At 41.8% G+C, this 288,358-nt stretch overlaps 15 protein-coding genes and 1 pseudogene across 24 annotated transcripts in view; 11 read left to right on the top strand and 5 right to left on the bottom strand.

Annotated features, from left to right (window-relative positions):
• Positions 1-1,302: 1,302 nt before the first annotated feature.
• Positions 1,303-27,088, top strand: LOC308122083 (ephrin type-A receptor 4-like; the record flags this gene model as incomplete). Its single annotated transcript, XM_080483710.1, has 19 exons — positions 1,303-1,462; positions 2,073-2,140; positions 4,814-5,011; positions 5,851-5,961; positions 6,298-6,652; positions 14,570-14,725; positions 15,380-15,907; positions 17,988-18,112; positions 18,269-18,428; positions 18,524-18,635; positions 19,384-19,442; positions 19,647-19,760; positions 19,902-20,087; positions 20,172-20,233; positions 21,210-21,419; positions 22,202-22,378; positions 24,796-24,998; positions 25,096-25,281; positions 26,058-27,088. The coding sequence occupies 19 exons, from the start codon at positions 1,303-1,305 to the stop codon at positions 26,173-26,175; spliced, it is 3,288 nt and encodes a 1,095-aa protein (XP_080339836.1). The 3' UTR covers positions 26,176-27,088.
• Positions 27,089-36,805: 9,717 nt separating this feature from the next.
• LOC308106318 (phosphatidylinositol 4-phosphate 5-kinase type-1 gamma-like) lies at positions 36,806-52,123 on the bottom strand. Of its 2 annotated transcripts, XM_080458003.1 has the most exons (18): positions 51,807-52,123; positions 47,931-47,959; positions 47,652-47,741; positions 47,412-47,542; positions 47,207-47,324; positions 45,480-45,632; positions 44,690-44,989; positions 44,389-44,597; positions 44,225-44,308; positions 43,138-43,186; positions 42,910-42,994; positions 42,653-42,814; positions 40,840-40,996; positions 40,699-40,767; positions 40,056-40,608; positions 39,320-39,394; positions 38,498-38,584; positions 36,806-38,374 (listed from the first exon to the last, which is right to left on the bottom strand). In XM_080458003.1, the coding sequence occupies exons 1-18, from the start codon at positions 51,901-51,903 to the stop codon at positions 38,372-38,374; spliced, it is 2,451 nt and encodes an 816-aa protein (XP_080314129.1). In that variant the 5' UTR covers positions 51,904-52,123; the 3' UTR covers positions 36,806-38,371. The 2 variants fall into 2 exon arrangements, with proteins under 2 accessions (XP_080314129.1, XP_080314130.1); XM_080458004.1 differs by lacking the exon at positions 39,320-39,394.
• A 2,883-nt stretch (positions 52,124-55,006) lies between these two features.
• Positions 55,007-59,194, bottom strand: LOC308108719 (phospholipid hydroperoxide glutathione peroxidase GPX4-like). The gene is made up of 7 exons (XM_080461891.1): positions 59,102-59,194; positions 58,306-58,400; positions 58,076-58,220; positions 57,092-57,243; positions 55,771-55,795; positions 55,627-55,686; positions 55,007-55,499 (listed from the first exon to the last, which is right to left on the bottom strand). Exons 1-7 carry the CDS (start codon positions 59,162-59,164, stop codon positions 55,467-55,469), a joined length of 573 nt encoding a protein of 190 aa, XP_080318017.1. The 5' UTR covers positions 59,165-59,194; the 3' UTR covers positions 55,007-55,466.
• A 27,466-nt stretch (positions 59,195-86,660) lies between these two features.
• LOC308118884 (C2 calcium-dependent domain-containing protein 4C-like) lies at positions 86,661-89,616 on the top strand. The gene is made up of 3 exons (XM_080478559.1): positions 86,661-87,049; positions 87,579-88,341; positions 88,453-89,616. Exons 2-3 carry the CDS (start codon positions 87,610-87,612, stop codon positions 89,002-89,004), a joined length of 1,284 nt encoding a protein of 427 aa, XP_080334685.1. The 5' UTR covers positions 86,661-87,049; positions 87,579-87,609; the 3' UTR covers positions 89,005-89,616.
• A 5,001-nt stretch (positions 89,617-94,617) lies between these two features.
• On the top strand, positions 94,618-98,084 carry fem1a (fem-1 homolog a). Its single transcript, XM_080461879.1, has one exon. The coding sequence runs from the start codon at positions 94,795-94,797 to the stop codon at positions 96,646-96,648; it is 1,854 nt and encodes a 617-aa protein (XP_080318005.1). The 5' UTR covers positions 94,618-94,794; the 3' UTR covers positions 96,649-98,084.
• Positions 98,085-101,681: 3,597 nt separating this feature from the next.
• Positions 101,682-169,470, top strand: LOC308122693 (receptor-type tyrosine-protein phosphatase S-like). Its single transcript, XM_080484695.1, has 34 exons — positions 101,682-102,064; positions 116,428-116,644; positions 120,823-120,968; positions 122,209-122,350; positions 131,211-131,399; positions 138,549-138,659; positions 144,097-144,366; positions 144,981-145,360; positions 146,351-146,552; positions 149,569-149,705; positions 149,951-150,095; positions 152,797-153,114; positions 153,242-153,435; positions 153,584-153,610; positions 153,842-153,959; positions 154,152-154,811; positions 155,569-155,663; positions 156,433-156,686; positions 156,946-157,033; positions 157,320-157,538; positions 158,287-158,444; positions 159,406-159,521; positions 161,247-161,344; positions 161,617-161,740; positions 162,230-162,405; positions 162,567-162,686; positions 163,531-163,685; positions 164,552-164,837; positions 165,687-165,865; positions 166,249-166,375; positions 166,481-166,606; positions 167,575-167,729; positions 167,871-168,006; positions 169,007-169,470. Exons 2-34 carry the CDS (start codon positions 116,497-116,499, stop codon positions 169,073-169,075), a joined length of 5,868 nt encoding a protein of 1,955 aa, XP_080340821.1. The 5' UTR covers positions 101,682-102,064; positions 116,428-116,496; the 3' UTR covers positions 169,076-169,470.
• A 6,331-nt stretch (positions 169,471-175,801) lies between these two features.
• On the top strand, positions 175,802-183,289 carry LOC308115891 (uncharacterized protein). 2 transcript variants are annotated; one of them, XM_080473734.1, is made up of 13 exons: positions 176,008-176,216; positions 176,771-176,917; positions 177,039-177,096; positions 178,332-178,404; positions 178,686-178,789; positions 179,114-179,203; positions 179,805-179,876; positions 179,954-180,010; positions 180,113-180,188; positions 180,341-180,397; positions 180,492-180,594; positions 180,907-181,017; positions 181,890-183,288. In XM_080473734.1, the coding sequence occupies exons 1-13, from the start codon at positions 176,173-176,175 to the stop codon at positions 181,903-181,905; spliced, it is 1,008 nt and encodes a 335-aa protein (XP_080329860.1). In that variant the 5' UTR covers positions 176,008-176,172; the 3' UTR covers positions 181,906-183,288. The 2 variants fall into 2 exon arrangements, with proteins under 2 accessions (XP_080329861.1, XP_080329860.1); XM_080473735.1 differs by lacking the exon at positions 176,771-176,917 and having other exon boundaries at positions 175,802-176,216; positions 181,890-183,289.
• Positions 183,290-187,575: 4,286 nt separating this feature from the next.
• Positions 187,576-193,659, bottom strand: LOC308119690 (alpha/beta hydrolase domain-containing protein 17A-like). 2 transcript variants are annotated; one of them, XM_080479839.1, is made up of 6 exons: positions 193,520-193,659; positions 191,815-191,900; positions 190,808-191,304; positions 190,286-190,480; positions 188,708-188,887; positions 187,576-188,053 (listed from the first exon to the last, which is right to left on the bottom strand). In XM_080479839.1, the coding sequence occupies exons 3-6, from the start codon at positions 191,299-191,301 to the stop codon at positions 187,828-187,830; spliced, it is 1,095 nt and encodes a 364-aa protein (XP_080335965.1). In that variant the 5' UTR covers positions 191,302-191,304; positions 191,815-191,900; positions 193,520-193,659; the 3' UTR covers positions 187,576-187,827. The 2 variants fall into 2 exon arrangements, with proteins under 2 accessions (XP_080335965.1, XP_080335966.1); XM_080479840.1 differs by having other exon boundaries at positions 193,323-193,590.
• On the top strand, positions 193,472-196,685 carry LOC308110567 (N-acetylglucosaminyl-phosphatidylinositol de-N-acetylase-like; annotated as a pseudogene). Its single transcript has 2 exons — positions 193,472-193,566; positions 196,039-196,685. The product of its transcript is annotated as an N-acetylglucosaminyl-phosphatidylinositol de-N-acetylase-like (transcript).
• Positions 196,686-219,569: 22,884 nt separating this feature from the next.
• On the top strand, positions 219,570-231,886 carry LOC308115436 (semaphorin-6B-like; the record flags this gene model as incomplete). The annotated part of the gene is made up of 16 exons (XM_080472939.1): positions 219,570-219,690; positions 220,655-220,766; positions 221,612-221,672; positions 221,780-221,842; positions 223,056-223,154; positions 223,243-223,333; positions 223,583-223,702; positions 224,295-224,383; positions 224,484-224,701; positions 224,787-224,918; positions 225,208-225,357; positions 225,464-225,640; positions 226,666-226,806; positions 227,562-227,639; positions 229,402-229,463; positions 230,901-231,886. 16 exons carry the CDS (start codon positions 219,570-219,572, stop codon positions 231,884-231,886), a joined length of 2,700 nt encoding a protein of 899 aa, XP_080329065.1.
• Positions 231,887-235,838: 3,952 nt separating this feature from the next.
• On the bottom strand, positions 235,839-237,000 carry LOC308119831 (G-protein coupled receptor 35-like). The gene has a single exon (XM_080480067.1). The coding sequence runs from the start codon at positions 236,990-236,992 to the stop codon at positions 236,150-236,152; it is 843 nt and encodes a 280-aa protein (XP_080336193.1). The 5' UTR covers positions 236,993-237,000; the 3' UTR covers positions 235,839-236,149.
• A 4,192-nt stretch (positions 237,001-241,192) lies between these two features.
• On the bottom strand, positions 241,193-243,380 carry LOC308119819 (G-protein coupled receptor 35-like). Of its 2 annotated transcripts, none has more exons than XM_080480047.1 (2): positions 243,191-243,380; positions 241,193-242,503 (listed from the first exon to the last, which is right to left on the bottom strand). In XM_080480047.1, exons 1-2 carry the CDS (start codon positions 243,284-243,286, stop codon positions 241,640-241,642), a joined length of 960 nt encoding a protein of 319 aa, XP_080336173.1. In that variant the 5' UTR covers positions 243,287-243,380; the 3' UTR covers positions 241,193-241,639. The 2 variants fall into 2 exon arrangements, with proteins under 2 accessions (XP_080336173.1, XP_080336172.1); XM_080480046.1 differs by lacking the exon at positions 243,191-243,380 and adding an exon at positions 242,729-243,183 and having other exon boundaries at positions 241,383-242,503.
• Positions 243,381-251,065: 7,685 nt separating this feature from the next.
• On the top strand, positions 251,066-266,621 carry LOC308121603 (nuclear receptor ROR-beta-like). Of its 3 annotated transcripts, none has more exons than XM_080482920.1 (11): positions 251,066-251,854; positions 258,221-258,306; positions 258,416-258,557; positions 258,976-259,500; positions 260,855-260,976; positions 261,524-261,656; positions 262,260-262,367; positions 263,105-263,215; positions 263,810-263,922; positions 264,009-264,196; positions 265,249-266,621. In XM_080482920.1, exons 1-10 carry the CDS (start codon positions 251,848-251,850, stop codon positions 264,168-264,170), a joined length of 1,509 nt encoding a protein of 502 aa, XP_080339046.1. In that variant the 5' UTR covers positions 251,066-251,847; the 3' UTR covers positions 264,171-264,196; positions 265,249-266,621. The 3 variants fall into 3 exon arrangements, with proteins under 3 accessions (XP_080339046.1, XP_080339044.1, XP_080339045.1); XM_080482919.1 differs by having other exon boundaries at positions 251,374-251,854; positions 264,009-264,208; XM_080482918.1 differs by lacking the exon at positions 265,249-266,621 and having other exon boundaries at positions 264,009-264,815.
• Positions 266,622-267,685: 1,064 nt separating this feature from the next.
• Positions 267,686-278,106, top strand: LOC308121556 (endophilin-A2-like). Of its 2 annotated transcripts, XM_080482837.1 has the most exons (9): positions 267,686-267,875; positions 270,972-271,040; positions 271,177-271,393; positions 271,486-271,619; positions 272,582-272,740; positions 273,794-273,897; positions 274,240-274,370; positions 274,493-274,549; positions 275,551-278,096. In XM_080482837.1, exons 1-9 carry the CDS (start codon positions 267,831-267,833, stop codon positions 275,736-275,738), a joined length of 1,104 nt encoding a protein of 367 aa, XP_080338963.1. In that variant the 5' UTR covers positions 267,686-267,830; the 3' UTR covers positions 275,739-278,096. The 2 variants fall into 2 exon arrangements, with proteins under 2 accessions (XP_080338963.1, XP_080338964.1); XM_080482838.1 differs by lacking the exon at positions 274,493-274,549 and having other exon boundaries at positions 275,551-278,106.
• Positions 278,107-278,198: 92 nt separating this feature from the next.
• Positions 278,199-283,330, top strand: stap2a (signal transducing adaptor family member 2a). The gene is made up of 11 exons (XM_080482860.1): positions 278,199-278,534; positions 279,361-279,432; positions 279,530-279,649; positions 279,735-279,791; positions 279,887-280,038; positions 280,122-280,253; positions 280,357-280,426; positions 281,070-281,172; positions 281,273-281,368; positions 281,731-281,859; positions 281,942-283,330. The coding sequence occupies exons 1-11, from the start codon at positions 278,427-278,429 to the stop codon at positions 281,995-281,997; spliced, it is 1,095 nt and encodes a 364-aa protein (XP_080338986.1). The 5' UTR covers positions 278,199-278,426; the 3' UTR covers positions 281,998-283,330.
• A 3,362-nt stretch (positions 283,331-286,692) lies between these two features.
• The window catches only part of sema4e (semaphorin 4e), an 8,027-nt gene continuing 6,361 nt past the window's right edge, over positions 286,693-288,358 (top strand). For both annotated transcript variants that reach the window (XM_080482744.1, XM_080482743.1), the window contains exon 1: positions 286,693-286,942. The gene's annotated coding sequence lies outside the window, so the exon portion shown is untranslated. The remainder of the gene's footprint in view (positions 286,943-288,358) is intronic.

Here is a 288,358-nt window from a genome sequence, read left to right as displayed (position 1 = left end):
ATGGAGACTCACACAAACAAATATTTGCAAATGCAGTCGTACTCTCACTTGCTCATGCACTCACGTGTACAGTCTGTTAGACAAAACCCTCCTCAAGACCAGAGCCAAAACTTTGGACTCTTGTTGATGGCTTTCAACTGAGATTTGCTGACTTAGCTTTTTCTTTTTTACTTTAGTTGCAAAACATAGATAGAAGAAAGTGGAACACGATTCTGTCTCCCCTTGTTGCTTCCAAAGTAAACAGTGGATAGAACAGAAAGCACAGTCGATCGTGAACGTTACAAGTGTTTACTTCTTCACGCTGTGCTTCCATCCTGACTAATTGTTCACCAGAGTCTTTGAGGCATGGGGAGTGTAGGAGGATGGGTCATGAACCTGCTCTTTGTGATCTCCACTCTACTTCTACATAGAACCACAGTCCTGCGCTTTTCTGTTTGTCGCTGTATTTTTTTTTAATCTATGATGTCCATATCATATTTGAAGATATCACTGACTGTAGTTGGCAGATGGTGGGAAAGTGATTGAAGCTTCATGTCCTCCTGCTTTGAGCTCTAAAATTACCAGCAGCCTACTATTAACTCGTCCTGGTCATTCATTTGATTCCTCCTCCTGCAGCCATGAATGATCAACAGGTGGCGCTGTAGTCACACTCTTCAATGTTTCCCCTGCCCAGGACAAAGAGCCTCCAGCAATCCAGTTCAAAACAGTTCATCCCCCTGAGAAGAAATGGAGACACATTCATGTTTTGATATGCATGTGACAGGTTGTGTGATTAAAATAAAAAGGCGTGATGTCATTACGGGTATGACCTCGTGCCTGATGCCGTCCTTTGCATGATCACTACTAAATACCACTTGTGACGTGCAACAGCTTGTGCATCTATTTACTGTAACCTGTGTTACATTCCTATGATAATTGGGTTGAAAGGTCCCAGCTCACGCGATGCGGACGATTTATCTCTTTGGTGAAATCAAATTTAAACTTAGAAAATGTCTTATTATATTAATATAAATTCCATTCCATCTAGACGTCCATGAACAGAAGTGTGTATTGGTCATCGTGTTTAATCACCAGAAACAGAAACTGTTCCCTGCGTTCATGTTTCCAGTTGGACTTATTAATAATACATGTGTAAGATTGCATTGATGATACAGGCCTCAGCACAGTATGTCATCTGGCACATGTCTTTTGAGTTACCACTGAGGGAAGCAAATCCGAGTGGAAGAGACCGCCCCAGTATCCGCCGCTGTATCCAACTCGCTTTCACACTTGGGTTCATTCACACACACTTTTCCCACCGGGATGGAGCCGCTCGAGCCAGTGCGCAGAGCCAGCGGGGAGCGCACACGCATCCACACGGCACACATGGCTGCGAATCTGTGGCGAACATTTTCAACGTCCGTCTGGATAATAGCGACGCTGGTTTCAAGCTCGAGGACGAGGATTTATCCGCCGAATGAAGGTAAGTGAGGGAAGAACAGTCGGTCGGTGTGAGAGACTCTCTCTGTTTCCTGTGCGCCGAGAGAAGCGCAGCGCGCGGCGAGCGCATCCCGGGTCAGAAACTGCAGCGGGGATCTGTGTGATCCCAAACCGATACAAAGTTGGACTTTGAGAACATTTCATAGGTGCTGATATTTAGCCAGGTTAACGGCAGTTTGGACCTCGATTAGTTTAGGTGCATGATTTTTTCACTTTCGTGTTAATTGGATGCAGTCAAAAGACGCTGTCGTGTAAATTATCAAACACATGGGTTATTATTAAGAAAGACTTAAATCCCCAAATGGTTCTTCCACACATGTTTATCTTAGAAGAATTTAGTTGTATAACAATAACCAAAAATATTAAAATGTTTTTAAAATTAGAATTAATATAGACTTGGTTTAATTAAATGAAACAGTCACAGATGTCCTGCTTCTTTCACATTTGTCCTGAGCTTTGTGGTCTCTTTTCGAGTTGTGGTCATTCCTTAGGATACTGTCTTCAAAATACATTTCCACTGCAGAAAGACTATGAAGTACTGCAGCCTGCTTGCCATTAAACAACTTGCATTTTGTGTATATGTGCATCTTTAGTGACCCTGCTGGATACCAGGACAGTGCCAGGAGAGCTGAAATGGGCAGCCAGTCCTTCTGAGGGAGGGGTGAGTGGGAACTGCCCTTTATTTTCTTATTTCACAGATACACTGTTTACAACCTGTTCTCTGATTGGAAAACACAGTCACTCTCTCTCACACACAGTCTTGTACACACTCGAGTTGGGAACTGTAAATAATCAGCCCACAGATTTTGAAATGTGCTGTTGTTCACCAAGCCTAAGTGCTAATATGAGATTGCTGGCGTTGCATTTGGCACAAGTAAAAACATAAACCAGCTTGGTGGTGGGTGTCATTTTGTTGGGATTTTTACTACCAGGCAGTTGCCAGAATAAAGCCTGGCAATATCTGATATCTGTTTTATATTTTATCCTCTCCGCGTTTTGTACTTTTTGTAGTTGGTACATTGTGATCTGCCATTTCTCTCTCTTTCTCTCTCTGCTCTCTCCCTCTCTCTGTTTTTATTTTCTTAGTTCAACGTCTCTCTCACTCCTTTGTTTTTTTAAGAGTTATTGGTGAACTTGACTCTTATTTCTGAAGTCACCATTCTCTCATTCGCTCACATGCTGCTTGATTGACAGGGTCCTGGTCTGCACGCACTGGGCTTTTGATTACAGCCCCCCCCCCGCCTTCCACATCTTTTAGTCACACACACACACACACACACACACACACACACACGCACACGCACACGCACACGCACACGCACACGCACACGCACGCACGCACGCACGCACGCACGCACACACACACACACACTCACACAACTCCATCCTTGCTTGGCTGGGGCAGGCGCAAAGCTTTCTTTTTCCCCTGACAGCTGTGATTTCTGTCTGCTGACAAAAACTCCAAAGGAGAGAAGACAAGGAGGCATCATACCCCTTGTCAGCTTTTATACAGCTGTCTTCCTCAATACAGGCTTACCCCACAAAGACAATAAAACAACACACAAATACTGACAGTGCCCAAAGACGTGGGCATGTGCACATGCCTTTGCTCATGCATGCACACTCTTGCACATACTGTACACAAAGGAGTGCACAAAGAAATGCACAGTTACACCAAACACAACACCAATGCAGGGTTTTTGAAGCCAAAGGCTGTGTTGATTTTTCAGAATAATTAAACTCTGCAACATGACAAGTATTGTCAAGACAGATAAATTGCTTCAGAACCTCCACATAATTGTTTAAAAACTTGAAATTTGACTTGAAAGTTGCATATTTGAAAACAAAACCAAGTAAGAATTAAGTGAAATGTTCACTGTGCTGTAGTTTTTTTTTTTGTTTTTGTTTTTTGTTTTTTTACAGATCTAGCAAGATATGCATCAGTCTTAATTTATCAATTAATCATTGGTAACCCCATATTGAACAATGAAATTGACTCTGATGACTTATCGATTGGGCTCCGGTCTGACACAAACACTCTCTCTCTCTCTCTCTCTCTCTCTCTCTCTCTCTCTCTCTCTCTCTCTCTCTCTCTCTCTCTCTCTCTCTCTCTCTCTCTCTCTCTCTCTCTCTCTCTCTCTGTGTCTCTCTGTCTCTCTCTCTTTCTTTCTCTCTCTCACACACACACACACACACACACACACACACACACACACACACACACACACACACACACACACACACACTCACAAAAACTCACACATACACACAGCCTCTGCCACGAAACACACTGTCATTCTCTGACTCTCCCACTCTTTTTTTCTCTCTTTGGACACGGTGCATTTAGTGTGTATACAGCTCTCGCTATGAGGGACAGGGCAGATTATTATTCAGTGGCAATAAAAAGCCAATTTGGAGTTGGGAGGCTCGGCGGTCATTTGAAGGGTCACAGTACAAGGCAAATAATCGGCTCTATTGAGATGGATGGTGCAGTGAAGGTTGAGCCTGCTTCACTTGTATTGAAATGTGCCAGGAAAAACCTTGGATTCGCAACAAATCTAAACCACTGTCCACTGCAGAATATTGATGCAACCCCGCGTGTTAGCCTGCGAGGCTTCAAACGGCAGCGCTGCATTAGAGGATGCACACCAGCATCTGAAATGTATCTGAGTTTATTTTTATAGATATATCAGTACAAAAAGTTTCTCAAGTGGATTGAAAAAGTTTCCCACTGTATAACAGGGTATATACATCCCATTAGTCACCACTACTGAGTTCATATTCATGTCAGCACGCTGTCAGACACTTTAACATTGCTGTCATCACAGTGGTCGTTCCAACACTTTCATTTTTCTCCAATCTCTATAATTACCTGCAGCTGCCAGCAGGAACTGTTTTGAAAACCTTCCTTTGTTTGTGGGTTTGGGTGCTTGTGAGAAATGTATCTACATTTCAATTGGAACTTGAGTGTCAGCACCCAATCAAACACAAGACGGGACAAATTGCTGCTTGGTAACTGGTGACTCTTCATTTTTAGATGCCTGTGTTTTAATAAGGAAGCATTTCCAAAACCTGCTCTCAGCCGCTCAGCCAAAAAGCGGCTCAATCTTTTTTTTTTTTGCACTAAATTCTCTGCCAGTGAAGTTTGGAGTTTAGTTCTGTGTTGTGGGTTTGCACTGCACTCAGATCAGTGACAAGCAGGAAATTGAGTTAAGTATTAATGGAGCACATTATCAAGCAGTAGCTGCTTAGTATACATATGGTGTTCTTCAACATGCGTGAGTGTGGTGTTGTGATAACTGGAGCAATAATATAAATGTTTGTCTGTTTGAAGTGGGAGGAGGTGAGCATAATGGATGAGAAGAACATCCCCATCAGAACATACCAGGTGTGCAACGTCCTAGAGCCCAGTCAAAACAACTGGCTGAGGACGGACTGGATCCCTCGGTCTGGTGCTCAGCGGGTCTACGTCGAGGTCAAGTTCACCCTCAGAGATTGTAACAGCTTGCCGGGCGTCACTGGAACCTGCAAGGTACAATAAAACATCGACCACTTATTGAAATACGTAGAGATTGAAACTTGAAACCATGGGGTTTTATTGAAGGATCCTATAAGGCTGGTTTCGCTTTTTTTTTTTGTTGTTGTTGAGATTTTAGTCAGTCTTGATATCCGTCCGTCCAACTTGACAGTCCATGTTAATCTTGATGGTCACCATCATATGCCTTTTATATCTCGCATAATTGGATAAACTGTGTAAAACCAAACAGAATCAAACCTATATCATGATGTCGAGTCTCACAGAATTTCTGCAAATGTTTCTAAAATCATCATGCTATTTGTTTTTTGTTTTGTTTTTGCCAAAACGTAGGATACCTACTATAACATACTTGACACAACTTGAAGACTGACAAACACTGTTTTGCTGTAGTTCTATCAATCACGGGAAGTGTTTTTTAAGTCTCATGGAAGCACCTCCTGTCTCAGTGATGAGCACGATTCTTTCATCATAATTCTGTGGTTTTCATTATTGTGGGATTAGAAGAAGCAGAGAGAAATTCAAATCTTCCCAAATATAGTCAATCACTTAAAGACATAAGTTGGTTGGAGTAAGTTTTCTCAAAACTCGTCACTACAAATACTTAAAATTGAGGTTGTATTTCATTGATCCATTAATTGCTATGCTAATTAGTAAATGGACTGTGCTTTTAATGGGGATTTATTGTATATAACAGCAACTGGTCATTCAAGCGCAGCATCCACTTTGACTCATTATCACAATAAGAGAAATAAATGAGTACTGATGATGAAAAATAGATGCATCAGTCTTTCCTTCTTTTTTTCTTTTTTTTAGCATTGCCTTTTGTCTTGCAGGAGACATTCAATCTGTACTACCATGAGTCCAATGAAGACAGAGAGAGCTACATCAAAGAGAGCAGCTTCATTAAGGTGGACACTGTGGCAGCAGATGAGAGCTTCACCCAGGTAACACTGAACAACCCAGACAGACTTTGAGTTCTTTATCCTCCCTCGTCCGCTTACTTTAATTTGCTCTTATCTGGAAATAAAATCCCTGGCACTTAGCTGTAGTTTTCCTAATTTGTTTTACAAGCACTTTTATCTTGAGTGTCAGATTTGCAGTCACAGAAATGCCTGTTGCTTAGTTGTTACTTTAATTAATCTGAGCACTGTAATGCATTTTACCTTTTAAAGCAATAAAAGTCCCTCGGAATGACGGCCAAATGGTGAAACTGAGGTGAACCAGTGAAGAGTTCACGTAGCGTACTCCTAATTTCATAAGTGTATCTTCTTCCCGTTCAGGTGGATGTTGGCGATCGCATCATGAAATTGAACACTGAGGTGCGCGACGTCAAGGTCACAACCCGTAAGGGCTTCTACCTGGCCTTTCAGGACGTCGGTGCCTGCATCGCTCTGGTTTCTGTCAGAGTTTTCTATAAAACCTGTCCACTCACCATCCGTAACCTGGCAACGTTTCCCGACACCGTCACCGGAGCCGACACGTCTTCCCTGGTGGAGGTCAGAGGGTCGTGTGTCAACCAATCAGAAGAGAGAGAGGAACCTAAAATGTACTGTGGCGCGGATGGAGAGTGGTTGGTTCCCATTGGCGGATGTTTCTGCAACCCAGGATATGAAGAAAAGGGCAGCACATGTAAATGTAAGTGATCCTCACAGCAACAGAGTGACTTTACCATAATTTGTCTGTTTTCGTGGAAGTCTGACTCATTGAGTCTCTACTCCTGATATACGCTTCCCTTGAGTCACCGCTTCGGACTCCCATGTCTCAACAAAAACAATCATTAGAGCTCAACAAGGTGCTCACTAATGATGAAAAAAAAATGGGATTTGGTTAGCGTAGTAATTACTACATGCTTGACTGCTCTGAGGGCTGCACCACTTGCTTTAAAAGGCATTTGTTTGGAAAGTCTGGGCCAAAGGGACAGTCAAGATTGCTACCTGTTAATCAACAATAATGATAAAGTTCAACATTTTTGTGGCTTTTGTTAAAAGTGACACCACTTTCAGTCATTTAAATTTGCTCTAAAATGAGGAAAAAGGGAGCCCACTATAATGACTGCCAGTAAGTAACAAAATCCACGTACCAGCTCACAATTAAGACATTACATTATGTTGCTTGGCAACTTCACGGTGATGATCAGACTTATGGTCACACTCCAAGATGGTACTCTATACACTCAAAAATCACTCATTACATAATCTCTACTTCAAAACGCCAAAAATCAGTAAGCTTTAAATATAGAGCTTCTTATTGTTGAGTGACAAACTACTTCTTTTCAGTTTGCTTACTTAAGCTTAGGAGCTACTCTTGTTAATATCCCACTCAGACCCACACAGTTTCACGGGTTAAACCAGTTGCGGATATCTTTTTGTATGGATCGAGCTGCATTAGTCACACATCCACCCCTCCCGTTTAATGTGGGGGTTGAAGGCAGTTTTGTCTTTTTTTGCGTGCGAGAAACAAAGTCTGTAAAGTCTTAATAGAAGCTCGCAGGTCTCGATGTGAGAGGTGCACTGACATAATCACAGCCATCTGGACGAGAATGTCGTGCTTTCACTTTTGGTTTGAACTTTACAGCAGCAAATTTGCAAGCTGTTCGCACCTTTCTCAAACATGCATGTGGCATGGATGACGTGTAATGTTTGGAAGTGACTGTTGTGATAGTGGGGAGTAGGAATCTGAGTGTTTGTGTGTGGCATGAGAGCAGCGTGACTCGGGGGACAACGGACTTGGTGGAGACACTTTTACAATGTGCCCCCCTCTCCCTCCAGTCGCACGAGCAACAGACATACAACATGTTCGCTCAGGAATACACACACATACACAGATGGACAGAGACCAATTGAGAGACAGGGAAGAACAACTCGCTGATCTGCTCCCTCCCTCCGTTTTATTTATGAAGCCTATCCTAGCAGACTAATTGTATAACAAACAGACCCATAATTCAAAGAGAAGAGAGGAGACTCTGAGAAGGGGGAAAGACAGAGAGGCGTGCACAAAGAGAGGGATGCAGTTGGTGCCAGTTGGTGATAAAAAGAGAGAGAGAAAAAAAACCTTGACTCTTCTTTTCCTCTTTGTGATCGGAAGAACGGTAGCCAAAAATCTTCGATGTGACAAATGCTCGCTAAAACCTTTACCCTGTTTGCCCCATTTGTTCCCACTGAAAAGAGGAGGAGGTTTGTGGGGTGGTCCCTGAAGCCTGAAAGATGTTCCTCCTCAACAAGATTTAGGAGAGACCCTTGACTGTTGAACCTCCAGCAGATGTGAAGTGCCATCTATCTATCGGCCTCCTCTCGTCTCCATCTCGCCGCTCTCACTGCATGTCAGGTTGTTGGCTGGGCCCAGCTGCTTCTGTGGGAATCCATCAAAGTCTGGATGAATACCCAGCTCTGCTCAGGAAAAACTCTGACCCTGCAGTAATAGACAGACACCTAAACATTTCAGATCTTGCGGAGAGAACGGGCGGGCGGAGTAGAACGGAGAGAAAAGAAGTCAAGTTTGAAGGCGATTTGGATGATCTGTCTCTCTTCGCGTCAGAGAGGTCAAAAGGTTTCCCATCCTTCTACACTTACGTGCCATCCCTCAGTCAGCAGATTCAAACAAAGGCAAACTAAGCACGGACAGATAACGTTCACATTGCTGCCTGTCTTCAATCGGAGCAATGAATACTGAGGAAAAATTACTGATGCATTTAAAGAGTAGTTTGGGAAAATATACTATTTCAAATACAAAATGCGAGATAAAAATTCAAAAAGTCAATACATTATGTGTTTACCTTCATGAATTTAGCTATTTAAGATAGAATAGAATAGAATAGAATAGAATAGAATAGAATAGAATAGAATAGCAATAAGTTATTGATCCTGGGGGGATTCTCAACAACATTGCTCTACATAGAGTAGTAATAATTGATGGTTAATAGAATAAAATATTAATACATTTTTGAAAAAGTATCAGCATTTGCTTGTTAGAGCTTGACAGTACATAAATAAACACAGAGATGGGTTTGTCTGTAAAAAGACTATTGACATGGTTGTGGGGATGTGTTTTAGTTGAACTCACCATAAATATTAGCTTCAAATACAAAGAAATATAGCGAAAGACTCAAAAATCATTAAATGTTTTAGGTTATCAGCTCAGACTCTTGATATGTCCATAGTCTTATTATGTGCTGGTGTGGAAATATATCAATGTACTGTCGCTCTTCTGTTCAGGCATATTGTTTATCAAAATTATATAATTTGGAGAAATACTTAAAAGCACATATATTGTTTTAGTCTCTCCAGAAATTCCAATTAAACTGAATTAAAAGAAGACTGGGCTTAGTTAAAGTGGTGAAATGTGAAAAGTTCATTTTCACTGTTGACACCGAGTAATGAGGAAGGAGAGGATGAGATGAGGAGCTCTGGGAAGGAAGAAGGGATTAGATGTTGAATGGGGTGAAAAGGGGGATTGAAAGAAGGCCACTGACAGCAGAAGGCATCAATGCAATGCGGCCCCTCCCCCGCTGGGGGTTCGTCATTGGGTGCAAAGGGGACGAGTAGAGAAACACAAGAGAGAGGGAACTCCCCCTCGTTTCTAAACCCCTGGTTAAGACTGAGGTCAGAACTGAGCCCGATGAAGACGTCAAAACGGCTGACTGACAGCTCCACACTCACACACACACATTGAGAGAGTTTAAGCTGCGGAGTGCAGGGTCATGACCGAGGTAGATGAAGACGTCAAAAGTTTGACAGCTGCAATTCGTCTGGGAGCATCGGAAACGAGGGAGGAGAGACAAGAGGCGAGGGGAGAAGGAACAACAGAGAGAATTTGAAATGTAGGGCTGGGGAGGCAGAACGAAAGTGGGAGCCTTCTGCTTTCGGTTTCACTGTCTCCGCACTGGCCTGTTTTTTTTTCCATCATCTGATTCTCTTGAATTTCTCTCACTGCCTGGGAGGGTTGGAATGTTTTCTGTGCACCAGTGTGTTTGCATTTGTGTGTTTCTGTGTTCCTTCCGTCCAGAGCGATTTCATGGTTGTGCCTCTCTCCAATGCACCTGCAGTGTCTCGTCAACCGCGGAAAGCATTAGGACAGAGAGAGGGAGGAAGAAGCAAACGGCAGAGGCAAAGGCAGCCACTCTGAAAGAGGGATGACAGAAAGGAAGGGTGAACAGATGATAGAAGGAGTGCGTAATCGCTGTCCTCAGTCTCTCTAATCATTGATTCTCATTTCTGGACTCGGAACACGTTGGACTGCTGATTTACAGAGCCTGGCTATGTGTGTGCGTGTGCGTGAAGGAGTGCATGTGTGTGTACTGTATCTCTGATTTTCTGCTTAACAAAGTCCTCCCTCCAATACACTCACAGTTTGGAGTACTGCCCAGGAATGCCTAGAGAAGAGTGTGATGGGGCAAAATGAGAAGGAGGGGGGTGTGTGTGTGTATGTGTATATGTATGTGCATGTGGGAGTGCACGTGTGTGCGTGTGCGTGTGTGTGTGTGTGTGTGTGTGTGTGTGTGTGTGTGTGTGTGTGTGTGTGTGTGTGTGTGTGTGTGTGTGTGTGTGTGTGTGTGTGTGTGTGTGTGTGCACATATGGCAGGTGACAAAGCAGGCAAAGACGAGGGAATGACATAAGTGATTGTGCGAAGTGAGGCAAACTCAGGTGGAGGGGAAATGGTTTGCGTTCCACTATCACAATCAAAGCATGTGTGTGTGTGTCTGTGTGTGTGCTATTGTCTCCCTCTCCCAGGTTGTTCCTAATGTAGAGGAGGCTTGCCAGCTCCATCAGGCTGTCTATAGCTCTCTGGCATGGAAACAAGCCCCACTCTCACTCTCTCTGTCTTGCTCTCATTATCCTTTCTTTCTCTTCTCCACTCTACTCCCTGATCCACAGTCAGGGCTGGGGAGGGGGTGGGGGGGCGGTGGGGTTCTGCGGCTGGAGGCAGGGGGGTGATGTGTGTCTGATAGGGACGAGTGTGTGGTGGAGTATTGTTGTAGAGCCCCATTCACATGCTAATGTTCACGGTGTTGGCTCTGGGCAGGCACACACACACACACACACACACACACACACACACACACACACACACACACACACACACACACACACACACACACACACACACACACACACACACACACACACACACACACACACACACACACACACACACACACACACACATTTCACTTGAAACCACCAGTTTTTGTGAATATTTAAATTTAGACTAACTTAAAGCTGTGGTTTCCACTGAGTACATTCTTAAGGTTTTAAATGCAAACCAACTCTAAGATGCAAGTGCGTCAGTAAAAAAGCTGATACATTTGGCAGTGACGTACGCAGGAATGTCGGGGTGATTTTTGGGACGGGCACTTTTTTTTAATGAAGACATACAGTAGAAACATGAAAAGATTGCATCTTATCCGCAGTGTTTGTGCGTGCTTTAATTAAAGAGGGCATGACCTCAGTGATTAATTGTGTCCCTCCCTCTACTGTGACAGTCTATCAATCTGTCAATCCATCCCTCCTTCCATCCATCACCTCGACAGGTGTCAGACTGAAACGGTCGGGGGTACTTCCTCCTTTCCAACCCCTCTGCTGGGAAGGAACAAGGGGCCGATGACAGATAACATGGGGTCAAGGAGAAGACACACACGAACGCAGCCTTACACATGCATGCGTACAGTGTGCCGACGAAGCTCTTAGCTGGATTTGTGATGAGCCCCATTTGCATTTTAGGTAGCACAAGAATGCATATGCAAATGCAGACAATGCTGATAGTAATCAAAGGGCACCTTCCTCTCCTGTCTACCCCTCCTCCTCCTCCTCCTCTTCACTGTCTTTTTCTCTTCACCTCTTTATCTCTTGCTCCTTGTCTTGTTTTTTCCCTATTTTCTCTTCCACTCAGCCCTCTCCTTCATTTACACTCTGTCACTTTCTCTAATTCGTCTCAAGCAGCCAAACAGCTGATTACACTGTAATTATTGTCCTGTCTGACAGGGAGAATATAAATGCGCCCTCCGACATATATTCAAGTTCTCATCTTATCTTATCCGTGCGCACTCGAACGCGTCTACGTGTCACCATACGGCGGTTTGCTGGCCGAGCTCAAGCTCCGGTGCGGCCCTCAGTAACGTCGGGTTAATGTCAGGTTAATGACACCCTCATGAGCTCTTATTCCAGGTCACCAGCGCTCGCCGCCCCCTCTCTCGGAAAGCAGCGCGAAAGAAGACACAAAAGGCTTTGGAGAAAATAGAGACATGAGAGGGCGCTAAAGGAAGTTTATGGTTTTCTTTCTCTGGGTCCTTCTTTCAGTCCTCTGTGCAGGGGACAGGGATAGAGGACTGCTGCGTGAAGCAGACAAAAGCAGTGTGGTGCCCCTGGCAGAGTCGTCTTGAGGCCTGCAATCAACTTTTAAGTCCTCAGCAGGTCAAATTCTTTGCTCTGTCTCTCACAGTTTGATTCGCCGTCTCTCCCGCTAATGGCTTACTTTCCTACATTAATGATTTAAGACAAAGGAATGTATAGAAAAAGCAGCCAGAGAACAACATATACGATATTGTGTCTTACATTTAATTACATAAACCGACACAACATGATGAGTCAGTCTCTTGATTAAAGCCTCTGTCTTACCAGCTGGAAATGTGTTTGTGAATTTACAGGTTTCAGTTGGCCAGTTTTCTGCTGTTTGTGTGCGGTCTCTTTTAAATTGGTCTCGACGCAGAGCAGAAAACGATACCAGCCAACTTCAAAGCTTTCTCATGGCTTGACACTTGGAGAGCAGAGAGATATATGGAGATACGGCGAGAGTGAGCGAGCTATCAGAGACACAAAGACCGATAAGTGGAGGTCGAGGAGGAAGTGCAGAGAGAGCGAATGAGGGAGATTGTGAAATGTGAAAGGGAGGGCAAATGAGTGTGTGAAAGAGCAAATCTGTGGAGGCTCACACAGATGGGCCAGGATAGTTGGTCTGAGTAGATTACAGAGGAGACTTCCTCCCTCTCATTTACTGATGAGCGTGTCATAAAGCATACTGACACACTTGAACACCGACACACACACACACAAACACACACACACACAGGCATCATCCCCACATTCCTCTCCTCTCCCACTGGGATGTCTCCATCTCCCTTGGAAATGTGAAAAGGTTGGGAATAAGGAGAGAACTGGGAATGATGGTGGGATTGAGGAAGGAGAATGAATAGGGTATGATGATGAAAAAGAAGGTGGCGTAGAACTGATTGCGTTAGAAACAAATGAAGGATTTCCTTCAGAAAGTAAAGAGAGAAAAAATTGCTCTAACCAGTCTTGCGTTGCCATCTCCTTTGCTTCACCAGTGGATGTCAAGCAGTATAATTATGTACTCATTTATTGCATTGTTGCTCTGTCAATGCATGAACTCCTTGATATACTGAGAGAAGATTTCTCTCTCGCCCTCTCTCTTTCTCGGTTTCTTCTCTTTCATATATTTAAATGTCAATTATATTTGTGTGGGCTGCCTGCACTGTAGAGTTTTGATGTATTCAGCTCTAGTGTTTCTGGTTTCTCTGTGTGAGTGGGAGCTGATCTGTAAATGTTCTTTTAGGTGTTTCTTTCTTGGCTCATCAAAATTAAAGAGAAAAGAAGTCAAATGTGCCCCTCCTTCACACACTGTACCTCTTTATCTCTTTATCTCTCTCTCTCTCTCTCTTTTTTTTTCTTTACAGTATTATTGTAAAGAGAAAAACATACGTTATGCTAATTAACATGTTTTCTCTCTCCAAGCAGTCAATATAAGATAAATAAAAAAAGCCTGCATCAAGGGTCAAGGCACTGCTGACCTCACGTCAATGCTGGCTGCGCGGCCTTCGGCATGCAGCAGAGTAAACCTTAATTGGTATAAGCTCATTAATCATGAATGCAATTTCAAAGATGCCTTGCAGTGTGTTTCTGCTGTGTTGCGTGCATTGTTGGAACCTAGTAAATGTGCTGAATGTCTTTCCGAAAGTGGATTTTTTTAAAATGTGGAAAACACACAAACGGAATCAGTCTGAATCATGTCACGCGTTTGATTATGTACATTAGATGTGCTGGTGTGAATACCAAACTAACTGAGTTTACTATGACTAAGAAAGCCATAGAATATTTGTATTTTATGGTTTTCTAATGATGAAATGATAAATTATACAAATTGTTGCAGAGGCAGTTTTTTTTATAGGGACAAGCACAAGTAATGGACGGAATGCCAGTTAAACTCTGCTGAGTAGTAACTCTGATGCTCACACTCTCCATCGTACAGCCAACCTCACTGAAATACTAGAAGTGTGTCTTTCTACCCTTTGGTAGAAGGATATTTGAAGGCCTAAATACACAATTTCTCACATACCACTTTTGAGCTTTTTGCAAACAATTTACCCTGAATAATATTTTCAAAATAAACTAAAAAGTCTTGCCCTTTTTACAAATTCCAGAGATCAATTTCAACTATTTAGTTATATATTCTGTAAATGCTTTAAACATGTAAACAAGAGAGAAAAAAAATTATTTTAGCGCTGTCTTTTAGTCTGACTTTGTTAACTCATTTCTCGACAGCCTGTTCTGCTGGTTTCTACAAGGCCAAGTCTTCAGACCCGGGATGTTCCAAATGTCCTCCACACAGCCACTCACTCAGAGATGGAGCAACTGTCTGTGACTGCCACTCTGGATACTTTCGTTCAGATGCTGACCCCCCTTCCATGGCTTGCACCCGTAAGAACACACGCTCAAGCACAAATATTTGCAGCATAATACAGAGGTAGAAAACTCAAAATATGTGTATGCAATGAAAAAAAAACATTTGCCATTGTTTCCCAGACTATCTTTACCAAACAGAGGGCAGCACAAATGTGTGTGAATGCCACCCCTGTTTCAGGATCCCATTACTTATGAGTAAGCCACCATCTACATCCTGTCTGGGAGCGATAACTAAAGACATTGGAGAGTGAATAAATGTCCTCCTTTTTCTCTCTCCCTTGCACTCTTTGTCTCTCTCACTAAGTCTGTGAGTAGGACCTGTGTGACAGACTTAGAGAACTTGGTTTGTGTGTCTTAAACTTAATTATGCCTATATGCGGCACATGGTTTCTTCGGCTTGGAAAAAATGAAAACACACAGAGGCGCACACATGCACGCACATACACACACACACTCTGAGGCACACAAAAAAAAATAAAAAATGCCACAGACGAAAACATCTAACCCATCAAACATGTCTCAGAACTGAGTGATTTTTAGTCTAATGCCAGATGTCTACATTTTAGACCGCGCCAAGCGCTCCCCACATTCCCCATATTCTTCCACTTTGCTCATGTACAGCATATGGCTGGTTTTATTCATTTTCCAGCTTTTTCCTCGTTTCTTCAGAGCCACCGTCGGCCCCGCAGCAGCTCATCTCAGTGGTGAATGAGACCTCGGTGGTCTTGGAGTGGACCCCCCCTCGCCGACTGGGTGGAAGAAGTGACACCAGCTACAGTCTGGAGTGTCTCATCTGTCAAACCAGCGGCTACAGTCAAACTGCTGGCAGAGCTCTCCCCAGGAATCGCAGTCTCTCCCTGCCTGAGGCTCAGCGAAGCGGCCTGGGGATGCAGTCAGACCAGGGGATTGTGGGACCTGAAGACCAGCTCGGCCGAGGCGTCTACCAGAGCAGGCCTGGCGATTACCCCCGGCTTGGCTCGGGCTCCTCTTCCACCTCTCAGCTGTGCCTGCCCTGCGGCTCGGACGTGCTCTTCTCTCCCAGCCAGACGGGCCTGAAGACCACCAAGGTGGTAGTGAGTGAGCTCCGAGCCCACACACACTACACCTTCATTGTCCATGCACGCAATGGGGTTTCCCTGGCCAGTGGCGCAGGGGCAACGCAGAGCGTGTCCGTCAGCGTCACCACCAACCAAGCCGGTGAGAAAGAGGAGTGGATGGAGGTGATGAATGTGTTTGTCAGATGGTTGACTGGAGGAGTAACACAAAATCTGCTTATAGGTGTTGTCAGTAAGTGGGTCAGCACAATTACAAACTGCTGCTCGCTGCATGAGGCCCCACAGGGAAGCAAGGCCCCATGGGTAATGTTCAAAACTGAGGAGCTATGAAATCAGCCAGCTTTGTATGTTGATACAGATGGACAGTATTATAAAACACTCAGATATTATAAAACCCCTCCGTGCAATTCTTAGGTGAGATAAAAGTATTACGTGGTTTATATATATATATATAGGTACGTATATTACAGTCCTTTCCAAACGACAATTTTGTGAAAACAGCTACTAAAACAAATTCTTCAAAACTCTAATATTTGTTAGGACTAACAATTTGTTTTAGGTTCCCACAGTTAGTTTGTATTGTGAAGCATGAGCGCATGTGTGTGTGTGAGTGTGCATGCATGTGTGAGTGAGTGACAAAAAACAAAAGAAATAGGGGAAAAAAATCAAATAACTTCAAACACAATTGTGTGATGTTTATCATTCAATATTTAGTATGAGATCGGCTGCATTATTATTGAGAAGCATCTATATTCTATCCAACATTATCCTGTTTAGGCTTGCTGGAACTAATCCCAAATAACTGTGGACAAAGGTAGGGTACATCAGGGAGTTGTTGAAAAAACATCACATGAAAATCCTTTCTTGTGAAAAATAGCTACAAGATCACCTCATTTATTGCGCCATTCAAAAATATTCAAACAATGCATGTTGCTTCAGTTATTTGTGTATGTTCTCTAAAAGTAATCTTGCTTTTGTGGATTCCAAGCGGTTTTGAATATATGGGGTAAACGAAAAAGAGCAGAATTTGACTTTACTTGCACATTCCCTTTAAGACAAAACGCAGCAAAGAAAACATGCATTTCATTGGTCACGGGTTTTAAAAACTCGGTCTTCGTCTAAAACTCTCTGAAGTTGCATCCAGGAAGACAAGACTTAAGCAGAGGTCATTCCAGGGTTTAATGACAAAATGCTTTGTTTATATGATGCTATGATGGGTTGTAATCAAAGAAAATCAGTGTTAACAATCATGTGTCCATCATCTAATCAAAGGTACCCGCTTACTGTAACTTTTTAATGCTGAAACACAGCTCCAGCTTCATATCTTCCCTTCCCTGCAGACTCTTGTACTATCACTGTCATAGTTGCCATAGTTATTATTCTGTCCTCCTACACCTAACAACAGCTGAATTAATTAGAGGGCTGTTAGCAAAAGGATGTCAGAAAGCTTTCTGGAAAATGTAAATCGCTGACTTAAATACAACTAGACAAAGCTGATTGAGGGGAAAGTAGATAAAAAAACCTAAAACATAACATTTGTTTGCAAAGTAACTGCCCAGCATATTGTTTAACAACGGCTGAACTTTTCCTCCTCAGTGCTTAACCGCGGAAGTATTAAAAAAGAAAATCAGTTGCTTTTTATGAAGTGTTTCATTTTGCTCGTGAAGGTGTCAGCTGGTGTGTGGCGTTCCTCACACATGCTCTCCATTAGTTTCCAGTGTATGCTTCTTCTTTTTGTTTCGCACGCTGTTACATCTGAACTGTCATTGCTTTAATGCTTAATGGTGGCATTTAGAAACCGGCACACCTGCTTAGTTCCAGGTGCCCGGGGGAAATAACTTAGCTGTGTGCGCACATCATGAGAGTATGCCTGGGATGTGTCAAGTCCAACCTGCACTACCATATGGCCCGATATCATATGAACAGCCTCAAAGGAGGACGAACACAGATAAAAGGAGGGGAAATGGAAGGATGTAAGCAGAGAGAGTGCAGAGAATGAGAATGTCTCTGTGGAATGGGAAGGAATGAGATGTAGGTCAGTTCTCAGGTGCACTGGGTCAATGGGATTTACAATAAACAAGCACTATACACACACAAAGGCCTGTGTTCCGAGCTGTCATAGATCCCATTGGCATCATCTGAGGATATGAAGTATGTCACTCTCCATAAAAGTTAGGCTATTGTCACTGTGTTATCTCTAATTGTCTGCCTCTCCATCTCAGCTCCCTCTCCGGTGTCGTTCATGCAAGCCACCGATGTCACCAGGCACAGTTTGTCGTTGTCGTGGCAACGGCCCGATCGACCCAACGGGGTCATCCTGGAGTACGAGGTCAAGTTCTATGAAAAGGTGAGTCGCTCGCAGGTTAATGCAGCTCAGTCAGGAATGTCAATATGCCGACACGCTGTTTGTTTTTCACTGATAGCGGCGATAGATCTGCAGTCACGCTTTGAAAAGAGACCCCTCGGTTTTTTTTTTGTTTTTTTTGTTGTCTTGTCTAATCAGGATCAGAAAGAGAGGTCCTACCGTATAATGAGGACCTTCTCTCAGAGTGTGGATGTCACGGGTCTCAGCCCGCTCACCGTGTACGTGTTTCATGTGCGTGCTCGCACGGCTGCTGGATACGGAGAGTTCAGCGCTCCGTTCGAATTCTCCACCAATTCAGGTATTGAAACGATGACATTTAGGACTTTTAGCGAATGCACTGATGGCAATGCGAAGAAGTTTGTGGTTTGTGACTCCTGTTTCCCTTCCTGCTAGATCCCTTCCCTCTGATTGGAGAGGGAGTTAACTCTGCCTTCCTGCTGCTGTCTGTCAGCGGGGTTGGAATTTTACTGCTGATATCTGCAGCTGTGTTCATCATTAGCCGCAGGTATACACACACACACACACACACACACGCACACACACACACACGCACACTTACACGCACACAGCAACGAGCCTACACAGGCAGGTCTACAGACCTATGGATTGGATTGAGGTCGTCAATCTGTGCATCCACTGATATCTGTGTGCGTGCACAAACAGCGCTCACGCTCCCCCTGCTATTGTGTTGCTTAAAAATGTGTCTGTGTTACCTGGAGCTTTTAAAGGGGATTAGAGTGGAGACAGTGATAATCCTTTTGTCCCTGACTTGTCATTACTGTCTCTTCAGCCGCGCGGCTTGTGTGTCAGCTTCCGCTGGCGTGCACGCTCACAAGCACGCACAGGTGTCCACAAACAAACACACATGCATGCCCAGCCACAAAGGTGGTTTTGACAGTTTCTTTGTTTAATGGAAAACACCTTTTATCTTGTGCAACCTGAGGCATCACCCCCCCCCCCCCCCCCCCCCCCCCCCAAATGCTTTCATCTGGTGCTTTCCTGCAGCCCGTCCCTCTCTGTTCTCTTTGTCATTGCTTTCTATTGCAGCGGATCCTTAAAAACCCTATGAAGGCGTTGCCCAACCAATAAAATAAACCACACACACAAAGTTAATGTGACACATGCTCTTTTGTTTCCGTCGCCTCACCTAACTGTAGAAATGAAAACAAAAACACGAGGAGTTAAAGTAAAAACCGGCCCCCATTTGTTTGTTACGCTTTTGTGTGAAGTGTCAATCATTTGTGTCTCGTCAGGAGGAGCAAGTACAGTAAAACAAAGCAGGACTCAGAGGAGGAGAAGCATCTCAACCCAGGTACTGTACACAGAAAGAGACAGACGGATGCTCTCTTTTCCTCTCTTTTCTCAGATCCACCTGCACATATTTGCTCACCATACTGCCAAAGAGATTTACATAACATATGCAGTTATACAACGCATATCTCTCACCCTCCTCTGCATTCCCCCTCCTCCTCTTCCTTCCGCGTTTCCCTCCCGTCTCACGCCTCCTTCATGGTAGGAGTTAAAATCTACGTTGACCCGTTCACCTATGAAGACCCGGACCAGGCCATCCACGACTTTGCCAAAGAGATCGATGTCAGCAGTATTCATATCGAGAAAGTTATTGGCATGGGTAAGCCTGGCATTGATGCTCACTAACACACACACACACACACACACACACACACACACACACACACACACACACACACACACACACACACACACACACACACACACACTTGGTGCTGACACTGCTCTTTGCTGTGTGCAGGAGAGTTTGGGGAGGTGTGCAGTGGGAGGCTGCGTGTGCAGGGGAAGAGAGAGATCTACGTGGCCATCAAGAGTCTGAAGGTGGGATACTCTGACAAACAGAGACGAGACTTTTTGTCTGAGGCCTCCATCATGGGACAGTTTGACCACCCGAACATCATCCGGCTGGAAGGCGTCGTCACAAGATGTGAGTACTGCCGGCGCCAGTTTCATACACATTGTTTTGATTCTACCTGCTCCTTTAGCTCAATCTTAAACTCTACTTATTTAGGTAAGCCATTGATGATCATCACAGAATACATGGAAAATGGATCCTTGGATGCATTTCTTCGGGTATGTGCACAATATTTTGTCATTTCCTCTTGATTTACAATGCAGTTTGTTTTATTTCTTGTTTTCAGAATAGAAAACACAAGGTAAATAATCAGCCCAGCAGCAGAGCTCATTTAAAAAAGAGCTAATGCACATTATGCCATTAGAACAACATACAAGGATGGAGGAGATAATAACAACAGTCCTCTAGATTAGGGGTCTGCAACCATTATGACCAAAACAGCCGTTTTCACGATTTTCCACCAAATAAAATCTGTCTAGAGCCATATTGGTAATTGGGAAGAAAAAAAACTTGAAAAATAAAAGCTGTAAATATAAAAAGAATTTGCATTCATGCAAACTCAGTTTTTGTGTCACATGTACAATTTAGATATACTTTATTATATATATTTTTTTAATATATAATAGAATATATATATTGTACCTCCAAAAATAGCTACACTAGCAAATTTCTGTCATTTTAGTTTGACTGATTTTTCCATGTTTTTTTGTTGTTGTTGTTTTGTGTAATTAAAAAAAATAAAAAATTTGCCATTTTTCTGCACATTTTTGAAAATTAGTGTGGAAAGCAAATCAAATAAAAAAATTAAGCAAACTGTTTATTTACATTACTACACTCTATATTCTAAAAGCTACAGAGGAGCTGAAGAGCCACATGTGGCTCCAGATCTGCAAGTTGCAGATCCCTGCTCTAGATAATACCTGAAGGAACGAGGTTTTTATATAATGTGTGTGTACTGGAAAAATACCCCAGTCGACACAAACATTACAGGCAAAATAAATATATTTCCCTTAAATTATTCATTTATATTCTATTTCCTCTGTCTAGTGATTTACAAGTGAATTATTCTTTAGCTTTTGGCAGTATTTTCTTAGATATGCTTACTTTACACCAAATCAGGTCTGAAATACAGACGCTCATGGCAGTGCTGCACCACGCGGGTCTCCACGTTAACCTGCCTATCTGGCCTTTCAGAAACACGACGGCCAGTTTACGGTGATCCAGCTGGTGGGGATGCTGCGTGGCATCGCCTCCGGCATGAAGTACCTGTCAGACATGAACTACGTTCACAGAGACCTGGCAGCTCGAAACATCCTGGTCAACAGCAACCTGGTGTGCAAGGTGTCCGACTTCGGCCTGAGCCGAGTTCTGGAGGACGACCCCGAGGCCGCCTACACCACCAGGGTGAGACATCAAAGTACTCAATTGAGTTTATAGATGAAATCTTTTGTTTGAAAGATAAACCTGGGTGCAGAATCGTCATTCTTTATCAGCTGATTTACACAGTTAGAGGCTGATTATGTGCGATCCCATCTTCAGTTCACATGCTTGTTGTTAAATGCAGCCAAAGATTTGTGACTCATGGAAATCACACTCATCATAGAATTTGTCAATTGCGAAGACATCAGTATAAGAATCTTAGAGCAGATGTTTCCAGAAGGGCCGTTTATTTTTTTTTCCTCAACAAATGAATTACCATCGTGGTCTGAATATAACATTGGATTTCTTTTCTTCTGAAAAAAGCTCTGAAAAAATTTGGTTTTCTTATATTTGGAGTGTAATATTCGCCTCCTAGTGTTATGATGAATTCTGCATAGCAACAGTGTGGGAAGAACATGTTAGATGTAACCTGCAGGCACCTGAGTGAGCCAGCCAAACAATTGGTGGAAGCAGTGAATAATGACTTGATGGTCAAACATCAGCTGCAGGTGCTGGACATTGTTGTTTAAAAGACATTCAAAAGCTGCGAATTGCATCGAGGCCAGCCCACTGTGGGAAGAGCAGGACAGAACCAGAGTGTCAATGTAATGATACCAGGAGAGAAACCACCAAGAATAGGACACTGGATGTCTATAAGTCTGTATGTAACCTGGAAACCTCTGTGAAGTCACGCTGTTAAACATGTGTGTGCCGAAGTCTGCGTCCTGTTACTCAGTAAAACACTGTGATGTCTACCTGTGAATTAGGAGGCCACTGGATCTTATCTCTCTCCCGGAGGGAAGATTCCCATCAGATGGACGGCTCCAGAAGCCATAACCTACAGAAAATTCACCACGTCCAGTGACGTGTGGAGCTACGGCATCGTCATGTGGGAGGTGGTTTCTTATGGAGAGAGACCCTACTGGGACATGAACAACCAGGATGTAAGCCACTGCTTCTTTTAATCTGATGCACGAGAGGCTTTGTATTATGTTTTTGAAATGTGGAATTATATTTGCAGTGTTAAGTTAATATCTAACAATTAGGATTTTTCTTTTTTGTGTTGTTTTGTTTTGTAGTAGTTTACATAATAAAGCCAATGTAGTGATTTCCATAAAAGCTATCTGTGAGGGTGTATGTGCTGGTCGACCGCAGGCTATTAATCTCAAAGTTAAATGAACTGAAAGACAAATGATTAAACACAAGCTTAAAAGCACTTCAATAACTCACTGGTACATAATACTTTGAGACAACTATTTATTCAAATTCCTCATAAATGTTTATTCACATGCAGTGACTTTCCCTCCAATACAAATCCAAGACACTTTCACTTCACTGTTTGGACATAAATTAATACATAGAGGAGTAAATTCTCTATGTACCTCTTGTTTAGCATATTTTAAGAGAATACTAAGAGGAGGAAAATAAATTGTCTCCTGCATAATGCCATCTGAGCCAAAGTTTTTGACCTCCGTGCTTTTTGAAAATGTGCAAATCTGGCTTTGAAATCCTTTAGAGAAAGGGCAGCAAGCCGAGGTTCAGTTCACCAATCACAGCACATTTTATTGTGGATAAATAGTGTGACCTGAGAGTAAATCTGCTGCTTAGCGTCGTTCCATCGCCACATACTGACACACGCACGCACACACAGTATACATTTGTGGCAAATTTATTTTTTTTTTTCTGAAGTTCTGACAGAAAAATCATGCTTCAGAGCAAATTTGCAATACCAGCAAGAACTTTGCTTTCAAAGCTTGTTCAGCTCTAGCGGGTCAGAGAGGTTGTCTGGAATATGGAAATATTTGAACATGATTGATTTCGTCTGCCGCAGATCATTTTCCTAGTGAGCATCATCATTGTGGGGATTTTCATCCATCTTAATATATTCCTTTTGACGAGGAATTAGTACAGATCTGTTTCAGAAAAATCACGAGTATATTTACAAGGACACGAGGTCTACTTAAACGATTGTCTTTGACCTGGTATTGGTGCATTGGTTTGTAATCTGAGATCTCCTTAAAAGATATACGGATTCTTTTAGCTGGTCTGCACTGGACCATTTGTGGTTGACCTACAACATCACAAAAGATGAAGTGTGTCAAACTCCACCAGTTTGCTCCATGTTTATGGTTGATAGTTTCTTCTGTCTGAGCCCTTGTTTACCTTTTTACATGCTGTTGCTGGGTCAGGGTTTAATGTGGTGCTCTTAAGCTCATGTGCACCAGATTTTGAAATGGAATACTGTTGAAAATGGCCAAATCTGGCAGATTTGAGAGCATTCTGCGTGCTTACTTTGAAAGTCAACAAGACACACTGAGCACAGTGGAGCTGCCCACATCTGCAAACGATTGAAATGATTTGCAGTTGGTGGTCAGACACTACAGGGGAAATCTCAGAAAACCATAAAAAAAAAGAATTAATAAATTTCCGCTTTCCTTCTTTGTGAACTTTAATTGACAGTTGCTGTGTGACTGATGTCTTTTAGTGGTTGGTTTTTATCATCCTGCAAAGAAATTACAGTGCATTACAATACTAAGTGAAAAACAATTCCCTTTGACAATCTCGTGGTACAGTATGTGCCACAGCATGCATTCTATTTTATTTTTTTAAATTTCATTCCCCAGAATAGAAAATCAAAGAGTGTTTTTGTGGCATTTTGCTGCTGGTGGTCTGTTATCATCAAAAACTAAAATAACATATGTCATACTTAATCATAATTATACATTTAATTTGTAATGCACTTTACATAAAAAAAAAAAATCTCAAAGTGCTATTTAATAAACATCAGTATGTTGACCTTGTCATGTCAGCGTCTAATCTGAAGCTTAACCACGTCAATTTGTATCTTTACTGAGCTGCTTTCATGGCTTTAGTCTTGTCTCTGCCTGTGTTCGACCCAAGCTGCTTTTAGGCCTCGATGATCAGAATTTCTGTCTTAGAAAGGTGTCACAGTCAAAAACTGTGTTGTCAGATCTATAAGTCACAAACGTCCCCGTCAGACAAGCCTATAAAGGGGTTGGGGGAAGTTGCTCCAGTGCGCTCTTTCTGAGCATTAATAAAAGCACAAAACTACATTTCGCTAGCAGAAGAAGCTTAATGTCACATGAAACGTTCGAAAAACTTGCGTGCTGTGAAAGCAGCGTGAGAGCGATTTATATGTTAACATGTCACAATACGCAGCATTCTTGAAAACAAAGTTGATGTTCAACCTCAGGATGGAAACCCAAAGAGTTATTTTTGTCTCTTTCACCGAAAACAGCTTGTGGTTAAACAGCAATAGAAACATTTGCCGCTTTCTCTTGAGGCTTTGGGAAGCTGCTGCGGTAAAAGTGTCAATTCTCCCCGTGTGTCCGTCTCTCAGGTGATGAAGGCGGTGGAGGAGGGCTACCGTCTCCCTGCTCCCATGGACTGCCCCGTGGTGCTGCACCAGCTCATGTTGGATTGTTGGGAGAGGGAGCGAGCAGAGCGACCCACCTTCAGCCAGATACTCAACATGCTGGACAAACTCATTCGTAATCCCGGGACGCTGCGCCGAACGGGAGGGGACAGATACATCATGGACATGTGAGCATCGGCAAACACTTCTCAACACGTCACATGTCACACTCGCACTGCTTCGCACGGCCACGTCGTCGCTAACGGCGTTTGTCTGCGTTTACAGACCCACAAGCTCGATGCTGGAGTCGGGGTTGGGTCCGGAGATGTGTGTGTCGGTGGTACCGGAGGTGTGTGTGCCAGAGTGGTCGACGTGCGAGTGGCTGCAGACCATCGGGTTGGAGAGGTATAGAGACACGCTGGCGGCAGCAGGCTACACCAGCCTGGACAGCCTCCTCGGCCTCACACACCAGTAAGTCTAACTTTGTGTCAAAAATTAATTCAAGTCAGACCGCCTGTGCATTTAATTTCAATTTATTCTGCTACTATCGCTTAAAGATCCTGCTTCTGTCCAAACTTTTTGCCGAAGTCTACTCACATATCGGGATCAACATTTTAAAGTCCGGATGTCCAGTGCAAACCTTTAATTTTAGTCTTTCAACTTGGAGTTGCATTTTTTGCTGATTAAATAAACATCAAATGTTCATCGGCCTCATAAGTTCTGTTTTTTCTTATACTGATACTGAAGCAGCATCAGTCTGTCAGCGTTATGAAGTGTTTTAAAACGGTACTGTCAGCTGAAGCTTGACTTCAAATTAATAGTAATAGTGTTGCACTTTCATTTGTTTAAAATACTGCCCGTAATGCTTTGTAGATGAGCATTGTCCAAGTGTATAATATCAAAGCATAAGTCATTTAATTAGTGAGTTATTTAAAAAAAAAGAAAGATTTTTCAATCAAAGATCACAGCTGCATTATGAGGCGAGGGGATGCACTAATTTTTTAGCTTTACTTCTATTACTCAGTGGGGTTCGATGGTGAAAAGATATTATGTTAAACAAGCGTGTCTGCAGTTTTTTGTGAACACTGTTAGCCCATGACCATTAAATGGTCCCGATGTGGACTCATCCTGAGCGTCAAAAACCTTCTCATGCATGAATGAAAGTGTATAATTGAATGTAATAACACAGGCGCCCATCCTGGTGCCCTCGTCTGCCTGAACATCTGTCTTTGTGTGTGCACCCACAGGGAAATGGACAGACTCGGAATAATCACACTGTCACATCAGGACATGCTCCTTGCAAGTGTGCAACAAGAAATGTTGTCACAAATGCAACACATGCAGCACTCTATGGTTCCTGTCTGACCTGGCGAACGGATACGAATGTGTTTTTTTTTGTTTTTTGTTTTTTTCTTGCGAAGAATTTCATTTACCTCATCTGTGCACTTTAGAGGGACTCTTTACCTGTGGAAATACAAGGAGTGGAGTAAAAATACAATGTGAAAAGATGGAGAAGAGAGAAAAAGCAGCACTTTTGTGAACTTCCATCCCGTGGAGTTTTTCTATAAACCGTGATCTGGACGCGGCTGCAGATAGCGTCGAGCTACTTGGAGCTCAGAGTGATGCCCCATCCTCTTATATCCAGTTTCTTTTTTTCTTTTTTTTTTCTTGTTGTCTTATCTGTTTTTTTGAAGACTGACATGTGCAAAAGCAGAATGGCTTCCAAGTTAGTTTTTTTTTTATTCTTTTGCTGCTTTCTGCTCGACTTGAATAACGTGTGTTTTTGTGTTTGCTTGTATGTGTGGCAGTGTGTGTGTGCGGGAGTGTGTGTGTGTGTGTGTGTGTGTGTAGCGCGAAACATGGGACTCCCCCCCCATCCCCCCCCATTGAGATGTCAAATATCCTTGAACAAGTCTTAATATGCAAAGTGAGAGTGGGAGGAGCCGGACTGAATGTATCATTACAAGCTCCTGCCAGCCACAGTCTGGAGGATTACGCTAACAAACTGTATGATTTTCATGTCTTTGATTTAATTTCCTTGTTTATTTTGAATTGTAAAACTTACTGTTACTTAGACATTTAGATTAGAATGTCGTCCATCGGTGTCCGTGTATGTTTCTCCTGTTTGATGCTAAGAATGAGCTACATGAAGCGTTTTGTTTATTTATGGTCCCCTCTCTTTATTTGAACTAGTTTGTACATTGTAAAATAGAAACACTGAGGAGATATTGTAATGAGTGCCATATTGCATTGCAATAAATGCCAAACTCATCCATGTATATGTTTTAATGTTGTTTAAGCAGAAGTTTCACACTGCAATGCCTTTAATGTGCATTATGTATGATAATTAGAGTATCAAGTGAGGCTTCCAGCGCTTTATGTTTGTCGTTTCGGAGTTTGGCAGGAGAAAGTGTCCTCTGTGAAAGTTGAGACTTAGTCAGAGGGTGCCTTTAACAAGGAAAACAACTCCAGAAGAACACCCAGCTGAAATGCTGCTGGTGTAATCACACACAGTTTGAGTGTGTGTGAAGGAGAGAACAGACACAAAGAGCGAAAAGAAGAAGAAGGAAAAATAAAGAGCTGAGGGGAACACCAGTGAGAGGAGAAAGAGAGCCTGAGTAAAATGGAGAGAGAATTAAGAGTGGGCTGTCAACGTGAGCGTCTGTGTGGCATCGTGTGTTTTTGTCGGCCAAATTGGGCTGAGTTTGCAGCGCAAACTTGTCGATTCAGCAAACATCTGTCTCCCGCTACTCTACCACACACACTCATAAAATATATAAAAATATAACACTCACACACACGCACACAGAATCACCAGGGAGTAGATTGGAGGAAGTCTTTGATATATAAAGGAAGAGAAGATATGATCTGTTTCCTGGCAAAGATGTCAATGTTTTTCCAGCCTAATGAGAGTTGCCTGCACATACACAACAAATGAACACACAGACACACATGCGACCCCCTGCCTCCTTCTCAATGCATCCAAATCACACACAGCAAACAAAATGCTGATGGTGGTTAATGAGGCAGATGCTTCTGAGTAAGAGGAAGAAAGACAGAGGGGCCGAGTCGACCGAGCTCCAGGCAATATAACAGGCAGCCTGTGCCAAATAATGAGGTATCGACACCACATTTAGCAGGTAGCCTTTTTGTGATGAGGCGTCAACACCTGACTTTAGAAAAGACAGAAGTGTAGTCATTCTGCTGGAAAAGTAGCTGCGCGTGAAATGCAGATAAACTCGTTATTTACCAGACTGACATGCGTAATTATGCGGTTTTTGGTGCAGTGCGAGCCAAAACCTTGTGGATGAAAGTGTTGTTGTTTGATTGTCACTGACTGTGTGCTGCAGATGTTCTGCTCGGGTTGAATAGGATGAGGGTCATCTTAAAAATCCCCAAGGTTAGTCGGTGGATTTCAAATTGTCCTTGGGAATTATGCAGAACTCCCAAGTTGTTCCCGGCGGCGTGTGATCACCTACAGTCATTGAGTGTCTCGTCGCTGGTGTGTGAGATGCTCATGAATACCAGTGTGTAAGTGGCACTGATCATGTAAATTGATGTTTAGACTGGTGAAGCAATTAAAATATAAAATATATGTCCAAGAAGCTGAATCCAGCAAACTTGAATAGTGAAACTGTTCATCTAATGAAGCCACAGTACAAACATGTCTGTAATTTTATGAATTTATTTTGGATATCTTCAACATCCTCCTTATAAATTAATCCATTCATCCATCTTCTTAAATTGAACATGCGCTGTAAGGAAGGGATGGGCATCTTTGGTCATGATGAAAGAAAAAAAGTTTCAGCTTCACTACAGTATCTCTAAATTGTATCAGACTATTGGAAAGTGTGTGAGAATCAGAGCCACTAATTTAAAATAACGTTCTCACTGAATGCCTGTAAACGAACCCCGCTGAGTCAACACGCATGCTTTTGATAATCTCCACCTTGAAATGGCTTTAGTTTTACAACAACTAATTAAGAATTATAATTAAAATTAGTTTCAATGTTTCTGTTTGATCTTCCTCCATGCATCACCATTCAGAGAAATCATCGCAGTTTGGTTTTACAAAGCTGTCAAATATATACTCATGGTGCACCTTTGGCTGTTTTCCAAAGTCATTATGCATGCGCTCAGAACAGATCTTCCAGTTATCAAGTCTTAACATGACTGCATCACATAAAATATTTTTTTTCCCGGAGGTTAGTAAACATTTTTCAGCAGTGTGCAGATTGATGGCTGGCTGAGATGTGTGCCAATGCAGGTTGTTGTAAAAGAAGTAAACTATTCACAATGTCAGAATCTGTAATCTGTGCACTAAAACTGCTTTTCAGGTACAAATTTAGTAGGATGAGTTCGCAAGCAGTATCGGAAGTAAGCAACTGCATTTTACAGTAGAAATTGTGAGCACATAGTGCTGCTCTGTCTCTCTGGTTGCCACTTTGAATCAACTTATGACAATAACTGTGCCGGAGCCTGATGACAGCTGACCCAAATTTCTCTGAAGGAAAATTTGTTTGGTTGTCGTGACACTTTTTGATAGCTGGTTGGAAGATGTTGATTGCCCCTCGTTCTCCTTGGTTCACTGAACTTTGAGCAGCGTTCGAGGGAGCAGTGAAATGACAAAAGAAGCCCTGACGGGCTTCTTCCCTGCAACTTCTTCAAACTCAGAGATCCTGAGATGGTTCGGGTGACCTTAGGGTCTTGTCTCATTTGATTGTGCCTGTTGGATCTCTAATATAAAGCAAAGAGCATCGTATTGGTCCTCTATATGGAGGCGTATCAACTCCCAGAAGGCCAAACAATCATGAAGACCTGCAAACTCCTCATCCTGCGATTCCCAAAATCATTGTTAAATCTGAGCATTTTCTTGCAGATCAACCAGTAAAGAGCTGCTTTACAGCTTAGTACCTCTTCAAGGCTATGAGCAGCATTAACTGTTGCTGTTTGTCCTCACATGCTCTTGTGATCACTCACCTTGCTCAAATATCCAATAGATGCCAACATGTCAGTAGCCCAATGAAAAGAAGGACCCAAAGTAAACAGACAGATCCTAATGCATGCACTAAGATGAGTGCTTACCGAAGATCTCCCATGCACTGTTTAAATTTGAACTAAGTCTGCCAAATAGAAAAACCATTTGCATTTATTGCCACAAAGCCTGTAGGTGTTCCAAATGGTGATAAAAATGGATCAATTGCAGGGATACAAAGGACACAGTTTATGGGTGAATCCACATGGACTGATGGTAGAGTGAGCAGTAGTAATTTTAACCCTAAAAGACACTCTTGTTATATCAAGGAGGGCAGATCAAATTGAATCTCTCTGTCTTCATGTCTCAGCGGGAGACGATTGTGGGTTTTTGTCCACAGATTAGGGCGGGCATAGAGCTGGCTAATCCTGCCCGCTCTTCCATGTGGGAGTGGCAGTGGGGTGTCTTTGCTGTGCAACCAGCCGTGATCTAATGGGTGCGAGATTGGGCTTTGCACACAGGCACGCTCACTCGCACACAGCCAGAGACGCACAGCACAAAGTCTAGATTTGTTTCAGGATTAAAAGCATCACCTCAATAACTGACATAATGCCACAGGCGTTCCCACGGTAAGCCTGATGAGGTTCCCTGTACGTGTGTGTGTGTGTGTGTGTGTGGGGGGGGGGGGGGGGGGGGGGGGGGGTGCCAGGTTCTGTGTGAGTACCGCAGCATGTATGTGTGTGTGTGTGTGTGTGTGTGTGTGTGTGTGTGTGTGTGTGTGTGTGTGTGTGTGTGTGTGTGTGTAGCTGTATTTTTAGATGCTGCTGATGAGAAATAGATTGTGAGAAAAAAAAAAAAGCAGGAATAAGCACAGAAACATAAGAAGGGTCAAAATATGCACACACAACCACTTGCCTGTATACACACACACACACACACACACACACACACACACACACACACACACACACACACACACACACACACACACACACACACACACACACACACACACACACACACACACACACACACTTCCCAGTCCCACCAGAGAAGCAGCTGCCTAAGTTGGCAGGCCATGTCCCTCTCATTATGCTGGCCAGTCACTCGTGTCCTGGCTCTCTCTCCCCTGCTGGTGCTGCTGGACAGGTAGCATCTGACTCACATTAGCCTGCTATTAATGACTTCTGTTGCAGCCATTATAACACACTTAGGGAGAAATATCCCCAGGGTGCTGTTTTTTGCAGTGACATGCATTATATATCCCAAAGCATCCAATTTCTTCAAGTTCTGCAAGCACAGCAATGTTTTTTGTGAGAGGAGAGGAGTTTTTTGTGAAAGCTTTTGTCATGTGATTCAACATTTTATTATTATTTTTTGACTCTGTATGCCTTTTGTCTAATGTTTGTGAACTGCTCTGAGAAGTGATGCCTCAGGAATGTGGGTGGGGTGGTCCACAGACCTCCCCCTACACAAAGGGAATACCACTGTGATTAAAATTAATCCTACAAGTCTGTGAGCAAACAACATAAATACCCTCTCAGGATCTCAAACATCAACAGCAGGTGTTCTACACCAGTTCTCTCATCCTTACAACGCAGTGTTTTGCATTATGCCAGTGCAGACTGAGGCTCCAGTAGGTTCACAATAGTTCTTAAGGCAGGGATCACGGTTATTGGACATTTTCTATCAAAACATACTGTGATCACAGGACGACATGAGTGACAGAAATTCTATACAGCACAAATCATAGCTCAAATTGACTTTAACAGGAATATAATCATGATATTACTATTATCTTGCCCAAACTAGTAAAAATGTTTTCAGTACATCCACATTTACACACATACTAACACTATAGATAGGAGTGAGTCTTGTTATTCATTTTCATCATTTTTAAAAGATCAATTAGTCATAAAAAAGAACGTGATGATTCAAAAGAGATATTGGATTCACTGGAGACTCGTGGGTACGTAGAATTATGTATTTTATAGCAGCTTTAAGCAGAAGTTTGAGTTGTCAAAGTGTCATTGCATTGCAACCTGCAAAGTTATTGCAAGAAAATTAGGCTTTAAGTGAATACCACGGTGGAACCACAGTTCGATGACAAATCCAAGAACTGCAATACCGAGGCACAACAAAGGCTATTTCACTGAACTGATCCATCCATCCATCCATCCATCCATCCATCCATCCATCCATCCATCCATCCATCCATCCATCCATCCATCCATCCATCCATTCATCCATCCATCCATCCATGCATCCATCCATGATGTGAAGAGATGGTATGTTCCATCCGTACATTTGTAGGTTTTTCTCCTGATAGCTTGTCTTTCTCCCACAATCCAAAGACACGCGTGTTCGTAGAATTTGTGCCTCTAAATGGCACCACAGTTAGTTGTGATAGGCTCCACCTGACCCCAGCCTGGTTAAAGTGGATATTGAAGCTGAATGGAAGAATGGAGCTGCTGAATGGCACAAATCTTCTGTGCGAGGTGAAGACATGGGCGTGGAGATCTAACAGAACTGTGTAAACAGTATTTACACCACAGCTTCAGTAGTATTTGCTTTGAGATCAGGTGAATGATTGTTTACCTCTGTCAGAACAGGGCAGAGGAGGAATTCAGGGTTTGTTTGTTTTTTTGTTTTTTATCAGACTTGAGCGACACGGTACTACACAGGCAGAAATATAATTAGCTGTGTTTGGACTGAAAGTCAATCCCCCCTCACTGTGTATGCATGTATGTGCCTCTGTGTGTTTTGTGCATTCATCCATGTCATCCAATTCCAATATATACACAAGCGTTGACAGTTCTCCAAGCCTCAAGGTTTGATAAACCACTACAAAAGCACCAGGCCACGTTTGTTTTGTCGTCCACCGTGTAGAATGTCGACCCACTGAAAGCCCTACGAGCTGAAGAGACAGACTGAAAAGGGTTGGGAAGAGGTGAACCACAGCTCTGTCAGGGAAAGTTTTTGCCCTTCATCAGTCCTCCATCCCTCTATCCCTCCATCTCATTAAGGATGGATAGATGATCAATAGGAGAGAAGCAGTAGAAGGGGATTAAGATTAGAAATCAATGGCTTTGTTTTCTTCAGCCTGCCAAAGATAAACACTGCCTTAAGACACTGACAACGCAACCGAGAGACTTTCACGGCTTTTCATCTCTGTGTGAGAGGGCACGACATTCCCTGTGTGTGGACAGACAGACATCTGTTTGCAGCTTCTCACGCTGCGTTAAAAAGAGACGCTTCGATCCCTCAGCGAGACTCAGGACAAGGGGGGATGGGAACACAGATCCAGATGAGAAGAAATCCACAACGAGACTCAACTAAACTTACTCGGCACACTGCACAAGAGCATCGTCTTAGCTGTTGAACCTCACATGGCCAGTCGGTGTGTGGGAGATACATGTTATGTGTCACAGATCAGAGACCTGACACTCTGAGAATAGTCAGAGGTGACCGGTGATGAAGAGCGAGCACCGTACTATTGCTGGCTGCAGAGGAAAGTGATGCTCCTACAAACCTGAGTGGGCTGCAAGGAGTGAGGCAAGGCATTCTGGGTAGGTGAGGCTTCACCTCCCACACAGGGATTCAAAAACATACCCCCTGCTTTGATCTGTCTCCGCATTCTCTCGTGCGCTCCTCTTCTTTCTCCTCTCTCCACGTGCACACACTCGCACTCACACGCACGGGCTGCAGCCTGTTTGTTGTGGCTTTCGGCCCTCTCTCCTGTGAAAGAACAAAGGCATTTGTGGATGTTTTGTGCAGATGAAAGCTCAGCTTTTTGATGTCCCGTTCGCCTAAGGTAGAGATGCTGCAGCCTCACAATTTAGCTTTAAATTCATCAGAATTAATTTAAATGTGACCTTTATTGCCCTATATTTGTAGCCTATTGTATTACTTACTTCATGTTTGAGGGATTTTGAGGGTCTTTTATAATAATCTGGTGGTATTATTCCATTTCAAAGTCACAGGTGGCTCATGTCTATCCCAGACTGAAAACAGACAGAAAAAAAGGAGGTGGGGCACAAGTAGATGGACAAAGACAGATATTCATACACTTTCCAATCCATCTGACGTGCATGCAATTGGGTTTTAGAAGAAAAGCAGAGCTATTACGTGAAAAGAGAACATATACTTCTGGTTTATAAGAGCCTAAACACCATCCAAAAACATCTGGGCTCTGTAGATTTTAGTGTCACTCAAAGATGGAACGAATGGCACATTTCTTTAGGACTATTTTCAGCTGAGGAATAATAAACAGTAAGTGTTCAGGTGAGTAAGTGACGTATAGCGACGGGACACTAATGTGGATTCTAAGTGCCAAATGACTGTTGTTCGCAGTCATCATAATAAAGTAAGATAATAAACAGTTCAACTGTGCAGCTCATCAACTTTTTTTGTTATGTGAATATGCTGTTTAATAACTCACGCAGTTATTCAGGAAAAAGGACAAATTTTCACTCTGTATTTCTGTGATTCTCTTTGCTGGGAATCAGGAAGCAGGGATTGAACAGGAAAGGAGCAGACGGATTAAGTGTGCTTTGCTGGTGTGCGTGCGTGCGTGCGTGCCTGCGTGCCTGCGTGCCTGCGTGCCTGCGTGCCTGCGTGCCTGCGTGCGTGCGCATACACAAGCATGTGCATTTAGAGTTGTTGTAGAGGCCATTGTCTGCTCATACAATGATATTAGGAAGATTTACAATTCTTCGGGGTAGATGCAGGGTTTTTTCTGCACCATTGGGGATTGTAGACCTTACACTGCACACTGCTTTAGAACCTATATCATCCTGGTGAGGACAAACATTTCCCCATTATGGAAATCCATACATTTCAAGGTGAATACATTAATTATGTGCCGACTATGATGAGGCATGGGTTAAGGTTAGGGCTGAGTTAAGAGTCACTGACATAAGTGATCATTTATTTATTTTTTACTGTACATGACAGCTGCTACAAGAGGGAAAACCAGTGTGTGTGCGTGTGTGTGTGCGTGTGTGCATGTCTGTGTGTGTGTCCGCGCACTGTTAGATGGAGAAGGACAAAAAAGAAAGAGAAAAGGCGATGAGGGAACGTTCCTTCAGAGGACGAATGAGCTGCTGATCCTTGTCCATCACACATCCCATCATGGCTCGACATGGTTGACTTGTCACCCTGAGTGACATTCCCAGCTCCGGATCACACATGAAGTGGGCGACTCACATTCAAACAGCAGTGCATGTGAACCACAATCAGTGCAGTGAAGATGTTCTTTTTTCATTGTTTTTTTTTTTTTTATCACAAATGTACTAATTCAAATACTTATTCTTCAAGTGAGGGTACCTACACAGGATATTTCCCAAAGGCCATCAATGGACATTCTCCTTTTCGCTTCAGAACTGCCTGGTAATGGTGAAGACTCACCATCATTGCTCAGATTTTGCTCCATATTAACATGGTTATACAAACCAGTTGATTTTGTTTTGGATCTGCATCAATAATGTGGATATCTTGTCTGGCCACTTCCCAAAGTTGCTTGATGTGATTGAGGTGTCAAAGCTGTAGCGAACATTTGAGCACAGTGAAGTCGCTTTCATGCCTCAGAAACATTATTCAAGAGAGGTGACGCAAAACATTATACATTAGCAATCAGAGGTTCGGCAACAACAGAGTAATTGATACTGAAAAGGCTTAATTGGGTCCATGGGAATTATTTCCACACGCCAGCAGCCCTGAACTGCTCTTACCGTAGAAGGTTTGCCTTCATGTTTACATTCATTTGAAATAAGGTTAGAGCTAAATTTGAGACTCATGTCTTGTTTGTTGGGTGACTTTTGAGCATATGTGAATTCAGTTTGTTGTTCATATGGCTGGTTCCATGTGCCTTAAGTGTTTTCTGAACTGTTTACTTCCATTAATGAGTTTCTGTTGCCTTTCTGTCATCTCAAACAAGTCCTGTTCATTCTTCTTAGTTTATAGCTTCTTTTTTCAAAAGTTTTCTCCATAAACCCAAGAGATAGTTGTGTGAAAATCCCAGAGGATCATCAGTCTCTTAAAGCACTCGGACCAGTCCATCTGGCACCAAAAACCCATTTCAGATTTAAAGTCACTTAGATAATCTCTTTTCTTCTTCTCACTTGAAACTTCAGCAGCTCATTTTGTCCTCGTGCCAAAACTCTCCACATGGTGGTCCACATTAGGTGATTCATTTTATAAATCAACAAGCATTTAAAGCGTTATTATACATCAATTCATCCCTTTTATCCCATTTGGAGAAGCAGGGGACTGGAGCTGAAGCTGAAGGCAGATTGTAAATCCATCACAGTGCAAACAGAGTGACAGACAAACTCACATTTAAAATCCCCAATTAACCCCAAATGCATGTTTTTGGAGTGTGTTAGGAAACAGGAGGACCCGGAGAAAACCCACTCATGCGTAGAGAGAACATGTAAACTCTGTACAGAAACTGCCTGCAAGAATCGAACATGGGATTTCTCGCTGTGAGCTTCCTGTCCACTTCACCCACTGTGTGGCCTGCATGTAGCACCGACGGGACAAGACAGGCCCAAATAAGAGACGGATCAATAATGACAACAACACTACTCTTTGTGTGTGACTACATGCACAGTAAACGATGGTAAATAAGCTTTTTTGAACTCTCGTGTAAAGCTCCCCAGTAAATCAATCAGGAATTCAGATCAATATGTATTTGTGCATTAAAATGTCAGCGTGAGGTGAACAGGGGACACGAGGCTTTAAAATATGAGCCTTTCTTTTATGGGACATCAGAAGTACAATACGTGATTCATGGCATTTAGACAACTGATATTCTGGCATATATCTTTGTGCAATTTAATTTCACAATGCAATTAACAGGAGTGAATTTCCAGGTAAATCAAAGTACTGTATTGATTTCAATCAATAACAACAGAAATTCGAGCGGTCTGAGACATTGTGCTGCCACCTAGTGGGGATCATAAAGCCACTTGAACCTGTTAAAAAAGACAAAAATGAATCATCAGTTTGTTTGTTTTTATACACAATATATCTTTATTATTTTTGCACAGTGATCAGCTACAAACACTGTTGCCTACAAACAGGCAGGTTTCTCTCAGTAGACCCAAATGACACAGTATTGTGGTACACTGGTGATAGTCAGGAAGTCTAGTCTTGTTTCAACAAGTATTGAAAACAAGTATTCTTTTTTTAAATAAACTGTACAGGAAGCTGATAATACTATTTGTTTATTTTGATAAATAATGTTTCTTCCAGTAGTATTAAAACTAGGGTATCTTTATTTCTTTTTTCTCATTCAGCCAACATGCTTATAGCTGGTTCCACCTTTCATGGCCGGTAACAACACCTTTTTAGACATATTGACAAATAGTCAGGACATAGAAATATTAGACTTGGAGGTTTCCCAATCACACATTATAGGCATGCAAACACATGCACATACAGAAACATAAGGGCACGCACACATCACATGCATGTGCTTAAGCACATACATTTTAATCAACAGTTTACAAAAGATATCCACTTTTTTCTTTAATGTTTTATATTTTATCATCTCTTTGCGCTAAACCCTGAAATGGTGTATCTGCATGATTGGTCATCTGCTTTAAACTCCCAACATTTTGTATTTACTCACAATAAAATATCTTGTTTTGCTTCTTTTTTTTCCTTCTTCTTCTTGGTGATTACATGGAACCAATATCAAAATATGACTACAATAACGAGTTAGTAAGGCAATTTGAACACAGCCAGTCACCGTCAGATCACATCAACTTTTGTTAAGTGGACCACTGCGCACCACAGAGAGAAACAGTGTGTATACACAGCAAACAAAACACTCACTGTGTTTGAGTGTTTTCACCCGACAACAAATGAAAACAAAACGAGGCATAAACAATGACAAAGAAAAACCCCTCTGCCACCTGTATGTTCATAAAGTGCTAAAAAAAAAAAGTTATATTACACACACCTCCGACATACCCCGAGCTGAAGAAAAAGAAAAATGTTGTGTTTGTGTAACAGCTTTAGTCAAATAGAGAAATTAATAACACACATGTCCATATTGCATAGCCAGGATATCCTGCTGCCACTGCAACCCCGGATCTGCCATCGGTGGCATGAAATGAATCAATACGATCAATGTTTGGCATTTCTGGAAACTTTGGGATCAACATTCGAATTTAGAGCATGATTCCCTTTGATTTGCATTGTGTGGACTTCGTTCTGATTTTGGACAGTTTGTTTTGCTGGTCCCTCAAATAAGAACAACATAAACACCATCACATTATTGACAATTCAACTCAGCTGATTGAAACGTGTCACTTTAGTTTCTGTGCATGATGAGAATCAGATTGTTCATGATTGAAACGTTAGTAATTGTCCTGTATAGGATTTCTGATAATGTGTTTGTATGGAGGTGCATTCCTTCAGTTATTTTGCAGTTGGCAAAGCTCACTTCCACATGCAGCATGAGGAAACCAGCATTAAAACTTCATAGTGTCCTGGTCTTGGTGGTTTTATTTTTTTTAAAACCTCACAGCTTTTGCCCATGGAGACAGCCTCTGGTTCCCCTCGTCACTCCTGGAGTTACTGACAAAACAGAGCAGGGAAGAAACGGCGGGTTCATATCAGGGACACCAAGAGGAAAATAAGCAAACACATGCAGCTCTCTCTGCAAACTCACTTTAAATCACAAGCAAACTGTGTACTTACTGTCTCACTCTCCCCATCGGAGCCCCTTCTTGAGTCTGAGCTGCAGTGTAGAGGGGAGTACACCCAGCCCCGGTCCTCCTGAGTCTGCTGTTATCAGATCCAGCCAACAGAGGGCAGCACAAAAAAGAGAGACGGAGGAGAAAGATGTAAGATAAATTGGGGAGATATGTTTCTAAGACATTCCCATATATAAACACTGCACTGTTTAATTATGCATGTTTTTTTGTTGTTTTTTTTTTACTAGAGAAGTTGATGTCTTATTTAAAAAGATATCTAAGTACAAGTTATTTCTCATAATGAGGCGTATGCAAAGATTTCCTTAGTGATGTGGCCGTGTTATTAAATGTAAAGAGAAATATTAATCTATTGAGGATTTCAGAACACATTTACAGAAGCTTAGGATTGCAGATTCATCAAAAAACAAGAAGAAGAAGAAGAAGAAGAAGCAAGATTATATGAATGAGATCACCATCTACTCAGTATGCACTACAGGGCAAATACTTGTGGGGTCACACTACGGTTACCTTTCTGCAGGGCCAGGATGCTCAAACAATCTTTTAATTGGTCAAATGTAACATCAGAATTCATGCTGTGTAAAGATGCAGCACATGGAATTTCAGAAGCAGGTTTTTTTGTTGTTGTTTTTTTAAGCATCTTAACAGACTTAAGTGCAGAATAAATGATGTAAAATGTGCTGTAGCTTTATCTCTAAGAACTTCTGAAGATCCATGAAAAGCTCTGCCTGGGATATCCCCAATGGAGTGCATGTAGGAACATCTCCTCGTGTGACCGATGACTACGACTACCTCGATGGTGACTTACATTGTAACTTGAGCTAGAGTTTAGCTTACGGCGGCCAAGAACTGGAGAGTACACCCAATATCTGCCATCTGCATACTGATGTATGGACACACACACAAACACACACACAGATGAACACAGACGTGTATATATACTGTATATAAGGGTCACACATGAAAATGAAAAGATCTGATTAACCTACACAATATACAGAGATGATGTGAAAGAAGCAGTTCAGATGAAGAAGCAAAAACCAAAATGTGGTAAATGTTGAACGAACGCAATCCTGTTACGAAACACATCTCCCACACTCAGCAGATACAAAGCGATGAATGACACTCACAAGGACGCATGAACGCACAAACATACACCATGCTGTGCTGGAGAAACCTGTGCTTAGCTGAAGCATTCAAAAAGCACGAACTATGACTGTTGGCAAAGTTACGCTGCAGAAGAAAAGCTTTTTGGGCGGCAAGTGCAATTTCCATAGTACGTGCACACTGCAACACACACAGGCCCCCTCACCATCATAATTCTACCACGCTGTCTTGACTGGGCCACTGTGAAAAACCCAGCAGGTCAAAGAAAAACAGAAAATCATCTTCACTGCTTGGAAACTGATTCATGAATTAAATAATTGTCCCGATTGTTGTTTAGCTCATTTCAGTTTGCTTTACTTCTTCATTCGATATCGATCTTTAAACACCATCAAAAAACTATGCGCAACACATTTCAAAGCATGAGAAGGCACACTTACAAAGTAAATGTCAGAAACCTGGACTTCCCCGTCCAGGGAGTTATGGCTGCTGGATACAGACAGCTGATTGCGGGACGTATCTGCAGCCTGCTGAGTCACCTGTGGGCTCGGAGGGACGGAGGAAGGAGGCGTTGAAGGAAGATGGTGAGTGGAGCTCTGGGTGGAGGAGAGAGGAGATGCTGGGCAGATAGGCGTGAATGCTGAGGCGGCGGGGAGAGCGGAGGTGTTGGGAGCTGAGTTGGGGTGTACCAGCAGGGCCGCTGAATGAGCGCCGGGAGAGGAGAGCGTTTGAGCCGCCGTGGGAGAGGTGAGCGGCTTGGTGGAGGGACGGATGGAGGAAGAGAGTGTGGCCGATGACTGGCCGGCAGACTGAGCTGTGGAGGAGGCGGATGAGAAGGAGGGAGGAAGCGTGGAGGAGGAATGTGCAGTGGATGGACTCATGGAGGGAGGAGAGGATGACGGAAGAGCACGAGGTGGATGATGATCGGGTGAGAGGTGGCTTGGAGAGAGCTTTTCTGTCCTCTGCGTGAGCTCCGTGCTCTTTGGGATTTTACTGCATGAAGCAAAAACCACAGACACCGTTAAAATACAAAGCCCAATACTCTCTAAACACGCTGTCCTCTCTGCGCATTTGTGTGTGTACCTGAGCTCCACCTCCACTGTTATGGTGTCTTGTCTTTCACCGTGAACCTCAACCACTTCTTTTTGTGATCTGAAAGTACAAAATAACAACAGTTGAGTTAAAGCCATCAACAATGCAGAATATTTGTGCCATGAAACTCACCTGGCCATGTTCGGTGAGTGCGTTTGTCTCCTGTAGCGTGGGTGCTCTGGTGTGTCGAACGGGGTGGTGGGTAAGGAGTTGTTAGATGAGAGGGTGGTTGCAATAGAAGCCGTGGTTGCATCTTCGAAGGATGGAGGGGTGCAGGGTGGCTCTTTGCCTAAATGGCAAAATTGGGAAAGAGACAATAAGCCAGCAAGAAACAATCCATGGCGGTCTCCACTGTAATCCAGAGATTGACAAACGCAGCGCTTGGTTCGTTTTTAATAGGCCTGAAACAACTTATAGGAATTTAATATGATTGACATATTAGACTTGTACTTGACTGTATTTAACTTGTGGATTGTAACAGAAAGCAAACTTTAAACGTGTTTGTAGTACTGCCACTAGTTTTCTGTAGTGGAAAGGTTTTAGGCATCTTATATAGGTGGTAAAATCACTTGACTATAGCACCATCTAGTGGTGGATGCCATATGTGCAGAGAGCAAAGAAAGTTAATACTTTTTAAAATATTTCCATCATCCATCTCCAACAATGTTTTAAAATTAATAAATGAAAGGTAATAACAATAACTATAACCCCCTTGAGCTGTTTGAACAGCAAAATAAATCTATAGAAGAAGCAGGTGGTTGAACTGTGAAAATGAAAAAAATGAATATCATATTTTGTATTAACTCTTAAATATTAGAACACTAATTATTAAGTTATCCATTTTTCTTGCGCGTGTCTGTAAACTCAACGGTAAACTTTTGCATTCAGTTATTTTACATCTATAAATTCCAGCCAAGTTTATAATGGTGTCTGACGCTGTTTTGTTTCATTTTTATTTACCGTAGCACTATGATTAACAGCATCGCTGTACACCTCACATAAAACCTTTTTAGAGTATTTATGTATATCAAGTCTGGATTTGTTGTTTTTAATGGGTTCTGGCTGGTATACTGCTGCGTCATTTCTATTTTCCCCACCAGGGTCAATAGAAGAAAAACCAACAGCAGAAAACTTCAGAGACATACAGTATGATGCAGTGGCCACTTGAACATTTTTATTCCACCACTGTAATAAGGAAGCTGCTGCACAGACCTGGAGGAAGTGAGTCTTGATAAAAAAAACAAAAAAACAGCAGAGACCACATAGGTCAATCTGGTACACTTGCACCTTTATGTATTCCTCTACTTTTATTTATTATTTTTTTTTTTTATACATTTGTTTTTTCCATTTGTTTTTTTTCACCAAATCACTCTCTGCTAAACCAATAAGCTAAAAATAATTAAAAGTTCTCCCCCTAATGAACTTGAGTGCGGTTTTGAATTGAGACAAACCAGAATCACAATAGAGGTTTCTGCCATTGTTTAGGAAACAAAGATTAACTTCCCTTAATCACACAGCAGAATTAATGAAAAGTAGTTAAGGACTAAAATATTCAAGGACGAAATAAATAACAGCGACACAAGGGAGTTTTTGTCATTATATATTCTGCAAAACATACTTAGTTTATCTTTATTCTGCTGTACATTTATAGATCAATCTCAATGCTTCTGCTCAATACTCACTCAGGACTTCTGATATGTACAGTATGTCAATATTCTATGACAATGAGTCATTTCTTTTTGTCTTCTTTTTTAATACACTTCTATCTATTTTGTCTATCTTGTGCATATGGTGGAATTGATAATAAAGTTGATTGGAATTGAATGGAAAATTGCAATTCTGAACTTTTGGATTGCAGTCGGCTTGGTGTAGAAGGAGCTGCTGTCTTATTTTATATCACGACATTGTGTCTTTGTGGGCTGATAGAGTTCACAGGAAATCCTACCGTTGTCCTCCAGCATGGGGAAGTTGCGAGCACCTCTGAGGTTCTCCAAGTTGTCCAAGTTTTCCTGCCTATCGTCAGTCAGCGACGGACGCTGACTGGCTCCGGCGCTGGACTTGGACATGAGAACTCCTCGTCCTCTCTTAGACGGGGATGATCGCAGGGCTGTACAGACAGGATATTGTTTAGTTGTACTCATTTCCCGAAAGAGGAATTTCTCATTTCTCTGCTTGAGGTTCGGGGTACATGTGTAGACTCACAGCTGCTCTTCTTGAAAACAACTGTGGTGGAGAATTTGAAAAATCTCTCTGCATAGAAACCAGGTCTGTGGACTGACACTGTGTCCTAAGAAGAAACAAAGACAGCAATTCAAGCAGGAGGCAGAGGCACTTCTTCCAAACAAAACAATGACTTTGCGTAACTGATGACAAAAGAACAAATATAGTGATGGCGTAATATCATATACCAGTTGTTTGAAAGCTACTCACCCCATCATGGATAAGAGACTTCCAGGAGTGCTCCACTTTCTTAATCAGCCTGTAAGACAAGACAGTTAAATTATTCATTAATTCACAGACTTGAAGTGGTTACCTGGAAACTCGGTGTGGAATCAATCTTCAGTGTTTGCGTGCATTTAAAGGCCTGTTTTCTTCTTTGGTCCCTTACATTTCCATGAGTCATTAGTCTGGGATCGAATTGAGGACAAATGTCCCGTGTGGTTTTACATTGTCTCAGTGATGGTGAGCTTCAGCCAATGACGCCATGAAGAAGTTTGGCTTTTTGTCTGGTGTCAAGGGAAAGAAGCGTGACATTTACAGTTCTAAGTTTTAAGAAATTTCAGTGTTTCAAAAATCATGACGTCGGAATATTTTTTCTCTTGTGATCACGAGCAAATAGGACAAAAGTTAACCATTTCAATCCTAAAACTCCCCAATGCCTAGCCTGGGGTTGTGTACCTTCTGTTCTCACTTCTGAATTTTTTTATTATTTTTACGTACCAAGTGAGATGCTGTTTAAAGGTACAATATGTGATATACTAATTTATTCTTTAATGTGACATCAAATTCTAGGGTGGCCATGTTGTGATTTCCAAACAGAAGATACTTGTCCCAGCTTCATGAGACTTGAACTGATTCAGTGTACTGTAGTATTCTGTGCAAAGCTCCAGTCCATTTAAACACATGCCTAATTGTCACTTGGAAATTATACAGTTAAACCAGGCAAAGAAGATGTTTGGTCACTCCAGTCTAACTCTCAAAGTCAGCACTTTTTCCAACTTTCCCTGAGCTGTTCAGTCTTGGTTCAAGTTTGCGCCACAAATTGGTGTTTTTTGAGTCTCTTAACGAAGAAGTTGGAGGAATAGGGCTTCACAACAATGGTCGAAGCTCTTCACAGTAGTATCGTTTCACATGATCTACCAACTGGATCCAAACTGAGCTATGATCACTACAATAAAAGAAGAGCAAAAAAGCTTGACATCGAATACCAGGCAAAGGCTCCACAATGCCACGCTTCGTACAACTTAAAGGTTTCACAGTGTCTGTTTAAGATACAACCCGGAGCCTGGCTGCCTACCTGTAGGACTGCAAAATGTCAATGATTCCTATAAACAGCAGGAGGCGCTCTCCTTTTCCACTCCTGGCTGGAATGCCGCCCATACTAGATAGAGAATAGAAAATCAGCATCATTCTTGTATTTGAAACAAAGGTGATAATCGACATTATTAAGTGGTGAATTACGTGTCGTCGTGGTCCAGCGTGTCCCTGCACGTGGAGCTTCCCTGGATCGACTCCATGGCGGTGGAATACAAGGCTCTCTGACCTGCAGGCTTCTTCTCATCCCCACCGGCTGCAGGGGAGCCCTGAGACTGCTGCTCTCTGTCTGCTTGGGTCTTATTGTGGACACCGAGCAGCAAACTGTAGTCCATGATCTTAAAACTCTCCAAGACCTAAAGTGAAAGATGGAACATTTCCAAATTACACTAACATTTTCATAGAAAAACGTGTAAGATGGTAATCGCCTTCATATTGTCTGTCTCACCAGACAATCTCTCTGCAGGGTTTTGACCAGAGCATTGTATGTGTCCTGATCCAGAATGAGGCCCTCAGGAACGTCACTTAGAAAATCCAGGTCTTTAAAAGTGGGTTTGGTCTTCTCTCTTTCTTTTTTGGACGCTCGCCTCTTGTATGTGGAGCCCTTCAAATCAAACTTAAGGTGCATGCGTACCGAGCGCGGTAGAATATTGTTCATCACAATAATTCTGATGTTCTTGCCCCCACACTGGATGCAATAAAGCCCAAAAAACTTTGGCAGCAAAGTCCTGGGGTTCTGGTTCAGGTTCTGCAGAAGGGTAGGACACAGCGGACAAAGAGAAAGAAGGTGGGGGGGGGGGGGGGGGGGGGGGGATAATGGAGGAGGACATTAGTGGTTAATGCGACATGTTGTCTGAGCGTTTTAGCCAGAGAAGCATGCACCTGCCAGACAGCGTGACCAATCCACGGGCGTCGGCCCATACCTGTGTGTTGTCACTGTGTGCATGCTTAACGCGCTAAGGTGTACTTAGCATGGGTCTCTGCTCTTACCGATCACAAAGCCACCTGACGTCACCGCTGACTGGGGGCCAGGGGCTTGGATAAAGAGGATAAGGATGACTAGAAGTTTCAGGCGCTGCACTGCTCTTAAGCAGGTGATCATGTACACAAACACCACACAAGCAAATACACACTGTCACAAATCCTATGGCAGACTATAATTCCCCATGCTGGACTGCAATAGCCTCTGTGTTTAAAATAAAGGTCATAATCAAAGAAAGGATCTTGGTTGGTCTTACCATGTAGTATCCAGGGAGAAGTTTCTGGAGAAACTCAGCCTCCTTGTGTTGGACTGTTTTGATGATGAATTCATCATCACGGGTTACGTAGAAAATGGAGCCACTTGCACCGGGATTGGTCAACTCAATCAGTTGGTCATTGCACAGAGAGTACTGGAGGGAGACACAGAGAGCAAACTAATCAGCATGTGACTCAGTGTATCTGTGTTTAGTCCCAGAGAGCAGACATTAAATCGATGAAGTCTGTAAAAATACAGCAGCCATGAAAGCAGGGTGATTTCTATTTAGGCTTGAGTTACATTGTTTGTATGTATTATCCGCACCTTGATATTATGTGTTTTAAGTTGCTTTCAGCTGAGGTTGTACTTTGTAAATGTACCACTGCTCGTGACTCATCTGATAAGAGTTACGCTGTCGCCAACCAAAATACTAATACATCCACCCACTCACATTGCTCAGCAGGAGAAAACAGATTCTCTGTTTTAGAAGTGCAAATGTGTATAAAACTGTGACAAAGAGCATAGTATTAGTCACTCTAATGAAGTTATTACCTAAATTATGTCAATGTTGTATTCACATAGTGCTGGATAATGTTTGATAGCGTGCAAAAAAACCAGGAATTATGTTTACTTAAATTACATTGTACAAGACCTTAAGTATAATTTAGTGATGTTGCTGTGAGGGAACTGAGAAGGGAAACTAACAAAGTAGTTTTCACTTGCTCACTTGACAAATTGCATTCATACTGCAACTCCAGCCCTCCATCAATGATTCAACCTCACGCAGACACAATCACACACTACTCTGACTACCTGCTTTGTCTATCTCAATTTTAAAGAGGCAATCGTTGGTCTGCTAATCTGCCTCTGGCACCCGTAGAACACCAGATTAAATGTGCAACTGAGTGCACGACATGTACGGCACAGAATAGAAATGTGTGTGCAACGGCGTGCCTTCCCGTGTTTACACGTCAGGGCAGTTCTTAACGAATGTTTAATGTTCATTCACAGAGCAGTCGACATCTGAACCGGTTCTATTTGATGACTTCATTGACCATCAATCGAATGCTTGCTGAAGAGAATGTCACACAAATCCATATTTAATTAAACTTGGATTTTTCCAAGCAGCATAATCAATTGTAGCATCATCAAACTAAATGAAATAAAGTTAAATACTTATCTGGTGGTGTGAAAGACAACTCCTGTTTGGATCAATGATACTTCTTTTTTTTTTCTTTCCGCACTAAATATGTTCTTGATGTTATCTGGCCTTTTCTCTTTTTCTTTTTTAAATGTAATACGCATCCAACGCATAACATTCTTACATATTACACACTGATTCTAATACCACTAGATTTACAAGTCTGAGATATTTTATTATGTCATTAGTTATTTAATACTTGACTTATACTGTTCATCTGTCCTATTTTACATTAAATATGTATCTCTAAGCATGTGCATGCATGTGTATGTGTATGTGTGTGTGTGTGTTTCATTTAAAGATAACATAGTTATAATAAGGAAGGAATAAAAGCATAAAAACACTTGTCTTTTGAAGTCCCAGTGCCTAATAAGCTTTTTAATTTAATTTAATAACAGATCTTGACTGCAGATCTCATCATAATCCAATGAGATGCAAAATAAGTGGCAGACAGTTGACCATAATGATTTCAGTTGCCCAGTGGTTCAGGAAGCACTTTGACAGACTGAATTTGTGGTGTGTCTCACCAGGTAGTCATCGGGTCGGATCCCAAACAGCTCTCTGAAGTAGCGGAAGGCCACAGGGGCGTAGGTTTTAAACCTGAAGTCTGGGAAGTGGTGGGCGGGCGTGAGGTTGCTGCCTTCACTACATAAAGCAAAAAAAAAAGCACCAGCCCAATTAACAAGATCAGAGGCAACGTTAAATACTTCACACACTTGTAAGCAAATGCACCTTGGAAAGAAGATGCTTTCAACCACGTAGAAATCCTGCATGAGCACATCTCTCTCGGGCTTGGAACTGAGGTTGCCAACAGTATAACCAATTCCCAACTGGATGGCCCCTTTCAAGGCAGACGAGGTGGTCTGAAGGCGGAGAACAAAGAAATGAGCAACGGCGTTCGGTGTGGGTGGAAAGTAGGTGATGGAATCGTGATGCTAAGCAAACGGAGAGAGACAAGTATGAAACACCTACTTTCTTGTAGGTTGTCTCTCCAGAGGCATCTACTCTCCTGTGGCCAATCTTCTTCTCGTGAGCTTGGCTCGCTCCAAATGGGGATGGCATCTGTCACAGGGAGAAGAAACAGACAAGACAACGTATATGTGAGAGAGGTACTTCATCATTTATACTGGAGTAACAGAGGTTATGCTGAACTCCACAAAACAGCAAACTAATACGGACGAAAGAAGGAAATACGAGGACAGTCAAAGACAGGCGAGACAAAGAGGGGTATAGTGTGGAGTGGCCTCTCACCTCGGTTATTTGAGCCTTCCTGGATGGATCTGTGGATAAACACAGGAGGAAAAGAGGCAAGAAAGACGGGTCGAGTTAATGAAGGTCATGCATTGGTGAATCATTTAGCATAAATTACTGACTTAGCATGGAATGCTGGCTATTGAGGAGTGTTACCAAATCAATTCAGGTCGTCCAAAGTAGAGAGTAAACATGCCGACACAGACAAAGACAGTAGAGGACAAACATTTTTAGAAATATTCCAAAATGTGGCTGGTGCCACTGATAAGTTCATGTAATATTTGCAATTGTTGAAATCTTTTTATTCGTGCCCTGTCTTGTTCTTCAGAACAATAGTTGTAGGTGTAAACATTAAACATGAGATTTTAAGACACAATGAACTTTAATTCAAGCATATGTTGTTTAAGTAGAGAAATCTTGCTGCAAAACTGCAAAAATCGATCTTGCGAGAACCAAACTCCATATTCCTCACCTGATATTTTTACAGTTTCATCAAAGACATGTGTGATGCATCTGTTGCATAGCACCTAAAAATAAATGCAACTTTTATCAAATCTGTCCCAAATATATTGGTGGTTAACTCACCAGCAGACGACTTCACTGCCTACTAGTTACAAATTATTTGATAATCCAGAATGACAGACAAAAGCTGCAGGAGAACTGGCAAAAACAAACTCTGCCACTCAGTAGTAAAATACTGCAGAGGGCAGACACTATTTTCTATTCCTGGATCAGTCAGATTGGAAGGTAAAAACTCTATTGGATTGACTTCCTCCCTAATCTGCGGGCTGTGATAGGCTGCAGTCTCCAGATCACATCGCCAACCAATCGCAGGCTGGGATTAAGAGCAATCTTTCCGACTGCTGTGAGGGACACAAACACACCACTTCTGTGTGTGTGTGTGTGTGTGTGTGTGTGTGTGTGTGTGTGTGTGTGTGTGTGTGTGTGTGTGTGTGTGTGTGTGTGTGTGTGTGGGTGTGTGTGTGGGTGTGTGTGTAAGAGGATGAGGGAGCAGGGAGGAAGTGAATGAGAAAAGAGACCCTTCACAGCACTTTCTGCTTGGTTTCCATCATCATGTTAACTTTTCTAGATTAGAAGAGTGCTGCCGACAGAGCTCCGATAATGAATCCTTAAGCCATGCTAAAGTATACGGCACACACTGTAGCAGATGTTGCTGTCATTAAGCCACAGTACAATTTATATGCGGCACGACAATGTACAACAATATACTGTATCCGATGGAGCAGTAGATGTAAGCGACGCTCGAGTATTAATTATTTTAATGGCAAGAATTTAAAGCATTGCTTTCAAACACACTGTTTGGAGTAAAACTGTTTACTTTGTTCACCAGTGCAATGTGCTTGTTCAATACAGTTGTAAAATGCCCACCTGAGGCTGATAAAAATATCAGTATTCTATATTATGTTTGGCCACGAGACTAAATATTGCACACTAGTCCTGTTGGTTTCAAAAAGTTAAGTTCAGCTCAATGCGAAAGCTGCATGAAAATATTGAGAGAATTTCACTCCAGTCCAGACCCAGTGGTGTAGCTCTGACCTCACAGTGAGAATATCCCTGGTTTTAGGGCCTTTCTGTGTAGTTTGCACTTTCTTCTTTGTGTTTTTTCTCTCGGTAATCTGAATTCTGTCAAACAATTTCAACATAATGCTGCAAGGTTAATTGATGACTCTGTTACACGTATATATGTGAATGTTGGCTGAATTGTGTTCATTTTGTCATTCTAAAAATGGATATTACAGATATACATAGATATACGTATGATAGGGATGTACATTCATAGATATAATATATGTGAATGTATATATTATACATACACATATACTGTATAATATATATGTGAATGTTTGTGTTTGTCTATGTTCTTCCTGTCCATGGGGTATCATGCCTCTGACTCAGGATCGGCCCCACAAGCTCTAAGTTGGAGAAGATGGATGAATACTCCAAACGTTCAGATATTTCACTCACAAATTTGAACCTCTTGGTGCCAACAAAACATCACTGCTGTCATTCTCAGCTCTGGCACTGAGCCAAGAAACTCTGGGTTCAACGGATTGATGCGGTTCCCTTGCAAATTATGAAATTAGACAACAGAGAAAAACAGAGCTTTACAACAGCCATCCCCCCGTTTTCGATATCACCTTAGGTGCACCCTAGACATATCACCAGTCCATCAGAGTCCACAGACACACTCGCATACACACCTAAACGCAATTACGAGCCACCAAATTGTGTTTTTGGACCGAGAAAAATCCACACAGAAATCCCCCCAAACCCAATGGACTTCAACCACACAAACATAAAACTGTGAATCCTTTCATTTTAAGCCCTTATTAGCAGTGACAGGACAAAAAGAAAAGGCCCGTCTTTTGTCAGGCTGCCAACACCTGTAACCTGCAGATTAGTAGTGCAACAAAGCCTGCCAGGCCGAACAATAAGAAGGAGTATCCTGGTGCAGGCGTGCACACAAAGAGTCTCTGAGGGATTAGGGTCAGGGCCGAATAATGTGTCACTGAGCTGCCAGCAACAGACAGGACAAACGCTCTTAACATTTGTGAATCCCGGATAACAGGCTACCTGGGACATGATGTGTTTCTTCAGTGCCATTAGTTGAATCTCCACATGAACTCACTTTCTGTGCACTCACTGTGATATTCCTGTAATGAAGCATTTTGTGTCAGTGTTTATGACAAGTAAGCCTTAAGGCCTGTGTGTGTGTGTGTGTGTGTGTGTGTGTGTGTGTGTGTGTGTGTGTGTGTGTGTGTGTGTGTGTGTGTGTGTGTGTGTGTCATAGCAAAGAGGATTAGATCTTTCCCTTATCAGCTGAGAAAATGGCGGCTTGTAACTGTGACATTAATGTGACACTAAACACAGGGGCAGATTTTGAAGCTCTCGGGGCTTCTGTATACAAGTATAATCTGATGTTCTTAATAATAATAATAATCACTCTACAAATATCTGACAACACTGTGCATGCATGAGTGTGCCCATGTGAAAACAACTTGCTGGAGCTGCCGAGCTGAAATAGATCTCATGTATATCTTTGCTGTGTTTTCACCAAAATGTGAACATGTCCCGCCTGCCCCATTGCATTTACACAAATGACATCCACAGTTATACATAGAATGTATATGTACATTGGATTAGAGCAAGATTTATGTTATAATTCCACGGCAGATTACATAAAGCACTCTTCAGATTTTTCTTGGAAGACGACAAGATCGACAGTAAGAACAGCAAAGACAGTTGAGCTGGTGAGAAAAACTAAAAGACACCCAAGAGTGTAGTGTGATTGTCCATTATGGGACTTATGCTGCAGCATTCACATATGAAAGCCACAGTACGTTTCCACCCTACCCCATGGGTCCTTAAGAAAGGCAGAAGGAGTTACTGTGTACATGTGATACATAAGGGAATGATTTCTCTTCTAATGGAAGAGGTGGAGCTTTGACTTGGACATGTGTCCAGTTGGTCTGCCATAAACAGATCCACACTCATTCAAGGAAAATAACCCTCATCCAAGCTCGTCTGTTCTGGTGGGACCTTGTGTACACATACTTAATGTGCTCTCTGTATCTGTGCCAATGAGCCACTTAACATTTACAACTGAGCAGCACCAGCGTCCATCTATATAACAAGGCAATAAATGCAACGATGGATGCATTATATCGCGTTTTTAAGGGAAATGTTCAGTGTTGTTAAAACATATAATGTTTCTGAAAGACATGATGACAATGTCCTCGTGCGCTTGTTCTCACTGGCGATAGACGCACAGAATAAATAAAGAATCGGCCTGTTTGGCAGGTTCGTCCTTCTGCACTCAAAATAAAATAAATTAAAACAAAAAATCTTACGAACCGGTGTCCTCGAAGTCAAGCTGCAGGCAGAGGCCGGCGGCGCCTGCTGCCTGGCTTGTGCTCCCTCCATCCCCGGTTTCTGCAGCGGCCCCGTCCATCTCCTCTCAGCCGCCGCCGCCGCCGCGTCGCACCTCAGCGAGAAGAAGAAGCTCCGGCGCGCGCCTCGAAACGACCCGCAAATCCCGTCATCCCACCTCTATGGCGCTGCGATCGCAGGGCACATCGCCGCACGGATGTTTATTCGTGGCCGTGTGGATGCAGCGACGTGGGCATGCTCAGAGAGCCAGCGGCGCCACCGATCATCTCCGCCGCTGCCGTGCGTCATCATCCGCGCGCAGACGTCGCTGCGCGTGTCAACGCAGCAGCAGCAGCAGCAGCAACAACAACAGCAGCAGCAGCAGCAGCAGCAGCCGACTGCGCAAACAACAGAAACCGAACACCGTCGAAAACATGCGATAGCCGTCTGTGGGACAAGCCCAGATATCGTTGACAATCGTGCAGTAATACATGTAACGCGACGCATCCTTATGGGTAAATAACTCTCCACATGAAAAACCACTACTGCTATTTCTAATTTATTATGTTAATTCATTTTAGATAATCCTCCACCAGAGCTGAACACATGCACAAACACTGGACTTTCATCATCAGAATTGTTATATACGGTGTGACCATTTCTTACTTAAATGATCTTTAATAAGATGAACGATCAAAACAACAGCGTTTGGCACAGTTTGTCCGAAAAGCTTTTCTCAATTTACCGTCGTAATAAAGTGAATTTAACGACCAACTAACATGTTTTTGTTTTATAAAAACTAAGTTAACGGAACAAATATTTCGCACCAGCTCTGATGGTCATCACAATCACTCTTTGCTTTATCTTCTTATTCAAGTTAAATATATATTGACTAAGGCAGGGTACACAAGCATTAACTGGAAAAATAAAGCTGCATTTATTTATCTTTTAAAGCAAAACAGTTCTATTGTTTGTTTTAATAATTTCTCTTTGCAACCCAAGCGTCAACCCTCATGTGCCTGGTGGCAGTATATCTGCTCCAGTTATAGCCTTATCTTAAATATAGTTCAAAGTCTATCCGTCAATTTTTTGGTTTCAAGTTTACTTTCGCTGTTTAATTGCTTTTACCAGAATACAAAGACCCCAAAGCATGAAGACTGAGTGACTGAGGAAACCAACAAAATGCTGCTGTCAACTACTTACTGTTTGCTCTTTCTTTCTCCCCTTCTTTTCCTTCTCCACGTAAACTGTTATCGTTCACATGTAAAATACTTGTTCTCAAGCTAAACTGTTCTGTTACACTGTTCTAGGTGGTATTTTAAATCAGCGTCTGAGGTTATGTTCCGAGTTCAGTAAAGCCTGTCACTGATGATTGTATTGAAGATAGTTTCATCCAAATGTGGTAATGCAATACTTTGTAAGATTGGTAACACAGAGAACATTTGTAGTACAAAAATGACAAAGTCTGCTGTACAAATGAGCCCTTTGTAATAAACTACAGCGATGTGTATATTCGCTTGTGTTCCATACCAGGGCTCTCAAACGTATTACAGGTCTACATCTGAGTTTAATTCAAGGTCAGAGGTTAGAAAAGATTGGCTTTAACCAAACAAATTGTAATGAATATGTCTTTTCATTGAGCCGGCATGCATACAAACCCAAGTTGATGATAGAAACTGAGGCAAACACAGCTGAGACAGTTTGTTATTAAGTGAAATTAGTTATCAATTGAATAGGTTTAAAGTGAGAGCCCTGTACTGTTGGTTCTGGGAAACGGTGTTGGAGTGAGTGCTCGTTGTACTGTCCACTCTATAATCTCCTCCTCCGAGTCCTCCACTAACTTTTCCTGCTACTTTTCGTCAGGTGAGCTCAGACACATGAACAGTGATTAGGTCTGGGTATTCAATAAGCCCTGCATACTTTGTTTTTAAATTTTTGAGGATTTATAGGAAGGCAAATATAGCAGAACCCGCAGTTCTCCTATTGTCACGTACTGGAATCCAAATACGGTAATGTTCTGTCAAATTAATTTACAGTGGATACGCTGTAAAATTACAATAACCCAGTTATCCTACCGTCATGCACTGTAATCCAAAAAACGGTATTATACTGCTAAATAAATTACAGTTGATGCTCTGTAAAATAACGACAACCCTGTTATGCTACCGTCAGGTACTGTCATTCAAAAAATAGTATTATACTGTTAAATAAGTTCCAGTAGATGCGCTGTAAAATAACCACAACTGCCACCGTTATTTTACGGTCATATACCGTAATTCAAAATACGGTTATATACTGTTAAAATAAATAACAGGAGTTGTATCATAAAATAACAGTAAAACAGTGGTGTAATTTGCATATGACAAATTAATCTTTTCCAAACATGAAACTTGAATTATAATTTTTCCCTTAAAAAAAGAACAGTCAAATGTGTATTTGCCTTCATTGGATGCCCCCTGGAATTTACACTTTTTCAAATTATGTGCTGTTGACAAGTTAACCCTCTCTGGGAGGTCGGAGACTGAAGAGGAATGTGGAAGTGACGTACGATGAGGAACGCGTTCTCTCTGTCTGCAGGGAATGCTGAGTTTTCACATTGTGTTGGTGCTTTTTTTGAGGGGATATTCAACAACACAGAATGATCTAATACATGGACATACTGTAGTTGTCCTCTAGATTGTGTACGCCTACACAGTAGACATACTCTAGTAGATCATTTTTTACTGTATGGTGTGGAAACTAGAGGCTCCCACGTGCAGAAAGTTCTACTAGCATATGTCTACGCTGTCGGCTCGTTGGCGCAGACATTCACTACACGGGACAGATTGACGGAGTCAATTTATTAAAAGTCCCTCATTAGTCCTCAGACAGGACATTTCTTCACCAAATGGACCGTCTTCAGCAGCCACACAGCGCAAACCCTAACGTTAACCCACAATTTCTGTAGTTTACTGTCCATCCAATTGCTATAAAAATGTTTTGCTTGAATTAATAAAATAGTTATTAAAAATATCCCTGGTTTAAAGGCCTTCCTGATTGATGATTGAGTGTTCCCCCTGGGTTTTGTCCAGTTTGCTCCCACCATTCAATGCAAGTTGGGTGAGAATGTATGTAGGTTGGAATACACATTAAAAAATATGCAGCCAGCGAGAGTTACTACAATTATTAAGACGCATTCCAAGATCGGTGTATGAAAAGAAACTTCTTGATGTTCAAGACCACATTTATTTTCCAATTGCATCACAAGTCATTAGTTCAAGTACAATAAATGGCCTGTTGACAAGTGCAAATAAATTACTCGCTTTCCAGCAATCTGAGAGATGGGTGGACGAGGTACCCGGAAAAAAAAACATGGATACATAAAGATGAAGTCATTCAACATTATGATGACTTAGAAACAGGAATGGCCGACTTCAGTGTGTAGCACGGGAGTAGGAGCGTTGTTACGTTGTGTAAGTCCCGACTGTGCTCTCACATGGTCGTACAAAGATTTGAGGTGGGCTCTGGAGGTAAGTTGCACGCTGAGAATCATCAGGCCATGCCCTTCCCAAACCTGGGTTTACAGACAGGCCGTCACTGGTCCAGACACACACGCAAATACCCTGAAGTCCATGAGAGAGGTCAGGAGTCACACGTAGAGGATGGTTACAGGTACTTTGGCAGGTCCTTTTCCACCACCTGTACAGAGAAACAACCAGAAACTTTAATACGACAGCTGAATACCCCTTCATTTATTTCTTCCAATAAACGCAAACGTGTCGAGCTTCACAAAGTACTGTTACATTAAAAACAAGGTTTTGCTTACAACAGGATCATCCGTTGGAGCGTATCTCTTCACCACTTGACCATTTTTATCTATGAGAAACTAAAGAAATAAGACAAAGTAATATTATGGGACTATTGAAGATGGATCTAAAAAAAATTGTTACCATCAATGAGAGCTGATTACCTTTGTGAAGTTCCATTTGATGTTACTGTGGAAAGAAAAAAAAAATCCTTATAACACGTAACGCAAGAACCACCACCAGGAACATCGGTATTTCTCAGTCAGTTTAGCCAACTTGAATAAACATGGATTAACACAAAGCACTTTTTTATGTCCATATGTGACACATACATGAGTGTTTCAGTCTGAAAAGCACAAAACTGTGTTTCTCTCAGATGAGATCCAGACTACTTTCATTTTTTGGCTTTAAACAGGACACAGGTCTGATGTCTTTACAAAAAACCTCAGGCTGAACACTCATGTCACATTTCATCAGAGGCCAAAGTCACACGATCACATCTAGCGATGGATCAATCTCTGCATCAGTATGTAGGAAAGGACACAACCACTGCACACTCCACCAAAAAAAAAAAATCCAATGTTAAAAGCTTTTATTTTCCCCGAATCATCTTCTACCCGACTGCACAACTCTAAAATGGATATACGCTGATGTGAGTAGTATTTATATTGACTTCTGCAAACATCGCGTCATCTCCAGAGCTGGAAACCTTTCACACTGAAGTTTGAGGGCGGTTGCTTTGACATTATGCAAGCCAGCAAAATTCTCCGAAGTATACCTTCCTGACAGCACATCCACACGCAGATGATGTGATCATAACCTTTAAATACCGAAAGTATGCCAAGGCCATTTAAAGGTCTGAAACGTTTGACATTTGTCACACTGTGCACAAAGCAGAAGAGGAGGAAAGAGGAAGAAAATGGTGGAATGAAGCAACATTCAACAGGATTGCAAGTTTCTATTCCAGGGTAAAAAAAAACCAAAGCTGCCTACTGGTCGGTGACGTTCAAGTAAGGCGCATTTAATGGAGTTCTTGTTTTCAAAAGAGAATGTGCAGGAATTGAGAAAAAAAAATATTTTTTAACTTTAAAACACAGAGTGACGTACAGTCTCTCTTACTTAGTTACTTTTACAGAAAACCCACAAGTACAAATAACAAAGCAATGCACCTCTTCATGTGTCTCTGCAGTTTTCAATGTCTCCTTGGCAAAATGACACCTGACTGTGGTAAGTGGCTTATTGCCAAGTTTGAGTAGTTTAAAGACATGCGATGCATTCAGGACAGTGACGCTTTAAGACCAGTGACAGCCAACAGTGGTGTCGACCCAACATGCCATTAATAATCATCTTACAGTGCCTAACCTAATCAATGCTATGTAGATCTCCAGAGTTAAATTGGATCCTGCTAAAGGCTATTTACTTTATGCACCATGCCGCTCACTAAAACGTGACTTAAACAAACAGGAATGTAGGAGCATCACTCACTTTGTCAGGAATCCTTTGCCTTGAGGCTGTGCCTTCATCCACTTCCACAGAGGATGAGCGTTATCTCCATTAACGTCAATCTTACTGAAGAGATCAAATTCAACACCGTAAGCTTTGGCAAACTCCTTGATCTCTGCATCAGTACCTGGCTCCTGTGACAAGAAAGAAAATATTATCTCAGGATGGATATTGATCATATGAATCAGTGTAACCATCTGTACAGAAGAGCATTTACAAGTGATAATGCTCTCTAACAGTTTTAAAATAAAAAAAACCAATTGAAATAGCTGGCTCCGTATGGGACAAAAAAAAAAGCCTATAATTCAGTCTTACTGTGTGGCGCTTGCTTGTTCTGCTTTTAATTGGTGACTATTGGTGAATGTTTGCCTTTTGAAAGATTGGCGAGCTCTCCTGGGCGTACCCTGTCCTCATCTCCAGCCAGTTGGGGTCGGCTGCTGCGCCCCACAACCAGAAACGGATCGAATGACAGATGGCACACTATATTGCCTGAACAGTGTGTTAGATTTTACACGTGCACACAAATTTAATGTTGCTGTTGCACAGAGCGTAAGCAGAAATGGTAATCCAGAACAGGGCGCAACACACTATGAAGTACAATCCTCTTATGACACACTGGGTCAAAGAAAGAGTCAAAATAAGAGCAGATATGCAACTAAGAAAGACAAAATGTGACCAGAAGTGAATAGAGTGACAAAGGTGTGTCAGTTCACGTACAAACGGTCATCAACCCGAGGACATTCATGAGTAATGACTAAAACATTTTCTCACAGCTACGCCTATCTGCTTGATGGTCATCTTATGAAAATCTTGAAGGGTTCATAATAAGAAGTTTGCATGCCAAATCTCTCCAGTGTGCGACAGAGTAAGACGGAACCGTTGTGCTGTAATTATGGAAGCAATACCTGTACTGTTTTGACAGCAAATATTACAATAACTAACACAGGTCATGTCCAAACACATTACCTGTCCTCCAAACTGGTTGCATGGGAATGCCAGGATGCGTAAACCTCTCTCAGCGTAGTCGGCGTGCATTTTGACAAGCTGAGTGTAGTTTACTTTGGTTTTACCTCATTTAGAGGCCACATTTACAATGACACATACAAATCCTCTGAAAGAAAAAAAAAAGGAAAACTATTATGTTGAAGGATCAGTATTGCAGACATTCATGCTGGAATAAAATAAATCCATTTTACTTGTATTTGTCCAGAGACACTTCATTTCCATCGATGTCCTTGGCGGAGAACTCATAGATGGAGTTGGCGGCCGTCCAATCTCCCACCGCTGCACACTACATGCAAAGAGGCACACAAGTTACATGTAGGCGAGAGTGTGTGTGTGTGAGATTGAGAAACAACTGAAGACACAAGTTTAAAGTCCAGGGAAGTGGACCAAAGGGCAATCTGAGAGTAGGATGATTCACATCTCTGTAATCTTCCATGTCTCCACAATCTCACTCAAGACGTTGCGAAAACAGAGAGATTAACGACTGATGACACCTGTTTATGCTGAATCTGCATACCTTGCATTAAAAGAATAAAATAAAACTGTGCTGGCGATGTTCTGAAAAACTTGCATCACACAGTTGAAAGCGGATTATTAGCTGATTTAATCCTTATTGTTAATGCTCAGCCAAATAGCGAGACACACACACAAAAAAACAACAATTCGGTAACGAACAAAGCGACAAGTCAGAGATTCAATTGCAGCAACTGAAAGTGTTTTCTTGGCTGCTGCATTCATTTTGCTTTGGGATCTTTTACGTCCTAAAAGTCATATAAACGTGAATCTTTAGCACGAAGCTAGCTCCAGTAGCCACGTTCCCCGTCGGACCCATTTTCCTGTGGAACCGTAAACAAAAACAGTCCTTCTAAATCTGACCTTCTCGTCGTTCATTGTCAAAACAGCAGAGAAGAAAATAGACGTTCACACCATCGGACATATACACCAGGAGACACGCATGGACACGATATGTGAGGGTTTTCCACTCACCATGGTTCGCTGTACTCCTCTACTACCGATCAGACCCAACAACACTGCGGATCTCAACCACATGTCTGCAACAGTCGTCACATGACCAACAGGTCACGCCCCGTTTAAACCGTCCCACGTCAACATGGGGGCGTGGCCTGCCTGCAGCGAAACATCGTATCATATCATATCATATCATATACAATGCAATTCGGATTAAATATAGCCACTTTTTGGGAGTATTCTTTTTTTTTGTTGTAAATATATTGTGACAACTTTCAAAATCATGTTCTTCTTTTGTTGTTGCTGCTGTGTTAGTTTATGTTCCTGTTTGAAAATCACGTTACTGTCTCGATAGAGCTGCTCTGGTTGGTTTGATCTAATAACAGTTGGAAAGTATTTGGATCAGTGTGATAACTGTAAGTAATATATGTAGCACTAGCAAGGGTGTTGTATGTTGTCCCCCACCCAGGAGACGCCAAGTCTCTCCCTGTTGCAAGAAGAAAAACTGTTGCGACACCGGAAGGCTCTCAATCACATCATATTGTTTGCCCAAGCTGCCGAACAGGACAAGGGGGGGGGGGGGGGGGGGGGGGATAGAAAAGAAGAAAGAAAAAGAAAGAAAAAAAAAAGATGTTGTTATGGTCACATCATCTGCTTGTTGATGTGCTGTCAGGAAAGGACCTTCAGTGAATTTCTTGTGATCTTAAACAAACAGTACTTGTGATGTTAAATTGTTATCTTGATGTTTTTGTTTAGGATCAAACCTTCTTCTTTAAAGGGCATAAAACTGCTTGAGTTTTCAGGTCAAAGCTGAATTTGATCCTGATGGCGGTTGGTCTTGAACTTGAGTGTCAGGGCATCTGGGTTTGATTCCTGGTTTCGACAGGATAAGCATTTGAAGTAAATACGAATGAAGTCAACAGTAGTTGTAATGAGAAGCTAAATGGAAAATTCCTTTTCAGGAATTACAGTAAAAGAAGGCATTTCCTATTTAGGACTAAAAAGTGAAAGTGGTCTGGATTCTAACGGGAAAAAAATGTTTTTTTTGCTTTTCAGACTCAAAAAACATCATGTGATTCCTGTAGGAACACCAGTGGATAGAAGTGAGGCTGCATTTGAAGCTTGGGTGGGTTGAGAAATAACTAATAGGCCTAATTTTACCGAAGCTCCACTGGAAGATTTTATTGGAAATTAAACCGTAAAAATGGCCAAGAAATAAATGAAGAGCTATTCAGCTAGCCAACCCTTTAAATTCAAGTTTTCAGCTGTTTCAATCTCCCAACGTATCTGTGACTGTCCTCTTTGTGTTAGTGTGACTCTGGATGAAAACGGAACATCATATACAACAAACCTGATGATGATGGTCCAGGGTTTGTATGCATTTTAGTGTTTCAGCTCTGCTGGAGGATATATCTGAGTTACAGACAAATATATTAAGAAATTAGAATTTGTGAGGAAACCATGATTGCACTTTTCATACAGTAGTAGTGTTGCATGTTTGCCCCCTTGGAAAGGTTGTTTGTCCCCATGTGCACTGAATGTTTTATTGTGAGATTGTCAACAATAGCTGGAGATGTCGCACAGGTATCACATGTTTGCGATTGTGTTCGTTTCCTGTTGTCTGAGCAGTCAGCTGCTGCTGCGTGGAGACGCGATTATGATCAGCATCTTTGGCTCTGAGCATGCCACAGACCATAAATAGCAGTAGTCAAATTAACTGTGTGGCTGGTGTCAAATTACAAGCATCTGATGTTGCATGTCTGCCAACTAAGGAGGCTTAAAACTGCCCGCAGCTCAGCTCCATCCATACTGATTATACTGGCTGTTTCCAATAAATCACAATCATTCTATTTTTAGCTGCTGTTCAACCTGCAAACATAGTATTATGTGGTGTCCACAAAGGTGTCAGTTGGGAAAGTCCAATCAAAGTATGTGCAGACACAGAAAACAATTATTAGAATTAATAGAAAAGAACCTTCCATTCCCTCATTTTCATGAGACACTTTTTCCTATAGGGGTGAATATGCATATGTGATCTGGACTACAGGATGTTCAGTAAAATGTTCGACACAGACTCTTTTCTATATTGCCTGTCCACCAGGAGATGTCACTTTTCCCCCTGTTTTGTTGTTGTTATTGTTGTTGTTGTTTTAAAGTTCACCAGCCCATTTACCAGCTTCACCACAGGATCATGTAATTCTACATTTACAATGTCATCAACTTTTTTTTTCACCTGGATAATGTGTCGGTTTGCATCATCCAGACTAGGTTCTACAGCATAAGCATTATCAATAAGGACTTACCCCACGTTGATAAAACAATAGAAACCATGGATCTAATAAGGACTAAAACTTCATTGTTATATTGTAGTTTTAGCTTTTTTCCAACAGAGGGCACTGTAACGCCGTAAGAAGGACGAGTGTTTCGATGTCCATGAAAGTAAAATGAAACATAACTTCAGACAGAAACAAACAAGATAGACCCATGAATGCCATATAACTGTAAAATATATTTTTCAATACAGTTTTATGGATGCAGTGCCACAAACATTTCCTCTCTATGCTCCTCACAATTGTCAGGTTTCGTGATCCCACAATTTGGGCCAGCTATTCCATTTTACACTAGTTTATTTGAAATGACCATGAATTAATCCTGCACCTTTCTTTATTTTTCTTCCATCTTTGCTTCATTGTATGTGAAATGAGGCCAGCAGCGACTGGTGCCTCAATTAAAGTCCCTCTGAAACAGCATTTTGCCTCTTTAATTGGATGCTGTCCCTGCTGAAATTGGAAGATGAAGTGGGACACAGCACACAGGGGGATCGCTCCAGAGTATAACTCATGAGGTTATCGTTTCTGAGGGGAAAAAAAGTAAATTAATTAATTGGTTTTGCTCCTCTTTCTTGAAATGCTAGTGCTTCCTTTATTAAATCAATTTGTTTGTGTCACGATGGGCTGAAGAAGTATACTTCCACAATGATTTCCAGACAATAACAGAGTTTTCTTGAGTGAATTTCTTTAGACATAGCACGTCAGAGCTTGTTGTGGGTAAAAAAAAGCCCTGGAATTGTTTTCTATCTCTTGTATATCTGCAGTTCAGTGTGTCACGATAGAAGCGCAAAAGGAGTATGTCATATATCAGCGACGGTGTTTTTATGACAGCTTTTATCATATGTAGTGGTTGACTTTTATGACAAAAAAACACTTTTATGAATGCAATATCTCTCCATTTCACTAAAAGAGAAAACTGGATACGGTTATGCAACATTCTAAACCTTTTATTATTTGTATTTACTCAAAGTGGAGTGGCCAGATAAAACTATATTTTCACCACCTTGTCGATGTCAAAGCACGTAAGGAGGCCATTCTTGCTTCCATTCAGAGCTGCCATGCAAGATGTTCGAGTGCTTTACTCAAGCATCCTTTGACAAACAGGCGAAGACACGGATCAATCTATCCAACTTGTTTATCTCAGCTTTCTATCTGAGCCACAACTCGTTTTATGAGCGATCTGATGGTAGTAAGCACTTGTAATACAGTTTTTACATGACACAAGGGGTTCTTTGTGTGGCGTTCTCGTCATTCCTGTGTATATAATCTTTAGAAACTGCTCCCATAACCTCCCAAAGACATGCAAGGAAGATTACATTGCGATCCAGAACCAGGTCACTGGGGGGAAAATGTTTGTTAATGTGTCTTGGCCTGTTCAAGTGTTTCTCTTGCCTTTGACCTCATGTCATCTTATATGCACCATTGCACCTTCAGTGTGCCGATGCAGTTATGAATCATACTTTGGGGGCGGGGGGAGGGGGGGGGGGGGGGTAGAGAGAGATGATAAAAGTGGGCACGAGAGGCACAAGGTTCCCAGGTGTATCTGACAAATCCAAAAGGAAAATGACTAAAGAAGTATGAGCTAAGCAGAAATCTTTCTTCGATCCATCCTCTTTGGGCCGTGTGAGCCTACCACAGCAGACACTGTAACACAACAATGTGAACAATGTGGGAAGTATGTCAAACAAGCATACAAATATATGGGGGGGAGGATCTGAAAATTTAAATGAGATATCTCTAAAGTTACAATGGAAGAAATTCCAAAAGAACAAAGAAAAAAACTATTTTGAACCAGCAAAAAGAATTCTAACATATTTCACGTATGTTGATCTAAAAAGTAAAACAAGATAGAAAAACATGAAAAAAAACAAAAACAATTGAATCTCTGAAAAGTGGAACAAAAACAGGTTTAGATGCATGGTATCATATCCACAGAGTGAAAACAGTCTAACATTAATAAAGTAGAATTAAATAGAACTTGATGCAATGACAATATTTGAAAAGCTCAAGTTTTGCCAATTAAACTTTAAATGAGTGTGGAGAGAGAGAGAGAGAGAGAGAGAGAGAGAGAGAGAGAGAGAGATGCAGGGGGTAGGCTCTTTAATTAGTGTCTGCACTGCCTGGGTTGTCAAAGTGAATATGTATGGAATAATGCAGCGAGTTTCCACCATGCAGGTGGTTTTTACACTAAGCTGTAGTGGAATAAATTAGAGTTCATGAACTGCCTGGTGCTTTTAAGTGAAATTATGACATTTTGAGCAAAATGCACGGGAATGCTAAATTTGGAAATACTGGCAAAATGTCTGCATCCACGCATGCACACCCAGTGGTTCAATTAAAGTGCTGAGGCTAATAAGGTCACGAGATGACATTTTAAACTGCAGGATGACACTCAGATGTCAACCTAATAATGGCACACCAGACTTGATGCCAGTTAAAAGGCAGATAAAGAAAAGGTTTGTTTGCTTCCTGCGCAGTTCAAGCTGTAACCTAACGAGCTGCTCTCGTGTGAAGCAAAGCTGCAGAGCCGTTCAACATCTGTTATAGGTCAAATATTCACACAGCGGCTTGTGCACACTGCAGGCTTTTGCACACAAAAAAACAGGCTTTGAGTGTACAAGACAATGTGGAAGGCTAATGATAGTCACACAGCCGCCATAGTTAAACACACGAATGAGATAAAACTGAGTTCTGAGTTGTCCCGTGTCAATCAGAAATGTAAACAAACCACCATGTGTGAATTTAATGCACGTTCATATGAAGCATCATAATCAATAGGTGAGACTTTTTTCCCCCCTCTTCTACAGTGTCTTTGTCATTTTTCAAATAACAAAAGGGAAAAACAGCCAAATTTGCTCACATGATGGGAAATCACAATTGTGGAATAACTGAGAGCTAATAGATAGGAAAAGACAGAAAACAGAAAAACAAACAAAGTTTCCTATTAAAAGAAAAAGAAATCTGTTGCCTAGAAACAACTGCTGCTAAACCTGACTCCCCCCCCCAACACACACACACACGCACGCACGCACGCACGCACGCACATACACACACACACACACACACACACACACACACACACACACACACACACACACACACACACACACACACACACACACACACACACACACACACGGCTATGAGCACCATGGGAGATAAGATCAGATGCTTAGGGTTATTTCTCACTGTTCCTAAGCAACAAGTCTGAAGTTTTCTTGCCTTCACTGTATCTTCGCAGCTCCACTGGAGATTCATAGTCAGAGAGAAAAAGTAAATGGACCACCAAACTTAAGCAGTTTCCCAGAAGTTTTGAAATTACATTCAATTTTGAAACAGACCTTCATGTTCGAAATGTCCGCCTCCTCACCTATTTGAAATCAAACTGTAAGTTGTTAAATGGGGAAAGTAAACCTCATGTTGCTTTACTTTTGATTGTCTCTTTTAATCTTATTAATGTGCATGCTCACCAGCTCACCAGTTCACTCGAACGTTACCAGGTACATTTCAGCTCCAGACAGAGTCCTTTTTTTTCTTCTGAATTCTACTCAATACAGACAGTGAATCCAGATTTTGGGATGTGTGGAGAATTCTTTTAAAAAAAAAAATCTCTCGGAGGCTTGGTAGAAGCTTTTGGTAATAAAACCTGGACATGGCTTTAAATATCCCTGCAATGTTACAACTGTTACACTTATGGTTTTGTAATTCTTTCAAAATGTGTTTTGATAAAATAGATATTGGTCTTTAACTCTACTATTTAACCATGATGTCTTCCTAATATATATATATATATATATATATATATATATATATATAAGACCTGCTTAGATTGCAAAGTTGTGCGATAACAGGAGCCCACGTGCGTTCACTATCACATCCCACTGCCATAAAAGTATATAAGGGATTCTTAATTACTACCCAGAACTCGCTGTGTTCATCAGAATTGGATGACGCTGAAAGGGACCACTGATACAAACACCCACACGACACCTCGCCACATTCTTGCATGTTTAAGAATACTTAACAAAAGGAGTGTAATGAAAACAGATGGCAACCTATATTTGCCTTGGCAGAGAATGTTTTACATTTAACCCTCACACTCGGAGGGGTTCGGTTGGCAAGGCAACAGATTCTGATTCAACAGTCTGTTTTCCATGACAGCATCTCAATAGTCCAGATCAGCATCCTTTTCCTTCCGTCTTCCCTGAAAGAGCACAAAAGTAGGAGCAGGCTGACGTGTTGCGTGTTGAAGTTGACTGTACGGTCTCATTTACACTTTACAGTTCTGGCTGCCTTGGCTTCACCTGCATGCGCCCGCAAAGAAGGAACTCATCAAAGTAGCGATCGATCAGAAACCCCAAATTGCTCTGTATACTTTATGATCTTCCAACCAAAAAGCATGCTCTTCAGATGACCGACCGGTGACTCTAAATTGGTCATGAGTGTGAATATGAGTGTGTGGTCGATCGAGCCAATGTGTGTCCTACTTTCACCCATGCTGGGATTTTTATCCTCGAATCTTAAGATTGTTTTCATAAATATTTACTTGAAACAATTAGTGTGGTGTTGAGGCTGCAATTTTTCCTGTTAGGGATGGAATGTGTTGAATATCGCAGTGAAAAAATCTTTGGAAATTAAAACTAAAAGGATGGGGTTATACTTTATGCTTTAGTCTCCAATAATTTTCTTTTTTCAATGTGAGAAATGCCTGTTCCCCTAAAACAGAAAGTAATGACAACATCACAAACTACTTTGTAAGAAAAAAAATAAAACACCACAAAAAACTCTTAAAACTGGCAGATTGTGCTTGTTAGAATGACAGATTTTTATTTGAGAACAAAATCAGTGCAGAGCTTAATACATCTGCGCAATGTGGCAAAACGGCAATTAAAAGAAAGCAACAGCATGCCGCCGGAAATCTGATTTTGTAGCCTAACGAAACAAGGACCGAACTTTCCATCTCTTCTGAAAAGTGTTTGAAGAAAGACAGTCCAGCTCATTAACCATTGAACACGACCCCCGCTGTGAGGCAATGAAGTGGCAGCAGTGTGCTGGGAAGGCGCCGGTGCTGAGTGGCAGGGACTGGGACACTTCACTACGACCGACGATATAAATGGCAATCTGAGAATCACACTTGGCTTCGATGCCATTTTATTGTCCGTCGGGACTTGATCCAGAGCATTGTGATTGCTGCAAAGAAACGGATTCACCCGTCCTTGGCGTTCCCTTTTTTATAGCGCCATTATAATGATAAGTCATCAGTCTCAGCTTTTAGTACAATTATAGTCATTTCATTATTCCCTATACGATAATAACAACATTCAGCTCTCCACTCCAGAGCTTCAAAAGTTCAATAAAGAGCAAAATCATGACTTTGACAAAAGTGCAGTGTCTTCTGTCACACATGTACCCCACCGTATTCAAGAGATAATATTTTGAACATTTATTGACTTTCAACAATTCAAAGTCAAATGGGGGGAAAAGGGGAATGCCAATGGACTTCACTCATGTTGTGTGTTTTTTACCAGCGTCAGCAGTCTTTCAGTGAATAACACAGTTAGTCACATTTATCTATCTGAATACACCTCCACACACGACAGCAGACAGCTGCCATGCAAGCTACTCACCCTCCCCTCGGAGCAATGGGAGGTTCACCGTCTTTCACAAGGACACTTAGACACATTGACAGCCATTCAATCGGTTCACATGACGCATCGATATTGATCTTAAAGTGTTAACGACTTTGCAGTGATAGATAATAATCCCTTTTGATCATCTTATGGACAGTGAGTTGATCAGTAAGCCGAATGCCCACCTGGCAGAGCTGTACAAGTCACAACAATTAAGGACTTGATTGCAATTACTAGTTGCTTCTTTAAGTAGTGAAATTACTTGACATTTCTGTTCTTTAACCGCCTCCTAATGAGGAAACATTTGCTGAGTCTGACTTATTGGTTTCAATTCAAACTGGATCTGTTATTCAAGAGGAAGAAGCTCTATGTTTTGGATGCCGTCGGTTCTTGATGATAAACTACAGACGAGCATCAGTAAAAAGAGGAGGACAGAGTCCAGGGTCAATCAGGTGGTCTTCATACAAGAAACAGGACTTTCATATTAAAAGACTGCAGCATTGGCTAACACTATATAGTAGAGTAGTAGCCAGTTAGGGCCATTACTGAGAGCACTTCCTAAGGTATGATTCAGAGCACAAATATCTCAGCGTGTTAATAAAATGGAAAAAAATGATTTGTGACTATATTAAGAGTTTATGTTCCTCTTTATTATAAAGGTGTTGGATGAATATATGTATTTGTTCTATGGTGAAACCTAAGTGTTCAACATCTTTTTAAGATTTTACCTTGGTTTTGAACATTAATTGACTTTCACTTTTTCAAGCAGGTTTCTGAACAATACAGATCAACTCGGCGAGAGTTCACTCTCTTAGTTTTGGTGGAGGTGAGGGCAGCAATGACACTAATTTTAGATCTCACCTCATCAGCAGATCAGTCGACAGGCACCACTTCGCAGAAAGACACCGGACATCTGAAACAAGCCGCAGCACAATAGAAGCTCTTCCGCTGCTTGTTATAGAAAATCAAGTTCCAACTAACAGGGGCTGCATGTGTCTCCTAAAAGTCAAGGGCCGGATGAATATGACCACTCAACAAAGGTTTCGACGTGGGAAAACATGAAGTATGACAGTCTGACAAAGAGTAAGAGGCTGTGGGTCATGTGAACAATACAGAAAGCCTTTCAGTTGCTTGTTAAGATTCACGTCATTATTTGGATTATTAAGGCCCCATGATATGTTGTTGGCGATCGCAGCAGCACACCTCTGCTCTGGGCGCACTTTCAAAAAGGGGACGAGTGTATCAGCAGTATCACAGAGGAGAAATATCTAAACGTTTGATCACCTGCTGCCTCGCAGGGAGACAGACCTCTGCTGAAGTCTCTAAAAGCTCCTTCCTGTTACCTTAATATCGTGGGTTTGCTAACTAACTCTTGTCTTGTTGTGTTTTTTCTGGGGTTTTTTTGTGTTTCTGTTCGTTTTTTTCTTGTGTCATCCTCTCCTGCCCTGCTGCGTTTTCTGTCTCTCCATCAGCAAATTAGTGTATTTTCACTGTAATGGTTCATCCTGACCTGCAGAGGCACAGAGAGTGGCTCAATTAGAACTGCTGCCATATTCCTCATGTATGTTTTCAGCATAAAATGTGATCCAAAAAAATCTACACCCTGGTGAACGAAAGGACCCACATCTGATACCTGATGTGTTTATTTAAATTCAAGCCTGCAGATAATTGAAGGGCATTGATGTGAACTTGTGAGCTTTTCAATTAAAATCAGGAATTCATTTTGTCCCTTTAGTTTTTATATGATCAAGCTTTAGAATGAAGTAACCTTAGCAAATTCCACTTTAACTTAAATCATTGTGGCCTTTTCGGCACGAGTTCAATCACTTTGTGATTTAGCGGTCTTTGGACACTTTGTAATGTAATAGATTTAAAAAAGAAAATGTTACATGATGGGAACAAATACAAGAAAACAGCAACTCAGAAACCTGATAGAAACACATCAAGTCATAATACTTAAAACGACATGTGACAACATTCCTGTACTTCCACCTTTTTCAGTGTAATAAAGCCCATAACGTAGTGTAATAAGATATTTGATCCATCATCGTAATAACATTTCGCTAATTATATAATAAGTTACCACGTGATTAAAGTAGCATTAAAATGTATTTCAAAATGATCGAACTTCAGCAAATTATATATTAACACACATATACTGTGGTTTTTGCAGGGTTGGTTACGTGGATATAATATAGTGGAATGGCATACTTATCACAGCACTCTCCTGCAATTATGGTAAAAGAATTCACTATTCTACTACATTATCAGCAAGTAATTACGAAATTGGCTTTATTGCATTCAAACTTGCCAAAATGATTCCATTAATGGCCAATATTACATGATCAGTTGTTATGAGGCATATACTGTATGTGCGAAAAGCTGAGAAAGCTTCCATTAAAACAGACCTTTAGATGTAAAGCCGGACTTAGAAATGCTGAAATCAAACGTGCTGATGAAAGAAAATTCTTCTTTCTGTAATTTCCCACAATCTGACCGAAGAGCAGACAAGTGGAAGTGGAGGTGATAACAGGTAAAGATGTCTGGTGGATATGAACAGACGTGGTGGTGACAAAGGAAGGAAATATTCTCTTTGCATCTCATTTTTCTTTTCTGTTTCACTCCAGTGGGCTGCATGGACTTGGCGTCTCCTTGTTGCTTTAGCAACGTTCTGTTTTACTTGTAAAAAGGTACATGCTCATGGTAAGTATAACGTGTCCATACAGTATATATATATAAATAGGTCCTGCTTTTATAAGCTCGTACCTCCGGTTTCATGCACCACAACAAGGGTAACAATAACACATCTGATCAGCTACACGTTTTAAAACTTCTTTCATAATTTTTAAGATCTAATCTGATCTATGACAACAATAAACTGTAGAAGCGGCACAATGTGTAGGTAAAAATTCTGGTTGCGACCCATTCAAACCACACGACTAACAGCAAAACGATTCAAGTTTGCTGGCGTCTGCATCGAGATAGTTGGAGTCTCCAACTGTAGTTTGTGGGAGTGTTAACCGTATAAATAAACACACGCCCTTGTGCTGCTATGTGTGGCCTCTTGTTGTTTCATCACTTTAGGTCCCTCTCTCCGTTTGAATCGCCGTGCTGCAGGTGAGGACACTTTTCACTGGGAAACACGGCTCCAAGTACAGCCAACCTTTTCCACGGGAGATCGTTAGCAGCACGGCAGACACCGTGTTGGTCACATTTACCAAGTGTGTAGGTTGTTCTGAAGACACAATCGAATTTGACATGAATGAGTCAGTGAATATAACAAGCCACCGGGCCAGAAATGCTGTCTAACGAAGACAGACAGATGGTTAAGCTTTATTCTGGAGAGTGGATTTACTTTTTACCCTTCTTCTTCTTGTTCTGCTTCTTCTTCTTCTTCTTCAGGTGTTATTGTCCTTAAATTTCTTTCACCTCTTTGGACTCTACCAGCATATCTTTTAATATGACAGGTGTCACATTTCTCACGGTTACATCACACCACTGTAACAAGCTGACTACTGTGTGTTATGACAAGGCCTGTCAAGTGAGGGTGTACAGGCTTTTCAACATCAGCCCAAACTGGAACATTCATGTACAACTCCAGTGGTGAGACGATGACACGATGCCTGGATTTTTACTTTACTGATTCTGAAGCCATTCCAATTATTGGTGATGGATTACTCCCTTAAAATCGGTACTTATCTTTGGAATATTGATTGTAATTACAAGCACATAAAACATAATTTGCCTCGTTTGATATGAGATGAGGCAAATTATGTTTTATGTGCTTGTAATTACAATCAATATTCCAAAGATAAGTACCGATTTTAAGGGAGTAATCCATCACCAATAATTGGAATGGCTTCAGAATCAGTAAAGTAAAAATTTTGATATGAGATGAGGCAAATTATGTTTTATGTGCTTGTAATTACAATCAATATTCCAAAGATAAGTACCGATTTTAAGGGAGTAATCCATCACCAATAATTGGAATGGCTTCAGAATCAGTAAAGTAAAAATTTTCTTTTTTTTTTTTAGCTAATTACCTTACTCTCCTGTTTTTCTTTTAGGTTTCTTTAGGTGAATATCCACAGTAAAAGTTGCTATGTATGCACATTCTGAGGCTACTTTTAGTTACACATATGCAAATAGGTCAGTTAAAAGATCACGAGAGTCTGCCTGAGCACCATTTAAGCATTCATTTGTTGTGGTATCTCGCAACAAGATATAATGTGAATGTGATTGTGAAAGTCTTCATTGTTGTCATTGTAACAGGTACAACGAAATTTTAAGGTGCAGTCCTCCTTAAATGCCGTTAACACACAAGAATGAAGTATAAAAGAATGCACTCAATAGAAAACAAAGTGCACAATATGAATAGTAAATAAATAAAAGTAAATAAATAAGTAAAACATGAACCAGTGTAAAAAAACAGTCTCATAAAAAGGGAAAGACAATGCCAGTCAAACATCAGTCAAACATTGTTAAGTGCAATAATGGCCTAAGCCCTGTAAATTTAAAGGTGGAGGCTCCATGGATCAGATTTGTCTGTTCAACACATCCCACAGATACTCCATTAGATTAAGATGTGGGACATTCAGAGACCAAATCAACACATCAGATCAAGACATTAGACTTACAAATCTTTTTTTTTTTTTCCGCAACCATTTTTGATTTGTGGAAACATCTTGCTGAACAAGGTCACTGCCACAAGGGAATATAATTTCCAGAGACATTTTCACTTAGTCTACAACAATGGTAAAGTAAGTTATGCATGTCAAAGTACTAGTCACATGATCAGCAGGACCCAAGTCGTTCCAACAGGACATAGCACATAATATCACAGTGCCTGCACCGGCTCGCCGTCTTCCCATAATACTTCCTGGTTCAATGTGTCACACGCAACAAAACCATCCACGTGATTAAAACAAAAAAAAATGACAAGTTACTCTTCTATTGCTCTGTGTTCAAATTCTGATGATCATGTTTCCATTGTTGGTACTTTTGTTGATGGACAACTATGTTACATATTGTGAAATGATTGCAAATGATTACAGATGTGACATAATTTAAAAGGGAATCAAACCACAGGTTTAATCATTATTGTCCATTAAAATGAACAATTTATCATCACGTTCGTTGGGGCTATTAATTTCTTGTGTTTGTTGTGTGAGTTACAATCGACAGGGAAGATGACTCACTGGTCTTAACTGTGGAAAAATATTTGGACCACGTGCCTTCAATAAATAAAGTGCCAAGTTCATAGAGAGATGAGGGTTGCCACCTTCAGTAGTGATCGTTTATTGTGTTAGTGTTTATTTTACCTCGATGTTTTGATACTGCTACAACTTTGGTCAGATCCAACTGGCAAATGAAAGACATTTTTTGATGAACTGCCTTGTACATTAATAAGTAGATTTTTTTTTTTCCAATTTGGATTGGTTTACCATTTCATTAAATGGAATGTTGACATTCCTGATGATACACTTTTGTGTTCTTCTAGGGGAGAGGTCACCAATGTCACAGGGTGAAAAGTGCTGCTCCATTATTTTGAGATCTATTTTTCCAACACTCAATTATCTTCCTCATTGACAGACACACTGGTTTGTTTGGTGTTTTGTTTTTTTTGCTACCTGGTACCTGATGTCCCTCTCCATCATACAGAATTTAAACTGAACTGAAAGAGCTCCGCAGTACAAATGAACACTACCCTGTAATTTGACCAGTTCTTAAGTTATTGTTCCGTACGCCAAAAGTGAATTCACTGTGTCGTGTTCGGGTGATTACAGAATGCACACTGGACAAAAGGAAAACTGAAAACACAACACTGCCATGACTTTTTAACGTGATCAACAGTTACAGGTTGTGAAGTGATGTAGAGAGCAGACGTGTACCGAAGCCCCATTGTTACCATTCTCCCGCCATTATTACAATGAATACCAGCAATTGTTTACTTGGTGAGGCAGGGCACTGAGTCATCCAAATGCTGCCCCTATAAAATGATGGCAATGTATTGTTCCATATGTACTAGTCGATGTTCGCTGCACAGTATAAACCAGCCTGAACTGTTTTATGATTCAACATGACTCATTTAATTCTTCCTATTAGCAGAGAACTTCATAACAGCCATTTTCCTCCATCTCCCCCTGGGCTTGGAGTTCGTACTGAGTAACCAATTCAAAGACAGCGGGATGTTTTCTCCTGCTGCAGAGAGTGTATTAAAATAACCTGTACAAATGGGGGAAGAAAGCATTTATTCATGGAAAAACTGCATGAATGCAGCACATGGCACAGAGGACATCTGACCAGCCCTTCCTCATTGAAACTAAAACCTTAAAAGGCTGTCTTGATTTTTCACTTGGTCAGTTTTCGTTTTCTTTTTTCTTTTTTTGTCTAAAATTCTGACTTCAGCGGCATTGAAATTCTTTTTACAACACTCAAGTGACGCTATCATATGCAATGTGAAGAATTTAATAAGAACTCAGCCACTTTCTTTATGCTCTCTTTGGTTAAAAGGTATAATGTCATCGTCACCCTGCGTAAAGCTCAAGTTCACATGGAGGGTCTAATGAGCATGTTCTTACAAATAAGGCAACCTTTCATTTCATATTTGATATTTCATCTACTCTTTTCGTCCAGATGATTTTGTTATACACATTTAAAAATACATGTATTTTTGGAGTTCAGAAATGGGACGCACATACAGTATGTATGGATGAATAAGTTTATGGGTGGAATGGTTTGTGTATAATAAATTAAATATGAGCTGTAACAGATGGGGGCCTTTTTGTGTTGAGTATTAATGTTCTTACTGTGTATATGGATTCCAAACTCAGTACAAAAACACATTTTTGAGTGTAACTGGTGTCTGAATTGATCATAAATGCGATATGTGTGTGTAGACTGACGAGGTATCGAGACTTTTTTTTCAGATTGTCAGTCCCTTAGAGGATGACTGTATATAAAATAAATATGAATTGAATAGTTCTGAGCCAGAAAGCATCAATGCAATTCATCACAAAAAGCAAAAAAATTAAAAAAAAAACATTTTTTTGCAAGAAAGTACAGATATGGCCACATGGTTTGAAAAAGGAGGACATGCTCCCTCCCTTCAATCGCTTCCTCCTTTTTCAGTCAGCTGAGCTTTTCACACCTTCCTGCTCTCAGATTTTCCTTTAGGCTCTGATTACTTAACCACGGGCCTTTATTAATGTGATTATGTTGTATCCATGGCCCTGGGAAGTGGGGTAGTTTCCACTTGACATGAAAACATATCAATAACAACACAAGCAGCATGTCTGACTCCAGCAGTGCAGTTTTATTGCAGCTGGAAGCGGATGAAGCAATGACGATGTTGAGCTAAAACAAAGCCTCACATTACATTTATGCACATTTGTTGCTCAGCTGTTCTTTGTAGTTTGTCCCTATGAGTATGAGCAAAGATTAGACGACAATAACTATTTGCCCAAAGCAAGAACATTTTTTTAAAATTCTCATCTCAAATTGTTTCCATGTTGAATAATGAGAGACCTTTCTGGGAGCACTCCAAAACTTTCCATTTCCAGGAGCGACCCTCCTTGGTTCAGATAGAAATTAAACTTTTTAAAAAGACCAGTAAAGTCTTTTACTGTTGTCGACTATTCATCATAAAGAATAAAATGCCTAACCCACACAGAGAGTGGTGGCCAACCTGTATTTACTATCTTTATGTTAACTTCACTAACATGGTAACTAGAAGCAGACTGGACACTGTTTTACATTCGGCAAAAGCATTGAAATCTTGTTGGTTGCGGAGCTAATCAAGCTTCTCTTGTTCCTGAGCCAGTCGACGTCTGTAACTATTCATTCACCCATTAATTTGCACGGCTGATGAATCAAAGCAGCCGTGTTTATCTTCTTGTCAAAAATATACCAAATATGCCATTCGGTCGTTCCTTCTTTTCTCCCTGTCTGTTTGAGAGACACTGTTCGTCGCCAACATATTGTGTAAGGATTCATCACGCTGCCCTTGTCAACAGATTTCACTGTCACACACTTGTCAAAACGCCAGGCAGTCACAAGGGAAGTAGAAAACTCACCCACAAACACGCGAGCATGCGAACACAAGGACAAGCGCAGGGAGAGATCGAGCTTGAGGGATTTCAACTGTGTTTTTTAACACAACCAAAGCCCTTCTTGGGTTGCTCAGGAGTGACTCGTGTGAAAACATTACAATGGACTTACGTTGCGTTTGCAAAATGATGCCACATTTAAAACGACATGAGATTACACTTGTTGATTTGACTCTGAAGTTATGAACTGCTTTTCAGTCAACGCCTCCATCTTTTTATATTTCATAAGCTGTTGATGTGCAACAGAGGGGGGTAAATGAACACGGGACATGAACTTCTTCCTTCTGGGTAACAACTCAATATCCTAACCCATCCGCCTCGAGCTTGATTATATGTCTATTTTTACAAATGCCTCAAAGGAAATTGACATTTAGAGGATGCACTGAAGAATGAGGAGTAAACATTTACTATTAAAGAGGCGCTGGATACATGTTTCAATGTTTACAATTTATATTAAACACTTTTTACATTATTGAATCTTAGAAAATGGAAATGTTAAATAATGAATGTTATGTTCTGTTACACCTGCTTTAGAACAGACGTCATTCAGATGAAGTTTGAAGTCTTTTCAATATGACATCTTGATTTTTCTGTGTTAGGTCAAGAGCAGACATGTTCTTTTGGCATGGATATAATTGGAATGTGTTTTATTTTAAACCTTTTCATTGATGTATTACTTTAGTGAATGTGAATCTGTTGCATGTGAGCTGTGTATACTTCGTGGTCACTATGACCCAGTTCATTGGACAGGAGAGAGAGTCATTGATATTCACCTCTGAAAGACAGAGACTATGAAAATGGGAGTTTATGAGATTGTTTGATATGTTTAAAGTTTAATCAAACTTCTCATGCCAATCAATGTAAACATGCTGAAACTTTTTTTGTGCAAAGACTTACAAAACCTTGATCAGTTTGGATTTGGACTTGGAGCAGGTTTTATCCATTTCTTTCTGTATAATCAATTTGCAATTTAATTACAAATAGAATTTGTGTTAACTGGCTGTCCATTGGACTTTGATGATTTTAAATCTTTTATTTATGTTTGTCTTTATTATTGTGCCAAGACCTGAGAACTTTATTTCTGCCCTGTCCTTATGTGCCTGTTTGATACATCAGATCACTAATTATGTTCTCTGTTGCTCTTCCTCCTGTAAACTCTTTCTCCCAACTGTTTTACAGATGGTTTAGGTCCACTCTTCACTTTGTGCATGCTTCATCTTGCACTGTCTTCACCCCCTCTCCATCTGTCTCCTCTATTTATTCCCCCCCCCCCCCCCCCCCCAGTATGTCCTGTTTATTTCTTCTATGTACACTCATGGCTCCCAGTCTGTTGGTCTGTATAAGTCAGAATCTTGATACAAATGTAACAGAACTATGAAGACCAATGCTGAGCAACACAGAATCCACTATTTTCTTTTTTTTTTTTATCTCATGTTTGTGTGCCATTTGTTTACCATGGTGCTTGGCAGCTCAGAACCAGATGGGTTTGGTTGTCTCTGAGCCACGAAGCGGCAGCAGCAGCTAAATGAGCCGTCTGCCAATGAAAACACTGCTATCTACCAGTGAGTCTTCACTGCTCACAAACAGAGCAGCAGTAGCACCCAAAGGATAGCTTTGTAATTGTTCGGGGACTTTTATGCGTTTTGCGGTCTTGATGTTCTCCTCGGGTTTTTCTTTTTTTCATTTCACTGTTTTACCTTTGTAACCGCAGTTGTGAAGAGTACCACACCAATATACTGTTTTTGAAACTGCACACCTTAAGGTTTTGGGGATCTGGTTGAATTTAAGACTGCACAAATAATGTACAAAGCAATAAATAAACTGCTCCCTGTAAACGCACACAAACTGTTCAAAGACAGAGTGGGGGGGTTATAACTGTTCTGGGGGGTTATAACTTTAGAGGGAAACTAAACTTGAAACAGAATTATGCTCGGACCAATCAAAAAAGTACGTGTGTTTCCATTTGTGGGCTGGTTTTGTGGAATGGTCTTGACGACAAGATTAAACAAAGTATGAATATAACACAATTTAAAAATCTTTGAAAAATACAGAACTGAAAAAGGAGAATGAAAATCTCCCAGATGTTAATGGCACTTGTTCATTTGTTCTTTTTTGTGGGTTTTTTATATTATGTTTTTATAAATAGCTCGATTGGAGTAGTTTTTTGTTTTTTGTTTTATTTTGTGTTGCCTGTTTAGTTATTTTTCTTGGATTTTGCAATTGTCAGTGGGTGAAGAATGGGGGTAGGACTTGATAAGCCGAGACTTCTTCGTATCCCCTTTCAAACGAGTCAAAGTGTATTATATCGAAATGGGCTTTTTTTTTGTTTGTTTGTTTTGTTCTTGAATTATTTTTTTTCCTTTCCTTTTCTTTTCCATTTGTTTCATCTAATTTTAAATTGTTCATTCGTTCGAAATAAATAAATAAATCAAATCAAATCAAGCCATACCCACTGCAGATATGGATCAAGAAGACCATCACTGACTTCTTAAGCAGTTTTCACAGTAACACGGTAACCCACTAATTATAACCACTCTTGGTGCTTGCATTTAGTGTGAACATGTTTATTGAGGAGAGGAGTCAGCTAATCCATCTGTTGTCCAGGGTTTTTATCAGATCATACAGTGGCCCTGGTAAATGATGATCTGGCTCAATGACGTTGTCATTCAATTCAATCCAATTCCATTTTATTTATATCGAGGGCAAGTGGAACAGAGAAAAGTCCAACAATTTGACATGAACAAGCATAAGTGATGATGGAAAGGAAAAACTAACTTGAACAGAGAGAGAAAGCACAGACTGCAGGGGACAGACAAATGTTGGTTGTATATAATAGTGAAACATGGAAAGTGAGAGAGTCAGCTTCCATAACTGAAACTCGGAGCTTGTTCTACATGACAGGAGCCTGATAGCTGAAACTCTCCGCCTCCAATTCTACTGTTAGAAAACCTCCAGTAGGTCAGCATTCTGAGAACCAAGTGTTCTGCTGGAGTCATATGACTAACAGCTCTTTAAGATATGATGGAGTCTCGTTGTTAAGAGCTTTTTTTTAAAATTCTATTCTAGATTGAACAGGAAGTCAATGAAGAGAAGTGATCTGATCTCTCCTGCTGGTTCCTGTCAGGATTCTCGCTGCAGTATGTTGATTCAATTGAAGACTTTTTAAGCAGTTATTCTTTCACCCTGATTATGGGGGAATTGCAATAGTCTACTCTGGAAGTAACAAATGTAATCATAACATCAATTTAATGGGCATGTGACCATTGTTAATAGAAACAAATGAATATATAGTAGGTGCCTTCCAGTTGAAGTGGGTCAAAGGCAACAACTTCACTGCGTATATTTTTAATTTGTACATCTCAGACGAAATTAAAAAAAATAAATCTTGAAAATAAAATTTGTTGCCATATGAAAACATCATGTGGAATTATTGAAATATGTGACTCTTTTGCTTTTGTCAAACAAGGAGCAAAGTAATGTAGACGCTTTAAACCCAGTGACATTTCATTTGACATTTACTTTGAGTGTCCAGCACTGTTTCTCAAAGAAGATTTCAACGTCCAACTTTAACTATGCACAAAAATCAATAGGTCTTTTTGCTCAGTAATTCTGGCACACGGTGTACAAAAAATGAGCTGAAAGGAATTGATGGAGTTGCTATTTTCTCTGTGATGTGGGACCAATTTCTGCCTATCAGGCCAATAACAATGACAGCCAAATAACACCCAGCGGTGAATACACCCCAATGAAGGCGATGCTGGCTACTTTTACATTTCACCTTGTGATCTGTGCGCCCTGTAGTTAGACTTCATTTGCTCTCTGATAACCAAGAAGAACAACTGTAGAGTTTCCTTTTTTCCATTTAGTTTCCTTATCAGTCTGTAATGTCAGAGGATGACAGGTGCAGAAGTCATTCAAAGTGAGCACATTGACATTTCAACATCAAATGAAACTTGACTGTGACTCATTTAAAGATACAATGCAGCCCCAGTGCTGTCCCTGTAGGCAATAAATAGACTATTTTTAAAAAGGTGGAATAGATCAGCTATCATAGTAACAGCGTTCAGCCGCCCACAGGGGGTCTGTAAATAAGATGAAATATTGCAGAAATCAAGAAAGCAATTTTTTTTTCCTCCCAGTAAATTAACCCAGCAGTAGTTGTTGGCATGCAAACAAGCTGATATTCAGTATGCACAAGATTTTCAGCAGGGCTGTTATTATTAGCACCAGCATTGTAAGTTAAAAGAGATGAGAACATTATTGTGTTCTCATCTGTTTCGTAGCGTATGGTTTTGTTTATCCATGCTGATCATGAAATTTAGATAAAAATACAGGACTAAGCAGATTTTATTTTATCATCCAGAGGGATACATGAATATCTCCATCTGTGTAATAGCAAATAAACCCAATGTAAGCATGAAGTGCATCGCTCTATAGTTTGAACCAGAGGTGGGACCAAGTCTTTGTTTTGAATGATAATTGAATATCTACTCTGAGATCACAGTTGATTTCACTGAAATCCCTGATGTCAATTCCCCGGGTGGTCAGACAGGCGCTCTCTGTGCTTCCTGTGGACATGGACACATGGCCCGGCACATAATAACAGCTTGTATCTGTACAGAGCTTTGAACTCACTGCTGGTGTCAAACATCCCACATGATATTCAAATCCAGAAATCCTCTTAGTGGAGGTTGGTTTTTTGTTTTGTTTTGTTTTTTGCTTCATAGACGATCTCCTTGAGGCTTCAAACGCTGCATTATTTCAAGCTGAGTGAGACTTAGTTGATTCAAATGGAAAATGCCATAACTGAAGATGTAGCAGCTGTTTGTGATTTTCTTTCTGGTACATTTCACCTTTTCTTCTAAAAATGTGATGAGTTTGTGAACTCACATGATTCATTTCAACACTGTAGCTCTATAGACCTAAATTCAACTGATTGCTTCAATCGACTTCAATTACTAAGGCATGTAAAGTGTGAAATAGAGTTGTGAAAGGGCTGAGACACTGGACTAAATCAGAGTTCCATCCCGATGATGAACTTATGAAACTTGGATCATGATCCCTTCAAGATAAAATCAAAAACTGCAGGAGCAAAATAATTCTCAGGACTCATCACTTCCAGCTCCTTCAAGCCTGGGTTTTGATTTAAGGCTATTAATCATGCGGCCACCTTGGGTTCTCATTGGTGTCCTTTTTGCTTTGATGTGTATTTTCTTATATGACATATGGATTACATGTAACATCATTATGTCTTTCTCCTATGTGATCATATAATATGCAGTGTTTCAAAATCAGACCAAGGGTTGAAGTTCCACCTCATTATGATGGGGGGCTTCTGAGCAAAGATCAATGTTTTGTGCTGATTCTAACGTTTTGACTATTATCTTATCTGCTATTATGCACTAAATATGTAACTCACATGTTTGCCATTTCTTAAACGGTATATAAAGCCAGCCTGAACTTTGATGCAAGAGAGAAAGCATATTCGAAGCCAGCTTCTCCCCCAGACCTATTCCACCGGTCTGTGGTTTTCCTGATGCTGTTCAACATTAAACATCTTTAATTCAAACAAAGAAGCATCGTCGAAGCGGTTCTTTTTCAAGCCTTACATCTCAGCTGATTTCCCACAGCTTCTAATACAGACTCTAAAAGGATTTTTTTTGGTTATATATATTTTTAGTAGACAAGATTAGAAACTTGCCCCCCCTTACTTCCATGTCTGGTTCAGCTTGTTCTCAACTGGGCACTTCTCTAATCTGAATGAACATTGCTAATGAATTCCAATAAATGACAAACAAAGGCAACAATTTCACATATGATACCATTATTGTTATTACCACTCAGGATATTGTGGCACTCTCTCTCACTCTTTAGCTTCTGAGTGTGTGAGGCCACTTGAGTAGGGATGCTTTCTTCTGGTTCCTCTTGTACTGATCAGGTATGTGTTTGAATGTATGATATGAGGTATGATTAGGTTTGCATAAGCAAACAGTCATATCCTGATGCAGTTGAAACGTGTGACCGATACTTTTGATCTTACTATTCTTTTTTTATCGTATTATATACTTCCAATGCTGTCCGGTGGTTTTCACCATATTTGAAATAAGAAAAACAAATGACATCTACTGACGACTGAATTTGCTTTTAAGCTCCTTATGCCATGAGGCACAAAAACAGGATCGTTTTGTTTATTTTTCTTTATCTTTCGAGACCCTGCACGCTTTGACATTGAGCTGCCAAATCATTACTCACCAGCTTGTAGCTTAAGATCTTCGGATAAGGCAATGGCAGCTGATGCCTGATTGAATTTATAGACCAAGGCTTACAGGACTTGAGTTTGGTCTCCATTCCTTCTGATAATTTTACTTCAAGAAAAATGTCTTAGTCGTTGTGTCTATTACTTATTTGAGATGTGAAACAGCCAAACAGAAGAGACCTTTCTTATTCATCTGTGCTTTAGTGAGATATAAGTCAATGCACTTCTACTCAGTTCTTATCTTCTTCGCTGTTATTTGACTGTATTGAATGATCTTCTTCCGCCTCACTCCATCTCCTGCAATTTCTACTTTTACACTGATCATCTTCCCACATGGCCCCTTTATTACATCCATGACTTTTCTTTGAGTTCTTCTTCTGAGATTAATGGATGCAGTAAAGGAGGATGTGAATGAATCTTCTCTGAGGTCTTCCTCTTCTCCTGGTACCTAGCAGCTCCATCACCAACATCTTTAGTTGAATATACTCACTATCTCTCCTCAGTACATGTCCAAACCATCTCAGCCTTCTTAAGTTTTATGTCCAAGCTGCTCACTTTGTCCGTCTGATCTGGTCATTTTTAATCCTCCCCATCTGTGTCACTGAAATAAAAATTTCAGCATCTTCAGGCCTGCCACTTTGTTTAATAGTTTAATATTCTTGGTTAAATGAGTTTTGTAATGTGCAGTCTCAAAAGATCTTTAGAAGACGTTGGCATTCAATTTATTATCTAGTTTGCATTTAGCGATTTACTTTGAGCTATATTATTTTACAGTTCTTGACCAAGCCTTGCTTAAATAACGAATCTTAGATCTTCACACTTCTTAAACAATTAAGGATTAATACTTTTTTTTTCAAAAGTACAAGTTGAAGACCGCCCAGTTGTAAAGTGGCAAAATGTTTACCTTCTTGCTGTGAGGCAATAGTGCCTCACAGCAAGAAGGTAAACATGTTGCAGTTTCAGATCACCCAAAAGTGTGAGTCTGAATGACTATGTTTTTGATCTGTAAGGGATCCATTCCAATGCCTTTAAGTTGAATAGAGTGGCATAGAATATATGGGGGGGGGGGGGGGGGGGGGGGTTAAAAAAACAACAAATCAAAACAGAAACAACATGAAACAAACAAAACCAAACAACCAGTGGAGCTCTGAAGCAAAACCAACAACAACAAAAACCTGTGTGTAATAGAAGCTCCTAAGAAGAATGATCAATTTACTGCAATGAATTATTTTTTTTTTTTATCACCATCAAATGGGATTGGTGATTATTTAGATCAGTTGACGGTCAGCTGAAGTGATACGCGGAGCTTCGTGTGTGGAGTAACTGCTCCTGAAGATCGCATGCAGCAGAGACCTAATTGGAGCGAGAAATGATGTCTTCGATCCTGTAGGTTGGGTTGGAGAGGCTGAGAAGAATCAGATAAAGTGTGGAAGGCCTCATTATAACCATAAGCACACCAACACTGGTCCAATTAAAATGGACAAAAGTCATACCACCCGGAAAGCCTGTATGTGTGTCTGCATGCCGTCACGTTCAGTACGGTAAGTTGAATATTTACATGGGAGATTTTTTTCCAGATACTATAATTGCACAATACACTAGTAAAATCGATGAAATGGTAGAATTTTACACTTTTAGACAAATATAAAATGAGTTGTGATTTCTATCTGACATGTGGGTAGGCAACCGTCAGCACAATTGAACGACGACACTCCAACAACCACTGCACAGGAAACTTCAGAAGATTGAGTGACTGACAGAAATGCTCTTACACAAAAAATACATCTAAATCACAGTCTCGTGATAAAACATAGCCATGTGTAGTGAATACATGGTAGACAGGTTGAGTATGTTTGATAATATAAGAATTTTAGGGGGGGGGGCAAAATGTAAATGTACACATAAACTTTTTGAATGCTCAACTTAGATTGAGATTTTTCATATAGGAGCTGCATATAAATCTCTACATGGACAGCTGTTCACTGAATGAATCGTACCCTTGATGTACAACTTAATGGTTCTTCACTAATCTATAATTGGCTACAATCTACTCTGAGACAAAACAGCTTGAATGAACCACATCTTGGTAATTATCTAGAGCTGCACTTAGGTCTATGCAGACCTAAGTGGCTGCAGCACCTGACGTCTGAGTATTTGTCACACACCTGTCAGCTGATCTGATTGTTGTCGTTCTGAATGAAAGGCGTAGTCTTATTCCGGTCATCGATCCACCGTGCAAACAAGGGTTAAAAGACCTTAACTGCATCCACTGAAGACTGAAACTACAAACAATGCCAACTAGCAGTTGTAGTGTTAGAAGCCATCTAAGGAGGCAAGAGAGATCAACTATACTGGGCAACACGTGGAGCCTCATCATCGCCTCCGCAGGCAGCCGACACCACTGTTTCCATTTTCACATGTGCATTAGTGTACCTGTGTCTTTCTGCAAATGACGCTGTGAAACAGTCATTATGTTGGAATGCCACACTCTGTGTGTAGATACTAATAACAAGCTACTAAAGCCTGGTCTCTCCCACAACTCTGAGGGAATCATACATGCCTTTTATCATATCTGGGCTAAAACTACTGCATCTCCCTGTACCTGCATATCCGTCTTGATCAGGTGTCTCTTTGTCGGCTCCAGCTGGTGGAAAATACCGATTTCATTGCTTGTTTTTAAGGTGTTGAATGGGTTGGCATCTTCTTATTTATCTGAGCTCTTCCATGTTCAGGCTAAAGTTTTATCACCGAGGTCGCCTAATCAGATGGTCCTTAAAGTTGCCAGATCCAGACTAATAAATAGAGGCGACTGTGCCTTTTCTGTGGCTTCACCCAGACTGTGGAACCGCTTACCTGTTCAAGTTAGAACCACTCGGTCTCTTGATACCTTCAAGTGCTCTATACATTTCCTCATAGGTTTTGTCTTGTTTGTCATTTAAGCTGTTCAGCACTTGGTTGTTTTTAAATGTGGTATGTAAATAAAGTTGACTTGACTTGACTGAAGAACTAGTGACCAACTGACTAAGAGAAAATGCTCTAATGGAGCTTGTAGACCAACGTATTAGACTGTGACGCAGGTTGTACATATGTATCACTGACAGATCAACAAATCGCAAGTTAATGAAAACATAAGTCACTTTTCTAGGCTATGTTCGGCATTAAATCTCTGCTAAGTATGTTGTTTTAGGCAGGATTATTCTGATTGGGTCAAAGCAGAACATACAGTAACTGCAAAAAGTGTGAAGCATGCAAACATTAGAATATTAAAAGGCCAGCTAAAAGGTGACACATTTCAATGAGATATGTAGGCTCATTTAGCATTGTGTGCGTGTGAGTGTGCGTGTGCGTGTGCGTGTGCGTGTGCGCGTGCATGTGCACCTGTGTGAAAGAACTGAATTTATACTGTAAGATGGCCTCATGTTTGTTGGCCACTTTCAAAACCAGGAGAACATGGACTGGTCCAAATGACTCCTACGAGATGCCTGCTCATACCATGACAGCTCCACCTCCATGTTTAACACCTGGCAAAAGACACTGTGAGTTGAATACATTTCAATTGGCTTTCTACAACCACAAATTCATCCAAATAGAGACCAAAGACAATCCATCCCCTATTATTAGGTTTATTTTGGGTACATCTTCAATGCCCATACGTTAACTTATGCATCTGTTTGTGCAGGGCTTTCATGTAAGTCGTGGAAAGCATATGAAAGTGTTCCAGGTGTTATCATGATTGCTTAGTGGCACCCCATTCTGCATGACATGATTTGGCAGTTTTATGATCAGATCTGGCGCCCGCGCATGGCGTATTTGCAGTGCCATATGTTGTTTTGAAAACTTGAACAGAGACTAGTTTGGACTGAAGATGCACGTCTTAACATCTTAAAATCTCTAGTATTCAAAAATAGTGGTATATGTTACTATCAGCTCTACAGTTACGTGTCAAATGTTTGAATCCTATAACTTGCACTTATAGGACAGCAGCAGGGTGTAGAGTGTTTTTCCCTATAACATTAGGGCCTCATCTAATACAGAATAAAAGTATGTTTTGAGTCTTTGACGTATTCTTCAGTATTAGGAAGTTTACAAAAGTCAGGTAAATCTTTGAAAGTTGTGTAACAAAACAGTCAAAAAATAAAACTTGTTTTTGTGTCCTTAATAATGTCTCTACTAACTAATGAACCAACTATAACTAAAGCAAAACAAAACAAATATCCACTCACATTTAATAGGCTGTCAATGGTCAAGCAGGTTTAGAAAGACTTATGCAACATCTTTTCTTTAGTCAGCACACTGTTTCAACAACACCTCCAAAGATCATGTTATAGTTTAAACATGTGGAGGTTTAAACACCTCATTTTATGTGTCGTCTTCTGATCAGCAGGGGAGACTTTTAGAGTTTGTATCCAAACTACAGGAGGCAGCTTTGCCACAGGTCTTTGTCTGATCCACGGGCTCTACAGGACACACTTTGGCACTATATCAAAGTCAACAGCATGAGCATGGGGAGCATTATGAACAGGCAGTGAGCTTGTGAGAAAAAAGCCACAGACAAACGACCAAAAATCAAAATCTTTAAATAAAGTGAAGCACTTCTGTATTCTAACAAGCTGGTTGGTTGGTTGGTTGGTTGATAGATAGATAGATAGATAGATAGATAGATAGATAGATAGATAGATAGATAGATAGATAGATAGATAGATAGATAGATAGATAGATAGATAGATAGATAGATAGATAGATAGATAGATAGATAGATAGATAGATAGATAGATAGACAGTTAGACAGATAGAGAGAGAGAGAGAGAGAGAGAGAGAGAGAGAGAGAGAGAGAGAGAGAGCGATAGATAGATAGATAGATAGATAGATAGATAGATAGATAGATAGATAGATAGATAGATAGATAGATAGATAGATAGATAGATAGATAGATAGATAGATAGACAGATTAAAACACTTACTTTTGCACTTCATTTACCATTGGTTATCATGTAACTGAAATCAAAGTAATTCCACATTATGCATCCTCTTTGGAATATTGTGATCAGTTGGCGTTCAGATGTTAATAGCACAGCATATTGCCACTACGTTCTATCATCATTTTGTCACCAGAAGTCCAATTAAGGCGCATGTCTGTGAGTAGACCCTGTAAAACACTGTGCTTGGAGAATTACTCTCACGTGAATGTCACATGCGATCTCTCTCTCTCTCTCTCTCTCTCGCTCTCTCTCTCTCTCTCTCTCTCTCTCGCTATTTATCTATCTCTGTAAAAATCAATGAGGCAGTGAGATATGAAACTCTGTTAATTTGCAACACTTTGTGGATGAGAAAATTGTGGATTTTTTTTTTCTTTCTCTCCTGTAGCGCGCCTCCCTCGCGGGCCTGCGCGGAAAATAGTTTTATGGTAAACAAACATGATGGGAAGGTTTCAGGACCCTCTCATTGGCTCAGAAGTCAGAGACCCCGTCGTATAAAGCCAGAGTGGCTGATCCCGCAGCCCTTACCCGTTGGCGAACCGTGTGGACCACTCTTCTACTATCGGGAAAATACCTTTTACGCACAGACGAGGCTTGAAGAGCGTTCAGACGAGCGCACAGCGGATATCAATTGTTTTAAAGGGAAATAAGTTATTCAACCAACAGGTGGGTATATGCGATAGCAGGTATGAAGACTTAAGACACTAAATGTGGCTTGCTTGAAAGAAAAAAAAAGTTATTTAAAGCCCGTCTTTGTTCAGTTTAATAGTGTATTGCGTAATTAAAATTCCGACGGGTTAAAAGCGTGTTAATACGCACAACAAAACAAACGCATTGCTGTTCGAGACACCTGTTTGTAACAGCTCCAGTGCTTTGTTTTGTGAATAAAAATCGTATTTATATAAATTGACTGAATCATGTTTGACTGAATCATTTTTATTAGATTTATTATTGGATTTATGACAAGCGTTTACTGTTTAATTTTACATCAGTTGAGATCAGGGTTGTAAATTATATTTATCATTTGTATTTAGTTCTTTTGTCTTGATTTTTCCCTTTTCAAAATTGTGAAATGTAAGGTTCAAGTTGATGTGATCTAAGACTGACATTTTATGTGAACTTGTTCTGTCTATTTAGCATTTTTGTTGTCTTTGTTGTTGTACATTTTGTCTGTACCTCTCTCTTTTGTTAATAGAAAAACTGTGAGCAGAGGCGTCTGAGTGGGCATGTGGTTACTGGAGAAGCTCCGCAGCTCTGTGGAGGGCAGTGGGACAAAATCGCAGCCCCCACAGACAGCAGAGGCCATTCCTGTCTCTGTTTATGCCAATGTCCTCACTCCAGAGAAGATCCCTGACTTCTTCATCCCACCTAAACTGATCTGCTGCCCACCAGAGGAGTCTCTCACCCCAGAACCTCTCCATTGCTCCACCCTGAGACCCTCCGCCTCTGACCATGCAATCTGCAGCCAGAGCCCCAGAGCTCGAAGCAGCAAGAACCCCTGCAGCCCCCGCCTCTTTGCCCGCAACCTCCAGAAGTCAGCCAACCGCCACATCATCCAGATCGAGAGCGCGGATGAGCCATGTGCCGGATCAGGAGACAAGGGCAACACTGACGTGAACACCAACGCTGACCCCCAGTCACAGACTGCAATGTCTCTACCATATGTCCCCAAGGCTCAGACTTCTTATGGCTTCTCCACCCTGGTGGAGTCTCCTCACACCCGACGCAAAGAAAGCCTTTTCCACAGCGACCCCAACAGCCCCCTCACCTCCCCGAACTCACAGAGGCGCTCCCAAGGGGGGACCCTACTGGCTCCAGCCGACCCCAACCCTTATCGCTATTTCAGCGGAGGTGAGAGTGACACCTGCTCCTCGGCAGAGTCATCCCCCTTTAACTCCCCTCTCTTGTCCAGATCTGCTTCTCTCCTGCGCTCTATTACCCAGGAGACACAAGCCAAGGTGAGGATTTCTCTTACATACTTCTGCTCTAATAGAAAGTTGCTTCTCTTTATTTGTCTTGGCATCAGGTTTCATTCTGTTTGTTTACCGGTTGCTTTCCTCTCCCTCAAGGTGTCTCGTGCCAAACGCTCGCTGGCACGCCACAGCTCGCTCTCCACAGATGAATGCAGCTCAGCAGACAACAGCCCCAACATGCAGCGCCGCCGCACGCGCTTCCCGCCCTCTCCCGCCTTCCGTGGATGTAAAAGCAGTGGCCCGAGGGTCGCGGCGTCAGACCACCTGCAGCGCGAACACACTGTCAACCTCCACAAGGGGGGCACACTGCGGCTGAGCACGCACTACGATCCGGAGGCGGCCCGGCTAAGGGTGCGTGTGCTCACTGCCGAGGCCCTTTACGACAGGCAGACGGACCTTAAAAGCATCAACTGCTGTGTGGCGCTCTACCTGAACCCCGGCAAGCAGCAGAAACAGAGGAGCACCATCATCAAGAACAGCAGGAATCCGGTGTTCAACGAAGACTTTTTTTTCGACGCGCTGCCCCAGGCACAAGTAAAGAGTCTGGCCATGAAGATAAAGGTGGTGAACAAAGGCACCAGTTTGAAGAGAGACGTGCTGCTCGGAGAACGAGAGGTGCTGCTCAGCGAGCTGCTCGCCGGCCTTTAGGGAGCTCTTGTGAGGACTTTGGAGATATGCATGCAGTTCCACATCTCTCACCACTTTTTTAAGCCAAATCGCTTAAAAAAAAAAAAAGCTTTCAGGAGAAAGCACATCTATTATAAGGAAGTTGTATCTTTCACACTGTGTTATATACGTCAGCAGACTGGAAATTCAAGGCCTCTGAGGAATCCCCACTTACGTACAGTATTATCACTAGTAATCGAGCCCAGCGTTAACAATGGCAACCCACAATAACCAACAACATGACCATGAAATGTCAACTGTGGAGCTGTGGTCCTTCTTTGTGTGTTTCTCTATTCTGAGTATTGAGCTACAAAAAGTGTGACTTTCTCTGATGAAGCATTGTGATGTGCTTCAGTATGATATCACTGTTCTGAAATAAAGATTTAGTTCAAGGTGAAAAGCTGTATTTTTGTAGCACTGCCGTAAAAATACATTGTGAGATTTTGCACGTCACTGTGGAAATAAATACTACCTTTGTGTACATGACAGAAGTTATATTTGGGAATTAGGTTTTGATTGCTTGGAGTCTATGTATTGTTAATGATGGCTGTTATGTGATATTCTTTTCACCCAATAAATTAAAACACCAACCACATGTTAATTCGTCTTTTTTCAACCCTGCACCTCTGTCTTTCAATAATTCACCAGGATATAGAAAAAGCTCTCGATATTTAAACCCTGTGTCGCTCCCCAAAGTTTTCCATTTTTGCAAACAACGCTAAGGTTGCGTTCTTCAAGACAGCCACAAGCCGGGTGTCAGTTATGAGGCTTTTAATCCTGGGTCTGTGCACACAATATCCTCTCATGTGTGTTCTCAGACTCCCTGTTTAATTTCAAAAGCACAGTTTTATCTTTTTTAATTGAGGCCATCCTCTCGTGGGTTCAAAACTGTTATTAGGATTGTAGGTGGTAGAATCTTTGCTCATTTAAAACAAATGGTGGTGCAAGCTGTCATGGTGTAGAAATAATTTATCTGTATAATGAAATTACATCTTGATTTATGTGTTGAATTGTGTGCAGTACTTGCTCAGAGTGATACATTAGAACGTATCTGTGCTTACAGGGGTAGGTCTGAAGAAATATAATAAACATCCCATTAGCACACAAAACATTCATCATACTGAGAGGTATGTCCTATTATAACGTTTTAATAGGACATGATCCAAATGGTCAAATGTGGATTTGATGCCTCCTCTACTGGTGAGAGGGCAGAATGACATACTCGTGAGCACTAAAGTAAAATATCACCAGGACATTAAAGCTTTTTTAGTAGTCTCGTAAATTAATAGCTGACATGCCCTGGGTTTTTCCTGCCCTCTGACCATCCAAGACTGCTGTGTCCTTCAGAAGGAAAGAAAAATAGATTTCATTAAAGAAATGTAAACACTCTTGAGAGCACTCCCAGCCTTGTGACCGAGCGTGAGCTGCAGTCAACACCTTTCACATAGAAAGTACTGAAATAAGTCTCAACGAGCACCCGTGTGGGGCACATTTATGTGTGAGTATAAAGGAGATGAATCTCCTCTAGCCTTGAGAGCAGAGAGATTAAACTGGGAAGAAAAATTAAGCAATTTAATTCAGCTTCTGGGGAAACTTAGTCTGGCAAGCTACTAAAAACTTGAGCAAAATGTGAGTACACTGTAAAATTAAAACGTTACCAGTCAGTAGTATAATGGACACAATCGATAACGTTTTTATCTTTACTAAAGTTTGTGAAAACACGGTTGGGAGGGATTTATGATCTCACAAAAGGTTTTGTGCTGGCTCACCGCACTCTTATAGATTTTAAGCCCGTCTCTTGAAAAAATTCATTACTTTTCATAAACCAATCAAGATCAGGGTAAAGTCTGACTTATGGTAACTGATTAATCCGATGGTGGGTGGATTACTTGTATTTACTTAACAACCCAATGCGGTGAAGCCAATCAGTTTAGCTTGTATTTTAGGGTGTTATACTTAAATGGAATGGCAGATATGGCTAATGTGAATCTCGGGGCTTTACATCCCTTTGTTCAATACCATATTTGAAGCTGAAGACAAACAAAAAGAAAATCTGTTCAAGGGCTTTTATATTCCCCACCATGTTTCACGTTGAGGACTGAAAATGACTGCATTTCTGATCTTTATTATTTATTCTATCACAAATTTCTTATTACAGCAGTATTCAAATCCCCAGGAGTTAAGATATGCTTACAATATGATAATCCCTCAAAGCTCAAATCTCATCACTACCAATACTACATTGCCATTCTGAATTTATGCATATGGAGCGTTTCATTTTCATACGGTGGGAGAGGGAACAGGCTTGTTTAGCTTTATGCATGTCTGTATTCAAGTCAGTACTCTGGCTACTTGTTTTGTGTAGGAGGGTAGATGGTTGCATTTGCCCTTAGGCTGTTCAAATCAGTGACCGTCCATCATAATATAATACAACTCTGTGTTGTAGTATTTTTTAAGTGGCTCAATGCAACTGTTGTATTGTCTCATTTGAAGAAAAAACAACAAATTCCATGGCGAGACAAGACCAGGCGGACACTCTTTCGATTGGGGACTCCATCGCCTGACAAGTCAGAACAGGAAGAGCTGAAAACGTAACTGTGATCGACACACCAGTGCAGGAGCTGACAGCGATGTTTACTACACATATCCCAGCAGCGTGACGATTGTCTTCATTCTGGCATTTTCAACATACTGAATGATGAAGACTGTTTGGTCCTGAAAAAGGACTTTTTTTCAGGACCCATTCCAACCCTGGGGAAAAAAGGAATTGAATCTTTAACTTGTCCTTTATCCCTGAAAATGTGGCTTCCTTCAGCATGCTTCTCCAGTGGGATGAAGTTTATTGACAACATTAACATCTTCTGGAAATGTAAGGACCGCTTTCATAGGGTTCATCCAAGTGTTACTATGTGGTGCCAACCTTTGTCATGCACTTGGGATAACTCACTCCAACAGGAACATGATGATAGGCACCAAGGGCAATTTTGAAAACAGCGAGAGAGTCTATTTCTCTGCCTTGTGTGATCTTTTCTCTCCACTTCACACAGAGAATACAAACAAAGTCTCTTTCTCAGTGGAGGACCCAGATCATGTCTGTGTTTCATTTAAAGTCTCCATCTCAAGTGATGCGGCAGAGATAAAGCAGAGTTTATCAGAAAATGTCACATTGATGAAAATTCAAATACACTGTTTATCTGCCACATTGGTTAAAGCTTGAAAAATAGAGTGTCGACTGGTAGAAAGCAGGTGGTGAAAAACTAAACTACAATTTCATTAAGGCAAGTATAAATAGAAAATGTGCATCTAGAACTTAGAGCTTATCAACAAACACAGCAACAACGCATGCAACTGTTTACTTTTCCACATCGGTCCCTCCTGAACTGTCATCTAACATGAAACACATGAAATGATTTTGTATTCTGTTCTAATACTTCAAGAATTATGACTGTAACACCTGTACTTCCTCTCCCAAATATTTTGGTTAATCTGGTACATTTTCACCTTCTAAATGGTGCAGTTTTATTAGATGTTATTTGTTAAATCTTTACCCTCAACATTTAAAAAAAATAATAATAATGTTTTAACTGTACAACACCAGGTGTATCAAATACAGTTGGTCAACGGCTATATTCAGATTTTTCTACATTTTCAAAAGGCCCCAAGAGGCATATAAAACTTTTTTAATTAATTAAATCACTTTAAAAAAAAAAAAAGTAATCTGGATGCATCGGTCATTAACAAGTACATGCCCATTCAAACCTGCACTTTTTTGTTTTTCGCTAAGATTGTTGAAAAGGCAGTTTTTATAAAACTTAATGCTGTTATAGCACAAAAGAATTACTTTAAAGGTTGTTTTTTTTCAGTCCACTCATCAAAGAGCTGAATAACATTAATGTGAGCAGTCCAGAGTATTGGTGGATCTTAATGCTGCATTATATGCAGTAACTATAACATACTGTTTGACAGACATGAAAAATGATTGGGACTTTCTGGCACTGCGACCAATTGGTTTAAATATTACTTGAAAGAACAGGACTTTTCTGTGTCAATAGGTAATTATGAATCTGTGCGTATGAACATCACTAATGGAGTTCCATTCCGTCCTTAAGGCTCTTGTTTAACATACTTGCTCCCTCTGGCTCAGATCATGGAGCATCACAATGTATCTTATTATCATTATAAATATGACATATAACTTTATATTTCAGTGTCAGCAGATGACCACGACCCTTTACACTTGCTGAGTGCATAAATTGCATAAATGAAAATAAGTGGATGTGTCAGAACTTTTTTAGACACAGCCCAGGAAAGACAGAGGTCTTTGTCCTCAAAGAAGAAAGGTTAACAGACAGTGCCTATCTTCACTCCATGTACCTTAAAACCATGAATCAATCCGGTAACCTGTGTATTTATGGACACAGACCTGAAATCGAACAACCTCCATTTGAACCATCTCCGAAAAACATTGTCAAAATTAAATGAATTTTGTCTTAACAAGATTCAGAGAAATGTCAGAGAAAGTGTTCCCAGAGTTAGAAGAAACAAGGCGAAGCAGCTTTTGGCTCCTCGCCTGTGGAACAAACTACTGAAAACCTGAGGACTGCAGACAGTCAATTCAATTAAATCAAGCCTTAAAACAGTGGTATTTGCTCAGGCCTTCCAATGAAAAACTAGTTATTTTAATCCATTTATTTCTATATAACTTATTTCATTCTGCTTGCTATGCACTTTTTTTTGGTATCTCATTTGTTTCATTCTATTCCTCTTCTTTATATTCTCATTGTGCTATTTCATGATTTGTAAAGCACAGTGAACTGCATTGTCTCTGAAAAGTGCCTTTTGATTTGTCATTTTATTGATTTATATTTAACTAAAATATTACATACTGTAACTTTTGACGTTGAACAATGTATTATTCTAAAACATCTTCACAGTAGTGAAGCTGCCAGATAAAATCCTCATATCTTTAACAAAACAACGATAATTGCTAAACTTTATTAGTGATAAAACTTATAAAGCCAATACAGTAAAATTTCAAAACATAAACAACATTTAAAACGTATTTTTGTGTTGAACTCTTTTCTGGCATCATTATTGCTCATGATTTTAACATTTTATATCTATAATCATTATGTACAATACAATATAATTAACTAACTAACCGACTACTTCGGAAACAGAGTCTTTTTTTTCTATAATAATAAATTAAGCCTTTTGAAATCAAAATAAATAATATCATTTTATTTATGACATTTTGTCAAGGATTTTTAACATAGAAAGATTATATTTCGGGTGGTAACAAGGATGCAATCTGAGGCTATATGCAAATATTTTAAAAAGTTGTAATTCTACTTATCGTCCTGCATCTTTTACTAAAGATATTATACCTTTAATCCTCTTTTTTTGAGGGGGGAATTTGGTTCGCGAACCTGTCATCAGCTGGCTGAATCGAACAGCTGGGAGGCCCTTTAACCCACATGCATTATGGGACTTATAGTTTGCTCTGAATGAAACTGCCTCCCTTTCCCGGAACTGAAATGCTATTGAAAACTACACTACCCATAATGCCTCACCGATAGCGTATACATAGGCCTGTCAAACAACACAAACGCCATCTTGACAGCACCCGCAAAATGGCAGAAAGATGTGAAGCTGAAACCGAGTTCAAACTCAGATTCCCGTACTCGGCTTTCTGAGACCAACCTGTCCAGTTTCTACCTAAGCGAGAGGTTATGGGGTTGTTGCCTGGCACCGCAGCACAGAGCCGGTAAAATGGATATAACGACGGCGGTTTTCAACGCGGCTCGAGATGGTAAGCTGAAACTTATCCAGAAGTTGCTGAGCAACAAAACTCCTGAGGAGCTGGAGGCGTTAGCCGAGGAGAAGATCCAGGGAGGGACCCCGCTGCTGATCGCCTCTCGGTACGGCCACCTGGAGGTTGTAGATTACCTTCTCGAACACTGTAAGGCCAATGTTGAACTCGGGGGCTCGGTTAACTTTGACGGCGAGACCATCGAGGGCGCCCCGCCGCTGTGGGCGGCTTCAGCCGCCGGTCACCTCCCGGTGGTGAAGACGCTGCTCAAGCACGGTGCCTCGGTCAACAACGCTACGTTAACCAACTCTACGCCGCTCCGGGCCGCTTGCTTCGACGGTCACCTGGAGATCGTCCGCTACCTGGTGGAGCACAGAGCCGACATGGAGGTCGCCAACCGCCACGGCCACACCTGCCTCATGATCTCCTGCTACAAGGGCCACAAGGAGATCGCCAAGTTCCTCCTGGACCGCGGGGCTGACGTCAACCGCAAGAGTGTGAAGGGAAACACGGCGCTTCATGACTGCGCCGAGTCCGGCAGTCTGGACATCATGAAGATGCTGCTCAAGTGCAATGCGCGCATGGAGAGGGACGGATACGGGATGACCCCGCTCCTGGCTGCCAGTGTCACGGGACACACCAACATTGTAGAGTATCTCGCTCACCAGCCGCGAACCTCCAGAGAGGAGCGCGTTGATGCACTTGAACTCCTCGGGGCAACTTTTGTGGACAAAAAACGTGATCTACTAGGGGCAATGAGGTACTGGAGAAGAGCCATGGAGCTGAGGCAACCAGGGGACAAAGCTGGACCTCTGGCCAAGCCTCCGCCTGGCCCCCCTATTCCCGCCTATGGCTGTGCACAAGAGGTCAACACTGCAGAGGAGCTTGAGGCTTTGATCACAGACCCTGATGAAATGAGGATGCAAGCCTTGTTGGTGCGTGAGCGCATCCTGGGGCCATCCCACCCAGACACTTCATATTACATCCGCTACAGGGGAGCTGTGTACGCTGACTCTGGCAACTTTGAGCGCTGCATCAGTCTATGGAAATATGCTTTAGACATGCAGCAAAGCAACCTTGACCCTCTCAGCCCCATGACAGCTTCTAGTTTTCTCTCCTTTGCAGAGCTCTTCTCTTTTGTTCTCCAAGACCGGGCGAAGGGCACGCTGTCGACGCGCCTCACCTTCCACGATCTGATGACCGTGCTGGGAAAGAGCGTCAGAGAGGTGGAGCGAGCCGTCGCACAGAGGGACAACCCTCCCGAAGCTCCTCAGTTCACGAAGGCCCTCTCCATCATTCTGCACCTCATCTTCCTGCTGGAGAAGCTGGAGTGCAGCCCAGAGCAGGAGCATCAGAAGAAGCACACAGTCTATCGCCTGCTGAAGCTGAACCCGAGAGGTCGGAGTGGCTTCACACCTCTCCACATGGCTGTAGACAAGGAAACTACATCTGTCGGCCGGTACCCCGTCGGCCGCTTCCCCTCGCAGGCGGTGGCAGCGCTGCTCCTGGAGTGTGGAGCGGACGTCGACTCGCGCGACTGCGAGAACAACACACCACTACACATCGCTGCTAACAATGGTTGTCCAGAAATCATGGGCCTGCTCATGAAGGCTGGGGCTCACTTTGACGCAACAAATGCACAGAGGAAGACAGCCTATGAGCTGTTAGACGAGCACGGCAGTGGGCATCCGGCCCTGTACCCGCTGAACTACATCACCCTTCAGTGCCTGGCAGCACGTGCAATAGAAAAGCACAGACTGCCCTACAGAGGACTTATCTCTGAGGAGATGGAGACTTTCATTGAGCTGCACTGACTTCCACTTTTGAAGAGGCGCCCCTGCACTGTTCTACCTGTTCTCCCCCAATAATTTCTATTACCTGCCTCAAACTTTCTCCACAACGCTCGTCTGACGCCCCCACCCCCCTGGCTTTACCAACTTTTTGTCAGACCAAATCATAGCAATAAACCTAAACTCCGGGGTTAAAGCTCCTGTTGAGATTGGGTCAATTTTAACTTTACTCTAATGTAAAGCCACATGGACTTTAAAGGGGGTTGTTAATTTCTACTGTTATTTAATTCTGTTTAAACATTTTCATAAAGTTCTTATAGGCTGTCACGTCAACTGTGTGCAAAGTGGGTTTCAGTATTGTTGATCAAAGTAGCCAGATAACATGGAAGCTCACCTGAGTTTTTTGCAGCTTCATCCAGGGAGGAAGTCTTTGAGCAAACTCAACCAGTCGGGTTTTAATGGTTCAAAGATATCCTCTGTTATGTTCTGCTGTTAAGGGTGACGTATGAAAAGCACTGTGCCAAATGTTCTGTTACAAACTGCTGACAAAAAGAAAAACCTCTTAACTCGTGCTCCTAATTTTAAGCAGAATTAAGATTATGGATACATACGAGTCCAACTCCTGATGATCAGCAATGTTACTTAATATTTCAGACTGTGACCGTACTTGTCGGCATTAAGAGCCGTTACCTAACCGAATGAGCCTGACAGTGTGTGGTTTCACTTTGACCAAGTAAAATAAAATGGAAAGGACTAATTGTTTGGCTAACAATACCGAGCCTCCACACACATTTATAGCCTATACAGTTGCTAATATTCCAATAGAAGGAAAGTTTTCCAAGAAAAAAATACACTGCAAAATTCGATTTCACACTTGCTTCTCTAAACTTGATAAAGACTCAAAGAACTGGAGCGCTTTTGTTGACAATAAAGAACTACCAGTGGAATTTCTGAACTAAGAATGTTTTCTTAAATCGCTGCCTTTGTCTGTGAATGAGCATTTTTTAAACTGGAGCCTAAAGTGTGCCTATGTCGCTCTTCCCGGATCAATGGCATCTGCAGTTTATTGTCAAATAAAGCAGCTTCAGAGAGTCGGTGAGGACGGCGGCACAGCTTTGGCCCTGTTGACACAGACACAACTGTTCATGTGTCGGTTGTGTAATAGGGTGGATTCTCCTTTTAATATCGGATGCAGCTCCAGGCTCTCCGGTCATCTCTGCGTCTTAGTCTTATATTTATTAGTCCCTCTTTTTTGTTTGTCTTGCATTATCACAAATGTTTTGTCTGTCCGTGCAAAGCACCACCAAGTCCAATGCACACCGAGAAGCTCTGAGGGAATTCAAAACACCTCACATTGTGACTCTGGACTGTCGCTGCCTTTCTTTTTCTCAGCCGATTAACCGATGAGGACTTGAGAACAAAAGTGTGTTGAAGGTACCTGAATAAAATTCAGTATCACAACAGTATTTTATGTGTGGATGATCTCGGCTTTTGTGTGCCTCTCCTGCATGCGTGAAATCCTACATTGCAATTTTTAAATCACTTGTTCCGTGCTCTGATTTACCACTAGTTCTTCAGTCTGAGTGCAGCTGCTTACAGGGACTTCTCTCGGTTTGTAGGAATCATTTCATTGAGGATTGAAAATGTTCCAATATAAAGAAACAACCAGGTTCAAAGTTAGGCGGCGGAGCACACACACGCACAATACTGTGGGATGTACATCATTAAAAAGGGCACCAGCGCGCACACATTTCAGATATTTATACCAAAGACGGGCTTTGCGCGACTCACATGAACTTGAGCACGCTGAAATAAACCATAACAGAAACTTGATCTTTGTGAGTGCTGCACTCTTCAAGTATAAATAGCGTGCAATTAACGTCACTGCTGCGGGGCAGAGGTAGAGACGGAGCACTTACCCGGCTAATTTTAGGGGTCTTTCTCCCTAGCTTCGGTTCTGAAAATGGGAATAGTGTAATATTATACAGTCAGGCAGTTCACGGGGTGACAGGCGGAGACAGCACACGGACAACAGACGCTGCTTTATTCTGACAGGAAGCAGATGCAATATTAGCCGTATGATGCTTGAGGCTCAGCCTAAATGTTTATGATCTGACAAATCTGCCATTGTTGCCGTGAAGGCAGCAGGTGGTAAAGTTAGCTGAGGAACTCCAGTCAGCACCAAGTCTGGCTCCTGTTCACGTGACAACGTGCATGTGATCCGTGTCGAACAAGAAGCTGTAGAGGGGATTGATCCTGCAGCTTTCCCCTTGAGCTGCTTGGAATTATAGAAACTGTTTAGAGAAAGGAAAAATATATATGTGTATGTTTAATTTATGGGATTTAGATTCATAATCATCACAAGGGAGTCGAATTATCTAAAGAGATAAAAAGATCTGTTATAAATTAAGGAACCGGCTCCCAGTCCAGTAAGGAAGGATGATGCAGTCTTTACTTTGCTTGGCAGTAGCACGAGATCAAATGATTATAAACAAAGGATGATGGGCAGACACACGTATAGAAGAAATCACAAGTTACATATTCCGGCGAGGAATGTGGGAGTATATGGGGACGGAGGAAATGGGGGATCCTGAAGAAAGAAAGAAAAACCACTAAAACAAACATGATGGTGGTGCTATACAATAAATCATCTACACTTTCAATAAAAAATCTAACATGATTTTTAACACTTTTCTTTTTAGACCTATTTGTCCATATATAAGATATTGGGTATATTTTAAGAAGTGTTTTTCTTCTTCTTCTTCTTTCCCCATTATAAGTTGTTTGCAATCAAAGGAAGAGTCAGGATCCTCCGGTGTTCACGTGTTTGACTGCAAGTTAACGCATCGTCACATCACAATTCCCCTCCACTAGATGTCAGTGGCAACAAAGAAAATCCCACTGCGATCGTCTTTATGTCTTTCAGGACCATGTGAAATGCTAAAAATTTAACAGCTCAAGTATGAGATGTTTTTTTTTCGTTTTGTTTTTTTGTCCTTGCCTCTGTCACATTCTCAAGAGGCTTTTGTGAAAATAGAATAAGGGAAAAAAGAGAGCCTGTATTATTAAACAGTTCAAGGTTAAATATGTATTTTTTATGTGTTTGGATGAAAAGGATTCTGCTGATGCTCAGTCCATTTGCAGTGTCGCGACAGGGTCAGCGAAGAGGCTGGAAAAACTGCCTCCTTCATGGAGACGTGAGGTGTAATGCCAGCCACACACATCACACTCCCAACGCCTCACGATTCACCCTCATGGTGGCTGCTTGTTCTCATGCTGTGTGACCTAAATGACACCAAATCTTCAGAACAAGCCCACATGGTTTATTTCTGATTGCTTCCGGTTTTCTTCTATTTTTGTCATATTTTGGGTCATTTACTGTGTTGGGAGAGTTGCACTGCCACTGACTTTCTGTCAACTAAAGTAGACCTCAGCACATGTTTGATTACAACACCTCGACTTTTTTTAATCATCTTGTCTAATAACGTGAATGTCATATTTATTTGATCAGAAATTGCAACCCATCTCTTCATAGTTGAGGAAACTGAATGCAGACCTAGACGATGACAGCATGAATTTTATACGTTGAATACGTACCATAAAAACATACTATTTATTGATTTGGGCTACACAAAACGTCCCATGTTACAATCCTGAAAAAATAGAAATAGATTTGATTCTTAGGAAACGCAACATGATCTGTTCAGTTAAGTATGTGGAAGGAAAAATAATCTCATTGATAAAAAAATTATGTAGGTCAGTGTTTTGGGAAAGTACTAGTAATAATAATAATATTAATAATACATAATAAAAAATAATAGAAATAATTAATAGTAATAATTAATAATAATAGTAAAAGTAATGATAATAAACCAAAATTAATAATGCATTTAATTTGTAAAGCACTGTCTATTAAAAAATTTCTACGTGCTACATGTGAAGATTGGAAAATAAAAGCATAAAGTAATTTTAAAAAAGATCAAATCAGATAAAAGCAGGCATCAACAAGGTTGGTTAAAAGCAAAACAAAACAAAAAAAACATTAAAAGAAACCATTAAAAGGTCACAGGCTCCTGCCATTATAAAGGTTTTTAAGTCCTTTCTTGAAGCTGGGCAGGGTTTGGGGAGCTGTTCATACTGATCATCCCAGTACTACGGCATCAAAGGATAAACCTGAGAAATATATGGTTACAATTATTTGAGGAGGAAAAAAAAACTTGCTAGATTTAACAGACTCAAGTTGCATCCAAATATTACAAATGATTGTTTTGTGCTCAGTGTGATCTCTCAGCAGGTTGCAGGTTCAATCCCACATCATGAGAAAGTCATGGAACCATGCCAATGGATGGACTAAGCCTGTGCACGTGTGAATGGATGATTGTGACCAACAATGTAAAGAGCCCTGTGGGCTGCTGTATCTATGAAATCCATATAATTGAAATCCATTCACCACAATTAGACACGGTAGCCTTCACAAAAGAAGCTTTTCCAGAGTTGATGTAACTATTAATTTGGCCATTTAGCCTAACTCCTGTCATAAAATAGAATAGGTTACCCCAATATGCTCATATTATTCTCATACTTTAGCATTGTTTAGCTTTTGCGGTATTAATTTATTCCTATATTGTCTTACCTTGTGTTGTATTTTCATACAGTATTCTAAAGTGGCCGGCCAGTGTAGGATTTCTACTCTGTACGATCTGATATGGGTCTCTGGCTCTGTGTTCCTGCCAGCAGCTATAATTAGACCCTATATTAAAGGAATCTGTGGGGTTTCAAGGTGCTTATCTTCATTTTTTGTCCCTGGGGACGCACAGTGGAAAAATCGCTCTCCAGTGTAAACAGGACCAACCTGCCTCAGCAGCAGCAGCAGCTCTTTTGCACCAGTCAGCGATCCAGCAATGGCTGGGGGTGGGTGGGGTGTGTGTTGGGGGGGTGGGGGTGTAATGGGGGTAATAGGGGTGATGGGGGATACGGTTGCTATTGGAGATCTTGCCTGCATCACGTCATGTGTTTCGGGGGGGAGGGGAGGGGGGAGGGCTCCGGTGTGCGCTCCAGAGAGAGAGCGAGAGAGAGAGTTGGGGGGAGGAGGAGAGGAGAGGGAGGGAAGGAAGGAGGAGGGCATTGAGGAAGAAGGCTGCGAGTATCAATGACATCAACCAGCAGTATCTGAGCTGAGGCCGCCCCGACCAGCTATGCTCTCCCGACAGCAGGGCTGAGGAGCAGCCGCCACCCGGTCCACTCCACCGCGCGGACGGAGCGGAGACGCGCCGGCGATGCGCGCACGCATCTCCCGCACAAAGGCTGACGATTCTCGAGCGGAGCTCCGCATGCCCCCTGGATTACATCCATCCTCGCTGTTTCGAAGGGAGCTTCCAGCTGCAAATCCACCCACATGAATCTCCCAGACAGTGAAGAAGACGGAGCACTTCTCACCAAGGTAATGAGCACCCCGCATTATTATTATTATTATAATTATATTTATATTTACAGTGAATGTTTGCAGCCGCGCACCGCACCCAGCCCGCCGCTTATTCTCACTTGTCGAATGGAAACTAACAAGGTGAGAGTGGATCCCGGCCGTGTTAGTGTCGGACAGGAGTCCCTCTCTTTGTGCGATTTTTTTCACGTCAATACAGGACCACTTTGTGTTTGGTTAAAACGCAGAGTGTGGAGACAGGTTGGTGCGAGCAGAGCGCGCCCCCCCTCACCCCCTCCTTATTGTTGGCTGGGCAGCGTGAGGGGACCAGGGCAGACTGGCAAAGCCTTTGTTCCTCATCCATTTCATTTAAAGTGGCTTTTTTCTTTTCTTTTCTTTTTTTGATGGCCCTTTTAAGTGCTCTCTGGATACAAAGGCTGGTGCAGAGTTGACATTTTTAAGGAAATATTGTAACATTATTGGACAAAATGCCAGCGTTTACATAAAATAATTTAATATCGCACATGCATACTACAGATTTCTCAAGGATATCTTCGAAAAAGAATCAAGGAAACTCTTAAGTCATGTTTCAGTGATTGCACTGCAAAGCCTATTATGGTAATGTCATCCTCAATACTTTTTAGGAGCCTATCACAGACATGTTATGAATTCATAGGGTCCATTACCCCAATATCAAAATAATTTCTCATATGTGAGGCACCAGGTGGTAACATGGATGGACTTATTTAGCAGGACTGTTTTCGAGACAATGGAGTGTTTGCTGCATCTGCTACTCTGAAGCATTACCTAAAACAAGCCCATCTGCACATATAGACAGTGATTTTAGCCCCGAGACCACTCATATGTCTATAATTATACGCAGAAGGATTTGCCTTTAACAGAGCCACTCATGCATGCGGGCAGAGTGTAATTTAATGATACATCGATTCATCCTGACACATTTTCCGAGGGCTACTGCTTGTTTGGGGTTTAATCATGTAAACTCTGAATGCCTGTTTAGGTTTTCTCCATTTCTGCTGTGTGGCCTCTGTGTACTGGAAAATTGCACTGTCGTGGAGAATCCGAGGGAGGTCTTCCTCCTCACACACAGATGGGAAATTTTCCCTCGGGCATTGTGCGTTTGCTGGTTATTGTTCCACACCATTTCCACATCCCTAATTATTTTAATCAGTCATTTTTACGCTTGGATTCCTCTCTTTAGCAGATCCCTTGATTTTCTTTTTTTTCTTCTTTTTTAAGTTTTACTCCCCAACAGGAAAACACACAAGATACTCCACCTTAATGAGAAAGCTCGGGATGTAGATATTTGCATTAGTTTGACAGAGGACAAGACGTTAAGAGAAAGCAGAATGATTGAACTGGCAAATTTCCTCGGTGTGTCAGTTGGAAGCAGATCACATATTCTTTTGCAGGAGTCAAAAGCTGCCCGGCCTCACAGGTATTCTTCCAGACACAGCGAGGAGCGCCTGCTTATGAAATCAGTGATGGCATGTACTCCTTAAATAGCAATTCGTGAGGTTCAACTCTCGGCCTCAATGGTTTTCTGCTCCTTCCAAGCAGATACCCCTGTAAGATCCATCCAGACTTGAATATGCCAGATGACGTATGCTCCCAGCAGAGCAGCTTTGGTTTCACGTCAAAGGCCTCATTGAAGTCTTATTCCCAGATTCTCGCAGCAGCAGTACCCTAACTGCTCCGCTCTCCACTCGCTTCCCTTGTGTTAAATGTTAAGCCCACTCCCAGGTTTTGTCAGAATCTCTGTGCACATTTGCTTTGCTTTGCTTTGTACCAGCCGGCTGCAAGGAAAGGAGAACATCACGACACGCAACTTTGATGCTCCGAGCACAGCCACCTGTATTACAAGCAGACAGAAACTTTGTTGTTGTCTCGGCATTGATATTAATTGACCTTTCCGAAGCCTTCCAAACAGTGAGCTTTTGTCTGCTCTTCTTCTCCACTTGTTTATTCAGGGGTTGCTGAAAACAATGCATATACTGAATGCAGAATGAGGTCTGAGGGGCTGGGCGCCTTGGATGAAAAGACAAACATCAGAAATTAAAGTAGAATTTTTAATCATAAAAATAATTATTCCTTGATATGAAAACTCCATAAAGTCTCAGTTTAATTTCAATTTTAAAAGCCAATTTCACCCCCCACCCCCCTTTGTAACCTTTGTAAAAAAAAAGGCCTTGAAATGGTTTTTGCATGATAGTTTTCACTTGAAACTTTCACTTGTGTGTGTGTGTGTGTGTGTGTGTGTGTGTACGTTTCACTTCCATTTTTGAGCAAATTGTGGTAGTTAGCTTGTTGTTTGACATTTAAAAGCCTTATCCAATGTGAAATGTCGCCCATTTCATTGCACTTGAGATACATTTGTTTTTGTTTTGTGAGATTATAGATATATTAGCTACCTAACCAGTGATATTGGGAAAAAAATGCTTTTACCGTTGATTTGAACCATGGCTGCCCGGCATTTGATTATTGATATTCTACACAAACAGCAAGCATTTAGTAGTCACATGGGAACACACACAGTCAGTTAACAGTAATTGCATCCTGTATGACAAAGTGCTGCACTGTATGAAATTTATCACGGCATATAATGATCAAAAAATCAAAACGGTCACTGCAAATGATGTATGAGAGCATTAAAAGACATCCATTGTGTTATACCAAAGATTTGCACATGGCTTGCAAGTAGATTTTTTTCAAATTGGCCATGCACACAAGTGACTTGCAGTCAAGAGTTTCTTTCTTTTCTTTTTTTTTCTTGTAGAATGCATTTCTTGTACTTTTTGTATTTTATATTAAAGGACATTTATTTCAATTAGGTATGTTTGAAACTACAAGTGACCAAGAAGTGACAATACTCACAAAAATGTGCTTTACATAACTGTGCAAGTTATGTTATAAATTCCAAAGTCAATACTTGTTAACTCTGATTAGTAGGGTCCTCTTGAACTAAACTAAAGCTATATCGATTACATAGATACTTGTGTGTGTGTGTGTGTGTGTGTGTGTGTGTGTGTGTGTGTGTGTGTGTGTGTGTGTGTGTGTGTGTGTGTGTGTGTGTGTGTGTGTGTGTGTGTGTGTGTGTGTGTGTGTGTGTGTGTGTGTTCATCATACATCTCTATTGTTGTGTGTGTGCATATGAGTGAAGGCTAAGAGATGCGTTGTGACTTGACTGATGCCCTTCCACAGATGAATCAGAGATTCTGATGTGTCAGCAGGGATGAATAATGCACACACACAGCTCCTCTACCTCTCTCCTCTTCCTCTCTTCTCCACCTCTTGTCTTCAGTCGTTCGCCTCTCTTTTCATCACAACTGCCACATCTGAAGACATCCTCACCTTGCCTCCCGCCCCTCGCTCTCGCGCTCCCCTGCCTTATGCAAAAGAGGGCCGCTGTTGCTGCTGTCTGGCTGTCCTTTGGTCAACCCTTCCCTCTGCCTCAACAGCGAGCTCACTCTTCTCTTCCCCCTCGTTGGCATTTCTGCACAATACACGATGAGCGCACGTCGTCTGAGCTTTTCCCTCGGCTGGCATTTGCACTGAAAATGGCTAAATGTGTTGATGCACACAGCCCATTATCCAATCACGGGAGGAGGAAGTGCAGCCATTGACGCGGCGTGACAGTTACATCCCTGAGTGACAGGAGTCATTAGGAGGGTAGGGCTGACTGACAAGATGGCTGATAAAGCGGAAGACAAACTGACTAAACAGACCGCTCTGAATGAGCTGGCATGATTCCCTTTGAATTGGATGTTTCGCTTTCAATAAATTCCTAAAGCAGAATAGTCCATGCATCTTACTTTAAGCCCTTGATGGGTGTTCAGGTGTATTTTCATCAAATTTATCACTGTTTCTGCACTTTAAAGGCTTGGATGCATTAATGTGAGATAGAATGATGCCAAAACATGATTGAGATCTTTCATATTTGATAATGAGTTTGCTTGTTTTCGGAATAATTTACTAAAATTAGACCATATGTGACAGGCTGCATGCCACCAAATGTATAACAATCGAGGTCATTTCATTTCTACAACATCATAAGGGTATGAAGAAATAATATTTCACTTTTAATCAAAATCTATAATATTAGGTTACTTTCTAGAACTATTTTCAGCTGAATGTACATATTTATTTCCATTTGATTTTCAGAAAGCTCAAGTTTTCCATGTAGTGTAATTTCATTATTATCAATGCTCCCACTGACACATGCAAACATAAACTGCATCGCTTTTATTTTGAAGATATGCATATACACATGTCACACATATTTAACGTGTTCAATTTAGTAAAGCATCCAATATTGAGATGAGTTAATTTTTTTTTTCAGCATGCCACAATGTTGGAACGGTTATTTCAGCCTCACCCAATATTTAATGTCAAGACAATTTTCAACAATTAAAAGATTAAATGAAACAAACTTTTATTTGATGATGAAAAATTAAACTAATGATAAAAACTAAAAAACAGGATTTTGTATCTGTACGTTTTCCTTTAATCATATGCACCCCTGCTTTTCAGTATGACTGTCAGGATTAGAGGGGAACAAATATTTATGGCATAATATGGAATAATACCTAATGACTTGAGTGACCTTTCGATTTGGAAAAAAATAGAAAATAAAAAATTGAAACCACATTTGTGGCTTCAGGGACATTTTTAAAGACATTTTTCGATTGTCAGTAATTTACTTTATGTCACCCAGGATCCTTTTTATTTGATCAGTATACCAACATTGCTTTATGACTCATTTTGGGGACAAAACTCTGCTAAGCTCTATTTGGCCATACTTTGTTTAACATCTGCAGCATCAGGTTAATGATGTCATTGGGAAGCTGTTGGCCTGCTGAAGTCACCTCAGAGCAGTCATTTTAGGTACAACCACAGAGGAAAGCATCACGGCTCTAAACTACAAATTCGACATTCAGTCAGAGTTAATGTTTTTTTTTTTTAAATGCAATTTAAATGTTTTCCTAAAATAATTGGACCTGATTCCTTTGCAGCCTTTTAAAATCAACTATGCTCCGCTGCAGTTAGGTAGGGATATTTACAGATTTCACAAAGGAAAAGGTTTTGGCATATATTCCTTGTGAAAGAACATCTTTATTGGATCAGTGAAACAGCTTGGCTTATTTAAAGACCTTCACTTTTGCAGGATGGGAAAGGAACCATGTCCAGGAAACTTATGGCTTCATTCCATCATCACAACTCAGTGACAGAAAAGTTAAAAGCTTGAAGATCAGTCTCACTTCGGGGTCAGCGTGCAGGCACTTCCTGCAGTCTGCGAAATGTTTGTGTGTGTTTATATGGGTGTGTGCGTGTGCATAGATGCAGGTGTCGGGACTGTTTGACACGGCTGTTGAATGCAGGCCCACATTTGTTTGTGGCATTTCGTGATTACTCTGTCTCCACAGCGCTGAGGAATGCCAGTTTGGATGAAGTATTTGCTTGACGGAGGTGAGAGTAATGGCTAGTCATCGGTGGGAAGCATCCGTGCGCAAGTCTGCTACCCTTGACAAGCATTTCATCTGTTCACTTACCAAGACACACTCGCCATCTGATTTCAGCGTTGAGACAGAGGACAAATGCAGTTTTTCTACCCCATTACTCTGGTTTTCAATTCTATTCACAACTTTATCGTCCCTCAAGGAGAAATTCATTTGGCGTCACAAATCTCATCTCCATCAGGAAGCCATGCACTGGCTGGTTAGTGACACAACTGCTAAGGCTGGCCGCCTGTGTAGGACGCAAATAGGATTTGTTCACCAGCATATACCTTCGAAATCACCCTTCTTATTGAATGTTGATTTCTTTTCTTATCAGTAGGCCCGTAAATTGTCAGTAATCCTTTTTTTTTTTTTTTTTTGCAATATTTGAATGCCGTTCACTGTCCGAAATAAAAAAAACAAACTGCACTGAGTATAAAATGTATGTTAATGTTCTATAGATGATCTCAAGTGTTGTTGTGGAGCTCTGCTGCCGTTGTGTGAGTTAATGAGCTCTCAGAGGACGAGGTATCATGTGACCACACGAGACAGGTGATACTATGGTAGCGGAAATACACAAGAGAATGGGATCCTAGGCAAACACAACAGTGTGTCTCCAGGAAAATTATTAAAGATCTCCCAAAGGGAGCTAAGATCTTTTACATAAGCAAAGAATGAATCAAGGGTTGCTCCGAGATTGCAGCACACAAGGTAAAGATGAATGGGGAACACAGACCCGCACTTGTAAAGCCGTGCAGTGTTGTGCCAGGTGCACAACTTCAGCACAATTTCAATCGTGTGTGTCGTCGTAGCTTCTAGGAATAAATAGGAGAATGAATAGAATGAAAAAGAGGTCTAAGAGGTCTACATTAGCGGTATCCCAACTGGGCAATTGTGTTTGTATAATCAGTGTTTAACAAGGCCGCTGTTATCGGGACAAGCCTAACAACGCATCCTAAAACCTGCGTCAGACAGCCCAAATGTGTCTCGTAACAGATGTGTGGGTTTTACTAAACAGCTGAAACAGGGAGGCAAAAATAATGGCTGGCATTTCTCATTAAAGGAGCACATTTGAAATATGATGATGGCCGGGATAATGACAATGACGTCCAGGCAGATGAAGGTGTTCTCTGTTGTCAGGGAGCTTTAGCCCTGCTCCGCAAGAAGCTCACTAATTGGCTGCAGTGTGTGTTGAATGGCAGTGTGTCGCTTGACGGACTTGATCATTTAGTCACAATACATTTATGAGCCGTGTTTTGGATTTTATGTGAAGAAGCGTTTGTGTTTGGATTGGGAGTTGTCCCTGTCATCGAACAATTTAGACAAGGCTTCCTCTCTCATACGTCAGAGCTGTTTAACAATTAGGAAGGTACATGCAAGTGCATAACTATGCGGACATCAGTATGTATATACAGTTCTCTCTCCCGCTAGGATAAGAGTCTGCCAGCCTTGGATATGCTAATTGGACAGTGAGTTGACAAGGACTCAACCATCAGCCTGCGTAATGAGACGCTACACACAAGATCGGCTGCCTCTGAAGAAGAGGCAACAGAGAGAGTAAGGTCGCGGGGAGAAATTACGAAATACGTTTGGATGTTTGCAAGCTCCGTGTTGTCGTTTCGCTCGCGTGAACGTGGCGCAGGTGTCTGTATATGGACATGCACCTATACTGTTGTCACATGAAAAACCCTTTACCTGTCAGGTGAAGTAGCATTTGCAAAATACCAGGTTTTTTTTCCCCCCATTCTTTTTAGGAAGAGAAGCAGCCATGTTTTAGCTGGATGACAATGCATTTTTGGCATTACCCTGAGGGATTTGAAAGAGCTTGATGAGCCTCAGGGTTTGAAGAAATGCCTGAGCTCATTCAGGAGAATTTAATCCTCTAACTTATTTGAAAGGTATGAAAATTGTCAAATCAAGCAGCAAGGTTTTCCACCCGCTGTATGGTGCTGGATCAGATTTTTAACCAAATCTGAGACAGGTAAAGGCCTAAGTCGTTGGCACAAAACACTGAATGCTAAATATTTTTACTTCTCTTCCTTTGTTAAGAAATACAAAAAATATACTGTCAGCTGTCAGATCCTCTGTGTTTTGTTTTTTTGAGGGAAGCTACATAATGGTTCTTCATTCTGTTAGAATTACTATTAGAAAATTTGTCTTATTGTTACATGTGAGATTTTTTACATCAGCCTGTCTCCGGACAACAGATGGAAATTAGCCTAGGGCTATAATCTGACATATTTACATTTGTTATATGTTCATTAATATGTGCTGTCCCTATTTAAATAAATAAATAAAATAAATAAATGTACTCAAGACAACAAGTCGCATCATATTGGAGCTTTAAAAAGGTTTATTTTTATAATTGAAAATAAAAGATATGTGAATGATGGCTAATCAAATGTCTTTTCAGAAAGTCTCACTCTTCAAATATCTTTGAGTTTGGCTGCTGCACATTTATTTTGGAGTCTGGGTTGCAATTTCAGAGATTTCTGTGTGGATTTTGCATGCAATAAAATAGAACGTTTCTTATAAACATGCTTGTGGGGCTAATTGGTGACTCTAAACTTGATATTGCTTCGAATGTGAGTGTTTTCTGATGCTGTGTTGTTGTTACGTTTGGCTCAGGAGAGGTGGACTCAAGATGCCAGACAGTATTTTCGAAAACCAAGGAGTTCGTTTTAATATAAAAAAGGTGAAACGGAAAATCTAAAAGTTCACAAGTTCAAGCGAGAAAGGCAGTGTGATCCAAAGGGACACCGTGACACAGAGACAGGAACTCTGAAGCACTGACGTAAAGGAGAGCAGCCACGCAGAGGCACGGAAACACATTTTTTAAAAAGAAAAAGAAAAAAGAAGTATACTTATTTTCACAGCAAGTGATTCAATTCATTTATGTGAGGTCGATTTAAAATTTGTCAATTTTCTTCAATAAAATCAGAAAAACCTGAATTCTGTGAAGCTGGCAGAGCGGTATTCTGACTTTAATATTCACAAAAAATGAGCCTGAAGGGACTGGCAATCGAATATTATCATTAATTTATCCATGTAGTTTCTTCATATATCTTTTGATCTAAAGAACATATGTGACTCTTTATTCCAACTGCTCTAACTCAAACTTTATATGACCAGCTTTACTTCGCCAATAAATGCTTTTCACTGCGGTGACATCCTGTATTAATCTGTCATTTATCTACATTTAAACCATTCGATAACACATTTCCTGCTTCGCGCCTTCCAGTCCATCTGGTGCCGGGTTCATCCGAGGCGCTTCCATCCATTACGTGATTTCCTCATTCTGGTGTGACCTTGAAGCCCCTTTAAGATGTGTGGGCGTACATTCGCCACACCATTGTCGAGCTACAGCAAGCTTTGCTCTGTCCTAGACATGCAGAGATTGAGGTCAGAGGGAAAGTTAGTTCAGTTAGTCACACTTCTCTCGCCACCCCTTTCCTTTCTTCATGAATCTGTGTGCCGTCTGTGTGCGGTCTGTGCTCTGAAGTGTAGTAGACGTTTTCCTTTTCCTGTTCTTTTTTTAATTAGATGTGTAATTTTAACAGCTATATTGTTCTGGATAATGTCCTGCTGGTATGTAATTGTATTGATGTGATGCGCAGTGAGAAAAGCTCTGTTAGCATCTTCACACCCCGCTGGGATTAGTGGATTAGGAGATTAGGGGGTCTCACACTGTGGAAGGGGTTAAATTCAATGAAAGTGCAGAAAAGACACCCGTGTAGCTGCAGGTGATTTGTTAACTAAATTATGACCTTCAGGCGAGCATGTTGACTATCAGACGAAAGCCACACAAAATAATCTGAGGTGGTTTCTAAATCCTGTTCTCTCACCACCCCCAGAAAGTTTGGTTTTCTTTTATATAGGTGTCACTATTTCATGATAATTAGAGCAATGTGCTGCTTCCTTTTGCAAGATGGCATGATATTCAGAAATAAAAGCAGACGTTCAGTCAGTCTACAATCCTCAAATGACTACACGCTCGTGCTTTCATCGCAATGGGAGACAGAAAATCTGCAAATATATATTTAGACTATGTAAACTACAAACCTGGGACTGCAGACAGCTGTCACGACTACTGCAAAATTAATGTTGGCACTCACCTGTCACACAATTGCAATCAATAAAAACTCAAATAAATGCATGTGTATACATAAATGCTGTCAGCTAATACAAACATGTAAACTGAAAGCACATCTTTTTAACACAGATACAAAAAATATTGAAGAAAACATCCAACCCAGTGCGTCATTTCTTTAGACATCTTTGATATTAATTAAATTTTAAGTCCCAGTGGGGTTGAAAACCTCTGTTGTGAGGCGGAGCTGCAGCTGAGACAGCCGTGTAAAGTGCAGCAGTGAAAACAAGGCAAATTCAAAAACAAATCAGATCAGCATGAGTGAGGCCAAGAGTCGGCGAAACACAGGCACATTTCAGACTGAGGTAATTTCTGAATTTACCAGAAAATGCCCCTGTGCTGGTCCTTCAATTATTCTGCTGTTATTTTGGGTCAATTAATGATTAATGGTGCAATTAGTAATCTCATTTAGAATTTACTTCACTAATTAATGACTGAGCCACTGAAAAATGCAAATTACAATTTATTAGAGAATGAGCTCTTTAAAATTTCTTTGTTCCTGACCCACAATTAAACCTCAAAATCATTCTCTTTAATGTGACACGAGAGTGACAAGAAAGTCAAATCCACCAGTGATCAGAAAAACACTTGATAGTCGGTCTTTTTCTTTCTAATTGACTATTGATTCCTCTCCTCCTGGAAAAAAAAAAAAAAAAAGGATAATTACATATATGGGCTTTCCTTCCATGCCTGCAGGTTTGCTCGGCTGTATCCATGAGTCATATTTACTCTCAGAAGTGTGATATGAAACTCCAGCAGAAGCCTTGTTTATAGCTTTGCAGTTTCCAGCGATAAAAATAGGAACTCCTCATTGGAAATTTTATTGCTATTTGTCAATTTCTCCCTTGATTATGCTGTTTGGATGCATGTCGTTGGCGGCGTCTCCAGCCCTAATTTCAGTATTCTGCAGCATTAAACAAGACTGATAAGAGATTTAGCTGAGGTAACCAGGTCTCCAGATTCATTTGAATTCAGGGCAAAGAATCGCAGCATTTGAGTGACAGGTGTGTTTTCTTGTTCGAGAGAAAACCTCAGATATTTTATTTCCACTGCTAAAAATGTAACCAGGGCGGTGTAGCTCATGCCTGCAGTAAGCCGTGCTTCATCCTGCGTCTCTGATCCTCAACGTGTGTGTGTGTGTGTGTGTGTGTGTGTGTGTGTGTGTGTGTGTGTGTGTGTGTGTGTGTGTGTGTGTGTGTGTGTGTGTGTGTGTGTGTGTGTGTGTGTGTGTGTGTGTGTGTGTGTGTGTGTGTGTGTGTGTGTGTGTGTGTGTGTGTGTGTGTGTGTGTGTGTGTGTGTGTGTGTGTGTGTGTGTGTGTTTAAGAGAGAGGGAAAGGAAGTGTGAGAGAGTGAGTGCAAATCTCCCCCATGATGCTTTGCCATCTGCCATGTTTATATGCGTGTGTGTGTGTGCGTATGGCCCCGTGTGTGTGTGCGCATGAGTTTGTGAGTGCCTACAGGGTCCGGGGTCATAGAGACGTGAAGTCATATCAGTCCCAGTCCCTCCTAATACATTGGTCCCACGCCACATGTCTCCTCTTTAAGCTGGCACACAAAGCTGGGGAAAGATATTTTTGAGCTAGAAAAATGTAAATGTGCAAAATATCTTTAATATTGTCTTGCAATGCCGATTCCAAGACTTCCTGCCTCTTGCCTCAATGTACCCCACATTTGCACATTGCGAGCTGGGATCGGCCACAGCGTCCCAAACTGGATAAAGAAGATGGATTCAACTTTTGAGTGTTTTGGGATGAAAAAAGGCAAATGAGAAATTATTAAAGTGGATAAATGAGGAATACTGCCCTGAAAAGTTTAGAGTTTAGTTTGCTTGTCCTGTCCTTTGTGAATACAAGTAATAAAATAAATTAAAAAAACCAGGACAAAAATAAAAATGTAGCAGCAGGGTAATTTATGCTCCCAGCATTGGATCTAGACTAAAGCTGAAAGAAATTAAAGAACACAAGGTTCCTATCAGGTGTACTATCTCACAGCCTAGCACGGCGCTGCAGGAAACAGATCTGGTCTTTCTATGAACGCTCGTGGCTTGTTGTCATGGTGACAGGCCTTGTGAGACCATCTCAACCCACTTGTGGCGAAAGGCATCCTGGGTAAGGTGCAGGGGTGGGTGGGGATGAGGTGAGAAAAACAAAACATGTCATCTTCCGAGGGGGCCCCAGTGGAGCAGGGGCAGGTTGGATGCCACCTAAACAATGTTATTTCATCAGCTTGATGGAGCACAATAACCGGTGTACATTTCACCACCTGAGCTATGGTGTCATTATCTGCCTCTCCGCAATAAATAGCACATGTATCCCCATCAATCTATCTGTCTGGCTGACCATCTGTGTTGTCAGGCTGGGGGAGAAAAAAAAAAAGGTAATAAGACCAACCCCTGCTGTCCTCTGTCTCTGGATGCTGAGCCAGATGATCAGGGAGAGCAGGTTGTGATATCTCTGAGGGGGCTGTACACACTGGAGGTTGGGCCTGAGTCATGAGCATTTTCACTCTCACACCTAATAATTATGCTTCTACCACAAGTAAAGTGAATGCTTGTGCTCTGTCTGCATAAACAGAGATGAAGAAGCATGTTGGATACCATCAACATTAAACGCCCCACAAGTGCCCGGTCTGGCCGGGTCTACCGCTGCCTCTCTCTGAATCTGTTTTGGCGTCTTCCCTCGACATTCACAGCTGTGGGATGCTCTAAGCTCTTTTGTTTGAATTGTGTCAATGGACCAAAAACAGCTGGAGCAGCCGGCGCAGGGCAGCTGGGAAGAGGAAGAGGATTTGTATACAAGCAGGGGTTAGAGAGCGTGTAAAAAGAGAGGGAGATGAATGACGGGGTGTCGCGGAGGAAGCGGCATCAAGAGAGGAGAGGTTAACAAGGAGGACGAGGAGGAAAGTAAAGGGTGGAAGAGAGGAACGGGATAAAAGGAGAAGGGAGGAGAGGAGCTTTAAAGTATATAAAGACTAATGCAGGAGTGAGACGAGGGTAAGATTGGGGATTACTTAGAGGGTGTGCAGCTATAGTGGAGGTAGAGCAGAGAGGCTTTTGTCAGCAGGTGAAAGACAACAGGGAGGGGAGGATAAACAGAAATGATGGAAAGGGTTAGCCTGAGGTGGCGGCGAGACATTAAGGCTCGGGTGCACTCAGGACACAAGACACAGGGAACAGACAGTTCAACCTATGATGTTTCAGTGGCCATGTGGTTCCATGCAGAACGGTAGCCCCGGTTAGATTAATGCAGCCAAATTGAGTTTGGGTAACAGGAGAATTTTCTTAACATGCTGCCAATGGTGCTTGAATGAGCTGTGATCTGATTTTTCTTATCACATTGTTCAATTGAAAAAAGGGACGCTGAAAGCTTTTCTATTCAACGGCTATTACGCAGTGTTAGATAAGACGAGGGCATAGCGGCGAGAAAAAGAGCCCGGATCAGATAGATGGCCATGTTTTCAGATGAGCTATTTTTAGTGTAGGAACTGGCAGACAGTAATGTGTTTGAGCAGGTCATTAGCTCAATAAGTGGTTGGAGGAGTCTTTGAATATGTAACTCACCAGAAATGCCTCTTTCATTTAGTAAAGGCGAGTAAGGGTCGGCCTAATCTCTTGACTACTCCATTTCTGCCAGCGTCCCGGCGACGTCGGGGTGAAAGTGCGCTTATGGCTGTTTGCACATATTTATGTGCCAATCAGATGGTGGCCTGTCACCTGTGAATGCATATTATATCTCCCCAAGAGAATATATGTCATCCAGGGCTCACACTGGAAGGCAGACATGTACGTGTGTGATATATGACAGGTTAACAAAGGCTCCTTTCTCATTTGGTCCCCCCACCTGCGTTCTGACACATCGGGCCGTGCGGTGGGGGTCGGAAGAGCTCAATAGGACTGAGGAGTTATTGACTCCCAGACGGGGAGCTTCTGCACGGCTTGTCTAAATCTCTGTGAGCAGACAGAGCTGAATTATGTTCAAGCTTCCAGATGTGTGTGACTCTGCATGCACGTGTTTACGTGAGCAAAGAGAGCAAAACACTGATGGAGATCCCCCCCCAAGGCAAAGGATTAGCAAGAAGGGGGGACATCTATTAAAGCAGCAGTTTTCTGATACATTTGCTGTTATTGAATTTTGCCGCATTTCTGCTGACCCCTCAATCCTCTTTGTTTAAGTGTTTTCCATTACTGTGGCACACTCTGAATGTATTATTGCATTAACACTTTTATGTGCCACCAGAACACTAAAATACCGAACGCTAAGAAGGAATTAGGCCGGAGCTAAAATGAAATTACGAGGACGTCTGAGGAAAAAAAGAACCCTTAAAAATGTATCATTGCTGCTCATTTCACGGCTCACTAAAAAGGGGACTTATTTAAACAGAAGCGGCACGTCGAAAAGTATTTTGGGCTGTTTCTTGTCATAGTTATTGAGCAGTGGCTCTATTGTTCTGGTATTAGTTCAGTCAGAGCTGCCCTGCTTGAGCTGTTAATCCCAAGTCAGAAGTGCTCTGGCTAAATCAAAAGACCTAATCCTGCATTAGCATGGATTTTTCTTTAATTTTCTTCATGAGAATCAACATAAAATATTGTATATCTTCCATCCTGCCTCATGGTGCACAGATGTTTTTCAAATGCTACCGCTGAGCATAATGATGAATCAGATGTGGGAAAAAATATGCCTGACCTTTGTTTTTTTTTTATTATTATTTTTTCTCTGCAGAGTGCCTACCCCTTTTGAGTGAAGCCCCTCCTATATCTCAGCCATCTGCGACCAGCCCACATCGGTGCCATGTCACTGCCGGCAACAGGTCAAGTTGTGGCCCCGTCCAGGAGGCCGATTCTGGGGCTCTGCCTTCGCCAATGTCCCCTTTGTCTGCTGCTGCCTTTGATTATCCTGCTAACAAGTCCTTTCAGCAGTGTGTGTGGTGGCGCACCAGGTATGTATCACTCTGTGTGTGTGTGTGTGTGTGTGTGTGTGTGTGTGTGTGTGTGTGTGTGTGTGTGTGTGTGTGTGTGTGTGTGTGTGTGTGTGTGTGTGTGTGTGTGTGTGTGTGTGTGTGTGTGTGTGTGTGTGTGTGTGTGTGTGTGTGTGTTTGAGAGGTGACTCCAGGCCTGCCACTACATCATCTGTGGACTGTTTCATGGTTAATGTGTTTTGATAAGCCGAGAGGTCTCATCGGCATGTTCCTCATCAATTTCTTGATTATAACATTTCCGCAGATTTCCTGCCTTAGTGACACACACACACACACACACACACACACACACACACACACACACACACACACTGCTGTCTCCGCTCAGAAAAACCAACTTGATTTTTCAAAAGGAGATGAGATAAGCTTAAGATGGAGATAGTGGATGAATTGTCTGATTTGTATATCATTTTACATTTGCGGAACCAGTTTGATTTACTTAGAGACTGACGTCACCGTGGAAATATTATCATATTCAATGTGAGTGGTAGAATTACACAACAGCCAACTTTAGGTTGTTGAATAGAAGATTTAGACCACCTACGGTGTCTCTTGGCAGAACAGATAGTGTTACAAATAAAGCTCTCTCCACGTCTCGATCACTTCCTCGACAAAGAAAAAGACAAAATCTTAAATTCTAACTTCTTTGTTGCAACATTGTCTTTTGTTTGGATTTGAAACAAAGTGAAAAACGCCATTATTATTTCAAGTAGGGCTGGAAATTAACAAAATGATTGTAGATTTTTAGGTATTTATACTTTACTATTTATTTATCTCTTTTATCTCATGATTTATTACTTTTACTCATTACACTTGAAAGCAAATACTTTTTTTTTTACTCTTTTCTTTCATAAAATGAGCTTTTTACTGTTTTCAAAGATTAGCATAGTACCGATGTGGCTGATAGTAACAGTTATCACTACTGAAGGGGCACAGGTTGACAAATTGAATCAAGTTCCATCAACAGTGCAAATAATTAAGCTGTTGTACATTAACCTCACTCACAATCATAGTCAAATTTGATAATATCTATGTGTTGCCATGTGCATACATACCCTAGAATTCTTTGTTTCAATGTTTTACAATTATTGGATGGCAGATTTTGTGATGTTTCTGGATAGAAATAAAGTTGAGTTTAAAGTCACACACATTGGTCACATAATTTTGTATTACTTGAATATATTGTTTGCCCACAATTGCGCCTTAAAAGAAAAAAGCTCACCAGATGTCGACTCCCGCCCTGACATCCCATCAACAGAAATTTAAATTGTCATCCTTTTATCAATTCCTCATGAGTGATATGTTGGAGTAGATTGTTTTAAAACCTTTTAGTGCGAAAAAAAAAAATCAATAGGTACCTTTTACAAAAGTCATGAACTTCACTTACTGGAAAATGAATGAAATATTATCGCACACACTGCCGCTTTATCGCTATTTAGAGTTTTATGCAAATGTGTGAAATTTCACTCACAATCGTGATCAATGCTCATCTTTTTAAAACAATTTCAAAAGCATCCGCAGGAAGTCAGTGATTCATATTCATTTTGTTTCCTACGTGTCCTGATATTAATTGTTTTGGTTTTTTTTAGAGGAACTAAAAAATGAACTGAACTAATGCATTTGCCTTCCTCTTGCTTGAGACCATTTGTCCTAATTTCAGAGATTTTAATTCCTCTTCTTTTTTCTTTTTTTTTGCACACATTTGGCCGTGAGAAGCAAACAGATTTGACAGCTTAGACACACAAACAGGAAGAAATGCATTATTAAAAGTGACTTAAAGGCTTGTCAGACCACAGTCGGTTGCACTTAATACCTTTGCCATAAGTAATGCCTTTTATGGCTGTTTATAATGTAACATTTCACCAGAAGTTACATTAATATGCCTAAAAGAGTTTTTCTAAAGCCAGGCTTGCATTTCTTTAACTCATACCCTGATTATAGCCTGACCTCAAGCAAAGTCACTGACTTCCCAAAGCTTTTCTGCCACGTGGGTCATCATCACACACTGTACCTGCTGGTGCCTCTTATACATTAGCATACATGCATTCAGTTATTCACTTGAGTGCAGGCCACAAAGCTGCTCCTTAAAAAACTCTATATTAATAGGTCAGTTTTAGACGTGACTGGTCCCTGATAATGGTGTGAAACCCGCTATTAAAGAGACAGTTCTCTTCATTAGTTCTTTATTTTCTCGGGCGCTTTCTAGAAGCTTTCTATTATAACAACTTTATGTTCGGGGCAAATCCATCCGGAGCCAGTGACTTGCAGGGCTTTTCTCTGCCTTTCAGAAGAGGCTTAAGTGGTAACATTGCCAGTGGGGTCGGTTTTGCACGAGGATTGGTGTTGAAGTGCATTTAAAGAGAACATAGGAAACACTTTGGACTCAACATAAAGCCACCTAAAACCACGCCGAAGCCCGAAGAAGAACATGAAATTCATTCATAATCCGATAGCCAGGAGAAAGCGGCTTCAACCATGACATTCTATTGGGGGGGGGCCCTCGATACTTCATTTCCTCATATTGTTGGCAGGGAAAAGGGGCAATTTGCTCAATACTTTGTGTGTATTTCTGAGAGTCTTAACAGGCAGGGAAAATATCCTGCTCTTGAGTTCTAAAATGGTGGGCATAAATTTGTTCTGATTGAAAGTACTGTACTAGTTTCTCCCTTCTTCCTGTAGAGGATTATGGCGCGCATAAAATGAAACCACTTTATTCCAGAAATTTTTCAGAGTGGGCCTTTTAGAGACAACATAGTGCGGCAGGCAGGGGAGCAGCCATCTGATACAATATTATTCTGGTTGTTGTCAAGCATTGTAGTGAAGGTGGAACGTGGTCCGTGTCCTTTTTAACTGGTGAAGTGAGCAGGAATAGAAAGACATGCATCAGACTTTAGCAGCATCTTGCGACTGGTTGGGAGGGAGCTGTCTTTCCCCTGCGTCGTCTTCAGAGCAGAAGTGAATCAACACTGCAGGAAGACCTCACCCACCCAGACCTAGGGGAGGAGGGATCCAGGTTGCTATGGTAAGGGTCATCCTGACTTCACCCTGATGGATAGCAGCGATTCTGTAGCTGAGGAGGAGTTAAGCTGGGCACCATGGCAACAGGCCACAGACAGATAGCGACGGGTGGATGCAGGAGGCTGGTTGACTGATCTGACTCAGTCACTGTGAAAAGTGTAGGTTCAGTACTGTTGTGGGCTCAATATCACACTTGGATATTGCTATTTTCTCGCACAGGGAAGCTGCAGTGTTTCAACGTCCCACTTCAGAAGCATTGTAGCCAATGACATTATTCCACAAAGCAAGAGATGGACACAAATCTGTCAATTGTATCAGTTTAGATGAAGGTTAGTACACTTTTAAGTCAACACAGATGACTGACGGAGTGATAATAGGACATAAATAGTAAGCAATAAAAGAGAAAGAAACCCATTGAAGTGTATGCAAAGACTGATTTTAAAACTGTGGATGAAAAATACCTTCAAGTATACAATGATGATATGTCAAGCATGAAAACAGCAAGGTAAACCTGAAGTTAAAAAACACATAATACAGAATTTATAATACTTAAAATAAAATACATTTTGAAGGATTGAATAATAAATCTGGAGATAAAATCTAAATTTACAGCTCCTATTCGGATTATTAGAATATGCATTTGCGAATCCCTTATAGGTGTTATTCGTCGTGTAAAGACGCGGGATGACACTTCTGATATTTATACATTTAAGCCAATTAAATGCTGTGAATTTGTAGCCAACACTTCTCCTACCTGTGAAACACTCATGTGTCATGACAGCTTATGCTGCGTGCACTACAATGGCAGCTTGCCCCGGAGGAAGGAGAGGGAGCGACTGAGGAAGGGAGAGACAGAAGGATGTTCCTCTGAAGCACAACCCTATACTTTATTTATGACCCACAGGAAGTCCTTCAGCTTGTCCTCTAGGTGATACCCAGGAAGTAAGCACAACACACAGCCATCGGGACACAAGTCAGCCTGACCAGTCTCTGACAGTGGAATGGGGTGTGGTCAGCAGGGGGGGGGGTCGTTCCTGCTTGAGAGAGCTTGTTCGATGTTCAGGTGTCTTATTTTGACATGTTCAGTGTTTATTTTCTCCTCTCCTTTTATTTTCTCGAAGCCTCTCCAAAGTTTACCAAGATTCCCACGGACCAGATCGGAGTGTCAGGGGGGGTGGCGTCATTCGTGTGCCAGGCCAACGGCAATCCCAAGCCCGCTGTCTACTGGAACAAGAAGGGCAAGAAGGTCAACTCCCAGCGTATCGAGGTGGTTGTCACAGTTCACAACTGAACTGCTACTCCTTTAAATGCATGACAAATACAAATGTCAGTTGACAAAGATGTCTGATGATGTGAATGCACGCTGTCGAAAAGATGGATAAAATGCTGCGTTGATCTGCATTTTAGATTTTCTCACCGCATTTCTTTTCTACCTAAAAAGCTCAAATTTGATCAAGTACAGCGATCAAGCGCATTCTTATGCCTGTTTCTTAAACATGAGGCTTCATTGATGATTTGATTTCAGCGAAGGAATGAAACTAGAGAGAACGGCTATCCTGATTCTGTGAAGCTTATCCAGATTTTAATTCACAACCTTTTTGTACTGTCTGCATATAAACTACACAACAGAAGGCCTGTCTTTGCTTGGCATTATGTGGTGTATGTTTTCTCTTTGCCGGGCTGCAGTGTGTCTTTATTACTGAGAGGCTGCCTGCATGAAATCATTAAAATCACATGCTAATTAATGAACTTTTTGGTTAGTCATTGATAGATTTGCTATATGGTGCGCATAGACTGAAACATACTGTGCCCTCCAGCTGCTGGTCTTCATGCCAAGATGAGCTCATTTACTCCCTGGCTTCAAAATCACTGTTAAATAAAATAAAAGAGAGCTATTAGCATGATATCAATCTTCCCACCTCAAGCTCAGCAAGACGGCAATAAGTCCCAAATTTCATTTTTTGGAAGACATTACTTGATAACAGTATTATTCTGATACACATTCCTTGCATTGGTCACAGTGAATGATAGAAATATGAACGACTTGATATATTATGATAAATGGTCTTGGGCAATATAATGCTGTTGAAAATTCCAATCCTGCAGTACAGGATAGTCCAGAGAATTGTTATTTCCAGTAGCTACATTGAGGCGTGATTCCATGTTAATGCAGTAATGTGACCTAATATTAGAATCACTGAATTTCAAGCAGGGGGCCCAGATCCAACTCTCCTCGTCGGTAAGTAAGTAAGTAAGTAAGACACAAACTCTCGCCAGGAAGGTGTCATGTCTGTGTTTCTGTTTTAAAGTTTACATTTCTAAAATTAAACCATTTAAACAGAAATGAAGCTTGATAAACGAGTATGCTTTCTTTATTGTTATATTAATGCAGTCATTGCAAGCTATTCAGAAGTGTTGACATGCTACACAGTGCTTTACTGCTCTAGTAATAGGATTTGCCTGTTTACTCTGCTGTGACTAATATGTCTTGTTCTGTGGCTGTCCAGACTATAGAGTTTGATGAGGGTGCAGGTGCCGTGCTGAGGATCCAACCGCTCCGAGCACCCCGAGACGAGAACGTCTACGAGTGCGTGGCACGCAACAGCGAAGGCCAGGTGTCTGTCACTGCAAAGCTCTCAATTATCAGAGGTAATTCATAGAAAGACACACACACACACACACACACACACACACACACACACACACACACACACACACACACACACACACACACACACACACACACACACACACACACACACACACACACACACACACACAGACTCCTGGACTTTCAAAGTGTTTTCTTTATACTTTTGCACACCTGGCTTTAACTGTCATCCTCACTTCACTGAGCCGTCACTTGTAGATGTGACAATGAAGCCATGCCACACCCCGACGGCACAGCAGTCTGCAGAGAGCTGTTCTTTTTATAGGCCTTCTGAGTGCGACTGAGCGTGATCTGGCCACAGAGAGGGCCAGCTAACGTGCTTGCTAAGGGGTATTTCAGCTTCCCAGCTTCCTGTAATAACTACGCTTCCTGGCCCGAGTCAGGGTGTTAATCTAATGTACACTGTCTCCTTGGAGGGAAACTTATCTAATGTGGCGCTCCAACATGTTATGAACGAAAGTTGCAGCATGTGGCTGCTAGCTTGGGATCTGAGCATTGGCCAACTGCCCGGTACTGCAGGAATGGACGAAGAAATAGAGGGATGGCTGCTCAGGCTGTTACTACATGAAGAAAAACCAAGGGATTAGGCCTTGGTTTGGCAGACTACGCTTTATATTTTTTCATTTTTTGCCACGAGTAATCGAAGTGTAGAGGGGAAGAGGGAGGAAGAGGTCGAGGAGGTGTGGGGAAGTATGACTGAGGGTGAGGAGGTGGGAATAAGTTGAGTAACACAACAGGATGGTGTGAAACAGTAGAGATGAAATGGGAAGTCGAAGGAATTGAGGTTGGGGGAGGGGGGGGGGGGGGTGATGAGAGGGTGTAGACTGTAGGAGATGGATGGGGATTGTAGACTTGGCAGGGCTATGTGGTAAGCAGAAGGCTGGTAGCCTAGGGAATAGACTCCTGTCCATCTGTTACCCGGCCCATCATCTCTGCACACACAGCCCCAATCTAAAGCACATTACCACATAAACTGCTCCTTGAGGGCGAGCCTCCCTATGTGTGTTCCTGGCTGTGTATACGCTCCGCTTGCTGAGATCTGTGTAGCGTGATGTCCCCATCCCCTCTGTGACAATGCAGTCATCAGTCTTTGACAACAGAATACAGGAGAGCGGCGAGTGAAGCAATATTTAACCTGAAGCACCAATGGGATTCGAAGCTATTAGTGGCCATAATAGTTAAAATTTTTCCTGAATCATAAGCCACAGACGTGTCGCATACAGACAGAAACAGAGTCAATTATTCTACAAGTGTTTTTCCCCATGTTTCAGAGCGAGCAATAAAATCCATGCTGGCTGGATAATATAATTTTGTCTGCTGTCTGATCTGGCCAAATTCTGTTAGCTGTTCTTTTAATTTATCTGGATGTGGGATAATATTATGGAAAATGGGCAAATCTGTTTTTATCGCAAACGGATTTTTTTTTGCCAATCATTTTGTTGTTGTTTTTTCAACCAACTCCATGACTACTTTGATCAGAAAATAAACATACGTTGCAATCTGGTTGTTGCAGTATCTATAAAAACGGATCTAAATGAAATTTAGGCCTTGAAAAAAGGTTGAGAATTTATATATACCATGGGAAGAAGTGTATTTAATAGATCTCAGATAGTCCTAGAGGTTCCTCTAAAAGATTTCTAAGCCATTTAAATTCTGATAGCAGCAGGAGCAAGAGGGAAAAGGGAAGGTTTATAAGGCAGCAGTAAGACCCACTGTGATGTATTGCGGCAGTTGTATTGTTTAAAGGAGGCTGAGCTGGAAGAGCTGGAGGTAGCAGAGATGGAAATATTGAGACTTTCTTAGGGGATAACCGGGATGGACAGGATTAAAAACAAACAGCAGTTTAGAGACAATACTGGAGATGGTTTGCTCTATGAAGAGGCAGAAGATATATTGCCGGGGATAGAGCTGCCAGGTAGGAGAAGAGAAACACCTCAGACAGAAATTGTGAAGGAGGAAATGGAGATGAGGGAGCAGGTAATAAGATGAAGGCAGATGGTTCATTGTGGCAATCCCTGGAGGGGCGCGATTGAAAGACCAAGAAGAAGGAAATTATCTAACGCCATTTTGATTCTTTATTAACATGTGCTCACATTTCTGTCAGCTTTGTGTGACATAATAGCCCTAAATGCTGTATTTCATTACTTAAAATCCTGAGCAGCAGCAGTGCTATGAACAAGGCATTCAGATTATCAAATCCGAGCTCTAAGACATGCAAAACACTTCATCATTGTATTAACAACAATTTAAAGTGCTGTTTTTACAAAATATCTCTGATCCCAAATTGACCCAGAATCTCAAAGTGAGCTGATTCAAATAACTGCATGCTTCATTGCCCTCCTCCAAAGTGTAAACTTCAGCTCTCGCTTGCTTTTAATCTTTTGTTACTGACTCAAGCATCTGAAGTTGGAAGTCATAGTTGAGTTGTCTTCATTTTATGTAAGAAGACACGCTTCCTTGGCTTTTTTCATCAGGGGACAAGATGTTTTCCAACACAGCTGCTCATGTTTTCTGGTCTCAATTTCATCCCATCCGAGCTTTACAAGTGCTCCAGAAGCATACATGAAGAGAATTAAATGGACCTTAAGGTACCTACTCATACCGCACAAGTGGCTACCTGAAAGATATTTGACAGTATGCTGCCAGTTTCCTTTGCAATCTGCTGGATTCAGAGGGATATAACAGAATAGATGAAGTCATCCAAGAACACCGTTAAGTGCTCAGAACCCTGAAGAAACTGTGCTGGGGTCATTCTTTCAACAACTGCCTCATTGGGAAAAAAAGGTCCACCACTGAAGTACAATGGAAGCTTTCCATTACTGGTCAAAACCCTTCTCCCTCTCGACTGAAAAGTCTTTTCATCCCTTGATGTTTCGTCTCATCAGTCTATATAATGGTTGACTGAGGCTAATAGCAGTGTTATAGAGTGTGAGGGCTTGTGGTTGGCCACAGGATATTTACCGCTGCTCTATAGGCCTCCTAATGGATGAAGATGTGGTAGGTTATGGTTTGGGAGATATTTCTTTTTGTGCCTTCACCATCAGCATCGCACATCACCAATCCCATTACTCTCTCCTCTCCTGCCTTTCTTTTTTCCCCCCACTGAAACTTTCTGTGGGTTTGACTTCAGCAGCCTCTTTTTTAGCCTAAAGCAAAATCCGTTTCTAATTTCTCCTCTTTTGTTTTATTCATTCTTTCATCTTCTTAGCTATCTTTGCTGCCTGACCCTCACAGTCTACCCGGACTCTCTCTTTACTGCACTCATGCTCTGCTGTTCCACTCCGTCCTCTTTATAACCAAACTCTTTTTTTTTTCTCTGGCCACTGCAGTCATGGTGTTCTGCCTTCAGGAGACATGAATATCTGCAGTTCTGCATGTTTGAAAACCTCTGGTGGGCGAGAGATTTTCATCACTGCAGCACAGTATATCTCTGTTTGTGTGTGCACGACCTTCACAACTGTGTATGCGAGCGAATGCATGCACATGGATTTCTTCATTTAAGAATGTGTGCATGTGTGCATATATCTCTGTGTGTGTATGTCTGGCTTGTGCGGCATAATCCTGATTATGCTCACCTCCCAGTGTCCCATTTTAGGAGAAAGGGAGGAAAGGGATGGGGGAGGAAGAGGGTGAGAGAGAGAAAGAGGAGGAGAGATGTTCTGCCACCACGGCAAACACCCTTCATATGAACAACAGAGTCAGATCAGTGATTCCCCCCCAGGCGTCTGCTGCATTGGCAGGCCGGCGGCTCAAGCAGCATTTTGGTCTGGAAACAACTGAGAGTATCAACTCAGCCTGCAAGAGGATTACACTCCTTGAGTTGAGAACAGGCTCTTTCATCACATATACTCCCTCATCTTCACTGTTTTCATTTCCTCCTTCCTATTTCCTTTTCTCATGGAGTCTATTCTTTCTGATAGTTTGCATGTAGTAAATGCACAAGGGTTGCGTATGGGGGTCATTGTTTGTTAGGTGCTTAGTCTCTTCTGAAGTAGGGCTTGGAATGGTGAGGACGGGGATTTTCGGTGTGATTGATCTAAGATGCAAAGTCTGATTCGGCACTGTATTGTCCTCTATTATCATAAAGGTCTATTAGCATTTAAAGTGCTCCCCTTCCGCCCTCCTGCAGTCTATAGGAGTCAAAGCATTACAGCCTCTGAAGACTGCTGAGTGCTGGCAGATTAATCCTGAATCAGGCTCCCTGAGATCGGCTTTTATTCAAGCTTCTTTTATGCACATGGCCATTTCTCCCTGACATGAACTGAGATATGAATAGGCAACCTGTTTCTTAGCCAGGGGAGAGGAGTTTTCTGTTGAGACTGTTTTGTGTGTTAGAGAGAGTGTGCCTCTTTGTCTGGGCGGCTGTGCATGTGTGTGTTTGCGAGAGAGGGAAATACAAAGAGACACAAGGAGAGAGAGAAAACCTGGATTCCTGTTTGTTTGTTTGTGTCATATGCATTATGTGTTTGACTCTTTGGGTGTGTATGTGTGTTACCGCACTACTGCAGTATGTGTGTGTATGCATGCGGAGACACACAAATTGCATATTTGCCCAGATCTGGTTGGCTCCACTGACTGGTTTTGGGCACAAGGCCTGATTGCCCTTCTGCAAACATAACCAGGCCAAAATGTACGCTCCCAACCTCTTGATACACACAAACACACACAAACAAAAAGCTCCGGGGAACAATGCTGCCCGGCCTTTGCCAATGTTCCCCCAAACACTGTTTACACACACTGTGTTTATATACACATGGTGCATTTTTCCATAGGCTGTCTTATCAATTGAACCAGGAGATGAAAAATAAGCGATACTTTTGTGCAGCAGTGTTTGCATTTGATAAATGATTCATTTGGTGAAAAGTGTGATCAAGGCCATGCCCGCAGTATCTATTTCAAGCGGTCGCTGACTCATCCAGGAGTCGGGCTGAATACCTGTAGCTTCCCATTCTGCTCTCCGGTGAACTGTCCTTCAGTGGCCAGTGCAACTATCCGTCTGCTGGCTTATCTGCATCAACGAGACATAGAACAAATCTGCTCTTATGTTGATGGATTGCATTTGTGTCCATTTGCTTGTTGAGACACTATTCTATTCTATTCTATTCTATTCGATTCGTATTCTATAATGCTGAGTAATATGACAAGTACATATTTTGGAGCGTGACAGGATGCTGGAGTTCAAAGAAAAACGTTCTCTCTCTGTGCTGGCAGAGAGAAAACAAACTTCACACTGAATCGAAACTGAGGTATTCTTATGGTGAGGAAACAGAGCAAACCACTTCACCACCGTGGCACTCTTTCTCCACTCATTTAGGTTGAAGTCAGTTGGGACGACGGGGTGGTGCGCATCCATCCATCTTCTCAATAGAGTTATAAACAATAAAGAGTGGTTGGGGTGATGGAGCCGAGCCCACCCCCGACTCCGGGTGAACAAGGCAGGGAGTCCATCACAGAGCAAAAACAGAGAGTCAGACAGTCACACACACTTACATGACTGGTTAGAGTCATTAATTAGCCTCAAATGGTTATTTTAGCCTGTCTGTCTGTCTGTCTGTCTGTCTGTCTCTATCTATCTATCTATCTATCTATCTATCTATCTATCTATCTATCTATCTATCTATCTATCTATCTATCTATCTATCTATCTATCTATCTATCTATCTATCTATCTATCTATCTATCTATCTATCTATCTATCTATCTATCTGATTAATTCAAGGTCTACCCTCACTTTGCAACATTAATAAATACCTGACTGGACTACAGACCGGACCCCCGACAGATACGCACATACACACAGGCACATATGCACATGCCCGGAGCACCGCGCAGTGACGTGCTCTAATTAACAGTCCATGTAGTGGAAGCCAGCGGAGTGATAAAAAGACCATCTGAACCCTCTCAGGAGAGGGGTGGGATCGGAGGAGGGCAGAGGGGAGCAGATGTAGGCCCAGCATATTCCTCGCCTCAGGGGAGCTCACCTCCTGACCTGCCCATCGATCTCGCTCCTCTCCTTCCTTTCTTTGCCTCCGTTTCATCAATGGTCATACCGCCGGTCTCCATTCAGGTGGATCATTAGCATTGATCAGTCAGCTGATGGTTTGGGGGGAGGGGGATGGTACATACAGGGGGGTGCGGGGGGGGTATAAGCATAGTCTTCTCCTTCCACTTTGGTTTCCATTTTCTGACATTGAAATGGTGGCATGAGGCCTGATCACAGCGCCATCGTCATCAGGCTTTCCTCCGAGATTTGACTCCTCTTATGCCTTTTTATAGCATTTCTTGTCTGCGCCGTCTTCCCCTCAGCCACTGCATCAGCAACAGCTTGACATTCCTATCTGATGGGGTCTCTCCTCTGCTGATGACTGTGGAAACAGAGAAAGCGAGCAATAGATCCTATCTCCACTCAGCCCTCTCATCCCCATCGCAGAGTGTGTGGGAACAGATGGTATGTGTCTGTCATGTGGTTAGGTAGCAGGGGGCCCGGAGGAGGCAAGGAGCGGAGGAAAAACACACAGACATTTGACGTGGCCGCAGTCCACGTCTCGGACTGTGTTCAGCTCCAGATTTTTCTGTGATGCTGCAAAGCTTTCAGTCGGTTTTGTTGTGCCTGACAATCAAGAGGTTTGATTTATTATTCAAACAAATTGACATCTTGGTAGCTGCTTCACAGCTCTCGGGAGGTGGAATACGTAATTATACTTCCAGGTATGGAGGAGGTGTTTGTGTGTATGTGTGAGAGAGAGAGAGCGACAGAGAGAGGCAGACTGGTTAAAAGGGTTCAGAGAGAAGGAAGCAGGAGGCCTGATGGATGCTTGCTTACGCGTCTGACCATCTGGACTGTTGTCACCGAGATTCCTAATCCCATTCACCACGGAAAGTGTGCGCAAAAGTGTTTGTGTGTGTCTGCGATGGAAAGCAACTGCTTTTCTGTGCACGCGCCTTCTTTTTCCTGGATATGTGTCGACGTGCTACACAACATTATTCCACACTTCACGCAAATCTGTGAGGATGCTAATTAGAACATAACTATAGAAGCAAATATGTACAAACACAAGAAAGACACACACGCACACACACACACACACACTTATCCACCCCGCCACTCCCACCCCCCCAAACATAATCAGACATATCCAGACGCATGCAGACACATCCCAGATCGGCCTCTCTAATCGTTGGTACATTTTAACAATTACTGCTAACAAGTCCTTATTACCCCCAGTGCCCTGCCCCTCCTCTTGATCTCAGCTTCTAATTGCTGCTGCTGTTTCTGAGCAGCTCTCGGCATAGTTATTAGACAAGTATCATTACAATCACATAGCACAGAGCCACACCTTTGGAAACTCACATATCATAGCCACTGCTGCCAAACACCTGTGTTTCTTGGTGAGAAATATACCGCAACGGTGTGTCTGTGCGCGTGAGTCGGCACTTAAGTAACTCCTGCTGACTGGGCGGTATGTTTATACTCCACTGGAAACGACCTGTCAAGCACACACGAAAACATAGCTGTGCTGGAGCCCGCCCAATATATCACCTAATAACTGACTAGCAGGGGGAATGAGACTTAGATCATGAAAGCAATAGTGGCACCGCTGTCTTTGCACAGTATCGCCACATTCACGGGTTTGCAGATGTTAATGGGGGGAACAGTCGCTCTCACATCGCTGCGTGTGTATGCAAGTCTTCGGTCCCTCCAGAGAAGAAGTAAAGTAGGGATTGAATGAATGGCAGGCCTGACTGTGGCTCTGTGCAGGCAGATAAACCAGCATGTTGTTTTTAGAGCGACTGCAGCGCTACATGTTCATTTATTCATTACTGTTCCCGCCGGATTTGCCCCAAAATAAAATACAGATGTCATTGTCAGTTTACCTGAATAATGTAAATATATAATTTTGTCCTGCAGTTTCTTGGTAGCTTTGTCTCATATTCAAAGTACCATTAATATTAGTTCAGTAATTCATTTCCTTCCAGTAAAATTCTAAACCATTTCTTTGTTGGTAGGATTAAATTACTTTTTTCCTTTTACTTCTCAGATCACACATTTTCGGGGGATATTTAGTAAAACGATAAATGCAGTTTGATACAATGTCATTTGCAAACTAGCACCACTTGCAGGTAATTACCCCGTCATTTTTTAGAAACTTTTTATAGTGTAACCTGAAAGGAATTGTCTGTTTATAGCACACAAAACACATGAATACATTTACGCAAATCTGCACATCTTTTTAATATTCTACGATATTGACTTTTCCAACAGTTTTTTTTTTCAATGGCATTACACTGCTCTGTGCAACACAGTGTAGCATTCATCTCCACAAAAGTGATGGACTTGTATTTTAAGAGGACAACTAAGAGACTGAACTGAATTCATCGTAGAGACACAATAAAGAGTCATTTTATAAAACCATGTCAACATTTTGAATTGCATGGGTAAGACAATTTCCTATTTAAGATGCACTGGCCAAGTCAGATAAACAATAAGTAGGTTCTTAAAACATGAATGGAATGTTTTGGAGGAGTTGCCATTCGCAGACCTGTACTAGAGTTTTGGGAATCCACGAAGCTGTCGTGACAATACAGATTTGCTGATGACCTAAAAATTGGCCACGTCTAATGAGAAAAAAATTGTATTAAAAGAGGAAATTACTTCAATAAAAGCTTTGAAATTAAACTTAACTACTTGTTGTTTGATTGTGAGAACCCCCCCAACACACACACACACACACACACACACACACACAGAAATGCCCCCAAAATCCACCCAAACTTGAGACCTTCTTGCTAATACACCAAAATGTTCTTTCGTTCATTTCACTCTCCCCCATCTTTCAGAGGACCTGCTGCCATTCGGCTTCCCCAGCATCGACATGGGTCCCCAGCTGAAGGTGGTGGAGCGGACGAGGACGGCCACGATGCTGTGCGCTGCCAGCGGCATCCCGGACCCAGAGATCTCCTGGTTCAAAGACTTCCTGCCCGTGGACCCCAGCACCAGCCAGGGTCGCATCAAACAGCTCCGATCAGGTGAGATGGCTGACTTTTATGTCAGGGTTTTTTTTTTTTTTTTTTTCCCCATTTGTCATCAACCAAACAAATAGTGCATCTAAAGCTTAGCATTGCTATCAGGTAAATCCCCGTTGCTCTAAATTTGGTGATTATCATGTTTTAATTATGATTGAGGGATTACATGCTGCTCTCTGAGTTTATCTACATCCTTTGGGGGTGTAAAACCTTTTTAAAGCCAATTTCATTAAAAGGATAATTGTGCCATACATAAGCCAAGAAAAAAAAAAAAAAGGCTGTTCTGTTAGCATTTGGGAGAAAAGATTATGAAAAGATGTCACTTTAAAGAAAAAACTCTCCCGTGAGCGTCAGAAAAACATTGCAGCTTGCAGCTAAAATGAACTTTTGGTGTCGTGTGCACTTTTTAGAAGTAGGTTAAAGAATAAAAAATTAAAAATCATACAATTGGAAAGTAAATCTACTCTGAAATATGTGCCTAATATAATAATCAATCCACCCCAAACAGCAATGATTCTTCTTTTCTGAGTTCCGAAAATCGATAGATGCAGAAATATGTTTCTTCACGCTAGCAATTTAACTGATGTGCCTCTTATCTGGACCCGCCCAGCCTGGAATGAGCTTTGCGTTTTTAAAAAGTGGAGATAGAAAGTCTGAAAGAAAAAAAAAAAGTTGGGGAGGCTTTTCTTATTGTTTGAGAGGAAGAGGGAGAGGCGTGCCGTGCCGTGCCGTGCAGACAGATCGAGGGATGAGTACAGAGGAATCACATCTTGCGCTTAAGACAGTTTGTTCAGCTTTGTTTATGCTCTTCTGTATAGATGATACAGTGTCTCCTGCAGTAGGCAGACACTTTTTTTTTTTTTTTTTACTCAGCCATTCTCTATCAGCCATCCTCACGGGGAATGAAAGTGATGGTGAGGCAAAACCATTTTGTTGTTGTTGTTTCATCCATATTCTCTGCGCTCCTTCGTCCTGCCGGCGCTGATATCTTCCTGCTGTCAGCCAATACCCTTCGCTGATCACTAGTGCCCTCCGTCAACTCTGTCGGGATCTCCGCTCTGCGGAGTTTTGCGAAAACACGTTTGGATGAATGCACGGCGCTCCCAAATTCATCACACAAAATTTACACCCGCAGAGCTTAAAGGAATGGCTATTGTTTGTAATGTGACTTTGACAAGAGACAAACTTCAAACGCTCGTGATAAGTGCGGCTGGTGCATACATACTGTATTTCTGACAGCAAGTGGGGCTGAAATAGCAGGGATGGGAGTTTTTCTGAATGCAGCAAACTGCAGGACAAAGCCATAAACATTTGTCCATCCTCTGATAGCATCCGGGGCCGGTGCCAACGCATTGGGGCAACACCACGCAGTGGCAGCTCTCCTGAAAAATACTACAGCCGTTCTCTAAAGATGACGATCTCTTTAGCCTTGGAAATATGCCGCAATTGAAAGTCATTTTTTTTGTGGTAAACTACCGGCTGCTTTTGAGCTGGTGATGTTTGCAGCTCATTTTCGAGCAGAAAAACACAGTTTAATCAATTCTTTACAGTAAGGCTGTGGTGTTTGTTGTTCTTTTTTCGCTCATTTGTATTCTTCAAACGCATCGTGTTACTCGTACTACAGCCCTGTGCACTCTTCTTCAGCATGGTGAGAATTACAGTATTACAGTGCTTGACAAACCTGCTGTTTGCAGATGCTGTGGCCTTCCTTTAGCTCCTGTACCAGTTCTTAAGTATAACTTTCAGGTACTTGCTGATGTGTACAATTTGATGCTTGCTGCAATAATATAGACTTTAGAATGCCAGTGGGATAATTGCCTCTGTGACAAACAGTCTGCTGAGTGTCTGTGGGCGGAGGAACAGCTTTCCGCCTATTGAATATAATAACAAAACCCCCAAAACAAGTGTTTTAATAAGTGGAATTTTTTTTTTTTTTTAAAGTCCCATGTTTATTAGAAAAATTTATTCCTTAATGTTTTATTTAAATTAATTGTACTGGCATTTTTTTTTTTCTTCAATATGAGAACTGTTGCTACTAAAATGTCTTTAAGCAAGTTGCATCATGTTTTAGACGTGAAGTAATAGACTTGAAAGTGATTTATCGTGCCGACTCTGTTTGGTTCTTTGCGCCGTGTCACACGGACGTGACACTGATTCACCGTTACAGTATGTTAAACCACATATCACATCAATGAAACAGTAGCAAGACAAATGGCTCGGCGCGATCCACCGCAGGCTTTAATGGGATTTAAAATCACCAAAGCCATCACTAACCTGAACAATAAAGCGTGCTGTATAATGAACCGAACACTGGTGAAATGAGTTGGAGGGAATCAATTACACCTGAGCCAGGCACGGAGCCGCACTGAGATGTGTTATGGATGAAACACTCCTTTAAGATCTGTTTCGTGGCGGCGCCTTCCGAGCACTGCCTCCGATTTAGTGGACGGCTGCCAGCTCTCATTGGACCTCGGCCAGGAATCTGTTTTGGACCACAGTTCTTGTTTTCCCTCTGTATCTTCTTCTCCTTCTCAGTTGGATTTAAGAAATACTTCTATACCCCAATTGGGTCGGTATGAAAAATGATATAGACAAAGACTGTGCTGAAATCTCTCAAAAGGAGGACTCTGAGCCGTTTCACAGCCCATAAGCATCCATCATCGGTTGGGGCTTCCCACGGCAGGTAACCGTCCATGGTGTCCGCTGACAGTCGTGAGCGCTGTGTTTACACATGGCAAACCTGCACACACACGCACTCCATCCTTTCCTGGGGACAGAAACATATGGTACAGGATAGAGCTGAACTTTTCCTGACATCTCTATACTTCAACAAGGCATCAATCTATTTTTCCTCCATGCCATCTGGTGCACTAGTTTAAATCTGCGTGAGGAGAACCGCGACGAGCTATCCGTCTATTTCTGACATTTGGGATGGAGATCCGGTGAGTTTACCTAAGCACTTAGCAGCCCTCGGAGGTCCACGGTCTGACAGATGGCATCCAATATGGACCCAGAGGTTGACTGCTGCGTAATGGATGGACCTGCCTTTGCTTAAAACTGTGATCAGATCAAAGGTTATGGTATTTGTCACAGCTTCGCTACACAAACGGGGAATGACTATTTTCTTTCGAAAATTTAAGGCAATATTTCTTAGTACGGGCAGCACCAAAAAATTAGTTATCTTCCGTTGCTAAAGATGGATTTTAGAAGCAGGATTGACCCCAAATGTTAATTATTTATTTATTTGTTTGTTTATTTATGGCGCTGTTAGTTTATCTGGCTTGTAAGCTCCATGTCTCAAAACAGATTTAAAGGGAATTTGGTGAAAAGTTGGGAAGTTGGCCAAGAAGCATTTGTTTAGTTTGTAGTTGATATTTTCACTGAGGGGATATTGAGAAATCTTATTTATAGATCATGTTCTCAGGACGACAGAAAATGTGGATTTAGCCTGTAGCGCAGATAAATCTGCAAAATAAAGTGACGTGCAGGGTGGCAAAGATATTTTTACTGTCACCACATTGCATAACTGTGGATTAATTAAGAAGCACAGGAAGGAAAAAAAAAGACTAGAAACTGGTTGCTTTTATGCACATTTGCTTTAGAGAATCTTTTTGCATTTCATCTAATCTTTACTGATTAATTATTTTTGCCAAATGTGATTGCTTCCGTTCTGTAATTTGTGCTTTGTGGTTTGAATTCCAGCAAAAATTAAAGTGTTTAAGCCATTGAACATGGGTGTGCAGCATCCATGTTCCTTACTCCGTGACAGCTGACTGGTCAGACAGAGAAAGACACAATTCACAGCCATGACGTCATAAATTATCCTCAACCATGTGTTTTTTTTGGACTTTGAGAGGAAACTGGAGGCAGAACGTGCAAATCCTACTCCGAATTGTTCCCAAGTGCAACCAGATCCAAGCGTGTGCAGGCTGTGATCCCAGGAGTTCATTTTACAATGTATTAAGTTAATCTTATGCTTATAAAATCGGAATCAGGAGAGATGGCTGGTATTGTCTAACCTGCAGTGAAATGAATGCCTGGTGGGAGGTTTAGAGTCCAGGTGATCTGTTTGACCTGAATGTTCCTGCAGAGCCCTCGGTCTGCTGGTATCTGTTGTCATCTGATCAGCTGAGCCTCGGCCCGGCAGACATAATACACCAGCCGCGATTTCACAGCATCTCATTTTACTTAAGCCACTTTGCGTTCTGGGTCTGTCAGCAGCTCCCAGACGGACTAACAAACTGCTAACTCCTCTCCTCTCTCCCACTTTTCTTTGGGGTTGTGTTTTTTTTACATACTCGTTACAAAGATTTTTTTGGCTTTTTGCCCCGTGTTTCTAAACCAACTGTCATTTTATTGGTTTTTCCAGTCCTCTGTCTATCCGGTGTGTTTATGCATGTGGTTGCTGACCTTTCTACGTCTATAAAGACTGAACACCTGTCTTTGTCCATGTGTGCGCGAGACATGTTTTGCATAAAAAAAAGATTTCATTTGCCAATTTCAAATTTGTGCTGATGCTCAGCCGTATGAGTTTCATCCAGCTGTCAGATGAGTTCTTGTTTGCAGAGCTCCACCTGTCCAGTCCCACCTCTCCTCCACTCCGTCTTCCCCTCGCTTCTGCTTCTGCTTCTGCCTCTTTCACTTTGTGGTGAAGAGACGCGGCATGCAGAACTAGTTAATTTCTCCCTCTTTATTTCCCAACTCTGTGCTGCACCACGGGGGAAATGAGAGATGGAATATAGAGAGAAGGAGAGGGCTGGAGCTGCTTTCCTTTCATGTAACTGTGGAAGACAGAAGCAAATGGATGACAGCTTCTGCTCGCTGCACCTCGGCTCAGCAAACACACTCTGCTTTAAACCTCTAAAGACCGTGCTGTTTAAGCTTCTCCATATTCCGATCAGTTGTTTTTGTGTGTGTGAGTGTTATTTTCCAAAATGCGCACGCATTCACAGACCCAAAACCTGTCAGAAATTTCATTTTAGATTAAAACAATGTACACAGCACTATCATCTACTCCACTAATTCTTGACAGATGTATTTACAAGCAAACATAAACCCTCAAAATGTTGGCGAAATGGGATGTTTTCCTTTATGATCTCTGTAAGAGATTCTAAAATCTTATAGCCACATCTCTTTCACGCCTACTGTTCTACACTGTAAAGTATTATTTGTCACAAAGGCTATTAAACGTGCTGATAATGTGTCCATTGTCACTTGAGTTATGAGTAAAAATACGATATTGTCACTTGATTGATTACGAAAGGTTCAACCATTTTTGCTGAATCTAGTAATTAGAGCTCCTGAAAAAAGAAATTTCACATTTTGTCTTGTTATAAAAAGACTTTATGTTTACGGATGTTTTCTCTGGATTGTGTGTCATTTCGCTAAGTTAACCTCAGAAATCTTGGACCAACCGAAATCTAACTCCACACAAGCTAATACCCAGCTGTTGCAAAGTTAAAGGTAAAACTATCAAATCGACTATAAACAGTTTTCAGATATTTTTTTAAATTTAGTTATGTGACTTCAGATGATTTTTGTTTTCTTCACGTGCCTTTTTCCCTCAGAATATATTATCATACCTATGGAGTAACTGTTTGACAAATGTATTATATTTCTATTAAAACAAGCGTTTAGTACAATTACCTGCAAGTTAAAAAGTAATTACATTGATAAATGAACCTGAGCTAGAATTGCACGAAGTGTGATGGTTGCAGACTGAGTAAAAAGATCGTCAATCTTTCCAAGTTAAAGCCTTTAACAACAGACTTCTGCAAATCCTATTTTAATGAGAAAAACTCAAGAACGTTCTAAAATTACTACTTTGCTTAAATGTGTGAATTTTACTTTTAATGTATGAAAGATGGCAGCATCAGTTTACTACAATTTAAAGGTACTTTTACCTTAATGTGTTTTGCCTGGACTGGTGGCGAAGTTCCTTCAATAACAATAATTACTTTGTATTGTCCCATTTGCATGCTGATCATAGTATTCATGAGGTTTTTTTGTTTATTTTTTGTTTACATTTCAAACACAAGTCTTTTATTTGTAATTTTTCATAATTACATGGTAGGAAATAAATCTGGTCGTCTCTCGTTGGCATCTGTATGCATGAAAATACCATGTACGCGCAAATCATACTTCATCCTTAATTTCTCAGCATTTTTCTTAAACAAGGTGTTGTTTATGATCCGCTCAGGTCTGATACAAAAGTTGTACTTTGTATGACACTTATGAGCACCAACATGGAGAGTCTAAGTGTGCAGATATCCCTCCCTCAATATGTGTGTACCGTGTGCCTTAAAAATTTTATCTTTTCCCGTCTTGTGCAATGCAGCAGAGAGTAATGCATGGTTTTGTGCTCCCTCCTCAGGCTCCATGTCAAAGTCAGTTTCAGATGAGATGAATGTGACAGAGCAGACTGAAAGAGCAAAAAAAAAATAAAATAAAAAATGAACATCTCTGCTGGTAATTCAAAAGGCCGTTAGCAGAAAAACAGCAGTAAGAATAGCTCCCTGTAAAATGAAAGAAACAAAGGAACACCCGACGAGTGCCGTGTGTAATTATAGCACGTTTAGGGAGACGCTGTTTATCGTGGTGAGATCACGGATGGGAGGAGAAAGATTGAAGAGGTAAAAGTGGTAAAGAGCGTGATTGTGTTGTTGCCGTGGGGTAAAGCTGTGTAGGTGATGCCAAGATAGAAACAGGCTGCTGCAGACGAGCTATCGCTAGTTGTTGGAGATGCATGCAACATAAAGGCCCTTTAAGTGTCATCGAAGTTCATGAAAAGTCACTTCAGCTTGACTTCTAAACTTTCTGGAAGGAGATTCAGAATTTTGAATGTGGTTTTTATTTCACTTTTCATGAGAAAAAAGGGAAAAATGATATGGGAGAACAAACAATTTTTTGTTAAGAAATACAGCTTCTGTTATATGGGATTTTTGCCCATTCAGACAGTTCCTCTCAAAGGTAACAACTAAGCTGCCTTTATTAGATGTTGAGGCAATAGACAAGGGGATACCCCGGGGTTGAACCATAACAAAAACAGACCAACCGACAGATAAACTGAGGCTGAAAACGAGAGGATGAGGACCACAGCGGCAAACATTTCCTCCAAAAAATCCATTCATCTTTCTCTTTTTATCCTTGCAGGAGCGTTACAGATTGAGAACAGCGAGGAAACCGACCAAGGGAAGTATGAGTGTGTGGCCACCAACTCACAGGGCGTGCGCTACTCCTCTCCCGCAAACCTATACGTTCGAGGTAGGACCTGAACACACAACACGCGTGCAAAAAATGCACACACATGCACAGACAAACACACAGGAATCACTACTGTTAAGGTGCCCTTGGTATTTATTATAAGGCTTTTCCCATTGCTGCGCTCTTAAACAAGTATTACTAACCCATCCATTGTCTATAATATATGTTGAGCCTGTTTTTTTATATTTCTCACTACCACTGTTAACAAGTCTTCCTTAAACCTTGGTGCAAGTTCCTACAGTGGAATCAAAGTGAGAATAATTTGGGGGAGATGCACCTCGGTTTAACTGCATGGAAACATCACTAATCTGTCAACTAAAATGGCTTCTGTACTAGAGGCAGATAGAGAAATAGAATCATTTGATTTGACTGAAGATTTCAGTGAATTGGAAGAAGCAAGTTGTCCTTTCGGCTTTACAGCATTAAATTTAATGGAGACACTATGCACCGACACGATGGCTGTTTAACTCCAGCCTCGGGTGGGTGCTTGTGTATCGCTGGCTTATGGCTGGAAGACCACAACCAATGTTCAGAGTTAAGTTGTAGTTTCTGTGTTACATCGGATATCAGAGCGTATGCAGTTTGTTCGTGTGTGTGTGTGTGTGTGTGTGTGTGTGTGTGTGTGTGTGTGTGTGTGTGTGTGTGTGTGTGTGTGTGTGTGTGTGTGTGTGTGTGTGTGTGTGTGTGTGTGTGTGTGTGTGTGTGTGTGTGTGTGTGTGTGTGTGTGTGTGTGTGTGTGTGTGTGTGTGTGTGTGTGTGTGTGAGAGCATGGGTATGTGTGTGTGTGTGTGTGTGTGAGAGCGTGTGTGTGTGTGTGTGTGTGTGTGTGTGTGTGTGTGTGTGTGTGTGTGTGTGTGTGTGTGAGCATGGGTGTGTGTGTGTGTGTGTATGCACGTGTGCAAGCAAGCGTGTATGTGAGCATGGGTGTGTGCTTGTGTGTGTATGTGTGTGCGTGCGAGGGAGTGTGTGGTGCAGGGGAGTGAGTGGCTTTGCGCTGGCCGTTTTTATTCTCTCTGTGTTTCCCCGTTCTCTCTCTTCCCCCCCCTCACGTCATTGTGTTCTGCATCAACCCCCTTCCATCCCTCAGAGCTTCGAGAAGGTTGGTGCGCTCTTTCTTTTCTTTTGTTACTCCTTTGTTTCAGAAAGGTTCACTTATTGAAACAGAGGGAAACAAAAAAGAAAAAAAAATACTTTCAAAGAACATTGGGTGCAGATTTGTAGTGAAATGATTAAATTCTGTATCCAAAATGAAGAGAGTAAAGCTGCTTCGAAGATGAAGTTGTCTGCCTACGCAGCGGAGTGCAATGACTGCATTGTGAGGCCTTGTGTGCAGAACCCTTGGTATTGCCTTCACTCCCCGATCAATGTTTTCTGCATGGTATGATCTTGTTGTCATGGAGACCCAAGAATTGGAAGATTAAAACGAGGCAATGTTTGCATGGAAGGAGTGAGAGAGAAAGAGAAAGGAGCACCGCTTGCATGTCTGTTGACTGACGGACTGACACAAGAGCATGGCAGTGTGTGTTCACGCCTATTGATATGCTCGGATATTGTGATATTATTGAACTTGCTGTCTCGTCAAGTCTTGCGGCTCTTTCGTTCTTTTTTCTTTTTTTTTTTGCCCCTTTTGTGTATCATCCTGTTTTTCATTGTGTCCCTGCTCCCCTGTCACCACATCTGCTCCCGTTCTGCACTTGTTGCACTGAGTGGAAGTCTTGCACTTGGAGTCATGCTTGTACATGCCCCTCTGCTCTGGAACTGTGTGTCTGGTTCGGTGGGAAACATTGCCGACTGGGCCGATTTCAAGACACATTGTCAAGTTGGCGTCACGCAGCGCTCAAGTCAACCATCGCTTGGTCCACACCACATTTCCCATGGTAGAAGAAAACAACTTGTGCATTTTACTTGGACTTATAAAACATACATGATGCATTGCTATTGATAACACCTCACAGCAAAGTGACACAGGAATAACTTTATTCTGATTTTGAGCCTGCAATAGCACGACTTTATGAAGAGAATACCCATTCTCACTCTGATGTTGATCAATAAATTCTAAAACAGCTGCATAGTCCCTATATTTTTCTAAAATAGTTTTGTACTTTAATCTTTTTTAGTGTCTTTGCAAATAATGTGAATATTTCTTTTCAGATCATTCCACAAATACAACACCACCATTATATTTACAGGCATAATGTGCCCACATTATTGTCCCTTTTTCTTTTTTGTTTTTATCACTTTACTGTTCATTTCTCCACCAAATGCTCCAAAACAAGTCTATTGACTCGCATTTCGAGACGAATCATATCCGAGTTCACTTTCAAATAGCGAGAAGTTGTTAATGAGCGACTCTCATTACGGTGGTTGATAAAGTCAGTGTCCTTGAGACAAGCACGATGGCACTGGGTAAATGTCAGCAGTAGAGCATCGCTGGGATACAGCGGTAATCCTGATGGCTGCACCTAGGTCTCGGCAGCCCGTAGCCTCCAGACTCCCTGCAGAGGACAAGACTAATGATAGCTCTGCTAATAAAGATTGAAGCTCCCGGCTCCTATGAACTGTATAGAAAATGGAGGTGAATCATGCGGCCCGGCTCGATTAACTTTAAGCTTGAGGCTCTGCGAGCCTGTGAAGGATTATCCCTTGTTACGAGCTCACTTCATTGTAAAACACCTGCGTCTCTGCAGAGGACTCTTCAGTCCTTTGTCTCTGTCTCGGAAGATATTTAGAGAGTTGATGTCCATGGTCTCACTTTTCATCTCGAGGCCTCACCTCCATCCTGTTTTTGACCGAGCTACTGGATTTAGCCACATGCTAAAATAAATGTATGCCATCTATTCTATTGCTTTGTTTGCTTTGTCAACAACTGAGTAAATATATACTTTTGTCATGCTGCATTGCACCTTTGTGTGTTTCATGCATGGATCTGTCATGGATGCCGTTGCTTGTTTGTTTGTTTGTTTGTCTGTCTGTCTGTCTCCAGCATGCTCAGATGAGGAGATGCCTGCCTAATCATGTCTGTTTTCTAACAGATCTACCTGTTTTTTGTCTCTTTGTCTCTTTCTTGTCTTCAACTTCTGTATCCAATTCTGGGCGTCTTTTTTTGTTTGTTTGTTTGTTTTTTTTGAGGGGCGGTGGGTGGGGGTTGTTTGTCTCTAAGTGTTCTAAATGCTTTACCCTTTCATCTGTTATTTATTAACTGACTGACATCACAGCAATTACCAATATTTTCAATTTGTTGAAAACTTGCAAAAACGATATTAACTTCTATTCAATTGTTTCTAGATTCTTTGAGTAGGGGCGATGTGACCCATGAAGAATCCAAGTAATTGTGTTACTCAATGAGGAGTGGAGGTTACGTAGCTGATTTACCAGTGTTCTTGTTTAATCTATCCATTTATATTAGAATATATTAGAACTATTATCAAATTCCTCTCGGAACTAAGTCTTTGATTTTGTAATAGGAGAATTTTATAGTGTGTTTGGTTGTTTTTTTTAAGGTTTACTTTTAGGATTTTTATTGTTTCATAAAGTCTTGTTTTTATTGCACAGACAAGCTTTACAGTGTAGAGTTTAGCTGAGTTTTTCGACAATGTTTCTGCTCTTTGTCTGCCTTCCCTTTCATTCTCTCCTTTCATCCAGAGACGTTTGTCCGTTCCTCTCTCTGTCTTTCTCTGTTTCCTGTGTTGTGACCCTCGGGTATCTTTTTCTTCTCTGTTCCTTCAACATCCGATCTCTACTAGTCTTTTTCCTTTTTCTTTGTCTTACTTCTGAAGCAACTTCTTTCTGATTGGGGCTGACTCTGGAATATAGCCGTGTTTTTAAATAGATCCATGTGTTTTCTTCTTCCTCGCTCCTCTTTTCTTCCCCCTTTTTCCCTCCTTCCCCGCAACCCTCTTCTAATCCTCTCTTTATCTCCACTTCCCTGTCTTTTCCCCTCCTTTCCCTTCCCCTTTTTTCTCTTCTTCTGCATTCTGTCTGCACCCTGATGTGTAGGAGCGACAGACACATGTACATAAGTTTATTAACTTATAAACATGCACATACTACCTCACATATCTCTCTTTTTGCTCGCACTCGTTCTTTCCCGTTCTGCCTCTTTCATGCTGTCTTGGTGTTCTTTACTTAATGTGTCCAATGATCACTCTGTAATTGCCACAACACCTTTTTAAGAACCCTTTGATTCACTCCTGTCCACATTTCCAATTCATTTGACAACACACTGTATCAGTTATGAATCCTATGTATTGTACAGTATCTTGTTGTACAATGTGGCTGTCCTTTGCTACATTGCCTTTCATTGTCTTGAAGAGAAGTAGAGCTGCCTCTCTCTATCTCTCTCTCTCTCTGTTTCTCTCTTCCTTTCTGTGTCTGTCCCTCGCTCTGGAACTCTTCGTCTATCCCTCTGGCTGTTTCTCCCACTGTCTCTGCTCTCGTCTCGCTTCTCTCTGTCTCTCTCTCTCTCTCTCTCAGTCTTCAGTTCTTCGTTCTCTTCTTTGTGTTTCTCCACCATTTTATCCCTCTTGAGTCGCCCAGGCATGCAAGTGACCTATGAGTTCAGTCTCTCGATGCATCTCTCCCTAATATGTAGTCAACCGAGCGCCGACAGATGCAGTATTGGATATAACTTGCCACTTTGCTTGTTCTTCTCATGGGGACACAAATAGCAGGCAGGGCCTATTGATCGACCCCCATGATGCATACACTCTCTAAAAAGAGCCCATCCACTGCACAAGAACCTCAAGGCACAGAAATCTCAATGAAGTAAAGTTTCTTTTACAAGTTTCTAGTAAAGTTTAGCATGCTTAGTCATTGCTTTGAAGAAAATGAAATACTGCTTTCATCACGAATCTGAATAGCATTTTTTTTTTTTCTGCGTCAATTGATAAAGAATGGGAGGACTTTGTTTTTCAAACAAAGAGAAACTGACTATAGGTGTCATGTCCTGGTTGAAATGATACTCAAGAGTTTGTCACTATATGATTTTGAGTAGGCAGCTCACTTTGAATGGTTGAGCTCAACACAAGATTTGTGTCTTTCTGTTGGAATCATCAGTGCCATAACGTAATTGGGACTTAACTTGAAATATCCCTTTGTGATTTTCTGTAAAAAAAAAAAAAAACAAACCCTGAAGTTCATTCTCCCCCTTCCTGTTACCTCTCTTCTCTTTCTCTTTTTTCTTCCTTTTTATCTTCCTTGCTCTTTCTCTCTCTCTCTTTCTCTCTCTCTCTCTGTCTCTCTCTCCCTCTCTCAATCTCTAACTTGCTCTCTACCTCGCTTTCTCCTTCATTCACTCCTCCTTACTCCTCCCCCTCCTTCTTTCTCTCCACCTTTCTCCTCCACGCTCCCTTCCCCACTTTTTCTCCTCCCCCTACCTTACCCCTGAACCACCACCCCTTCCCCCTTCCTTTCTACCCTGACTCTCCTCCTTTCCCAGTGCGCCGCGTACCCCCTCGTTTCTCCATCTTCCCCTCCAACCAAGAGATCATGCCCGGAGGAAGCGTCAACATCACCTGTGTGGCCGTGGGTTCACCCATGCCTTACGTCAAGTGGATGCTCGGCAGCGAGGATCTGACCCCTGAGGATGAAATGCCAATTGGACGAAACGTGTTAGAGCTCAATAGTGTCCGGGAGTCTGCAAATTACACCTGTGTGGCCATGAGTAGCCTGGGTGTCATTGAGGCCACGGCTCAGGTCTTAGTCAAGAGTAAGGGCTCCACAATCTTTAAACTCATCTGGTTTTTAACCATTTCAGCTCCTTGGGTCAAACACGTCACCCTCATTATTATACGTTTTGCATGTTGTTGGGTTAGGGTGTAACATGTAAAGTCAGGAGAATCGAAGACAGACTTATTTATTAGCAATGTTTGATTTGAACAGCCCTGTACTTTTCATTTGGTTTTGCATGGATCTTTTTAGCAAGGTTCAGGCAACCCCTCACTATGGGGCTATCTCTGATGCTTGGCAGCAGTGAAAGCCACTTTATATGACTTATTGTACAATGCTGAAGAGCATCTGCCAAATGAATGTGCTGTAATTTGACAGTTTTGCTCCTGTCAGACGATGCCAGCTGTGACTAAAAGGGCATATGTATTTTTAATAAATCAAACTAATTTAGAGAGTAAACAATAATCCATTGAGAGAATGATAGTAGTATTTATCTAACTGTAACATGTCAGGAACAAATATTTGTAGATCCATAAGTACAGGAAAAACAAGTAGTAATTGCAGTAAGCGAAGTATTTATGATATAAATATACAACCATATACTACTTGGACAGTTTTTTTGTTAATTGTATAAATCTGTTTTCTAATTACCAGCTTTGCCAAAGCCTCCAGGCACTCCCATCGTCACAGAAACCACAGCCACCAGTGTGACCATCACCTGGGACTCTGGAAACCCCGACCCGGTCTCCTATTACATCATTCAGTACCGAGCCAAAGGGCCCGATACCAAGTACGAGACAGTGGACAGCATCACCACCACGCGCTACAGCATCGGGGGCCTGTACCCCAACACTGAGTACGAAATCCGAGTTTCAGCCTTCAACAGCATCGGCCAGGGGCCCCCGTCCACCCGTGTGGAGGCCCGTACAGGAGAGCAGGCCCCCGCCAGCCCTCCACGAAATGTCCAGGCTCACATTGTGTCCGAAAACACTGTGATGGTCCGCTGGGAGGAACCGGAGGAACCGAATGGACAGGTGGGATTAAGATACCAACAGTAGCAACTGCAGCAATAAAACTACACATTTTAACTTCATATTTTAGAGTTACAATGTTCTGTAAATGTAAAAATGCCATATGATTATATAACGGTCCAAAAATCTGTACTGACAGCCACATTTACCCCTTAACTGAAAACATAAGGACAGCATTTTAAACCTGCACCGAGATGTTTGGGACAAAATTAAATTTACCAGCAGGAGCTTTATTCAAGCGTGTCAGTTCATGTCCTTTGCAGGGATTGTGTCTTCTGTCCTGTAGCTCCCTCACTGCTTTTCCCTGCTCCCTGAAGAAAGAGAGGGTAATTGGACTGTCCGCTCTCGAGTTGAAAGCACTCCCTCTTGAGGCCTATTTCCTTTTTCAATCCTACCTAACTGTGCAGTAGGTTCATAAAAGTACAGAACTGAACTGACTGTATATGGGGATTATAGCTATGAAAGAGTAATAACAGGAGAGGTGGGAGAGCTGCAGGGCTTGAACAATGGCATGGCAGAGGGATTAAATATACTCCGGAACACCTATAACCAAATTCCATCGGGGGAGTGGGGGCAACCAGTGATTACTTTGCAAATGCTACAATCAAAGGGCATCCCTTGTTTGTATTGGACCCACTTTTGTCAGCTATACAGTGATTTGTGTTTATCAGGGTCAAATGCAGAGCAGCACCTCCAGGAGACTTTAAGTCAACAAATCTACTCGACCATCTGGACTGAAATATAATAATAATTCATAGACGATGACCTTAGTTGTGTTAAAAGATGGTATTGTGGATTACCATGGGTGGAGCACAACGGGATTAGATGGAAGACCTCATAATACAGTCCAGTCCCCACTGACCTCAAAATCCAGACCCAATCCAGGAAAATATTTAACCCTGCCGCCTTTTCTTTTTTTTCTTTTTTTTTTTTTATCAAGTGGTCTTTCTTTCTCTCACGATTTATTTATTTTTTTATTTAAATTTTTTTTAGGTGAAAGGCTATCGTGTTTACTACACCATGGATCCTTCCCGGCCAATGAATGAGTGGCAGATCCATAATGTCCAGGACAGTGTGATCACTACCATTCAGAACCTGGTAACTTCAGAGACCTACACCATCCAGGTCCTCGCCTTCACCTCTGTGGGTGACGGACCCTTCTCGGACCCTGTTCATGTTAAAGTCGTGCGTGGAGGTGAGTGTGTGTATGCATTTCGTGCCCATAACAAGTGGTAGATGTGTGTTCAAGAAAGTAACTTCATCTTGCTAGAGAACAACAAAGTAGTCATTTTCTACATGTGGGTGAGCTGAAATTAGTAATTATCTGTATTCGTACATGTATATAAAGTCCTCAGTACTTTATTCAAGTGGCTTATGTAAAGCATGACTTGCGATCCACTGTGGAAGCTTTGCCTGTCAGAAAATATGGCTTTTTAAGATGAATAAATTCTACCAGCTGGGGCAGAAAGAGATTTACGAAAAGGAAACAGGGATTAATGGCCAAAAATGTCCCTCGTACCTCAGTGTTGATCTTGTCATTGTGACAGCTGCTGTGAAGCTGCTGCCCCCCCCCCCTCCTTTTTTTTTTTTCCTGATGGAAGGTAGAACGAGATGACAACTTAAAATCTGTGATGGTATTACTGTTTTAAATGTCTGTGCTGCCTGAGCTCCTGCTTCTCTATTTATCTGCAAAACATAACCCATTTTTTGGCACTTAAGGGAATGGCAGTGTATTAAAATACAAGTTATTACAAGGGGTTTTGGGATTTATAGGGCATTGTGTATTATAAGCCATAGTTAAAATCACCTAATGTAAAATGTCTATTTTAAACTATTGAAAATGTAGATCCTGTTAACAAAGATTGGGTTGTTTTTTTTTGATAAAGGGTTTCTAACTAATTTTCCTTTTTTTGTTACCATGTAGAATCAGATTTTATCCTTAAAAGGCTGCATGATTACACTAATGCCAAGATAACCTATAAATGTCAACACTAAGGAAAAAGTTTATATTTCTTTCTAAACAAATGCGCAAGCCCAAAGTTGTAGTTTTTCAAGAAAAATGTGTTCAATGTCAGCCTGCCGTTTTTTTTCTAATCAATACATAATTTTGCAAATTCCATTGAAATATCCTGAAATCATGTCACTGCTCTGTCTTGTCTTTAAAAATGTTCTATCCAGAAAATACAACAAATGACTCAACTTAGTGTTTAACTTGGAAACGTTCCTGAAACATATGAATACTTGTCTGCTATTGTTTTTCTTCAGTCTCGTGCTGGCAAAAGCTAATGTTAATATGTTTATTCAAATATGCCCACATTTTATTTAATTTTCTAAATGCCTTTGTGTAAAAGTGAGCTTTGTTTTATGTTCCAAATTCCTGGCTGCAGAAGCCAGATATTCACTGAATAACTAGCATCATTCCAACTTTTGCAGGTATTGAAAGATATTTTTATTGTTTGTGCAAAGCTGGCTGAGAAATCACATTTCCATATCTTTCAGCTGCAAAACAAAAAAAAATACTAAAAGCACAGCAAGAGAGGAGCATATTTACCTGCAGCCTCAACATTCGGTGCACCTCACTAGTAGGGGGTCCGACCACCTATTGACTTCAGAACTGGCGGCCTTGTTTGTGCCATAGATTCAAGGAAATGCTAAGAAAAAAAATATATATATAGATCAATATAAAACTATTTTGTTCATATTGATGTCACAGCATCAATCAGTCTTCTTTTATTCCCGTCTTGTGTGCATAATTTAAGCTCAGTCACATTTTTGTCAAGTTGAAGAAACCCGTTTAGGATGGTTTCTGTTTGGGAACATGTCTTTATTAACACACTGGAGGTAGCTGTCCAGCTAAAACACTTGTTGCCAGACCCCTGGATGTAGACTTGATGAGGCAGGTAAATGAGTTACAGAAGGTTCGTTAACAGAAGCCTCACGCGAGAAGGGGAGTGAACTCTGAAGGCAAGGCTGAGCAGAGTGGCAGGGTAGGTAACCACTGAGCTTCGACAACGGCCTGGCGAGGAGTGGAGGCAGAAGCCTGTTATTCATGCTCCGGGTGACAGAGGATAGACAGCAGGTGGAACTGGGTCAACATAAAAGAGTGACAAAAGATACACAACAAAAACATAAATCCTTACAGTAGCCGTCAAAAGACGGACGCCTTGTGATCATAAAGGGGTTGAACGTGGTCAGCAGCAATAATTATGAAGGCTGTGATGTTTCAACAGTGCTCAGTTGGCACTTAAGGGATCAAATGCGTGCCAAGAAAATATGCCTCACTCCATTACACCAGCAGCAGCTTGAAATGACACAAGGCACGATGAATCCATGCTTTCATGTTGTTTACATCAAATTCTGACCCTGTCGTCCAAATGGTTCAATCGAGAGTGAGACTCATCATCCAAGGCAAGGATTTAAAAAAAAAATAAAAAATATTAATCGTCTGTTGACCAAGATGGTCGAGCCAAAGTTGAATTAAAGCCTCCTGCTCTCGTCTGACAGCCGTGGCATCTGGTGTGGCCGACTGCGTGACCTCCTCTGCATACCTTGGTTGTGATCAGTGTGTGAATCGTGATGAAAGGGAGGATGTCTTCATTTAAAGTGGTTATAAGAGAAGCATAAAAGAACTTTAAATTTGAATTTGAACACATGTATACATATAAACAAGTAATCTAATTGTTGTGATGTAATACAGAAAAAAAGAGACCGTATTGAGTATTTATGCGTCTGCTGGTGAAGTAGCTTCCCTATTTGGTCATTTCTTTTTCTGGACTGAAAAATAATTCAGTCGAAGCAGGGAGGGCGGCTCTCCAAATGCTCTCAGAAAATCACACCCTGGTTAAAAATAACAGCTTTTTTTGAGTCCTTGTTGCCTTTTTCTCCAGTCTGGTGATTCTGGCATCTCCAAAGTGTCTTCACCTCGACAACCACCACTCACTCACTGTTCACTATGTGAATTTACAACGAGAGGGTATTTGAAAATCCCAACAGATTAGCAGTTGGTGAAATATTTAGACCAGCCTGTCTGGCACCATCAAGCATGCTGAATGTCACTTAAATCACATTTCTTTCTGACGGTGTTGACATCCATAAAAGCATTTGGTGATTAGTTATTTGTTTTTATCAGCTATTAAAATTGTGGCCAGTGAGTGCAGATTAAAAAAAATGATAGTCCTGACAATCTGTGTTTTGTCTTTATGCCCCTTTAGTCCCAGGACAACCAGGCAAGTTCAGAGTTGGTAAAGTGACAGACACCAGCATTGAGCTGACCTGGGAATCTGCCTACACCAATGAGAAGATTGTCAACTATGAGCTGCTCTACAAACCTGCCAAGTTTGGTGATTTGGTAAGATCTCATTTTGTAAAGCTGTTTGTAGAGCTGTTTTTTTTCTTTTTCACAGTGAATATACAAGAGGAAGGAAGACTTTTATAGGATTAACCCCAATTTTCAATGTCACTGTGTCTCGTCGTGACAGCCTCAACTCCTTCTCTCTAACTCTTCTTTATTCCGTTTTTTTTTTTTTTTTGTCCAATCCTTCCTCTCATCACTTCACCTCACTGTCCTCCACTCCTCCGTGTCCTCTCTCACAGGAAAAGCTGACCTTTGGGCCGAGGAATTCTTACACAGTGGAGGGTCTGAAAGCGAACACCGAGTACTCCTTCTCCCTGGCTGCCATCTCCAGCAAAGGCATTGGCGCTTTCACCAACGAACTGGTGCAGAGGACGTCACAAGCCAGTACGTCTCAATTCAGCTGGGTTCACGTGCTCTACCCACCCACCCACACACACACACACACACACACACACACACACACACACACACACACACACACACACACACACACACACACTCACACACATATACACACACACGTGCACACTATTGCAAACACAGCCATGCCTCACTTTTTAATTGCATCATTTTTCAGTCTTCCAAATAAAATGTCATGCAAATATTGTGTCCTCTAAACACACACACACACCCGCAGCTCATAGCAGTACATTATCCTCAGCTCCTGAATCTGGTAAAAACCTGGGAACCGTCTCTGCGTTTCTCAAGGTGTCTCGTTTATCAACCCATCTGTCCAACCCCCCTCCCATCCATCCATCTACATTGGACTGTGCCTTTCTTCCTCCACTCAGCCTCTCTCTTTCTTACACAGCCAAAACATCATGACAGATGGAGATGGAGCACCGATTAATGTTTCCCTCTTCCTTTTCTTCACCCTCCTTTCACTTTTTCCACTCTATCAGTGTCTAATGTCTTTGAAAGGGTGAAACTGTCTGCCACTTATTGGCTAGCAGCCAGTGGTGAGAAGCATTAAAGGATGGTGGTTTTCCCGCTATGTTGACAGGTAAGTGCTGTCCGGTCCGTATTTTATCTACGCCAAACTTGGGTTCTCTCCCTTGTCTCCTTTTCTCTTGTTGTTGTTTTTTTTTCTTCTTCTGCACAATCACTGATAGCTGATAAGACTCTAATAAGTCACATTATTTTTGCTCTGGCATATCGAGTCACTTCATATCTGCTGTCAAGAAGAAATAAGAGATAACAAAGAAAATGGTACAAGGGAAGCAATTGATAAAGTAGTAGTGGTCATAAAAAAAGTCCTGCAGTCCGCGGCGCCAGGTTTCATCACTGGTAAGTTTTTATCCAGGGTTTGTAATCAAAGGCGTCTAGTGTAAACCACTGGACCAGTGGTTTACACTCAAGCCTCACAGCAAGGATATCCCTGGTTTGAGCCTTTTTGTGCAGAGTTTGCATTTTCTCCTTGTGCATGCTCAGATTTGACTCCCTCTGGTTTTCTCCTGCAGCCCCAAAACATCTATTTAATGCTGATTGGTGACTCTGGATTGTCTGTGGGTGTGAATGTGAGTATGTGTGGTTGTCTGTCTCTTTGTTTTTGCCCTGTGGTGGCCTGGCAAACTGTCAGGTGTACCCCGTCTTCTCCCGTACTTACATGAGATCAGGTGTAGCACCCCGTGACCTAACATGGACAAGGCAATACAGAATAAGGCTGAATTTGTAATGGTACAGCCGCCTTGAGTTGAAAATGTGCTACATGCTTGTGCCTGGACTTCTTATACTCTTTACCTCCGAAAATACAGTGACTGAGGCGGTATTCCTGAGCATGGGGCAAAACAGGGGGGCTCCCAGGAAAGGGAAGGTGCTAGATAAGCAGACTATTTCATGCCGCAGAATTCATTTCCCAGGGAGGTTATGTGCGCTTTGTTATCGCCAAGCTTTGGTGCACATCTAGATTGTCCCCCGAGGCCAACAGAACAGTGGCTGTACGGCTGAGTGGATAGATACTTGAACCTGTCAGCTATGACTATTACACTCCCACACATAGACACACTTTATACACTCCTGAGCGCAAACACAAGCCCATACACTTTTGCCGTGTGTTTTGTGTGTGTGTGTGTGTGTGTGTGTGTGTGTGTGTGTGTGTGTGTGTGTGTGTGTGTGTGTGTGTGTGTGTGTGTGTGTGTGTGTGTGTGTGTGTGTGTGTGTGTGTGTGTGTGTGTGTGTGTGTGTGTGTGTGTGTGTGTGTGTGTGTGTGTGTGTGTGTGTGTGTGTGTGTGTGTGTGTGTGTGTGTGTGTGTGTGTGTGTGTGTGTGTGTGTGTGTGTGTTACCTAAAGTACAATATATAGCGTGAGTGATATTTGTGGTTTGGCAATCTGTGATGGTGAAGCTGTGTGATGTTGGGTGTGTGCTTATCTGCCCTGCTTATGTTTATTGCAGTAAATATATCCCAGCAAACTTCTGATTCAGTTCTTGTTTACAATTTATCATTCTTGCTTGACTTTCAATATCCGTCTGAGTGCCTTTAGTACCCGAGATCTTTTTGTTTTGTTTTTTGTTTTGTTTTCCCACATCTGCTTTAGTTTGTTTTATCTTCCTGCTGGGAAGCACACTACCTTCCCCTAGTCAGCAGTGAAAAGTTCGGTTCTGGTGCTGTGAAATGTTTATTTTTGTGTTCCTGTGCAATGAGCTGTGCATCCCTGCTTCAAACACAGAAGGAAAATATAACGGTTTTTCATTCATAAATGTGGATCCTTTTAAGCCAGCAGCTATAGCCGGCAAATGAAATATAATCATTGGCTATCTGATACACATTCTCCTTGGGTATAATTAAGTTGTCCACTCAGGGTCGATAGTCCTGTCTCTGGTTTATTTCATTAGGCTCTAAGCCTAACATTATGCTTTTACATTATGTGGTTGCTCCCCTTTATTTTGCCTGTCATATTTGTCCCTGTGTTATCTCTTTCAGTTCATTTTACCGTAGCTTCTGATTGTTTCCTTTTTTTCATCCTTATCTCCTATCCTTTTGTTTGTTTTTTTCCCCCCTCTCTGGCTTTTTCTTTTTCAAACCTTTTCTATTGGGTTTCTCCTAAACTCTTTGCCAATATCCCTCCTTGCCCCTTGTCCAATCAGAGCCCTCGGCTGCACCAGAAGGTGTGTCCTGTGAAAGTGCCAGCTCCACCTCGCTGAGAGTAAGTTGGGAGCCACCTCCAATGGAGGGCCAGAATGGCGAGTTGGCAGGTTTTGAGCTGAGATACCAGAGAGTTTCTGGGGCAGGAGGCGGAGGTCAGGGCCTGGAGATGAAGGGGCTTCCTATCGCAGCCCAGCAGGGGCAAACAGTGGTAGAGGGGCTGGAGAAATGGAGCTGGTACAACATCACCTTGGCTGCCTCTACAGCAGAAGGAACTGGACCCAGCAGCCCTGCTGTGCTCTGCAGAACAGATGAGGATGGTAAGAGTGAGAGCCATCGATCACTCCTAAACTGTATTGATTCTTAAGTTGATTATTTACTGGTGAGACATTTGGTCACTTAATTAATTCGACCCTTGCACATATGTGTCTGTGTCTTTCTCCTCAGTCCCCAGTGCTGCCCCCCGCCAAGTCGACGTCCAGCCGCTCAACTCCTCGGCACTTCGAGTCACGTGGCGTTCAGTGTTGCCACGGTTACGACAAGGTCAGATTCGTGGCTACCAGGTGCATTTTAGCCGTGCAGAAAGCGGTGAATCACGCAACCTCCCCCGGATCAAAGATCTTTTATTGGATGAGTCTCAGGTGATATCATAACAAAATTTTTAAGTGATTAAATGATGTCCATTTATTATACGCTTAAACATCCTCCCTTTCCACTTTGGTGTTTTGACTCACTCTTTCTCTCATCTGTCTGCGCTGCCTGCGGGGTTTGTCTTGTCGGTGGGATAAGATGGAGGAGGATGACTCCACTCAATATGTGAGTGCAGACTGCTGATCTTCCCCTGATTATGAATGAACTCACTAATATCACACGTAGCATATTGCAGCCAATGCATTAAAATCCCTGTTGAGTTTGACCAACATAAATCTGGACAAGTATTTTATATGAGTTTATGATACTTTTTGCTCATGAAAGGCTGTTAGAGTCCAGAATTGAAAAAGGAATGAGTTTGCAGTATTTGATAGCGCCATTGTTTTGTCCCCACAGGAGCTGATTTTAGGGGGTCTGAAAGCAGAGACTTTGTACTCTGTCTCGGTGGCAGCATACACCACCAAAGGCGATGGAGCTCACAGCAAAGCCAAGCTGGTGCAGACCCTGGGGAATGGTAAGCATATGTCAAATATACAGTTCAGTGCACTGGATTTAGTGACATGCTTAAGAATTGATCTTATAGTGAGCTGCTCTAAGAGACGGCCGTAAACAAACACCCAAATCAATTGTCCTACAAGTTTGAAATGATACGTACTTATTTTATAGTTACTTCATATTTATTCTCTTTTGCTACTGTGGTTTGCAGTGCCCGGCCCGCCCTCCATGTGGGTGCGTCCGGGATCGGGTCCATCAGTCATGGTGCGATGGGCTCCTCCACCGGATTGCACTGAGACAGGTTCTGATAGCCGGGGGGCTCCTGTGGAAATCCAAGGCTACCGCCTACAGTTTGGCCTGAAGAATACGTCTATAGACACCACAGTGAATTTCACAAATCGTGAAAAAAACTTCACTGTCAAAAACCTCTCACCGGGCTCCTCATACATCTTTGTCCTGTCTGCAAAGAGTCGAGCAGGCTATGGGGATGCAGTGCAGCAGGAAATAACAGTTCCCTTTTTCCCGCCCATGGGATACCCCAAAATACCCGACTCAGTTAATGTTACCTGCTGCTCCCTGCAGTTGTCCTGGTTGCCCCCTGCACCAGTGGAGTGCAACGGTGTTATCACAGAATACACTATAGCTTACAAAGAAGCTCCAGGCCCAAAACCGTCTAGTGACCCAGGCTCTACTTTACCAGCTCCCCCTGCTCCCCCGTGGCTGATCACACTACCATCGAGTGAGTCCAGCTACATCATCGTGGGCCTCAATCAGAGCACCGCCTACGAGGTGCAGATCAGAGCCCACAACAAGGCAGGGCCAGGGCCCTTCAGCCCACCTCTGTTGTGCCTCACCCTGGCCTTTGAAACAGGTAGGGCAGGCCTCAGGCCATGGGAACATCTTTCAGCTTCTAAGCACTGGTTCAACTTCACATCTCCCCTTACTGTGGAATTCACTCCAAAACACTAAACTAAATGAAGTCTGGGCCAGTTCTTACAGGTCTGCCTTCCACCAATGCACCTCAGAGACAATGAGAACTGCAAAGTCCAGAGGAACACAGCTACTTCCCCAATCTCCTCCACCCACTCACTTATACCTTCATCACCTATCCCTCACCACCAGTGGAAGCAGGCTGAATGTTAATGGATGTTTGCTTCAAGAGCACTGCTTATCACAAACCCTCAGGTAAAAGTCAATACAGAGCTTGGATATACAGTATCTAATAGAGGAGGTAAGTGTTCAGTCTGATTTAAAGTGAAAACTGGCGTCTGGTGCTGTATCTGCTGGTAAGCCTTTTTATCTGATAGACCTTCACTGTCACCTCTTCCAAAGCCTCTGCTGACATGCTGAATTCAGAGTTTAACAAACACAACCTTACACACTGACAGTGTGGCATGTCACATTCCTGCAGCCGATCTGTCTGTTACCTTTACTTATTACTCTTGCCATCCACTCTCCTCATCACCTGCCCATCCTCCTAACCTTCATGTGTTCTTCCCCTCAGTAACCGATCAGACTGTTCTCTGTTTTGACAGGCTTGCATCGGGAAAGCAGAGAATCCGGTGGCTTGAATACAGCACTTCATTGCCAATGATTCTCGTCTCTTTGTGTCTTTGTTTGCTTCCCAGATGTGCCGAGGAATTTTTCTGTCAATCTGGCCACAAAGACTAGTGTCCTTCTCACCTGGGAGTTTCCAGAGACCAGCAAATCCTATCGCTTTACTGTATGTCATCAATTGAAGCATGGGCGCTGACAGATAGCTCATCTGTCGTTCGCTGACATTAATATGACACAACATGTTATGCTGTGAGACGTAGCGGGGTCCTACTGGTGCAAGACATGGCTTCCTGAATAATACACTTTATACCAAGCTGTTTGAATTTCACAAACAGTACCTACATTTTATCCTCATTTATTTATCTATCACAGAAAGAAATCACACGGGGGTTATCGACAACACTGTTTCTTGGCTCGGCCCAGTAACATCTTGGATTTTCCACTGGTTGGTTAGAAACTAGTCCTCGCCAAGAAATTGTTTGGCACATAAACCCTCTCAAATAACATTGATATGTCAGTTGTATATTTACTTTCCTGTGTGTGAATTAAACAAAGAAGCTGTATCTTGTTAATGAGAAGGCTTTAGAAGATGTTTCTTTTAAGTCTAGGACTAAGCCAAATGTTCAGTTTTTATGCTGAACACTAACTCGGGGGTTTTCCACAGGCACCTGGTAGCTTTACAGCATCATTACAACACCTCATAACTATAGTAAACAAATAAATGTAATGATGCAATGCAGTCTAAATAAAATCCTTTCAAGGTGTGCCAGTTACAACAACAAATGTCATTTATTGCCTATGGATCAGCTAATTGCAGCTATATATCTTGTTTTGAAAATTAATGATTTCAATTACAACTTACGTCTTGTTGTGTGACATTATAGTTAATTGTGCATTACATGGTAGTAACATTAATGTCTCTGGACATCTTGAAGGTGGAGTACGACCGTCAAAAGATGGAGTTGAACGCTCGCCAGAGAAAGACTGTCATCCCAAACCTGCAGCCTGACACCAGCTATGATTTTAAAATCACTGCTCCTGAAGGCAACATGGGAGGCCTTCGCCACCGCATTACCGCCAAGACCTCCCCACCAATCACCATCCGCCGCCCTGAGATTGACCACACCCGTGACACTGAAACCACTGTCACCCTTATCTTGCCGTCCCTGGAAAATCGCACTCCTGTCAAGTAAGTTTCAGATGTTGCTATGGCCCCTAAAGTAGTTGTGGCCGTTACACTCTTCTATTTCAATTTATTAACTTCACACACATGCACATGAGATGATTATAATTCAAAACAGTACAGGTATTGATAGTAACTTGTAAAGTTGATGACATCTTTGTGTAACAAGTCATCAGTGAAATGTGACAATAGTTGGGAATGTTTTATTTTTGTTGTTTGATCATAGCTGGTGTGATGTTTTGTTTGTCCTCTTCTGCTCTCACAGGAATGTTTATGTTGTTGTGGTTCCACTGCGGAGAGCCCGCGGCGTCATCAGACACCTTAAGAGCCCAGATGAAATGGACCTAGAGGAGGTGAGAACCACAACAATGACAGCATCCAATGATGTCTGGGCTCGGAAGGGGAAAAATACCTATAAACACAAACACACACACACACACACACACAAACACACACACACACACACACACACACACACACACACACACACACACAATCCAGTCTCTTAAGAACTTCTGACAGTTCCTCGCTGCTTTTAATTCGACACCGTTTAAATATGAGACACAGATATCTAATTGCCTCGCTCTTTTATGTTTAGCCTTTTTTTTCTGCTCTTTTTCTTCTCTCATGGTCTGGTAGCTGTTAAAAGACATCAGTCAAAGACAGAGGGATTCACGACAGCAGAAGCAGGTGGACCTGCGCCAGGCTTACATCACAGCCCGTTTCACACCTGCCACCCTACCGGCCTTCTTCACCCTGGGGGATCAGCTGGACTATGGAGGCTTTGAGAACCGAGCTTTGGAGCCAGGGCAGGAGTACGTCTTCTTCATCTTGGCTGAGCTCAACTCCACAACGGGGGTACGAAATCCTGCCTTGCTTTATGCGTTTTCTCTCTGTTTTTATATCTGCGTTCTCATTTCAAGCTGACTGTGTTCCTCTAATGCTGGCTGTCACTATACATAGCGATCAATGTGGTCGAGCTGCAAAGACAATAAAATTCCCTTCAGTCACAGTGTTGTAAGCAAAAGGCAATAACCTTCACGTACCTCCATCACTGCTGGTAATATAGAATAATATAGAATGAATGCAACCTCTGTGGCAGCAGGAGCAATATTGTCTTGTGCACTGTCGGTATGTATGTGCATTTGAATTGGAATAGTCATACCAGACTAGATTTTATTTTCTTGTCATTATGACTTTGAACATCAGTTCTTTATATGTTCTTGAGTGTTAACACAGATCAAATATAATGTCATGCACATGAAACCTGTCGTGTGGAACCTCTTGTCACAATCACAGACATGTCTGATCTGTCTAATGCAATCTTCTGATCTGTCTAATGCAATCTGGTGCAACAGCTCTGCAATAACATGAGGGGCCACCTTTGTGCTTGGATGTTTACTTATTCAAAAACAAGATACCCACGAGAGAGTGCTGCATTCTGATCTATGCTTATTCGTCCAACTCATACTTTGTAGAATTATTATATCAAACAAGAAATTATATTTATTTTGTCAGCGAAGCATACTAAGGAGCAAACCTCTATCCCTATGCTGTTTCGCCTCTCTGGCTTTTCCTCATTATATTCCTTCATGTATGTTCACAGAGGATGTACGTGGCCAGCCCGTATACAGACCCAGTGATCGCCCCGGATTCAGACCCGCAGCCCTTTGATGCAGGCGATGGTCTGATCTGGGTGGTTGGACCTGTCTTGGCTGTGGTCTTCATTATCTGCATTGTCATCGCCATTCTCCTTTACAAAAAGTGAGTGGGATGAAGTTCATAAACACAAAATGTCACATTGGAAGCAATGACTGACCGTCACACCAGGTAAATGCCAAGGCAACCTTTAGAAAACTACCATTGTTCTTTACTTTCATAGTGTAAACCAATTCAAATTCAATGGAAACTATTTTTAATAGTCGCAAACATGCATCATATATTTTTTTCCCCCCAAAACTTTGAATGTTGTTTTCAGTAAACATTAAAGACTGTTATTGTTTATTGAGATTTTTCAGCAATGGAAAAATTGCTGTTCTTCCGAGTATTTCCAGCAGCAGGACTCAAAATAAACTACACTGCCAGTGTTCATGGTAATTATAGAACATGTCACCCAACAGTGTGGCTCACTGATGTGATGTACACAAAGCAATAACATTTAACTTACGCTGTGTGGTGCTGCGCTTACATTCTGCTTGCAGGTCCTGCTGGTGTTCCTTGTACTACGATTGTTTAATTTCGAGATCCATTCTGCAAACAAAATGCACAGATCCGATTATTTTTTTTGCCATTTGGAAGTTGTTCCGCCCTCAGACAGCCATCAAACACTGGCCTGCTGTATGCCTGTGATATCTGCTGCAAGCCATCAAGCTTTTGAATACCAATGCAAAATATTGATTTTCCTCTCTAACAATCTGTCTGTTCCCTTCCATTTCTCCCCCTAATTATTCCATCCCTTGCTCTTGTTTGACTGGAAGCAGCAAACCTGACAGGTAAGATTAAACCCATGTCAAGCTCCTTGTTCATTTTAACCCGCAGCAATTACATGATACCAAAATGCTGATCCAGGAACTTGTTGAAAATCTTAAAACACTGTCGCCCTGAAATGCACTCGATTTACTCCAATGACGTAGCCCTGCTAAAGATGTGCCACTAGTAAGCTGGCTTCTTGCTCCCTGTTTGTTTACATGTGCTAATTGGCTCTTTTGACTCACTGGTGTATTAGCAGTAAGCGCAAAGACTCTGAGCCTGGAACCAAGAGCCTTTTGAGCAATGCAGAGATGATGGCCCATCACCCAACGGACCCTGTGGAGATGAGACGTATCAACTTCCAGACTCCCGGTACGAAACATGTACCCACACAGGCACCACATGGCACACTTTGTATTTGCATAATGGAGCGAACTTCCGCTGGTTCCCTCATTTGAAAATGAAATATTCATGCAGCTAATTTTATCCTTGGTAAGATTATGCAGACAAGATTGTGAAAGTTCTGCTCCGCATCACAGCCAGCATGTACCTGGCAGCTCCCTGTCGTTTCTGAGATCAAAATGGCCACTGCCCAGGTAGTACAGTCAGTGCTTAGTCACTGCTGAGTCATAACGGTGTGACAAAATCTGATCATCTCCGCTCGCCCACATTCCACATGCCACGCTGCAGATAGAAGCACCAGAACAAACAGAGATGATAGAAATCTGTTTTATCGCTTAGCGGCATATTAGGAGGTGTGTTGTGGGTTAACAGCGATCATTTGTAAAGGATTTTTGTTCTGTTCTCACCAGCACAACCAGCTAAAACCCCACTTTGAAGTAAACTACACCGATTTTTCCGCTTCCCACCCCCTGCTGAGTGAGATCTAACAACACAGCTGCTTTGGTCGCAGCATAAGGCCGGGGATGCTTAGCTTTCACGTCTTTCATTCAGTTAACAACATACAAATACCACGTGACCTGGGAGAATTAAATCACTGTTCTCTTCACGTTTCTGCCGTGTAGGTTGTAGATGTTTTTCAGAGGCTTCGTCTTTAAGGTTGGTCAAATGATCTCTCAGCTTAAAAAAAGGGTTACCTGACAGGGGAGGCAAAGTGAAATGAGACAGATTTTTATTTTATTTTTTTTCACTTAATCAATACATGAAGGTCTGCGTTTTTTGGGTTATTTTTTTTGTTTGTTTTGTTTTCTTGTTGTATTTTACACGTTTCGAGGAAGTGCAGAAAATCCCAGAGAATGAAGCACTTCAGCTCTCGTCTTTTATCATGAGAATTTTTGCTCTCTCGTGGCAGCAACCTTGAAGCTCCCCTCCTCGCCCACTTCTTCTCCCCGGAGATTTGTGCTTTTTAGATGCTCTGCACCAATGAAATTTGTTTCCAACAAAGCCGGCTGATGCCATCCGAGGTCGTTTTGGTCGTGACAGGAGTATTTTGTCGTGGTTACCTGTGGGTGCTGCAGTGCCAGTCTGAAGAAGAAAATAACTGTTGATCATAGTTTGTATTTGATTGCTGCAGCTGCAGAATGGCTCCTCATATTGCATCAATCTGCATTATAATTCAAGAAACATTGAGGATGAATCCTGACTTTGGCACTATAGATTGTGCTTATTGTACGCGTAGCAGTGTTACTTTGATTTATTGTTGCAACAATTTGCCGTTCGAATGGAGAATGGATTCCTGGAGCTGCTTCTCCCGCTCTAGCTGTAAAATAGAAACTACTGTCGGAGGCACAGGTTGCTTCTTTTGTGCGTGTGCATATGTGTATTCAACCCTCCTAATTAGTGTTCTGTCTGTTTGTTTTCTCTGAGTCGCTGCCTCTGTGATCAGAGAGAAAGCAATTTATCAAAGAAAAACAATTTATAAACAACCAAGACTCGCCTCACTTTGTCCTCACACATGGATCAAAATTGATTTTCTGCCTCAGCGTGTTCCGTAATGATATGTGATGCTGTCTTATTGCATAATTGTCTTCACATCTTTGCATAAGAGCGATGTCGACCTTCGGTAATTTAGGTTATTCAGATGAAATCTGCATCATCACTGACCCAGTGCTGCTCTGAACCCCCGTTGTAACGCAGGAATGATGAGCCATCCTCCCATCCCCATCAGTGAGCTGGCTGAGCACATAGAGCTGCTGAAAGCCAACGACAACCTGAGACTCTCTCAGGAGTACGAGGTGAGAAATGCATTATCATTTCATAGAAATAAATAGATAACCTCCTTCTTGTTTAGAGATGTTAAGCCTGTTAAGCTTTCACTTCATAAAGCAAATGTTATTTTACATTTGTTTATCTGTGTGTGGAGTGTATCACCATGATTTATTCAGTAGTGCAATTTATTGCAGTAACTTCTCCACATTACCGAGCACTCTCTTTCCATTATCTTCAAATGCACTACTAAATATGCCACCACACACTATTAATGCGTGTATGTGCTGCTCCTTTCCAGTCAATCGACCCCAGTCAGCAGTTCACCTGGGAACACTCAAACCTGGAGGTTAACAAGCCCAAAAACCGATATGCTAACGTCATCGCGTACGACCATACCAGAGTCATCCTGGCTCCTATAGAAGGTGAGGGTGAGCCAGAAACCAATATCACATTAGGAAAAGAAGATGTCTGTAGTTTTTAATGAGGAAGTTTGAGCATACCTCGGGGGCGGGGGGGGGGGCGGGGGGTGGGGTGGGTGTTGTGGGGTGGGGGGGGGGGGGGTTCTCCATGATGGATCAAATCTGAAATTGCAAACAGTGCTGAAGACCGGCTGTGTGCAGTGGCATGAGACTGACAAACAGCACAAGCGCATTCAAGTGCAACCAGCACTCCTCCAGAACAGGGTGGGGGAGAAAGAATGGATTTGATCTGGAGCTCATGAATTTACTCCGACAGTCGTCTTGTTTGTTTGTTGTCGTCCGCTAGTCATCCAGAGTCAACCAGCAGCCGGTATTTTGAATGCCACAAACAAGCAATTTGTGAGATTGTTTGATGTCGTACATGGAAGTTAATTTATCGTCGTTCATGCAGATTGCAGTTTATCAAGAGCCTAACAAATGTCTCATTTGCAGGCATCCTGGGAAGTGACTACATAAACGCCAACTACATTGATGGCTACAGGAAGCAGAATGCCTACATCGCTACCCAGGGGCCACTGGCGGAGACGTTTGGAGACTTCTGGAGGATGGTGTGGGAGCAGCGAGCCGCCTCTGTGGTCATGATGACTCGTCTGGAGGAAAAATCAAGGGTAGGAAACCAGGCCCTCGCAGACCTGCACACTGTCCTGTTTATCTTTTCTGTCAATCTCAAGTTTAATGGCCTCCGGGTTTTACGAAATTTGATGAAAGCAATAAAAAAAACTCAAGTCCAGTTTCAAAAGTGACAGCAATGCTTTTCCCTGATCCTCAGATAAAGTGTGATCAGTACTGGCCAAGTCGAGGCACAGAGACATATGGGATGATCCAGGTCACGCTGCTGGACACCATGGAGCTGGCCACTTTCTGTGTTCGCACCTTCTCTCTGCATAAGGTAAAATATTACTCACTTCAAGCCTGTGTGTGTGCCCTTGTCTCACCACACCGCTACCGAGTTTACTGTCATACTCACTGAAACAAGCTTTGATCTCCTGGGCTTACAGTCGGGAACCAGGAGCGACTTGAGTAATCGTGAATTTCTCAGCCGTCACCGAGCGAATAGTGCATGTGGACACATGGAGGATAACAGATTAGTCTGGGCTTCGTGGAGTGTTCAAACCAGGCCAGCCTCCCAGTGTCAGGAAGTGAGATTTGATAACTGTTGGAGGCAGAGTACTTTCTTATAGCACGGGGCTAATCTAGGACTGTGAGACTGACTGTCTCCGTGGCCTACTTACAAACACAGAAACTAGGCCAATTGTAGCTTCCAAGTGTAGCAACGCTTCTCAAAATCTTTGGTGATGTGCTGTGAAACATCAAGTTAGGAAACGCGTCATACAGTGGATGGTAATGCACATAAACTACTCAGAGATGCTGCTATTCCTTTCTTTTCTTTTCTTTTTTTGTCTGTGTGTGTGTATTTGCGATGCATCCAGAGCACAGGATATATTGTTGTTCCCATCATCACTTTGCATCAGGCCATTTACCATTTTTCTTAACATGCTTTGGAACACATGGCGGTCTTGACTTGTGTTTCTGATGGAAACCAGAGAAGGAGAATGACTAATGAAGACTCTCAGAGGATCTGCTGTACTGAAGCAAACTGTTTCCTTGTAACTTAATATTGATGAAGTTTACCCCCCCCCCCCCCCTCCCCCCCCCCCCCCCCCCCACTGCATGTGCACTTTTTGTTCCGGTGACAGTAAGGTCAGTTTCTCTTGTCTGTTTTTCCACTTCAGAGCGGAAGCAGCGAACGGAGAGAGGTGCGTCAGTTCCAGTTCACAGCATGGCCTGATCACGGTGTGCCAGAGTATCCCACTCCCTTCCTCAACTTCCTCCGCAGGGTTAAAGCCTGCAACCCTCCCGATGCTGGACCCATCATTGCTCACTGCAGGTATGCATGCACCCATGTTTATATTCAGTGTGGAGAATAAAGAGAAAAGCTTGTGCAGCAGCCGTCGTGACTGTGAAGCTTCTGGAAGAGAATGATTAGCAAATTGATCGAAAACTAAAATCCTGGTGATTCATACCACACCTTTAGAGTTAAATGAAGGTTTAAGTGAAGCACTCCACTTCCCAAAGTCCGCATTGTGTGACATGAGTCCTGATGAACAAAGGACTCCATCATTTCACCATGAAGTGATACAGTCTCCCAAACAGATACCCACAAGGCATGCATTGTGCAGGTAATGTTTGAGCTTTAACAGTTGAATTGACTTTAGAGTAGCTGTTTAACTTTTTGTTGAATTATATTTCAATGCACCAGCCATTCATGCTCTGGTAACCATAGGAAAGAGGTCAGAGACACAAAAAGTAAGGAAGTATTAGCAAAAGCAAGATTGTCAACAAACTCCTCATTATGAGATGGAAAAAAAAAAATGAAAAAAAAAAAAAAACACAAAAAAAGGAAGAAGAAGAAAAAAATCAAAATCTAAAAGCATGAAGACATTACCAACATATCCTTAGATGTGTGAATTCTTTGAAAATTATGTTATTTCAATCCTAATCCTAATCCTAATATCCTATTAATATTAATTCATTCCAGACATGTGAAAGGAAATACACATAAATTCTGATATGATGATATATATGTACAATATATCTCAATCATCACATATAATTTCATTTTACAAATATTCTGCATCTGTAGAAGGGTATTTTGAGTCAACCTTGCATCTAACTTCTATCAAGAAAGCTCAAATGTTTCGGGAGATGTTGAAATCCTCCAATTGAATTAAGATACATCTCTCCCTGTGTTAGTGCCGGTGTTGGGCGCACTGGCTGTTTCATTGTCATCGACGCCATGCTGGAGCGCATTCGACATGAGCGCACTGTGGACATCTATGGGCATGTGACGCTGATGCGCTCTCAGAGGAACTACATGGTGCAAACGGAGGACCAATACAGCTTCATCCACGAGGCCCTGCTGGAGGCGGTGGCCTGCGGCAACACTGAAGTGGCTGCCAGGAGTCTCTACTCCTACATGCAGAAGCTGTCCAAGGTGGAGACTGGAGAGCACGTCATCGGCATGGAGCTGGAGTTCAAGGTAAGGAGGGGAAAGGACAGTGGGAACACTGCTTGGCTGAAAAATACTGTAAATAAACAGATGGTAAGTATAGTAGTATGTAAATTATGTGGTCTAATGTTGTCCAATGACTAGAATGTGACTGAGACATGAGCTTAAAATGAAGAAGAAAAATATCCTTCCTGTAAGTTATAGTAGGCGGCCTGAAGCAACTGGTTATGAGCAGAATCATTAAATTTGCCTCTCAGATTGTTTTTGCATGTATTCCCGGATGATAGAAGAGTTTACACCACCTACAGCTTGATAAGACAAAGGACAAAAGATGAAATAATTAAAGTTCACTTAATGATTGCACCCACACAAAATTAACCAGGACTTGTTCATTTATAGGTTTTGCTTTGCTGACAATAAACTGATAACTTTGGGGATTTGAATCGTGTTGAGTAATCTATTTAGAAATGTCATCATGTCTTCCGGCAAACCATGGAAATAATTTAGTGACTACTTTGAGACATTATAATGCCCTGAGGCAGTATTTGCATTTGTTGCTGTGTGATTGTTTGCAAGGTTGCGCTTTTGTGAGTTCAACCTTTACCAATTGAAATATCTGCAGATCACACTGTCTTACTGTGTTAAACTGTATTTGTATTGGTATTATTATTTCGATTATTATTATTTTAGTCTTAGTAGTAGTCTTTTTCCACTCTGCCTCCGTCTCACCATACAACTGTCAACAGAGGATTGTTGAGTTGACAAATTGCAATAACGATTCAGCGCTGTAGCACCGAAACTCAGTTTTTCTTTGCTCATATTATTTGAAGTACATGAAAGTCCCTCAACTACATGAATAGTTTCCTTCCTTCCTTCCAGCGACTGGCCAACACTAAAGCCCACACGTCCCGGTTCGTCACAGCCAACCTGCCTTGCAACAAATTCAAGAACAGGCTGGTCAACATCATGCCCTATGAAACCACTCGCGTGTGCCTCCAGCCAATCAGAGGCCTGGAAGGCTCAGACTACATCAACGCCAGTTACATAGATGGATACAGGTATGCTTTCCCCACGCGAACACTAACGTGACCTGACCTCCCCCTGTCCTCCTATGATGGCTGTGTGAGTGAGTGGATTGGATAGGTTTTCACCCCAGTGCTCCCACCTGTCACCCCCTGTCACATCTGTCATTACTGCATACATGTTCCCCTTATTTGTCTCACTGCATGTTGCTTGCTTTGGTCCCGGTGAAGAGGACGGACGCCAAAGACTTTCTGATGATTCAGACGTTCATAGTGGTTATACACACATGTTTTGACTGTTCCTCTCCCAGCCTGAAGCCTGACCCTCTTTTCATTCTGATACATGACACATGAAGAAACAGGGAGGGTTCAGAACGGAGGTGGCTTCATAATGTGTGTGTATGTGTGTGTGTGTGTAGGCAGCAGAGAGGCTACATTGCCACCCAGGGTCCACTGGCTGAAACTACGGAGGACTTCTGGAGGATGCTATGGGAACACAACTCCACTATAGTGGTCATGCTGACGAAGCTGAGAGAAATGGGGCGGGTACGGACGGTTTCCATTTCTCACCGTGCTAATAACAATAACTGTTTTTTGTCTTCATTCCAGCCATCTGTTTCATCCCTGTGCGTGTATTTTCTGCCTTTTCAGGAAAAGTGTCATCAGTACTGGCCCGCCGAGCGGTCGGCCAGGTATCAGTACTTTGTGGTGGACCCCATGGCGGAGTACAACATGCCACAGTACATCCTCCGAGAATTCAAAGTTACAGATGCCAGGGTGGGTTCATGTTTAAAGGCTTCTTTTCCTGATGCATCCAAAGAACTGTGTGTCATCGTGCCCTCTTCCACTTGTTAGAAACCAGTGACACAGGGCATGTCTCATCGACCCGGAGTGTGCGTTCTTTTAGTGTGTGGGTTGTATGCACAATGCACAACAGGTCAACACTATTGACAAGATGCTGTCGATTCCTCATTCCGCCATGCCGTCTCCTGATTACCTTGAAAGTGTGCAAGCCTGTGTGTGTGTGTGTGTGTGTGTGTGTGTGTGTGTGTGTGTGTGTGTGTGTGTGTGTGTGTGTGTGTGTGTGTGTGTGTGTGTGTGTGTGTGTGTGTGTGTGTGTGTGTGTGTGTGTGTGTGTGTGTGTGTGTGTGTGTGTGTGTGTGTGTGTGTGTGTGTGTGTGTGTGTGTGTGTGTGTGAGACCGTGCGTGCACATTTTTCGCACATTTACGTGTCAGTCATAGATAACTCCTGTTAAGCCTGTCCTGCACTGACGCCACAGTGACAGATGCTCTATTGATCTCCATTAAAAGGGGAGTCAGAAAGGCTGAGCAACAGAGAAAAGATGTAATTGCCTACTGAGCGACTGACAATAGCAGAAGCACTGACGTTACAGCTTTAAGTTAACCACAGCAAATGATCCAGGGTCAGATAACAGTAATCATTAGAAGGGAAAAAGGATATTGCCTGGCAGAGTTTCTCTCCTCAGTCAATACAGCAGGAAGAAGCTTGGTAAATACTCATTTTGAAATAATCACTTTGTATAAACAGCAACTTGCTGTCTTGTGTGGAAACGGCACCAAAGAGACTTTCTAGTCCACTGAGTCTGGGCTCAGTTGGTCAAGATACTGTAGCTGTCCTCCAGTCATAAGGTTTCTGTCTGTGTTTTATCCCTGTGCGTGTGGTTGATCATCTAATGCATGTTTTGTGCTATTATCAGTGATGTCCCTCTACTCTTTACCTTCAGGATGGCCAGTCACGGACAGTCCGGCAGTTCCAGTTCACTGACTGGCCGGAGCAAGGCGTGCCCAAATCTGGGGAGGGATTCATCGATTTCATTGGCCAAGTGCACAAAACCAAGGAGCAGTTTGGCCAAGATGGACCAATCAGCGTTCACTGCAGGTCAGCAGCTGGTTTCATAATAATGCTTCATGATAAATCGAGTTCATTAACGTGGACAAAGACTGCAGCAGCGTGAATGCAGCACTTTTGTTTCTCGCCGGCTCGAACCTGTGGTGAAATGTTTTTTTGCTCTTGCTGTAGTGCGGGCGTGGGGCGGACAGGTGTCTTCATCACTCTGAGTATTGTACTGGAGAGGATGCGTTACGAAGGGGCGGTGGACATCTTCCAAACTGTCAAAATGCTGCGGACACAGAGGCCAGCCATGGTGCAGACTGAGGTAAACGCAGCAGGGCGGCGACGCACTAAAAGCACCCAGTACAACACTGTATTGGTGCAGCATTGACTTTTTCTTCTTTTTATGCTCTGATACTGTTATCAAAGTTAACAAGAAGCCTGATGGAATCCCGTTCTGGCCATTCGATCAGGAATGGCAAACGTTGATCATATCAGCTTGAATGTGTTTGACTTTAACTCTAAATGCGTTTGTAACACAGTGATTTCAGACTTTTTACAACTGATAACAGGTTTAGTCGTAGCAAAACTGGCCATAGCCCCTCGTCTATAATCATGCTAATAATAATAATTAACTTCTATAATTGTTTCACAGGCCACCAGTTGCCCATGTCTACATTAAATGATTAAGCCTGTATATCAAACGTCATTTGCTTTGGGCTGTTGCGCAAGTACAATTTACTGCCACGGAATATTCACAACAATGTGATTTAACATTCAAACCTTTTGGATTTCTATTAGATAAGTCTGTTCATCTACTAGACTCTGTTATATCTACATGTGTTTTCAAAGTTGATCATTTTTATTGACTTATTCGGAAAATAATGCAATAAATCATCCATTTGTTATACGGCAGCTAAAACCCAAATAGTTTTAATTTTAGTTTTGTAATTTTACTTGTCACAACAGCAATTGTACTGAAAATAATAATAATAATAATAATAATAATAATAATAATAATAATAATTTACAGTAAAAACACACAAACATAAAAAATACTAATAATAATCCATGCATTCTTTTACAACTCGGCATAATGATGAACAGAATTTTTTACTAAATTAATGTGAATGCTTGTGTTAATTCACAATGTAAAAAAAATATTTTAAAAAAAATCATAAATTCTACTCTTTCAGAAAAACAATGATTCTTTAAACTTAAGGCCATTTAACTAAATAAGTTCTTCTCATGATGCATATAACAGGCCAGTGTTTTAGAAAAGTGTGGATTCTAACTGTTTCCTACTTTGTGGTTCTGCTTCTCAGGACGAGTACCAGTTCTGCTACCAGGCTGCTCTGGAGTACCTGGGTAGCTTCGACCACTATGCAACGTAAGAACAGAGACAACCATCCATCCATCTTTCTGCTTCGAGGTCCACAAACAAACCAACAAGTGACACAAGAGAAAGACGGCTTGAAATAACATTGAACCTTATCCGGGAGCAAAATTCAAAGGCGAATTCAACACCAACACCAACACCAACACCAACAAGGACAAAAACAGCAACAAGAAATCTCTGTCTAACAGCACCCACGCTCATCAGGAGCCTCCCTGAGGAGCTGGTGGGTGTGGAGACTATCCATGTGTAATCCATATACTTACCTCAGTGTTCCAGTGTGAAGGACGTATAATACATGTGTGTTGTGGTCAGCTATCTCCAATATGAAACCGTGAATTACAAATGGCTTCTGAACAGGATACTCTATGTGTATAAAGTACAAAAAGATTTAAAAAGAAAAAGAACAAAAAAAAATTGAAAAGACACAATGAGCCTGGATATTTGCTGCACCCTAAATGGGCTTTTTATCCTCAACTTTGTATCTATTAGTTTGGTGTACTAAAAAGGGGTTACAAAGTGCAAAGGTGAACATTTCTATGTGTCTGTGAGTCTATTTCAAAGGTGTCTACCGCTGCCACAGGTAGTTTTATGGCTGTAGTTTCAAGCAAATTGACTAGGTTATGCCTCAGCACAAGCCTACAGTATGGACTCATCACCCTGAGGACTGTTGGAGAAGCATGTGGATGCTCATTTACCCGACGCACAGTGCCAAGAGAAACCATGCAGCGTGAACACGGACAGTGGCCCATGAGGAGAGATGGCTCCCTCTGTCATCCAGCATAAAGTCAGAGTAGAGGCCGCTCCTAAACGATGGCCACGGACCAGTTCACAGCCCTCCCCCCCAGTCGTGTCCTCACAGAGTAACTACTGGCCTCAGAGCAGTGATTAGAGCCCACCGTATCCTTAACTGGGCTGAGATTTGTAGTCCAGTGCATTCCTCAATCAAACAAAGCTTGCTTGCGATTTGCTGTAGTCCTTGTTCATCCTCCGGCTCCGCTCCTCTTGATGTCAGTCCCATTGTGTCAGTTCAGCAGTGACTTATTTAAAGAGATGCTAATGAAAAAACTGAGCTCCGACCAGTTTTTGTTCTCTCTCTCGCTCTCTCTCTCTAAGTTAAAAACAGTTGTCAGCTCATTTCTGTAGATTTTTGTGTGTCTTTACTGTACGTCTTTGCCTTATGCTTACTTTTTTTAACGTGCTGCTTAATGCTCACGCATTATATGCTAAACTTTTATTGTTGTACATTATCTTCACTCGAGAATGAAAGCTGTTTCCCTATCATCTTCCTCCTCTCAAAGTTTCCCTACTTGAATTGCACCAATTTGCAGTTAAATCCCGGTTATATTTTTACTAGTTAAGGCTACTGGCAATAAAACATGATGAGAGAAATCAAGGGAATCCTCAGAGCTAGTGGTAAATTGCTCATTTTCAACAGTCCTCTCCCGCCTTTTCCCGCCTTCATAGAGCCCCAAGGAAATTTTCTCTTCTCCCTAAATCCTGCTGTACAGAACCCCCCCTCCCCCCCACCTATCTCGAGTAAAACTGCACAAGTCCTTGATATCAACATATATCTTTTATTAATTTGAAAAATAATCAGAATTGGTCCCAAGTGGTGGTTCAAGAGCACAGCGAAGTTTACGTTTATCAGACGACTTGGTCAAACTCACCAATTTTGTACATACAGCCTATCATCGGAGTCCTATACAGTACAGTTACATACGTCTGAGCACAGAATATAACGTGGGGTTGGATGTGATGTAGTACTTATTGTCGCAAAAAAGCCTTATTGTTATTGTTCACTTTGTTATATTTATTTCATATGATTTTTAAAAGAAAAAAATATATTTATTATTCTATTTTGTTATTTTTTATGTTTGTTTTTATTTATTTTTGAATTTCTAGCAATCATAACCAATAAGATGTTTACTTGTTTTTTTTGGCGAGCCAATGTTAAAGTATGATATTGTCACTGTTTGTTTGTTTGTTTTTTATTTTCAATGGTCAGTTTTGGTGCTTCTTCTTTTTTTCTTTTTTAATTTGCTTTGTTATTATAAAGTATGCCCTCTGTGTAGGGTGCTATTTGATACTGATTACTGATGTCCGACTTGTTAGCTAGAGATGTACGTTAGAGGCAGAAACTAGTTTAAGTTTACAGTGACGTCCTTATCGATGCCCTCCCCCCCCGACTCAACCAACATAGGCAACAGCAGCGGTGGGACTTTAGCAGAGGAGGCGTGCTCCTCCCCACCCAGACGTACGGGCATCAGAGAAGTAGAGGTATAGAGCAGACTTCTTGGTGGAAACCTCCTGACAAGCTGCTGATGTTTAGTTTGCTTGAAAGCACATGGTAGCAAGTGTATTTTTGACTGAGGATGGGTAAGAATTGCCGAGCTACACACTTTACACGCCCTCAAAAGCTTTTGTTTGAACCTGAAATTTATTCTCTTATGAACTCTATGTGTGGTCCAAAAAGTCTTGACAATGTTTGACATATATCAAATATGTTATACCTTCGATTTCTAATGATTATTGTGTCAAGAGAAATATAAAAGGCACACACAAAACATGATATGAAATGTATTGAGGGTCAGCTCTGATGATGCCATCCCCCTCACTTATGTACCTGGTCTTTCCTTTCAAACCATAGATGTAGATATTGTATCTTGACTTTGTATTAAAAGCAGGATGATTGGATATACAGCACAATGAGCCGCTTGACTCTCCTGGTTTGTTTCTTTTTCTCTTTGTCTGCGTGTTGTTCACTTACGGTCCACTAGATGGGACCAAAGCAAACTGAAAATGAGTCGCGCTGCCACTCACGGGGCACAGCTCCTACTAACGGATCATATCAACAAGAGAAATCCATTGCAAATGTCTCTTTATCGTTTACAGATGAATCACACTCGAATGCTGCACTAATTTATTTTTCGTATGACATCTACAAACTGTAGGGACTGATCAGTCGACTTGTCATCCATTCAATATTGACTCTTCATTTATGTAATGATGATGATGACTGCTTGACTATTGAGATACTGCTCATGTGATCTTTAGAGGAGCGGAGGTAGGCCTCCGTTTCAGGGCGCTGCAGAGCTTTAGGGGGCCACAGCAGCAGGAGTAATTTCGGGGTGAGGGGGAAGCTTTTTACCCAGCATGTTTTCTTTCCATCTATCCAGATTTATCCAACTCAGGACCTTCTGAGGCTGGAGCCAATCTGAATATGGGGGAAAGCAGGTTACACACTGGACTCGCATCTCGGTTCAGTTTAGAATCAGCGATTGGCCTCAAGCGCGTTTTGAACAGTGGTTGGAAGCTGTTTGTCCTAATGTCAAAACATTTCCGTACTCAAACCCCGGACCTTCTCGCTTCTCATCCCCCCCACACACCTTTAATGGTGTGAAACATAAAGTAACATAGAATACTTCAAGCATTTGACAACAATCTCTCCCATTTTAAAGCCACTGAACAGAAAGATAGGGAAAAGCTTTGCTCATAAAAGGTGACAAATCCAGCGACACACTCCCGTCTGTCGCATGTCAAAATTCAGGTTTTATCAAGATTAAACAATTCAGATATCATTTGTTCATGAGGGTTGTTGTAACACAGCAGCTTTCCTGGAACCAGGAACAGGAAGACTGTTTGCATTTACTCAATGAGCGACAGACACATTTTCCAGGTTCTATATCACCACACTCCCTTTGTGTCGGTGACGTGCTTTTGACACAAGGAATGCTGCTTTTCGCATCCATGGTGGTGTTTTCGGCACACCCCGATGCACGAGCAGATGTAATCAGCAGTAATTCAACAGTAATGACAATCATCAGCAGAACTGGACACACATGCAAGACGTAGAAACGGCTGCTGGTGTGAAGAAGGATTAAGTTTCACTGTAGTTTTTTCTTGTACTGCTGAACCATTGAACCTGCTTGACTGTTTAAAAAAAAAAAAATCAACTTCCTGTTAGTTCAACTTAAGGACACAGAGAGAATAAGAACAACCCCTCATTTTTAAATTGATCAAGTAAATGGTGAAGTCTATCTAAATGGGATAACACAAGAGTTAATCTTCCAAATTTAGTTTAATGTGACTTGAATTTAAATATTTTGAATTCATACAAATGTTTTGCTCAGCACACCTCAATTGTATTATCATAGAGCCTCATGTGGGACTAATTCACATGCACAATAATTCTACTTGACTTTATTTGGTTGATTTTACAAGTTATTACATCCTTGCGTTATGCACTAATAAGCCACAGCATTATGACCAGTGTCAGCTGAAATAAACAACAATGACTATGTCTTTATCGTCTGTTGGTGGGTAGCATGTGAATATTTCACCTGAAAAAGTTGATGTTTAACAAGGACCACATTTTGATGGTTAATCGAGCGGGTCAATGATCCGGTAGGATCATATCGATGCCAGATACCACAGGCAAAGGCAATGAGGGCAACATGGTCTTACAGTGGCCAGCTCTAATAATCTGGTTGTCATTCATAAACGAGATCAGAGCTACAATTAGATGGGCAGAGTCCAGATGCTAAAGAGCAAAACCATTAAAATACATAGATTGACTTTGAAAAACTAAGTGTGGACACAATGAGACGTGCACGTGGGCTATCTAATGGATGCAACAGTGCTTTTCATACCAGAGGGAGACATTTTTGCAAACCTGGGACAGGACATGTCGGACAAGAGTCAACTTCAGCTTCGTCTCTGCCTCCTCCTGCTCAGTTTCCTCTGTTTTAATACAACCGTCTCTATCATAGCCATTCTCATTACTTCCTTGTTGACCTTCCCTTTACAGTCTCATGGCTTTATCTCTCTGTCACTCGTCAGCTTTACGATTAAGCTTTCTTTTAAAAAATCCTGATTGGTTTGTGATGTTCTCATTAAGACTACCAAGAAGGCAAATTGCATTTGTTTGTTTATTTGGCGAGTTTCCATCTGCACTCCCAAATAAGTTCATGTGAAGTATGTGTTGACTGTTCTCACAGCTTTAATTACTATACTTCCTGCTGGTGGCATGCCGAAACAAGTCCAGTAACATCACACCTTCAACTGTCACAACTCGCATTCAAGCTCTATACAGAATGAAATCAGACTCACTCACCTTTATAAACAAGCGCTAGCTCATAGAAATGTAGCTCACTTTGACATAGCAACTAATCAAACCAACCATGAGGGACAGGTGAAGACAGTCAGTGTGACACTAAAAAAAGAAAACACTGATAGAACTCGACGGATGGTATTCCTGACGTCACTGTGGACTGGGCTGAAAACAAGCCGATTACCTACGTCTCATTTATCATGTCAGTACGTGTAATAAGTCCTGAGTCATAACATGACATGACATGCTTCTTTTGAACATTTTAACCCCTCTCTCCACAAAATTGTAATGTCCCAGTAAATATTAACTCATCACTTTATTTTTCAAAGTTTGCATGTTCTCCAAAGCGACTGTACATTTAAGGCACGTACAGAAGACAGATGGGAAACTAGTAACATTTACCCCCAAAACGCTTGTTGCTGATTTATCTATTACTACTATTTTCAAAATATTTTTTGGGCTGTGTCATTTGGTGTCTAGCTTTCAGAGATACTAAAAATATGTCACAAAATCTCACACTGTCACATTTAGGAAGTATTGCGCTGAGAGTTAGTACTTCGGGGGCTATACTGAAATAAGCTCCTTCTGTTGCTCCATGCTGACAACCGTAAAGGTAGAAACAGGTCAAAATCATTCTGCTGACGTTTAAAACGAATGTGAGAATTTATTCATGATTCATTTTTTTTCTTACTTGCACACTTGCACATGCAGTGACAGAATTAACTCATTATTGCTGATATTAAACTGGAAACTTATAAAAAAAAAATAGATACGGCCAGGTGTAGCTCTCTTTGACAAAATATGAATTTTAATTTGAAATGAATAATCTCAAGCAATAGTTTGCAAACTTGTCAGCATTTTAGCAATTATATAAAATCTACTTAAGGGAAGTGATATATATGAACTGTAATTCTAACAAAACACAAAGTGGTTTACAAATTCAGGAAAACTTAAACTAAACTAAAACTGCCTATCTCTAATAACAATTTTTAATTTATAAAATATTCCAGGAAATTATCTTTATTTCTGGGAATTATTTAGTCTCTCCTTAGGTTCTCATGTTGTGTATCTGTTGTTCGTCACACTGGTTCTTCAACAAAAGGTCCAAATGGAAACAGAAACCGATATGCAACAGCAGACGTGGCATGTTCAGCCACATTTTTTTATTTTTATTTTTTTGCTTTGTTTTTACAGCTTTATCAGCTGCATTTCAAAGAGGATTTCCGGTGTGTGTGTGTGTGTGTGTGTGTGTGTGTGTGTGTGTGTGTGTGTGTGTGTGTGTGTGTGTGTGTGTGTGTGTGTGTGTGTGTGTGTGTGTGTGTGTGTGGCCTGGCAGCCCCTCCAAAATGTGTCCTGGCTGCTTATAGTCACCTGGGATCAGGTTTTCATAACTGCCCACATGACAGTTAGAGTTTGGCACGATGATGATGCACAATGGAGGATTTCTTATACACAACAATCTATGGTGTGCAGGTCATCGCTCAGCCTTTCTTCCTGATGTGTATCTCATTCTGGCTGAACAGGTTGCAGTGGCACAATATGCAGTGTGACTGTCATCTCTTTGGCGCGTGACCGCTGTCCCTACATACCTGTTTCGCACTGAGAGTGTGTGTGCACGTGTGTGTGTGTGTGCGCGCGCGCCTCTTTTGGATCTTGAAAGGTCAAGGTAAGCCGTGCCGCCCCAGCAACGGTTGTCAACGAGGAGGAGAAGCTGCAGGGAGTGTGGCTCCGCCATCTGCCGTCGTTGATTGGTTGAACGCCATCACCAAGTCCCGCCCCTAGCAGCTGATTGGCTGAGAACACAAAATTTACTTTCCAGTGGAGGCTGTCCTTGGTGTTTGTTTCTTAACCTGCTGCTTGGACTTAAAAAGTTGTTTCCAGGAAAGAAGGCAAAACACACACAACGTGCTTCAATGACTTAGTCCACTTTAACTTAGGAAATCACTATTATAACCTGTCTGGTGAAATATTTTTTTGCCATCATGAACGTGAAACATAGGAGGAAATTGTCATTGGACAGCTCTACGTGAGTATCATTCTTTTTCTGCCCCCTCCTCTGCTTCCTCCTCTCCCTGGGAAATACTTTATTGGAGGACAGGCACAACTATTGGTATTTCAGACTTGCCAAAAATGTAAACGAGTGACAGATGTGTGCACTATAGTTCTTTTTATGTCGCCAGGCTTTTGTGTTGGCTGCCTTACAGGAGTTAAAGCATCCTCCAGAGACCCTGCTGTTGCCCAGAGACTGCAGAGTAACCACACTGTAATAGGCTGAGAGTACAGGTGACATTTGAAGAGGTTTCTCAAGGACGCCCAAGCAAATTTAACTTTAACTTTCTCGGGAAAGAAACAGGCCAAAATCACATGCGTCATCGGCAGTACATTATTTACCCTTTCACCCGTATTTGACCCTGGAAAATAAACCTTTTTGTTAATAGTTCATATCAAATGTGAGAGCAACTCTCTGCGGAACGGCTCCTCTCTCAAAACCTACGCATCTGTTGGTATTTTCCTGGACGGTATTATTCTGTGTTTTTCTCTTTCACTGGTGTGCATTTATCTCCTGGTATCTGGGGATAGGTTGTTGGACGGTGCTGGACTTCTCGGTGGGAAAAAAAGCAGCACCTTGTTTAATGGTAGAAAACCCACAGTGAGCCAGTCTCTAGATGATGCCCACATCGAGATCCAGGAGTTAAAAAGCAGCCTCAACCCTAGCATGCCTCTCAGGTACACTCTGCGTGGCTTTGGGAAAGCTTTATAGTGTGGTTGACAATGTTGAACCCTGTGCAGGGACATCGCTCTGCGTACATGTCGTTTATGTGTGCACTGTGTGTATGAACTGTGACAGAGAGCAGCCCATATCAGAGGGGAATCTGGATCGATCAGACGGGCCAATCCACAATCATGTAAGTCCTAATAACGCAGCTATGGCTGATATTTATTATCAGAACGTTTGAACGATGAATAAAAATGTGTGTGAGCGATAAACCTAAAAGAATAATTAGATTTTGTTGTCGAGGTGTTTTTTGAGGCAAATTTTTATTCATTGGTTTCATTCATTTTGTGCAAAAGGTCTCAAAGCAGGACACAACTGCCTATTCTGTGCAGACAATACAGGACCGTGTTGTGACTAAAACCACAGCTGAAAGCAGAGGATGTTGCTCTTTTTCACATATAAATCCAGAGTCATGGCTCCAACATGAATGAGAATACTCTCTGAAATCTTTGTTTGCTAACAGGCTGATTCACTCTGCTTTGCTTTATTCTACATTCATTATATTTAAAACTTTTTTTTTTTTTTTTTTTTACTTCACTCGATGCAAACAACACAAGCTATTAAAGTCCACGTTCCCATTAGGGAGGAACCTGCTTTATGTTGGCACATTTTTGGAAGTTGTTTGTGACATAAACAGATCTAAAAGTAAAATAATACTGCACTTCCAGAAACAATAGTCCAAAATCAGGTCCTGACAGTTTGACTACAGAACAGGACCTGGACCCATCCACAGTTCTCCTAATAGAGAAGCAGGTATATTTTAGTATTTTTCCGCTATGAGTCAGTAGCAACCAAAGACAGAGCTAAAACGTTAGTAAATATCAGACTTCTGGTATTGATACTGCAACATTCATCATGATAATTTTACTTTATAATATATGATTGTATAACTGTCCATTCGTTTTGTTTTATATCTTAGAAGGCTGTTCAAATTCTACATCACTTGAATGACAGCAAAGGGGATTTAGCCTAATCCATCATTTCTTGCTCTAAATCTCAGTTCATTCATTCATTTTACCATCACAGAGAAACACGATTGTGTCTTGGAACGATTGTATTTTACACATTAAACGTTGGGAGCGACCAAAGACTGGGCTAAAAGCAAAATAAATATTGTATTTGTATTCTATAGACATCCAGAAAGAACGAAAATCTCCAGTGAATCATAGTATTCTTAATTTATGGCTAAATGCTCAATTAACTGTGTCCATACAAGTTCACTCCCTTCAAGAGTGACTACAAGTGTGTTTCTGTTCCAGTTAAATGCATAAGTAATTGCATGTTCAACAAAGGTTTTTTTTCTTTTTAAGAAAAGAAAACTCCATATTTGTTTCGTTACTAACGACTCCCTGATTCTTCATACAGAGTTTCCACAAGCACAATAAAAGCTTCCATAAGTTGTTTCCAGAGATTCCCGAGGACGAGAAGCTGACACACAGTGAGTTCGCCTGAGATCAAGCGTCTGTTACTTATTTGCTGATATTGATTTATTGAAACGGCGTCACATTGTGTTGGATTCTCACTCTGTCCTGAATTCTTTGCTGTCCGATTGAGTCCCCGGGGGACAACTTGTTTGCCGAGTACTCTGTAGTGAATCTGGACTCCAAACCCTTTTGTAAATGATTCTACATCCAGACACCGCAGGTTTATTTTCATCATGCATGGAGAAACGTCTACCCGTTGGTCATCATAACGCCTGCGTGCACGTCTTTGTTGCAGCGTTCACCTGTGCCTTGCAGAAGGAGGTGCTGTATCACGGCAGACTCTTTGTTTCGGAGAAGCACGTGTGTTTCCACTCCACTGTGCTGCTCAAAGACACCAAGGTAACAAAACACACATGGGATTTCCTGATGTCTTTTCGAGATATGCTTTTCGAGCTGAAATGTCACAAACCATAAAGAGCAGTCAACATTACTTCCCCTGGAAATGTACTTTCATCTTCACTACTGGGGCGTTTTATCTCATTATCAGTCACAGAAACGTTATTTCAGGACCTTGTGTTGAAAATTAAAAAAAAAAAAAAAAAAAAAGAGCTGCTGGTTTTCCGTGCTACTGTATAATTCATGACACTTTGAGAAGGCGTAAGAGATCTAACGGCGTGTCCGAGCAACCAGAACATTAAATACATTTCCTTGAACTCGATGCAGGTGGTGATTTCTCACTGCAGTGTGAGGGAGGTGAAGGGACAGAACTCAGCCTTGTCTATGCTGTCCATTCAGACAGCCGACGGAGAGAAGGTGGGAAACTACACACAGTCAAAAATATCCAAATATCGTATGTTGCTTGAGGTTTTTATTTTTATTTATTTTTTGTTTTATGATGTGAAGTCACCATAACTGATGGATTCATGGTTGTCCGTCTGTTGATTTGGAAGCCAATAGAAACGTCTGGATGTGTTATTATTACCGTTCAGCGCAGAAACAATCAAGCTCCCCGGAGGCTCTGTGACACGAAGACATCTCTGAGGGTTTCTTACTCAGCATGCATGCAGCCACGGGGAATTACAGCTGTGAAACCAGAAGGTGTTCTTTTGTGGAGCCGAATTTCAAACCTCCCTCCTCATAAATGTGATGAGCTTGAGCTGCTATTGAAATGGACCCGTTAAGGAAGCCGTGTCAAACACTTTTTTATTGAATAGTATAATGTTCTCAATGTGATTACCTACATGCCTTTTGCTTTGTCTCGTTTTTTTATGGCCTTTTTTCTTTTTTCTGTACTGGCCCCGAAAAGAAGGATGCATTCAGATTCCTTCAGTGAAACAAGAGTTTGAATGAAACGCTGCTCAGGTTCGTTTTTGTTTTTTTTCATATTCAATTACCGTTTGCGTCTCTCTTCTAGTACTCGTTTGTGTCTTTGAGGGGTCGTCGGATGTGTTATAAACTCCTACAGAAAGTCTGTTCACATGCACAGGTACAGCAGCCACTGTCCAACATGTATTTCTGCGTTTCGCTTCTTTCTTTTGACACAAATGTCTGTTTTTCAAACAGGCTTGGTGTGCAAGCAGCAGCCCCCACGTCTCTTCTGCTGAGAATGAGGCTGATCAGGTTGGCTGGTTGAATCTTGTCGTGCTTGGCTGGATATGTGTGCGTATTAATTCATAAGATAATAAAAGTAAAACATTTTCTGCATCCTTATCGTTCACACAGATGTCTAGCTATTCCAGTATAGAGGACGGTCCCGATCCGGACTCAAGCAAAGACTTTGTGCAGATCCCCAGTGAAGGTAATGAAAAAATAAAAAAAACAGCAGCCAAGGGTTTTAAGGGTTTAACCTTTTTCTAATAAAAAATCAAAGCTTTTTTTTTTTTTTTTTTAATTTGAGATACTGAGGATCTTCTTGTTACTGAGCACAGCAATACTTTTGGGCTTTTCCAGGTTCAACGGGACACAATTCCACCGGTCAAATCAGCTTAACAAATGAAGACCACAACGGTGAACGTGCACAAAATACAAGCAAGACAAAGGTGCTCACGGTGAAAAGGTCATTCTTGACTTAACCTGTCGTTGATGTTCTTATCTCTGTCAGGTGTAACATCATGGCTTTGGTGGGTCACTGAGAGACTCAAGTCCTTTATCGTCTTCAGTGAGACTGAACATCTCAGCGTCATCTTTTACATCTTCTTGTTTCTGTGAGTATCATTCTTAAGGGATTTAAGGTGAAATTTTAAGGTGAAACTCATTAAGAATCACTTCATCACCGTGCAGCCCCAAACTTGAAAAGCTTAAGCAACCTTCGCACCCTGTCCCACCCTGTTTGAAAACATGTTACCAGACTTTGTCCTCTGTGGCTTCAAGCAGATATAATTCACTGATAATGTAATGTTAGCACTGTACACCCTGCACCAATCGGAGACTTCCCTCCCTTCGTGAAAGTGAAAGCACCGCCCTCGTGAAAGACTAAAATCTGCGGCATGCATTAAAGTATTGTTTACCGATTGCAGACTGGTGATGCTCCTCCTGGTCTCCAGCTACATCGGCCTGAGGCTCATGACTCTGGAGCAGCAGCTAAACTCTTTGGGGGGTCTGATTGAATTCTCCTCCAACCACAGGCCGTGAGTCGACACACCCCTCCCAGACAGGTTTCCCCTCAGAGCACTGCGCACACGATAGTACTGAGAAAGTATTTAGGAACAAAAAACTATATTTTAACTCTTTAAACATGACTGGAAGTTCAAAGGAAACAAACTGGTCTATACAAGGGCTGACATGTTCAGATAAGTGTTTAAAAAAACACACACACACACACACACACAAAGGGCATGAGCTGTCGAGAATGAAAGGCATGAGGAAATGTTTGGACTTGGAAAAATTCAAACTGGTTGTGTGAACTTTCAAAACGATTACTTGCTGATGAGATTACGCATCAACAAGGTTGTTCTACCAGTTCACAACAAGTATTTTAAAAAGGGAAATAAAAAAAAAAAAAAAGATAAGCCATCTCATTCCTGGACGGTCACAGCGTCTGGGAAGCATCTTTAGACTGTACACGTTCAGCTCATGCTCCGGGGGGAAGATAACACTGAAGGCAATGAGAATGCAAATGACTTAAAGCTGCTTACGTTGTTTTCTTGTCGCTGACAATAGTTTTTAGATGATTGAGGCTTTCCATTCAAAGGAATATATATTTATACTCTAGAAATGTGCTCATGTTTAGTCTTTTTTTTGTCAACTTTCTTAGAAAACACGTGGATAAGATATGAACGGCAGCCCCAATTAATGTGCTTTGATTATGTGATCATCTGTAAATATAATGGTAGTTAATGAGTCCTGATGACACATAATCGTGATCATTTTGCCTTTTGTTTTTCATTAGTCAGCGCAGGACTTTTTTTGCCCGAGTTTTAAGGATGAGATGTTTCTTTTCTGTAATTGGATGATTTGCACTTCACTAAGTAGCTTCCTCTTCCTTCGTTGTGTTTCCCAGATACCAAGAAACATAATCTGAGACGGACAGCAGCGGCAACCGAATACCTCCAGGAGCACATAGCAGCACACTTTTATGTTGCCATCCTTCTCTGCTTTGTTCCTCGTAGACAGACTCCATGATTCAGTGAAACTTTATTTTTTTTTCCTGATGATATTTTCAATTTTGGACATAAACACATTCCCTCACAGACGAAATTTAAGTCTTGTGTCTGTGCGATCGTCTTCGGGGGAATGCTTGTCAGCATGAAGTTGCTATTGGGATGTGTGAAACCAGGCCACACATGGCGAACGACATGGATGGCTTATTGTGCTGCCAGAGAGTCATGGGGACGATTTATTTTTTATTTTTTTTCTGTTTGCAGCACATCGATTCTCTGCTGACAGATCAAAAAAGTGAGGGGAGGCTCTCCTGCACAGGGCCATATGGAGGCAGCCTGCCGGAGCCATGTCTATTTTCTGGCTGCTGAACAGCTGAGCTCAGCGAGCTCAAGTTGTTGGAGTCCTGGCTGGCTTTGTCTTTGATCAACACAATCTGCAAGACAGAAAAATACCCCTCACTCTGTCTGAACATACATTCACCTATCAATGATTAATGATGTTATTGTTTGATTAATTTTATTATCCAAGTTTGAGAGATCATATGTGTCAAGTAACTGCAAGAATATACAGTACCTACCGTATTCTTTAGGGAAAAACATTGGTAATGACAGTAATCAGCCAGCAGATGGCAGCCTATCATATTAAACGCAGCAAACTAAATGCGAGTTGTTTTGTTTTGGGGTTTTTTTTGCATTTAAATGGACCAATAATTCAGGCAGTGGCATCTCCTCAATGCATACATGTTTCACAATGTTTACCACCGAGCTTCCCTCAATAAATAATGATTTGAAGATTTGATAAAGTCATTGGTTTCGTAATTGTTGATCAAATTTCTTGACCAGACATGGGATTTTAAATTGAAAGTAAAGCTGAGCCATAGAAAGGACGTTTCAGATATTTCTTTGCACCAACATATCTGTCTCTTATGAATGTGTAATTTATTGCAGAAACCCTGAAAAGGATTAAAAAAAAATAATTAAAAAAAACACATTACAATCGGGTGTTTAGAAGCAGGATGACGTGTCAAACATGCAAGGAGTGTGAATGAATCAATATAGCACATGCATGGCACCTGTATACAACTAACACCATAATGTGGGGGTAAAGGGGGAGGCCTTTTCCCTGCATGATTTTCTCTGTTTTAAATCTTTGAAAGAGAATGTTTGTATTTAGAAACCAACTATTAAAAAAAAAAGAAAAAGTGGAACTGAAAAATATTTCATTTGGAAAACTGAGTTTACTGTAGGTGTTAAAATGGCAAATTAAAATGGAAAAATAAAGTGCAGTGGTTTAACTATAACCGTTGTTGACTGCATGTATGTCAGCGTATCATATCAGCTGTTCACATTAATGTCTTTATATAATGAGAAACGTGACAGGAAACGTGACATTTAACCAAAAATGAACAGTGAAACAAAGCATGACTTGTATAAGACAGAGGTGTTAAACTCACTTTTTACTTCAGGGGCCACATGCAGTGAAATTTCATCTCCGTAGGCTGGACCATTAATTATTGCAATATAATATAACTACAACTCTAAATCTCTGTCTTTTAGAGCAACAAAGGTTTATATATATATAGAGAGAGAGAGAGAGAGAGAGAGAGAGAGAGAGAGAGAGAGAGAGAGAGAGAGAGAGAGAGATTTAATGAACTATCCTTTTATAACATGGCAAATCTGAAATTTGAATAAAAGAGCAAATTCAATAATATTGTCTCAGTTCACCATTTACTCATGTACATTGCAATTTGCAGATCAGAGTGGATTTTTATTACACTATTCACATCTTCAGAAGGCATGAAACATTTGGCTGGAACTGAAAATTTTAGTAAGCGAGATCAGCTCACGATCAGACTAACCTGTCAAAATATAGAAATAGTCTTTAATGTAGACATTTCTACACTTGTAAGCCTGATCACCCGAGCTGCCTCCACACACAATACTGACTAACGTGCAATACATTGCAGTTGATGTCAGCGTTTCATCTTGTGGGCCCGATTGGCCCGCGGGCCATACGTTTGACACCCCTGGTATAAGAGTTGGCTGTATGCAAACGTGGTTCAAATTATGTGGGACTGGGATCATCCTCTGATCCTATGAAAACACCTCGTCCATTTATGTTCAAGCTGCAGACAACCTTTTTCAGAAACACTGGACAATTTGGAAGTTCCACCACTTGTGGTGTAAGATCTTTGTCCTAAACAATCCCGATAAATATTCAGAATTAATCTAAAATGATTTGTTGCATTGACCGTTACCGTTCTCTGGAATCTCACTATATTCTGAGGAGGAAATGACCCCAGTAAGACTCATTACTGTGCAATAACTGAAATCAATCGTACAAGGTTCACCTTTTTTTTGTACATAAGTGATTTTTATTTTGCTGTCCATAAAAAGGTCAAGATTCAGTCCCATGAATTAATTTCATTACATCATATTTTCAGTTTCAAAAAAAAGCAACATAAAATTACAAATTATAATACAAAGAGTAGAATAGGTAAGTACAGTAACCATATAAACAGTCCATTAATATTGTCTACCACCCCCCCCCCCCCTGCCCTCCCACTTCCCCACTCAAACTCTAGCACAAAACTCAACAATACATCAGTTAGTATCAGCAATAAAAAAAAAATTCAAATAAATGTCCCGTAGTGTTTTTTGTTTTTTTTAAAAAGCGCTTCAATGTTCCAATGCCATGAGTTCAGCTTTACCCTCACATAGACTACACAATAGATAACGTCCCAACCCATCATTTGCTCTGCAAAAACACAATAGACATGCATACAGTTTTCACTGCTCACCCCCCCCCCCCCCCCCCGACTGCCCACCCCGTCATTAAACATTCAAGGCCAGAGGATACAATATACGTCAATCATAGTGGTGCATCAATAAAACGGCGAGTTTCCACTCAGTTCCTTCAGCTCCGTGACTGAAATGTGGATCCAGAGGTTTTCCCTGATAACCCGAACCTGTCCAGGAGAAAACTGAGGACTCAATCCAGAGAGAGCCAGAGACTCTCTCCAATTCTTCTGACGGCTCAGGCCCCTGGCTCAAGAAGGTACAAGATTTCCAATATTCAAATATCTAAGCACAGGAAGAGAACAGAAGCGGTCCTGTTCCAAGGAGGATGACAGGAAGTGAGTGGTGTTCGGTAACCTTTCCGCTGCCGAGACCTACTTGTACTCCCAGAATGGAGTAATCAGACCAGTGCTAGTTCAGTAAATGTTCCCTTTAACAAAACGCCGACTGCCACCGAAGCTGACCGGTCTCCTGTGCATCGGGCGCCCGCTCGTACTTCTCTCAGACCAATTAGTACTCATCCAAACAGGACGCCCGTATCAGTCGACGCTGGCCTGCAGAACGTGGTCAATAATAATGAAGAAGACAGAGACCTTTACATTTTATACCCTTATTACACTTTGGATGCTTTGTACAATAGTGCTGAACTTAAGACCTGCTTTTGTCATGCTTGATCTGATTTATAGAAATGTGTAAACATACTGTCAACTACAGTACATGGTTGTGTACGTGCGTGTAGGTTGTGTTTGTAAATGTGTGTGTGTGTGTGTGTGTGTGTGGTGGAACCTGCACCACACCAACAGCGTGAGGCTCACATATGGCTCGTGTCACACATGACGCGTGCTCGCCACCCATAGTAGAGCTCCTGTACGTGTTTGGGGCCACGGAGGTTTGAAAAGACGGAGCTCGTAGGCATGATCCTGGCACCTGATCTACATCACATTTGTTAGTCATAACACACCGACACGCATTGGTTCGGATCTCCCCCACCCCCCCCACCCCCCGCAACACTACGACAAAAACACAGCTGGATAAATTACACCGAGACGTAAACACTACAGGAAATGTACAGAGGGTGAATACCAACAGGAGGATGAGTAACTGTGGTGATGAGTGCTACTGGAACAAGACAATTGAAACAAACATGTGCTAAAATGTTAATCAGTATAATTCTGATGGTTATTCCGAACAATCCTCATTAGTTTGGTGAACCGAGCAGCTACTTGGTCTGGTTCCCTCGGAGCCTTAAGCTTCACAGGAGTGTGACCACCAGGAGAAGATGATGAGAATTAAAAGAAAATTATTCACAGCGACCGGAACAGCTGCGCTTTCAAACGCAAAATGTTTGGCCTGACAATTTGTGAAATCTGCCGTTTCTGCTTTCCACGCGAGAATGAGATGAGAGCATCGACGCCACTCGCTGAAGACAAGACTGGAAAGGGGTGACAAGGCCTGGTCGAGTCAACCAACCTGCATATTTTCTATGTGACAAGTGGTTTTATTGGGTGCTGGATAATTATTTTGTCCGGGCGCAGCCTCTACCTGGCTGCGTCTGCAAGAGTGACAGAAATCCTCTCATCACATTGTCAGCAGCACAGCAAACCTGCAAACGCGGGTTTGTTTTTTGTTTTTTTTTCCCTTCTTCTATAAACGTCAAACTTTCCCTTAAATCCTGCTTTTAGCACGCGGGTGCACTCTAACCTTTAAAGTCACCCATTAGTCAACTGAAGGCCTTCAAGCTTTCCGTTTAGAGCCAGATAATCCAGAACAGAGACATGAAAATGACGGAGCAGACCTGCACTTCCATCGCAGTTTGATTAAAAGCCCACGAAACGGATATTCTCAGAGCGCTACAGAGAGACCCGGTTCCACTTTAACCAAACCATTCATTGTAAGAGATAAATGATGGGAGACAGAACTACAGGGAAATTACAGCTATTTTCTAGAAAATGTCGCTGTGCGGTGAAAGACGACAGCCAGGAAATGCACTCCAAAAAAAAGAAAAAAAAAAGGTCACTCAATGATCTTCTGACACGCCCAGCAGCCAAACAAGCTATGAGAGTATTCCAGACTAGTCCATGTGTTTCCACCTTAACTGACCCTGAGGGGCAGGAGCCGGACCTCCAAGACCACACCGAGAGGAGCAGCTTAGTGTTAGCTGGACGACAACTTGGGAATTGCCCCGGCAGTCAGATGGACATCCAATAAGCAGGTAAACAAAGAGCAGAGAAGGGGGCACGAGCTTGACCACGTTACGTCCACCGGAGAGAGAGAGAGAACCGGTCAAGCTGTGGAGGTATTCTTCATACACACGCCAAAAAATAAAATAAAATAAAAAAAATTATAATAATAAAAAATACACTAATATTAATAAGTCTCCAGAAGCCTCCTCAGCTTGTAGCTGTCCAAGTCATCGGGATGTCCTTAATTACTGTCGACACACACACACACTCACAAACACACGAATGCGTGTGTGCATTATCTGGGTGTCCATGGAGATATGAATACACACGCAACACTCGCGTCATAACACACACACACACACACACACACACACACACACACACACACACACACACACATTCGTCAAAATGTCACACTTCAAGATTACATCTGTGTGCCTTTTCAGGCAGAGCACGATGTTTTCACTTCTCAGTTCAGCGAGCACTTTTTGAAGTCACACCTGATAACGTTTCCCACACCAGGACTGCGAGTCATCTCACTAATGCTGGGCGTCTAAGAACTAAAAAAAAAAAAAAAAAAAAAAGTATTTTTGTTTGTTTTTTTAAAAAGAAAAGTTCTCCCCTTCAAAAGGGGAAACAGAATATTGTTTTTATAGTTGAACCTGAAAGTGTGCTGCTTCAAAGACACACAGATGTGACAAAACTCACACATGCTTTTTAGGGGTTATTTTCTCAGCCACACTTTTCAACTGAGCCGAGGTCCTCTTTTCACACACATACATGCATGCACACACACATTCACACACACACAAACACACAGTCCCATTTACACACACAGGGAGAGGCTGTTTATTTCTCAGGCGTGCTGTGCAGCCAGGTCCTGGTTGATGAAGCGCCGTAGCCTCTCCAGGTACTGACTGTAAAGCTCAATGTCGTTGTGACCGGCTCCCTCCACCCAGAGAGGCTCCACGGCCTTGGGGCAGCGCTCGAACAGGGCGAGGCCGTGAGAGAAGTCGATCACCTCGTCCTCTGTACCGTGAATGATGAGCACCGGAGACGTGATCTTCGACACCTTCTCGATGCTTGAGGGGAGAAAAACATAGAGACGTGGGATCAGCTATTCCTCATTTAAGCAGGCCACGTAAATGTGATGCAATAGAGGTTCAGGTCTGAGTTTTACACGTTATTATCCAAACTGCATCCACCTTTGCTAAACCGGTTCCACCGATTTCCATTCAAATCCCAATTAGAGGGCGAATCACAGACATTTAGAGACCGGCAGCACAATCATGGGGGAAATGTAACTATCCTCCATAATGAATTTCATACTTTAATAATAACAGACCAAATACAACTTCAAACTGGCAGCAAGTACCGAGATTGGAAATGGACAATTTAAAAAAAAAAAAAAAAAGTCTTGACCTGCTATGACTCACTCCTATTTGCAACTCTATAAAAACTATCTCACAAGACCCATCATGTTGTCTTACTGCCAAACCACATAAGTATAGCAAGCCCTCACAAAAATGTCATTTATGTACTCTGCTTTCATGTTCTATTATAATGTAGAATCAAAATTAAGGGGAAAGCGTTTCCTTTAAACAGGCAGACCGACAACAGAGAAGCTGAGCTGTTCCAATAGACACGGGTGTTTTTCTTGGCCGTAATGTTTATTTCGCTCGGCGACAGAATTAAAGCAGCAGTGGCAGCTTTTAGTCTCTTAGGAGTGAACTTACTTGGGGAAAGCGTCAAAGCAGTATGTTTTCTTTGTGTCGGGAAACGCCACTCTCATGCCAGAAGTGAGAGGAGAGTGGAGGACCACAGCAGCACACTCGAACCGCGATGCCAAGTCCACGGTAGGCACAGTGCCGATGCTCTGTCCGTACAGGATGATATTCTCGGGGCTGATGCCGTACCTGAGGACACAAACACTCAGAGGTCAGCACATCAAGAATGTGATAATGAAAATCACGTGTGAAAAGGCGAGACATTGTGGATCTGCAAGGTTTTCGGACGGCGTGAAAAAGAAGAAATACGTACACACACAGAAGTGACTAATTGAAAAAACAGACAACTTAAAATGCTGTATTTTTCTTAATTTAATTCATCTGGACTGGCGAGCAGATCCTATAATAACCTATAGATAAAGACAACCTTCTCGCTGTGCTGTCAAAAAAGCATATCCTGAAACTGTTCCCATTTAATCCTAATGCTATTTGCCCTCGCTGATGCGTCAGTGATTCGTTCGCTGCGAGTTTCAGTTTCAGTCTTAATGTTGCACGATGACTTCAACTCTTACTGACACAGTTCAACGCCATGTAGACAAATTGTAGATACAGTTACAGCTCATGTCTCCATGCTTACACAGATTATTTACAGTTAAAATGGTTAGTACTGCTGTTTGGAGTTTTTTTTTGTAAATGCTAAATATTACAATTGTTTGAAGGCATGAGCAGAAGAAGATCAAGTTGTAATGACTAGTTGATGTAAAACAGCCAAAAGGATCAATAAAATGGTTTATTACATTACTGACTCCTTATTTTGAGTTTATTTTAAGGGAAAATTTACTTTCACACCCCAAGACATTTTAGGCTCTATTAAAACAATGGAAAATGTGTCTTAATTAGATTTTGAGGATTAACTATAGCTAGATCTAAGAAAATAACCTACGGACCCACCAATAAGAATACCTTAATATATATGGAGGAAGTCATTACATGTTCGTGTTTAAAATACCACAATAAGCTGTAGATGACATATTTTCTATAACCAGGGAGCTTAAACAATTTGGGTCTACATACCACATTTGGAGCACTTTTAATTTTCCCTAAATAGCAAAAATCGAGGTAGTAGAAAAGCAAACTGACGTAATAGTCACTGATGGGAAAGACACCGGGGCTGACAAAAACTGGAATTACGCTTTAATTGTTCAGTGTCCTCTGTGCAGCCACCTGGATACGTTAATTTGCTTCTAAAATTAGGCTCATTAACCGTGCTGGCGGCAAATAAACAAGCAAAGCAGTGAAACAAGTAGAATTTCCGGTGAGAAACAGTTTTTGTGACGGTCAGTCATCGCTGTGGTTGATGCGACGCCACCGTTTCGCTGTGACTGAACTGGCTGATGGTCTGAGAAAGGCTGTGGTCAGCAGGGGAGATGTTCGTATAACACCGAGCCAAGACCAAATGTTAGTTTCACAAAAACTTACTGGACAGAGATCAGACGACATCCCAGCTACTCATCTTTAACCAACTCCCGGCGATAACTGGCTGTTCATTCTAGACTGGATGGAAACGAAGCGTTTCTGTGGGCTTACCGGGAGCGCAGGGCGTGCCAGGCGGCATCAATGTCAGCGTAGAGGTTCTTCTCTGAAGGCTTGCCGGTGCTGACGCCATACCCCGAGTAATCGTAGGAGAAGATGTTGCAGTTGATGCGTGTTCCTAAGCCAATGTAGAAGCTGCTCATCTGGCCCAGGTCTACTGCGTTGCCATGTGAAAACAACACTGTAAACCTGTTTCATGAAGAAGGAAGAGGAGGAGAGAATGGAGAAAAGGTTGAAGCAGCAGGAATGTAGTAAATGAAGTAGAGATGGAATCGATCACAAGAGTCCCAGTTTGGACCAGATCACAGTTTTCAATTAGGGAGACGATCTGACACAGGAACAAGTAAATGTGAACATTTTAAACACAGTAAATGTTGACCCATGTGGGGTAATCATTACGGCAAGGCTAGAGCTATGACATAAGACTGTGAGAACAAATTGTAGATAATGATAAAGCAGGTTGTGACGTGTGTGCTACCGCATGTTTCAGATCTTCAGGGATTGTGCTTCTCTTACCTGGCGTTGGGGGCACAGCGGATGTACATGCATCCAACCCTGTTTCCTCGACTAGACCTGGTCAGGAACACATCCGTCACATCCAACTCTCTCTGCGAATACTGGAACTCTGCTCTCTCCGTGAGGTGCAGCTTCCACCTGCCTTCTCCCGCACTGCCGCTGCCACCACTGCTAGTGCCAGTGCTCCCACCACCGCCGCCCCCTCCTCCTCCTCCTCCTCCCCCACCTCCAGCACCACTGCCACTACCTCCACCTCCTCTGTCAGCACTGCCACCGGCACCTAGCCGGGAACGCAGTCCGGGGGCTCCGAGAGAAGGGAGCGCGACCCCAGGGCCGGACGCGGACGCAGCTCCAGCAGCAGGAACAGCATCTGGGTCAGGGAGAAGAGCGTAGGTGGGCTCTGGAGGGAGGAAAGCCAGTTTGGCTGCAATGCGACTGGGGCACGGGGGGCAGCAAAACAGGCAGCATAGCTCTCGGATGGACAGACCGTTCATCTTCTGGTGAAATAATGAGCAGAATGGGAGACATTTAATGACATGGTTAAGTAAGACAAGTGAGCAACAAGCAAAGCCGTTCCCATCATTATTTCTTCTATATAGCATCATCTTACTTTTACAACTCTAATATTTTCTACTTGTTCCGTATTTTAATATAATGCAGTTTACTCATTAAACTTGTGAAGGAGAAGCAGGAAGACAACATCATACAGAAAAGGGCAAATACTCAATGAGCGCAAAAGTGTGTTTAATTGTTATGGTATGTAGTGACCACACAAATGAAATAGGATTCTACAGTTGATTGAATGGTTAAGTAATAAAAGTTAAAAGATAGAAAAACAAACAAGAATTTAATAATTTCACACTCAAGCTTCACAGCAGCTCCACATTGCACAAACATGTATACAAAAAGTATAATAAAGAATAATGAAAATGAATATTTGAAAAATAAAATTAAAGTGACTTTAAATATGGAAATCCCTGCATGTGTGTGTGTCGTAATAAGCATACCTGGATTCAGAAATCCCAAGAGCTTGAAGTCAACTGGCACACAATGGTGCCAAAGTCCTCTGGTCCAGTCACTTATCCAGCTGGATCTTTATCAGGAAAAAAAATACACAATTAAATAATCCCCTCCCCGAACCAGGGTCTGTATCCCTCCCCCAAATCCATCTATCTATCTGTCTGTTCTATCCTCTCACCCCAACCGGCCAGCAGAAAGCCGCCACCTCGGATTCGGCAAAGGTTTTCTTCTGTTAGAGGGAGTTTTTTTTCTTCCCACAGTCGCTCTGCCTGCTCTTGTGGATTTGATTGTTGGGTTTCTCTATGTTAAAAGCACCTAGAAATGACTGTGTTGTATTTGGTGTTATATAAATAAAGTGGAAATGAATTGAATTAATACAATCTGCTATTTATGACAAAGTGTATTAGGTTTAAAAGATCGAAAACTAGAAAACCTCAAAGGGATATTCTGTGTGCTTGCTCTCTTCATCGACTACTTGTCAAAGACAATTTTTTTATTATTAAAAGGTGATTCATTCCTTATTTGAGGTGCCTCTCCAATCCACTTCGTATGGGGAATTTTTTTGCAGTTTTTTGTCATTTCTTTTCCAGCAACGGTTAGCTGAATTATTAATGAAAGTCATAGCGCACTATTCCCAGATTTTCCACACATTTTGACGCTGAGGAGCGTTGTGTCATCACATTTCTAACATTTCTCTTGAACATTAACACTTAATTACAAAGCTCCATCACATTATACCCAACTCATAGTTCCATATGCTGAATCAACACTTTATCTTCAGAGAGGGGCTGGCTTTGGTTTACAAAACACAGATTTAGAGACATTAGTGTTCTCTTCAATGGAAACAGCTTCCAGTTTATGTTCTGGAGCAGAACTTATACAGGAGCTGGCAAAAGTAATCTCAAACCATCCTCCCTTCTTTTAGTCTCAATAAATTTATGAGTCACTATCACATACAGTTAACTTTATACTTTATGCTATTATTGCTCAGCAACCCCTCTTCCAGGAGCCACTAGTTCATAACATCTGGCCACTGACCACATCAGCCTGCAATACGTTGACAATTCCTTCTACTTCATGTTGTTAGGGAAAGCAGTGTTAAAAATGGTTGGGGTTTTTTTTCCTTCAGATTCCTTCCTGTCTACTACAGCCATTGTGAATAAAGCTAAACTGTTATTGACCGTTTTGTAGTAAAATCTCAACATTTGCTAGGTTACAAGCCTTGACAGTTGACTGTGTTGTAATTACCATTGTTTAGAAAATAATAACCAAACACTTGGGAGTCATTTAAACATAAATACACGCTAACTACAGTTGGAATATAGTGAAAATAGAGGCAGGAGGAAAAGACATCGCCAATGCAAAGTGATGAGACAGCGCGGACTCAACACAGACGTTAGTTGTTTTTATCGTCGTTAAACAAATAAAAGGTGTTAAGTCGCCAATATCATTCGCCTTTGTCGTTGTTAAGAAGACGATGTCAGTGCGTACTTACAGTAACTCGGATGCACTGGACGATGGTGTTTGATTACATCCCATCAATAGACACAGAGCGGCTGATATGCTAATGGTGGCTAGATGGTTAAAACGATATTAACCTCGAGCGTTAGCCAGTGATGCTGAACGTCTAAATGAGACAGCAATATGGCAGAGCACGCCCACACTAAGAAAGCCAAACGGACGGCCTCTCACCGCTGTCACTGCACTCCAGCAGTTGTCCGGGTTAACGTCAGCCACCGGTCAGTATATCATCACTTATCGTGAGCAAGTCAGGCGGCTAGCAGCGGCAGCTAGCAGCGGCGGCTAGCTTTAAGCTGGCTACTTAGCGATTCACAGCCGGAAGTGACGCAAGCACGTCGTTCTTGATCCAAAACTTTATTGACAAAAAATGGTCAATTTGAATTCTCAACGTTTTCAAATCAAATGGCTTATATATGGTTTTAAATATGAATCAAGTCTATAGTTGTTTTTCTCTTTATATCCATGCTCTAAAATTACCCAATATTGTTCATTGCAATGTAGCCCTCCTTACTCAAATCACAATGAAATCCCAATATAACCACACCTCCAGTAGATCTTTCCTCTTTAGTATTGAGATTGATTTGACTAGGAAGCTACACTTTTATGCAATTAAATCAAATGCATGAAATGACCAATTATACTCTGCCTAAGACGCAGGAGAGGTTTTCCAAATCCATCATCCAGTGTCAGTGACTTCCTAAGCTGCATTGTCATTGTCAGTGGTAACGGCTTCATCAACGGTCTAACCCAGAGTTCTTTCAAGACTCATTTCTGAATCTGTTGGATGTACTGCAGGTACATTTGATGCTGTTCAATGTGCATCATTACACGAATGTACAGTGTACATTCTTGTGATACATTCTCCTTCCATGTCTGAGTTTATTTTACAATCGCAGCCCAGATATCCAACTGACCAACAGGTTCAGTGGATTTCCGGTTTTGAGATGGTTTAGAATTGTCATATCATACTCCAAATTCTGAGTCAGACAGTCAGCCTGTCAATCAGGTTAGTAATCAGCTTGTTTCGATCTCAGTTGTTAGCTGGCCATCCTTTTTGGGGTTTGGCATTTCTCTGTCCCTTTGCTGCAATTGCACCTCCTATCCAATGGGCAGAATGTTGGTAAGGAAAAGTTATGGCAGGGCTATAGTACTCAAGTTCGGGTCCAACTATGTTCTTTTTTCCCCCGGATATCAAAGTTGAGCAATACGAAAGACGGACTGAAGAGACCAAGCTTGTCTTTCCAACTGTGAGCATTTACCTTTAATTTAATGCTTAATCCAACAGGCCCACCATGGCAGCACAACACTACACACAAAACGTTCTGCACCGCTGGTTGCCCACTTACAACTAATAAACTAAACTAAACTAGATGAACTCCAACCTGCATGAACTAAGCAACAAAAACACAACACAACTATTATCAACACTACAAACCTAATATATCCCCCAATAATCACATCTAAAACATGACGAAAAGAAACCCCCATAATGCACTGCTGTGATCAGCTTTGTGATGCTACAATATTATCAAAATAGACAAAGCATTGACATCAGCCACACAGTAACCATGCCTACTGGGCAGCCAGTCACCTGATTGGTTAATCATCCATATTTGCATGCTCTTGTGCTGAAAGTGTTTACTGTCCCTGCATCTTCAGCACCAGTTGAACACGTGTTCAGTGCTGGAGGATTAATATTGAGGCCACGTTGAGTAAGCCCAGGATCCAGAATGCTCTCCTCTCTCATATTTCTGAAGTGCAGCCATGGAAAAGGACACTGCTGTGCATGTAAAGTATAACGTTTAGAGAACTATTTGAGACCAGTTTTGCATTTCAAAATTGTTAATGTTATTTCATTTTGAGGCATTGTCTGATTGCTGTCTAGTGTAAAAGTTGAGTGTTCAAGACAGACACTTTTGTTCAGTTTACTTTGTTAAAATACATTTTTGCAGAACAATGTATTTATATTGGAGAAATATAAGGCGATTGCCTCGTCAAGAAGTTTTTGTTTTCACCTGGGTCTTTTTTGTTGGTTTGTTTAACATGATTACACACATTTCTGAACCGAATTTCACTAAAGTTTGTTGAGGGCTGGGGAAGACTTTATTTTCACTTTCTTGCAAACATTGCAAGAGTTTTGTTTTCAACATCAAGTTATCAGTAAGCACTGCTTGGATCTTGAAAACTAAGTCCTTACATAGCAGATATGCCTTTTGTTTAAAAAGAAATGTCCAGGTGAATAGCTTAATAAAGCAACATTGTTTTTGAAAATGTTTTTGTTGTTTATCTGCACACACAAGGTTGTTACATTTTCAACACTCTATTCACAGTGAGGATGGCGTGCCATCTAAGAAGAATTGAGTATAATGAAATTTCTCTAATTTTGTGGTTGTGAAAAAAAAAAAATTCTGACCTAAGGTTTACTCATGATTTCATCTGGACTTGGACTTGGGACTCGGACCTTGTGAACTCGGACTAGACTTAAACTCGACAAGCACCGACTTGGACTTGTCTTGGACTCGATAAAGGTGGACTTGACTACAGCTCTGGTTACTAGTTACTGTACTGGGACTGTTTACGGAGATGGTGGTTGTCTTGATAATTTTCTCCAATTTAGCATGTTTAAAATGTATTTACCGTCGACACCAGGGGAGTTTGTTGAAATCTCTGCAGCATGACGATGATATCAGAGCCGTGATTGTAACTGCTCATCCGGACGATGAGTGTATGTTGTACACTGATGGAATTAAAGGCCAGCGTGCATGTGCTGTGTCTGTCTGAAGGAAACAACTACGACCAAAGAACTATGCGTTAACAAGAAATTGTCAAGAGTTGTGCTGTGTTGGGGATACCAGCCTCCAGAATCACTACAATAGATCATGGAAAACTTCCGAATAACCCAAAAGCAGAATGGAGCATCGACTTGGTTTTCTCTGCTATTGTGAAGCACATCAGTGCTCACTCCTTCAACATGGTGCTGACCTTTGATGGAGGAGGAGTGAGCGGCCACACCAATCACACAGCCATCCATAAAGCTGTCAGTCATCCTGCATCCACTGGACAAGAATCCGAGGACTGCTGTACACTGTCCATGGTGACCATTGGCCTCCTCAGGAAGTAAATCTTCTTCCTGGAGCTTCCCCTCAGCTGGCGGCTGTCTTCAAGCCTGAGCTTCATTACAGGCTCACGGGGGTCCAAGCAAGCCAAAGCTGCCATGCTGTGTCAGCGCACTCGGCTCCTGTGGTTCCATTACCTCTGTATCACTTTCTTACGGTACATGTAGGTAAACACATTCCAAGTGATCCCGCAGGGTCCAAAGAGCCTGAAGATCTATTGAAAGCCTAACATGTTCTCGTGTACTGATGGTTGCATTCAAAGAACGTCCCGTGCTCATGTGATGAAGTGGAGTGGTGAGAGTGAACTTTGCAGCTGTTTACAGCTTTGATTCCTCTTTGATTGTAGAAGACAGAATGTTTCAAGATGCAGAGAGGCCCAGTGAGCAGATTATTTCCTGAACTGTTTATCTGAGCAAAATAAACTCAAACACACTTTAACCCCTCATTCAAATCCAATACGGAAGTACATATATAATCACACAGTAACTCATTTATTGCATGAAGTGCGAAACCAAAATGTCTGAAATCTGAACAGTTTCAACTGAAAATACCTAATTTAGATACCTGGAATTTTATAGGTTAGTTTGTTGGTACCAGACAAAGGCACGCTTGTTGGAACTAAAAAGAAATAAAAGAGAGAAGAGTTGTACGTCCTTGGCGTTGAAACAGTAGGATAGAACAACATCAAATAAATTACTCCAAAAATGCAAAACTCTTTTATGCAATAAAGGAAATGTACAAACCTATATACACAGTACCAGGTGTAATCAGGGTACTACATCAAGGCAGGGTAAATTTATTCATATAGCACTATTCAGATACATGGCAATACAAAAGAATTACTGGAGCGACCGCAGTGGACTGAGGAAACGGTGCAGGGGATTGTGGGAAATGCTTCCTAGGACTTTGTTTGGCCGTTGCCACTGTGTTCCTGTTATGGTGTTGCTGGTTGTTGTCGTTGCTTTATCACTCTATTTCTTTGCTGGGTTATTTTTAATGGATTTATGCTGCGTCGTGGGTTAGCGGGTTGATGCAGGTGAGCACTCACCTCTGTGCTGATTGTATGTGTGTTGTTGAAAATGAATCAATGCAATAGATTCCATCTTATCAACCCTGTGTGTGCACTGCCACCGCTACGATATATATTAATACAAGACATTCAAGATTCTTAATGTTAAGCGATTAAGATAGCAATATAGATTAAAACAAAGGGATTCAAAAGGAAATACCAATAAGCGAAATATTTATTATGAGAAATCTAATTTAAAAAAAAGTAAATTCTACTTTTAATGGAAGGCCTGGGCAAATGATATTGTCTTAAGACCTGATTTAAAAGAGGCGTGTCAGCAGTTATCAGCTGTTAAGAAGTTTGTTCCACTTGTGAGGAGTGTAGGAATAAAAACTGCTTCACCTTGTTTACTTCTGATTCCGAGACACTGAAAGACCTCAGGGGTTTGCATGTTCCATATTCTACGTTTAAATCTCAGATGTATTCAGGCCCGAGACCATTCAAATCTTTATAGACAAGAAGTACGATTTTGGAGTGGATCCTTTGACACACAGCCAGCCAGTGCAGGGATTTAAGCACAGGTGCAATGTGCTCCACCCTCTTTGTGTTGCTGAGGACTCTGGATGAGCTGCAGCTGTCTAACAGATTTTCTACTGAGACCTGTAAACACACTTTTACAGTAATCCAGCCTACTGATGTCAAACAGATTACAGAGAAAGTTAAGCAACAAACAAAACAACTACTAAAAAACAATCTGCTGAAGTTCTTGTGTTGATAGAGGAGAGTCTTTAAACACGAGGGATGAAGTGATGACAAACGTGGTGTGTTCCCCTTAGATTCCTCTTATTTTCCACACCTAATCTTTCCACAGGACTAACAGAGACAGAGACATCCACACATGTTAACAACAAACATCAGGCATCTGGACAGATGCTGAGATTACTGTGTGTTTATACCAGCATCAAAAGATTAATGTGTGTATAAAGTTATCTGCATGCTTGTATGGAGATAAATGCTTTATGGTTTTGAAATTTAACTTGATGTTTAGTGGGAAATGGATTGGATTAAACTCCTTTCTTGTCATTTTGCCATATGTAGTTTTAAATGTGCATTCCAACTTATTAATTTCTATAATTTTGGGGTGTTTTGTCTCTCATATATCATATAAATTAAGCTGAATTTGTTGATACTTCACCCACAAAAGATTGTACCAACATTGAACTTGTACCAACTTTGATTTGTGATGGATTTATGAAAGTCTTTGCTTTGATTTGATTTTACTTTCAACGTAGCGTTTGCTGATATTTGATGTCACTATCTATTTAATGCACTATGACACTGTTGTATCTATCACAGTTGAAATAAAATAAAAAAGAATAAGGATATTAAATGAAATGGGCTTGTCACATTACATACCTTTTAGAGCCCACAGAAATAAACTTATAAGCAGCTATGCATGGTAAGCAAAACAGTAACTCTGTAATAAAAAAAAATGCCTCAATAAAAAGCAACACCATGTTACCCGCTACAGTGAGGAGATCTCTATATTTACTGATGGTGACATATCTGTCACATAATGACAGAGCCAAAGCCAACATCTGGGTTACCCCAGGCACAAAATGTATTAATCTGTCATAGCCTTACACTTAATACTGAGCTGTATTACATGAGCGTTGTGTCCAAACTGTTGGCCCATTAAAAGAAAAGGCGCTGAGCAGAATTTGAAAATCAGAATCAGGTCATGGTGTCACTCAAACGTGATCCATTATGAACAAAGACTCTTGCAGGGTTTGTCAACCTGGTGTGCAGAAAGCCTTTGGGCTGTATTTTCCATCAACGTGAGCATGAAGATTTCACATAGGTTTGAACAAATCGAAAGATTGTCAATAATAAATAGCTTTGTAAGATAAGCAGTATAAGCCCTATGTGATGGCTTTTCCTGAGTTATTGACGTCTCTCTGGAGCTTTGCACCATTTCTTTACAAGAAAAACTTCAAAAAAAAAAAAAAAGACAGATTAAGTTTTATATAAAAAATAATATTAGTACGGGCTACATCCATGAAAAACCTACCACATCTGCTCTCTTCATGCCCAACATTTAATTCTGCTGTTGCTGTTGAATCTTGTATTTCGCTTCTGGTACCCCAATGCGCCTGGTTGGCCCCTCTCAATGGAGAGGCTTCAGAGGGACATTCTGTAATCAATAGCAATCCCATACCTCAACACTCTATCCTCCGAGATGCTTGCCCACAGGGTTTATCAGAGCCTGCCTCCAGAATTCTGGAGTGGGGAGGACTGAGAAGACTGAGCTCAGCCCCTTTGACTTGTGATGAATGTTTTTTGCAGATTATGACGCCATCACAGCAGCGTGTAAGCAGGCTGGTGACCATCATGAGGAGAAGGTTTCTTTGGCTGTGTTTGGTTCTTCAACATGCTGCTGAGGCTCCTCTTTCTTCAATGTATGAATTGTTAAATTCACAGCAGCCATGTCTTGTTTCTTCAGAATGTTATAATCTACCACTAACATCAAATAAGATTCAATAGCACAGTAATTTGTTTGGAAAGAGTACAAAATATTTGGGAAATTTTTCATAGATGTAATTTACTTACAGTACTCTGCTCTGCTGCTCATCCATAGAGATATCGAACCTAAGAAATTTAATACGAGCTTCAAAGTTATGAACAGTGTGTCAATGTGTTAAATGTTTTAAAACTCACATCTTGAGTTAGGATAACTGCTATATTGAATGTTTCCCTTAATACATAAATAAATAAATAAATATTTAAGGACTATATCTATGAGGATCAGTGTTCAGCAGTGAGAAAGTGTGAATGTGAATTCTGCAGTGTATATATATATATTTATAAATCTGTATAGACTTTACAACGAAAGTATTTATTAATAACAAATAAAGATTAATTTTAAGACACAATGTGTTTGCCACCCATACATTGATGAATAAAGGACAGAAAGAAAAATGGCAAAACATGCACATTAAGCCTACTCTCAGACATCCATCCATCATCATCCAACTTTATCTAATTTATGTCTGTGGGATGCTGGAGCAGATCCTAGCTGATGGGTGAAGGCGGGTGTACAAGTCTCGAGTAGCTGATAGAACCTACACAGAGACAGATAGTTACACACACACTCACTTTCATGCAGCTTAGTGTCACCATTTAGCCTCAAAGGCATGTTTTTGGAGTGTGGAAGGAAACTGCAGTACACAAATAAAATGTCCACCCACTTGTCATGGTACTTTCATTTGTGATGCTGGGCCTAAAAATGCATTAAAACCTGTGATTGTTTTTTTTATCCCTGATGATTGGAATTTGGATAACACAAATACACAAATGAATATCAAAAACACTGAGTGATAAATCACAGTGAATTATGATTTTGTCAAAACATACAATAGAAACTGCAAAGAGGAAAAATAAATTAAGGTATAAACGATATATCACCATGGTGAAATATGATTTACTGCATATGTATAAAGTGGTGCAAAAATACAATAAGCACTATAGTACATGAATTGTCATTAGTCATGGAAACATAACTTTCACGACGATAGCCTTTTAAAAACAAAATGCACTGGTGGTCTCACAGTTATCTTTCCTTAAATAAGAATGACTGGGTTGTTTTTTTTTTTTTAAACTCATCTTTACATTTTTTTTATTTAATGATTAAATGATTTGGTCAGAAAGCCCATTTTATGTTGGTGATAAAACCTGATTAATTAATGGATTTGACACAATGCTGCCAACAGAGGCGATGTGTTATTTCCCTCTGCTGCTTCATATTTGGGCCATTTAAGTCACTATTTTCCTTATTATCATGAAACATGAAGGTATATTTCAATAATGACTTGACACTCATTGTGTGTGCGTGTGTGTGTGTGTGTGTGTGTGAGTGAGACAGAGAGAGAGAGAGAGAGAGAGAGAGAGAGAGAGAGAGAGAGAGAGAGAGAGAGAGAGAGAGAGAGAGAGAGAGGTCTTCCATTCATCATTGATCCACTGCAGGACTGTGTTTCAGCGGGTGTGAATTATGGGCCCCTGTTGTCACCGTGCCTGCTCTGCGTTGGACATTTCACCTCGCCACTGTAAATTCAAAAAGGGGATTACGTTTTGCTGACTCCTGATTTTAAAGCTTGATCAAGTGCATGCAACCACCCGGTGCCCCTGACAGAGGAAGACTTAATACCGCCTGCAATTGCAACTGCAGGGTATGGGGTGTGTTTTTATTGTTTTTAATTCTCTTTCATTCTCGCAGCGGTAATAAGGCCACTGGGAGAGAGAGAGATAGCGTTTTCTGGATAATAGACAACCTCGTGCACGTTGTTGATTTCTGACTTGTGAAAAGAAAAAAGAAAAAGAGAGAGGGAGAGAGGTATTCGGTAGTTAACTGGGCGTTTTGGACGCGCTCAGAGAAACACGGTGATGCTCCGGCGACGCGCAGGATCCGTAGAGGGGAGAGACAGGTGAGGTGCGGCTGAGGAGCGTCGTTTCAGCAGGGCTTTGGATACCGACGAGCCGAGGGGGGGATCCGTCATCACCCCCTTCCTCCACAGCGCAGAGGAAACGCCACCGGACGGGACGAGTTGCTCGGCGATTGGCACCTGCCTCCATCCTCCCATATACCTGGCCCATCTGCTGCGGTAAGTGAGCCAAACGCTGGGCTGGAGAGACGGATGGATGGATGGATACATGAGTGTGTTTTGGAAGAACAGATTCATATGTGCGCATTTCTTTTTTCTTTTTTTTTTTTTTTTTTTCATTATTAGTGCCGCCACACGCAATGCTGCATTACTAGCCAATGGATGTGCGTTTATTGGCACCGTCTGGACCTTTGTGGGCTCGAGCGGGTCTTTGTGTCTGCTGCAAGTTTGATGTTTTATTTGCATATGTGCGTATCTTTGTGACATTATCGTTGTTCAATCACGTGTTGCATAGGGTCTAAGATCGAGGCTTGTTCTTGTACGTTAGATGATGTCTCAGCAGAAAAAAGCAAAAAAAAAAAAAAAAAAAAAAAAAAGAATTGCTCGCAATAGACACTGAAACACTGCATTGCCAGGGCGAGTACAAAGCTTGATTAAATTTCTAATTTCCTGATCTAAACGTGACAAATTAGCTTCTAAATAATATACTGGAGAATAAATAATTCTTCAGTAAGCTTGAATTTGTTTTAAGATAGTAAAGGTCAGATGTGATGATTAAGAGGCCATAAAGTGAATTGATTATGTCATCACTAGCTCACAGTAGAGGGACAGGACGTGCAGAGTAATGCTCTCTGAAAAGTTAAAGCAAAATAGGTAGCTCCTGATTATTTAGAATTAGTCTCATTCTCATGAATTTACATAACGCTAATACGGAAACTTAGCACAGATACAGAAACCCTGTATTAATAGTGTAAACAGTCTCCTTATTGGGAGAATTACTTTGCGCATTTACCACAAATGGTTTCTAAATAGCCGCCATAAACACATTGCACTTTCACTGCCTCTGTGGCCTTAGTAGGGTGCCCACGCTCTAGACTCCCAGCTCTTAGCCGAAGTGATTTAGTAGAAGTATGTAATTTATTGTTTACAACTTTGTCCTTCATACTAAAAGCTATCAAGTTCCACAGGAGGACTGTAACAGCAACCAGCCGCTGTTGTGGGTGTTTGTGTTTCTGTATCAGTTGAATAGCCAGGAATAAATGGCCAGAGACTAAATAGATAAATAAATAAAATAAAGGAGCCAGGAAGAGGGGGAGATGGAGAGACAGAAACACAGACACAGTGGGAATACAAAGAATAAAGTGTGGTAGATTCCATTGTGGGATATTTGGATTCAGGGGGACTGGCAGAAAGTTGAAATAGAAATGATGGAGCAGTAAGCACTGAGTGAAGAAGTGATGAGGGAAGAGGGGCTGCAGACAGCAGTCTGAGCGAGTGTGAATGGCTTCCCTGTTATCCCCGCTGCCCACACAGACAGCCACACAGCAGCCGTGTGAGCAGGTGCTAACCCCGCCACACAGCAACTGCAGGGAACAACAGGTGCAGCCACTCTTTTCCTTCAGCCTCCCATTGGAAGTCCGTCGAACACCCGCCCATCCCAAACACACAGCTCCACTAAAGCCTTCTAACACCAAAACACCCACAGCTCAGAGTGAGGGAACCAAATAGACACTTCCACCCAAATCCAGGGAAGCAGCAAGCAAAGACCAGGCTTGAGGAATTTATCAAATTAATTATGCTGTAAACAAAGTTAGAGTCACTTGAAGCACTAAGGTAGCTCAAGCTGCAGGTAAAAGCAATCTAGGAAAGCTTCAGGATGAGACCACTGCCCACAGGGACAGTTAATGAGCTCTATTGATCACATAGGGGCCTATTCAATCACATATGCTAAGCCACAAACAGGGCATCTCAAGCATGGGGGGAAAAATGGTTGACTTAAAGTATAATACCAAACCACCGCAAAGAGAGTAAATCAAAGGCAGATTAGTGTGCAGAGGTTGCTAAGGAGCAGGTTTCTGTAAATGTATAGAATGACAATCAGAGATCTCGTGTACGCAGGTTAAATAGAAAGGAAAGAGACAGAAGATGTTGGAAGGAGAGAGATGTTACCTAACACTTTCTCTCTTTCTATTGCCAAGAGAATACTTCAACTGGCGACAAATTGGCTTTCTTTACCTCTGGTACACAGAATAGTACTATTAAATCTGCCATTAAACCATTCGTTTTATAATTGGATTGCCTTCGTTCTTTATTTCCAACCTGGAGGAATTTTATACCTACGACACCTGGGTGCATCAGCACATTTCTGTGGACCTACAAGGTTTTTTGTCTTCTTCTATTTTTGTATCTCTTGAACCTTTCCTCGTTGTATCTGTGCCGTCTCGTTAACACACTCTGGACATATCTAACACCCGCTGCTCGGCTTGTGAAGGAGTGTCAACATACACTGTTACAGTGGTCGAAAAAAAACTTTAAGATCCTTTAGAAAACTACTTCACTGTCCAAACAGTCACCATGATTACCTGTGTCAGAAAGCACAGAGGATTATTCACTAATCCCAGCAGACAAAGAAACAGAGCGCTGTTTGTTGTCTAGCGATTTGAAGATTTGCTTATTTTCCTCAAAAGTAGCCCGACGCAGCATATTCTGATGCTCCGGTTTCACGCAGCATGCCATATTCATCTGGTAGGTCTCACTTGGAATTCACTTGAGCCAAATCAACTCTTCAAAAGGGGCGTCGAAGTCAACAGACCCCAGGGCAACACAATCAGAAAGACCTGCGAGGGCAGGCATCTGCTGAGTGACCTATTCCTGCAGGGTCCTCAGAGTTTAGACCAAAGTGTGTTATTTTACAGGATCAAGAGAGCCAGAAGTTCAAGAGTCTTGCAGACACACTTTCTATACGTGTCAAAAACAGGTTATTATCCCCCCTCAAAAATCGACTTAAAATAAACTCTATTATATAAACTTTCTCTACATTGATGCGAGGAGTTTCCAGAGGTCCTGACTGACTGAACAGGTTCCTTCAGATGCTCGAAAGGAAAGAGAATTGAAATAGACAACGACAACGCGCATGCCGAGGAGCTTTATTTACACGGCGCCATAAATTGTACACCGTGAGATAAATAGTGTTTAGGTGGCCAACTTGTCTGCATCATCTGGATTTGGTTGCTGCATCAGCCACATGTACCATGTAATAGAATCGTGCAGTCATTTCCAATGTAAATCCCTCATACAGTTTACAGAGGCCATGCATCTTCAGTTTTACGACCCTGTGTCTTCGCTGATTCCTCCCCCGAGGTGCAGCTTCTTTTTATGTGTCTCCGTGCGCATTGTGTGGTTTCTGCACAGGTTGTAAGATGATAACGTGTGAGTATGTTCGTTTTGCAGTGTCCGTCGTGTCATCGTAACAAACACTTTTAATGGTCCCTCAGCCCCGGGTCGGGCAGATGATTGCAAACGTATACATGGAGAACATGTACAAGACTTTGATGCGAAGGTTTAAGGTGCAGGCATTGACAAGCGGTGTGTGTGTGTGTGTCTGTGTGTGGACATGAAAGTTATATCTCTCAAATGAATTCATTCAGCTCTCTGCACGTTGCTGGTCCTGCTATTTAACTGCTCGGCAATTTGATCGTGAACGATATCCCAGCTGTTCCAGCTCAGGCAGATAGAGGTGGTCTGCTCGCTTACATTCTCTGATCTCATTTACATCACAAAATTGCAAAGTGAGGAAATGACCGTCCACTTGAAACAGTCCGACACACACACACACACATGCACGCACGCACGCACGCACGCACGCACGCACGCACGCACGCACGCACGCACGCACGCACACACACACACACACACACACACACACACACACACACACACACCAACAAGATAGGCAAATAACCAAGTAACCTTTTCTCAAATGCCACCACTAAAGCACTTGACTTTTTACTTCTGTGCACAAAATGAATGGGGGGTATATATATTTCTTGGGAGTTCGGTCTATCTTCTCATATTTTGCTGCTTTTGTTGTCCAACAAATTCCGCGTGCACCTATGCCAAAAGCAGGCTTTAGTTATGGCAGCTTAGCCAGAGGGATTTGGAAGACTTTTTCATTGTGAGATAAAAGCATCTGAGCTCTTTTGTCTCCCAGCGACTCGAGATGGTTTTATAGCCTGATGAAGCTTTGTTATGGCTAATCTTCTCTCGCCTCCCTGTCCTCTCCTCCACCCATCCCTTCTTCACAACAAACACAACTTTTCTCTTTTAATTATGGCTTTTCATCTGGGGCCCAGTCACAACTGAAAGGAGAGGAGCAAAGCAGAGCCGAAACACAATTATACCTGCAAGTAGGAGAGACGGCTCTCAGGGGAGGTGTCATGTCTGTGTATGGGGGTTTGCATGCCGTAAGAGTGTGTGTGTGTGTGTGTCTGTGTGTGTGTGTGTGTCTGCGTGTGCATGCATACTGTGCTCGGGTGCGCATGTCAATCCACAAACAGATTTTCTGGCATTTTGATATCTGTTGTGCGTAGACCACCTATTGTGAGCTGTGATCCTCCTGGCAGGCTTCTGCCAAAAGAGCTATATTTGACACTACTGGCGATCAGAAGGCTCACACAGAATAACATGGAGTCAACGTGAGCTACCTTTTAGCCTCTTTCTGCACCAGCAGAAGAGAACACTGGCATGCATTGAGGCCCATGTTAATGGCTGCCACATTGTGACATAAACATATCTCCTGTTGTCGTAAGGAAAAAAATACAAAGGCATAGTGGCTGTTGGTGGAACGTAACACACAAATAAACCACAAAAAGAAAGAAAAGTGTTTACTTGCAGTAGTTCTCAATTAATGAAATGATGCTGTTTTGTACTGAAAGTTAAAACAGTGATCTTCGTTAGCTCAAGAAGAGATTTGAGTATAATGAGAAGAGGCTCACTAGGTATAGATGCCATGGACCAGCTTGTGCTGTGCAACGCACGCGATTAATGCTCTGTGACTAAAAAGAAAATTGACCACACAAAAATGTGTCGGATTCGTCAATGAAAACCCCACTGTCACTGCTGTGTAATTAGACTGCATCTTCATTGTCGTTATACACACTGGGGTGTGTGCGTGCGTTTGACTCTGTGCTCATAGTGTGTGTCTGAGTGTGTGCACTGCATACTCATGTGCTCGCCCCCAGCTCAGAGCTGTGCAGTGAATGTATATGTGCTTACTGCAGTCAAACTCTGGTTAGTAACGTTTGCCCTTGCTGCAGCTTTGTACAGCACCATAAATGCTTGTGTATGTGCGAGCGTCTGAGTGGGCTTGCTGTTTGAGTTGCTTTTCATCTGCATTTCCGTGCATGTCTGTCCCCGTGTTCTCCAAGAAGTGCTTACAATGACAGTTTTGTAACCCAGATGTTGTTATTTGCAAACGTTGGATTGCTCTGTTCCTGCATTTCCGAGCTGTTTATCCAATGTATGCCATGTCCATTATCCACAAGCCCAAAAACTGCCTGCATTCATAGACTACTGTGTTTCTGTCACTAGCAGCAATTTGGCTTTAGGCAGAAGGCCTGATTGGGGAAGAAGTCTGAAGGGAGATGGAGCTCTCTTTGGCTAGACTCCAGCTCTGTCCATCCTATTTTAATTACCTATGGCGCTAGCCCAGGGGAATATCTCTGTTCTTCTCTGTCTCTGTATCTTCTCTGCTCTCTTCTCCTTTATCTCCACTCTCTCTTTTTGCCAGCATCTTTCTTTTCATCTCCCTCTTTCATTACTCCTTCAGTCTTTCTGCGTCTTTCTTCAGAGAAAAGACCCCCCCCCCCCCATCACCTAACAGCACACAGCTGCGTCAAAGCTGTATGCAGAGGTAACCTTTGCATTAGCATATAAATGACCCAGTATAATGAATAGTATTTTAGGATATTTAACAGCAAAAGACAGATTCCCATAACTCTGATTAGACCAGTTCTGAGGAGACAGGCAGCCACTTGAGGGAATATCGCCTGCACCTCGATAAGATAAAGACTCGACACAGTGATTCCATTGCTGAGGAGTGCATGAGGGGGTGTGTACGCATGCACATTGCTCTTTCTCGTGTATGTATATTGAAGTGGAGGATGGATTTCCGAGTGTTCATTTCTTTTCAGACCAGCTCAAGTGATACAATCATTTGATACTTATTCTATACATTTGTCAATCCAACAAATCACCCTGCATATTCCTAAACAACTTGCTTAAATTGGAGGCCAGAGAACTTGCATTACTTACTGATAACCTTCATGGAAAGCTAAGGGGACAGGTTATTAGAATAGAATAGAATAGAATAGAATAGAATATTTACATAACACGAAAACTAAGGAAATGCGCTTTGTTTTTTATGTTGCTTGTTGATTGCAAATTGTGAAATTTTGTAAATTTGTCTAGTTTCTTCAGAATCAAATCAACTCCTCCACAGAAGGCGAGACATTCACAGAAAAAGCTCTTTTGTATTTGTAGAGCAGACCTTGAAATGTTGTTTTTGGAGGGCACAACAAATTGAGATCTGCTGTTCATCCCACATAATCGTTGTAACAGTGGCAGAATTTAAATTGGGGTTAAATATGCTTTGTAATAATTTCAGATTTATTGGCGAAATGCATATTTATTTTTTTTTATTTTTTTTTTAAATATCCACCAAACCAAAATGTCCTCACATATTTGAGCAAGGTTCAAATTGAATAGGAACCCTCAGCGTTTAGTGCAACTAAAGTTTGTTCATGGAAACTTATTTCAAATCTGTTTCATCTTCCATTCACATCTCCAATTTAAGCAGCAGTCTGTCTGCTTAAGAAGAATTTGTCCATGCATATTTATTGTTTTGTATGAAACCACTCACCAACAATCACCTAGTTCTGTCTCATAACGGAAAATAAAAACATTTTTACATTCTAACCAAAATGGAAACACTTTTTATTTATGGTTTCACAGTATTTGTAAGGGTGGGATCAGTTATCAGCCAACCTTACAAAGTCATAGCAAACAGTCTCTCCTCACAACCTTGACTGAAAATGATGTATTTCCACATCAGCTTTCTCATGAGGCTAGTATTTCCTGTTTTGTGGTATGCTAAGCGTTAGCTGGTAGAGGTATCGCTCTGCCTTCAAGAGTAACATATGAGATCTGTGTCATTTCTGTTGAAGTGCAAGGTTAAGGAACAAAGATGCCGATATAGATTTAAACAAAATGAAATGTAAAACCAGAAACATAAAAGCTTCTCAAAAGGGAAATAACAAAATCAAAGTCCTTACGGATAACATAAGGAACCAGAAAAACAGACAAAGATCAACAAGGTGGCACAGATCATCAAATTGAGATGTCAAAGAGGCCGGGATAGAAAATGAGACACGGCTGGTACAGTGAGGAGTGGAGATAATGAGGGGAGAGCACAGGACCACATACTAAAAGAAAGGGGAGAAGGACAGATACTGTAGCTGTGACGAGAGCAGAGACAGTGAAGTCAGACGACATGGGACACGAACTGGAACCAGACATGACAGGACTCACCAGCTGTCTTATAAGTTTGGAACTTGCTCCACTGTGCTGTGTGGATTTTATAAACTTGGTTACAGCAGCAGTTTGCGCGGCACAATTGTGCTGACACTGTCAGCAAATAATTGCTTATGTTTTGTCTGAGATGGCCAAAACTGCACAGGGTGTAGCCACCTCGAGGATTTAAATCATGAAGGACTTAAGACAGCCCAACATGCCCAAACAAACTGAAAGTGAATGTTAGAATTAGACTTGAAACACAAGGGATTATCAGGGGGAAAAAAAACAAATCATAAAAACACACAACAAAGCAAAAGTTAAAGAGAAACACCAAAGTTGTTGCAATGTCATGAATTTTCTCATTTGAATCCCCCTCGAGGAAATAAACAACTTTTCACTGAGCGTGAGTGGTGTCCTCACAAAGATCTGGGAAACTTTGGACTTTGTGTTTGCCGTATTTGTTGGAGTGACAAAGTTAGCAACTTGTTTCCCCGGGATACAATCTCAGCAGATATTCAACATTCAAATCTTTACATAAGCCTTAAGAACAGTCTCTCTGTTGGTGTGGAGTTTCTATCCACCTTCATTCGTTCTCACACTTACATTTGGCTCACGTTAATGACTCGCCATATACGTCAGTTTGCTGCTTTGAGTGCGAAATCAGTGAGAAACGTGACAGAAATTGTGCGACTGCGTCTAAATGACCCGCTGAATAAAATCATTTTCACTTCAAGGTGCAAATTCCCAATTAACCAAATGTTGATCTGGAGAAGCCTTTGTGATTTGAGTCAGTCCTTTAATGTAGCAACACTTCACAACATTGTCTGGAAGCTTAAGGCTAAACACCTGACTGAAACATCTGTTTGGTAATCATGATCCTGGTGTTGTTAACAGACAGCTCATATCACCTTGTATAATATTTATCCCAACTTTCACCAGATCTGGATTCAGAAATATACCACAGTCAAAATATCCCTCGTTCTTTTTAATTAGACTCTTTTCTTTTTTCAATTTTTTTTTTTTTTTTTTGCTGGATATCTCTTTTAGGACTATTAATGAAATGATAGTGTTCATAGTGTGGCATGCTAAAGTGTCAAGGTGACCCACTTCTCCCAGTTTAGCCTGTGTCTGTGCTTCTACCCTCAAGCCATCTTGCTTTATTCCCGGCTTTAACCTGCATACTGTCCTCAAGGAGCAAGTGTGTTACAAATGAGAACAGCGTGTAAAGGATTCTATTCCAGCTGAGCAGTCAATGCTAAAATATCCAGCATGAAGCCTCGGCTTTACGGGTTACCATTTTTTGGAATTCAGCTTGAACTTCCTCGTTCCGTCTTTTTCAAAATTGTAAGTCAGTCTGTCATGATAATCCAGCTGAGGAAGTCTCGGGCTGCACGGGGAAATAGTATTTAAAAGGGAAAGAAAAAAAAAAAAAAAAAGCTCATTTTATGCGTGCTTCCTTTAGTCCAATATCAAGTTAGAGGCATGAGAGTGCATACACTGTGCGGTTGCTCTGGTAATTTATGCACATTATCAATGCCCAATGTATGAGAAAGAATGAGTAGGTGTTCCTTTGCATACATAAGGGCCAGTTATCAGGGTGCCAGCTGATTCTGAAGGATAGATTCGACTGAAATTATACATAAATTGACATTCTATGAAAATAAACTCTAATTGTAACCGTGCTTTATTTGTGAAAACGTAATGCATTCGTCATGTTGCGTCAGCGAGTGTTTTCCCACACTGACTTTAAATTAGCCACATATTTGGCTGGTTTGGATGATGTGGAGATAAAAAACGATTGCAGCTCCCCCCATCCCCCTCTTTGCAGAGAGAACAGGGCTCCACACCTCCCCAGATCCAAGTGTGTGTTTGTTCACACTGTGATCTGGCATGGATTTGGTTTATATCCTAAATGCATGTATCAGTGTGTGCGCGTTCAGGAGCTCACATGTATGTCGGCATGTACGTGTTGGAGGGCGGACCCGCCCTCTCCGCGTTTACATCGACTGCAACAGCACATCTCTGCCTTGCTTTACTATTGGTTGCTACGGTAACAAAGGCACAGAGTGGAGTGGCTGCAGCAGCCAAACAGAGAGCAAGAGACAGAGGCAAAAAAAAAGGAGGGAGAGAGAGATTTTGCCTGTAGACCTAATCACAACAGCAGACTCAATGCAATATAGCAGAAACACACAGTTTAGGTACAGTGACAAATTAAAGGTCGACGCCTTCAAAAATGTATTGTGAGCACGTGCCCATTTGACATCTCACACATAAACATATGACAGTGTTAATTAATGGCTGTGGTGCACAGGCCAATGCTTTTCATGACAGCATTGGGTGGAGTTTTATCACTTGTGTTATTGTGTATGTACGTCGCAGTGTTCCTACGTGGTCACTAAAGGCTCGTCACTGAGGATCAGGATCATGCTCTTTATCCTGCCTCTGTTTAGCTGGAAGAGGATGTATTGATCCAGCTCAGCTTTAATAGTGAAGATGCCTTGTGCAAATATGAGCTTGTCCAATATACACCAAAGGCCACTGAAGCATTTTAGAACGGGATTATGGGCAAATATGAAAGTGATAACAGTTAGATAAATTTCTTTTGCATGCCTTGTTGACATACTGGGAGCTGTATTAAAATTCCCAGCATGACCTTTACTGTCAGGTCAGCTGCTGTAGGTCAACAAGTGCAAAGCAAAGATGGTATGAATTAGAACTCCCATGTTTGTGGATGAACAAACACATATGTGAAAAGTGTGTATACACGGTTTAGGAAGGCTGATTGGTTAATTATGTGGATGTTAGCAGGTGATTTGCTAATGGGATGCTTGATGAAGCTAGATTACGGCGCGTGGCTGTCGGGATCATTACATGCGTCCCATGATAACGGTGTCGGTGTCGCACCAGTTAGTCCCATCACACCGGCATGATCTGACACAAATAGCATACCACCCTTTCTTCTCTTCACTCGCTTGTCTCGTCTCACTTGATTTCCTGATACTGATTCTGTCACCAGTCTGGTTTTTATAGCCTGATGAGCAGCAAGTCTATAGCAGGCACTGTCTCTTTCTTTCATTCTTTGTTTCATTGAAACCAGCTTTGTCTTTTTGGCTTTCATCGCTCCCTTGTCTTTTGGCGCAGCAGGGAAAACTAAGACCCCTTGATAACTAATCGTCAAAGCGTTGCCCCAAACCTCCTTCTTCACAATCCCGATCGTTAGAAATATTGCCTTTGTCACAGCAGGGCCGAAAGCAAAGGTTTATTCTGTAGACTTTGGCCTAAATCTGATGCTTGTTTTTTATGGATCAATAACCTTAATCAATACACACTTTAATGAGGAGGCTTCATCAATAATTGGACGAGGGGTTTCACTGTGTTGCATGTGTGTTTTGCAGGTACTTTTGTGTGGGTAAGCTAGAGAATAGTAGGTTTTTCAATGTGTTTGCTGAATTATTAATATGAAAACCAGTTTATATACCTCAAACTATTTCCATTTTCTAACAAAAGAAGTTGTTATCTTTTTTCACATGTTTGGAAAGAAATACAGCAGAAACCACTAGTCTTTCAGGAATAGACCAACTATTGATGGGCTTTTGCTCGTCAAAGTTCAGGTGATTTATTTGAAAAAAATGCCGCTATTTAAATATTATAGCGCAACAAAAAGTGGGACAAAGAAAGAATGATCTAATCTAAGCTGTTATAATAGTTCTGGTATTATTTTCTGTGTTACGATAGTCTCCATTTAAATTTGATTTGAACAGGCATAACGTTGACATGAAATCAGACCCCGATTGAAAATGTCCACTCTATTAATGATTAAAAGTGGCGTGGTGGTGCGGTAGTTAACACTGTCACTAGTCTGGCTGAGGCAGGCATGTATGGATGACTAAATGGTCTCATTTCTGCTACTTGATAACATTACGAATAAAATACAAATTATTTATGGATTTGCAAATAAAAATAAAACTTTTCCCATCACTATTTGTTTTTCCAGCTCCATGTATCAGTTTTCCAAACCACTTTATCCAACGCAGCATTAGAAAAATCCGTGGAACCACTTCACAGTGTGTTTTAAATGTTTCGTCAAAAAATAAACTTTAACATGCAAATTTCAATCAAACATTCTCAAAACAAAAAAAGAAAAACTGTAGGATGACATTTAAAAACAAACCCTGTAGGGCTCCACTCTACTTTAACTACAACACCCACAATCAATTATGTAAGTGACTCCAATGACTGGTTGGCCATGCATTTACGCTCCAACATTATATCTAATCAACGTTTCTTTTCAGTGCACTCATTAAATGTATTCATGGCTGTGGATTACTTCAGGCTGAACAAAACCTTTAAACATGATTTTTTTTTTTTTTAAGATTTTTGATTGTATTTGATCTGAGTTAATTACTGTGTCATGAACAATCAATGTACAAACTCCAAATGCTCTTTAGAAATATCAATGAATCGAGGACTTGTAGCAGTGACATAAATTGCTGGTAATATTGCAACAATGGAACATTCTGACATGTTTTCTCATATATTAGAAATATAAACAGCCAAGCCACGAGCATTAAACTTAAACAGTTCCAGTTGGTCGTGGACAAACTTTAAAGGTGAGAGAAATTATCCAGTTTATTGAGTGGATGACCGAAAAAATTCGATTTCTAGTTTAACTTAATCTTAAAGTCACAATGATGACTGTGCTTAATTTGAGTATGTGTCCTAACTTTAATATAAATTACAGGAAATAATTTTGAGCCACAACTCTTGCTGCCAATGATGTACATATACATTTTTGTTTACACAGCAAACACAACAGAGTGTTTTACTTCAAGAGAAAGCTTTCTATTGGATATATTGACTGCTGCGTTCCATGGAATAATAAAAGAAAATGTGTCTAAAGTAACTTTTCTCTCTGATTTGATGTAATTATAATGAGCTGCAGGAGCACATTTTTTGGGCTCAAACTCACAGATTGGGTTAATGTAGCAAAGCTTGCTCATTTGATAATGGTAATCTCAGTGGAGCACACACACCTCTTTTAATTCTTTCCATCCATCTATTTAGTCCACACATGACAGCAGTTTTCCCTTTGAGGTGTAAGCATCCTATTTGGATGCTGCTCCTCAAATAATGAAATGAGCCTGACCCTGAACTAGGCTCCATCACTTCTGGTCTTGGGAATCCCAGCAGAGAGTCACATGAAACGAACCACCCAACCCCCCCTCGGAGCTTCTCTTTCCTCCTCCTCCTCCTCCTCCTCCTCCTCCTCCTCCGAGATGGCTCAGAGATGTCACACCCGCAATCTCTGGGCTGGAATTTCATTTGAAGTGGCCCCAGAGTATAGCGTCCCCGGCCCATGTCACCCCACAGATGTCTTCAAACAGCGTGTCACTCAATCTCGTGCACAGTCTGAAGTGTTCAGACTTTTGGATGTAAGGAAACAGTATGTGTGCATCCGAGTACTTCAAATAGCGGCTGTCATCACCTTAGCAACAAACACATCTACCTCTGTACCTGCTTCACTGAAAACAGTCGGAATTTCTTCTTTTCTTTTTTTTTTTTTTTTTATCTGGCAGACAAGATGAGAGATAATAATGGGTGGAGGAGGTGGGTGAGGGAGGTGCAGAGATGAAGGATGAAAGAGAATAAGCGGGGGTTGGGGAAACATGGAGCATGCCATTCACGTTGATTTGGTGGGAGCAGCAGTGATATTGCGTTAGGGTTTTTTTTTTGTTTCTAACCTTTCTTTTCATTTGTGTGACATCACACTTCACATTTTCCAAGATTTTAGTAGATCCCCCAGCAGCTCATGACTAATTCCAAGCACTTCGCCCTTTATTCTCTCTTTATTGTATCCTTTCACACCTTCTCTTTACTCCTCCCCTTCCCTTTAAAAGTGTTCTCATGATTAAAACTGTTTGCACTCGCGACACGAGCTTGTGAGCGGCGGACATCTCAAAAAAATGCATAGAAGAGCTCCCACGCTCAAACGTGCATGTGATAGTGAGGCTGCTGCAATTTATGTGTGGCAGTAACTTACGTGCAGCTGTATTATTCCACTGTCTTGGTTTTTATAGGTGATCAGATTCTGATGTATGACATGTGGGCTCCGGTTTGACGGGTTGACCCCGTGTGTGGGCTTTCAGCCATGTTGTGGCTGTCTATATGTCAGTATCGGCATGTCTGTTAGTCCGCTGCTCTTATCCAGGCTAATATCTCAATAATTGGTTGGCTGACTGACATGAAATTCTTAATAGATTTCTACTGATGTGCTGGTTTTCTCTCTGCTGCTGTCGTGAGGTAATTTTATATGGTCTTAGCAACTATTATCTTTGCATAATAGATTTTTTTATTGCAACTGGAGTGCCGGCAATTTTACCTTACAAACAACCATTACCACTATTTCATGTTGGTGAGAACTGCAGAAGGGTTGGCAGTGAGTGTCACTCTTGAGGTTAGTAGGTTTCAGGTCCAAAACCTTTGTGATAGTCTAAGTTGTTTATCTTGATGCTTGGCAGTAATGTGTTTTTTTTTTTTGTGTTTTTTTCCATTTTGGATAAAAGCATTTACCAAATCAAATTGTACAATCAAACCAAATATACACTCCCGGCCGACGGTGTTGTGTACACCTGTTCAAGCACTCGTAAACACAGACATCTCGTCAGCATGGCAACAAACCAATGCATTTAGGCATGTAAACATGGCCAAAACATGTTGAGGATGTTAGTATTAACACAATTAACAGGAGTTCTTTAAAATTTGACACTAAAGGATCACATAAAGATATTGGATGTAGGTTGGGGAACAAATTTTGCTCCAATTTATGGATTATAGAATCCAAATTTTGAAAAACAGCATTTATTGTAAGTATATAAGCATAATATTACTGGAACAACGACATAAGTAAATATTTCATAGTCGCATGTCAGCCCACCGCAGCATACAGGATTATTGTTGCTGGCCGTGTCGACCTCTTTATGATCACAGTGTCTTAGAATCTTATAATGGCTTCTCCCAGCTGGGCAACACACCGTGCAAAAACTCATTATTGTCTCAAAACTGGTTTCTTGGATTTTACAATTCACTGTTCTCAAATAACCTCCTGAATCACCTGATCACAATCTAAAAGAGCACTTTTGGGTTGTGGTGGGAAACAGACATTTCTATCACGATTATTCATCTGACAAATCAGAATAGTGCTCTGAAGTCAATGTAAGCTTCCATCTATGATTGTGTCGTTCACATTGTTGAGTCTGGTCCATGAGTGGATATATGCTGGACTAAATTAAATAAAATTAAATTATGTCACTCATGCCGTAGCAAGCATTTATATTAACGACTATATCTCTTTGTATTTAAGGTTATCTATCTTACAGGGCCACACAGTGGTGTTGTGGTTCACACTCTCCGCTCACAGCAAGAACGTTCCTTCTTCAAGTACAGTACGGTGCCTTTCTGTGGAGAGTTTGCATCTCCTACACTTGGATGTGATTGTTTTCTCCAGGTACTGTGGTTTCTTCCCAGAGACCTAATTTGAGGCTGATTGGTGTGCGACTGCATCTCTGTATGCCCTGCGATGGACTGGCGACCGGTCCAGGGTTTAATCTAGCCTTTGAACACAATCAGCTGGGATTGACTCTGGGCCTACACTGGACAAAAGTGGTGTAGAAGATAACTAGATGAATGGTACAGAGGATGGATGAGACATTCAAATTTATGTCAGAGCTTGTATTCATTATTGTTTAGTTTGACCGTTTATGCAGAGCTCATCACATTCTACCAGGACTCTTCTTTCTGTTGTCAAATGTTAATTTGTTAGTCTGCAGGTAGTAGTATTTGTTTGTTTTGGATTTTTTTAATTTCAAATGCAATAAATTAAAACGTAATAATCAGCACAATGAACACAATGACAAAGAAAACTTTAACATACTCGAAAAGGAGTAGGAAGAAGCATAAGCTTATTAAATCCTATCCCCTCTCCAGTCAGTCTGTTTGCATTCTGTGCGTGCGTGCGTGCGTGCGTGCGTGCATGCGTGCGTGCGTGCGTGTGTGCGCGAGCTGTGGGTTGTGTTTATTTCAACCAATCACATACTCAGAAACTGTCATAAACTTAAATAACATCAAAACAAAGCAATGAAAGCAGCCAGCAGGTAAATAAACAGGCAAATAACAAAAATATGAAACACCTCTCGTGCATATTCCACCCTTCTTCCCTCGGTTCCCCCGGAAATCTGCTCCAGTTTCACTCCAAATATTGAAATACTAAGTGTTTTTAAAGTTGTGCGTGCACACGGATGTTTGAAATCTAGTTCCCCTCTTATTTTATACCTATATTCTCCTTTAACAAACAGTTTTTGGATGTTCCCTGGGCGTGAGTTATTTGATGCTTTGTGCACGACTTGTGATGTTTGAAAAACAGTTTTTGACTATAGGAATAGTGGATTTATGTGATCACTGTCGCCGGTGTTTTGAACGATCCTTATGGTCCTTTTTTGCAGTATACAGACAGAGAATGCAGTGATCATTTGTAAGTATTGCCCCAAATCACTGCACAGTCATTTATGTATGGTGATATGAGTTAACAGAGAATGTGGAGTGAGCCGCAGACCAGAAAGCCTTTTGACTCGTTGAGTATGGAAATACAGTTTGTTCTGTATTTGTTTAACTGGAGAATTCCAGTTGAATTTCTCACTCAGTATTGCTCAGAGAGATGTGGTTTCATGAGTTTTTACAATGTCAATGCCATCTCTCTATGTTATTGCTTTGTATTCCTTTGACAATTCCCAAATATCATAAGTTTTGTTTTGTTTGTTGTTTATTCCTGTCAAACCAATTCTTTAACTACTGTTCTTAGTAGTTCCTGTAAGCTACCCCCCCCCCCCCCCCACCCACTCACCCACCCACTCACCCACCCCTCCCTGAGCCAAAAATACTTGTGTAATCTGCAAATAAAGCCAATTACAAAATGTTTGAAACTTTGCAGATGTTGCTTTAGTAAAGTATGTAGAGTTTGGGACCCAGTGCTGACCCCTGGGGAATTCCAACAACAGTGTCCAAACATAAAGAAACAAAGTTTCCCAGATTTAGACACAGCTTCCTGTCCTTTAAATAACTTTTCACCCAGTGTAAAACTGTTCCCCTAATCCCATACCACTCCAGTTTGTTGATTAATATGTTATGATTGATTGTGTCGAAAGCTTTTTTTAGGTCGACAAATATCCCAGTCGCGTACAGATTGTGATAAATAGCATCTGTGATTCTTCACCTGATTCAATTAATTGCAATGATATTATGCTGTTTGATGTGGATCCACACCTGCTGTCTGACAGTGATTTATATTTTTTGATATTTATCTAGTCTACGACTGAACAATTTTTCTATAATTTTCTTCTGGTTGTTCATGCATAGAGCATCTTGTGCAACGTGACCCTTTAGGGACCTCCTAACTTTTTAAAGGGCAAAAATTGTTTCCTCCCTTTTGCTTGAGCTAAGGCATTCTTGACTTTTGACCTTTAGAAAGACATTGTCCAGCTTATCCAAGTCACCCCCTTCACCTCTGTTTTCTCTGTTCTCTCTGACTCATTTATAAATACCAGCTATTGCTTTGTTGTGCCCGGTCACCCATCAGGTTTCGTATAAAACACAATTAGTGAGAAGAACATTACCACACAAACTGACTTTATAACCCAGTGAGTGCTTTGTCTCTCAGTGTGTTATACGGCTGTGAGAGTACCCTTCAATTCAAAGTGTTCGACAATGGAGTGACATTTCTCACAATGGATCCCTATTACACCTCTGAGGCAGACAATAGCAGCACATTAGCTCCCTGCTGAATCCAGGTTTGTGGAAGTAGCCACCCTGCTGCACTTCTGACCTGGTCCTTGCACACGCACACGCACACACACACACGCACGCACGCACGCACACACACCTACCCGTTGATCAATTCCTCTGCACGTGAGAAATCTGTCAAAATGTCAATACCAGCAGTCACATGCACTCTCTCCTCTCATGCACACTCACAAAAACACATATTACAGTGCACAATGAAATTTCTCTCTCTTCTCTCTCTTTGTTAACAGTGCATGTGTGCTGCTGCCATGGCAACCGTGGCCCCTCCCCTCACATTTCTTCTCCTGCTGCTTCAACTGGCTGATGGCTCATTCCCAGAGGAACCCAGTCCACTCAGCTACGTCCCCATAGAGGGTATGTGTCCTTCCCTTCAGTGTGTGTGTGTGTGTGTGTGTGTGTGTGTCCGTGTGCAGACTGGAGTGTGTGTGCAACATTGATAAATGGCTTTGCGCTGGATGTGGAAATCAGGGGTCAAAGGTCAGAGCCTCAGTGTGGAGCTGCATTTGAGCTACCCAGGCGCACATATATATATAAAGAAACTTCACTTCTTCTCACTGTGGCTGCACAGTAGATTAATAAATATTAGAGAGAACTAGGATGGAAGAAATCCCGAGAGAGATGAACGACGGTAGATTTTGAGAGGTGCGGTTAGATGAAAAACTGTGAGGTGGTTGAGTTGGATGAAGTGATATGGAAGACAAGAGAGATGGCTGAGGGGTGGAGGAGGAAGAAGGAGGAGACAGGTAGAGATGAATCGCTATGTCCTCCGTCTCCATCCCCTGCAGTCAAGGACAGTGAGACGCTTTCTCAATCTGTCTGCGAATGATGTGGGCTTCCTGTGGTGACCTCCTCATCCAGAGTTTCTCTTCTGAATGTGTTGGCTTTCTTTGCCAACCTCATGTGTGCTCTGTCATTCATCTAAAATGAAGGCGCGGGAGGGGGGGGATGGCTAAAATACCGTTTTCATTATGGAATAATCACAACGGCAACTACACACAATTTTCTCATTATGGAGCTGCATGCATCGACAACAGAGGAAAAAAAAGAAGAAAGAGGATAAAAATGTTTCAGTGTGCTTCAACTGCGACACGATTCGTCTCTGCCCATTATCTCTGTAAACAAAAGCATCAGGAGTGAGTGAAGGCCCTATTGAAGTGAAGGTTAGAGAAGCTTTTTACAATGGGTAGTTTGCTGTAGATATAAAATAGTGTTTTCTGTGTCCTCAGCCATGAAGAATATGAGTGAGGCACATCGTTTAAATCCCTTTTAACAAAGGAATTTCACTCTCTGTCTCCCCTTCGCCTTGTGTGCATGTCAGTGGTGAGGAGGTATCCAGTTTTCCTGGGCAGAGCTCATCGCTCAGCTCAAAGACAGGAGCTGCACATCCAGACCATCCTCCAAGTCAACCGCACACTCTACATAGGAGCCAGGTAACCAACAGCAACCGCCTCCAACTGGGTGCTACTGACGTGTTCGCATTAATATTATTTTGCTCTCATTTGATGCCACAGCTTCCATCTGTCACTCTCTGGAGGACATTTTCAATTTGTTGATGATGTATTCAGTGTTGTTGGTAAATGTCAAGTGAGAGCCGTTTGTTCATGTTTTTCTCACGTTGCCTTTTACCAATGAAAAACCTTTGACCCAAAATCATAGAAATTTACTGTGGCCACACAAAAACTCTTATAATAATGTAGCGTATGTTATGTTATGTTATGTTATGTTATGTTATGTTATGATTTTTCTAACAAAGGGAATCAATTAGCGGTCCCTAAATCTAACCAACCCATCCATGTAAGGCCATAAGGACCTATTTTTCTGATTGTTTGCCCTCATTTGTCTTCTACAAACATATATATCAAATATCATATTCCCTTTTATTTTTTCAACTGTAGTAAATATACAAATCTGTTATTTATTAGCACATTTTTCATAATATTTAGTTCTCTACCTCAAGGCATCAAGTATACACATTTTTCAAAAGAAACCCCAAATATATATATTTTTGTGATGAATTATATTTCCCTCTCTTTTATTTTCTTATCTAAAAGCATAAATCATGTTCTCATTTGATAAGAGAATAACAACAGTACATCCAACCTAAGATGAATCAGAGCACTTCTTTTCATGTCTTCTAATAGGTCTTTTTATTTTGATGATATATTCCGAAGAAAATTTTAAATTCTTGTCGTTTTTCCGACACATATAAAACACTGCAACTCAATATACACGAAAGTTATTCTGGGATCGACTCATTGTGTTGTGTACTTTCTAGAGATGATTTGTACAGAGTGGAGCTGGATAACATGGCAGGGGATGAGATGTTTTACAGCAAGGTAGGATTCATTGTTCTTCTACTCACTCCTTCATGCCATTGTGAATTATTTCTACACACATACACATGACACACAGTGAGCTCTGACTTCTGCTTTATGCGTCTCAGAAAAGGACGTGGGAATCCAATAAGAACGATATCCGAGTGTGTCGGATGAAGGGAAAGCATGAGGTAAAAATCTCGACACACTGACATCCACTTGTGCCCACATCATAGCCATCGCCACTATCACACGCATGGACGGACACAGCAGCTGTTGCCGAAACCTTATTTCCTTCAGGTGCACTTGCATGTGGTATTTACACAAATTTGATCTTGTCGATAGAGAATCGGCACATCAGTTAATCACGCCAGCCCAGTCAAACGTTACCCTGGCCAAGAGATGTCCGTTCAGCTTGAGATACATTTTTTCTTTTTGCACATCTGCACTCCGTCAGTTTTCCTCATAAACATCAATAATCGCCTGTGGCAAAGACACAAATGTGGGGCAATTTTGTGTGAGGTAAAGTTAACAGTGGTGTTATCGAATCTGCAGAAGGTAAAGATTTGAGGGGTTGGAAGCGCGGTTGACAAAGCGGAACCTAAAATACAAGGTTTTACCGTATAAATGTAGCAGCGCCACCGGCAAAAAGGCAATCCGAGCACGACTGGTGGGAAAAGATAGAAAGGCAACGGGAAACATTATAGAGCAGGCTGAGCAGCAAGAGTGACACAGCCTGAGGGAGGAAACAGTAATTGAAATCAGTTGAGGAAGGGAGGTGAATGTGATGTGTGTGTGGGAGGAAGATAAACTAAAGATTAAAAAAAAAAAAAAACCCAGAGAGGACAGGGCAGCCACCAGGTAGTGAGAGAGGCGTAGAGGGGTGACGGAAAGAATAAAGGAGCTGATTTAAACAACACAGATAAAAGATGTGGGATTGAAATATCTGTGATTAAAATGAAGCGTAAGCATGACGAGACATTCCCAAATTGTACTTATAATCACTTCCACTTGTGATTTTCGGATAAACAAACTGCATTGCCATATTCAAAGGATGCGTCCCTCATCTGCCTACACGGGTACATGTCGTCGTTTTTTTCTTTCTTCCAAAATATCATAACGACAGAACTAAAGGGACAACAGTGTCATGAAGTCTTAGACTCACTGCCAGCATCTTTAAACTTTAATCCACAGCCTCCACTTTGAAGACTACTTTAAAGTCCCCGTCCTATTGTTCCTCCAGATGGAGTGTGGTCGAGGGTGCTATTTCCTCTTGGAGCCACATTCTTCATCCTTCACGCTGGCACTCTTACTGCTCCGTAGCTTTGGTTCAAAATCATCTTTTTGTCTTGCTTCTCTTCTTTTTGTCTCCTCTAACCATTTCCTTTTGTTTTTGCCCTACAGGGAGAGTGCCGTAATTTCATCAAGGTTTTACTCAGCCAGCACGGTGGCCTGTTTGTTTGTGGAACAAACGCCTTCAACCCGCTGTGTGCCAACTACACTGTCAGTATCCATCGATCTGTCAGCTGGTCATTCTCTGTGTATCTGCCAGTTGGTTTATCTCTATCTATTTGGTTTGTTTTGGTTGCAGAGAGACACTCTTGAAATGGTTGGAGAGCCTGTCAGTGGGATGGCACGGTGCCCGTATGATCCACGACACGCGAATGTGGCTTTATTTGCAGGTACCATCTTGAGTGTGCTCTCCAAAAAGGACGGAATCAGTCCTGGCAGCCGGCATTAGGCTTCTGCTCTAGACGATGTATCGTCGGCACCCTTGTGTTTACCTTTACGGATGATTTATAGTCAGACCTCTTGGTGCATTCCTTGTTTGGTTTTAATCTTCCTGACCTTGTGCTATCTCTCTATCTGAATCTTCCCCTGCTTCTTCTCCTTCTTAACCTCCCTTCTCTCTCCCTGCCTCTCCCTCGCAGATGGAAGTCTTTTTACCGGCACGGTGACAGACTTCCTGGCCATCGATGCGGTGATTTATCGCAGCCTGGGCGACAGTCCTGCCCTCCGCACAGTCAAGCACGACTCCAAATGGTTCAGAGGTACTTTCAGAAAGCAAAACATTGAAAATGCCCCCCCCCCCCTGGAGCCAGGTGCTGTCAATAGACAATCAGGAGAGAAAAAAGAGAAACCACCGTCATTACTATCAGGACTTTGCCAAAAGAAAATGTAGCAATTATTCACAAGTGGCTCACAGAGGAATCTGACTACTTTCGGGGAGGCTAAATAATAAAGGGACGCTCAGCTAAGCCGGACATGATTAGGCGTCCGTTTGATAACATTTGAAAGTAGAAAATGCTCAGACAGAGTGACGGATCAAGCTCAGTGTGACTCTCGGGGTTTTTAACGAGCCTGCGATACAAAAGTGGAGTCTGTTTTCCACGGAGGAATAAACAAGCAGTTGCAGGTCAAAGTTGGAGCAGTGCTGGATGAATAAATGATAAATAATGTGCATCCTCTTGTCCATGGCGATAAATTAAACAGGACATGAATGATTAATGAGCGAGGCTGTTGGACAGTAGAGGTTTACTTTGATGTGGGTGTTATTAAAGCGCAGTGTCAGGTACCGTGGACCCCAGGCACTGCTGTTCGTCACTGTGGGTTTAACAATGTTTTTCTCATTTTATTTTTCAGAGCCCTACTTTGTGAGCGCCATGGAGTGGGGCCCTCATATTTATTTCTTCTTCAGAGAAATGGCCATGGAGTTTCATCATCTGGAGAAGGTGCTGCTGTTCTTTCTTTCCCCACCTTCTTTTTCTCTGTGTCCCTCTATTTTACGTTCTTTCTTCTTTTTTCTTTTTTTTACCCCTTCCCATTTTCTAGGTGATGGTGTCCCGGGTGGCTCGTGTGTGCAAAGCAGACCTGGGGGGCTCTCAGCGTGTCCTTGAAAAACAGTGGACCACATTCCTGAAGGCACGGCTGAACTGCTCTGTCCCCGGGGACTCACACTTTTACTTCAATCTCCTCCACGCCACAAGCAACATCATCCACATGCAGGGACGGGATGTCATCCTGGGTCTTTTTTCGACACCTCCCAACAGGTGCCCAAACACACAATCTAAACCTGTTCGAGTGCAAACCTTTGTGGCACTCACCTATATATTTTATTTGTCTTATCTTTGGTAGCATCCCTGGCTCCGCGGTGTGTGTGTTTGACATGCAGCAGCTTGCTCATGCTTTTGAGGGTCGCTTTAAGGAGCAAAAGTCCCCCGAGTCTATTTGGACGCCTGTACCGGACGAAGCAGTACCCAAACCGAGGTATTGTTATGCAAATGGAATGAGAGCAAAACTTAAGCAAAATACTGCAGTGCTGCTCTCCTGAGCATCCGTCTCCTATGCCGGCTTCTCTATTCCCTCCTAAAGACTGTCAGTTATACTGCAACTTCACCACTATTCAGCAGATATTCTAATACAGCTTCCAGCAGAGGGGGAAAACGAACCCCTCCGGCTCCTCATTTCTTGTTGCTCTCTCAGGATTTCCATCTGTCTGTATTCTTCTTTTTTTTCCTCTCACTTTCTCTTTGACTCCCTCGTTCTCTGTCTGCAGGCCAGGGGGATGTGCAGTGCAGGGATCCAGATTTAGCTCCTCCACCACACTGCCGGATGAAGTGCTGAACTTTGTGAAGACCCACCCGCTAATGGATGAGACAGTCCCTCTGCTGGGACATAGACCCTGGGTGGTCAAGACTATGGGACGGTACACAGAATGGCTCAGTTGTTTCATAGCACCAATGCAGAGAAGTATTCATGCGTCAGGAAAAGTACTTTGCTGACCTAATTAGCTGACCTATCTGTGTGTTTAGGTATCAGCTGACAGCGATGGTGGTGGACACAGAAGCCGGACCCCATAAGAACCGGACTGTCTTGTTCCTGGGCTCCACCAGAGGGACAATCCTCAAGTTTCTGATGATTCCCAGTGGAGACTCCGTCTCTCACAGCAGTGTGTTTCTGGAGGAGGTGGAGGGATTCAATCCGGAGAAGTGAGAAGAATTCGAGACATCTCTGTCCTTGCTCTCCAATGAATTTGTTTTCTTAGCTTATTGATCCAATATACATCAAATTCCAATACCCTTCTATTTCACAACATAACAGTAATGCTTTACAGTTACTCCTTTTTAAATGGCTTTTATTTACAATCACACTTTATCACTTGTACAGCTCGTGATGGTTTATTCTGCAAAGTCCACTGACATTGATATTGTAAATGAATACACACCAACCAACATCCGCAGTATGACAAAATGAAATTGCAAGCAGCAAGTACATCACCTGGTACGAGGACTTTTATTAAGTGATCAAATACACAAATTAACTTTGCACACAGCAAAAATACAGTTTAATGACAATTTCAACAATCAAATTTACCAGACAAAACAAAAGTAACAATACTTAGCATTATATTTTACTATAACATATTTGCTTGTTTCATATGAGTTATTCTGCAGATTAGTTATATTTTCAGTACATTTCTTTTCATGAAATTATGAGAATGTCTTAATCTAAAATGTTTAGATAAAGCGCATTGAGCTGGTCTTAGGAGGAAAATTGTGCAAAATCTGCAGTTTTGCAATTTTGAGTTGCTTTAATATTTAAGCTATATCAAACAGAATGATCCGAAAATTGAAAATTATATAAATAGAAGGTATTTTTCAGTCGATGAGCTGCACAGTTCAGCTTTACTACCTATCGTATTACTGAAGAGTTTCCCTGTATTTTAAAACAACACCCTCAAAGGTTTTGGGACTTTTTTCTTTCTCAGACAGCTCGAAATAAATCCCATCACAATTCTCTGTTGGAACTGAGACATACATAAAACTCTCCGCTCCTGTTATTGTGACCATTTGTATTGCGGTTAACACAAGTGGCCTTCTGTTTGAATTACCAAGAGACAAGGCCTTTGACCCTGTCACAGATTTATTTGAGGCCAAAAGGAGTGAGATGACCTCCCTCCTCGGGCTCTTTAGCCCCTGTCTTCTTCCTTCACACTTTCTCCTGCTGTCTCTAGGTGTGGTGAGGACTCCCCTCAGGCTCGTCAGCTCTTGTCTCTGTCACTGGACCGTACCAGCCACACTCTGCTGCTGGCGTTCCCCTCTTGTCTGGTGCGAGTGCCCACGTCCCGCTGCCATCTACACTCACGCTGCATGAAGTGAGTGGCACACTCACCTGTTTGTTTGTTTTTTGGTTTCTTTGTTTTTTTTTGTCCCTTTGAGTATAATCCATTACCTTAGTGATTGTTTGGCTGATAATTAGATCTGTTTAAATGTAACAGTGGACATCAGCCAGGGCTGTACTCACTGGCCAACTTTTGCTTTGTCTCTGTTATCACACCCTCTGTTAATGTAGTCATCCAAATGAAATTTGCAATTCTGTTTTTGTTTCAATCAGCAGGGGGTGGATGGCATGTGTGTTTGTCAAATCACAGCTAGTTTGTTTCTTTTAATATTTATTCTGAGAAAATTTGTTTCTCTGGGAAATTATATTTAACTTGACGCAAGAGGCTTCGGGATAGTGAGTCATTATGAATACTAAGAATGCATCTGTTTATTGCACTCCAAATGAGGAAAATGTTTTGAAGTAAGGCATTGCGCTGTGGGCTTGAGAAATACAATATATCACAGTAACCAAACAATGTGTGTGCTGGCTATATATAAGGATGAATACCTAATGAAGATTCATTATTTCACAGAATTTCCACATATTTCAGATCCCTCGTCAACAGAAATATTTTGTGCCAGCAAGGTCACTTTTCATATTTTACAATTTAATAAACCTTTATCCCTCGCTGGGTTTTCCAGCTCGCTGGTAAACTTTGTAATAAGTTCTCATCATTTATAGCTCTAGTTTGCTCCGTGCCTTGTCGCTGAAGGATGTGTTGTTTTCATTGTGCTCTTGTATGTGCAGGAGCTGTTTGGCCTCCAGGGATCCTTACTGTGGCTGGACTCGAGGCAGCACCTGCTCCTTTCTGAGACCAGGCACAAGGTGAGGACAGCAGGCACACACACACACACACACACACACACACACACACACACACACACACACACACACACCGCTGCAAACATGCTGCCTGCAGGGGCAGTAAAAGTTAGTTTGAGAAACTTTTATTTCTGGCCTGAATGCTCCTTATACAGTATTACACAAATGCCACAAAATCAAAATGCAAGAGGAACAAGTAATCAAAGGTATAAAAACAGAAGAGATGGACACAAACTCCTAATATTTAGCAGTTTCCTATAAACTGACACAATAATGTTTTGTTTTGTTGGGTTTTTTTTTTACTTTTTTGAAATGAATAAAACACCTTCTAATGATCTTCATTATTCATATTTGGTGTACAGCAACATTGAATTACATGAAGTACATGTGGTATTTATGGCTTCAATATCACATTTAGAATAAACGTGAAATGTTCAGTTTTTGGCATAATCACACACTTAGAAGTCCCCCAGCTGTGTAATGCAATTCTGACCCCAAAAGATTTTTGAACAAACTTCTGTGATGCTGAGAACCAAGTGGGACATCACCGGCTACCTGTCTCATAATATTGATTACAATTCTGTTTCATGCTTATTAAAACGTTTTCATGTAAGTTTTATGTTCGACATTTCACTTTGGAATCATTCAATGATTAAGTTACATTTTCAGCTTGTCTAATGGTTTTGTACAATGATTGTTTTATTCTCTAAGGAAATCTAGAAATATCAAAATTTCCCTTTCCCTATGTATATTTTTTATAGCTCAATTTGCTGCAAGGGTGTTTTGTTTTTCTTTAATTTTTGAAAAAAAAAAGTTGGAAAAAATAAATAATTAGAAGCTAGAACCATGAAAAACCTTGTTAAAGCACACATTTGTATGACTGAATTTATCGTAAGTGCAAATAAAGACCAATTAGAATTGTAAAATGATCATCAGTGCCAGGCAATATGTGTAACAACAATTGCAAACAAAATATGAAGAACAGCAAGATCTCACGCCTATAAGTATCAGAAGAAGAGTTATGCTTTTTATTCCCTATGGATCCTAACAGCCATTAGCAACAACAGTACTTTTGGTAGCATTTTTTATTTTTTATTTTTCAAGTTCTGGGAATTAAGTTCTGTGATAGGAAGCCCATCTTTCCGCACTTTGAGATCCCCTGGGTTAAACACAGACTTTTATCAATGAATGATAACAATTATGTACAATATTATGATGACCGTCATTGATTAATGTGTCTTTTTGTGATCAGTGCCCAGCTCTTGTATTGATAATTGATGAGTTAAGTGTCTGTACCAAATCCAAACTCTGAATACAGTATTGTGATTCCTACTTCCAGAGCCAGTTGGCACCTGCATAGTTGACCCTGACCTACGACCCTTCTGAGGGGTGGAAAAGCAAAAAGGAAAAAATCAATACTGGGATCAATAGTGTATCCCATTACAATGGATGACAACATCAGTATGCAGGATATCACTTTCAGCAATTACTTCTAACAAGTGTAATCATTCATGCACAACTATGTACACAAATGTTTACACAAAAGGTCACTTTCTACACTGATGAAATATTTTCTGGACTTTAGTTTGCGTGCTAGACGTTACTTGTTCATTCATCTATTGGTCATTCATTACACACCACTGTGCGAGATCACAACGCTGAATAAAGTGACTTTAAAGGAATGTGTGTTTTCCACTGTATGCTATTGAGCACAATGAGAGTGTTTTCTCTGATGTGCTGATCTATGATCTGTCTGTGCCTGCAGGCTTCCTTTTCAGCAAGATGTGGAATATGGAAACACCACCTCCCATCTAGGAGACTGTGATGGTAGGTTGCAGCACTGTGACATGGATGCTTACTATGTACAGTGGAGTGGGGGCAGGCTCCGCCTAGTGGCATGATCATTCATTGCACCTGTCATCCTATCACTGAACATTTTGTTCTGGGGAATAAAAGTCTGATCCTACCAAGAAGCACAATGTTCACAATGATTTTTCATACACATTTTAATTATTTGGGGTGTGAAATTATTTTCCCCCGAGCTCAGCAAACTCTATTCAACCTTGACAATAGCAACTGAGTGTTTTTGGTGCCTTTGTCAGAGCTGAATCAGGTGGGAGTACAACTGGGCTTGCGGTTTCGGCCCCCCTTTCCGACAGGTCAAAACACTCCAAGTGTGAGACATTTTAATTAGGGAGGATGTGAAACTGCATGTAAACAATCTGAGACGGCAGAATAGGGAAGTGCTCCATCCTCACACACATGGGGTTTGGTTTTCTCAGAGCTGAACATCTGAGGGAAAGGATTTGAGAAGCTGCTGGTAAACAAGCTGGATATAGCTTAGTGTCGTGTCAGTTGATGTCACTTCTGTAGAGACTCAGATGTCACTGCAGCAGCACCGCACCACAGAGGTCCGCTTTGAACCTTGCTCTGAAATTCACAAAGTCGGCAGAGACCAAAAAAAGTTGCTTCCTTTCCAGCATATTCTGAGTGAAGTGTTCCGCTTGCAGCAGCCCAGTTTCAATGTTATAAAGTCCATTTAGAAGGCTGTGGTTTTTCAAAAGACATTTTTAAAAAATGGATATATAGCACGGTCTTAGCTCTCCTCATTTTAACTCTGTGTTAAACTGACATGCTGGCTTTTAGTTGTTATTCCATTCCTAGAAACTGATAGCGCTAGAAGTCAGCCATGCCAAGGTGCCGACTGGACAGATTTTAACTGTGAATGGTAGAAAGCACAAGCGAGGCTGAGACGGAGACAGGCATGTGCTGCTGTGTCTGCAGATGGGAGTGATTAGAGCTGGGTGGAAACACTGAGGTAATGGTATGCTGCGAGGAGAAACTCTCTGACCAGGCTGCACGATGGAAAGTGGGGGGGCGGGGGGGGGGGGGGGGGGGGGGGGGGGGGGGGGGGGGGCGTTCAGCTGCTGTGGTCTGAGCTGTGTTGATGACAAGTGCAGGCCTCTATGAACCTGGAGCTTGTAGAGCCTCAAGGCTAAAATGGAGAGAAGTCCCTCAAAACATCATCACAGAGAAGGACTGGCTAATGATGATGATGATGATTACCAGTGATGAGTGTTATTGTAGTTATTGATTTTTCATGAGACATTATAGCTTGGGTAGTGAAAACCAATCAGGAGCAGAGAAGTGGTAGAGACAATAACAATCATAATTTTGAGGTACACCCTTTGGTGAATGACAGTTGATGTCCATTGTCAGGTTGTACTAAATCTCATCTCCATAACTGTGTTTCTTCATTTTCAGGAATTCTGCAGCAGAGTCTGCTAATTGAACCAGAGAGCCTGGTCTCCCTCAACCTGCTTGTAGCATCTGCAGTCTCGGCTTTCACCATCGGAGCGGCGCTGTCAGGCCTCGCCGTGTGCTGGATCATGGCCCACAAACCTGCCAACCGTCGCCACGGCAACTCCTCCCAGTCCTCCATCCAGCGGCGTGAAAGAGGTTTGCTGAGTAACGGCGGCGGGATGGGAGGCTCTGTGCTGAGCGTCACCCGGCAGGGAGGTGGGGAGCGCCCTTGCACGCAGAGCGGGGAGACCCTGTTCGTCATGCCCAATGGCTGGGTGAAGTCCGGAGAGCTGGACCCAGGTTTCCTGCCAACCCCTGAGCACACGCCGCAGCAAAAGCGCAGAGGCCTACGGTTGTCTGACTCCAACTCTGGAGGGTGGGACACCAGCCAGACCTACCTGGGAGGAGGTTCTGTGGGTCTTGGTTCGCCCTGCCGCATACCGCCCTCTGTCTACCTGACCACCAGACTCTTCCAGCAGGGCGGAGGTGGGAGACATGGCGGCGACAGCCGAGGAAACGACACCCCACGCCAGCACTATGTCTGCCTGAGCAAGCAAGAAAAAGGGGTGAGGGGGACACCTAAAGCTCCTCTCAGGAAATCTGCTGGAGAATACGTCTACCCCATGACCCCACAGGACTCTCCCGAGCGTCGGAGGGTAGTCTCCGCACCCAGCGCACCAGTAGAGTACAGCGAGCCAATGCCTTTGCGTTGGCCAGCACCAGAAGGCTACATCCTCAGCAGCCATGGCATGGTCCCCGTCCCACTGCCTCCACCCTCCATGCCCGGTCACAGTAGCCAGGCTTACGTGTCCCAGCAGCACACCCCCGGGCTGAGCAGGGCTCTGTTGAGAGGGGCCCTGGAGCGAGGAGAGCTGGGTGAGCTCGTGGATCTCAGCCAGCTCATGACTAAGAAGAACTGCAATGACAGGACTCAGCCTGGCCAATGACTGTGGAGGACATGAAGGGGACAGAAATCTGTCCGTGTTTGGAGCTCTTTGTTTTATTCACATAGATTTCTCCATTCTCCTCATTCTGTCTATTCCTCATGCTCATCCTTCTGGTCTCTTTTCCCCATATCTCTATTGCATTGTCATTTTACCCCCCTGATCTTCTCCGTCAGTCTCTCAGGCAACCCTTCTTTCACCCCCACGACGGGCCTTACCTTATGACTGGCTGCTGGGTCTGCCATTCATATCCCGGCTCACACTAATTGGTCAGATGGACTGAGGTTGTTGCTGTGTCTGCATTGCAGAGTTGCCTTCTCTCTCTCTCTCTCTCTCTCTCTCTCTCTCTCTCTCTCTCTCTCTCTCTCTCTCTCTCTCTCTCTCTCTACCCCTGCTCTCAGTGGCAGCAGGAGGGAGGGGAAAAGGGGATAGAGGGGGAAAGATGGACGGAAGGAAGGTAGTATGGGAACCAGAGAGGATGAGGATAGAGACAAAGATGGACATGGCACTTGGAGACTGCCTTCACTGTGCAGATTGACTGCAGAGCCAGTCAAACACCCGTGCAGGAGCGGGATGTTTCTTTCCCTCTTGGATACGATTAACAAGACTGCCAACCAACTGTTCCATGCTATATTACCTGTTGGTCTGATCGCTAACAAGGTACTTGAAGTAAAAATGTTGAACACTGTAAAACTATCTGAAGCTCTGGGTGAGTCATCAGACAAGAAGGGAAGACTTTCTAAGTGAATGGATGAAATGACACAAAGTTCTTCTCTCTCCTACTTTTTCCCCTCGTTCTCCTTGCTGCACACATGCAGCACCAGCATACATGTATTCGTGCAGGTGGGTATTTAGTATTCTGTGTACACGAGAAGCATGACTTGCGTGCCAAATGCCTCTAACCTGTCTTGATAGGAATATGGGACCATAACTCACATCTTTGGAGAGCAGAGTGCAGGACTGAAATGTCGGCACTATTCCTGCCAACTGCATGCACTCTGTGGTGACAGCATCTCAGCTGTCCATCGCTCTACTCCTTTCCTCCCTTTCCACTCTATGTACTCTTTAATGACCAATAATTCCACAAGGACATCGGGTGGGATTGCACCACAGCGCAGCGAAGAACAGAAAATGCGAGCTGGGTAGAACGAAGGGACGTAAAGAAAGGTGTTGTAGAAATTTAGAGTGAACCCACTGCAATATGTGAGCACCCCGTCCTTCACTGTCACCGTAGGGCGGATACACACACACATTCATTAGTTGTGCATTACAGCACTGAGTCCAATTTCACTGGGGAAGAGTTCCCTGTAAGCCCACAGTGGGTCAAGGTCCCACAGGCATGATAAAGAGCAAAGTGACAGTTACAGTGGTTATGATTGAAACCTCTGGCTTAACTCAGAACCAATAGTGGTAATGGAAACCTTCCCAGCAGGCAGATGGAACGATCTATCCAGGCAATACAATTGTCCAGTAACAAGAAGCGGTCAGCATTAGGATCAACACAACATGGTTTCGGTGGGCTTCATAGGAGAAAGAAATCATAAACTAGAGACAAAACAATAAAGAAAGAAACACAAAGCAAATATGAGTTGATGATGTGAGTCACATCAAAAATAATGACGATTTGTGATGGCAGAATGTCTAGTTTTGATTTTCACTCCGACGCTGTGAGTCAGCAAGTGAATGCTGATTCGAGCTGACCCTGTTCTGAGCAGCAATATATGGTTTGTATGTACATAGTGAATTTTAATTTAGATAAAACGATAATGTAAGACACATGGTAAATCCTGAAATACAAGCAGACTAAACTAACTTTTATCATGTCCGCTGTCATTGTTAACGTATAAAAGATCTCTTTAGCACATCACTCAGTTGTAGTCGTAAGTTCTTGGGTTTTGTTTTTTTTTGTTTGTTTTTACATGTATACATAAACGTGCCAAACTCAACTGATGAATGATTTATTGATGCCTGAACACTGAAGCAAAAAAACGAGAAAAACAAAAAAAGAAATAAAACCTGAAGAAACTTGTTTGGAAGTGCCATGAGGATCATTTCAGTCAGCAGTGCACCTTTCTCATGTGCTGTGATGTTGAAGAACTCACTTATTGCAGTATACTTGTGATATGTTCGCCTTTTGACCTTACAAGCCGAATGTTCAATTTGCTTTCATTTAGGGATGTTGGCCTGTACTGTTGATTTTTTGTTGTTGCTGTTTCCAGCTCCCTTTGTCGATCTGGATGCGTGTGTTGCTGACTGCTAGCCAACAGCGTTTGAGGCCATGTTTATAAACTACTTAAACACATAATGCCATATTCTGTAAATATGTAAGAATGAACATAGGACATTTTGTCATGCCCTTTATGACTACACTGTTAATGTATTCACCCACACCATGACATGAACTGTGTTTTTTCCACAAGAGCTCGTAATGTTAATGATTACAACATTTAAGTAGTTCATAAACAAACCTTCAAATGGACTGAAATGAACACTGTGTAACACATTTTGTGTCATATTTGCTCTGATTATGGAAGCTTAGTCGTGTCCTGTAGTCTAGTGAACGTCTGTCTGTCATCGCCAACCAACTGCCATACTGGAGGATCTTGAAAATGTTTGTCAACATCCCGAGAGAATGAATGTACTCATTCCTTTTCTTTCTTTCTTTCTTTTTTTATTTTGTTTGTGGTCACTATACTGTGCAGTAATAAGGAAAAGCACAAAAGTGTGTGTTTTTTGTTTTGTTTTCAAAGGAGCTGTATTGTATTATTTGTGAATATTGTAAATAATCACCCTGAATGTATTTGTGTATCAGTTTGGTTTTGGGTACGGGGGAAATCATCCGTGTTCTTCTAAGACAGGACTGTGTGTGAAGTGTGAGGCTGTTTTTCGGTGACACTGCTGTGAATAAGATGTATGTACAGTATTTACGTGACTTTGGCTGAAGACGAAGTTCGGCTGTTTTCCTTCCTGTTATTAGAGTAGAGTCGCAGGCCTGATCTCAGCCAGAGCTGAGCCTTCTCATTTGACTGATGCCTGCTGAGTTTTTTTTTTTTTTTTTTTGCAGTTGCTAAGCTACTGCTGATATAATAACCATCAATCTTTGGAGTACTGCTATTAAATGGCATTATATAATTGACTGCTAATGCTGTTGTGTATGGTTTTAAATGCATTCATTAGAATAAATGCATATCATTATACATGTGCGCCCCCATGTACACACATATACACAGATTCCCTGATTTCAGCTCCATTGTTTCACAGCCGTTCCAGCAATGTGTACATCATTACTGCTGTTTAGTTTTTTAGAGCAAAGAGGATATGGACAATCATCCAGGGATTTTTATTTTATTTTTTTCCCACAAGAGGGAGCTGGACACTGGCCTGCATTCTGCCTCAGACTGTCACTTCAAGGGAATGAAACGGCATCTGCTCCCACAGGGGCTTTCGAGTTAAGTGGACATTGTCCGTCTGTTCTGCTAAACTCAGACAAATTGCTGTTTGGTTGGGCTGTGTGGCAAAGCTTGGAGGAGCTCTTGTTCTTCGATATTAGATTGGCGCATCACACAGAAACCAGCTCAACTGGTTTGAGCCAGACAGATAACGGGTATTTATATCTCAAAGCACACCCACACATATATACATATCCCCGAAGCAGCTGAAGTATTAATATAGCAACTTAGTAACTATCTGAATTCAACAGAGACGATTACCTGCAATATGTACTTGTCTGCATGCGTGAATGTTTATAAATGGCTTTATAACTTTAGACTTGAGGCAATCAAATCAAGCATAATAATATCAAACCTGTTGAACATGGTCACACATTTAAGAAATGTGGAAAAGTCAGACTGTTGAATTGTAATTCAGGGTTAGAGCTGCTAGTCTTGTATGTGACTCGTTCATTGAAAACAAGGTTAGTTGCTTCACAGACAAGTATTTAAACACCAGTAGCATTCTAATAATACTGTTTATTAGAAATGACACAAACACACGCACGCACAAATCATTTTCTTTGTCACTAAAATGTTACATGTCCTCCGTGTCAATGGAGGCATTTCTTGGTGAGTCAGTCGTTTGACATGAGTTGAAAATTGTTTTTAGCGGATGCTCTCCATCTTGAACTATTTTGCAAAGAAAGAATGGGCAAAATCTTCAGTCTCTCGATGTGCAAAGCTGGCAGGGACAAATTAGAAAATTATCCTGTCTGTTATGATGGACTTGTGAACTGTTCAAGGTGACCCTACCTTGGATAGACAGAGGATTGAGTTATAAATAAAATCTTTTCAATAACAAGTAATAGCTGACAGAATCAAAACAGCAGTTTGTGGAGGCGATCCATTCAGAGACAGCCAAATACGTGTGCTCAGGTAAAAATGTAGACTTCCAGTTTTCAGGTACGACATTAAAATGATTAACAAGAAAAGCAACATGGATAGGTGTGTAGCAGATGATAAAAACAATCATGTTTGCTGTGACTATGCCACTAATGCCTTTCAGTGCTTTTCCTTTCGTTTGCAAAATGCAGATGATCCGACTGGAACAAAACACAACGACCAACAATGGAACAGAGAAACCTAGAACCACAAGAAGCACAACAAACTTCAGACTAAGTGGACGATCTTTACATCTATCATAGCACTTCCACAGCCTATCAGGATAGTTTTCCTCTCGGAAAACAACACACATTGTCACCAGAAAAGCCCAGAGGACTAAACACACAGCAAACGCCATCTCTTTCTTCCTCTTCCACAGTCTGGACTGCATTGGGAACCTCACAGCCAGGAAACGCTGCACACTGATGGCTGTCGTGGTTCCAATGCTGGCATACATGTTGGTGAAGTGTGTATAAATGAGGAAGGTACACAGGTAGGTGTTTGGCAGGCAGTAGAACGCGTTATAGATCCTGAAGGGGAGGAAGACCACCAAGCAAAAGTCGGATATGGCCAGGTTCAACATGTAGATGTGCGTGTCTGTCCAGGAGTCCCGTTTGGCGATGAAGGCCCGCAGAGCCGCTGCGTTGACAAGAAAACCCAGGAGAAACACGACGCTGTAACCGGAACCCTGAAGAACTTCCACTGTGCAATTACTGCTGGTGGTGTTCTGGGCCATTCTGAACTTCATCTGTTTGAGAATAAGAAATACAGAGTGTGTTAGTAGAGGAAGAACAAGTGAACTTGCTTTGGATTAATAGTCATTAAATGAAGCTTCAGTAAATCATTTTTAGGCTTGCATAAAAAATATTACAGTATTTCTGAGCTTCTATGTGCATACAGGTCTGCATGGTGGGGTATTGGTTCACCCTCTTCTAACAGTATTAATATCACTGGTTTGGGCCTGTAGTTGTCTGAGTACTCTGGTTTCTTCACACAGAACAAAAGAAAGGGCGCCGTCCAGAGACGAGCCCATGTGGAAAAAAAGGTATAGAAGATGGATACAATGCTGGTCTGCAAAATTCATTCTGTGCTGAGCCGGGCAGCTTTAAAAATAAAGTAGTTTCTGTACAGAAGTCCTTCATGTTATCTGTCAAGTAGATTATGGCCACAACTAACAAAGACAGAGGTGGACAAACCTCTTAGCCGAACAGTGAGTCGTGGAAACGCTCCTTCTTTAATCATATTTCCATTTGGAAAATACAATTTAAACATTAAGTGCTAGAAATTTCACAGTTTCACCTTGTGGCCCAAAGAAAATCCATCAACATCCCACTTTCAGACCATAATTTAGAAAACAGGTCTGCACACTCTGACAAAACACTGATAGTGGGAGGAGACCTCAACATCGCCCTCAATCCACAAGTAGACAGAGTTAGTAAAGCAGCAAACACCCGACACTGGGAATCTACAGACATAGTCCAGCAGTACATGAGTGACTATGGTCTTTGCGACGCCAGGCGCACCTCTCATCCCACCCTTAAAGAGTACACCTTCTACTCAGCAGTGCACCAATCTTATTTGTGCTTAGATTACTTTCTGGTGAGTAAATCAGTGATTAAAGACATCTTGGACACACAGATTCACCCCATTACTATCAGTGACCATGCACCTGTCACTATGACAGTTACTAATAGAACAATCACCCCTCCTATTAGACAGTGGAGATTTAACACGTCACTGCTTAAGGATCCTTACATCACCTTATATTACTCCACAATAGGGAACAGTGGGGCGGTGCCTAGGTGGGGGGTCCGGGCTACTTAACTGCGGTCTGGGTCCTCCCCCGACTTTGCACCACTCACAATTTTAACCACACTTAGTCACGCAGGGTCTTGAGGGGGTAAGCCGCTTTCGGGGTTCTGCCGCTTGTCAGCGGTAGAACGCCCGGGCCCCGCTACCCCCCAATTTTAAACCGCACCATAGACACACACATTGCATCCACCTTTTCAAAACACAAAGACACACCCTTACATACATCCAACACACATATAGGGCAGGGGAAGGGCGGGAGACGTGCCCCCCCCCCCCCCCCCCCCCGTCCCGTCCCGAATATGTGTGTGTGTGTGTGTGTGTGTGTGTGTGTGTGTGTGTGTGTGTGTGTGTGTGTGTGTGTGTGTGCGCGTCTGTGTCTGTGTCTGTGTCTGCGTCTGCGTCAGGGGTGGGTGTCTGTGGGGGGTGGGTCAGGGGTTGGGTTTTTCAATCAAGACCGGTGGGGAGGATCATGGGGCGGGTGGAATATGAGGCTCCTGGGGGTGTAGAGTTGACTGTCCTCCGACCCGGGCCTGCGCCGGCCTTCGCTTTCCTGGGTCTGGGGGTGGGGCTGGTCCGGGGCGCGGCGGCTGGGGCCGTCTCTGCTTTGCCGGGTTGGGGGGGGGCGGTGGGTGGGCCTGTTCCCGGGGTGCGGCGGGACTCGCCGCCGGGGTTGGGGGGGCTCTCGGCCCGCTCGGCCCGGGGGCCCTGCTCCGGCCTTTTCTCGGCTTGGCGGCTTGGGTCGGGACCTGGGGCCCTGTGCCCTTTATCCTTCTCTTGTGGGCCCCTCTTGCCTGGGGGGGATTCCTCTCTGCATTCTCCGTCGGGTTCTTTTTGGGCGGGGGCGTGGCTCTCTGGGGTGGTTCGCTGGGGTCTCCCCGGGCCTGGGGGGCTTCCGTCTGCCGGGGTGGCGGTGTCCGGGCCCGATGGCCTCGGACCCCGGGGTGTCGCCACGGGTCCCTCCACAACAGTTCCGGCCACACCCAGTGGACAAGCCACACACACACACACACACACACACACACACTTCCACTCCTCACGAAAGGTGCTTCTGAAGTTGCTTGTTCTCTGTCATCATTTGCTCAAACTTTAAAAATCATGTTCCTCTTTTGTTGTTGCCTCTTTGTTAATTCATGTTCCTGCTTCACGTTTCTGTCTAGATAGAGCTGCTCAGGCTGGTTAATCTAAGAAATCATTTTACTGTCTAGATAGAGCTGCTCAGGCTGGTTAATCTAAGAAATCATTTTACTGTCTAGATAGAGCTGCTCAGGCTGGTTAATCTAAGAAATCATTTTACTGTCTAGATAGAGCTGCTCAGGCTGGTTTAATCTAAAAACAGTTGGAAAGTATTTGGATCAGTGTGATAACTGCAAATAATATATGTAGCACAACAAGGATATTGTATCTTATCCCCCTCCCCTTCCCCCTCCCCCCTCCCCCCTCAACTTTCTTCTCTCTCTTCTCTTCTCTCTCTCTTTGTGCGTTCCCCCCGGTCGTGTACGGCAGCCATGCCAACTTCTGACGGAGGAGGCAACAGGAGGAGACTCCAGGTCTCTCCCTGTTGCAAGACCAAAAACTGTTCTGACTCCGAAGGCTCTCAATCACATCATATTGTTGGCCCAAGCTGGACAAGGGCGGAAAAAAAAAAAAAGAAAACAGGTCTGCACCACGAGAAAAAGTTTAGGTATTCCCTTTCAATTCATCACATAGAAATAAAAAACAAGTTTCTCAGACTCAGACTTTCTTTCTTTGTGACCCCCAATCGGAAGGTGAGGTCGCAGCCAAGTGAAATCAGCCAGCAACATATCAGGTCCAAACGACAATGAAAAACAGAAACGGCAACAAAGCAAGAAGTCTCTTTTACCAGGTGACAGACAGTAATGCTGCAGAATTATACCAACAATTTGAAAACTATCAACCGTGTAGCTGTTAAAATCTGACCAATGTGAAAAGGAACTTACCAACTTAGGCCTTTTTTTTGGTTCAATAACTTCACACGGCTGTTAAAGGCAGACACACGAGCCTGTCGTCTGTATGTTGTAAGTGGAGGGGGTCTGGTAAATTTCCACTTGTGATGAACGTCCTCAATTTTTTGAAACTGTGCATCGCTGCGGTTGAGTATACAGCATCAGTCAGGTAAGACCTAGAAGTGAGTAAGTATTGTCAGGAAACCACAGCAGCCTAATGCTCAGAGACTAACCTGAGAAAATAAATGAACAGTTATCAGCAACTTCAATCATTATGAGGGCCACCAGTACTTCCTCCTGTTGACTAAATGTCTAAATTATGACCAAACCATCCTACCAGTATGTAATAGTATATAAAAAATAAGTATAATGTCTAGTAACTCAATGAAAATTAATTACTGTGTATTTCTAAATTGAATTCATCTAATTATTGTCATCACTTTAATTGCATGTAATGATTGAGTATTTGCAGTGGAATTGCACAATATTCCTGGTTGAGTTATCGTTAGATTTATCATCGTCACCTGTCAACATAACTACTTTTGGTCATTGCTCAGTGGGCTGCTAAGAAAGCATCCAGGGGCCACACACAGCTCACAGGCCACCAGTTGCAACGACACCTGAAATGGCACTTGTGCATTAGATCAAATTTAAGTAATAAGGTACATTTCAATTCAATTTAAAAAATAATTGTGATTTCATTCACTTAAATAATTTAAATAACTTTAAATTTCATATCCATGCACTGCAGGATACTCAAGCAAATAAATTTTTTTCTAATCATGCCTGAATAATCCTCTTGAGGAAATTCCCTTTTTTCCACATCGACCCCTCCTGTTTCTAGGATGCAGAGATGCAGCCACATTGGGGAACTCGAGGGAGCTGATGGGGGGGTCAAGGGTCTTACTCAGGGACCCACAGTGGTGATCTGTTTGCTGTGGGATTTGAACCTGTGAACTCCCGATCCCAAGTCTGTTTCTCTAATCTAAAATGCCACCATTGTATTGATTCAGTTTACAACATTATACGTTTTGCTCAAATTACTGAAAGAGCAATATTTCATAAAACATCAAATTCAGCAAATATTTTTCAGCCTCATCTATGTGTCTGGACATGCCTGTTTTTCTTTCAAGACACAGGATTAAGAATTATTTTTTATTGTGGATGAAATTTGTGAGAATACTGTAATTCCAAAACTTCAGATTATAAATTGTCAATGCCCACATTAAATGTGACTAGTTTTCATTTATCAAATGATGTTCCAGCTGTCTTATTTGTCTGACACTAAACTTTTCCAAAAAGATGTCATGAAAAGACACAACTTACAAATATAACACGCCAGATCTGATGTAAATGACCCATGAGGCCTTCAGCATTTTTTAATTGTCCAGTGTTTCCAAAACCACAACCCTCATTTGCGATCATACTTTTTTTTTTTTTGAAGATGTCAAGCCAACAAATATTTTTGCCACATCCGGAGTGAGCAAGAAGACTGGAAAATACATGTGAAATCTGCGGAGTACAGCTTTAGTAAACTTGACATTTCTTCTAAAGAAACATGATCACAAATATAGTTTTAAGAGACAAGATTTTCTCAGAGGATTGAGTTATAAATAAAACCCTTTCAACAAAAAGTAATAGCTGACAGAATCAAAGCAGCAGTTTGTGGAGGCGATCCATTCAGAGACAAGTAGATACGTGTGCTCAGGTAAATATGCAGACTTCCAGTTTTCAGGTACGACATTAAAATAATTAACAAGAAAAGCAACATGGATAGGTGTGTAGCAGATGATAAAAACAATCATGTTTGCTGTGACTATGTTGACAATGTTTTTCTTTTTGTCTGCTTGGTCTTCTACCTTAGCCAAGACACAGATGATCCGACTGGAACAAAATATCACAACCAACAATGGAACAGAGAAACCTAGAACCACAAGAAGCACAACAAACTTCAGACTAAGTGGACCATCTTTACATCTATCATAGCACTTCCACAGCCTATCAGGATAGTTTTCCTCTCGGAAAACAACACACATTGTCACCAGAAAAGCCCAGAGGACTAAACACACAGCAAACGCCGTCTTATTCTTCCTCCTCCACAATGTGGACTGCATTGGGAACCTCACAGCCAGGTAACGCTGCACACTGATGGCTGTCAGAGTTCCAATGCTGGCATACATGTTGGTGAAGTGTGTATAAATGAGGAAGGTACACAGGTAGGTGTTTGGCAGGCAGTAGAACGCGTCATAGATCCTGAAGGGGAGGAAGATCACCAAGCAAAAGTCGGCTATGGCCAGGTTCAACATGTAGATGTGCGTGTCTGTCCAGGAGTCCCGTTTGGCGATGAAGGCCCGCAGAGCCGCTGCGTTGACAAGAAAACCCAGGAGAAACACGACGCTGTAACCGGAACCCTGAAGAACTTCCACTGTGCAATTACTGCTGGTGGTGTTCTGGGCCATTCTGAACTTCATCTGTTTGAGAATAAGAAATACAGAGTGTGTCAATACACACACACACACACACACACACACACACACACACACACACACACACACACACACACACACACACACACACACACACACACACACGAATGATTGTAGTAAATGGCAGCTTGCAGCACTAGCTTGATCACTGCTAGACAATCGATGAAATCTGTTGGCCACATCCAGTCATGTGAACAAATCAATGTTTACCTTCAAACGTTCAGCAGCTTCCGTGGTTGAAAAGTCACACATTTGTTTGAGAATAAGACTCTTATCGCAAGAGCTCAACAAGGCTGAGAAACACATAAACGTGTTGCTTGACACACACATGGTAAGTACAAATCAATCTGTATCATTTTTATATGATACTTAAAATGGAACTTGCTTTTCTACCGTCATCAAAGTTACAATGTTGTTCATTATAATCTACGAATAGGCACATTCTGAATCCTGCCCTTCACCTTTCATCATTTAAGCAAACCCTGACCCTTTTATAACCTCCGAAGGGGAGATTGGAGTTGTGGCCCTGCAACAAAATCCGGCGAAATATTGGCTGCAAACAACACTGAAAAACAGAAACTGCAACAAAGTGACGAGTTTCTTACATAGATACACATTTACAGTGTTAAAATTCTGACAAATTTCTACAGCAGAAAGCTTTGGTCTACATACCTCACGCAACAGATTAGACAGGCAACAGGAACAGAATGTCTTTTTTTCAAGATGCATAAAGTCACATTTGCACCACTTCCTGTCTTCCTGGAACATCTGTCTGTAGCTATACGCGTAGTATCGTCTATTTAGACTAGTCAAAATAGTACAGCAACCATAAAACGCAGCCACGTTCCCCTTTCTGGTAACGTCATGTGACTGAAATGTGTCTGTGGCGAAGTGTGCACTTACAGAAATATGTGTTTGGTGGTGAGAGCACAATGCTAAGAGCTCCATTGACAAAGCTAAACTAGAAAAGAACATTTCAAAATATATATTTGTCCTTATGAAAGAGGTGTAATTTACTTGCCAACCTCAACAAACGAAATGGGTCGTTGTTCTGTTGTCATTGCCTGTAAGAGAAGACAAAACAAACTTCAGCAAGAACCAACACACTGAAACATATTTTCCAAGGTTTTACCTGGAAAATGTGTGCCATTGTGTCAGCCTGATTGGGACAATTTTCAATCCGCAAGGTTTTTTCTTTCTTTCTTGTCAAGCAAAACAAGACAGAATGTCTCTGAGGATCTAAAACAGTCACAGACCGACTGGCGTAAACATGCTCATGAAAGAAAAGAGCTTTCTGGATTCAATGAGGGAGATAATAGAAAAAAGACTAAGGAATTATCAAAACTTCCGCAGGGCTTTTTCTCCACCTTCATGTGGCTCTGGTTGACCTGCTTTGTGAGGTATTTTGTCAACAAAGTGTTTCTGCCCAATCATACAAAACACGAAGCCGACACACGAGCCAGCCGAAGTGCCACTGACACGAGCCAGACTTTGGACAATAACCACTGGGGTAATGCTATTTAGTTTTGGGAAAAAAAAAAAAATGGAGTGACACAGTTCTCTATAGAATATTTTTGCTTTGCATTACGGTAAATATGTGCTGCTTTATCTTCGGAGGCCTGATTTTCTGGTCTGCAGCAGAGGGTGTGTGTTTATCGGTGACTAATCTTCAGCGGGTTTTTTATGACGTACATTGTGGACGTGGATCAAATGTAAATCCCAAGTCATATTTAACACTTTGTAATAGGCCGCGTGTGTTATACACATTTAATGACTTCTATAGTCGAGAACTTTTAATGAGCCAAGAGAGGGGAACATTACTACAGGACCAAAATCCAGCAACAAGCACAATCCACTATTTATCAGAAATGCTTGTCCACAGTGATCATGCATTCACTGATGAGATTTAAAAAATAATGCCATTCATAACAAAGCAACAAACACCAAAAAGCGGGATGCTTCCCACAGGTTATATTTTGCCATTAAAGATGAAGACATCCACTCCATAAGCAGGACTGAGAGTATTTCCAATCAGGGAGGCCAAAGAAACTGAGAGTGAACAACAGAGAGAGAGCTTTAAAAAAGAAAAATGTCTGTAAATGTAATCTGGAAAAGGTTTTGGATAGGCTAATGGAACTAATGACAATACATGACGCCAAAACCAATGACCAAACAGAAAGGTTTGGCGTATGATGCTGCCCTTTGACAGGCTCTATCTATTTTAAGTAAGGCGACTTGGTTTCAGGAAAGTTTTACTCTGTGCTTTCAAGAATTGAGTATTTGACTTTGGGATTACAGGATCTTTGAGCTTCAATGTTGACAGAGGAGCAAAACCATCATCGGAGAGAAATGACACTTGGGCTGGGTTGCCATTAACATTGGTTTTAGTGTGAATAGCATATGGTGTTGCAGATGAAGTACCTTAATTAGGTACAAGTATTAAATTCCTTGTTGATTTTTGCAACACATCTCACATATGGTCTGTGAAAATCCGGATTTCTATAAGGGAAACCATGAAAAAAGCAGGAAATCAGATTAGATCAAGTTCATTAGTAATTACACTTATTAATTTCTAGTTATTGCAATTTTCTTGCAGGTTTATTAAAAGCTGCTTCATGCCTCAAAGACATTGTTCTCAGATAAGAAAGGCAGAATTTTAATATTCCACAGGATATGAAAGGATTCAGTATTACGGATGCAGTCTGTTGTTGTCATTAATTTGTTTTAAATCCCCTAAGGCCTCGCCTGTTTTCACAGAGATATTTCCCAAACCTACCCAGATCTGATATGTCTTTGTGGATACATTTGTCTGCTCGTCTCAGACCATCTCTTTTACTTGGCCCGTCTGTCCCTCCCTGAATGCCAGGCTTTCTCCACCAGCTCCCTGTGAATCATTTCTGACTGTATGGTACTGTTTGAAAGTGCCCTTTACACGTCAGTGGAGGCGGCTGGAGGCAGGAGGGGAGCGGGGGTTTCCATAACTCTAACTAGGTCAGTGAGGACACACCCATCTCTCCCCTGGATGCGGCCCTGCTCTCCTCCCTCCTGTCTCCTTCTCTTCACCCCCCCACCCCCCACCCCCACCCCCCCCGCCCCATCCCCTTCCCTTTCTCCCCGCTGTGACGCAATGCAGACTTTCTGCACACCTCCTAAATGTGAAAATCATGGTGCACTCCTCCATTTCACTGAGTGATTTGCACATTTGCATCAAACAAACACGTATCGGCGGAACAAAAACAGCTCGCTCTCAGAGTCAGATGAATCAGCAGGAAACCATGTGGGCCTGTTAATGTGCCAGTGTCAAATGATCTGGGTCCAGCTTTTTTTGTTGTGATTACGGATTACATAAGGCTGAAGTTACATAATGTTTGTGGGGGTTGTCAGTCTGTGATCGGACACTTGCACATTTGGAGGGGCAGTCTAGTGCAGCCACCATGTTATCTGCTTTGGGAGCATACATTAACACACATTCACATACTCCTCAGTGTGTGTGGAAAGACACCGGACGTGACAGAGAATAATCTGAGTTTGTCTGACGCTTATGGATCTCAAAACACACTGAACTGCTTGTTTGTCGTGTGTCTGGGTTGTTGTTGAACTACAGGAGATAAAAACAAACGTACCAAAAAAAACGGAATAAGCATGCAAAAGCGCGAACTCCATGTATTACATAAGTGCATCGTGATATAACACGAAGCCAACACTAGATGTCTCTGTTTCTGCTGGCTGCGCAGGGATGAGTCATCAGAGCGGTTATATATGAATTGAATGACTGAAACTCACAGATGCCTGATTATCACATGTGGTGTTTATCCCAGAAAACAACAATGTGAGGTGAGATTCTGTTTATTGTATGTGCTGAACTGCACCAAAAGCAAGATGCCCAAAAAATCTGTCAGGTTGACAAACTTTGAATAAATTAGAAACCAGACGTATGCTGCACAATAACATGAGCGTTTCATTGTTTTTAGCTGATCATGCTTATATGTATGAGTGTACCAATATTCCCAGACAAGGTCATTTAAGGCAGTTAGAGGTCCAGGGTGAGAATGGATGGAAATGTATGATATTGTGTGAACATGATGAAAGAAACTAGGAGGAAGAAAAAACAATAACATAAGGAGAGTATAGGCGCTAAGTCGTGCCAAGAGGAAGGCACTCAACAGATTTATGTCATCAGGTCAAAGATGGAGAAAACAGCATGATGAGACGTGGAAGGAGGAATAATCAGTCTTCTAAAGAAGAAAAAAAAAAAAAAGAACTAGTAGTGGCTTGGGTGAAAAACAGTTCTTCCCTCTCAATGTGGTCTTATATAATATACAGGCGAATCTCACAGTCAGCCTCCATGTGTGATTGCATGTGTGTGTCAGTGTGTGTCTTTGCCTATGTGTGTGCATTCACACTCACTTGGGTGTAAGTGGGTCAGACTCACATGGTAAAGCACGCTGATTCACACCTGAGATAAACACAGGCTAGTCGTCATGGAAACATCAATTTACTCGACTACTGCGACATCCTTACGGGGCTCAGATATGTATTTGCATCAGATTTCTGTGTTAACGTTGACAAAGGGACAAGCTGCACTTTTTGTGTTTTTTTCCAAGACTCAGGAAAACGTGTAAAGTCCAGATTTATCAGCATATCACCTGATTATGACCAGGTTTGTACTTTAATCAATCCCAACAGGCCTTTGGTTCAATAATATATTACATAAATTAGGGGTTTAGCACCGTGAGTGTGTCAACACCACACAGTCCTCCCTCTAGTCAAGCATCTGTGGGCGTGGATGTTAAACCTGCTTTTGTGCAAAACAAAGAAAAGAAATGTGGAAGGATTGGGGATGGGAAGAAAGGAGCCATTGAGTGACAGGGTGAGACATATGCAGCTGACTTCTGTGCGGACAAGTTTAGACAGCGTAGAAACTCAAGGAGGGAGGTAAATTCATTTGTCCGTGTGTAACCATTCATTTACATATTCAAACAACTATGCAGAACCTGTTCCTTGAAAAGATATGTTATAGGATTCATCTAAGAACAATAATGTTCTGTTTACCAGATGTGTTGTGTTGTGAAGATACAGTACACAGGGGAAATCTTCCTCTTTGTTGTTAAGTAGTTATTATTTGGATATGCCCTTTTCAGAGTCAAAGTCGGCCTTACAGCTCTGAGGATTTGCCTATGCAATGACCTGGGAAACCCAGAAAACACATTTTCAGAGCCTTTATTTTCCACTTTTCTGTGACTACGACATAGTCGCAAGAACCTGGAGTCAGATTTCAAGAATGATTATGGTACCTTTTATTCATGGAATATGCTGATCATCTTTTTTATTTTGTAATACCTCTTTGCATTTAAGCTTTATTTACATTTCATGGCCATGCAGGTGGTAGTAAACAAAATAAAAAATTTTAACAGGGCAATAACTTTTTCAAGAGACTTGTTCATTACAGCTGTGTAACAGAGAGTTATGAAGGTCAATGACAGGACAATAATTTATTTCTGCATTGTTCCCGTGGCGTTTGTAAGCGTGAGTGCAATGCACAGTGTGTACCTTATGGCCCATGATTGAACTTAATCTGCAGGCTTTATCAAGCGCTACAGTTATACATATGAGAAATTCAACGGATAAGGAGAAATTGAGATTGAAAAAGAATAAAATGTGCTGGAGTGTAACAGGAGGTGGAAAGATACAAAATGATATCGAATGAAATGCAGAAGAACTGAGATATGCCAAGGATGTGAAAATGGAGTTGAGTCTGGGAGGATGAGCAGATTGTGACAGGAGAGAGAGCGGTGCTTGGAGTTCATCTGACACACTGACCTAGTGACGCAGCAAAAAGCTCACAGCTCGAGATTACAGCGCCATGGCCGGCGGAAGGGGGGTTGGGTGATTGGGGATTAATGGTGCTGCTGGGGAGAAGAAAACAGGGAGATTAAGGGACTAGGGGAAGTAGGAGTGAGGGATTACAGCCCTGTGGATGGAGCCTAAAATAATCCCAGCAAATTGACTGGTACAGTCAAGCACTAACGTGCATCTATGCGTTTCCGCCTTTTTATGAAAGGTAGCAAGAATTTGTACAAATTACAAAATGAAAGGGTGTGAGGTGGTAAACATATGCTGTAAAAATAAAAAAGAAGTCGGTTGAATTACTCCTGGTAACGTGCAAATGCATGCGAACAATTTACAGTACGCCATGTGAGAGAGCCAGACTGGAATGTATGCAGTCGATTCTGCTAAGGCAGAGAGATTGGCCACGGGGCCCCACTGTAACCATGTGCAGCCAATCAGTTACAGTTGGTCCCTCATTCCTACAAAGGCTCTTTGATGTGAGCGGGGCCTTTAAATTCAGCCCTGGGGAGTCACAAGGCTCCACCAGCTTTGATCTGACTCAGTAGAAACCTTATGCTTTCCCTAACAACACCACTTTCTGCATGAACATTCAGAGAATTGCCATTAACAGCACATTCATGAGTGGGCAAAATAATCTGAATTCAGCTTTTTGCCCAAAATGAATGCAGATAAAGAATGTGGAAGGTAGTCCATATGTATGTTATACACATGCATCAGCATATCACGTATGAAGCAAAAATAATTAAAAAAAAAAGTCGCCTGTGTTACATTTTTTTAATCAGGATTACCCTCCGAAATGGTGTTTTTCCGTCAGTATCAGTTCTGAAAAATTGCTGTTCTATGTTTGGGAAAAGGTTAAAGCGGACATGGACTTTTTGCATCTCTGACTCCTCTGCAGATCTGCTTGTTGTCACACACTCTATGATGCAAATATTCATCCACTCAACGTATCCCTTCTCCCTTCCTCCACAATCTGCTCCCTCATCCTGTTATGCTGCTGCTGGCGTCCTCCCAGATTCTTCCAGCTTCTTGAGCCGTAAGCTCTGCTTTTTCCCTCCGTGCCTGAATCGTCTTTCACCTTCAGTGGGGAACAAAATGTCTGCCATATAAGAGGCCAATGCCCAAGCTCTCCTTCTCCTCTCTTTCTCCCTCTCCCTGCTTCCTCTGCTGTCTAACCGAGCTGCACAGCAGTTACGTAAGAGCTAAGGTCAAAGTGTCACTGCCGTTGTCAGGGGAGACATAGAACAGAGCGGCTTTGGAGAAGATGTGCACAGGAGGAACGAGAGGGAAAAACAGCAGACGCGAGTGAAGAACTGTGCAGACACAGCTTGGATTCAAATATGTGCATGAACAAAAACATCAATCTCATGAATATGATTTATTTTCGGCTGACACAAAGGAGGCATGGATGTGTATGAAAAAAAAAAAGATAAGCGTTGTGGAAAACAAGGAGGTGGTAACGGAAAGGGTTTGCGGAGGGAAAAACAAAAGAATGTGCACACTAAATCCTTCGGTGTGTGCGTCTGTGCGAGTGTGTGGCTGCGTGAGTGTTTGTGTGTGAAAGAAACAAAAAAGGAATCGGTGACTGTAGGTGTTCTGGGCTCAGCTGCTCCACTAACCTACTTTGAGTAATCTCTGCCTTCATGCTGTTTCATAACACTGCTGCCAGAACATTGCATCATAAGGCCACCCGCTACAGCAACGTCACCTCCACCCTCCACCCTCTCCCTCTCCCTCTCCCTTCCCTCTCCCTCTCCCTTGCCCTCTCCATCTCCCTCTCCCTCTCCATCTCCATCTCCGTCTCCCACACCCTCACTCCATCTCCCACCTCATCCCAACACCCACCCAAAGTCTTCATCAGCACCGTCAGTCACACATTGTCCTTGGCGCCCATTTACATCAGAATCTGAAATGCTTTTTATTCATTTCTGAGGATTTATTAAACCCGGAAGGGTGACGTGTCCATTAGAAGCTGGCTCAGAGGCACGTCGTAATAGCACAATATCAAAAATTCACTGCAGATCAGAAGGAGAAAGGCAATTTCTAAATTAAAATTTAGGGAATGTTACAACAGCCTTTCCTTGATGGGTTCTTGCATGACCATTTCAGAAATACAAAACAGGAACCAGGCTTATAAAACATTACAGGGTCACTGGGTGCACACTCCTCCATAACTCATTGGGGAATGTATTGAAAAATGGTGAGCAATCACTGGGAATATATCCAGGAATATTTTCTAGCCTTTTCCACCTAATCCAGATGAACCCACTTGAAGGACAAAGCTCATTTGAGGGCTCAAGTGCAAATAATACTCCTCAGGTTTATAACATCTATTCATCCATATTATTATACTTAAATATACCTATGTGTTTGTTTTCGTTTGGAAGAAATGCTCATGTTCCCGAACCACACAAGTAACATTAAAGGCCACATAAACATACAGTCATGGGAATTTAGAGGAATTCCACAGATAGTGTATTCCTTTATTCATGATGTGGAGTGTGAGATTCTGAAAGCAGTGAAAAAGTCGATAAAAATCATTGTGCTTAGTGCACTTAATGCTCTCTTGAAGAGAGGGAAGAGAGGCTTCTCAAAAGGACGAGTTTGTCAGACAAAACCTGCAAGAAATCTACTTAGACAGGTGGCATGAGCGCTCAAACTGGACTTATGTAACCTATTTGTTGATGCAAGTTGGGTACATATTCGAAGTACACTTTGCTGATGAAACTTAAAACCTGTTTGTTTGCTTTTGTTTGCTTTCTTCTTCTTCTTCTTCTATACCTCAAAACACCTATTTAGACACAATTAATTGATGCCATGTCTTTATGTTGAAAAAGAGCTTCGTAACACAGAACTATCTGCGAGGTTTAATTACAGTCGTCTTTCTCAGACTTTACTATGCGGCGCAGTGAAGCGCGGCTCGGTATTTAGTCAATCATTCGCCCAAGCCACCTTAAACTCGCTCGCGCGTGCGCGCCCCCGCGAGCGCTGCGAGAGGAGCTGTCGGCTGTGAGATCATGTGAGAGTCCATGCTTGGAGAAAGTAGGTTAGCAGGGTAGACTGAGAGGAAAGCAGGCGGAGAGTCACAGAGAAGAAGAAGAAGGGGGGGTCCGGACACCAGTCTTGCATCGTGGGACCATTTCTGTCAAAAAAAAAAAAAAAAAAAAAGGAAAGAAAAGTTGAGCCAATCTATTCGCCAGTGCGTCGACAAGATTACGATGTCAGCTAAAGCGACTTTTTCCACTCTTTTATTTTGCTCGGACTTGATCGAGCGATAAACAAAAAGAGTTTCGGGTAGTTTTTTTTCCCCCCTTCTTTTTTCAGCGATTTGCGAAAGCCGACTAGCACCGGGACTAAGTTAATATTTACAGAGCCAATTTACTTTGGCTCCACGGCGTCATTCTCTCCGGTCTTGTCACCTCCAGTGACCACATGTAGTCCAGTCCTTATCGACCTGCACGACAAAAGGAAACACCAAAATGAGAGGTAAGTTCTTTTTTTCTCCCCATTATTTTAAAATGAATGCGTGCATGTTGAGATGAACTTGGTTAAGGATCACCGTTGCGGTTTGACGCCAGTCGGATCAGCCACATGCGTGCGCGTTGGGAGTTCAGTGCGCCTGATTCCCTCTCTGTGCGCAATAATCCCTCATAGCTGCACATACAGACCCCGAAGCTTCACGCAAAACGCTATAGCTCAACATGCAACCACTAAACAGCGGTTTGCGAGGTGCTTTCTACTATTATGTAACTGCACGAAGACTGTTTTTTGTCTTCTTCTTTTTTTTAAATCATCGTTTAAGTCTTCTTCTAAAATGAGACCAACCTTTCAATGGCACACATGCGTAATTACGCATGATGAGTCCTGGCGCTGCTAAATGTGTCTGTTTTTGAAGAAATGTACGGTAATCGCACCTGGTAATCCGGCAAATTTTGCCAAGAGGAACCATGTTAAGAGTTATGCAACCAGGAGAGGGAGGGGCGCTGGTGGGGGTTGTTGTTAACCAAAACTACAATTATGTAATCGAGTCGTTATCTGATCTTAACGAGATGCTTATTCGGTGAAAATGTGAATCTTTTGCAGATTACTTACATTCTTTTTAAATCGTAATAAATATATCATTGACTTGTTATTTTTTTTATAGATTTAGTATTCATATACTTTTTTAATATCCATTTTTGAAAAATACATTTCCCCGAGGAGTTTTGGGAATAGTTTATTTAGATAAAAGGCTTTACATGATGATTTGGAGTAATGTTTGCGTACTTGCGCTGTTGTTGTGATGTGGTGGCGGTGCCAGCATGGTCGACTGTGTGAGTGTACAGAGGGAGACGAGCCTGGCTGTTCCACTGACCCAGTTATGTCACCCAACATTATACAGCATTCACAGCGGAGGGAGGGGGAATGGCTGTGGGAAGCGTCGTGCCGCCGGACGTGCAGCACCATGTGCGGTTACATATTAGCAGAGGCAGTCAGCCTTCGACGTGTCTCTGCCTGACGCGGGCTGAACTTGAACTTGACCGATGGGGCAATAAGGTTTTCACAATGATTAACTGACGCTGTGTGCACTCGGTGAAAAACCAAAGATAGTCATTCATTCATTCCCCCAGACAAATTAGAGCCTCAAAATTTAAGTTCTAAATGTGCAGATGTGCAATCACATTAATTAGAAAATACCTATTTAAAACAACAACAGATCTACATCCAACAATTTAGTTTCCTATTTATAGACCACATTAAATAGTTTTACTGCATACTTACAAGTAGTACTCAGATTTTTTAAAAATGTATATTTTGATGCAATTCTGAATCAATATTTTGCCTTTTTGTTGTGCAGTAGATAACTTTTTATCTGTAGAGGGGAAACAATGATTTTTCTAACTGGTGGAGGGAAGAGGTGAGCGAGAGGGAGGGAAGGAGGAAGAAGCATAAGGGCCCCTGGTGGAGGGAGGTTCCCCTTTTAGCAGGATATCCATATGTAAACAAATGTCGGCCCTTACTTAGTTTTGCAGTATTGAAAATGTAGGTTAGACACACAACCTGTTGCTCCCTGATTGAAAAAGCACGTCAGCAGTTTTTATCTCAGATTGAGCGTGCTTGCACATGTTTGCACCCACAATCATTTTTAGTCATTCTACCAGTTTTGGCATGAAGACAGACTTTTTTTTTTCTCGAGCCCCTGATACGGCTGGTTATCTAACACTTCCTTTGATTGTGCTGCAGATAGAAGAGAGTGCACTTCTACATGTAGACACAGAGAAAGATCTCATGACTCGTGTCACACTCTGACAACACGTACAGGAGTCCTACGAAATTCTTGGCTCTGTTCTAATCGCCCCTCTTTGGGCCTCAGCTGGGCCTCCAGTGGTATTTACATCTTTTGAAATAGAGCTCACTGCACCAGCAGCCATACAGTAAGACTGTATGTGAGTGATGAGAACTGCTGAGTTGTATTGTTCTTTGAAGGCATATCATCATGAAAGTAAAAACAAAAACAGAAAAAAAACTTGACGACTGTATTTTAAAGATGGCAGTGCTGCTAGGTGTCATAAGTAAGCTCGCTTTCCGCCTGCATTTGAGCTCAGGGTGCGAAAGCAAACATGATTTTAGTTTCATATCAAATCGTAATAATGTATTTTTCTTGATAAGGCTGAGCCTAGGCCTTATGCAAAAGAATTTAATATCCTTCCATGATTTGCTTACCGGTGGTACGATTTCACAAAGCAAAGCCCGACACAGCCAGCCACAAGTGGTTGTTGTGATACAGTTTTGTGTTACGCTGTAAGACTACACCTCACACTGTACGGCATTACACAGCAAGCGCTTCACTGTTGGAAATATGTCCGAAACTCAAGCTCAAGGCCCCTTCTTCCTGTTGAGTGTGGTATCTCTTTTTTTTTTTTGAGTAGGTAGTGAAAAAAGAAACTGGCTTCTGTACAGTTTGTCACTGGAGGGCAATAAGCATTGCTTATGTTAACGTGGCCTTCATAATAAGGATGCAAGAACAAAGTCTGCTCATTTTGAAACCGGCTTTAAGAGTGTGAAGTATGTTAAAGCCTATATGGACTTACATAATTACATGTATATAGTGTAATGTACAGGGTTTCTTTTCTTTTTTTTTCTGTGTTATGCAATGACACACTGACACACTATCTGTTTGGCACACTAGTCAGGGGACTCCAGTTTAAGAATTACTGGCTGCCGTTCCTCAGAAGAGACAGATAAGCCAACGGTTGGAGGCACAAAGTCAGTGATTTTTCTCTGCCTCTGCCTACCCCACCCCTACTGAATTAGCCTTTGTAGAGATAACAATGTTACACATTTGGCTGGCTGATAAACACTTAGAGGCCAACATGTTTGCCTTCACCGTTAAAGTGTGCTTTCCCAGTTTATTTTGTGAAAAGGTTTGTGTGTGCTATAGATAATAAAGCTGCCCTATAGAACTCAAACACCTGCCTCACTCAAACATCCTTCTTTGCTTGCCACTTCTCCTCATTTATTGCATTTTACTTTGGTTAATGTGTCATTGGGTTATAAATGGAGTGCATGTAGGCCTTGTGCATTATGTTTGCTAAAAGCATACTTGGTTTTTCAAGACAAAATGCTACAGATTAGTGTGTCAGGATGGCTTAACAATGATATTAAGGCTTGATCAAGGTTTTAGTGTCAGTGTGGCAACTGTTTTTGTGTGTCTATCTGCGCTGCCGATAGGTGGCTGCGCTTTCATTGGCACATCTGAAGAGATTGGCCAGTTTATTGATTAAATCAATTAGTAACTAAAGCCAATTTGGAGACAGATAAAGGCAGAAGCTATGTTGATCCTAGTGTCTCAATAGTGTTTATATAGTCTTGCCTTATATAATGACAAGCACAATACAGTTTTAGTGTTGGACAGCTCAAAGGTTTTTCAATGTATGTTTATCAGCCAAAAAACCTTGACCAAAGAGTATCTGCTGGTTCCAAAGATGTATTTTGTTCATGTATATTTTCTTTAGTTTGCTAAAATCCTTGCACTTTGAATGCAGTTGACTTAGCATTTCATGAACAAGACAGCGATAAAACAAAGGGCTGTTTATCTGTCAGTGTGACTGTTTGTGCCTAGACATCGGCCGAGGGTCAGAGAAGAAGGCTGGACAAGACTGAGAAAGTATGTTATGTGTGGTTGTACAACAGGATGGCTGGGCATCTGGGTAATTCTGGCTCTCAGCACAGGACAAGAATAGCATTGGCTGCAGCAGAAGCTCAGTGTCAAAGATTGGGCAGAACGGTGGGGGCCGAATGGCTGGCATTCAAGTTCAAAGTTGGCATTCCTTTGGTGGATGGTAGCCAGATACAGTGTGGGTCATTACTGACATACTGAATGTGGTCTTTCTGATAATAAAACAGCACAGAGAGGCTTCAATTAGTCTGCACAGAAATAGACTCATGGGAAATCAGGGAGACTCTGTGTTGCGTGTTGGATGAATTAATACATGCGCGGCGTGTTATTGTTTCCATCTTGCTTAAATTTACAGTTATGTAACATTGCTGATTTTTGCCATGCAAGCTAAAGGCTTTCAGGGAAACTTTGCATAGGGAAAACCTAAGCCCTACGCCGCTCCACCTTAAACCTGGTCTACAGAGAGCAGGGATAGCGCCTGCCTCCCTCCTCCCTCTCCCCCTGCAGTGGGAAAGTGTGTCAGTAGGACAGAATGTCCACATGGGCTGACAGGCTACAGCAGCCGAGTGACGGATGACTCAGCCAATAACAAGAAGGCTGCGAACGTTGTCAGCCAGTGGGAAAGGGAGACTCTGAAGAGGGTGGGGTGTCAACGTTGCTAGAGTGAGCCTGTGCTGAATGAGTGTTGTGAGGAATGCTCTCAGACAAGAGTTATATAATCGAACGAGAAGGGAGGGGTGGAGGGGAACCTGAGAGAAAGAGAGGAAGGGAGGGAGGGAGAAGGAGGAGGAGGGAGATATTTTTCCATTGCATGTCTGCAGCTGCCATGATCAGTTGGAGTATTTTAGTCAACAGTTTTAGAAGCGAGACAGTCCACTGTGTCATTAGACAGAAAAAGAGGTGGAAAGTTGTGGTTTCCAGTACCTAAGAGTGCAACAATTCCTTTTCAATCCTTAAGTGCTTTTCCGTACTGCATCTGCTGGTACAAAATAGTTTGTTTTTTTTTTTTTTTTTTAATCAGGACAGCATAAACATAAATCCTGTATGTTGGCTTAATGGCTACAAGATGGGCTTGAGACTCAGGGTTGGCATTTGAATCTCACTGCCTAGAGGTCACTACGGTGGGTCCCTGAGCAAAGCCCTTAATCCTAGAAAGCTCTCCCTGCACTGCAGATCGGCTGCCCACTGCTGCTGGAGATGGATTAAATGCAGAGAACAAATTTGCTGTACTGCCGTGTGTGTCACAATGATTCGTATTCTTCAAGTATCTTATGATAAAGTTGTTTTTGTTTTTAGCTTGAACAAGAAAGAAGGAGCCTTTGTGTACGTGTCATGTGACTCCCTATCTGTTTGTGTACTCTGTTCCCTAGTGGGGGCCACCTTCAGGGTGCACACTTACACAGTTTATAGCAAGTTTGCTTCTCCTGTACTGTGTGTACTCTATGTAGTCCACCGCAGTTGAAAAAAGTAAAGAGAGGCAGTAAGTTCAGGACACATTCTTAAATCTTTTGCACCATTTAATGGAGATATTACAGTAGATGTATATTTTCTTATGATGTGGTACTCTGTTGTAGCTTATTGCATGTTTTCACTATTTCTTAGTAAGATAATAAATACAAAGAAAATCCAACAGTCTGTAAAAGTTTCCTGGCATTTGCAGTAACTAAAAGATTATTTCTTGCCAGCATTACTCTGAAATGAGCGCCTCAACTTCTCAATAAGACATTTTTTAAAGCAGAAGGTCTGATGACAGGCTTGCAGATTGTACTTCAAACTCAGGAGAGGGGGTTGATAAATATGTCTGAACATCGTGACCAAAAAAACTGATTGCCAAGGCTTCTTGAATAAGACAGCCAGTGCTCAATGCTGAAGACCTTCTCCATCAAAAAGAAATTGCGAGCCTCGCAGCTGCATTTTGTATCAGCAGAGGCAGGAGATGACCTTCTAATAGAGCAGAGAGTACACACAGTTATGGCAGTCGCACTGTGACAAGATAAAAGCATGTGGATGACCTTTTCAGGATCTGTAGAAGATACAAAGGACCCGATTTCTTCTGAGGTTAATACCTGTGGAAAAGCATGATAGCACAACAAAATGGTCAGCAAAACAGTGTCAAAGAGAGGGACAAACACTTCACCATATTAGCGGCTGCTTTGTGTTACAGTGATGGAAAATTTTTCAAGGTTTGATTGTAACAAGCTGAAATAGCCTGGACTAAAAAGGATTTCAGTTTTTGTAGCAAACAGGAAGTTCCACTTTGCTCAAAACCAAATAAACTAGAGATAACTAAAGGGAAATTCAATTTTGTAGTTGTGGAGTATTTGTATGCTCTTAGGAAAAAACACAACAAGTCTAAGGGCTTCAAAGACATGAAAAGTATAAAATGATTATACTTGAGGAGAGCAGGGACCACTTGGAGGAGTCAAAATGCAAATCAAGGAAGGTTCAAAACAAAATTGTTGTTTGGACCCCAGATGTCTCAAAGATATTTAATACAGAGAAACGCTTCTGTAAACAAGGATATGGCTAAATAAACAATATCCAGTGATGTGTTTGCTCTTGGATATTAAACATTTGAAGCATCTTTGGCAGCAGTACATAGTATGGTTGAATATTGTCAGCTTCACTGTCTAATCAGAAGTCTGTCATCACTTATCATTTTTTTCACTCCTCTTTTCATTATTTTCCTGCAGCTCAAATCGAGGTCATCCCCTGTAAGATCTGTGGGGACAAGTCCTCAGGAATCCACTATGGAGTCATCACCTGCGAAGGCTGCAAGGTGAGCAGGAAGAGAGAGCCAAGGAGGTTACCAAAAGTCCATTTTAATCACTGCTTCTGAAGTTTCCGTATCATTTACAGTGTATGTACGTGTGTGTTTGTGTGTCTAGGGCTTCTTCCGCCGCAGCCAGCAGAACAACGCCATGTACTCTTGTTCCCGTCAGAGGAACTGCCTGATCGACCGCACTAACCGTAACCGCTGCCAGCACTGCCGCCTGCAGAAGTGTCTGGCTTTGGGCATGAGCCGAGATGGTAAGCTCAAGCAGAACAGGCCTCTTGACAAACTTCCCTGTCCATGACACTGATTAGTCAAATTTAAATTTACTGACAGCTCAAGCTGTGCATGCCTTTAAATTTAAAGCTGATGCAAAGAGAATTTCAATCCTGACACAGTAATGTTCCACATGAACTGCTGTAAAAGAGCTTTACACTTCTTCCAAAAACAAGCCCAGTATATAACCTGATAAAGTGATGCACTGCCTTCATCCAACCCTTGTATAGAGACTAGGAGATACAGTACTCGTGGACTGGGTGGGAGAGAGATTGTATGTGAGCTAGATGTGTTTTAAAGTTAGAGTTATCAAAGAACTTCTGCACACAGATGTTGGCTGAGCTAAAAAACAAAAAAAAAATATTTAAAAGTGAAAAAATTTTATTTTTCTTCTTTCAGCGGTGAAGTTTGGACGTATGTCCAAGAAGCAGCGTGACAGCCTTTATGCCGAGGTTCAAAAGCACCAGAAGTCACAAGAGTGTGTCAGCTCCGGAGGCGGTGGCTCGACCACTCTGTCTTTACCCAGGGAGGATGGAGTCTGTGGAGGTGGCGCAGAGGATGGAGAAGAGGGACTGAGCAGGTCCTACAGCAGCGGGGGCTCCAGTTCCACTCTGAGTGACCTGGATGACATTGCAGCGTTGCCCGACCTGTTCGACCTGCCACTGACCCCCGAGGAAGCCAGCGAGTACTGCAGCCTGGAGCTGCTCGGCGGTGGAGGATCCAGCACGGGGAACACCTCCAACTCATCGTCCTCTTCCTCTTCGTCTTCATCCCCGTCCAATCAGAATTCACCGCAGCAGACCATGCTGGACGTGGCAGACACTAACGACATCCAGCTACTGCATACACACTCTCACACACTGCTGGGACACACACACTCACTGCTGGACCATCTGCCTGATGACTGCTCAATAACAGACCTTGGTGAGTAGTGAAAATGAAGGAAATGTTGTTAAGTAAAGCTGAAATGTCTGCCTTTGAGCACCTATATGAAGAAAAAAAACAAAACCTCGACTTTGTTGACTTTATCTCTGCACTCTATGTTTTGATATATCAATCCAAGCGTTTGATGTTAAATTCCTGCTGCAAGCCCCTTTTTTTCAATATTAAGACTTTTTCCCAGCCGTTTCACATTACCGCAGAGGTTTTGGAGCAACAACACAATTCACTCCTCACAGCTGGATGCAGCATGTTAGATGATGCATTTGTCCCATGAGCAAGGAGATGCTTTGTCATCTCCAGTAACACAGATGGACAAGGGGAACTCATGCTGTAACCACTCCGACAGGCAGGAGCAGACCAATTAAAAAAAATAAATCATGGCTCAGGGCAAATTGCAATGTTCACCCGAACATGTTCACAGTCCCTCTAATTGAGGAGCAAAAGGGTGATGCAAAGGAGGAGTAATAGATAATAACTACTTCAACAAGAAAACATTTCAGAATATAAAATGAGACCATTGCATTAGTTGTTATTGGACGGCTGTGCTTTACTGTCCTATATAATGGGAGAAAACCATAACGAAAGCCTTTATTTGAGAATTGACTGTGTATTTTTAGCATTGGTTACCATGAAATTGACTTGAAAGTGAAAAGTCTGAAATAAAATATGTGCAATAGGGACAGATATTTGAAAAAATCAGAAAAGTGATTTGAGATGAACAATTGACGAAGGCCAAGGACATGACAAAATGACAAAATATTCAAAGTGATACATGACAGGGACAAGAGGACAAAGATGATATTATATGGGCAAAAGCAACAGGCACGAAGCCATATGAAACAGACAGAGGATTTATAGCGATATGAAAATGACTCTTTAAAAGGAGAGCAAATCACAACGCTATAGTGGTATTTTGCAATAGCATCTGCAGACAGTGAGGTGGATACATTCCTATTTTATTTTACAGTTGCTTACGATAAACTGCACAAAGCTGTGAATGAGGCCCTGGGGACTTTTAACGTAAGCGATGGTTAAATTCTGTGACGGGTTTAAATTAATTACGGGGAGGGTAGAAAAATGATAACAGCTGCTGGAGTAAGGTGACTAAATAGGCTATTAGCACTTTATCTTTTCAGGGACGTCCCTGGTAAGCAAACTGACAGCACGGTGCAACGCAGCCAGTAATTTAAGGTCGCCCTTCTGTGATCAGAGGACGTACAAACAGCACCACTGATGGGCTTTACCACTCTCTCTTTCCAAAACAAAAAAACAGCAAATTGACAGAAAAAAGCAGAGTCAGACAATGCTGATGTTTTGTTTTGTTTTGTTTTTACAGAACACATCACTCAGAGTATTGTAAAGTCTCACTTGGAGACGTGTCAGTACAGCGCTGACGAGATGAAGAGATTCACCTGGGCACAGTACACACCCGAGGAAACGCGGGCTTTCCAAAACAAGGTACACAAAGTGGTTTTTCTACGCAAATTTTAAATGATCTCCTTTGTCAGGAATTCCTATGTAAAGAGCATAAAAAACATGAATTTAATTATTCATTTGTTGTGTAGTCATCAGTGTAACAGCCTCATAGTAAGCTGCACTCATTATTTCATTTTTACTATAGCCATGGCAACTGTGAGCTATTAACATCAATTTCACATAATGCAACTGTGCAGTGGACTGCTCCTCATGTAATTCCATTTAACTATAGCTTTTGTCTAGCTCCTTCTTTCCCTCTTGTCTTCTGCAGTCACATACAGTACATTGCGCTCGAATTCCTAACTTGCGTTAATATTCAAATTTCTTTACAGCTCCTTATCAGCCTCTTTATGTTGTTAGGTGTGGCTGCTTATATTCATTTTGATGTGGTCATATTTGGTTAGTCTCACAAATGAAGTAGGTCATCATGTTCTACTTATGAAAGTGACATTGTTTCGTGCAACGTATTGTTGTACCGTGTGACATAAGTCGACTGAAACTCACGTCCTGTTCTGCGTCATTTTTTCAGTCTGCGGAGTGGATGTGGCAGCAGTGTGCGCATCACATCACCAACGCCATTCAGTACGTGGTGGAGTTTGCCAAACGTATCGCAGGCTTTATGGACCTGTGCCAGAACGACCAGATCATATTGTTGAAAGCAGGTCAGTGCACAGTCCAAAATGACAAAAAAAAAAAAATGCAATCCAAGACTTTGAATTCTGCCAAAAATCTTTTGAGGTGAAATCTTGCTGACTTTAGCTCCCACCCTTGTGCTTCTGTCTCCAACCTTCTACCTTTTGTTTTGTTTGTTTTGTTTTGTTAACCATCTGTTGTTTGGAATAAATGACACACACCGTTTTTGAACAATGGGGAAAATAACATGCTTCTTGAAACAAAATTATTCATTCATTCATTCATTCATTCATTCATTCATTCATTCATTCATTTATTTATTCATTTATTTATTTATTATATGCTGAACACCTATATTTGTAATTATGACATACAATGCATGTATTTGACAATGCATTTACATTCTGTAAATGTTGTGAACTTATAATTGTCAAAAATATGTTGTGCACCAATCCGGATCAAAATTATTTACATTTTGTGTATGTTGTGTGCATGTTGGAGTATCTTGGACCTTTCCTACCCTCCCCTCCACCCCCCCCCCCACCCCCCCCCCCCCCCCCCCCCCATCCCGCCTCTTTCTCCATTTCTGGACGCCTCCATGTCTTTTCCTTCGTCTGTCGCTACGTTTTTAGGATGTCTTGAGGTCCTACTTATCCGCATGTGTCGAGCTTTCAACAGCAACAACAACACCATCTTCTTCAATGGAAAGTTCGCCTCGGCTCAGTTCTTCAAAGCGCTTGGTGAGGATTGAATGAAAATGCAGCCGTGTATGCCGTAACACATTTACATGATCGACAGCCTCACGCTCTCACGCAGTTTAATTTGTATACCATGTGTAAGCTCGATAGATTGAATGCCTCTATAATATCATTAATGCATTTTAAATGACCACATTAATTAATGTGTTATTCATTTTGTATATATTTGAAATGACATATGCTCTAAAGTAAATGTTGACAGTTGCTTCATTATTGAAGTTCTCTGTCTGTGGCTGTTCTTTCACAAAAGAAATAGCCACAAAGAGAAGTCAATGAAAGCCTCCAGCTGGATGTTGCTTTCCAATTTCGGCCTCTTTTTGCGTTTTTAGCACTTCACTAACGATGCAACAATGCACTCTAATGGAAAACCTAAAGAGAGATTCAATTAAACGCAGCAGTAGACAGAATTCTAAGGCCATTTAAGGAAATATTCCCCAAGGTGCCTAATTTCTAAAGATGTATTATGACAGTCAACGCAGTTGCAGTTTTCTGTTTATTTGTTTGACATGTGGATAATTTGACTGCAGAGGGTCAGACAGACAGCAGTGATTTAATTTACTGTGATGGATAATGCAGTTTTCATCGTGGGTACAAACAGAGTCTGTGCTTTTACAAAATCAGTCCTCCCTGGCATGTCTTACTTAAGTGAATCAATCAGACCTTTCTATCAAAGCTTTATTCTCTGCAAAGAATTTACCAAATGCTATGTGTTTGTTTAGGTTGTGATGACCTGGTTAGTGCAGTGTGTGACCTGGGAAAAGGACTGTGCCGTCTACAGCTGTCTGATGAGGAGATAGCCCTGTTCAGCGCCGCCGTCCTTCTATCGCCTGGTGATTATTTTACTTCTTTGTCTCTTTTCTCTCCCTCAAAGACTATTGAAGACCATCCTTAGCATGCATAGAAGAAATAACATAGTGTGCTGCAGACATCACACATATTCCTTTCTCCTGCAGATTATTTCACTAACTTTAGATTTTGCATCTTGTATTACTCAGTTTGCTTATTTTGTTTGTATTTTTGATAATGCATGCACATCAGCCTGTATTTGGAGAAATTCCTAAAACTCAAATAATACTTCTAAAATTAAAGACTGATTCTGCGCATTGCCTTCAAAGCCTAGCTGCTCCACCTGGTACACTTACACAATCTATTGTGACATAAAATAGGTCTTTCATACCTGCACCATAACTGAACAAATACAGATGAAAAAGTTAGAACTTAAAAATGAACGTGTACGTAAACGCTTCTGATGGTTGACACGGCTGAGCTGTTAAACTCATTCAAATTCCAATGCACAAGAGGATCTTGGGAAGTGGCTGGTGAGGTTTTTAGATACTTTAATTGACAGCAAGGAATTGAAAGCGAGTTAGGGCGTAACAAACTAGGGAGCCTCCATACTGAGAAGTCAATATCTTTTCCTGCAGATCGACCCTGGCTCACAGAAGGCCAAAAGGTCCAGAAACTCCAGGAAAAGGTCTACCTTGCCCTACAGCACAGTCTGCACCAGAATGGCGAATCTGATGAGAAACTGGACAAGGTAAACACCAGCGATCACGACTCTTTTGTTTACACAAACGCGTACGCGTTCACATATTCACCTCTGCCTGCCTTCTGTGCCCACAGATGGTGTCCAAGCTGCCCATAATGAAGTCCATCTGTAACCTCCACATTGACAAACTGGAGTTTTTCCGTTTGGTCCACCCTGAGACCGCTTACAGTTTCCCACCGCTGTACCGGGAGGTGTTTGGCAGCGAGTTGTCTCTGCCGGACTCCACAGTCAGCTAGATGGACAGAGAAGATGGATGGAGAGAGTGAGTTAGGAGGTAGGGAAGCAAAAGGAGAGACCGAGAAGGATAGAGATGTTGAAGCTTAACAACCAGCAGTGATGCGACAATCCAGGACTTTAAATACTCCGTCTCCCATGATCCCAAAGTAGTCCTCCACTTTCCCAGCAGGCAAAAGCACCTTACACTACAGACCGCACATGCTCATGGTCCTTTGCATATTGTAGCATTAACAACAAGCGTATGGGCCTCCAAATAATATCACAGCAGCCCGCATAGCATGTAACAGCTCAAAGCTCTAACACTTGTTAATTATCTGATCCTCTTTGGATCACCCAACCAGTTTATGAATGTACCTCATACAAAGCACCAGTGCACAAGCAAGAACCCAACAACAGTGAATGTACAACCCTGCCACTCGTAGACACCTAGAATTGGAATGAAGTAGTGTTGATCAGCAGGTCTCACTATTACTACACCGTTTAGTCAATATTTCTCTCTGCATTTGTGCTACCATATCATGCTATGATACGCATGTGTGTTCATACAGATTCTATCCCTGTACTGACCATCACCTCGGGACCAAGATCATGAGTCAGGGTATTTTCTGATATTTAAAAAAAAAAAAAAAAAAAAAAAAAAAGAATGATATGACACACAGTATAGACTGTACTCATCAGTCAAGATTAAAATACAGTTTCACAGACATTTAGACAGTGTTCGGTGCTGCCTTTTTTTGTAGGCTCTTGTAATGCAATGAGAAACCTCAGTCCCACACACCCCTTTCCTTGTAAATGCCACTTAGAGACAGGACAAGATGAAATTATCTTTAATTTATATACACATTTATAAACAAATATTTTAAATAAGAATGTAAATAGATGACTATATAAGTATATGGTGAGAGAGTTGGAATGTGTGTGTTCAGTTCAGAGCGAAACAAAGCGAAAGGTGGTTTGATGAGAGAGGAGAGACAAAAGATGGATTCTTGAGGAAAGCTCATGTTTGGACTCAATTCCTTTTTTTTTTTTTTTTTTTTTTTTTTTTTTTTTTGTGGACGATTCTTCCTCTTTTGACAGTACTCTCAGGTTTTCGTGGCAACAGCCCCGTCTTGCCCCTACAGCAATGGCACGGCCATGTGACGCAAGCGATGGGGTGGACACTTGTTGCAGATGTGGCACAGCAGGGGAGGCAGTGTACTCCAACAAAGGCAAAAAAGAAGAAAAGGAGAAAAAAAAAGACATTGCCTTTCATTACAAACTGTCAGATTTCAGTCTGCACTGTTGCTGCTCTCCCCTGCCTAAAGAGACAAGAGGACAAAAAGGACACTAAAGAAAAGAGAAAGTCAGGCAGATGATCGCTTTGAGGACTGTATGATGAGCGGGGACTCTCGGCGTTTCCACACTTGTTTCTAACCAGCAGCCAGTACAATAGGTGTACTATAGCAGTTTTTCTTTCACTCATCTTATATTCAGTTGGGCAAATGCCGGGATGACGATGGTCCATAATATGTATCATAAACCCTTTTTGCTGGTTGGGGCAACTGTATTATTTTGTACATTTGCTGTTCTCGCTCCTTTAGTCCCAAACCCAACACATGTCCAAAAATCAAGCACTTATACTTTCCTCTTCCTCACTGGGCACTAGTCTAAGGCCAGACAGAGCTACCAGCTGCCCCCCTGAGTTGGGCTTTAATGCCAGTAAGACTTCAAACCAATCTGTTTCGCTGTGTTCATTTCATATCTGTCAGACAAGGTCATTCATAGCTGTTTACATTTCCCATGTGCATACATAACAGTTTGTGAACGACGGGATGACGGTGATGATAAATGTCTTACTTGGGGTGCTGTGAAGTTCTCGAGCAGAGTCTGAGGACCTGCTGCCTGCTGCTCAGGGAGCTAGCTGTGATCTCCTGTCCCTTTATTACCGGTGTCGTCTTTTAGCCTTGTACTCCTCACACTTTTGCACCTAAGATGAGACCCATAACCATAATCACTGTGGACGTAAGTTCTATTTTTGTGAATGTTACTCACAAAGTGTCAAACCCCTTCCCGTTTGTCCTAATATTGTAACAATAAATTTTAAGATTCATAGGAGTTAAAAGAAGATCAGTTAGACTTAAAGATGAATTTCATTATCGGGGTTTAATGTTTCTTTTGCTGTGATTTTCATTTATTTCTCAGTCTTTTATCCACTTTTTTTTTTTTTTTCTTTTACGTGTCTCCACTTCTTGTCTTGTAAAGTCAGTGATCTATTTTTTTTAATTGAGAAAGATTAGGACAACTACAAACAGAAATAGTTTGTCTCCCTTCTCTTTCCCTGTATGACAAAATGTACAAGAGGTATATTACTAGTCCAAGAGTAACTGAGTCACACAGCTCGATATATATTGTCCAATGGGATACATTATATGTTGTTTTAAGAATGTAATAAATGGTTTCATTTTCTTTTGAAATGGTGACTTGCGTCTTATTTGAAATGTGCTTTTTTTAAACCTTATATTCATTATTGCAGGCTGCATGGTGGGTAGTCGGCTGCATGTGTGTGTGGCTTTTCTACCGTTCCTCGGTACAGGTTAATTGGAGACTCTAGAATTGCTTGCAGTTGTGGATATATGTGTGTGAAATTGTCCTGTGTTGGTCGGGCGACCTGTCCGGTGTGCACACTGCCTTTACACGCAATCACCTGGGAGATTACACTTCTTCAAAATAGTATGTTGTTCGTGGCATCAATGCCAACACCATCACAACTTCCTCTTTGTATCATATTAACTGTTTCCCAATTATTGCTTAGGAAGAGCAAAATAGGATTAATAATTGACAACAATAAAACAAAAGAAGAAGTTATTTATCAGTCGGACACCCCAGACATCTGTTGTGATTTGTGATTTCCCCCCTTGAGTCACAGTATGTGTGTGAATGAAAGACAGTGACACTGTGAGGATACATTGAGTGGAAGTAGCAAAGTAGTAAGTATTTGAGGTTGAGGTACTAAGAAAGGTTAAAAACCACAAGATGTAGGGAAAAGGATGCGAAGGTCAGTGAGGAGGTTCATAGATGAATGTTGGTGTGAAGAGGGAGGAGACAGGAGAGAGATCTGCTATAGCAACAATTAGTGAGGAAATGCTAAAAGGTGAAGAAAATATCTACAAGCAAACCCCAAAAATATAATTTATGCAAGAAACCAAAACTAAATTTACTCATACTTCATGAATCCATTGAGGAAATGTCTTTTTCTCCAATTTTTAGAATAGACTTTTGATCAGTTTAATCAAAGTTACCAAGCGAACCTTTTGCTCCATTGAAAATATACATAAAATTTAATCACGCGCAGTTTCCAGCAGAAAAGTGTTCGAGGAGTGATGACTGTCTGAATCAACATTTTAATGGCCGAGGAAAATCTGCAGGAGGAAAAAGTATTGAGGGGGGAAGACTTTTGAATTCCTGGCTGAGTTGTCGGAGTGTGTTTTGACCTACTTTATCCGGGAGCCTCCCACTCCGAGCCGCAGCCAGGAAACTGGTTGCCTAGCAAGTTCTTCATCCGCGGTGTAAAGTTTTGGAGACGTGTTGCTGCCTCGGCTGTAGTTTTTCTCAACTCACGGCAGTTATCTACTACACTTTTTTTTTTCTTCTCACCCCTCCGTCGAGGTCCAGTTGGCAAGATGTCTGTCGCGGGATTTAAGAAGCAAATTTATAAAGCAACTCAGGTAAAAGCCATTAGACCCCCTCTGTTAGCCACGTTAGCTCGCGAGCTCGCGCTGCGGTTAAGTTTTATGGCGTTAGCTTTAGCATAGCTGGTCGAGTTCAGAGAAACAGCCAAGCATTAAAGCGCGTTTTTAAAAAATGTTATACAGTGTTGACAAACTTTTTTTAATCATTCGTCAGATGTGCGGTTGCTTCTGGATAACTTCATAGTTAAGCCTTAAAGTTATTTCAGCTGGTGCTAATGTGAGGCTGTGTTTATCTTGCTCAGGGGAGTAGCATGTTAGCTAAAGGACTTTATACTAAATCATGTTAAATCTTCTTCTTTTGGGTTTTACTAATGTTGGAGGTTATGTCGAAAACTTTTCGTCATTTGGTCTTTGGGGTAAATGACGTTTATCGAGTTTTATAGAAACCCGTTTTTTTTGTTTTGTGGGTGTTACTGTTGCTTCAAGAAGTTTCAGGTATCATGGAATTAATATGTGATGTGCTCAAATTCTGTGTACCTTTACCTGAATTTCAATTTTCTTGCGTTTCAAAACGTCCGTGTTCTTTTGCAGACGTAACATTGATTGTCAAACACAACTGTATCCCAACACCTGATTTCATGTGCAACCCTTTGGAAAGCATACAGAAATATTTAAACAATTTACAAAACAAACAAACAAACATTCTGACAAATCTGATTGTGCTGTCAGTACAGCCCTGCAGTTTACACTTTTGAAAATATTGATAGTGCCAACTCACTCTCGCTCATGTGGATTTCACATATGATACATGTTTATGAAACTAAATCGGTGGGTTTTAAAACGATTCAGCCTCTCACCACAAACGCAAGGCTCTGCAAGTCATACGCTGCAACAATTAGTGTGACAAACCTCTGCTTTTTTGTATGTTAAGAGATGTTCTCAGTGGGTGAGTATATTGCTTTAGGAATCTTAGATATGTCAGAACTCTGCCCAAACCAGCTTCCAGTCCTAAGTCATGCAACTGTCAGTATACACACAACCTAACAGGAATAACCCATCGTTAGTGTTTGCACAAGCACTTCAACAATACAGGTAGATGACTAACGTCACAGTACAGAAGTACAGCAGAATAGTCCACTGCCATGGCATATATTATCCTATGAACACATACAATGTATATTGAACATGCCATCCAGTAATAGCTTAGAGCTCGTCTTGTGTTTTGTTAGTCAGGCTTTGAAAAGAAAGAAAACAGCGTGGAGGAGCATAATGAGGAGCTACTTGCCCAACAGGATCCATGTCATAAGGTGTACTTGACCAAACAGTGTATATCTAACAGTTCAACAGGTGGAGTTTCAGAAATGAGAGCACTACATACATTTGCAATGATACATTTTAGAGGAGGCGCTTTTTAATCATTTAAAGGCCACTGCCATGTAACCTTTTGCCCTGGGATAGACCAACAGTGGTGGACAAAAGCATGTTTAGCCATTATGGAGACTGTGTGGAATCTAAACATGAAGGCACGAATGCTTTTCACACAACTGCTAGTAAAAAAAGAAATGAAGGTGGAGTAAACACTAGAATCATCTGAGTTGTGTAATATTTATCTTAATATAGTTGGATTTTTAAGTAAATCATGATTGTTGACAACATAATACTTTGTAAAATATGATGTGTAAATCCTTTTATTGTTCTTGTCCACATTAATTTTTTGGAATTGAGTGAAGCAAATGTGAACAATTGTAAACAAGTTTTACGCCAAAGTTCTCGTAACAGATCTCAGAGAATGTAAGTTGAGTCTCTGTTGGAGAATGCTTAATAGGTTTACTAAGAATAAGCTGATGGGTTGTTACTGCCAATGTGGTTTGATGAGTTGTTTTACTGATCAAACCACATTTTCAGGAATTGTTTGTGGCTCAGACAAAAGCGCATCCTGCTTCGATACCGCTTTATTCAATGTAGGGTTGGGTAGCTCTGGAGCCCATCCAGGCTGATTATGGACGAAGGCAGGGTACACCCTGAACATGTTGCCAGTTCATCACAGAGCAAATTTACAGCCACATGCACACAGGCACACCTACAGGCAACTGAGAATCACTTACTTACCTAAAATACATGTTGCTGGATTGTGTGAAGAAACCACAGTAACACACACAGAAGCAAGTGCATACAAGGCGCCCCCCCCCCCCCCCCCGCCCCGCCCCCCCCACCAGGCTCAACCCGGATTTGAACTGGAGACCTCATTGCCCTGAAAGGATCGGTCACATTTCATTCCAAACAAATGCAGAAAAATTGAGTCACCGCAAACGCATCATAAGTGTATTGACTTTGATCGTGCCACAGTTACATCACCAAATGTTTCAATAATTGCAATGTCTTGATTAGCAAATATGCAGGGTGGAATTAAACCCTCTGCACCAATTGGCGCTGGATGTTAGCGGCCGCTTCAAAGCCACCGAGTGCTCCTTGCAAAACAATGAGGCCAGGCATGTGTATTACATAAAGTAGAACGATAGATTGATCCATCTGGTCATTTGGGTTTATGTGCGAGGCGGCGCTGACAGCTGCACCGAGTTGAAGCAAAATGAGATGGAGCGCTCACAGTGAGTCTCTGTTTAGCCTGTCAGCCATCTGAGTGAGAGGAAGGTGAAGCTAGCATCTGTGTTTAGTAAAATTATCCCTGGATGTGGTTGTAGTGTAGGAAACTGCAGCGTGTGTGCAGACTTGATGGAAAAAGGGAAAGAAGAGGGGAAAAAAGCTTTTAGTACAATTCCTTATGGAATCACGGTTCTCGGTACAGAGGAAAGTTGTCAGACTCGAGCAACTCCTTATAGAGGTTTGTTCCCCTGATGGAAACCATGGACATGTCTCACACATTTCCTAGTTGTGCTCAGAAAAACAAAATGGTGGGAGATGAATATGCATTCAAGTTTTCAAGAACACCGCTTGATATTTATTTTTTTTTTATTTTTTTTTTATAACATCTGATTCAAGTTCTGTGTTTTGATGCATTTGTTATCGAAATTCAAGCTATTTTGCTTTTTTTTTTCAAATAAAATGGAGCAATCATAACCATGGTAACTTAAGCGCAGGTCATTGTTTTATACTATTTATGATCTGTGTCCATAGATGGTGAGTGAGAAGGTTGGAGGTGCCGAGGGAACCAAACTGGATGAAGACTTCAGGGACCTTGAAAGGGTACATTTTAACATGATCATTTGAATTATCTCATGTACTTTCGTTGTGTTTCTTTGGCTTGCATGAACAATTTCAGAAATGTACAGCCCTGCATACACACTCACTGTTACCCATGATCTTTAATGTGTGTCACCAGAGAGCAGATATAACGAGCAAAGCGTATGTGGAAGTCATCAATAAAACGTCCGAGTACCTCCAGCCCAACCCGGCCACCAGAGCCAAGCTGACCATGCTCAACACGGTGTCCAAAATCCGAGGGCAGGTGAACAGTCCGGGTTACCCTCAGCCTGAGGGCCTCCTGGGGGAGTGCATGTCCAAGTATGGCCGAGACATGGGCGACGACAACAACTTTGGTAGGACTGGCGGCCACAGCTGGAGGTTGAGGTGGAAGAGATGTTTAACACTTAATTACATTTCATGGGAATTGTAATTGTGTGTTTTGCAGGTGCAGCTCTCGTAGAAGTAGGAGAGACGATGAAGAGGATGGCCGAGGTGAAGGACTCCTTGGATATTGACGTGAAGCAGAATTTCATTGACCCTCTGCAGGCGGTGGCTGAGAAGGATGTCAAAGACATTCAGGTAGAATCGAACGGCTCGTAAAAAGAAAAATACTGACTAATTAGCTTTGTGTGTTTCCAATAGAACCAGACAACATATCAGATGTTGAGCGTACAACATGGCGTCTCCGATTCCCCTAGAATTTACTCCAACATCTCATTCACAGTTTTCATGTGAATCTGTTCATTGTAAATCCTATTTCCCCCTGAAATAATCTTAGACATTTCGGTATAGGAATACATTTCCAGTGAAAACACTTCACTGTATTGAGGGCATGTTCCAGGATTCATTGACATTTTCAGTAGCCATTCACAATGGGCGAGCACTAAACATCGTCATCGGAGCTGTCAAACGTGGTCAGTGCTGCGCCCGGTGCAGAGAAGACCAGTGAAGCTGTATTTCTGTGCTCAGATAGTGAAACACCCTCGAGTGCAGGATGAGTCATCAGTCAGACTAAATTCTGACACTGTGTGACGGGAAGGGAAAGGAGGGAAATTGCATGGTAAAACATTATTGTGTTTGACAATTGATGTAAGAAAGTTGTGACTGAACAAGAGCTTTAAGATCACAAGTAATTTTGATATTGACCTTCGTCCATGTCCCTTGTACTAAGGGATTCCTCCATATTCTCAATACTGTTTGAAGATGACGTATAGCAAAAGACAGGATCTACAGGATTGTTTCACTTTTTTCGCTCTTTTCTTTTTTCCAGTTTGGTGAACTTCTGCCCATTCTCAGTTCTGATATTCTCTAAACATATTTTCTTGCCTGCTGACCTGCGAATCATAAAAGTACATTTACCTGAGACATATTAGATGTATGTTGTCTGTTTGTTTTTTTTTGTTTGTTTTTTTTCTAACTGCTTGAAGGTTGTTTTGCAAACCACTCTACCATGTGTTTATCCGGTTGTACACATTGTTCCAACATGCTTTGAGTGAAAGCATATCGTACAATTCCCTTCAAAACCTCTTGTTTTCCTGCAGCACCACCTGAAGAAGCTGGAGAGCCGCCGTTTGGACTACGATTATAAGAAGAAGCGTCAAGGTAAAATCCCAGATGAAGAGATCAGGCAGGCCCTGGAGAAGTTCCACGAGTCCAAAGAGATGGCCGAGAGCAGCATGCACAATCTGCTGGAAACGGATGTGAGTTACCTGTCGTCTAAACATGCTCATTTTTCATAGCAGTCCAGCTGCACTTATGAATAATATAGAAATGATGAATCAGCAAGTATGTCAGTTTTCCATTAACATGATAGTAAAAGTTTTAGTTTTTAAGCTGGTTTAAACGGCAATAATTAAGATATTCACACCAATAATACAACCTTTTAATATAATGTTTGTATTCCCTTTGACGACCAACAGTGTGCTGTATAAAATGACTTCATTTTAATTAAGAAAAAAGAATGAAACTTTTGTTTTGAGAAAGATCAAACAGATTTATATTTTATATTTTCCAGTGGCATTAAATCTTGTAATCATGTTTGTTGACAACACAATAGTCCAATATAGCTTAGATTGAATAATTTTACTGTATCAGTCTTCAAGACATCCTTGTCCCATGAATTGGGCATGAACCTTCTGGACTTGGATTCCCGTTGTGCTACGCAGTGCAGGCTGATGTGATTACGGTGATTCAATAAAACCTGTTAAGGCTTCAGCAGATGGATGAATTAGTGTATTATATAATGACACATCAGTGCAGTGACCTTTAACTCAGAACAGAGAGCTGTAAATTATTAAGCCTTCAACAAACAACATGAGATCTGCATGAAATATGGATTTTAAGCTGAGCTATAAAATACAGACCGCCCATTTTTATTGGGTACATTTCATATTATACAAAGTGGCGGCTCGACTGATGTCTTTGAAAATGTGTGTCTTGCTGCTGAAAGCATAGCAGCCAGGAAGACTCTGGTCTCATTGGCCCAATGTCTCATCAGATCGGCCGCCTTGTTTTTCCACAGTGACTTGCATTACAGTGATCTTGTCAAACCCGTTTTGCCTGGTATTTACTGTTTCATGCCATCGTGAGTCGTTTCACAGCTCTTTGAAAGATGCCATTGTGCATTCTTATGCAATGAGACGGGGAAAAAAAGACTATCAAAATAAAAATGTAAACGGTAAATACATCACACGTTATCAGGGCTAAAGCTATTTAAAAAAAAATTTTAATGACTCGCTTTCATGTTAACGTAGGTGGAGCAGGTGACTCAGCTGTCTGCCTTTGTGGAGTCGATGCTGCAGTACCACAATCAGGCCGCAGAGATCCTGGAGGATCTCTCTAAAAGACTGAAAGAAAGGTCAGCAGGATTTTTTTCTGGATTTCGTTCGTGTCTTCTGGCTTACGACAAAGGCTCAGCAGTACCGTCTTGTCTTTTACTCATGTGATAACAAGTAAAACAGCAGCGTGCTGGGCACAAATCACACTTTAAGTGAATATCTATTTTTGCGCCTTCTGTGTACAGATTTATTTTTCAAGAGCTAGTTTTGTCTTCATTACTGAAAAATCTTTTTTCAAAAAAGAAATAATAATAATTATTTGCTGTTTGATAATCTACTTTTGGGATTGTTAGCTTGCAAAGATATCACCAGAGTTTTTGTTTAACCAGCTTGTATTTGTATTGGTGTAATCCTATACGCAGGGTAAATGACGCCCAGTCTCGTCCAAAGACCGAATACACTCCCAAACCCAGACCATCCTTTGACTATGGACAAGTAGAAAACTCCAATGGGGGATACTCCACGTCTGCATCCAGCCCTACTTACTCTCCTGGTAAACTTCTTTTCACATTTTATGCGTTTGTGCGAAAGGCCTCATTCCCCCTGGGGGGCATGTCGACACAGTCTGTCACACTTCTGTGTCTAATGTATTTTTTCCTGTGCAACATTGAGCAGCTTCAACACAATATCCAGGTCAGCCCTTCCAAAGAAGCTCCATGAAGAGCAGGCAGTGTGAGTGGACTGATGAAGATGGTGTATTGCCCCGAACACTATAACCACGTTTATTCAGCCTGTTTCACAACTGTGTGGGAGGTGTATGCATGTAAAGCATTTCACTAACAGGATGAAGTGGTGCGTGTGTATGTGTGTGTGTTGGGTCCAGTTTGTCAGGTCAGAACACAACGGGCTGCATCACGCAGGCTGAGCAAGGCTTCAGATGTGTCGAATCAATATGGAACCAAACTACACTGTCCTCAGTGACTCTAGTGTTTTAATCCTTTTTATTAAATTTTTTTTTAACCTGCAATGTCAAGGTTTGGTTGATTTGTATGCACCTGACTGCCACTTGCCTTGTGACCGTGACTTCCCAAGCTCAAGAGCAATTGCAATGCAATGCAGATGTCTATTAAAGAGTGAGACTGAAATCTGTAATCCGATGAAAGTCGAAGGCATAAAACTTGAATGTGTTGACCTCAGTGTATGGATTCTGATCTTGAGCTTGGGAAAGATTTGTGGTTACTAGAAAGACTAAATTCTTAAGGCTGCTACACACTGTGTGATTTTCGTCCGGCCCAGACAAACGATAACAATCATGAGGGGAATCGCAGCAAAATCTTTGGTCTCGGCTCTAAATCGCTGGTCCGACGTTGCACTGCGAGACGGGTTCAAGGATGGCCGTTGTCATGATCTTTGACCAAAAGACAACCTGTGATAAAATTGACAGTGTCAGAAATTTGCGGTGATGGTGATTAGATTGGTTGTCGTACATCGTAACTCGCTGTGTAGTTATAAGATTGTAAAAATCGCACAGTCTGTAGCCGGCCTTAGACACATGTATTATTCCCTGGTTGTGTGCGTATGAATTTTGGCTCGTTTCAGAGTTCCATTGGAAAACAGTGGTGACATCCTGGCTTTAACGTAAACCTTACTAACCTTGCCGAGGGGTAGTGACCTCAAAACGCAATCATGGACTGACTGTGATTCTGTCTCTCTGCTTGCATGTCTGTCTGCAGCTGAGCCTTGCTGTAAAGCCCTGTATGACTTTGACCCAGAGAACGATGGCGAGCTCGGCTTCCACGAGGGCGACATCATCACCTTGATCAGCCAAATCGATGAGAACTGGTTCGAAGGAACCCTTCGCGGGAAATCAGGATACTTCCCCAACAACTATGTTGAAGTGGTGGTGCCTCTGTCCCACTGAAAAGGCAAGAGGGGAAACAACCAGGGCTTAAAGGGTGGATTGTAGAGGATTGTCGACCCCACAAACGACCAAAAATATACTTTTCTTTATCGTTGTTAAAGCCTAAACATCTCAAGATAGTGACTTCGTTTCCTCTGTAAGGATATTTTTAGTAAGGACAATTTAATATATTCAAAACACTACTACAGTTGTCGAATCAGGAAAAGGACGACAGAACATTCGGGGGTGCATTTTAATCATGCTGAGTCTTTGTAGTCATTCTCTAAGCACCTATGCACTTTGTACACTACGCCTCTATCACCGGGACTGAAGAAAGACCAGGAAAGAATAGTATCTCTATCACTTGTCCAGCAGTATCTGTAAACACTAAAACTTCCTTTTTCTATTTTTTATGATCCTATTTGATATTTGCAGCCTAGTGTAGAGTTTCTAATGGTACTACACACATGTTTGTATGTGCATGCATTCTAGAGCACTACACCCATTTTTAGTCTCTATGCCTTCATGTTTTAGTACTGTTGTCATGAACTTGTAAGAATCAACATGGAGAACTCGCTGCCTTTTTTTTTTTCTTTGTAGGATTATCCTCCACTGCCCTCTAGTGGTATGAGAAAGACTTTTTTTTGTTTGTTTGTTTTTTTTAACCTGGACTTGGGCCTAGAAGACCTGATCTTGCTTATGATAGGTGGCTTATTCAATACGAACATGTTTTCATGGGAATTCGACCAACTGCTGTTTGTTTTGTGTATGCAGAACCTGCATAAGCAAAAGCAGACTCATCAAGAGCCACACGGGTCTATGATTACACTATTCTGTTGTTACTCATCATCGCACATATACAGTTGTTGCGTTGTCAAGCATTCAATTTGCTTGAAAACACTCCACATTCAGGCTTATCAGCAATGCTGCCTAAGAAAGGTTGCTCACATCCTAAATGATAAGTAGCTGTCCGTTTGTTTTTTATTACAGTAGGTATTTGAGGCAGCCTGATGTACAAATCAAGGTAAATATTTGGGACGATTTTATGCAATGACAATTTATCTCCAGCTTAGTTTTTGTTCAGCTACACACCAAAGCCAAGACCGCATGTCCTGTCGTTCCTCTGTTTTCTCAGGCTGTATTGATGCTGCTGGCAGTGTCACTCACAATGTTTTGTTGAATTGTTTGTTCATGAAGTGTCCCCCTCCCTCACTGCTTGGGTAAGCTTGGCTTGTGTACTCTAACCTATAATTCGGAGCATGGAAATTATCCTGATGTGTCCTTGGTGCGTTGTTTTTTGTTTTTTTTTGTAACTGCGTCAGTGTTTGTGCTGAATGTGTGCATCAGACGTGATAGAAACTGCTTGTTCCCAGTGATTGTGTTCTGAGATCAACAAATAAAGAGGAAGGTCTGTACACAATAGCTGGTTTCACTTCCAATCAAGCCAATTACAAGCAAACTATGAACTGTCAGGACTTGTGCTCTTCACTAAAATACAAACTTTCTCCTCTTGTCATGATCCCCTTGTTAAACCGCCCCTGACTCTCCTTATTTTCGCCCCATGTCTTTTTAAACTGGGAGTGGAACAGACAGGTCTTTTCAGCTGGGACGGGCACCCAGCAGTGGATTATGCCCTCCCCCACTAGTCTTTATTCACCACCTGCCCCTTACCCCTGCCCCCTCTCTCATTATCTGTCCAATCCTAAAGCCATGGTGCCTCTGGAGCTCAGCCTCCTGGTCCACACTTGGAATAATATCCTCATTGCTGTCATCGTGTGAACCTCTTAATAGTATGCTTGCATGTCTCCACTTTTCTTTTATTCATGGTACATATAGGACCAGAGGGGTTTGGCTGTGCTGACCAATAACTGTGGTTCAGGTGTGGGTTTACATGCCCCATTACACTAAATCAAAAGCCCCTCACTTTTAAGAGAGGAAGAAGATCAGGGGCTCAGCTTGCACTATTATGCAGCTTGTATATTATCAGTGATGAATAATGTTTAGTGGAACAAAGGGCTCAGATCAATTTTTGTGGGTTGCTGCCGTCACAGCTGATGTAGTTGTCTGACAGCTGCAGCTGACACGAAACGCTAAATTTTGTCTGGACTTTGCAAATGAAGTATTAACAGTCTAAAGCTTTATTTTATTGTTCTGTATAAAAATGTAACTGCATGCGTCTTCATCGCGTTTGTCCATTGCAATGCCTTTTCTTTTTGTAACTGTGATACTTTGAGGGGAATAAGCGTGGGATTATCCTGGATTATCTTTAGGATGTGTGGTTTACCTCTATACCAATTGTAATCTTGTATATTGTATATGTCTATTACTTTGTATGAAAGGACGCTGTTCATTTGCTGCTTCAAAATAAATAATTTTCTCAAAAACATCTAATGCATTTGTGTTTAGTTAAATTTAGTTTTGTTTGTTGTTTTTTTTATGGGAATTTTAGTTATTCATAAAATACATCAGGGGGGTGGGATCATCTTTTCATTTCTTGCCTACCTGATTTATCGTTCAGTAATCACCAGACTCCGGGCTTCGACCTCACCACCCCCTCTTCCATCAAAATCCTAATCTGAACCAGCAGCCGTCTGCATCAGCCAGCTGTTGGATTACTGCCACGGCTCTATCTCATCGGGGAAGGCGTGTCAGCCCCCGAGTTCCTCAGCGCCCCCTTTGTCCTCGATCGGTGCCCAGCCAGCGACACTCATGGCGGCTGCACCCGTCAGGCAGCGCTCCGGATCGGGGGGACACCGGGCGCAGCTCCCGCTCTGCTACTACGAGGGATACCTGGAGAAGCGGGGCCCGAAAGAGAAGGTAGGTCCCGGGTCCGGTGCTGCAGGGGGTGCCACGGCGATTCCGTGTAAATACGGACGTGGAGGTCAGTGGGCGCGTGCGTGGGAGTGTGAGGCGCACGCCGGCTGATCCACCATTCCCAGGGTCGCTGTCAACTTCCTCATTGTGTCCGGATGGGCGAGGCGAGGCTGCACCCCGCTGCCGGTGGGGATTTGTTTTTGTCGGGGTTTATTGGGGAGGGGGAGAACGTGGCTGTCGGTGCATGCAACAATGTCTCAACTCGTCCCCACGCAAAAGACGGAGAAATACCGATGATGGCTGTCAAAAGAGTGTGTGTCTGTGGAATTACGTCACATGATGGGCTGGAGCCCCCTGTCTTGATAACAGAGCATCAACTGTTTGTCACAGACAGCATGTCCATCACTCCCAGTCCATATGACAAGTCCTGTCTTTCTAGTGCATTCTCCGAATCTCAACTATCAAAGTTGCATACAATAATTCAGTTTAATCCCTCAGTTTTGTCCTTGATGGTTATATTTATGAAAAATGAGGTATGGGACACCCTTACCCCCCCCCCAGAGGCGCACCCATCTCTCATTAGGCTTATTTCAATGCAACATAGACGTGTAATGTGAGCCCGGCTCAGGTGCAGGGTGCTGCAGTGATCCATGGCCACAGACCGACAGCAGCTGAGGCTCACTTACTATGTATCTCTTGGGAAAGGGAAGTGTATGAGTGATAAAGAGGAAATGGCCATCACACAGATGTGGAAAAACCTGCCCCGCCGTCATCACAGACGCTTGTCTCTTTGTCCACCTTTTGGTTGTGTCTGTCTTGTGTGTGCCAGGCGTCCAGACGGCTGTGGACCTGTCTGTGTGGAAACTCGTTGTATTTCTTCAATAACGCCAAGGACACCAGTGTAAGTGTTGAGGTTGTGCGCTGTCCTCCATGTGTCTCTGGTGCACTATGAGAGTGCTGACGCTGAAAAATGTTCTGTGTGTGTTTGCTGGGAACAGTACGTGGAGAAGCTGGACCTCTGTGGGTTTGTATCCCTGAAGGATGACTGCAGCCGGGACAGAAACCTGGAGGCGGCCAGACTCATCCTCCGCATGAAAGATGGAGAGACCAAACTCACAGTATGCCGTGCCACTCACGCTCAAGTGAAATTCATCAGAACAAACGCGTTCATATTAGAAATAAATGCACTGCTGTGTTTTCCAGGCACCTAACCTTGAATCACGGGAGCTATGGAAAGGTTTCCTCTACTCTGTTATTGACGTAAATATCTTTTGTACCCTGCATTTCCTAATTATCTCCTCTGTGCATTTTTTTATTTATTTTTTTAAATGATCCGCTCTTCTGTTCAATCACAGCTGAATGTGCCATCCTGCCTCACATTGCTACCTGGGCAGCTGCAGATGTTAAAAGAGGTGGTGGACAAAGAAAGGGCCAGGCGGAGAAGTCGGAATCCAGCGCGAGCCCCTCCTTCACCTCTCTCGGTCCCTTTAGTGGGAGAAATCCCACCGTAAGTTCTCCCTCGTCCTCCACTGCGACGATGCACTGTAGTAATAGTGCGTGCATGGGTCACGGAGTGTGTTTGGCCCGCAGGTGTTTTCGTCCCGTGTCTCGAACTGAGGCCGAAGTCCTCTTAGAGAGACACCCAGACTGTGGAAACATGCTGCTCCGTCCAGGCAGGGATGGGTGCTCGCTGGCTGTCACGACCCGACAGGACCTCAACGGGTAAACTCGAGCTGAATATCTGTAAGTTTCAGCCACGTGAGGCGTGGACGTCAGGTTGATCTCACATCTTTTCTCCTGTTTGTTTTGCAATTTTTGGCTTCAGGTCAGTGTTCAGACATTACAGAGTCACTCAGAGGGATCAAGGTGGTTACGTCATTGATGTGGAAAATCCTGTAAGTGCGTCTTTGCAGACTCAGTTTGAACATTTTGGTAGTTCTTTTGCTTGTTGTTGTAGTTAATTTGGTCATCTAATGAAAGTATAAAGATTTCAATCTAAAACTTTACTTCAGCCAAATTTAGCCATCCTCTTTCTCTTTCCTCCATTCAGTCAGTGCAGTTCATTACCAGTACCCCCCTCCAAATTAAAACAATCTCTATGGCCTATTTCGTAGAATCACTTTGAGACCGATGAAATGAGACCAGAAATTGCTTAAAAAAAAAGAAGAAAAAAAGTTATTCCATTGTCGTAAAATTTACATTCGCAATTCTGCAGCAGCCACTGCAACTTGGATCATTCACATTATGGCCAATGAACCAATTACCTTAATTCAGCAGCATTTCCCACGAGTGTACATAGGGTATGGAGGACATTGAGTAAATTGCAAAAGTGGGAAGTCAAATATTTGAGGCATGAAATCTCCTCTGGGCCGTCTGTGCTCTTTACTGTCAGATGACTGTAAATCTGAGGCGACACCTCAAACGCCGAATCCAGCTCTGTCCGCATTGTTGTTCTGCAGCACAGAGAGAAGACATTTAGAACAAAGGACATGAAAAATACGTGACAAATTTAAACGTTTCTTTTTTTTTTTTCTCCAGATTCCCTGTGCTACGCTACACGAGGTGATTGATGCACTGGTGGAAAAGACAGCCGGCACTCTGCAGCCTTTCCTCCTGGAAGAACCTTATGAAGAAAATATCAGTGAGAAGACACTTTAGTAGAAACCTATATTTCTGCCTTACTTGACCTTCCTCCGAAGGTTTGAGGCTGAGCATGTCTGATCTGTTTGTATCTTTATTAGCATATGTTTCTGCCAATGATGAAAATGGAGAACGGATCCTCCACACTGCTCCTTCCAGCCCGCTGCCAAAAGCCCCCGCTTTACCTCCCAAACAAGGTTTGTTCTTGTTGTTTTCTCCTCAGTTCATTTCACTTAATACAGCAATACCGCTCTCTCTCTCAGGACACTTGAATTCATTGGCTCAGTTGGTGGATTGTGTTGTCTTCTAGTTCCGGGATCTCTGTGTCATTCCCTGCTCTGCCGGTCCAGGTGTCTAACTGTACTTTGGCCAGTTACAGATTCTGGAGTCAGTCCCAGTGATTTACAAGCATCTTGCATAACAGCTTTCTCCATTGGTGTGCGCAAATGGGTGGAAAATGCTGATCGAGTAAAGCACGCCGAGACTGCAGGAGTCGTAAAACACAAGTCCATTAAGCGTTCAATAAAAGTATAATGCGCCATGCTTTCTTTCGGAGCAGATCGTTGGTCCACTAGCCCCCTGTCCAGGTCTCCCGCTCCAGACCGCCGTATTCTGGCCTCGCCGGTGCCGGCCTCACCCACCAACCCAATGAGACGACTCATTCTCTCCCCTTCTCCTCTAGCACAGAGTGAGTAAACAACGTGTCCATCTTCAAAAGGCTGTCCATCCACCTGTGTCTTAGCCTCAAGTGTCTTACTGTCTCTTCACAGCGCTCAACGAAGAACTCAAACTAAAACTGGAAAAGAGGCGGGCCAGTCAGGAGTGACCTTGTGCATCGATCTACAGTGCCAAACCTTTTTCCTCACTGCAGCTATGTACTCATCCTGTGCCTTGTAGCTGGAAGACAAGGAACTATAAAACCGCCTATTTCTTTGACGGAACGAAGAAGCGGTCTGAGTTTATTCTTTCAGTCTCATGAACGACTTAAAAAGCGTAAACAAGACCGATTAGGTCCTTAAGAGCAAGACAGGCTGCTTAACACTGGATTAAAATAATGCAATCTCATTAAACGTTACCTGCCTCAGTCAGGTCATGACCAACTTGTGCTTTCCACTTGCATATCCTGTTTACAAACCGCCTCTGATCAAGAAGAATGCCACAACAACAACAACAAAACAACACAGTGTACAGGAACTATGAATAAGTGATATTCTCATAGACCACTGGAGAGACGCTGATACAGAAAGAACCACCAGCTAAGCCAACGTTTTTGTTGTTGTTTTTTCTCCCCGTGTAAGCCCACATCTGGATGCTGAGCTGCTTCAACGCCGGGGAACTTAACAAACTGTGGATCACCTAAAATCAACTCCAGAGTGACAAACTCTGACCTGAGACGCTTCATCTGATCGGAGAGTAAACGAATCCGCGTTACTCTCATGCACCTCATTGCATAACACATGGCTGTATTATAAAGTGTGTTGAGCTGACCAGATAGTGAAAACTGCACAATCTCTGCCTGCTGCTCTGACTGCAATTAATGACTTAACCAGCAAAACCATTTCTGTATTGTTGCTTCAGTGACATTAACGTGGCTCATTCACAGCTCTGCTGTTGATGCATTTCAATGTGTTTTCTCATCATCTGCTACTGTATCTTGTGGTCTTATGTGGTGCTACGACTCACCAGGACTTTTTCTTGGAATTCCCAGGTGCTTTCATTTCCTCCTCGAGCAGAATCTTGTTTACTGTATTTATGTGTGACGATGCCCTCTAGTGGAAGTTCTGTCCACGAACAGGAGAAGAGACATTCGGTCTGCACAAAGATCTGGGATATCAGCACAAATACCAAACTATCCCGACACACTCTTGCAGAGGGAAGCTGATTTTTTTTTGGCTTCCATCACAGTATTATGTCCCATCCTGCATTTCTACCTGCAACATGTGATTTACAGATCTGATGGTGCTTGAATAAATATGAGGAATATTTCTACCTGTGAAATTCATACAAACTAGTGTCAAACTGTGACTTCATTCATAAGTGTCTTCTTACAATGAACATTTTCTTGTATCTTTGTACATGATGTGTTGTGTCTCCTCGATGACTATCAATGAATGGTGTTTGTTAGATTTTGAGGGCATTAAATTGTTTTGCATGGATACGAGTTGTTGTAATTTTATATCTGGTGTATTCCACAGTGTTCTCCACAGTCAATAGGGGAGTGAGACAATTTTAGAGATTTGCATTGAATCAATACGAAGAGCAGTGTTGTTGCTTGATCCAACGTCCGGTCACAGAAAGATAAACACTTGTTATTTTTTACCTTTCTGAACGTTTTAACATCTTCAATATTATCCCACACATTGACAATGAAAAAAAAAATCGTTTTTTTTATTTTTTTAAACTTTGTTTAGGACACCCTAAACGTGGTCCGCCAAAAATAGCTTCATGTCTTTTTTTATAATGGGGATTTTCTTTTCAGTGACTGGGGAAAATGAGCCTACACTCCCAAAGCTTGACTCACATCATACCCCTTTTACGCCACACGTACTTTATCACACCAAGTACTCATTTTACAGTGAATGCCGAACGTCCTAAGGTTTTTCACATCAGAATTTTATTGTTCAATATTCATCAGGTAAGTGGCCTTACTTCTGGTTTAGGTTAATGGCAATAACAGAAAACATTGAAAATTCACATTGTCTGTAGTAGAAACATCAGGACCATGTTTACCTAACTCTGTCGCAAAAACAAAAAATTAACTAATTCCATGGTGGGTCAGTCTGCTGGACAGTGGATGAGATGTGTCAACAGAACTTTGTAACCTTGTAGCGCCGCAGTATGTAATATTGGTGCAATATGTAATAATGTAATACATTTTCAACCCGTTGTGTAATAATGCTGCATTTTTGTAATAATCTGCCACAACTTGTAATAACATTCTTGAACGCATTTCGTGATAAACTTTGTCACATTTTGTAATAACTTGTTACATATTGCGACAGTTATTACAAAATGTGGGTGTTCCACTTTTTGATTTTTTTTTAAGAAGATGTAATGATCTGGTGCATTGTGTCATAAAGTCTGCCCTTATCTCTAAACGTGGCTCTATGTTTAATAATGAGAAAAAAAAATCCAGATTCAGTTGAACTAGAATGATATGTCACTGTTTGCTTTTGCTCATGTCTTGCCAACATAGCCTTGGTAGAATGCAGGGCTTTAAATCAGGTTTAACATTTTAGATTTTTTTTTTTATTTTAAAGTTACAAGCCAATCAGTATTTCCACCAGCCATTTCTATTTTTTTGAAAAAAAAATGAAACCTGGTTGTCGGTGCCACTGACTGCATTTAATCATTTTACCCGCGTTTTGTAATAACTGCAATTTGTAACAAGTTATTATAAAATGTGACAGCTGGGAGAAATCTAAAGTAATTATGACATCTATGAAGATAAACTTTGAATACATGATTTATAAACATCTCATCTTTTTTTTCCTCTGAGATTCTCAACAAACATAACAACAATGCTCATGCTTCCCTTACTGCTATGGACAGAACGACTAATCTCGCTGCATCCGTCCCTCCTGAGCTGTTATCCGTTGCAGCATGCAGTGATTTCACCCCAAAACATGTTCAGATAAGAATGAGAGTCAGTCAGCCCACCTCAGGCATTATGACTGTAACACCTACATCGCCACACAAGAATATTTTGTTTTATCAGGCACATTTTCCCCCTGTAGACTGAGCAGGGCTAACTGACATTGTTCAGCACATTAAGCCAAAACTTACAGCCTTGACACTTCACCCACATCGTAAAAACAAAACTAAAAGTTTTTTAACAGTTTAGCTCCAGATGCACTACAAAGAGTCAACAGCTCTAAAGACAGCGGTTATCAAACCTCTTTTAACAAAAGACTAATCTGGATGCGTCATCAATTTTTAATTCCAGGCCCTTATCAAACCTGACTTGTCGTTTTTATTATACAAATTAATTATTTTATGGCACAAAACAATAACTTCATTGTTTTTCAGTCTAGATTTAGATCAAACCACAGCACGGGAAAGGCACTTATCAAAATTCTGAATGACACTTATGCGAGCAGTGACACACCTAGTGTTTCAGGTTTACTGTTAAACAATCGTATAGCTGCATTTGACGTGAAATGTACTGATTGACAGACTTGAAAAGTGGTTGGGAATTCCTGACACTGCATTAAATTGGTTTAAACCTGACTTGCAAGATCGTGACTATTCTCTGTCGATAGATAATTGAAAATCACTTGTGGGGTTCCTCAAAGCTCCATCCTCAGACCTCTTTTATTGAACATGCTCCCTCTGACTCAGATCATGGAACATTACAACTTCTACTATTAGAATTATACATATGACACATAATTATATACTGGCATCAGTGACTAACCACAGCCCATCATACCTGCTCAGTAAGTGCATAAATGAAATTGATAATTGGGTGTGTCAAAACGTTTCACAACTTAGTCCAGAAAAAGGGTTTTGGCCCGCAAAGAGGAAAGGTTAAAGGTCATTTTAGACTCAGACCTAAAATTCAACAACCACATTAATTAAGACAATAATGTAATCAGCTTACTACCATCTGAAAAATACAGTAAGAATTGAAAGATTTCGGTGCCAAAGGCCTGATTTCATCTTACTTCTCGTCTGTAAAGCTTTGAGCCTAAATACAGCTCAGATTTATAAGTAAAATATGAAACATCCAGACCCAAGGTCGTCACCTGAGGAACAAACTTCCTGAACATCTGAGGACTGTTGACACAATCATTTCTTTTAAACTAGGCATTAAGTCATTATTATTTTCTTAGGATTTAATAAGAAAATTTTGGGGTTTATTTGTTGAAGTTTTTAAAACACATTTCTTAAGAGTAGTGGACACACTGGGATCATTGTGAGCAAAACATCAGTGTCACAGCCATGCTATCAGGGTGAGGTTGGAAAAACATGCATAATGCAACAGTATTTTTGACTAGTCACTGTATTTTTGCACCAGAAAGTTTCATCAAAATTGGCTTTTTGTTGAGATTGTAGTCATTTTTGGTAATAAATGCTTATTTTTTGCAAAAATAAAGACATGTCAGATGAGATTAGATCAGCCTTTATTAATCCGCATGGGGGAATTTGATCATCACAGCAGCAGTTTACATATATATAAGCTATGGTATGGTATGGTATGGATCATTATTTCAATCATACAAATATAAAAGAAAGAAAGAAACATTGAGATGAATAAAACAAAACAAACAACAAACTCCACCTCCACCACCTCGTCTTAAATTCCTTCAGGACACAACAGAATTTATGAGTGAACCGTGGCTCCTGTTTGAACATGTCGACGCTTTAGTTTTCCTCCCAATCAGATGCTTTTGTCGTTTGTTTGTTTTTTTTTTCTTTTTCTTCCAGCTGGTGTATTTTGAAGCACTTGTGCCCTCTACCGACGGATCAAAGTGTGAAAGAACAATGAAACCTTAATCAGATCCGAGGGCAGGTCCTCAGTTTGAACAGGAGAGAGAGAGAGAGAGAGAGAGAGAGAGAGAGAGAGAGAGAGAGAGAGAGAGAGAGAGAGAGAGAGAGAGAGAGAGAGAGAGAGAGAGAGAGAAACCTGCGCGGCCATTCGTCTCCTTTCCGCCGCGGGGTGCGAGTGCAGAGCGGGGTCTTCAGGATATCCTCCGGGAGGACAGAGGCTCCACACACGGAGGGTTAACCCGAAGGAAAGGGAAAGAAAAGCGCTCGTTCTCCAGGCGGTGAGTTCCCCCCCCCCCCCCCCCGCCCCCCCGGAGCGCTTTTTGTTGTGAAACCTAAGAGTTTCACCAAACGCACATGTCGGCCGTCTTTTTCCGCTTTATTCCACTTTGTGAGCTTTAGAATGCATTAAGTGAGTTTGTGCAGTGTGTTAAAGAGGATCTTTGTTAAAGTGGGTCTTAAAATCCTGTTTGAACAGGTGTTTTTCTTTTGGTGTTTTTCTTGTCGTCGTTTTGGGCGTGTCGGCGCGCAGGTAAAGTGTTGACGGTTAACTGAAGCCAGCGCGTAAGAAACGGCTCACTTTAACAATACTTAAGGATTTATAATGGCATGAACAAATTTAACGATACAGGCATGCAGTGAAATTGCTGGAATTGATGTACTTTGCTTCTGGGGCGTTAGATTTCTAGCCCATTGCATGCGTGCACATTTTAAAACATTAACAAAGCATTAATTTAACAGTGTATTTGCAACCTTTGGACCGTGCTTATGGAAATATAGTTAAATTGCTAACCTTATCCATCTTCCCTGAATTCTAGTAGCATTTCATACGTTAACAAATACAGGCAAGTAGTAAAATATCTAGACTATATATATGTGTTTTTGTATTTCGAACATTAGTAGAATAAACAACTAACTTTATGTACTTTGTAGATTTTATTTCTCCTACTGCAGACATAAATAGTGCCAACATTTAAAATAGCACACAGATGAAACAATGCATACAAACATAGTAAAGTTGCAATTTTTAACAATGCATACATATAAATGTAGTATTTTATAAAGCATGCATATATATATAGCAACATACATTTAAAAAAAACACATGGACACAGATAAAACAATACATGAAACATAGTAAAGTTGCTAACTTTAGTAATGAATACAGACATAGTAAAATCACTGTCTATAACAATGCAGGCATATATAGTAAAGTTGTAGTATTTAACAATGTAATAATTATTTTTTAAAAAGCACATGGACGCAGATAAAACAATGCAAAGAAACATAGTAAAGTTGCTATGTTTAACAATGCATGCAGACATAGTAAAATGACTATCTTTAACAGTGCATGCATACAGAATATATTAAAGTTACTAACTTTAGCAATGCCTGTAGCTACATAGCTAAATTTGAGATTGCATAAAGACCTGGTCAAATTGCTAACTGATGGTATAGCCTCAAGTTAAAGATGTTTATGTCTACTCTCTAACATCTCAAATACCTCTACACACACTCAATAATTCCCTGTGCCAGTTTTTTTACACATTAAAAAAAATTCTTGAGAAATTCTATTGGGATTATGATTTTAAAGAAACTCTCCTCTAAGCACTCGGCAAATAAGTTGCCTTTTGGGCATATTGTTCAATGCTGCATGAACTTGGCAACTGATAAGATACTCATTTGAACAAACTTGC

The sequence above is a fragment of the Lipophrys pholis genome (genome assembly GCF_963383615.2).
Source record: "Lipophrys pholis genome assembly, chromosome: 1".
Lineage (NCBI taxonomy): Eukaryota > Metazoa > Chordata > Actinopteri > Blenniiformes > Blenniidae > Lipophrys > Lipophrys pholis.
The sequence above is the reverse complement of the archived record's forward strand: the minus strand, read 5'-3'. Positions and strand labels throughout refer to the sequence as shown.

What these genes read in the sequence shown, in the direction of transcription:
- LOC308106318 (XM_080458003.1), bottom strand. Translation starts at nt 51,903, where the DNA reads ATGGACGGGGCCGCTGCAGAAACCGGGGATGGAGGGAGCACAAGCCAG. An exon ending in GAAAGCATCTTCTTTCCAAG is followed by an intron (nt 47,325 to 47,411) that starts GTGCATTTGCTT and finishes TGCTTTATGTAG; the next exon opens with TGAAGGCAGCAACCTCACGC. An exon ending in AGTCTCTTATCCATGATGGG is followed by an intron (nt 42,995 to 43,137) that starts GTGAGTAGCTTT and finishes GTTTCTTCTTAG; the next exon opens with GACACAGTGTCAGTCCACAG.
- stap2a (XM_080482860.1), top strand. Translation starts at nt 278,427, where the DNA reads ATGGCGGCTGCACCCGTCAGGCAGCGCTCCGGATCGGGGGGACACCGG. An exon ending in ATGGAGAGACCAAACTCACA is followed by an intron (nt 279,650 to 279,734) that starts GTATGCCGTGCC and finishes TGTGTTTTCCAG; the next exon opens with GCACCTAACCTTGAATCACG. An exon ending in ACCCGACAGGACCTCAACGG is followed by an intron (nt 280,254 to 280,356) that starts GTAAACTCGAGC and finishes TTTTGGCTTCAG; the next exon opens with GTCAGTGTTCAGACATTACA.
- LOC308115891 (XM_080473734.1), top strand. Translation starts at nt 176,173, where the DNA reads ATGAACGTGAAACATAGGAGGAAATTGTCATTGGACAGCTCTAC. An exon ending in AGACAGCCGACGGAGAGAAG is followed by an intron (nt 179,204 to 179,804) that starts GTGGGAAACTAC and finishes TCTCTCTTCTAG; the next exon opens with TACTCGTTTGTGTCTTTGAG. An exon ending in AACAAATGAAGACCACAACG is followed by an intron (nt 180,398 to 180,491) that starts GTGAACGTGCAC and finishes TATCTCTGTCAG; the next exon opens with GTGTAACATCATGGCTTTGG.
- LOC308121556 (XM_080482837.1), top strand. Translation starts at nt 267,831, where the DNA reads ATGTCTGTCGCGGGATTTAAGAAGCAAATTTATAAAGCAACTCAG. An exon ending in ACTTCAGGGACCTTGAAAGG is followed by an intron (nt 271,041 to 271,176) that starts GTACATTTTAAC and finishes GTGTGTCACCAG; the next exon opens with AGAGCAGATATAACGAGCAA. An exon ending in TCTAAAAGACTGAAAGAAAG is followed by an intron (nt 273,898 to 274,239) that starts GTCAGCAGGATT and finishes TCCTATACGCAG; the next exon opens with GGTAAATGACGCCCAGTCTC.
- LOC308119831 (XM_080480067.1), bottom strand. Translation starts at nt 236,992, where the DNA reads ATGGCCCAGAACACCACCAGCAGTAATTGCACAGTGGAAGTTCTTCAG.
- LOC308121603 (XM_080482920.1), top strand. An exon ending in GATCATATTGTTGAAAGCAG is followed by an intron (nt 261,657 to 262,259) that starts GTCAGTGCACAG and finishes CTACGTTTTTAG; the next exon opens with GATGTCTTGAGGTCCTACTT. An exon ending in TCAGTTCTTCAAAGCGCTTG is followed by an intron (nt 262,368 to 263,104) that starts GTGAGGATTGAA and finishes GTGTTTGTTTAG; the next exon opens with GTTGTGATGACCTGGTTAGT.
- LOC308122693 (XM_080484695.1), top strand. Translation starts at nt 116,497, where the DNA reads ATGTCACTGCCGGCAACAGGTCAAGTTGTGGCCCCGTCCAGGAGGCCG. An exon ending in GCAGAGGACGTCACAAGCCA is followed by an intron (nt 150,096 to 152,796) that starts GTACGTCTCAAT and finishes TTGTCCAATCAG; the next exon opens with AGCCCTCGGCTGCACCAGAA. An exon ending in AGTTACATAGATGGATACAG is followed by an intron (nt 165,866 to 166,248) that starts GTATGCTTTCCC and finishes GTGTGTGTGTAG; the next exon opens with GCAGCAGAGAGGCTACATTG.
- LOC308119819 (XM_080480046.1), bottom strand. Translation starts at nt 242,848, where the DNA reads ATGTGTGTGTCAAGCAACACGTTTATGTGTTTCTCAGCCTTGTTGAGC. An exon ending in AAGCTGCTGAACGTTTGAAG is followed by an intron (nt 242,504 to 242,728) that starts GTAAACATTGAT and finishes ATTCTCAAACAG; the next exon opens with ATGAAGTTCAGAATGGCCCA.
- LOC308119690 (XM_080479839.1), bottom strand. Translation starts at nt 191,301, where the DNA reads ATGAACGGTCTGTCCATCCGAGAGCTATGCTGCCTGTTTTGCTGCCCC. An exon ending in TGGCACGCCCTGCGCTCCCG is followed by an intron (nt 188,888 to 190,285) that starts GTAAGCCCACAG and finishes TTGTGTCCTCAG; the next exon opens with GTACGGCATCAGCCCCGAGA. An exon ending in TGCTTTGACGCTTTCCCCAA is followed by an intron (nt 188,054 to 188,707) that starts GTAAGTTCACTC and finishes TCTCCCCTCAAG; the next exon opens with CATCGAGAAGGTGTCGAAGA.
- fem1a (XM_080461879.1), top strand. Translation starts at nt 94,795, where the DNA reads ATGGATATAACGACGGCGGTTTTCAACGCGGCTCGAGATGGTAAGCTG.
- LOC308118884 (XM_080478559.1), top strand. Translation starts at nt 87,610, where the DNA reads ATGTGGTTACTGGAGAAGCTCCGCAGCTCTGTGGAGGGCAGTGGGACA. An exon ending in CCCAGGAGACACAAGCCAAG is followed by an intron (nt 88,342 to 88,452) that starts GTGAGGATTTCT and finishes CTCTCCCTCAAG; the next exon opens with GTGTCTCGTGCCAAACGCTC.